General features: G+C 46.1%; 5 protein-coding genes and 1 long non-coding RNA gene across 11 annotated transcripts; 3 read left to right on the forward strand and 3 right to left on the reverse strand.

Moving 5' to 3' along the window:
- The first annotated feature begins 726 nt into the window (after positions 1–726).
- RRN3 (RRN3 homolog, RNA polymerase I transcription factor) lies at positions 727–46,473 on the forward strand. Its single transcript, XM_060260872.1, has 17 exons — positions 727–825; positions 1,436–1,492; positions 4,378–4,467; positions 4,564–4,693; positions 6,171–6,230; positions 7,322–7,385; positions 18,737–18,806; positions 21,434–21,532; positions 22,961–23,041; positions 23,595–23,712; positions 25,142–25,272; positions 28,327–28,457; positions 31,069–31,253; positions 33,974–34,082; positions 43,024–43,176; positions 44,741–44,828; positions 46,078–46,473. Exons 1-17 carry the CDS (start codon positions 733–735, stop codon positions 46,225–46,227), a joined length of 1,809 nt encoding a protein of 602 aa, XP_060116855.1. The 5' UTR covers positions 727–732; the 3' UTR covers positions 46,228–46,473.
- Positions 46,474–57,624: 11,151 nt separating this feature from the next.
- NTAN1 (N-terminal asparagine amidase) lies at positions 57,625–79,156 on the forward strand. Of its 2 annotated transcripts, none has more exons than XM_060260884.1 (10): positions 57,625–57,810; positions 64,459–64,561; positions 64,646–64,711; positions 66,675–66,783; positions 67,833–67,906; positions 68,937–68,990; positions 70,690–70,743; positions 73,921–74,018; positions 74,992–75,105; positions 77,370–79,156. In XM_060260884.1, exons 1-10 carry the CDS (start codon positions 57,730–57,732, stop codon positions 77,547–77,549), a joined length of 933 nt encoding a protein of 310 aa, XP_060116867.1. In that variant the 5' UTR covers positions 57,625–57,729; the 3' UTR covers positions 77,550–79,156. The 2 variants fall into 2 exon arrangements, with proteins under 2 accessions (XP_060116867.1, XP_060116868.1); XM_060260885.1 differs by having other exon boundaries at positions 73,924–74,018.
- An 8,666-nt stretch (positions 79,157–87,822) lies between these two features.
- Positions 87,823–120,120, reverse strand: CCP110 (centriolar coiled-coil protein 110). Of its 4 annotated transcripts, none has more exons than XM_060260547.1 (15): positions 119,937–120,120; positions 116,903–117,058; positions 115,835–115,963; positions 111,269–112,883; positions 108,157–108,284; positions 106,433–106,616; positions 106,011–106,135; positions 104,380–104,496; positions 98,431–98,532; positions 97,420–97,536; positions 95,777–95,871; positions 94,359–94,421; positions 94,185–94,244; positions 92,706–92,788; positions 87,823–90,210 (listed from the first exon to the last, which is right to left on the reverse strand). In XM_060260547.1, the coding sequence occupies exons 2-15, from the start codon at positions 117,041–117,043 to the stop codon at positions 90,158–90,160; spliced, it is 3,012 nt and encodes a 1,003-aa protein (XP_060116530.1). In that variant the 5' UTR covers positions 117,044–117,058; positions 119,937–120,120; the 3' UTR covers positions 87,823–90,157. The 4 variants fall into 4 exon arrangements, with proteins under 4 accessions (XP_060116530.1, XP_060116531.1, XP_060116533.1 ...); XM_060260548.1 differs by having other exon boundaries at positions 95,792–95,871; positions 119,937–120,097; XM_060260550.1 differs by lacking the exon at positions 92,706–92,788 and having other exon boundaries at positions 95,792–95,871; positions 119,937–120,097.
- A 17,132-nt stretch (positions 120,121–137,252) lies between these two features.
- On the forward strand, positions 137,253–160,906 carry GDE1 (glycerophosphodiester phosphodiesterase 1). 2 transcript variants are annotated; one of them, XM_060260882.1, is made up of 6 exons: positions 137,253–137,507; positions 151,324–151,499; positions 155,720–155,825; positions 156,792–156,884; positions 157,336–157,547; positions 158,475–160,906. In XM_060260882.1, the coding sequence occupies exons 1-6, from the start codon at positions 137,253–137,255 to the stop codon at positions 158,620–158,622; spliced, it is 990 nt and encodes a 329-aa protein (XP_060116865.1). In that variant the 3' UTR covers positions 158,623–160,906. The 2 variants fall into 2 exon arrangements, with proteins under 2 accessions (XP_060116865.1, XP_060116866.1); XM_060260883.1 differs by having other exon boundaries at positions 137,254–137,507; positions 151,328–151,499.
- LOC132588487 (uncharacterized) lies at positions 160,544–162,290 on the reverse strand. The gene is made up of 2 exons (XR_009556507.1): positions 162,189–162,290; positions 160,544–161,229 (listed from the first exon to the last, which is right to left on the reverse strand). It is a non-coding gene; the product is annotated as an uncharacterized LOC132588487 (long non-coding RNA).
- Positions 162,291–165,882: 3,592 nt separating this feature from the next.
- TMC5 (transmembrane channel like 5) lies at positions 165,883–223,064 on the reverse strand. Its single transcript, XM_060261030.1, has 21 exons — positions 223,025–223,064; positions 209,687–209,835; positions 207,864–208,066; positions 204,598–204,702; positions 203,596–203,703; positions 201,929–202,028; positions 201,115–201,202; positions 196,686–196,934; positions 194,463–194,614; positions 192,972–193,116; positions 192,168–192,323; positions 185,153–185,319; positions 183,883–183,961; positions 182,812–182,909; positions 181,538–181,633; positions 179,983–180,058; positions 178,208–178,341; positions 175,992–176,165; positions 172,665–172,743; positions 170,740–170,823; positions 165,883–166,029 (listed from the first exon to the last, which is right to left on the reverse strand). The coding sequence occupies exons 2-21, from the start codon at positions 209,758–209,760 to the stop codon at positions 165,883–165,885; spliced, it is 2,514 nt and encodes an 837-aa protein (XP_060117013.1). The 5' UTR covers positions 209,761–209,835; positions 223,025–223,064.
- Between the last annotated feature and the right edge of the window lie 12,294 nt (positions 223,065–235,358).

Raw genomic sequence — 235,358 nt, forward strand, 5'->3', positions numbered from 1 at the left:
TGTGAGCAGATGCTGGACTATATGGACCATTGGTCTCGTCATACATTCTTTTACCGTGTGTGGTTTTACTCATCATGGTCCTTCACTTCTTTTGCTAAATATGGAAAATTCTGTTCTTTAACTTTGTCAGCTGTGTGAAATTAAGTAGTAAAGGCAGTGAGAGCTGGTTTGGTGTAGTGGTTAAGTGCGCAGACTCTTATCTGGGAGAACCTGGTTTGATTCCCCACTCCTCCACTTGCACCTGCTGGAATGGCCTTGGGTCAGCCATCATTCTTGTAGGAGTTGTCCTTGAAAGGGCAGCTTCTGTGAGAGCTCTCTCAGCCCCACCCACCTCACAGGGTGTCTGTTGTGGGGGCAGGGGAAGGTAAAGGATATTGTAACTGCTCTGAGTGAGATTCAGAGTGTAGGGCGGGATATAAATCCAATACCTTCATCATCTTCATCATCATCATCTTCTTCTTCAGGTTTCTAGTCTTGAAACTAAACTGTGTTATGTTGATTTCTCTGAAATCATGTATGAAAAGCAGAAGCTGGTTGGATAGCCCAGTGTGTGCAGGTTTGGGGCACCAAGCATTATGTTTTTCACCTGTCCCACCTAACCACAATTCCATCATTTTTCTTATGACAAGGGTTTGGCAGGAGTGATTATGTAGGAGCCAGCAAAACAGGAAATGTTCTAAAAGATTGTTTTTATCGTGTCGTGTTTTGTTTCACCCATTTAGAATTTCTGACATGTTGGCTACAGGCGAACTTCTAAGGTCGCCCCCAAAGAAAACGGTTCGATTTGGCGGGACCTTGACAGATATTCTGCTAAAATACCAAAAGGTAATGTAACTATGTGTTGTTGCCTGTGTTGTGTACATCATGATTGCAAAGGGAGGCCATGGTAGTCCTTCATAGCAAAATAAAGCAGAAGTCTAGTGGCATCTTAAAAACTAACGTTTATTTCAGTATGAATGTTTATGAATCATAGTTCACTTCTTCACATGTGTGGAGATCTCCATTCTTGTATATCTGCCTAACATGACTTCAAGAAGGGATGAGGTATTGATTACTGTTAATTTAGAGACAAAAGTATAAAGATTTTAAATTCTGGAAGTTCATTCTCAAAAGATCAACTTCTGTGGTATTTTCCTTTCTCCTTAGTGTTTAGTAATGTGTCCTGCTTGAAGTGAAAAAATAATTGAGATCACTGAATCTTTTAAAAAAAGAGATGATTTTGCTGTGCCATATTGTCAGAGACTATGTATGTTGCAAGAGATTTTTATCTAGGATTTAGAGGAGTTTTCTAAAATCACTATCTGATTTCAAGAGTTGCCTTTTGACTGAGTTGTCTTTTTTAGGCCTGATCAGAGATGACAGTGTTGAAGTTCATTAACACAAGATTGCATGGATTACCAAATTGCATCTTAATGCTCTTATTTTTCTCTCTTAGGGAGAGAGAACTGATTTTGATTTGTTGAAGGATCAGCTGTTGGATCCAGACTTAAAAGTAAGATATTTACCCACCCAAGTATTTCAGTATGCTTGCTCCTTAAATCAAAAGAGAATAAAATTTTGGGGACATCCACCAGAAATTTTCTATACTAATATCCAGGGCTTTTTTTGTAGAAAAAGCCAGCAGGAACTCATTTGCATATTAGGCCACACTCCTGGCATCGCCATTGTTTCACACAGGGCTTTTCTATGGAAAAAGCCCAGCAGGAACGTATTTGCATATTAGGCCACACCCCCTGACACCAAGCCAGCCGGAACTGTGGGTTCCTGCTCAGAAAAGCCCTGCTTATATCCTTTTTCCCAAAATATGTTTCAACTGCATGCTTATGAATTGCATCTTTAGGAATGGCTTTCTTTCCTGGTAGAGGGAAATAGCTGTCTGAAGGAGAAATTGAACTTTTGGAGGTGTATCACGTTAACAGTTCAGCTTTTCTCTCCGCTGTCTGTTGTATTCAGTGTTTCTTACAGAGGTGTCATGGCTCTTACTGATACTTCTTTTAAGGAAATCCATTTCATCTTTTATTTGCATTTTGCATCCCCTGCCTTTTGGAAGGAAGATTCAGTAGCATCATAGAGTTGGAAGGGACCTCCAGGGTCATCTAGTCCAACCCTCTGCGCACCGCAGGAAACTCACAAATACCTTCCCCTAAATTCACAGGATCCTCATTGCTATAGAAACGCCACCTACTTTTATCAAAAGCCTAGTGGGTCTGAGGAGGTAGAGGGTGTTACTGGACATACATTAAGTTGCCTTTTATGAATAATTGACCTGGAGGGGTGTGGGGGGGTGGAATTCTTGATAGCATTCTGCAGTCCAGATCAGGGGTGGCCAAACTTGCTTAACATAAGACCCACCTAGAATAAATGTTAGATGTTTGAGAGCCACAAGACATGAGCGTCAGATGTTTGAGAGCCACAAGTAAGGAAGGCAAATAAGTTGGGAGGGGAGGGAGGAGGGAAAGGTGGAAAGAAAGCAACTTTTAAAATACATTCTCCAAGCTGCCAGCTGGCTTGGCTTGGAGAAGTGATTCAAAGAAACAAATGCCTTCTCCAAGCTGGCTGGCAGGGTGGTGGGGGCTTCGAGAACCACACAATATGTGTGAAAGAGCCACTTGCGGCTCCCAAGCCGCAGTTTGGCCACACCCGGTCTAGATGACCCAGGCAAGGCCAATCTCATCAGATCTCGGAAGTTAAGCAGAGCTGGCCCTGGCTTGTATTTGGGTGGTGACCTCCAAGGAATACCAGGGTCATAACGTGAAGCGGGCAATGGCAAGCCACCTCTGAACATCCCTTGCCTTCAAGACCCACTGGGGTGGCCAGAAGCCAACTTGACTGGATGGAGGGGGAAAAAATGAAGGACACTTTGTGGTAGATGACATTGTGTGTATGTGAGTGGTCACCTGGCAACCTTTCGTGGCAAAGTGGGGATTTGAACCTAGCTGTGCCAGATCGTAGTCCACAGCTCTAACCACTACACCTCACTGGCTCTCATAATAGACCAATCTTAGAGTAAAGGTGAACTCTGCATGGTTGCACTGAGAATTACAAATTTTGAGTGTGTATAACCAGGGCTTTTTCTTTCTTTTTTTTTTTAAAGCAGAATTCCTTTGCGTATTAGGCCACACACCCCAGATGTAGCCAATCCTCCCAGAGCTTACAGTAGGCCCTGTACGAAGACCCCTGTAAGCTCCAGGAAGATTGGCTACACCAGGGGTGTGTGGCCTAATACGCAAAGGAGTTCCTGCTGCAAACCACACACACACACACCATGTATAACGTCTTAAGGGATGTCTTGTATTATTGACTAGTGGTATTTTGTATAGGTTTAAAAACTTTTTAAAATTGATGTGCTTTACATGTGGACAGGTGCTTTAGCGAATGTTCTAAGCATAACTGCCTGCTCACATTTGGATGCAATTATTTATGTTATTGTATTTGGGCTGTGGTTGCAGTTAGGAATAATTGGTAAAGTTTGTCTTGTGAAGCTCTTTTCCTCACGCCTCCCCCCAGACAGACGATTTGTTTAAAAATGCATATAAGTTTGTTGGAAGACAATTGTACACATGGGGAGTCCCACAGAATGCCTGTTGCTTTTTTAAAAAAACAAACAAACAGGGTTGCCACTTTCTGGAAAGTCGGGGAAATTGGTCTGAGGTCAGGGAAAGTCAGGGAAATTGCTAAATCCAGCACAGAGTTGCAAATGAGTTTTGCCACTGTTGGATTTCACAGACAACTAGCACTTTCTACTCTGCACCATGCGAAGTAAATTTTGCAAATGTGATTGCCCGTGCTGGAGTTTACAGAGTATGAGCTTTCTCACCCCGTTTCGTGATTTCTCCCTTGCATAAAGGTTGGAAATGAGGGTTGTCTGCTTCTCTAGATTGCGGAAACTCCACCTCCTTTCTTGCTGCTGATCCGCTCATTACACATTCTAGAACCAGAAAGTGAAAGTGAAACATTTCCAGTTTTGGAAAGTTCCTACTTGTTAGCATTCAGAGTTTAGTTGAATTGAAGTTTGTATCTTGGTGTAATTTTGGGTGCAATTGCAAAACAGGTGTTGCTGTAGTTAATGTTGAAAGAAGCTGATATTACCTAAATCTCTTACTTTGACAAATATTTTTCAGCTGAGACTTATGTAGTTGTAGAGTGGAACATTTCATTAAGCCTTGCATTAATGCAACACGGCCTATTCATTTTTTAACTTGTTATATTTGAATGGTGGTCAGGAAAATTGTCAGATGTTGGTCAGTGAAAGTCACAGAAATGAAAAATAAAATGTTAGTGGCAACCCTGAAAAAAAAGGTGCTTTCAGTAATAATATTTTGGATTTTTAATAATGTTCTACTGTTAAAAGAAAAAAAATCTCTTTTTTATTTTAAGGATGAGCAGATTATTAGTTGGCTGCGTGAGTTCCGGTCGTCTGTTGCAACCCTGACAAAGGAGTTTGAACAGCTGGTCAGCATCTTATTGGTAAGAATGCGCCGAAGGTGAATAATACTCCAGCTGGTTCTTTTTATTTCATCTGCCCGGTGCGTGTTCTCATTGCTTGTCTGTACAACAATGCAGAAAGTCCCATGGCTCCGAAGAAGCAAAGCTGTGGAGGAAGAGTATTTGGCCTTCCTGAGCAACTTGGTGTCAGCGCAGACAATCTACCTTCGGCCGTGTCTCGCTATGATCGTCTCACACTTCATTCCCCGTGAGTTTCTCTCCCCCCCCCCCCATATGGTTACTCTAACTGGAGTACTTGGGCAGGCTACCTTTTTAATTTGGTGATCGCTTGGAGGGGGACTTAATGGGAGTTGCAGACTTTATTTCACATTGCATATCAACAGGGCTTTTTTTTGAGCAAGAACACACAGGAACGCAGTTCCAGCTGTCTTGGCATCAGGGGGTGTGGCCTAATATGCAAATAAGTTCCTGCTGGGCTTTTTGTACAGCTCCCCCCTGTGTGAAACAAGGGTGATGTCAGGGGTATGGCCTAATATGCAAATAAGTTCCTGCTGGGCTTTTTCTATTAAAAAAAAACCCAGTGTGAAACAATGGTGACATCGGGGGGTGTTGCTTAATATGCAAATAAGTTCCTGCTGGGCTTTTTCTATAGAAAAACACCCCCATCTGAAACAAGGCTGATGTCAGGGGTATGGCCTAATATGCAAATAAGTTCCTGCTGGGCTTTTTCTATTAAAGAAAAACCCTGTGTGAAACATCGGGGGGGGGGGGTTGGCTTAATATGCAAATGTGTTCCTGCTGGGATTTTTTTTCCCCTACACAAAAAAAGCCCTGCTTATTTAAACTATTACAAGCTGAAACCCACCAGGACTCACTGGGGAGAGAATAATTCGGAAATTCCATTCCATCCCACCCCCCCAAGATTTTATGAGCTCTTGGGGACTTGAGCAAGCTGATTCCACCCTCACCGCCCCTTCCCCTAATTAACACTCAGCTGATCTCATAATTCTCTGCCTCTTGGACATATTCAGTCCTCGTTCAACCATTCCTCCACCCAGGAGACTGGTTTACAAAGTCATATTTTTATGTGTTACTTGAGTAGTCCACCAAGTATGTAGAGACCCTTAACTTCTCTGTGAGGGGCTTGGTTTTACTGCTTGCATCCCAGGGATAGCCAATTTACCATTAGATATAATGATCTGAACCCAGTTGTTGACCTGGGGTGGCCAAACTATGACTCAGGAGCAACATGTGGCTCTTGCACACATATTGTGTAGCTCTCGAAGCCCCCACTGTGCTTTTGGCCAGCTTGGAGAAGGCATTTGTCTCTTTAAATCATTTCTCCAAGCCAGCTGCCAGCTTGGAGAATGCATGTAAAGTTAAAGTTGCTTTCTTTCCACCTCCTCCTCCCTCCCCTATATTTGCCTGCCTGTCTTCCGGCTCTCAAACATCTGATGTTCATGTCTTGTGGCTCTCAAACATCTGACAATTATTCTATGTGGTTCTTACATTAAGCAAATTTGACCACTACCACTATTATAGGCTGTTTTCTGTGTGGCACAACGTTGAAAATTTCATTTTTTGCAGTCTGGAGTGCAGCAAAATTGGTAATGAGGGTCTGGCAGATGAAATTTTTAGGTTGTGTTGTGCTCTTAAATCTCATTTGGCAGTATGACTGTCATTTCAAAGCGGTATATTTAAAAAAGGATCCTGTTTCCTGCTAGCTCGAATCACTGTACGGGAGGACGACGTGGACATCTCTGATTCAGACAACGACGATGAAAGTGAGTGGTAACGTTTTATTCGGTTCTGGTTTCCATTGCTAAATAGTTTTGCTTGCTAAGCATATTATTTCCTATTTAATACGTTGAAACTACTGTTGCTTAGCCTGTGACAAATGGCGCTTCAATGTATTCAGGACAGAGGCATAAGGGTGAATTGTGCTTCTCTTCAAAATCTGTGGAAGGTTTACTGTCAACTCAAGAACCATACATATGCCATTGGGAAAACCATGGGACGGCTTTGTGGGCAGAGGGCCCCAGGTTCGGTCCCCACAAGCTCCAGTTAAAGGTTCCCAGGTAGCAGGTGGTGGGAATTATCTTTCTCTTTTTAAGATGCCAGAGAGCCACTAAAAAGGTGAAAGGTAAAGGTAGTCCCCTGTGCAAGCACCAGTCGTTTTCAACTCTGGGGCGGCGTCGCATCACGATGTTTTCATGGCAGACTTTTTATGGGGTGGTTTGCCATTGCCTTCCCCAGTCCTCTACACTTCCCCCCCCCCCCCCAGCAAGCTGGGGACTCATTTGACCGACCTCAGAAGGATGGAAGGCTGAGTCAACCTGGAGCCGGCTACCTGAACCCAGCGTCTGCCAGGATTGAACTCAGATTGTGAGTAGAGAGCTCTGGCTGCAGTACTGCAGCTTTACCGCTCTGCGCCACGGAGCTCCTCAGAGAGCCACATAATAATAGATAATGTCCATGCTTTCTGAGGCTTCCAAAGGGCATCTTGTTAGTATAGATCTGTTCAGTAGCTGGGGAACCTTTCTTTTTTAAGTTTTCTGAGAAGAGACAGTCCTGTAGGTATGCTGGTCCCAGGCCAAAATAACATGCTCACTCCTGGGACCTCCTTGAACGCAGAGAAAACACTCTACCACTTAGCCGCAGCTCCTGCTATTGATAGTAGACTCTTATTTCAGTAATTCGAACCTTGTTTCTGTCTGACTGCAACCCAGGTACGTTAGATAAATATTGGGACTGGAATAGCGAGCTAAAAGCCATCTGTCTTGAGAAATGAAAGCTTTTGCCTGTGAAATCTGTCTGAATTGCTGCGCTCTGCTTGCTTGGGCAATTCTCAGTATTATTTTTCCAACTCTTGCAGATATTACCAGATCCTTTAACACATGTCACAGAGCGTTGGAAACAGTTGCCAGATACGTCCCTTTGTAAGTCCCTGCAATTTTATTTGACTTGTTTTCTAAGGTAATGTATGTCCCTTTTGCTTGCCCTTAAAGTGAAATGAATTGCACAGCATTTAGAGGAACAAGGCTTTTCACAAAGGGTTCAAGCAGCTGTGCTATTTAAAATGGTCGTACACAGGGCTTTTTTTGGAGCAGGAACTCCTTTGCATATCAGGCCACACACACCCTGATGTAGCCAATCCTCCTGAGCTCACAGCAGGCCCTGTACTAAGAGCTCTGTAAGCTCTTCGGGGATTGGCTACATTGAGGGGGTGTGGCCTAATATGCAAAGGAGTTCTCGCTACAAAAAAAGCCCTTGTCATACATTTTATTTCAAAAGATAATAAACTCAATAAGATATTCTTAAATGACCTTTCTGTAGGTTGCTCTGTTTGTATTGCTGTTGTAAAATACATTGTTTAGACCAGGGGTGTTGAACATGGTTTGGGGGCCAAATTAGGCCCCCGGAGGGCTCCTATCAAGCCCCTGAGCAACTGGCTGTCATCTGCTTCCTTCTCCCTATATCTTGCTTCCTTCTGCATAACAGCTTGCTTTGCAAAGCTTGCTCAGTTGCACAGGAACTACAGAGCAAGACCTTTGTTTTCTCCACTGGCTGAGGCTCCTCCCTTGGGGAGGAAGGGGGGGAGGAATAGCTTGCTTTGCCAGTCTCTCTCAATTGCACAACAGAGCTACTGAGCCGAGCCTCTCTTCCTTCTATTGGTTGAGGCTCCTCCCTCCCAGTCCCCTGGGGAAGGAAAGAAAGAGCCAGAGCTTCCTTTGCCCAGTTCCCTGAATCCCATGGGAGAAATACAAAAAATGCATCTTTAAGACCAATGAGTGCTAATGTTTTAAGCTTTTTAAAAGTTTTTTTAAAATATATTTGTGTTTGTCTGTTCTTTATAAAATTTATATCTCTGGTACCTAATCTTAAATAGGTACACACATGGCCTGGCCCGACATAGCTCAGCCCAACCTGACATGGCCCAGCCCAACAAGGTCTCATTTATGTCAGATCCGGCCCTCATAACAAATTAGTTCGACACCTCTGGTTTAGACAGCTGTTAAATACATAAGGATAAAGAGTCCTGGCTGTGTATTTAATGGTGTTAGGCGGCAGGATCGATTAACAGAGACCAGATGCCACAAGGCAGCCTGGCTCTCTAACCAGATAAGTTGGTTAATAACTAGGGTTTGTAGACTCTTTCGGGATCAAGTGCCGTGTTCTACTGGAGAAAGTTTTCCTTCCAGACATTTCGTTCTCAGCTGCGGAGAACATCCTCAGTGGCGTTGCAGCCGGAGCAAGCGCTCAGACCTTCTTGGCTGCTGTGCATTGAGTGGGGCCAGGGCTGCTGGAGAGCTGCTATTTGTAGGCTGGAGGGGGTGTGATGAAAGGGCAATAGGTTTGTGGGTGTGCCCATTGTTTGGGGGGCTTCCTGGAAGGGTAGTGATAAGGAAACTGGCTGTTGAATGTGACCATTGTTCTGTGTTAATTGCTGGGAAGGTTGGAAGGGGTTTGAAGATAAGGAAGATGGTTGTTGACTGTGCTGATTGTTCTGTGGAATTTGCTGGTTGTTCTGAGACTTTCTCCAATTTATAACACCCTACAGACTATAAATTGCAGGGTGTCTGTTGTAGGGAGAGGAAGGGAAGGGGATTGTAAGCCACTCTGAGATGCTGAGTGAAGGGTGGGGTATAAATCCCATCTTTTCTCCTCCTCCTCCACCACCACCAGGTTTTTCCTTCTTTTGCATGCTTTTCCTTCTCTCCTTGCAAAACCTCCTTCTCACCCTTGCATGGACAGCTCCTTTTCCCTGACCTTCAGGTCTTCCCGCCTTCTACTGCAGGGGTGTCAAACTGATTTGTTATGCGGGCCGGATCTGACATAAATGAGACCTTGTCGGGCCAAACTGTGTCAGGCTGGGCTGTGTGTGTACTTATTAAAGGTAAAGGTAGTCCCCTGTGCAAGCACCAGTCATTGTTGACTCTGGGGTGACATTGCTTTCACAACATTTTCACAGCAGACTTTTTACGGGGTGGTTTGCCATTGCCTTCCCCAGTCATCTATACTTCCCCCCCAGCAAGCTGGATACTCATTTTACTGACCTTGGAAGGATGGACGGCTGAGTCAACCTCGAGCCTGCTACCTGAAACCAGCTTCCGCTGGGATCGAACTCAGGTCGTGAGCAGAGGGTTCCGACTGCAGTGCTGCAGCTTTACCACTCTGCACTACGGGGCTCTCTGTGTACCTATTAGAGAGCAGATATATAAACTTTATAAAGGACACAGACAAACACAAAGATTTTGTTTAAAAACTTAAAATAAAACATGCTTAAAACATTAGCATGGTCTTAAAGGTGCTTTCTTTGTATCTCTTCCATGGGATCCAGGGAACTGGGCAAAGGAAGTTCTGGCTCCTTCCTTCTCCAGGGAACCAGGAGGGGAGGAGCCTCAGCCAATAGAAGGATGAGAGACTTGGCTTAGTAGCTCTGCTGTACAATTGAGGGAGCCTGGCAAAGCAAGCTCTCCCTCCCCCCCTTCCTCCTCAAGGGAGGAGCCTCAGCCAATTGAGAAAATAGAGACTTTGCGCTGTAGCTCCTGTGCAAGTGAGCAAGCCATGCAAAGCAAGCTGTTATGCAGAAGGAAGAAAGAGAAAGGGAGAAGGAAGTAGATGACAACCAGTTGCTCGGGGGCCTGATAGGAGCCCTCCGAGGGCCTGATTTGGGCCCTGGGCCACATGTTTGACACTCCTGTTCTACTGTCTTCCTCCCTGCACTCACTTAACGAGTTTGTTCTCCGTCCTTCCCATTCACCTTCCCAGTTCGGCCCAGAATTAGACTTGTGCAGGAGGCAAGACAGTAGTCTGCTCAAGCCTCCTCCGTCGTTCCCTTGAGACTGACAGTGCAACTGCGCCATAGTAACCTCCAATTCCCCCCACCCCCATTTTTTGTGGGGTCTGTGTATGCCAAGTACCAGGGTCTTGGCTAAACTACCTGAAATGATTTAGTTCCTTTTGGCAGTTGGCATCCCTCAAACCAACACCTCTTTTTCCTCTCAGATTGTTTTCTCTGTAGGAAGTGCTAATACCTGGGCAGGTTGAATTCCAAAAAGGTTTTCTTGGACTTTCTTTTTTTTTAAACTCAGGGGTGATCATACAGCTCAGCCACTGGGTAGCATTTTAATAGCACAGTGAAGGGAATATTTAAGTTAAGCCATTGGTATCAAAATGAAATACACAAAGCATTGTGACTTTTTTTGTATATGCACATATGAAGCTGCCTTCTACTGAATAAGACCCTCGGTCCATCCAAGTCAGTATTGTCTACTCAGACTGGCAGCAGCTCTCCAGGGTCTTGTACATGCACCGACGTGTGTGTGCACAAATATGATTTATTTACTTCCCTTATACCCCACTTCCTTTCCCCTCGGGGATCCAGAGTTGCTTATATTATTTCGCTCTTCCCCATTTTATCCTGACAAAAATCCTGCAAGGTAGGTTAGGGTAGCAGTCAATGACTGGTCCAAGGAGGCTTCCGTGGGCAGAGTGGGGATTTGCACCAGGGTCTTCTAGACCCTAGTCTGACACTCCTAACAGCTCCCCCTGTCAAGGTGCCTTGCCGGATATGCACTTGCTGTAACTGTATTGGGAATGTTGGGGGAGTTATGCTCTGCTCTGCTTTGCCTGGCTTGCTTTGCTTTTGTCTGTATTGTACAAAGTAATCATTCATAAGAACATAAGAGAAGCCATGTTGGATCAGGCCAATGGCCATCCAGTCCAACACTGTATCACACAGGGGCCAAAATTTTTGCGTGTATATATATATATATATATATATACACACACACACACACACACTGTGGCTAATAGCCACTGATGGACCTCTGCTCCATATTTTTATCTAACCCCCTCTTGAAGCTGGCTGTGCTTATAGCCGCAACCACCTCCTGTGGCAGTGAATTCCACATGTTAATCACCCTTTGGGTGAAGAAGTACCTCCTTTTATCCGTTCTAACCCGACTGCTCAGCAATTTCATTGAATGCTCACGAGTTCTTGTATTGTGAGAAAGGGAGAAAAGTACTTTTTTCTCTACCTTCTCCATCCCATGCATTATCTTGTAAACCTCTATCATGTCACCCCGCAGTGGACGTTTCTCCAAGCTAAAGAGCCCCAAGCGTTTTAACCTTTCTTCATAGGTCAAGTGTTCCAAACCTTTAATCATTCTAGTTGCCCTTTTCCGCACTTTTTCCAATGCTATAATACCCTTTTTGAGGTGCGGTGACTAGAATTGCACACAGTATTCCAAATGAGACCGCACCATGGATTTATACAGGGGCATTATGATACTGGCTGATTTGTTTTCAATTCCCTTCCTAATAATTTTCAGCATGGCGTTGGCCTTTTTTATTGCAATCGCACACTGTCTTGACATATTCAGTGAGTTATTTACCACGACCCCAAGATCTCTCTCTTGATCAGTCTCTGCCAGTTCACACCCCATCAACTTGTATTTGTAGCTGGGATTCTTGGCCCAAATGTGCATTACTTTGCACTTGGCCACACTGAACATCATCTGCCACGTTGACGCCCTTTCACCCAGCCTCAACAGATCCCTTTGATCTTCTTCGTGGTCTCTGTGCATTCACACATATGGGGTAATCCGCAGGATCGGCCCTGACCTCGGAGAATTAAAAGCAATCTTGAGCGTTAGGTCTGGTGCTCCTCCCACTCGTCCTGGGGAGGAGGCATCGTCTGCGCATGCCTGGGCGAGGGGGAGGAGCTAGCCACTCAGTTTCTTCTTTACCGCCGACCGGATCATACCTACCTCGCTGAGTCTCCCGTTTCTTCAACTGCAATCTATCTCCAGCGCTTCTTCTTCTTCACCTTCTCCTACGTCTTCTGGTATCGTATTAAAAAAAAGAGAGAGAGATTTTCTTACTACCTTTCGAGCCCCCCCCCCCCCCGGGCGGATGGAACGAAGAGAAAAAGTAACTTTCAAACGTTGCACTCGCTGCTCCGCAAAAATCCCTTCATCGGACGGGCATTCCCTGTGCCTTTTCTGCCTAGGAGAGGCACATCGCACGGATACCTGCGTGCATTGCAGCCAGTTTGGCAAACAAGCTCGCAAAAACCGCGCCACGAGGCTCAGAAGCCATCTCATGGAGTCTTCCCTTCGACCAGTGCCCCACGCGGCACAACAACCTCCGCCATCTTCCCCATCTGTCGTGGGAGTGGCGCAGCCGGCAGCTTCGGTGGCTCAGATTCCCGGCAAGCCTAAGCCCGGCAAGCACACCAAGAAGTCCGAAAATCCCAAAAAGCGCCACCAATCCGATTCCACCGGCGCCAAGACCCCGAAAAAGGCCAAAACCGGACACAAGTCGTCGGACCCGACAACAAATCTCGCGGCTTCGAACCCGACCACGGATTCCACGATCCCGAGGACGCCAGCTTCGAAGCCGACGTCGACGCCAGCCATCACACCACTAGAGATAGTGCGTATCTCCTCCAGGTCCCCCTCGGTACCCAACTCTCCACCCGAACAAATACTCGAGGCGGACTCACCTATATCCATCAGAAGCCAACACTCCAAGACTCTAGACGCTCGTGCCTTCCGAGAAGTTCCCCTTCAACCACTGGCAGCTCAGTCTCTAATCAGGGAACCCTCGACCCCGAGGGACATACTACCGCGCCAACGTACGCCCAGATCTCGTAGTCGACAACGATCCCGCAGCTATCGCAGAGAGAGATACCAATACTACTCCCCGTCGAGGTCCAGATCACCATCCCCGCGGGACCGACGGAGACGCCGGAGATCTCCCTCCTTCGACAATTACCGACATTCGGACCCGAGGAATCGCTCCTACCACGAGTCCCCCTACTATAGGGACCGCAGCTACAAAACCGACCGGACTCGATACCGTGATCCGTCTCCACATAGACGCCATTCCACCTATGAAGACCATCGGTACCGTGAAGAGCCTACTCGGTACCGTGAAGAGCCTGCTCGGTACCGTGAAGAGCCTGCTCGGTACCGTGAAGAGCCTACCCGGCACGAACCTGAACCGAAACCAACCTCGCCGGCCAAGTCTACACCTGCCACCAAACAACAGCCTACAGAACCTGCTGAACCCTCTCTAGAAACCGACGACGACTCCGAAGCGGAACACTCCGACTCCGCGCAATCCTCCGCATCAGGCTTACACTGTCCGGCGTCCGATATAGCCAAACCTGCCGAGCTATCACCCTCAGAAGGTCCTAAATCTTATCTCGACCTCCTTGCGAATATGGCTAACTCCCTGAACATCAAGCTAAATACCGACGCCCCCAGAGTCTCCGACGTGGTCTACGATTTAGTGAACGCAGACCTCCCCTCAAGCTCGTCTTTCCCCATGCTTCCCGTTCACCTCGAAACCCTCAAGGAAGCATGGGATAAGCCGGCCTTGGTACCACCAACATCCAAGAGGGTCGAAGCCCTCTACAAGATCCACGCACCCGATTCGAAGTTCCTGTTCAGCCACCCGGCGCCGAACTCGATGATCGTGCATTCTTCCTCAAAGTCGAAGCAGACCAGACACCCAGTGCCCCCGGAGAGGGAAGGTAAGAAACTCGATACCATCGGCAGGAAGATCTACTCCCTCACCACGGCAACGACCAAAATACACAATTATATGGCCTACTTCTCGGCCTATGCATACAACCTAACGAGCTACGTCAACTCACTGGTTCCTTCCCTACCGGAGTTGACACAGAAGTCAGCGGCCAATGCCCTACAAGAACTGGCTAGAGTCAGCAAGCAACAGATCAACACCGCACGTCACGCTGCTCAGTGCTCGTCCAGGACCCTCGCCTCGGCCATCGCCCTACGCAGACACGCATGGCTCAGATCCTCGTCTCTCCAGCCAGACATTAAATACAAAATTGAGGACCTACCTTTCGATGGTCTAGGCCTCTTCAACGCCACCACGGACGACATCCTTACATCTGTAGACGACAGCAGGAAGAGAGCAAAGAGATTAGGGGTCACTCAACACCAATCCCAACTCAACAAGCAAAGGAGCTGGAGACCTAGCTATTACAAGGCCTCCAGATCCCCAAGACTACAAGACGCATGGAGATGCAAACCGCCCCATGCTAAACAGCCCTTTCAGCAGAGGGCACGCCCTCAAACATCCAAGAAAACTAACCCCACCACCAAACCCTCCCTTTGACCACCCTGCCCCCGGACGTCCAGATACTTCCCATCAGCCAAACCTCCAATCACCAACCCGACTACAGCCGTTCTACCCCACCTGGGAGGCCATAACATCGGACTCATGGGTCCTGGCCATTATACAAAGGGGTAGAATTTATAGAATTCAAGTCCACCCCAAAACGTCACAGATTCCTCACTACACCGCCGTCCACACCTCTCCAATCAGAAATCACAACTTTACTGGACAAGGGTGCGATAGAACGGGTACCACCACAGTACCACCGTACCGGGTTCTACTCCTGCTACTTTCTGGTGCCAAAAAGAGATGGAGGACTCCGCCCCATCCTCGATCTCCGCAAGCTCAATCTCCATATCACCTACAAAAAATTCCACATGATTACCCTTCAGTCAATCCTGCCACTCATTCCAGAACAAGCCTGGATGGCATCCATAGATCTACAGGATGCCTACTTCCACATTACCATCAACCAACATCACAGAAGATTCCTCAGATTCGCCATCGGGGATCAACACTTCCAATTCCGTTCCCTCCCATTCGGTCTCTCAACGGCACCAAGAGTCTTCACCAAATGTATGGCAGTGGTGGCAGCAACACTGCGCCAACAAAAGATATCCATCTACCCGTACATAGACGACTGGCTGATCGTCGCTCACTCAAAAGAACAACTCCAACTGGACGTCTCCGCTACCCTTTCCCTCTTGGCCACACTCGGCCTTCAAGTCAACATGTCAAAGTCCAAACTAACGCCTACGCAAACAATCCAGTTCATAGGAGCAAACATCTCCACAACCTCTCAGACAGCTTCCCTACTACGGGACAGAGTTCTGGGCATCCAATCTCTAGCAAACACCATCATCGCTCACCGCTCCCAACCAGCACTAATTTACCAAAGAATGCTAGGTCTGATGGCAGCTACTACTGCGGTCCTATGCTTCGCAAAGCTCCACATGCGACCCCTTCAACTGTGGTTCACCAGGACCTTTCGCCCTCACAGGCAGCACCAGTCCACAATGCTGAACCTCCCGTCGCACATCATCCCATCCCTGAGATGGTGGACGATAGAGCGCCACCTCCGCACGGGAATGCCGTTCAAACAACCACCTCCCTCCATGATCGTCACCACAGACGCCTCCAAGTGGGGATGGGGAGCCCACTTGGGGACCCTCACAGTTCAGGGACAATGGTCGGACTACGAAAGCTCTCTCCACATCAACTGCCTGGAACTTCTTGCAGTCCACAAGGCTCTAAGATCCTTCCTACCATCCCTGCAAAACCACCATGTCCAGGTCACCTCAGACAACATCGCCACGGTCTTTTATATCAACAGGCAAGGGGGCACTGCTTCCACCAGACTATGCAAAAGAGCCCTAGCACTCTGGCACTGGAGCATCAGCCAGGGCATCTTTCTCACTGCTGTCCACCTACCAGGAAGCGAGAATGTCCAGGCAGATGCCCTAAGCCGCCACTCTACCAACGATCACGAGTGGGCCATCAACAGACAATACATACGACAAGTTTTCAAGGTTTTCGGTACCCCGAAAATAGATGTGTTTGCATCCCCATTGAATGCCCAGTGCACCCACTTCTACATGAGAGGACCCCCGTCTCAACTCTCCCGGGGAGATGCCTTCCTACAGTCCTGGAGGGGACCCCTCCACTATCTCTTCCCCCCAATTCCGCTCATCACCAGAGTCCTGCAGAAAATACAAGCAGACCGCACCAATTGCATCCTAATAACCCCATGGTGGCCACGTCAACCCTGGTTCACCACCCTCCTGCTGCTATCCGACAACACATTCATTCAACTCCCGCAGGTACAGGATCTCCTGTCCCAACAACAGGGCAGGGTCCTACATCACAACCCAGCGTCACTCAAACTGACGGCCTGGAAAATCAGTTTCTAGATTTCCCTCCCGAAGTCCGCCAGGTCCTAGTAAACTCCAGGAAGCCCTCCACCAGAAAATCCTACTCACTTAAGTGGAAGCGCTTCTCCCACTACGCCTCACAACAAAACTTTGACCCTAATCAAGCTACCATCTCCCAAATCTTGTCCTACACACTGGAACTCTCCAAGACCGGACTATGCTACTCATCCCTGAAGGTCCATCTGGCAGCCATCTCCGCCTTCCACCCTCGCTTGGATGGAACGACGGTTTTCTCTCACCATGCCACCAAGGCCTTCCTCAAGGGTTTCATCCGCCTACACCCCCCAGTCCGACAACTCTTGCCGACCTGGAGTCTCTCTCTCGTCCTAAGTCAACTCATGAAGCCACCCTTTGAACCTATGGCCTCCATTCCCCTCCAGCTTCTATCCTGGAAGACGGCACTACTCACAGCACTCACCACAGGCAAAAGGGCCAGTGATATCTGTGCATTCAGGTTAGACCCACCGTACACTATCTTTCATAGTGACAGAGTGGTCCTCCGCCCCGACCCCACCTTCCTACCGAAAGTCGTTTCACCATTCCACTTAGGAAAACCTTCAACTATACCGGCCTTCTTCCAGCACCCTGCTGACGCAGGGCAGCGGGCTCTACACAACTTAGATGCCCGTAGAGCCCTTGCATTCTACATAGACAGAACGCGACCATTCCGTAAGGACTCCAGACTCTTTGTCACGTACGCAACTCATAATATGGGCAATAAAATATCGACCCAAAGACTCTCAAAATGGCTTGTTGCCGCCATTGAGTTGTGTTACCAACTAGCAAAACAGCCTATCCCGGAGCACATATGAGCTCACTCCACCAGAGCCGTTGCTACCTCATCAGCCTTCCTGAAAGGCATTCCACTGGAGGACATCTGCGCTGCTGCGGTGTGGTCCTCCTCGTCTACATTCGCCTCGCACTACGCCCTTGACGTTCGTGCTCGGCGTGACTCGTCCTTCGGACAAGCTGTGCTCCGCTCCATCTTCGACTGACTGATCGTGAGTACCACTCTCTTATTCTCCCTTCTTACTACTAATGTGTTGGTAGATCCAGCCCCCTCCTCCTGAGGGAATAGCTCGCTAATCACCCATATGTGTGAATGCACAGAGACCACGAAGAAGATGGACAGGTTTCTTACCTGTAACTGGTGATCTTCGAGTGGTCATCTGTGCAATCACACAAACCCACCCAGCCTTCCCCGCTGCTGGATACTCATCCTTAACTTCCACCTTCTCGGCGGCGGGAAGAAACTGAGTGGCTAGCTCCTCCCCCTCGCCCAGGCATGCGCAGACGATGCCTCCTCCCCAGGACGAGTGGGAGGAGCACCAGACCTAACGCTCAAGATTGCTTTTAATTCTCCGAGGTCAGGGCCGATCCTGCGGATTACCCCATATGTGTGATTGCACAGATGACCACTCGAAGATCACCAGTTACAGGTAAGAAACCTGTCCTAGTTCCTCACAATCCTCTCTGGTTCTTACCACCCTGAACAATTTAGTGTCATCTGCAAACTTGGCCACTTCACTGCCTACTCTCAACTCCAAATCATTTATGAACAAGTTAAAGAACATGGGACCCAGTACTGAGCCCTGCAGCACCCCACTGCTTATTGTCCTCCACTGCGAAGACTGCCCATTTATACTCACTCCTGCTTCCTATTAATTAGCCAGTTTTTGATCCACAAGAGGACCTGTCCTTTTACTCCATGACTCTCGAGCTTACTAAGGAGCCTTTGATGAGAAACTTTATCAAAAGCTTTCTGGAAGTCAAGGTAAACAACATCTATCGGGTCTCCTTTCTACCCTGGCGGAGATGCTTCCGTCTGGAATTCAAGGACATGCTTCTCTTCTCCTCCTGCCTTGGCACCTGTTAGCATGCAAGGGGTAGAGGCTGGGTGAGAAACTGTTACCTTTGCTTTGCGCTGGCTTTTTGCTCTGAATTCTGGAGGGCTTTTAACAGCCCAGGAGAGGGTATATAGATCTGGCCTCAAGGGTCAAAAGCCAGATCTGACACAGAGAGTCATACTGCTGTGGTGTGTCTATTAAAGTAAACCTTTCCTGAACACCAGAAAAAGGCCCGCTTATTGAGGTCTGCCCAGGAGTTGATACCACCATGCTGGCTCTTTCTTTATTTATAATATCCACAGGCTCTCCGTTTCCATGCATTATTATCATTATCATTATTATTTTGTATTGCAGGACGCCACAGTTTCTTATGCCGGTGCTAACTGAAAAATTCCCCTTTGTTAATAAATCAGAAAGAACTCTGGTAAGGGAGTTATGTCTCTTGTTTGTTTTGTTTTTTTATTAACAAAGTTGTATCCCTCCTTTCTTTGTAGACCAGGTGGTTGCAAATCACAATCTTAAACATACAGAATAAAATAAAACTCCAAATAACCGTTCTCCTCCATTTATAAATGCCTGTACCCAGGGCTTTTTTTGTAGCAGGAACTCCTTTGCATATTAGGCTACACCCCCCTGATGAAGCCATTCCTTCAGGAGCTTATAGTAGGCCCATATTGGGCTGCATCCCCCTGATGTAACCAATCCTCCAAGAGCCCTGTAAGCTCTTAGAGGATTGGCTGCATCAGAGGGGGTGTGGCCTAACATGCAAAGGAGTTTCTGCTACAAAAAAAGCCCTGCCTGTACTACAGTCAGCTCCAATGATATTTGAGTCTGCTTTGTTTCCTCTGCATTCCAGTCACTTGCGATTATCAGCACATCTTGCTCAGGTGTGTGGTCAGTTACTTCCTGGATAATCACACGAAAGCTTTCACTTTCGTCCCCATCGGCATCTGTCATTGTGGCATAAACTTGGTTATGTCGGCAGGCTTTCCGTGAAGTCCGGTTGACATTGCTCAGTGAGACTTTGCATTATAGTCCCTGACTGCTTGTTCTCCATCTCATCTGACTATTGGAGAAACTGTTTTTCTTCTGTGTTTATCATTTCCTGAGTAAAACACTTTGTAATTTTCCACTGTAGCTCATTCATAATCAGGATTGCAGTTTCTTGTTTTATGGTTTCAAGCTGACCTTGACTCAGACTTCTCAGGTTCCACGTTTCTGTGATAGTAAAAGGTGAAAGATTTATGCGATCTGAAGAGAAACCAGAGTATGCTGACAGATCGTGCTCTTGTGCATGTCCAGAGATAGAAACTTTAGAACATGTGTTTCTAAACTGTGCTTTTTACTCTGACCTGCACTCCATACTCATTGACCCCTGTCTGAGTGAGCAAACAGCGAAGCCCAATAAATACAAAATTGTCTTCCTGTTGTCAATTCGGAACCAATTGTCAATTGAAACTGTTGCAGAATTTTTATATTTAGCATCTAGAAGGCACAATGTATTTACAAATTGCCATTTGATGGAAGGATTGATTCCTTGTTACGTTCAATATCGTGCCAATAAAGGTTATTGTATATGTTCCTATGGTACATGTCAAACAGCTTTCAGCTTTCCTTTAGTTCACTCACATCCAAGATTGCAATTTCTTGTTTTATGATTTCAAGCTGACCTTGACTTATACTTCTCATGTTCTATGTTCCTATGATACGTGTCAAACAGCGTTCAGCTTTTTCATATCGTGCCCTGACCTGGATAGCCCAGGCAAGCCCAATCTCGTCACATCTCGAAAGCTAAGCAGGGTCAACTCTGGCAAGTACTTGGATGGGAGACCTCCAAGGAATACCAGGACCAGGAGGCAGAGGCAGGCTGTATCAAGCCACTTCTCTAAAAGTCCTCCATGCCCCAGTAGAGGTTGCCAGAAGTCTGACTTCCAGGCCTATGCGCGCACTCAAATACAAAAAAAAAAGCCTTGAATATTGCCACCACCAGCACATCTGGCTCATAGCTCTAGTTGTGCATGGTGGAAGGTTGGAGGAACGCTGGAAGCCTGTCCCAGTTGGCCCTTGCCGTTCCAATGTCATGGGAGATGTTAACAAAGAAGTTGCCACCAGTGTTCCCTCTAAGCTTGCGGGGAGGGCGGGGAGAGCCTGCTTGCGGGGAGGGCAGGATACAAATAAAAAGTTATTATTATTATTATTATTATAAGCTGAGTTAGCATGAGCTAGCTCACACATTTTTGTCTTAGCTCAGGAAGGATGACCCCAGAGCACAATAATTTATGCAGGAGCTCACAACTTTAATGCCAGTAGCTCACAAAGTAGAATTTTTGCTTACAAGATTCTGCAGCTTAGAGGAAATATTGGTTGCCACCTCCTCTAATGTCAGGAGGCATTTCTACAGATATACAGGCCACCTCTTGAATCAAAATTAAAGAACAAGGAAAAACACTTAACTCTTTATTTTACGGTTTGTTTTTAATGTTTGGCTCTGACCTTACACCTACCTTGATCAATTCTGGATCTTGCAGCATACAATAAGACACTGGATGCAATGTGTATGCTCTTGATTAAGACATAAGGCTGTAGAATAAGAGGCTTCAAGAATATCTTTAAGCCCTTTGTCACTTCATTAAATTTCCTCGTGCTCCAGCATGGTTCTATGGTTTTATTCTATTCTGTAGTATGAGCCAATGTGTGTACTTACCTTTCTGACCTCTGAAGAAGGCCAGTCTAGGTCGAAACGTGTCAGGTCAAGTTGAGTGGGTTCCCATTGTGGTTTTATGATTCTACATAGGATAGAGGCTTATGATGGGCCCTTAAATGGTTTTAGCTTTCTACAATAAATACATTTATGTTGGTTTATGATTTATTTTACAGTTTGTTTTTAATGTTTGGCCCTTTAATTGCATATTAACCTTTCAGGTTTCTTACTCAAAATTAAAGAAACCACCAACATTGGTGCTTAGGTCTTTGTTGGTTTTCAGTGCCTCAGAGGGTCCCCTGCCCGTTGCAAGAAAGTCACCCTGCCTTAAAATAATGTTTCTATTACAGCAGTGCTATGTACACAATGTGATTCGGATCAGTGGCTACATCCCAGTGCTGAGGCATGACATTTTGGAGCTGGTGATTGAAAGATTGTTAAAGATTGATGTAAGTATAGTACCTGGTAGGGTGTTGCTTCAGAAACTACTATATTGTTACGAGGGGGTGTGTAGAATCACAGAATCATGGAGTTGGATGGGGCCATAGAGCCATCTAGCCCAACCCCTGTTCAGTGCAGGATCAGCCTAGAGCAGAGGTGGCCAAAGTGTGGCTCTTTCACACATATAGTGTGTCCCTCGAAGCCCCCACCACACCAAAAGCCAGTTTGGAGAAGGCATTTGTCTCATGATGTTGTACGGTTGTCACTTCATAAAGACAAACTAGAAAGCCCATTCCCAGGCCCAGCACAATCCAACAGAACAAAGTTTGAGTCCAGTGGCACTTTTAAGACCAACAAAGTTTTATTCGCAGTATAAGCTTTTGTGTGGAAGCACACTTCAGCAGGTACAGTGGAGCTGAAGAAGTGTGCTTGCACATTAATAAAAGTTGTTGATCTTAAAGGTGCCACTAGACTCAAACTTTGTTCTGCCTCTTCAGACCAACACAGCTACCCTATGGTTATCCCATATCAGTGTTTCCTGTTGTGAGGCAATTGTCTTCTTTGAGCACGCAGCGTGAACATTGTAAGCAGCAGAGCTGATCAAGGGCAAAAGAGGGTGCAAAGGCAGACCTCCAGTTTCTCACCAGATAGTAGATATCAATGTAAAATTTTTTACTACGGGCATGGCTCAGATTCAGCAGGAACTCACAGGAGCACAGCTCCTGAAACTTGTCCATTGAATAGTAGGTGCAGCTGCATATGATAATCCCTGGATTAGGAGAGAGGGCAGCCAGCCAGCCACCATGGGCTTTGCGTACCCCCAGCAGTCCTCATTAACCCCTGGAGAAGCCTGCACCACCCTTTCTCCGCTTCTTATGTGATTTTGGGCAGCGGGTTGCTTGCTGGTGTTTTGACTGGAGGGGGGGCAGCCAAGGAGAGCCCCAGGTGAGTGAGGCCTGGCTGGATCTCTAGCCAGCCCAAGCAGGCCTCACTCACCTGGGGCTCTCCTTTCTTGCACCTGGTTGCTTTTGGTTGGGGGGGTGGCATATGCTAATGAGCTCCGCCACCTATTTTTCTACAAAACAACTCCCACCATGGGTAATTGTAGTGTAATCCGAAATATCCTCTAATCCCTTAATCTGTGTATGGCATAAAGTGATGTGAACAGCCCTAATCTAGTCTGGAAAAGAGCATGATTTGAATACAGGAACTGTTTCAGCTCATCACTGCTGGATCTGGGTGGGGGACAACCCTGCCTTTGAGAAAAGGGTAACATACGAATTGAAATACATGAACGAAAAAAGGTGGACAGTGTTTTGCAGTATCCCTGCTTGACAGTTCCCCTTGTGTGATATGTTTAATGCAAATGAGAATGAGGTTTGTACTGGTGTTCACCTGATACATCTTTAGAAATATTCCCTACTTTTTTGCAACAGGTGAGTGCCCCTAGGAAAGACATCGAAGCTGCTGAAGATGCCGAAAGCGAGCAAGCCTGTGAAGGAGGACTCTTTGACATGGTAAATTTGCTGTGCAAAATCAGAAGGAAGTGAAGTGTGTTTGGCCGTGGCTGGGTTGAGCCAAAATGATGTGGTTTTATGTCACATGAATGAGACTTGGGTTCATTGGGTTGGAGGAAGGGTGTGATTAAAAAACTGGACTAGGTACTACATTTAAGCATATGCAGTGCTGACCATCATCCCCCTGAGTACAGTACAGTAAAAATTGCTTTTTATTAAGCTGAGAAATAATTGGTTCATTGGCGACCGTCAGGGCTTCTTTTGTAGCAGGAACTCCTTTGCGTATCAGGCCACATACCCCTGAAGCAGCCAGTCCTCCAAGATCTTACAGGGCTCTTAGTACAGGGCTTGCTGTAAGCTCTTGGAGGATTGGCTACATCAGGGGGTGTGTGGCCTAATATGTAAAGGAATTCCTGTTAGAAAAAGCCCTGACAACTGACTTTCAGCTTTATGTAGGACCAAGGCTGCAACTTGGACCATAGACACAGGCTTTCTTAACACCTCTTTAAATCATCATATTAGAATTTGTTTCCCCAATATTGTATTTTAACAGGACGTTGATGAGGAAAACGGAGAGGAGAATGACGTGATGGCGCATCCCCTCGCAGAGCGGCTGGACATCCTGATGACCATCTTGTTTTCCTATATCAAAGACGTCTGCCATGTCAATGGTAACACGTTTTTTCATGTTGTGCTTAAATTTTCCATCTCTGCCGCCATACTGGCTCCTCACTGTCAATCTGAAAGTCATTCTAATTCTGAAGTCTGTATGCCAGATTTTTTGTTCTTTAAAAGATTAATCCAAGTGGTTTATGAACGCTTTAGAATCATGATGTATTGGTAAAACACATCTCTAAAATAACAAGGCACATAAAATGTAATAGTTAGAATTCCAGTCCCATCTGCAAGTTCTAAAAACAGTCATTAAAAACTCAGGAAAAAATGGACTAGCCTGCTGCCTAAAACACAGTAAATGAGATATTTATACAGTTCTCCTGGGGGGGGGCTTCCACAGATGGGGAGCCACTGCAGAGAAAGCCATGCCAGCCATAGCTGCTCTCCTAAACTTCAGATACAAAAGAAAAACCTCTGAAGTGGATCTTGCAACCAGTGTTCCCTCTAAGCTGAGTTAGTGTGAGCTAGCTCACAGTTTTTTAGCCTCCAGCTCACACATTTTTGTCTTAGCTCAGGAAAAATGGCTCCAGAGCAAGCTAATTTCTGCAGTAGCCCACAACTAATGCTAGTAGCTCCCAAAAGTAGAATTTTTGCTCACAAGATTCCACAGCTTAGAGGGAACATTGCTTGTAACCCATGGACTTTTTTCCTACCCAGAGGTCTCTGAGGGTTATGGGTTCAGCTTATAGGAATTACTAAACCAAGATGGGGAGGAGCAATGGTCAGGCTATGTAAAGATGTTAGTGCAGAAAGCAGTAGAAAACACCCCTGCAGAATACTGGCATGTTTTTCAGCTGTTGCCTAAATTCTGCCTGGATCAGGGAAAACAAGAGCCAAACTAGGATTTGGGAGACCTGGGCTCAGGTCTTTTACCCATGGGAGCTTAGCAGGTGACCTGCTTCCCTTCACACACTCTCAAACTAACCTACCTAGCAGGGTTGTTGCAAAGGTAAAATGGAAATGAATGAGGTTGTGAGCAACTTGGGTCCCATAGAGAAGAAAGGCAGGATATAAAAGGAAACAAATGGGTATTCTTGAGGGCAGCGAAATTTAAGACCCCCAAGAGCACACTGATGCATGTCCTGCCATTGGTTGTTTGATGGTGAAGATGATTTGTTTGTTTGTTTTGATTTTTTTAGCTCACCATTCCCGTAGGAGGCTCAGGGCGGGTTACATCATAAAAAGACAATCAACAATTAAACCCAATTAAAATGTATAAGATCTAAAATTACAGAGTAAACAGTGGAGACTAATATGACAAATTCTGCCTCACGGACATGGTCCTGCAGCACTGGAATGGAATGAAAGATGCATTTTTCATTTGTTACGTATCTGTTCTTGCACTTGAAGGGCAAAACCAATTAGGAAAACAATCAGTTTCTTTTGGAGGCAGCTTGGTAACAAGTTTTTTCCTGTCATTCATAGGCAAACTTGATATTGGGAGAACAAAGGACTTGTATCGGGACCTCATACTGATCTTCGATAAACTCATCTTGCCTACGCATGGCTCATGTCACGTCCAGTACATAATGTTCTACCTCTCCAGCTTCAAACTGGTGGGTATAGGTAGAGCGTGTGGTTCTTTCTATTTGTTACCTGGACCTTTTAGAAGGTGGCCATGAAGACACATATACAGTCTCCCTCTCCTTTCCCTGCCTTTTCAAACACAGCTTTGAATAAAGACGGGCATCGTGCCAGTCAGCAGTTAATGGAGTTTGGAGAGAGATCTCAGTTGACAAACTGTGAATTATTATCGACTGGTAAACTAGAATCAGAAACCCTGGTTTGGAGTGTGTTGCAAATCTTGGATTTGTGCAAGGTGCAGTCTGAAGGGTGATGCATCTTTCTCGGGAAGATTCTGCATCGAGGGAGTGCTGCATAATTGTATTGTGTTCAGTTTTGGGTACCACATTTTAAGAAGGATCTGGATACACTGGAACAGGTCCAGAGGAGGTCAACAAAAGTAGTGAGGAGTCTGGAGGCCAAGTCCTATGAAGAAAGGTTGAAGGAGCTGGGCATGTTTAGCCTGGAGAGGAGGTGGCTGAGAGGTGATATAATCACCATCTTGAAGTACTTGAAGGGCTGTCATATAGAGCAGGAGTGGCCAAACTTGCTTTTACAATAAATGTCAGATGTTTGAGAGCCACAATACATGAACATCAGATGTTTGAGAGGAGGAAGGAAGGAAGGAAAATAGATGGGAAGAGGTGGAAAGAAAGCAACGTTAAATTCATTCTCCAAGGCACAGTATGGCCACCCCTGATATAGAGGATAGTATTTTCTGTGGCCCCAGAAGGTAGGACCAGAACCAGTGGGTTGAAATTAAATCAGAAGAGTTTCTGGTTCAACATTAGGAAGAACTTCCTGACTGTTAGAGTGATTCCTCAGTGGAACAGGCTTCCTCAGGAGGTGGTGGGCTCTCCTTCCTTGGAGGTTTTTAAACAGAGGCTAGATGGCCATCTGACAGCAGTGCTGATCCTGTGAACTTAGGGGGAGGTATTTGTGAAGTTCCTGCATTGTGCAGGAACTAGATGACCTTCCAACTCTGTGATTCTGTGATAAAAGGAAAGGAGGAGCAGACAAGCGGTTCTAAATCGTGGCTTGCCAGATAGAAGCTCAAACAGTGCTTTGGATTCTCACCTGTAGCTAGCACAAACATGGTTTAGCTTGCTGTGTAAACTGAGCCATTGAATGAAACCACTCTCTGCCTGCAAGTGACATGGGAAATGTTGATACGAGATACAGTGCGGCAAATAGTTTTATTTTTATGTATTTATTTACACAACGCACAAGGCAACTCTCAAGGGACCTTCTCAAAACAGCATGCAAAGTGCAACCAATATAATGAAATTGTAAAAACAACAGCGTGAAAATTATCAATAATAAGCATTCAGCAGCCTAAAAACAATATTAATAAAACAGTCTTCAGCAATGTTCCCTCTAAGCTGCAGAGTCTTATGAGCAAAAATTCTACTTTGTGAGCTACCGGCATTAAAGTTGTAAGCTACTGGCATTAAAGCTGTGAGCTGCTGCATAAATTAGTGTGCTCTGGGGCCATTTTTCCTGAGCTAAGACAAAAACGTGTGAGATGGAGGCTAAAAATCTGTGAGCTAGCTCACGGTAACTCAGCTTAGAGGGAACACCGGTCTTCAGGCTAGGCACAGCCCAAGAGAACATCTAAGAATGAGTAGCCAGTGAATTCAGTGAAAAGTCTGTATCAAAATATTTTTTTTGGCCTGGCACAGTAAGACAGGCACCAGTCTCCAAGAGGGGAGGGCATTCCAAATAGGAGTCACTATTACAGGGAAAGCCCCATCTCTGGCTGTTACCTGCCTTGCCTCTGCAGGCCTGAGCCCAGAGAGCAGGGCTTGAAAAAGTGACCTGGACAGGGGTGGCCAAACTGCGGCTCAGGAGCCACATGTGGCTCTTTCACACATACTGTGTGGCTCTTGAAGCCCCCGTCAGCCAGCTTGAAGAAGGCTTTTGTCTCTTTAAATCACTTCTCCAAGCCAGAAGCTTGGAGAATGCATTTAAAGTTGCCTTTTTCCCCCATCCATCCTCTCTATCTATCTATCTATCTATCTATCTATCTATCTATCTATCTATCTATCTATCTATCTATCTATCTATCTATCTATCTATCTATCTATCTATCTATCTATCTATCTATCTATCATCTCTCTCTCTCTCTCTCTCTCTCTCTCTCTCTCTCTATCCATCCATCCATCCATCCATCCATCTATCCCTCCCCCTCCCTCCCTCCCTCCCCCCATCTCTCTCAATCCCTCCCTCCCCCCATCTCTCTCCTATCTAATCTATCATCCATCTATCTATCCAGTTTCGTGTAGTGGTTAAGTGTGCGGACTCTTATCTGGGAGAACCGGATTTGATTCCCCATTCCCCCACTTGCAGCTGCTGGAATGGCCTTGGGTCAGCCATAGCTCTTGTAGGAGTTGTCCTTGAAAGGGCAGCTGCTGTGAGAGCCCTCTCAACCCTACCCACCTCACAGAGTGTCTGTTGTGGGGGAGAAGGTAAAGAAGATTGTGAGCCTCTCTGAGTGGAGGGCGGAATATAAATCCAATGCCATCTCCCTCTCCCCCTCTCCCTCCCTGTCCCTCCCTCCCCTCCTGTCTTGCAGCTCTCAAACATCTGAAATTTGTTCTATGTGGCTCTTATATTAAGCAAGTTTGGCCACTCCTGGATCTGAACTTGCCAGCCTCTGCTAAGTGCAAAAATAAGTGAAGTTTTTTAACATATCGCTCTGACTCGCTAAAGAAATAAGAAAGAAAGGGCCCCTGTGCTCTGCCTCAACAGTTACGCTCATCTGAGCAGGGCCTTCCACAAGCGCAAACCTGTAAATGGAAAAATTCAACAACTACCTGCACAGGTGAATTCTCCTTTGTGGCCCACACATTGTGGTGAGGCCGATCTGATGTGGTCAGGAAGTCTCCCCCTCTCTTGGCTTTCTGCAGACTACGTACAAGTAGGGTTTTATTGTGTAGGGGTAACTGCAATGAAAACTTGAGTATCTTTAATAAGTATTTGGTGCCAGAAATGAACTGTGTGTTCATTTAGTTGCAAAAGTATTAATGTGTTCCATCTCTTCTTAGGGAATTGCAGAAGCTTTTGTGGAACACCTTTGGAAGAAGCTGCAGAACCCCAACGGTCCGGCAGTGATCCGGCAGGCTGCCGGCAGCTACATAGGGAGCTTTTTGGCACGAGCGAAATTCATCCCTGTCATGTAAGTCACCTGCCAGAGTGCTTGATCCAGTGCTTATTGGGTTCTCAGGGTTATGCTGTAAAAAGCACGGAGGTTTAAACACAAAAGCAACCAGGCTCAGCCTTGACTGCTGAAGAGCTCTTCTCCATAGAAGTGTCACAGTGAGTTTCTTTAAGGCATCCAAGCCTCTCTCTTTGGGCGAGAGCTGGAAGCCAACTCATCTGTCTAGGAACCAGAGGCAGTCAGACTTACTTTGAAAGGAAAGATCCCCTGTGCAAGCACCAGTCGTTTCCGACTCTGGGGTGACGTTGCTTTCACAACATTTTTACGGCAGACTTTTTTACGGGATGGTTTGCCATTGCCTTCCCCTGTCATCTACACTTTCCCCCCATCAAGCTGGGTCCTCATTTTACCTCGGAAGGATGGAAGGCTGAGTCAACCTCAAGCCGGTTACCTGAAAACCCAGCTTCTGCCGGGGATCAAACTCAAGTCGTGAGCAGAGCTTAGGACTGCAGTGCTGTAGCTTTAACACTCTGTGCCACTCTGGGGCTCTGACAGACTTACTTTACTTTATTTGATTTATAGCCCACCCTCCCTGCTGAAGCAGGCTCAGGGCGGCTCACCACGATGAAATCACCACAAACAATTAAAATTTCACAGCATTAATACATCAAAATTTAAAATGTAACAGTTAAAAACCAAACTGGCGCTAATATCATTTGGTGTTGTTTCATTTCCGATGGCTTCAGCAATTTCTTAAAATTTTCTCCCACAATAACGGTGACTTAGAATCAGTTAAAGGCTGACTAGAAGAGTGTGGTCTGACAGGCCTTGCGGAACTTGGCGAGATCCCGCAAAGCCCTCACTTCCTCTGGCAGTTGGTTCCTCTTAAAGAACTTGAAGGGATCCCCCCACCCCCGCTGTAATGTGATGACGGAATAAGAGCACTTTAAAGATACCGTCAGGGTCTGTAATCTTTTGAATGTGATTGATTGATTGATTGATTTACGGGGTGGTTTGCCATTGCCTTCCCCAGTCATCTACACTTTCCCCCCAGCAAGCTGGGTACTCATTTTACTGACCTCGGAAGGATGGAAGCCTGAGTCAACCTTGGACCGGCTACCTGAATCCAGGTTCCGCTATATATATATTAATGTACCTCATTATCTGAGGGAGTTCCACTAGCAGCCACCCAAGTTGTGGCCAGGTGTCCACTCACCACTGCGTTGTGCCGCATAGAGGTTATTCTCAGCCGATCGTGTAGATGGCTTCAGAGCAGAGTCTGGGAAGCAGTTTCTAGGATAAGCAGAACTCAAACCACAAATGGCACAGCAGACGTAAACAGACTGTTACTGGCTCTTCTCTGTTAGTTCTCAGTGGCGGCCTTTCCCACAGGAGAGTCCTCAGAGCCCAGACAAGTTTTGTTCCCTTGGAGCAGCAAAGCCTCAGTGTCAAGTCAGCTGATTCAATAACGAGACCTTGTTGATACAAAGTAGCTAGTTTATTGATATCATTGTTCTCGACTACAAGGAGATTGAAAGACTGAGGATCATACAGTAGAATGTAATCATATAAGGTACACTTCAAAGGGATTCTTGAGGGAGGGGGGTACTATGCAGGGCACATTCACACATTGATGTTACAACTTCGTTCTCAGGCCTGTTCTGGCCTTGAGCGTCTCCTCCCCCAGCGCTCGGCCTGAGAAGGCACCACAATCTCTTTCACATATTCCCATTTCAAAGCAAACTACATAACAAAGGGAAGGAGGGGGGGAAAGGAGAGTTCAAGCTAGCAGCATTGGCTTTTACCGAGGATGCTTTCCTCCTGAACCAAAGATGGCATACAGACTTGACCAGAATTAAAGCAGACTTGACACTCAGTGTAGGTTGTGTAGTCTTCAGGCAGCACCTGGTCTCCTGCAGCTGTTCTTGGCCTCCCTACCTGTAACTAGTAGCTGCAGTTCTACCCTCACACTTTCAGAGTCTAGGTGGGAGCCAGCCAAAGTTTAAAAACCTTTTACTTACGTACGTACATACATACATACAACAGACACTCTGTGAGGTAGGTGGGGCTGAGAGAGTTCTGAGAGAACGCTTGAGAGAACAGCTCTGAGAGAGTTATGACTGACCCAGGGTCACGCAGCTGGCTGCATGTAGAGGAGGAGTAAGGAATCAAACCTGATTCTCCCAGATAAGAGTCTGTGCACATACCCACTAATCCAAACTGGCTGTATTTATATATCTCTTAAGAAGAAGAAGATATTGGATTTATATCCCATCCTATACTCTGAATCTCAGTGTCTCAGAGCAGTCACAATCTCTTTACCTTCCGCACCCCCCCCCCACACACACACACAACATACAGCCTATAAGATGGGTGGGACTGAGAGAACTCCTGCAGCAGCTGCCCTTTCAAGGACAACTCCTACGAGAGCTGTGACTGACCCAAGGACATTCCAGCAGCTGCAAGTGGAGGCGTGGGGAATCGAACCCAGTTCTCTCAGATAAGAGTCCACACACTTAACCACCGCACCAAACTGACTCCAAACGCAAACACCAAACACAAACTAATATATTATTAGTTTAGAAATCTATCCTTATGAACAGTGATTCTTTTTTCAACCCCATTACAGTACAGTGAAAGCTTGCCTGGAGCTGCTGGTCAGCTGGCTTCACAAGTACATCGACCACCAGGGCACTGGCTCCAAAGCGTTCTGTGACGTCGCTCTGCACGGTCCCTTCTACGCTGCCTGCCAGGCTGTGTTCTACGTGGTCATCTTTCAACATAAGCAGATTTTGGATGGAAACTTGAAGAAAGGTAAGCATGATACAATACTGAGGCAGCTTCCAGTGGGGTAGCCATGTTGGCACACTGCAGCGAAAACAATACCAGTGTCTAGTGGCAATTTAAAAGCAGATCATATCAGTCGTGGCATAGGTTTCCATGTCATGCATCTCTTTATTCGTTCCTTTGATTGTGTGTCCTGTTGTACACCACGGGCTTGCAGCACTTCTTCCAAATGAGTTTTGTTCCCAAAAGTGTAATGATGTAATATATGATGCAAGTTTGGGGGTGAGAGCCCAATTCCGGTGTGTGTGCGGGGGGGTGTACATGCGTGGAAGAAAATGATGATAGTGGATTTATATTCTACCCTACACTCTGAAAAGAGCCCCGTGGTGCAGAGTGTTTAAGCTGCAGTACTGCAGTCCTAAACTCTACTTACGACCTGAGTTCGATCCCAAGCAGAAGCTGGGTTTTCAGGTAACTGGCTCCAGGTTGACTCAGCCTTTCATCCTTCCGAGGTCGGTAAAATGAGTACCCAGCTTCCTGGGGGGAAAGTGTAGATGACCAGGGAAGGCAATGGCAAACCACCCCGTAAAAAGTCTGCCGTGAAAACGTTGTGAAAGCAACGTCACCCCAGAGTCAGAAACGACTGGTGCTTGCACAGGGGACCTTTCCTTTCCTACACTCTGAATCTCAGAGTGGCTTACAATATCCTTTCCCTTCCCCTCCCCACAACAGACAACCTGTGGGGTGGATGAGGCTGAGAGAGCTCTCGCAGAAGCTGCTCTTGAGCAGAACAGCCCTGAGAGAACTTGTGACTGACCCACAGTCACATCAGCAGCTGCAAGTGGAGGAGTGGTGAATCAAATCCAGTTCTCCCAGATAAGAGTCCGCGCACTTAACCACTACACCAAATTGGAAGGAGTAGCATCTCTTATTGTTGTTGTTGTTGGTTGTTTAAGTATTTGTGTGTGTGTGTGTGTGTGTGTTTGCAGGCCTGGCAGTCATAGTGGCTTCTGGTGACCCCTAGTGGGGTAGAACAGGGGTGGCCAGACTTGCTTAACATAAGAACCACACAGAATAAACATTAGATGTTTGAGAGCCGCAAGACATGAATGTCAAATGTTTGAGGCCCGCAAGAAAGGAAGGAAAGGTGGAAAGAAAGCAATTAGATGGGGGGAAGAGGTAGAGGTCAAAAGAAAGCAATTTTAATGTTAAATGCATTCTCCAAGCCACCAGCTGACCTGGCTTGGAGAAGTGATTTAAAGAGATCGATGCCTTCTCCAAGCTGGCTGATGGAGCAGTGTGGGCTTCAAGAGCAACATAATATGTATGAAAGAGCCACATGTGGCTCCCAAGCCACAGTTTGGCCACCCGTGGGCTAGGATGTTTTTCAAATGTTTTCTACTCAGTGCTTCTATTTCCTTCCTCTGCGTCCTGGCCCTGGTATTCTTTGGAGGTCTCCCAACCAAGTGCTTGCCAGGGTCGGCCATGCTTCGCTTCCGAGATCTGACAAGACCGGGCTTGCCTGGGCTAGCCAGCTGCACGCTGCTGATCAATCTTGCCAGGCTGGCATCAGCTTATTGGCCAGGATTTATGTCACAGACAGAAATTCTGCTTTGCAGGTGCCTTGACCAGATAAATCCAGTTGGGGCTCTAAGAATCCCTCTACTTCTGTTGTTGTTTAGAAACACAGTAAGGCATAGTGCAACTTACGTTTCTGTTATAGAGAAGGCTGGAATGCTGGTAACTCCTCTGTCTTGTCTTCTCAGTCAGGCCTAAGCTATTTGTTAACCCTTAAGGATGCTCAGGGCGTTTTTTTGTAGCAGGAGCTCCTTTGCATATTAGGCCACACCTTCCTGATGTTAGCCAATCCTCCTGGAGCTTACAGTAGGCCTTGTAAGAAGAGCCCTGTAAGCTCTTGGAGGATTGGCTACATCAGGGGTGTGTGGCCTAATGCACAAAGGAGCTCCTGCTATAAAAAAAAAACTTACTGAGAATGTTACTTAAATATGCTTGTTGCCTTCCCAGCTAGAGCTGTGTCCCACCATCTTCAGCCATAACAAATCATTCACCTGTATTGTTTCAAAGGCTCAGCAGTGGGCAGCTGCCTGTGTGTGTGTCAGTAGAAGAAGAGCACTGCAGATTTATGCCCCCGCCCTTCTCTCTGATTCGGAGACTCAGAGCAGCTTACAATCTCCTATATCTTCTCCCCCACAACAGACACCCTGTGAGGTGGGTGGGGGAGGGGAATCAGAGACTCAGAGTGGCTTACAATCTCCTATATCTTCTCCCCCCACAACAGACACCCTGTGAGGTGGGTGTGGCTGAGAGGGCTCTGGCAGAAGCTGCCCTTTCAAGGACAACTCCTGCGTGAGCAATGGCTGACCCAAGGCCATTCCAGCAGGAGCAAGTGGAGGAGTGGGGGATCAAGCCCGGTTATCCCAGATAAGAGTCCGCACACTTAATCAATACGCCAAACTGGCTCTTAGATAGAACGCATTGCATGGAGAAGATTTTTAACCCACCCAGTTAAGGTAGACTGCTGTAAGACACTGCAGTTTTAGCACATGCCAGCGTTCAGATAAAAGAAGCAGATGCTTTTAGAGTCGCACACGCTGTGTGTTCGCAGACCAAAGATCTGCTTCGGTCGTCTCCTGCAACATACTGAACAGCCCTAACTCCCAGTGGTGCTGTACAGGAGGTTCACCCTTCAGAAAGGAAAACTCTTTTCTATTGTTTTTGTTTTGTAGGTTTGGCATTCCTGCAGAGCCTAAATTTTGAGCGCATTGTCATGTGCCATTTAAACCCCCTGAAGGTCTGCCTGCCCTCCATCGTGAGCCTCTTCGCTGCTGTTAACAGGTCAGTGTCTGTTCAATGCGCCGTAGCTTTCTGCATTTGCCTTGTTACAAAAAAACTGCTTGTGACGGAGGGGTCCTTTGAATAGAGGAAAGCCTTTGAGAAAGAAAGGCAGGTTCAAGCTAATGGCTCAGAGTTGCACAATATGTGTTCACGCTTTTGTAAATGATAAATTTAAACAGGCCTGTCTTGGACCCACGGTACTTTATATTGCAACAAGTGATCCTTGTGGAACAGTTCTGCTTCTGAATAAGGATTCTTAACAGTGCACTGGGAAAGGTCAGGAGACAGAGGGGCAGTGCTTAGGGTGGGTGGAATTCGGGGATGATGTGATGTCACAAGAACCTCAGAAGAGCCCTGCTGGGTCAGACCAGTATACCGGATTCGCTGCAAGGTGCTGCTCATTACCTTTAAAGCCCTATTGGGCCAAGGACCTGTCTACCTTAGGGACTGTCTCTCTCCACATGTTCCCCAGAGAGTACTCAGATCTGGAACACAAAGCCTACTATCGATCCCCAGGCCGAGGGAGGGGAGATTGAAAACCACCAAGCAAAGAGCCTTTTCAGTCACCACCCCTCATTGGTGGAACCAACTGCCGGAGGGCAGAGCCTTGCGGGACCTCACCCAGTTTCACAAGGCCTGCAAGACAAAATTATTTCGGTTTGCTTTTAACTGAATTGCCGATATAGTAGCATAAAAGGATGCCTAAGAGCACCGAACGCCATTGGAAATGAAATGACATCAGCACCAAAATGTTTTAATTGTATAAATTGTTTTTAATTGTTTCATCGTTGAATTGATGAATTGTTTTATATGTTTCATTCATGCTTGAGGGAATGGAATTGTTTTACCATGATTACTTTTTGGTGTGGTGGTTAAGTGCGTGGACTCTTATCTGGGAGAACCGGGTTTGATTCCCCACTCCTCCAGTTGCAGCTGCTGGAAGGTCCTTGGGTCAGCCATAGCTCTGTCCTTGAAAGGGCAGCTGCTGTGAAAGCCCTCTCAGCCCCACCCACCTCACAGGGCGTCTATTGTGGGGGGAGAAGATATAGGAAATTGTAAGCCGCTCTGAGTCTCTGATTCCCCTCCCAAACCCACTTCACAGGGTGTCTATTGTGAGGAGAGAAGATATAGGAGATTGTAAGCCGCTCTGAGTCTCTGATTCCCCTCCCCCACCCACCTCACAGGGTGTCTGTTGTGAGGGGAGAAGATATAGGAGATTGTAAGCTGCTTTGAGTCTCTGATTCCCCTCCCCCACCCACCTCACAGGGTATCTGTTGTGAGGGGAGAAGATATAGGAGATTGTAAGCCTCTCTGATTCCCCTCCCCCACCCACCTCACAGGGTGTCTGTTGTGGGGGAAGAAGATATAGGAGATTGTAAGCCTCTCTGATTCCCCTCCCCCACCCACCTCACAGGGTGTCTGTTGTGGGGGAAGAAGATATAGGAGATTGTAAGCCTCTCTGATTCCCCTCCCCCACCCACCTCACAGGGTGTCTATTGTGAGGGGAGAAGATATAGGAGATTGTAAGCCGCTCTGAGTCTCTGATTCCCCTCCCCCACCCACCTCACAGGGTGTCTGTTGTGAGGGGAGAAGATATAGGAGATTGTAAGCTGCTTTGAGTCTCTGATTCCCCTCCCCCACCCACCTCACAGGGTATCTGTTGTGAGGGGAGAAGATATAGGAGATTGTAAGCCTCTCTGATTCCCCTCCCCCACCCACCTCACAGGGTGTCTGTTGTGGGGGAAGAAGATATAGGAGATTGTAAGCCTCTCTGATTCCCCTCCCCCACCCACCTCACAGGGTGTCTGTTGTGAGGAGAGAAGATATAGGAGATTGTAAGCCGCTCTGAGTCTCTGATTCCCCTCCCCCACCCACCTCACAGGGTGTCTGTTGTGGGGGGAGAAGATATAGGAGATTGTAAGCCGCTCTGAGTCTCTGATTCCCCTCCCCCACCCACCTCACAGGGTGTCTGTTGTGAGGAGAGAAGATATAGGAGATTGTAAGCCGCTCTGAGTCTCTGATTCCCCTCCCCCACCCACCTCACAGGGTGTCTGTTGTGGGGGGAGAAGATATAGGAGATTGTAAGCCGCTCTGAGTCTCTGATTCCCCTCCCCCACCTGTCACGGCTGGGGCCGGGTCAGGCAAAGTCCAGAGGCAGTCCGTGGTCTGTAGCCAGTAAGCAGGAGGGTCCGAGGCGCCAAATCCGAATCACTGTAGAAGTATCGCAGGTCTGAGGTCCAGAAGCCGAGGTCAGGGAGTCCAGAAGTCCAAAGCCAAAGTCAGGGAGTCAGGAACCAAAGTCAAGCCGGAGTGGATGCTAGAATGTCAGGGAGATGACTAGTTGCTTCCACAAAGCTTCCTCCCAAAGCCCACAGCTATATAGCCCTCTGCTGGCTGTTGCCCGTTTGGGCTAATTGCTGGCTCAGGGAGGCAGCCAGGATCCTGTTACCACTCAAGCATCCTTGCTCTTAGAAGGGCCAGAATCCTCTCAGAACTCAGGGCTCAGGGAGCGTCTTGCTTGTGAGCGTGCCGCCCTCCTCCGATCCCTGAGGTCCTGCCGGAAGCGGTCACGCACACGAGCCACCCGAGAGGGCGAGGCAGGGGGGCTGGGATCTTCTCCAGCAGGAGGCAGGGGCACTGGTGCAGGTGGCAGGGGCACAGTTTCCTCATCAGACTCAACTTCCTCTGAAGGGTCCCCAGCACCCATGACACTATCCCCCCCCCAGGGCCCCCCTCCGTCGAGGGACCTGGAAGGTCGGGGTGGTCGTTGTGGAACTGGTGCACCAAGTCCGGGGCATGAAGATTGTCCTCGGGCTCCCAAGACCGGTCTTCTGGGCCGTATCCCTCCCAGTCCACCAGGTACTGGAGGCCTCCACGATGGTACCGGGAGTCCAGGATCTGGCGCACCTCATATTCTTCCTCGTCATCCACCAACACTGGTGGTGGCGGCGGTGGGGAAGGAGTCCGAGCTGGGTCAGGGGGTGCAGCCGGAACAAGGAGGGAGCGATGAAACACGGGGTGAATGCGGAGGTGGGGTGGCAACTGGAGCCTGAAGGCGACGGGGTTTATTTGTTCAACGACGGGGTAGGGTCCAATGAACCGTGCATCCAGCTTGTGAGACCGACCAGGCCGGCGCAGGTAGCGAGTTGAGAGCCACACCTGATCCCCCGGCTGCACTGGAGGGCCTTCTTGCCTCTTTCGGTCCGCAGCCCGTTTATATGCCTCCTTGGCTTGCTGTAGCTGCTCTCGGAGCAAGTCTTGGCTGGCACGGAGTTCTTGCAGGTAGGCATCGACGGCGGGGACATTCGTGGGTGGTAGGATCGCTGGGAAGAACCGAGGGTGGTACCCGTAGGTTGCAGCAAACGGGGTCATTTGGGTGGATGAATGGACCGCGTTGTTGTATGCAAACTCCGCTAGGGGCAATAGAGTGGTCCAGTCATCCTGCTGGTAACAGGTGTAACAGCGGAGATATTGCTCTAGCGTGGCATTGGTGCGCTCTGTCTGGCCATCTGTCTGTGGGTGGTAGGCCGAGGACAGGTGCACTCGAGTACCCAGGCTGGAATGGAGGGCTTGCCAGAACCGAGAGGAGAACTGAGGGCCCCGATCGGAGATCAGATGGGCTGGGAGTCCATGCAGACGAAAGATGTGTTGTAGGTAAAGCTGGGCCGTCTCCTGAGCTGTGGGGAGTTTCGGGCACGGAACAAAGTGGGCCATCTTGGTAAATAGGTCGACGACCACCCAGATACAAGTCTGACCCTTGGAGCGTGGAAGTTCCGTGATGAAGTCCATCGAGATGGTATCCCAGGGTCCTGAAGATGTGGGCAAGGGCTGCAGCAACCCTGAGGGTTTGGCTGGGATGTCTTTGGCCCGTCGGCAGACGTCACAGGAGCTGACATAGCGGGCAACATCAGCGCGAACTCGTGGCCACCAGAATTCCCTTGTCAGCAAGTGGGTGGTCTTATGCTGTCCAAAGTGCCCGGCGGGTAACGAGTCGTGGGTCAGGCGTAGCACTTCTGCCCGCAAGGGCCCGGGCGGCACATAGAGGCGTTCGCGGTGTAGCAAGAGGCCGCCTCGAGTCGTGAACTCCCCTGTTGGGTCATCTTGGAGAGCCTGGAGGTGTTGCTGGACCCAGGGATCATTGGCCTGGCTAGCCCGAATGTCCTCCACGAGTGCTGGTGAAGTGGAGGTGGCTGCAAATACTGAGGGCGGCAGGATTGGAGCAGCGGGCGCGGTCTCAGTTGAGGCAGGGGCGTATTCCGGTTTCCGGGAGAGCGCGTCTGCTTTCCGGTTCTGGGTATGGGGGATGTAGGAGATCCGGAAGTCGAAGCGAGAGAAGAATAGGGACCACCGGATCTGGCGCTGGTTGAGACGGCGGGTGGTCTGGAGGTGTTCCAAGTTCCGGTGATCGGTGAGCACTTGAACAGGGTGGCGAGCCCCTTCGAGGTAATGTCGCCAAACCTCAAACGCCGCCTTGATCGCGAGCAACTCCCTCTCCCAGATGGTATAGTTCCTCTCTGCAGCAGTGAGCTGCCGCGAGTAATAGGCGCAGGGCTGTAGTGGCTGGGACGGCTCCTCGCGCTGGGACAGCACTGCTCCCAGGGCCACGTTGGAGGCATCAGCTTCCACCGTAAAGGGAAGCTGGGGGTCGGGGTATCTCAGGAGTGGCCCGGTGGCAAAGCGAGTCTTCAGGGTGGAGAAGGCGTTATCGGCCTCTGGGGACCAGTGGAAGGGTTCTTTGGGGCGGAGTAGTTGAGTCAGGGGTGTGGTCAGGGATGCGTAGGCCGGGATGAATTGCCGATAGTAGTTGGCAAAACCGAGGAACCGCTGCAGGTCTTTGCGATTCTGAGGAGCCTGCCAGGTCAGGACCGCTTCTACTTTTTTCGGGTCCATGAGGATCCCCTGCGGTGACACGATGTGCCCAAGGAACTCGACGGAGCGCAGGTCGAAGTCGCACTTCTCCAGCTTGGCGTAGAGACCATGGGCTCGTAGGCGCTGCAGGACCTGGCGGACGTGCTCGGCGTGCTGGGCAGGATTGCGGGAGTAAATTAGGATGTCATCCAGGTATATGATCGCGAAGCGGTCGAGCAGGTCCCGGAATATGTCATTCATGAACCTCTGGAAGACAGCGGGGGCATTGGTCAGTCCGAAGGGCATTACCAGGTGCTCGTACTGCCCGTATCGGGTCCCAAACGCGGTCTTCCATTCGTCTCCGGGCCGTATGCGCACCAAATTGTACGCTCCACGGAGGTCCAGCTTGGTGTAGATTTGGGCCCCCTTTAGGCGATCCAAGAGTTCAGGGATCAGTGGTAGAGGGTACCGGTCGCGGATGGTGATCTTGTTCAGGGCCCGGTAGTCATTGCACAGCCGGAGCTCCCCACTTTTCTTCTTCACGAAGAGCACTGGAGCAGATAGGGGAGAGGTTGAGGGTCGGATGAATCCGCGTTTCAGGTTCTTGTCCAGGAAGTCTCGCAGAGCTGCCAACTCCGGCTCCGACATTGGGTACAGACGCCCCACCGGGAGTGGTGCCCCAGGTACCAAATCAATGGCACAGTCGTAGGGCCGGTGAGGGGGAAGCTGATCAGCTCCTGTCTCTTCGAAGACATCAGCAAAGTCCACATACTTCTGAGGGAGCTGAGGACCACCACTCGGGATGCCAGCTGCTAGAGTGGTGGGAGGAGTCAGATGGGGGCATGGGTCTCGGAAGCGTAGTTCCTGCTGGGCCCAGTCCACGATGGGGTTGTGCAGCTTCAGCCAGGAAAGGCCTAGAATCAGCGGGAAGCGAGGCATGCGGGCGACATCAAACCGCAGCTGTTCTTGGTGCTGCTGGACGTGGAAGGTGATGGGACAGGTCTCCTGGGTGACGGGGCCAGAACGGAGGAGGCGCCCGTCAATAGCCTCCACCAGCGACGGAATCCCTTTTGTCTGCACAGGGATCTGGTGCTGCTTCACAAAGGCGGCATCTATAAAACAGTGGGCCGCTCCCGAGTCCAGCATGGCATACACGAACAGCCAGCGTTCGTCAGGCAGACGGAGTTTGACTGGTAGCAGGAATGGCCCTGGGGTATCAGCCCGCTGTTCGGAGGACCCAGCTAGTCGCCCCAGGCTGGGGGGTCCACTTACGCCTGGGGCTGCCCTTTTGGCGGTGGTGGCAGCGAAGGTCCAGGTATCCGATGCTTAGCAGGGCAGCCAGAGGCATAGTGGCCTGCCGTGCCGCAGTAGAGGCACAGATTCTGCGTGCGGCGTCTGGTCTTTTCCTCTGGGGTCAGGCGGGGTCGAGCAGCTCCAAGCTGCATAGGCTCATCCTTGGTGCTGGTACTAGCTGGGGACAGGCGAGGAGCCAGGTAGCACGGCGCAGGGAGCTGGCGCCCTCTGGTCTTGGCTTGGCGGCGACTTTCCAGGCGGCCATCGATGCGGAGGCAGAGGGTGATAAGTTCTTGGAGCGTGGGTGGCTGCTCCACCTTGGCCAGTTCATCCAGGACCTCCTCTGCCAACCCCTCAGTAAACTGGTCCATCTGGGCAGCCTCATTCCACGCCAAGTCCTGGGTCAGGAGCTTGAATTCAGTAGCATATTGAGCCACCGAGGAGTTGCCTTGTTTCAGTGCCCTGATCTTCCGGTTGGCTGTGGCTGCTTGGACTGGGTTTGAGAAAGCAGCAGACAGGTGGGCCTCAAACCCCTGGTAATCAGTCAGTAGGGGAGAGGACGCGGCCAGTAAGGGTGTGGCCCATTTGGCCGCCTGCCCCTTTAACAGACTGATGACGAAACACACCTTGGTTTTGTCATTGAGGAAGTCCCGTGCTCTCAGTTCAAAGTACAGCCGACACTGTGCTAGGAAGGCAGGAAATTCTTCCACGGCACCCCCAAATCTGTCAGGTGGGGGAACTGGGCACTTGGCTGGAGCACTGGCCGCAGGTTGTTGCTGCAAGTGCACTACTGCCTGTGTTAGCTGCTGTACCTGGGCTTGGAGCGCAGCCAGTAGTTCTGTGGTTTCACTTGCTTCAGCATCCATCCTGTGGAGTGGGTGTTTGTCGGTGGAAGCAATCTGTCACGGCTGGGGCCGGGTCAGGCAAAGTCCAGAGGCAGTCCGTGGTCTGTAGCCAGTAAGCAGGAGGGTCCGAGGCGCCAAATCCGAATCACTGTAGAAGTATCGCAGGTCTGAGGTCCAGAAGCCGAGGTCAGGGAGTCCAGAAGTCCAAAGCCAAAGTCAGGGAGTCAGGAACCAAAGTCAAGCCGGAGTGGATGCTAGAATGTCAGGGAGATGACTAGTTGCTTCCACAAAGCTTCCTCCCAAAGCCCACAGCTATATAGCCCTCTGCTGGCTGTTGCCCGTTTGGGCTAATTGCTGGCTCAGGGAGGCAGCCAGGATCCTGTTACCACTCAAGCATCCTTGCTCTTAGAAGGGCCAGAATCCTCTCAGAACTCAGGGCTCAGGGAGCGTCTTGCTTGTGAGCGTGCCGCCCTCCTCCGATCCCTGAGGTCCTGCCGGAGGCGGTCACGCACACGAGCCACCCGAGAGGGCGAGGCAGGGGGGCTGGGATCTTCTCCAGCAGGAGGCAGGGGCACTGGTGCAGGTGGCAGGGGCACAGTTTCCTCATCAGACTCAACTTCCTCTGAAGGGTCCCCAGCACCCATGACACCACCCACCTCACAGGGTGTCTGTTGTGAGGGGAGAAGATATAGGAGATTGTAAGCCGCTCTGAGTCTCTGATTCCCCTCCCCCACCCACCTCACAGGGTGTCTGTTGTGAGGGGAGAAGATATAGGAGATTGTGAGCCGCTCTGAGTCTCTGATTCCCCTCCCCCACCCACCTCACAGGGTGTCTGTTGTGAGGGGAGAAGATATAGGAGATTGTGAGCCGCTCTGAGACTCTGATTCAGAGAGAAGGGTGGGCTATAAATCTGCAATTCTTCTTCTTCTTGACTGTTGTGAGCTGCTCTGAGCCTGCAATTGGGAGAGAGTGGGATATAAATCAAATCAAATCTAGTCCAGCATCCCATCTCACACAGTGGCCAGCCAGTTCATCTGGAGGTCCAACAACAGGGCACAGAGGCCCAGGCCTTTCCCGGATGTTGCCTCCTGGCTCTGGGATTCAGAGCAATAGTGGCCCTGACTGTGGAGGTTCCCCTCAGTCACCATGGCTAGTAGCCATGGATAGATTTATCCTCCATGACTCTATCTAATCCCATTTGAAAGCTGTTTATTCCTGTGGTCATCATTACATCTTCTGGCAGTGAATTCCACATTTTAATCACTCTCTGCATAAAGAAGTATTTCCTTTTGTGCGTCCTGAGCCTACTGCCCATCAGCTTCATTGGATGCCCTGGAGTTCAAGTATTTTGGGAGAAGGAGAAAAAAAATCCCTTTGTTTGATTCTCTCCACACCATGCAGAATTTTATAAACTTTATTTGCAAGGGATGTGTGTTTTAACAGGGGATAGCATTAAAAAAATGGCTCTCCTCCCCCCCCAAATTGCAGACTGAAATCTAGAGCCCTGGTTTGTACTCCAAACTTAGACCAGACCAGGCGTGGCCAAACTATGGCTCTTTTACACATATTGTGTGGCTCTTGAAGCCCCCACCACCCTATAGGCCTTCTCTCTTTAAACTGCTTCTCCAAGCCAAGTCACCTGGCAGTTTGGAGAATGCATTTAAAGTTAACTTTAAGGTTTCTTTCCACCTCTCCCTCCCTCCCTTCTTCCCTTCCTTATTCCCTCCCTTCCTCCCTCGGATGTTCATGTCTCATGGCTCTCAAAAATCTGACATTTATTCTATGTGGCTCTTATGTTAAGCAAGTTTGGCCAACCCTGGACCAGACCTTTGAACAAGAGCCAAAAGCTGCCAACTTGAACGAGGGCTTGATGTCTTTTTCAATCCCATGCTTCTCCTGTCTGTTTTATCTTTTTTGAAAAGAAAGTGAAGCTGGCCTTTCTTGCTTTCTTCTAGGAAGTACCAGATTGCCTTCTGTGACACAATCATCGAGAGGAACCGGAGACAGGTCTTGCCAGTTGTAAGGAGCAGCAATGGGGGCGACTCTGTAGAGACCTGCACCAATCCCCTGGACAGCTTTTTCCCTTTCGACCCTTATATTCTCAAAAGGTATCTCTTTCCAGGAAGCAGCTGGCTCTGTCTTTCCAAAAGTGTGCCAGGCTAAGTTTCAGCAGGGGTGCCAAAATGTTATTGCTCTGAAGAAGAAGATATTAGATTTATCTCCCGCCCTCCACTTTTAATCTCAAAGCGGCTCACAATCTCCTTTACCTTCCTCCCCGACAACAGACACCCTGTGACCTGGGTAAGGCTGAGAGAGCTCTCCCAGAAGCTACCCTTTCAAGGACAGCTCTGCAAGAGCTATGATTGACCCAAGGCCATTCCAGCAGCTGCAAGTGGAGAAGTGGGGAATCAAACCCAGTTCTCCAAGATTAAGAGTCTATGGACTTAACCACTAAACCAAACTGGCCCTTTCCATTTAAATCATTAAGGCAGTTAAGAAAGCCAATCCAAAACCAAAAACCAAGCAAAAATCACTCTGTGAAAGAAAGATGCCAGTTATAGCAGACCAGCCACTAAAATCATAAAACTGAGCAGACACACTAGTCATTAATAATCATTTATTATCTTTGTTTGCAGCCCAACTTTTTTTATTTACAAAATATGAATAACAGGCAGGAAAAATTTTTAATAAATAAAACACTGCTGTGGGGCTAGGATTGAAGACCTGGAAATAATGCAAGCAAAAAAGACCACAAAATAGTGCATGGCAAAAAACAGTCTAAGGCTTGACGTGTGGTTAGTACAAGAAGGATTACAAAGACAGAAGACATTGTCTTGCAGCAAAAGGGTGGGCGGGTCATTGCCTATCACAGGGGCGGCCAATGGTAGCTCTCCAGATGTTTTTTTGCCTACAACTCCCATCAGCCCCAACCAGCATGGTCAGTGGCTGGGGCTGATGGGAGCTGTAGGCAAAAAAACATCTGGAGAGCTACCATTGGCCACTCCTGGCCTATCAGGTCAATCAAGGCATCTCAGAAATTCTTTGTAAAAGAGCCTACCTTGGCTTGGTGCCTCAGCACTGGTATGGAAAAGAGCTAGGTGGCTCTCCTGTGGGGCAGAGTTCTGCAGTTTTGGGGCCAGTGCAGAAATGGCCCTGCCCATCTTTCAGATTGCAGGCTGCGTGTTGCAGGTCCTCTGAAAAAAATCTCAGTGTATATTAAAAATGTTTCTTGTTTACCTTTTTGTTAGAGTATTGTATCCTGCATCTGGTGAACTTCCATAGATAGCAGTAAAGGAAATGGTTTGTGTTACATTGATAGTGTTCTGTGGTTAGGCAAAGATAGATAGAACAACAAGTGAATCCAGGAACGTAAGAAGTAGAGGGACACCCATGATTCATGTGTCTTCCGTCTGGCCTTGGAGTGGGGGGAGGGGTTGCATAAGGCTCCATTAACAGTTCAGAATGTCCTCATTGTTTTGGGCAATGGCTTTAAAATGCATCTGGCCTGAACACTTATTTATTTATACATGCGTTGTATAGATTTTTAAAAATTGTTGCCTCAGCACCTGGATATATCATTTTTTCTTGAAACTAGTGATTGCAATTCAAGGAAACAGATGCATTTATTTCCATTTTGTTCTCTCTCCTACCATATTGCTGTGTGCTTTGCAGATCAAAGAATGTCATTAATCCTTTGTATCAGTTTTGGGATGAGCAGAATACTGAGGATCTCACAGAGGTTGCCGTCTCCATTGATGAGGTAGGAAGTCCAATCCGGATCCAGCTGGTTCCTAAAGCAGAGACCCCCTTCGTTCCTCTCTGTGCAGTCTCGAAGCATGTCTGTGTTTTGGGTTTTCCTCCCCAGTGGACAGTCTTTTAGGTAGCTGACTCAAAAAAGCACTTAATTGGAAAGCAGCTTCCGATGTTTCCTAGTAAAAAAAAGTGTGTGGGATTCAATGCAAAGACCCTAAGCAAAAGAATACTAATTTTGCTTCACAAAATCCTTGTGCAAGAGTTTGCCCAGTGCTGATTTAACACTACAAACTTCCCTAGCCTCAGAATTCTACGTTCACTTTTAATTTGACAGATCTTCCCCTGACTGCTTATCCTAAAGTCAGAACCTTAGGAACCACACTTCCTTTGGTCATCAGTATCGTAGTCAGAGTGTTTTTCGTAGCAGGAGCTCCTTTGCATATTAGGCCACACACCCCTGATGTAGCCAATCCTCCAAGAGCTTACAGGGCTCTTAGTGCAGGGCTTACTGTAAGCTCTTGAAGGACTGGCTACATCAGTGGGTGTGGCCTAATAGGCAAAGGAGTTCCTGCTACCAAAAAAGCCCTGATCGCAATGCTGCTGCAACACCATTCAAAGTGCCTCAGAGAAGGGAGTTGGCAGGTGGAGAGGGACAGAGGGACTGGTCATTCATCCTGCTTACCTGTAGCTAAGTAGGGTTCCATTTCAGAGGACAGGTCAAAGTGTGGAGAAGAATTCTCCATAGTAATAATAATATATTGGATTTATAATCTGCCCATCTCTTGGAGTCTCAGAGTGGCTTAGTCTCCTTTCCCTCTCCCTCTCCACAACAGACGCCCTATTGAGGTAGGAGGGGCTGAGAGAGCTCTGACAGAAACTGCCAATGAGAGAACAGCTCTGACAGAGTTATGACTGACCCAAGGTCACTCCAGCAGTTGCATGTGGAGGAGTGGGAAATCAAACATGGTTCTCCCAGATAAGAATCCGCGCACTTAACCACTACGCCACACTGGCTCTTTATGAAGGTTGGCACTTATAAGCGGCCAGCCTTCATATATAAACTCTAGAGAATATGAACTGTGGTGGCATCATTAGTATAGGTTCTTCATCACAACATGAGGTTTAAGGCCATAATTCCGCAAGGCACCTTTCAGATACAACCTAACATTTACATTTCCCTTTTTAAAAAAAGTTACGGACATTTTGTGTTCTTCAGGTGTCATTTTTATTAAAATATTTTTGCATTTCTTTTGCAGTGCAAAGGGGAAGAAGAAGATGACTTCTTGAAAGGTGAAACTCCTCAGAGCGACAGTTTGATTGGCATGACTCCCGGCTTCTTTGATTCAGCTCTTCGGAGTCCAGACAGCTCAGTGGGTTCACCACCATTAGCATCTCTGCAGAGGTAGCTCTGACCTCCAGCTTCAAGAGACAGAAGTGCTTTCAAGGATGAGAAGGCGTCTTATGGAGATCTTCTGGTCCATATCTTGAACTGCTGATTTCTTCAATGCCTTTTGATAGCAAAGTATTAAATAGGTGCATAGTTATTATCCTAAGAGGCATGAGTGCATTTTACTGAACTCAAGCTGGGCTTGTATGTCACATTGAAGAGTCTGTAAGGAGAAGCACCTTAATAAAGTTTTCTGTTTTTTCATCCTGTGTTTTGGAATGGCTATGCTGATACATTAATAGATCCCCAACTGTGATCAGACTTGTTCTGACTGTCTCGGTGGGCCATCGGGTGCCTCCTCACCTGCAGAGTTTTTTCAACGATGGCATTGATTAATTTCTGCTTTGAATAATAGTTGGCCACATTCAACCTCTTGTGCATATCTCAAAAAGTTTTTGAATAGTTGTTCCTAAGGCTTTTTTTTGTAGCAGGAATGCCTTTGCCTATTAGGCCAAACACCCCTGATGTAGCCAATCCTTCAAGAACTTACAGTAGGCCCTGTACAAAGAGCCCTGGAAGCCCTTGGAGGATTGGCTACATCAGGAGTGTGTGGCCTAATAGGCAAAGGAGTTCCTGCTATAAAAATAAGCCCTGATTGAGAGAGAATTGGATCCAAATACTTGGAGGAAACATCAGGGAGAGAAATGCTAAACTATGAATTTGAGTAAAGCAGCAGCGAAACTTCATTCTGTTCATAAGCATTCAGTATGTGAAAAGTTAACGCTTCCCACTTCTTTCTGGGCTGGAGATGTTCAACCTTCGGAAAAGCACAGTTCAGCTAATGGCCTGAAATTGATTTTGTTAATCTCTTCATTGAACAAAGTTGTATTGATACATGTTATAGTTTACAAATGGCAGCAAAAATATACTTTATAATGTAGTTTTGAGCAGAGTTCACCTTTCCAAACCCGTTGTAATCATTGGTCTTCAAGGGTGTAACTTTTGTTAGGATTGCAGTTAGTGTGCTTTGGGAAAGTTGCTAGACAGTTGCCAAAGAAGCATCCAGTAATTAAAGCATGGGGAATCAGATCTGATAGTACAAGGTCCCATCAGAGTCCCAATACGAAAGGCAAAGGCTGGCCACATTTCTCACTACTTTGTACCTATTTGTTCCAAGACGTTAACTGAGTTTAAAAGGACATTATTAAAAGTAGCTCTTCAGAAAATATAAATGTAAGCTCATTTTGAATATTATATTCTTTGTAACTGCTGTGTTTGGTTCCTTGTACAATTATATTTGTTAGGGTTGTTTGGGGGGTTTTTTGTAAATTTTGGGTTGAATTTTTTTTCTCCAGTATGATATCTGTAAAAAAAAGATAAAATGGAGTAAAAACTGGAAAACCCTGATGGCTGCCCCCATCTCTGCTGTGGGAGGGAGACCATGACTGAGTGGGAGAGCCTCTGCTTTGTATACAGAAGGTCCCAGGTTCAGTCCCTGGCATCTCCAGATAGAAAAATCACAGGTTGTGGGTCCCAGGAAAGACTGGAACAGCAATAGCATGGAGAGTAGATTGCCTGAGTCAGCATCAGGTGTGGAATTCTAGCAGGAGCTCCTTTGCATATTAGGCCACACACCCCTAATGTAGTCAATCCTCCAAGAGCTTACAAGGCTCTTTTTTGTAAGCTCTTAGAGGATTGGCTACATCAGGGGTGTGTGGCCTAATATGCAAAGGAGCTCCTGCCAGAATTCCACCCCTGGTCAGCATAAGGTAGCTTCCTGGATTGACCTGATAGTTTTACACAGATATAGGTGTCATTTTGTGTGGTTTCCAAAAGGTGGGGGTTTTATTGGGGGGGAGGCAATTATAGATGAGCAAACTGTTGCTGATATAGAGCATCCAAAGGGCTGAGAGGTAGCTTAGTGCCACCTAGAAAAAGCCCGTATTTAATTCTAACAGTGAGCAACAAGAATATGAGACGACTGTACAGGATTCTGTATATACATGAAAACCACTGTGAAAATGACACAGTTGAACTTGTGAATGAATGAGGAACAATTTTTGAATAAATTATTTTCAGACTTGTTACAGACTATTCAGATGTTGTGTTTGCATTATTTTAATGTAGAATGTGAATTAGGTATCCAGATTATATAATATGTAAGACAATAAACCATACCAACGGAGAAAGTCAGTCGATATTCACACTAAAAGAAGTTCGTAGAATCACAGAGCTGGAAGAGGCCACAGAGGCCATGTCGTCCAACCCCATGCTCAACGCAGGATCAGCCTAGAGCCAGTTTGGTGTAGTGGTTAAGTGCATGGACTCTTATCTGGGAGAACCAGGCTTGATTCCCCACTCCTCCACTTGCACCTGCTGGAATGGCCTTGGGTCAGCCATAGCTCTGGCAGGAGTATACCTTGAAAGGGCAGCTTTCTGTGAGAGCTCTCTCAGCCTCTCTTCTACTTTTGCCTTCTGTCAGCGAAGGTTCATTGAAGTTCCCAAAATGAGCAGACTTAGTTATTTGAAACAAAGTTGCATTTATTGTATTCTCCAAAGTTACTTCAGCATGAAAGACATTGGAACTGATGGCTAGCAGTTCGAGTCATTGGTATTTAACATTATACATCAAAGCGTTCACATCTACCCCTAATTTCCAAAACAAAGGCTGTCTTTGCATGTGATACATTTCACTCGGCTCCCCCTTATCTCCTACAGTTGGTGGTTACATTTCCTGGCGGCAATGTCCTTGCCGCCTCTAGGGGGGAGGTGAGAATTGGCCCAGGCACTTTCTACTTCAAAGACTAGTTAACAACCTTTGATATTCCTGGGAATATTCTTGGGCTATCCTCTACTTGGCCCCCCTTCTACTACTATACTAATGCGAGTTAGTAAGCATATATCTTTTATTAATCAGTATGGTTAGTAGTCAGCATTCAAAATGAGTATCAATGAACAGAGTCTGACATACTGCCCCCCCTAAGGTCTTGCTCGGGGTTTGTCTGGGTGCAGTAGGTAAAATTGCTTGAGTAATTGTGGAGCGTTTAGATCAGAGGCTTTAACCCATTCGTCGCAGCTAGGTGGGAAGTAGCGCCAGCGTACCAAATAGTACAGGACCCCCCTTTGGATTTTAGAATCAAGGATTTCCTTCACTTTGTGGTGGTTCTGGACCTTCACTAAAATGGGTTTGGGTTCCGGACCTCGAGGATGCCACCTCGAACCACCCGGATCTCGACGAAGAAGGCTGCAATGGAAAACAGGGTGCACTTTACTAAACAGTTTAGGCAATTCCAGCTCTACAGTCACTTTGTTGATCACTCTTTTTATTTTAAAAGGCCCCAGGAACTTATAGGACAGTTTCCGGGAGGTTTGTGGCAACAGCAAGTTCTTGGTAAATAGGAATACAGTCTCCCCTACTTTGAAATCCCAACTTGGTCCATGTTTTTTTATCAAATTGAGCTTTGTAATCCCTCTTTGCCACTTCCAGGTTTTCTCCAGCCTTCCCCACCATTGTTGACAATCTGTTGGCTGGGAGCTGCCCTCCCCCCCTGGTAAGGAAGGGAACGGCTTTCCCTCGTAGCCGTTTACCACTCGGAATGGAGTCATCTTAGTGGAGCTGTGGAGGCTGTTATTGTATCTGTACTCAGCAAACGGTAATAGCTCCATCCAGTTGGATTGTTGGAAATTGATATAGCCCCTTAAATATTGCTCTAGAAGCCTGTTCACATGTTCTGTCTGTCCATCCGTCTGTGGGTGGTAGGCAGAACTCAGTCCCTGCTCCATCCCAGTCAGTTTACAAAACTCCCGCCAGAAGTTGGCAACGAACTGCGGCCCACGGTCGCTAATGACCTTGTCGGGGAACGAGTGGACCCGGACCACGTGCAGGAAAAATAAATACGCTAGTTCGTTAGCCGTGGGTAGCTTTTTGCAAGGGATGAAGTGGGCTTGTTTGGAAAAGGTGTCCACCATTACCAATATCACCGTCCGCCCCTGAGAGGGCAGTAGTTCCACAATAAACTCCATCGATACTATGGACCACGGCCATTCAGCTGTAGGAAGAGGTTGTAAGTGTCCCGGCACTTTGCCCCCCCTTCTTTTAGCCATGAGGCAGGTAGGGCACGACTGTACATAATCGGAAATGTTTTTTTTCATTTGGGGCCACCAAAATTGTTCACCAAGTGGAGAGTTTTGACATAACCAAAGTGTCCCGATAATTTGTTGGTGTGGCAGTGCTGCAGAATTTCCAGCCACAGAGTTTTTGGGACATACAATTTCTCTTCATGGTACCAGAAACCCCCCTCTCCTTTCACCAGTCCATCCGGCCACTCCTCCCCCTCCTTTTCACCCTCAGTTATCAGTCTATTCCCTCCCCAGGGGTCAAGTCGCTTGGGGTTCGCCCTTGACCAGGTTTGCATTGCCCCGGCTACTGTTCCGGGGGTATCAGAGAGTCTATTATTTCCTCTTGTTGGCTCTTGTGCTGAGGGAGCCTCGAGAGGGCGTCCGCCAGAAAATTCTTGGAGCCGGGGATGTGCCGCAGCGTGAAGTCAAATGTGGCGAAGAAGCCCGCCTCCGGATCTGCTTCCCCATAAATTTGCGGCGCCCTGTGAGTGCCTCTAAGTTTTTATGGTCTGTCCAGATTTCGAACGGCACTCGTGCCCCTTCCAACCAAGATCGCTAGGTTCTTAAGGCAAAAGTGACAGCGTACACCTCCTTGTCCCACACTGACCAGTTATGTTGTTCATGGGAGAACTTTTGGGAGATGTATGCACACGGGCATAGCTGGCCCGTGTCGTCTTTCTGCAATAATATTGCTTCGACAGCCACATCGGAGGCGTCGCATTGAACCATGAAAGGCTTAAGTTCATTTGGGTGCGCTAACACCAGCTCGCTTGTGAACAACCGTTTGAGAGTATCAAAACACCGTTTGACACTCTCGGGTCCATTTTAGTTTGGCGCCCGGTTTTTTGGCTTCCGGCCCCATTCCCTTCGTCTTTAAGAGGTCCGTGAGGGGCAAGGCCACCTTGGCGAACCCCCGTATGAATGACCTGTAGAAATTTGCGAACCCGAGGAAGGATTGTAGCTGTCTACGTGTCCTCGGGTTCCCAGTCCAGCACCGCCTGGATTTTCGCGGGGTCCATGGCTAGTCCTTTCCCCAACACTCTAAACCCCAGATAGTCCAGTTCCTCTTTGTGGAACTCGCATTTGGATAATTTGGCATACAATTTATTCTGATATAGGGTGGTTAGGACTTCTCGCACTAGTTTCACGTGTGAGGGGCGGTCCTTAGAATAAATAATGATGTCATCCAGGTACACCACCACCCCCTTGTACAGGTACTCACTCAGCACCTCGTTGATAAAGTTCATGAACACCCCTGGGGCTCCCTATAGTCCGAAGGGCATTACTAGGTACTCAAATTGACCCATTGGGGTATTGAAGGCCGTTTTCCACTCATCCCCCTCTTTGATTCTTACTCGGAAGTAAGCATCTCGCAGGTCCAATTTGGTGAAGATGGACCCTTCCAATACCATGCTTAGTAGGTCTTTGATCAGGGGGATCAGGTAGGCGTTGGACATGGAAATCCCGTTTATCCCACAAAAGTCTGTGCAAAGCCTAAGACTCCCATCCTTCTTCTTCTGGAAAAGTACCGGGGCGGCGTGCGGTGCCGTGGCGGGGCGGATGAACCCTCGGCTGAGGTTTTTGTCTATGAACTTCCTCAGCTCGGCTTTTTCCGCCCACCCCATGGAATAGAGCTTTGCTTTGGGGAGAGATTGCCCGGGGATTAATTTGATGGCGCAGTCAGTGTCCCTGTGAGGGGGTAACTCATCGGCCTCAGTCTCACTGAACGCCCCCCGTAGGTCTCAGTACTCGCGGGGGATGGTTTGGATCTCCTCGACTGATACACATAGTCTCTCATTCTTTGGTGGGGGTTTGGGGCCCCACTGCTCTCGCCAGAAGTGGGAGGTGCATCGGCCATCGGTGAAGTCTATGGTTTGGTCCCCCCACTGAATGTCCGGCTGGTGTTTGGCCAGCCACCCCACCCCTAGTACTAGGTCGAAAGAAGAGGATGGGGTGATCACAAAAATCTCCAGGTCTCCAGATCGTCTATCCCCACGGGGATCGCTTGAGTCTCCTCTACACAGGGCTCGCCCTTCATCACTGTCCCGTCCATTTGCTCAAATTGAATCGAACGTGGGAGGGGCTCCCGGGCCAGCTCTAACATGTCCACTAACCTAGGAGTGATAATCTCTCTAGTGCACCCCGAGTCTATGAGTGCTCTGGCGTGTACGAATCTTTTTAGTCTTACATTTAACAGAGTCAATGGAACAAACAAAAGCGATCCAGATATCCTCACCCACAGTGGTGCTGATACATCCACGACCTGCCGCCCGGCACCCATCAGTGCAGGTTGCTCCCGTTTCCCGCCAGCTCAGTCTCCCAGGGGTCCTCACCCAGATCTTCCAGCATTATAGAATCCTCGTCAAGCACCATCGATAGGGCGGTGCTGACATGGCTCGACTCCTTCGGTTTGACAAGTTTCTTGGCCCCCACCGGTCCTGATTTGGGGGTCGAAGGGGGGGCCCGGGGATGCTCTGGGCAGTTGGCAGCCAGGTGATTTGGATCTCCGCATCGATAGCACTTGCGGGTCGGGGGAAGAAGTTTTACTGCCCCCCCTCCTGATGGTGTCTTCTTCGCCTCAGGTTTCAGGCTCGGCTTGGTTTCTTGGCCGGCCCTACCACCCTGCTGCTGCTGGCGTTGGACGGCAACCATTTTCATGTTGGTCTCGACTTCCCCTGCTAGTTGTATCCACCCGACCAGGATGGTGGGTCTCGCCTGCCCCAGGGCCCGATCCAGTAGGCTGGCGTTCAGCCCCCTTCGGTACGCTGTTATTTTTGTCATTTCACTCCATCCGCGAATCTTGGCACAGTGGGTCCGGAACTCTGCAGTGTACTCCCGTATCGACATTGTCCCTTGCTGCAGGTTCTGGAGGGTGGTGATGGCCCTCGTTTCTTGCAGTGGATCTTCGTACTGGGAGAGCAGGGCTTTGAGGAAGCCCCCCACTGTATCCAGCTCGGGGGCCCTGGTTTCGTACAGGCTTACGTACCATCTTTGGGTGGCCCCCTTCATTTTCGACCCCAAGTAGTCAACGCGGCTGAACTCATCCGGGAAGGTGTCCCCCCAGTAGTGCATATAGCTGTTCGCCTGGATTATGAAGTACTCCACTCCCTCGGGATCCCCGTCGAATGTGGCGTCCAGTTCCTGGGCTTTCCCCCATCTTCCCGGCCCTGCTGGGACCGCTGAGCCTGCCGGTGCGGCCGAGGCAGCTGGTGCTGCTGGAGCGCGGGTGGGGCCTGTCAAGTCTGTCTGTAACTCTGGCTCAGTCAAAGAGCACTCTGGGTAGAACCAAAGTATATTCAAATGCTGCTGGCTCATACCTTTCCTACCCCTCCCTTCCTGTAGTGAGTGGCCTTGCTTTGAAATGGAAAGATGTGAAAGTCTTTATCTGTGCCTTCTCAGGCCTGGCTCTCAGAAGGGAGTCAGGAGCCCACTACGATCAAGGCCATGCAAGCCTGAGAACAAATTGGTAACATCAATGTGTGAATGTTCCCTGCATAATCCTCCCCCCTTAGGAATCCCTTTGAAGTGTCCCTTATATGCAATGTATCTACAGTTTATTCTTTAGTCTTTTCAATGCTGGCCTAGCCTCAAGTATCAGTATCAATAAAGTAGCTTCTTTGTATCAACAACGACTCATTATTGAATCTGCCGACTTGACAGGGCCGGGGTGGCAGTTGTGGCAGGGGCAACCTCCCGGTCCCCCCTCGTTAGCGCGCGGTCGATCTGCTTTTGGACCTCTCGCACCATCAGCATCATGTTCACTTTCATTTCGCTTCTCAGGTCTTGGGCTAGGGTAGATACCTTGTCCCGCAGTGCTTCTACGAGATCAAGGTCTTTTGGGGAGGGTCCTTCCTCCTCGTCCTCGTCCTCCGACTCCAACCCCTGCCGCTTGTCATCGGGTTTGGGGGACCCCTTCTCCTCGCCTTCGCTCGGTGGCGATTCGTTTTCGCTCCCCGGGTTCCCCTTCTTCCCCGGCCTGTTGAGGATGGCTTCGTGGCGGAGTGCAGCCTCGTCCATTAGGGTGGTCGAGGTGCGGGGGTACCACACTCTCGGGGTGATGAACAGCTCCTGTATGTCCGTCGTTCCCCCTAGCCTGGCCAGTCTCCGCTGCTCAGTAACGTGCCACGCTGGGGACACCGGGACGTTGATTGGGTCTGAAGGCTCTCGGTCGCTGGGTGCCTTTTCAGCCATCCACTACAAAGTTACTAGCGCTGATAAACCTTCATAAAGGATCAGTTCCAAATTGTCAGCGAAGGTTCATTGAAGTTCCCAAAATGAGCAGACTTAGTTATTTGAAACAATGTTGCATTTATTGTATTCTCCAAAGTTACTTCAGCATGAAAGACATTGGAACTGATGGCTAGCAGTTCGAGTCATTGGTATTTAACATTATACATCAAAGCATTCACATCTACCCCTAATTCCCAAAACAAAGGCTGTCTTTGCATGTGATACATTTCACACGGCTCCCCCTTATCTCCTACAGTTGGTGGTTACATTTCCTGGCGGCAATGTCCTTGCTGCCTCTAGGGGGGAGGTGAGAATCGGCCCAGGCACTTTCTACTTCAAAGACCAGTTAACAACCTTTGATATTCCTGGGAAGCTACTCTTGGGCTATCCTCTACTTGGCCCCCCTTCTACTACTATACTAATGCGAGTTAGTAAGCATATATCTTTTATTAATCAGTATGGTTAGTAGTCAGCATTCAAAATGAGTATCAATGAACAGAGTCTGACACCTTCTGTCTTTCCCAGCATCAGGATCTTCTCCAGTGAGTGCTCCCTTCTCATTTGGTGGCCAAAGGATTTGAGCTTCAGCTTCAGCATTTGACCTTTCAGGGAACAGTCAGGATTGATTTCCCTTAGGACTGACTGATTTGATCTTCTTGCAGTCCAAGGGACTCTCAAGATTCTTCTCCAGCACCACAGCTCAAAAGCATCTATTCTTCTACGCTCAGCCTTCCTTATGGCCCAGCTCTCACAGCCATACATTACTACTGGGAATACCATTGATTTGACTATATGGACTTCTGTTGGCAGGGTGATGTCTCTACTTTTTGTTATACTGCCCAGGTTTGCCATAGTTGTCCTCCCAAGGAGCAAACGTCTTTTAATTTCATGGCTACAGTCGCCATCTGCAGTGATCTTGGATCCCAGAAATGAGAAGTCTGTCACAACTTCCACGTCTTCCCCTTCTATTTGCCATGGTGTGATGGGACCAGATGCCATGATCTTAGTTTTTTTGATGTTGAGTTTTAAGCCTACTTTTGTGCTTTCCTCTTTCACCCTCAACAAGAGGTTCTTTAGGTCCTCCTCACTTTCTGCCACAAGCAAAGCAAACATCATTCCTACTGCATAATCCCACAATTAGAGTGGTATCATCTGCATATCTGAGGTTGTTGATGTTTTTCCCGGCAATCTTAATTCCAGCTTCTGCTTCATCCAGGCTAGCTTTCCGCATGATGTACTCTGCATATAAATTAAATAAGCAGGGTGACAATATACATCCTTGTCGAACTCCTTTTCCTATTCTAAACCAACCAGTTGTTCCATATCCCGTTTTGACCGTTGCTTCTTGACCCTTATACAGGTTTCTCAGGAGACATGTGAGGTGGTCTGGTACTCCCATCTCTTTAAGGACTTGCCACAGTTTGTTGTGATCCACACAATCAAAGGCTTTAGCTTATTTAATAGAAATAGACGTTTTTCTGATACTCCCGTGCTTTCTCCATAAACCAGCAAATGTTGGCAATTTGATCCCTAGTTCCTCTACCTTTCCAAAACCCAGCTTGAACTTCTGGTAGTTCCCAATCTACATACTGCTGAAGCCTAGCTTGTAGGATCTTTAACCTGACTTTGCTGGCATGTGAAATGAGTGCAATGGTGTGATAGTTTGAACATTCAAACAATGAACTGAACAGAGAACAAAGAAGCTTGTTTTCAGTTCATGCAAACCTTCCCTTTGCTCAATTTCATCCAAAAGTGCTGGATCCCAGACCATGAGACTTTTGGACACTGCATAGGGAAATCACCTCAGCACTAATATTTTCAAGGATCTACCGACATGGAGTCGAATGTAAATAAAAGGATCTTCTAATATGGAGTGGAATGTACGGTAAATAGAATGGAATACTTTCAGGATCGCAAATTTTCTCTCCAGTTACTATGTGATTTGCAAACTGTTGCCGCACATCCTTTCTCAAAAGCAAATGCCATTGAATTAAATGGGGCCCATGTAGGACTGAAGCTTTTCCATGTACAATAGTAATATGTGGCTCCCCAAATGCATAGCTACTCCTTAATGACTTCGTAGGAATGCATGATCCCAGTCTAGCAGCAACCAGCAAGATTTCCAAGAGCTAACCTTTTGAGAGCTCTGTACAAATAAGCTTTGTAAGAATGTTCATTTTCTGAGCTTTTTCTCCCAGCGTTTCTTCTGTGAGCTCCTGCTGCGCTTTTCTACAAAAAGCCCTGATGATAATAATAATAATAATTATTATTATTAATGTCCAAATTTGCATTTGTGTACACCTATGCAAATATGCCTTTAAAAATGGGGTTTTAATCTCTCTCTATCATCTATCTATTGCTTCTGGACTCTAACTTTATTCTCCAACACGGCTACCCATCTGGATCTATCTGTCTACCTATCATCTAAGGGGTGGCTCTTTCACACTTATTGTGAAGTTATTGAACCCCACCTCCACCCCGTTGGCCAGCTTGGAGAAGGCATTTCTCTCTTTAGATCACTTCTTCCAGCAAAGCCAGCTGGTGGCTTGGATAATGCATTAAAAGTTGCTTTCTTTCGGCCTCTCCATCCCTCCTCTCCCCCCCATCTATTTGCCTCCCTCCCTCCCTTCCTGTTTTGTGGCGCTCAAACATCTGACCTTTATTGGCTCTTATGTTAAGCAACGTTGGGTAGAATTCTAGCAGGAACTCCTTTGCATATTAGGCCACACACCCCTGATGTAGCCAATCCTCCAAGAGTTTACAAGGCCCTTTTTTGTAAGCTCTTTGAGGATTGGCTACAGCAGGGGTGTGTGGCCTAATATGCAAAGGAGCTCCTGCTAGAATTCCACCCCTATAAGAATCTATTTAATCATCTATCTATCTCACTCTGCTTGGATGTAAGCCCCGCAGAACCAGGGCTAACTCACGTCTGGGGTTAATTTGCAAACGCAAACCGTGCATGAATCCCCCCCCCCCCTTTGCCCCTTGGAAGTCACTTTTGGGAACCCGCCGTCTCCTGCTGGGCTGACCCATGGCTGGACCCATTGCAAATCGGGACTACATTGACCAGGGCTCTTTGCGGCATTGCTCGCGTGGGCGTCTTCCCTCCCCCGGGGAGCTCGCGGGAGGAAGTAAGGGGCACCTCGCCGCCCTCCGGTGTGACTTCCCGAAGATGCCTTTGCTGGTCAATGGGAAGCGGGTCGAGGTCGCCCTGCTCGCCCGAGAGCCGCTTTATTCCTACCCGGAGCTGGAGGTGAGCTTGCATTTGCTGCTAAGGTGGAGCATTCGGGAGATCCCGGTCGGACTCGCATGCAGAATATTCAACACAAAGCAAAGCAGCGACTCTCTAGCCCTGTATAAGAGCCACGTATAATAGACGTCAGATGTTTGAGAGCCACAAAATAGGGAGAGAGGGAGGGAGGGAGGCAAAGCAAGCTTTAGTGCCTGATTTGCACCCTGGGATTTTATTTTTTGGCGAATCCAATGAAGAAACTGCATGCTGAAATTAGGGTTGCCAAGTCCAATTCAAGAAAGAGCTGGGGACTTTGGGGGTGGTGGAGCCAGGAGCAAGGTTGCAACAAGCATAATTGAACTCCAAAGGGAGTGCTGGTCATCACATTGAAAGGGACCACACACCTTTTAAATGCCTTCACTCCATTGGAAATAATGAAGGATAGGGGCACCTTCTTTTGGGGCTCATAAAATTGGACCCCCGTCCAGTCTTTTTGAAAGACTTTTTGAGGAGAGGCATCGGATGCTAAACTGCAAATTTGGTGCATCTACCTCAAAAAATAGCCCCCCTCCCAAGCCCCAGATACCCACAGATCAATTCTCCATTATAACCTATGGGAATCGGTCTCCATGGGGAATAATGGAGTGCCCAGCAGACATTCCCCTCCCCCCCTTCTGATGACCCTGAAGTGGGGGAGGACCTCCAACCTGGGAGATCCCCTGCCCCCACCTGGGAACTGGCAACCCTAGCTGAAATCAAACGTTAGTCTTTAAGGCCCTGCCACTGCTCCCATGTCAGAGAGGTTAGTCCATGAGGTGCCCTTAGAGTACGCTACATCTGAAGAAGTGTTCTAGTCCCAGGAGAGTATCCTGGAATAACATTTAATTTGTCTATAATGTTTTACAAGAGTGTGGTGTGGTGGTTAGCAGACTAGGATCACCCAGGTTCAAATGTTATTTAGTTAATTAGGATTACCAGATGTCCTATTTTTTGTGCCTTCTTTTGGGCTTTTTAAAAAAGAAATACTGATAAAAATGCCCTCTTTTTGGTTAGGTTAGGAATCTTCCTGGCTAGTAGCAATTATCACAGCTTAAATAGTAGAGGTCTTTAAAATGAGATTTGTCATAATGATCACTCGTTTGAAGCAGTCAGGAAATATGTTCTTTTATTTTCCTTTTCAAAATATGGCAACCCTACATTAATTCATTTGTACCCCATCTCTTTCTCCCCTGGGGACCCAAAGTGGCTGACATCATTCTCCACGCATCTGTTTTATATGTGCAACAACCCTGTGAGGTAGGTTAGGTCAAGAGAGACCAATTTCCCACTAGCCTTATGCCACTATCACGTTCCTCTCATCGGCGGGGCTTCCGTTGGATTTCACACATCTGCCCTGGGGCTGCAACTCGCTTTGCCTTTTTCACAGGGCAAACAGAAACTTTTTTAGAAGATCTTGTTTGCTGCGCGGAAGAGGCAGAACGAGTTGCAGCTCCAGGGCAGACAGTATGAAATCCAACGGAAGCCACACAGAGAAGAGGAGAGTGAGAGCAGCATAAGGCTAGTGGGAAATCGGTAAGAGTGTGATTGGCCCAAGGTCACCCAGCAAACTGCGATAGTACAAAGGGAATTTGAAGCTGGGTCTCCCAGATACTAGCCTGACACTCTTTAACCACTACACCACACTCTTTTCTCTGCCATACACTCATTGGGTCAGTCACACACCTGACCTACCTCACAGGGTTGTTGTGAGGACAAAATGGAGAGGAAGCGAACAACACAAGCTGTGTTGGGTTCCCTTTGGGAAGAAAGGTGGGACATTAATGAAGCAAATGAATATGATTCCTGGTTTGGTTAGGCCTTAATGTGCCACACACCTCTGTGGTCTCTGAAGAACCAAGTTCTGCTGCACAAAAATTTCTACTGGGTAGCACCTTGTTAGGAGACATAGTCCATTTGCATTAACACAGGTTCACCACTTGGTGGAATGGCCTTTTTGAGAATGTCCCAAAAGGCCCCTCAGTGCTGTGTTTGCTTTCCAGAAGCTCTGTGCTATTTAGACAGACATTTTGTGAAGTGGAGACTGTTGGCGGTTTCTCTTAAGAGCATGGTAGAGAATTGATCTGTGTTCCTTTGTGGTTGAAATTATGCATGTGATTTGCTTATATTTTAACTAGTGGTGTAACCTGCTTTGAGTGCCTTTTGGAGCTTGGAAGATCTTCTTGTCCTCCGTCACGCTTGGCAACCCAGGTGTCCACTGGTCTCAGAAATGAGGAACTTGAATGCTAGGCTATCAGCTTCTTCGATCTTTCTTTCCCTCTTTATAAGCATATAATCCTTCCCCAACCAGGCTACAGAGTTCCTCTGTGTGTGAGTGTGTGTGTGTGCACGCCCATGCCTAGAATTCATGCTGACCTCTGGTGACTCCTACTGAGGTATAGAGACGTTCTGAGAACAGGCTTGATAAAAGCCTGTCTCTGCCTCCTGGTCCTGGTGTTCCTTTGGAGGTCTCCCATCCAGGTACTTGCCAGGGTCGGCCCTGCTTAGCTTCTGAGATCTGATGAGATCAGGTTTGCTTGAGCTATCCAGGTCATGGCTCAGTTCTCTTTTTATACCTCCTTCCCTGCCTCAGCCCCTCCCTCTCCAGGATCTGCCTCAGCAAATCCCAAAGGAAGTGACTTTACTTCCTTCCTGGCCTCCTCTATCCCTTCCTTCTTTCTTCAATTCTTTTCCCCCCTGGGTTGTGGTCCAGCAATGGTGCCTGTGGGCCTCTCTTTATCCCTCCTGCTCCCTAACCCCTAAGAACATAAGAGAAGCCATGTTGGATCAGACCAATGGCCCATCCAGTCCAACACTCTGTGTCACACAGTGGCCAATATATGTGTGCACATGTGTATACACACCCACACATACACACACACACACACACACATACTGTGGCCAATAGCCACTGATGGACCTCTGCTCCATATTTTTATCCAATCCCCTCTTAAAGCTGGCTATGCTTGTAGCCGCCGCCACCTCCTGTGACAGTGAATTCCACATGTTAATCACCCTTTGGGTGAAGAAGGACTTCCTTTTATCTGTTTTAACCTGACTGCTCAGCAATTTCATCGAATGCCCACGAGTTCTTGTATTGTGAGAAAGGGAGAAAAGTACTTCTTCCTCTACTTTCTCCATCCCATGCATTATCTTGTAAACCTCTATCATGTCACCCCGCAGTCGACGTTTCTCCAAGCTAAAGAGCCCTCCTGCCTGCAGCAGCCTGTCATGCACTGCACAATCTTAATTCGTGATGACCTCTATGTTTGTGAAATCATAGAGTTTAGTTTATTACAGTCTCAAGACCAGAATACAGTGTAAACAATTTAGAAAAGTAAAAGCAAACATAGTATACAGAACTAGCGATCTAAATTTAAGAACTTTTAAAATGCAAATCCCACTGTCTAAGAATCAGTGCACAAAACTCAGCAACTAAATGTGTAATCTCTGAATTTTTATCTGTTAAGAGCCAATGAAGTCTTGCTTTGTTTGTATTAATACAACCAGGTGTCCTTTCAATTAATGGAGTAATAATTCTAAAACGAGCCTCCTTATAATATGGGCAACTGAAAAACATATGTTCTACAGATTCGACCTCGTTTAAAGTGCATGAGCATAACCTTTCAGAGTAGATAATTTTATTATACCTGCCTTACATAACTGCAGATGGAAGGGCAGAACATCTAGCTAAAGCAAATGCCCTTCTAAGATTTCTTCTTTCCATTGAAGGCAGATATGATGCCGGCTCAGTAGTGCTTGTGATATTTAACAACACCCCCAGTTTTGATGCTCTAGAGTTATCAGACTGTCTCTCTGTCCTCCATTCTAAGTTTAATGAGCCCTTTAGCTTGCTCAAGTCCGTAAGATAAAAGTAGCTGAGGTGAAAAGCCAATTCTGTGAATATGGCTCTACACTGCCTTGAGCCAACTAGATTGGAAATCATCCTGGAAAATCAGAGGAAACAGGATTTGTGAGTTAGAATGACCTTTCAGCCACATATAGATGGATAAAATACAGACCCTAGCTTCAAACCTGAGATTACGCTAAATCATAGATAGTTTATTCACTGAATGAAGAAGTTACAGAGCAAGACCCCATCTTGATAGAACTGGGGTTACAGGTCCAGACTGTTACTCATTTGAGTAAAAAGTGCCTTTTTTTTCTACCAATGAAACATCCTCCCCACCTTTAGCTCAAATTCCAGCCCAAGCCGGTTGCAACCAAAAGTGATGGTCTCTGAGAGCAGCTGACCTTGATACCCAAGCTCACCACATACCTCGGGGACTTGTAAGTTTCACAGACACAACATATGTGTCTAGCTTGTGAGCTATTCTAGCAGTTTAGCCAAAGTGTTACAATAGTCTGGACCAAGATGGCAGTGCTCAGGCCTCAGATTCAGCAGCAGCTCACAGGAGCACAGCTCCTGAACCTTTCTGACAGCCCCCCTCCCCACCCCCACCTTCCTACCTTGTCCACTGAATTGTAGGTGCAGCTGCATACAATCCCTGGATTAGGACAGCAGGCCAGCCAGCCACCAGGGGTTTTGCCACATCCCCAGCAGCCCTTATTAACTCCAGGAGAAGCCCGCACCACCCCTTCTACAAAACGACCCCTGGAAGTGCTCATGGCAAGGAAACTCCTTGACACAACCTACTCCAATCTGGGGAGACACTCTGTTTTGTTCTCAAGATGGAGGCTGCCAGTCACTAGCAGATGACATCATCAACCAGTGACTCCCTGTTGCTGTGGGTGTTGGCGGCCTCTGCAGGCAGCTCCTGTCAGGACCCATCATCATGGCACCTGAGGTCTTCCTCTCCCCTTGCCCTTTCTTGGTGCTCTTCCTCTCCCCTTGCCTTCGCTTCATCTCCCAGGACAAGGGTGGAGGCAGTACGGGATGCCATGCTGCTAGCCGGTTCCCCTAGACTTGTGGTGCTGGCATCAGGTCTGGGGTGGCCTGCTCTTCGAACAGTGGCAGAGATTAGGCTGGCAGCCGCCCCACAAGAGACTCCTCCTCCACCAGTGGTGGTTCTCCTGGCGGCAGTTCTAGCCAAGGAGTCTCATGGGATCCAGATCATTGTTGCTGGGCACCCACCTTGAAGCCTCCAGGAACAAAGGAGAGCCAGTTTAGTGTAGTGGTTAAGAGCGACAGACTCTTATCTGGAAAACTGGGTTTGATTCCCCACTCCTCCGCATGCAGCCGGCTGGGTGATCTTGGGTCAGTCTCAGTTCGCTCAGAAATCCCTTAGTCCCGCCTGCCTCACAGAGTGTCTGGTGTGGGGAGAGGGAGGGAAGGAAATTGTAAACTGCTCTGAGACTCTGAGTGAAGGGCAGGGTATAAATCCAATCTTGTTTTCTCAAGAAGAGCAGTTCTTGAAAGAGCTCTCACAGCCCTGCTTACCTCACAGGGCGTCTGTTGTGGGGAGAGGGAGGGAAGAAGATTGTAAGCCGCTCTGAGACTCTGAGTGAAGGGCGGGGTATAACTCCAGCTCTTCTCCTAAAAGTGTCTTAAATAAACCAACAGGGTACTGCATAAATTTAAGCCCATAGGTGACTTCCCACAATCACCTTGGCCTACATATTTTGTATGGGGAAAATGTCCAGTCAGTTCCAAGTTGTCCCCATATCAACCTGTAGGGCAAGGTGGTTGTTGACTTCCCACCCTCCCCCACAGACATCCCAGTGTGTTTTGTTGGCCTCTTGCTGCAGGGCTGAAGTTTCTTCTGTGGCGATGGCATGGCGGTATGTTTTGGGAGCGCATCTTACGAATACTAGGCAAAGGATACATTCATAAAACACTGGTCCAATATCTATCAAGTCTTTTTTAGAACCTCAAATAATATCCTTGCATCATTATCAAGTTTGACTATTTTCACTAGTTCCAAAAACAAATTGGTTCTTTGCTGTGTGAATCAAAGAAATATTAACCTTAGATGGGCTCTAGAGGAGCCAGCCATATTGTTGTCGCCAAAATTAATCAGGAGTCTTCTGGTACCTTAAGGACTTTTAATTCAAACATTCTGGGGACTTCTGGGGTTGCCCAAAAGGTGGGGGGCAGGGGTTCCCCCGGTTTGGAGGCCATCCTCCCGCTTCAGGGTCATCAGAAAGCGGAGGGGGGGGGGAATGTCTGCTGGGCACTCCATTATTCCCTATGGAGACCGATTCCCATAGGGTATAATGGAGAACTGATCCACGGGTATCTGGGGCTCTGAGGGGGAGCTGGTTTTTTTAGTTAGAGGCACCACATTTGTAGCATAGCATCCGATGCCACTCCTCAAAACACCCTCCAAGTTTCAAAAGGATTGTCCAGGGGTTCCAATTCTATGAGCCCCAGAAGAAGGTGCTCCTATCCTTCATTATTTCCAATGGAGTGAAGGCATTTAAAAGGTGTAGGGTCCCTTTCAATGTGATGGCCAGAACTCCCTTTGGAGTTCAATTATGCTTGTCACAACCTTGCTCCTGGCTCCACCCCCAAAGTGTCCTTGCTCCACCCCCAAAGTCCTCAGATATTTCTTGAGTTGGACGTGGCAACCCTATGGGGACTGGAGCCCCCTTCATCAGATGCTTGCAGTGGATGTCCTTACTTGGCAAGTCCAAATGCCAACCATATTGTGTTTATTGCATTTTTGCCAGGAGAGAGCCACATTCCTCCGAAGCCAGCCGGCTCAAACAGTGGGACCCCGTGGCCTTTTGTACGTTCAGCAGAGAGAGTTTGCAGCAACCACTCCTAAAGACGGTATGTGGGCGTCCAACGGGGCCTGATGCGGAAGTCCAGATTGAACAGCCGAGATCTTAACGTTGCTCCTCTGCTTTTCTCCAGGGTCTGTTTCCGTTCTAGGTTCTGACGACGCAACTACCTGCCACTTGGTAGTACTCAGACACACAGGTACGGCAACTGGAGGAAGAGTGAGAAGAGACCCTTGAGTAGTAACTGAGGTTGTCATCTGACTTGCAGAAACCTTGGGATGAATCTGTCTGTGATGTTGGGAGATCGCCTGCATCTCTTCATGCTTGATAAGCCGCATGGGGGGAAGGAACCAAAAGAGGGTCTTTGCAGATGCAACCTTTTCTGACCTTAATTGGTCTCCCTCCAATGTCTGTTTTCTCCACAGGGAGAAACAGACAAGTGAGTGGATGGTTTCCCCTTGGGGTAAAGAACACCTCTGGGGAGGGAGCCAGTGTGCTGTGGTGACTATAGGGGCAGACAAGAGTCTGGGACTCTGCCGTGGAAACTCACTGGATGACCTTGAGCTGCTCATGTCCTCTCAGGCTAACCTACCTCACAGGGTTGTTGTGAGGGTAAAATAGAGGAGGGGAGAATGTTGTAAGTCACTTTGGGTTTCCATTGAGGAGAAAAGGCATAAAATAAATTTAAAAATAAAAAGTGAGTCACGAGAATGCCATCGATCAGAAAGGAAAGGTCCCCTGTGCAAGCACCAGTCATTTCTGACTCTGGGGTGACGCTGCTTTCACAATGTTTTCACGGCAGACCTTTTTATGTGGTGGCTTGCCATTGCCTTCCCCAGTCTTTTACACTTTCCCGCCAGCAAGCTGGCGACTCATTTTACCGACCTCGGAAGGATGGAAGGCTGAGACAACCTCGAGCTGGCTACCTGAAACCCAGCTTCCGCTAAGATCAAACTCAGGTCGTGAGCAGAGTTTAGGACTGCAGTACTGCAGCTTTACCACTCTGCGCCACAGGGCCATAGATCAGGGCAGTTGTGAGCCGCCCTGAGCCCGCCTCGGTGGGGAGGGCGGGATATAAATTGAAGAAATAAATAATAAAGAGTGGCCAAACTGCAGCTAGGGAGCCGCATGTGGCCCTTTTGCACATATTGTGTGTCTCTCAAAGCCCCCACTGCCTCATCAGCCAGCTTAATTTAATTTAATTTCAATTTATACCCCGCCAGCAGAAATGCAAAAGTTGAAGTTGCTTTCTTTCTACTTCTGTTTGCTTTGCTTCCTTGGGGCTCTCAAACATCTGACATTCATGTCTAGCCGCTCTCAAACGTCTGATGTTTATTCTATGTGGCTCTTACATTAAGCAAGTTTGGCCATCCTTGCCCTAGATCCAGGTGGGCAGCCATGTTGGTCTGGGAGACCTCCACAGAATACCAGGAATAGGAGGCAGAGGCCGGCTGCATCAAGCCACTTCTCTCAACGTCCTCCAAGCCTCAGTAGGAATCACCAGAGGTCACCATGACTTCTCACACACCCACAAATGCAAATAATAACAAATAAAGGGATAGTTAAATAATGAAGTAGGAAGTTATTGAAATAACTTGCAAGAATGCTTCTGTTACTAAAAAAAAGGGAGAAATTCCAATATCCATGGCATGCGTTGTGAGAGAAGGGTCATGCTTTGGAAAAGTAGTGGGAAGGAATTCTGGCTGAAGCAGAGGTTGCTACAGATCACATAGCCTCACTGTTATTCTAAACAGTCCCACCTTTCTAAGCTCATTGGGGTGTGCTGTGAATTTTTGGTCTCGGGAATGTTACTTGAGTGTGATGATCAATGTTCCCTCTAAGCTGCAGAGTCTTGTGAGCAAAAATTCTACTCTGTGAGCGACTGGCATTCAAGTTGTGAGCAGCTGCATAAATTAGTTTGCTCTGGGGCCAGCCTTCCTGATCTAAGACAAAAATGTGTGAGCTGGAGGCTAAATATCTGTGAGCTAGCTCACGCTAACTCAGCTTAGAGGGAACACTGGTGATGATTCTGATCTGTTTAGGTGATGACCTGCACAGAATGCTCTCACAATAGCTTGGCCAAAGTCAGAGAATATGGTCAAATTGAAGTCTGCCATGTTCATAAAAGTCTGGAGTTGCGAACTGTTTTCTTGTTTTTTCAGGCAGCGGGGCCACATGTCTGACGCACTGTGATGGGTCAGATACAGACAAGGAAGTCTTATTGATTGCCAACGCAGTCAGAGTGCTCTCTCCTAACACACAATATGGAAGGTCAGCTTTTTTTTTTAAATTAAGCATGTGTTTTTATTCAGAGCTATGAAGTGATGATCTGTGACAAAGCTAATGAATTTGTTCTTTCTTGTAGTGAAGGGAAATTAATTTGTGTATTTCCAAAATGTTAAGCTTGAGTGGTCCTGCAATTTAATAAACACTAGTGCATTTTTGGAAAGACAGCCGTTGCAGTAAGGCGTTGGAATCAAGTTGGCCTCAAGGAATAACTTGAGTGTGCCTGCTGCTTATAATTGAACCCCATGGGTTGGATCCCATAAACCAGGGGTGTCAATCATGCAGCCCGGGGGCCAAATCAGGCACCCAGAGGGCTCCTATCAGGCACCCAAGCAACTGGCTGTTCTCTGCTTCCTTCTCCCTCTCTCTTGCTTCCTTCTGCATTTCAGCTTGATTTGCAAGGCTTGCTCAATTGCACAGGAGCTACAGAGCAAAACTTCAATTTTCTCCATTGGTGGAGGCTCCTCCCCCTCCTGGTCCCCTGGGGAGGGAGGGAAAGAGCCAGAGCTTCCTTTACCCAGTTCCCTGGATCCCACGGGAGAAATACAAAGCAAGCACCTTTAAGACCAAGAAGTGCTAATGTTTTAAGCATGATTTTTTTTAAGTTTTAAAAATATTTAGTTGTGTTTGTCTGTGTCCTTTATAAAGTTTATATCTTTGTTACCTAATATTAAATAGGTACACACATGGCCCGGCCCAGCCCAGCCCAACAAGGTCTAATTTATGTCAGATCCAGCCGTCACAACAAATGAGTTCGACACCCCTGCCATAAACCATTTGACAAACAGTGACACCTTTCTCTGATGCAAGAGGCTATTCCCTTAGGGGAGAGGACCACTGTTAGCAAAATGAGTACGCAGGAATTGAAGCCCATCGATTGAACTGACAAATCCTTTAATTCGCTGATGTGTGTTAGACGCAAGGATACAGAAAGGATGGGCTGGACCTTATGAATGCAAATAGGCTCTGCTAAAGAGCTGTTGTCCCCTTGTTTAAGACGGAAGTGTTCATAATTTCTTTCTTTTGCTGGTTAGGTTGGAATTGCATCTGGTCGGAGGCTTCAGTGATGATCGACACTTGTCCCAAAAACTAACCAATCAGCTTCTTCGTAAGTCTGTGCATTCCCTCCTGCTCCCTTGGTTAAGTTTTGGGGCTCTTGTTTGGCATCTTGAGTGTAGAACTTGCGGAATCTGGGGACAGTGGAAGTTAGAAATAAGATGCCAAAATGTTTCACACCGAGAAAAGGGGAGTTCTGTGTTAGCTTTCCCAATAATTTCTGCCTGGCATCCGGTCAGTTAGCGATGCCAGGAATTGACCTGGGGGACTGAGGGCATAAAAATTTTGTACTTGGCCATTTAATGCAGCCTCTTCTCTTACCCCACAACACAAGATAATAGCAGAAGGTTAACTGAGCAGGCAAGCAACTCCGTGGCACAGAGTGGTAAAGCTGCAGTACTGCAGTCCTAAACTCTGCTCACGACCTAAGTTCAATCCTGGTGGAAGCTGGGTTCAGGTAGCTGGCTCAAGGTTGACTTCCATCCTTCCAAGGTTGGTAAAATGAAAACCCAGCTTGCTGGGGGGAAAGTGTAGATGACTGGGGAAGGCAATGGCAAACCACTATGTAAAAAGTCTGCTGTGAAAATGTCGTGATGTGACGTCACCCCAGAGTCAGAAACGACTGGTGCTTGCACAAGGGGACTATCTTTTACTGAGCAGGGGACTTTTACAAAGAACAAGACTAGCTTCCACCTTGAGAAGTTTTCAGTCTAAAAATTTGATGTGAGAGATGAAAGGAAGGTGGAAATAAGAATCAACAGGGAAGGGGATGTGTTCATTCCTGTCGCACATTCTTAGAGGAGGTTTCAGTAGCAGAGCAGGTGCTAGGGGGTTATACTCAACTTTTGTGGGAAAGATTGTGGCATGAGGAGAAATGTAGCATTCCGCCAGTATTTTGGGACAATTGTAGGCCTGCAGCATTGCTCACAGGCCATGCCTGGAAGATCTAAATTTCCTCTGCAGTAGCTGTAACCTTTACATTTAACCAGGAGCATGTGAAGAATTCCACCCCACTTTGTCTTTTGTATTAATCATGTCGAAGTCTGTGTAAGTTTCACATTTGTTCCTGCGCTTATTTCTAGGAGCGTTTGATCGCTTGCAGGACAACATCCATTTAGTGACATTCTGTGTGACAGGTAAGGGGTTCAGAGCCGTGTTCTGTCCCTTTCTCTAATTGTCATTCAATTTTCCCCTGTGGCCTTTGCTGTCTCTGTTTCTCTCCCCACTTCCAGTCACTTTCAAACAAAGAGCCCTCCCACTTTGCTGTTTGCAGTTGCCCTGACATTTTTCCAACTTTTTATTTTGAAAAATCAATGACAGGTTCTGTTAGCTCTTAGCAACGCAATGTAAATGAAGTAAATACCGTGAACAAACAGATTTCATAGACAATAATGCTAAGCAGTGTTCCCTCTGTGTGAGCTAGCTCACAGTTTTTTAGCATCTTGCTCACACATTTTTGTCTTAGCTCGGGAAAAATGGCCCAGAGCAAAGTCATTTATGCAGCAGCTCACAACTTTAATGCCAGTAGCTCACAAAGTAGAATTTTTGCTCACAAGACTCTGCAACTTAGAGGGAGCAATGCTGCTAAGCATTGTTTTGACACAATGGTTCAGAATAGCTCTAATCACCAGCCAGACTACAAATCTGGTCCTTCAGAGGTGGGTATGCTCTAAGTTCTGGTCTGACTTGTTTCTGCTTAAGGGGCTACCCATTTAGTAGTTGAGCTTTCAGGCTCTGTAGGACAGTGCAAGTGGACTTTCACAACTGACACAGCAAAAGTTGACTGGATCAGTTTTTGTAACTGCATGGATTATTTTTTCATCTAGGAGAACATCTACATGCTTCTTGAGGGTTGGTTTTGATTACCCAAATTGTAGTCTCCTATTTAATTGAGGGCAATTAGCTTAATTGAAGACACAGTGGGAGGGGGTAACTGGGAATCTCCACCTATATATGCGAGGATCTTTCCCTTAGAGAACTCTTAGAATAAACCAGTCGGGTGTTCAACTGGAGATTATTTTATTGAAAAATTATAAAGGAGCAGAACACCCACAAAACTCGCTTAAAACTCACAAACTAGCTAAGAGAAAAATCAGGGAGGAGTGGGGAAAACGAGGGAGGCTCAAGGAGGTAATATTTACCAGTCTAGGGGATCAAGGTCCATGGCGAAGGCTGTGAAATGGCCAGTGTTTCACAAAGGGAAGATAGGAGTGGGCCCGCATGTAACTAGGAGTGTGAGGTAGGCACCAAGAACACAAACCCCTATGAAGCAGCATACTATATTTATAGGGAAATAAATTCCTTATAAATTTATAGGGGAAATTTATAGAGAAATAAATTCCTGGAGCTATTCTGACATGATTGCTACAAATCAATGGCTTGATGGCTTTCTCAGGGATGAATTAAGATCAAGATGGGAGACCTTGCTGGCATGACCTCTAGGCATGACTAGTCCTTGATTACCTTTTGCATACCTGTTGGTAGAATTAGCTTCTTACCATGGAATTTTGCCAAAAGACTAGAGTGACCCCCTCAACATCATTGATGTGCCTACATCACTTCCTGAGGCCTCTGGAGAATCACAGCCATTTGGAGCCCCAGAAGAAAAGCCTTTCAATCCATTTGTATGTTTGTTCATGGTTTAAATTTGTACCTGAGGCTATGATCCTTGTTTTTAGTAGTTTTTATGCCCTTTGGCAGAGTCCATGCTTTACATTTACTGGGTGACAAACCAGCACCCCAGTTCCACTAATCTTTAATGTTTTGCGACTAGTTGTTTTGCTTGAGGAGCTATATAACCTTTGCATGTTCTGTCTCTCTTTTTCTTAATAACAGAGCTGAACGACCGGCAGGAAAAGGGCAATCACTATCCACACATTTATGGAATGGGTGAGTAAAATTTGAATTTGGCAACCATTGGTCTTCGTGGGTGTTCAGACAAAGGCAGAAAATATTTGAGCTGGCTGATATTTTATTAAGAACATAAGAGAAGCCATGATGGATCAGGCCAATGGCCCATCCAGTCCAACACTCTGTGTCACACAGTGGCCATAAAAACCAAGTGCCATCTGGAGGTCCACCAGTGGGGCTAGAAGCCCTTCCACTGTGCCCCCCCACCCAGAGCAACAAGAATAGAGAGCATCATTGCCCCAGACAGAGAGTTCAACAATACACTGTGGCTAATAGCCACCGACGGACCTCTGCTCCATATGTTTATCCAATGCCCTCTTGAAGATGACTATGCTTGTAGCCACTGCCACCTCCTGTGGCAGTGAATTCCATGTGTTAATCACCCTTTGGGTGAAGAAGGACTTCCTTTTATCCATTCTAACCTGACTGCTCAGCAATTTCATTGAATGTCCACGAGTTTTCGTATAGTGAGAAAGGGAGAAAAGTACTTCTTTCTCTGCCTTCTCTATCCCATGCATAATCCTGTAAACCTCTATCATGTCACCCTGCAGTTGACATTTCTCCAAGCTAAAGAGCCCCAAGCATTTTAACCTTTCTTCATAGGGAAAATGTTCCAACCTTTTATTTTATTGATCTATTCAAGATGTACACCCTCAGCAGATTCTAGTTTTCAAAGTGGCTTAGTTTTATTTTTGTGCCCCCTTTCTTCTAGTGCTCTGAGCAGCATACTTGCTGAGCAACTGTAAGGAGAATTTTCTCTTTCTAAATCCATAGATTTAGAAGGGTGTAATGCCCCCCATGAGGTAGAAGAAGAAGGAGCGATTGGTTTTATACCCCAGCCTTCACTCAGAGTCTCAGAGTGGCTTGCAATCTCCTTTCCCTTCCCCTCCCCTCAACAGACACTTTGTGAGGTAGATGGGGCTGAGAGATCTCTGAGAGAAATGTTCTTAAAGGAACAGCTCTGAAAGAACTGTGACTGACCCAAGGTCACTCAGCAGGTGAATAAGGAAGAGGAGTGGGGAATCAAACCAGTTCTCCCAGATTAGAGTCTGCCTCTCTTAACCACCACACTAAACTGGTTCTCAAACTGGTAGTTTAGGATAACAGAGAATAGCTGACCCAAAGTCATCCTTGGGTCGTCATGGCTTACCATAAAATTAAAGAGGTAAATAACCCAAGAAGCCAGTAAAATTAGTGCAAAACTTAGCAATCAGATGAACCTGGAATAAAATCTAAATAAAATCTTCAACCTTTCCTAAAACCAAAAGTATGTTTTAAAAGGCAAAGCTTTAAGGCCACCAGTTCTAATGCAATCCAAGCAATACTTCTAAAAGAACAGCAGTTAAGAAAGAAGCAGATAATACAGAGAAAAAGAAAAAGAAGCATCCGGAATACAACATATACTTTTTTGTTTCCTTTTAATCAAAATTGTTTATCAGTATTTTTTTTTCCTGTTCAAGGGCAAACTCCTGGTTTTGTGGCTATTAATGCTCAGTTGGTTTGCCTGATTTCACTAACAGTAGTACAAATTCAAAGTCTTTCCTGGCTTCCCCTTTAATGGTTATTTTTTGTAAACTGAAGATGCACAAGCCTCTCTTGTTTTGACACATTCTGTCCAGCAGAAGATGCATTTAAAACTGAGCTCCCAGTTGTTGGCAGAGGGCCAACATGGAGGAGTGGCATTTTTACACCAACCACTCCCAGTGCCCACTGCAGCCTTCTTAACGTGAACTTACAGACTCGTCCTTTGGGACCTTTAAGTGCTGCTGCAGATGGAAGGACAAAGATTCCTCTTCCTGGGTTGTGTGCGATAGACATTGAAACCATAGACTTTTATTTGGAACAAAATAGGCAACGTGAAAGGAAAGCAGATTCAAATTTAAGCAGTTGATCCAGCAGTTGTGTAAACCAATGCTCCCTCTAAGCTGTGGAGTCTTGTGAGCAAAACTTCTACTTTGTGAGCTGCTGGCATTAAAGTGGTGAGCTGCTGCATACATTAGTTTGCTCTGAAGCCATTTTTCCTGAGCTAAGACAAAAATACGTGAGCCAGAGGTTAAAAAACTGTGAGCTAGCTCACACTAACTCAACTTAGAGGGAACACTGGTGTAAACCCAGAGGAGCGTATGCTTCCCTCTATAGGTGAGGGGAGTGTCTTCTATAGCAAGACAGATCCTTGGGCTAATGTTCCCTCTAAGCTGCAGAGTCTTGTGAGCAAAAATTCCACTTTGTGAGCTACTGGCATTAAAGTTGTGAGCTGCTGCATAAATTTGTGTGCTCTGGGGCCATTTTTCGTGAGCTAAGACAAAAATGTGTGAGCTGGAGGCTAAAAATCTGTGAGCTAGTTCACCCTAACTCAGCTTAGAGAGAACACTGGCTAAGACTAGAGAGACTCAGGTTCAAACCCCCTTGGCCACAAATTTCAGTAGGTGACATTGGGCCAGTTATACACTCTGCCCAAACTACTTGGGAGGGGCTGTGAGAATAAAATGGAGGCAAAGAGGAAGTGTAAAAGATAAATAATACATTAAAAAGGTAAAGGTAGTCCCCTGTGCAAGCACCTGTCGTTTCCGACTCTGGGGTGACGTTGCTTTCACAATGTTTTCACAGCAGACTTTTTATGGGGTGGTTTGCCTTTGCCTTCTCCAGTCATCTATGCTTCCCCCTCAGCAAGCTGGGTCCTCATTTTACCGACCTCGGAAGGATAGAAGGCTGAGTCAACCTGGAGCCGGCTACCTGAACCAGCTTCTGCTGGGATCAAACTCCGGTCATGAGCAGAGGGCTCCGACTGCAGTGCTGCAGCTTTACCACCCTGCGCCACGAAGCTCTTCAATAATACATAGATATGACCAAACAGGAAGAGAACCAGATCAGAATAAAATGCTGCAACCGCATTTGCTGTTTAAAATCAGGGTGATGAGTTAGAGTAGGGAGGGACTTGTGCTGAAGACCGTGTTCAGTTTCTGATAAGCGCAGATGCCTCTCTTTGGATCCAGAAAAGAGCATCTTTGTGACTGGCACCTTCAGAGAACAGAGGGCACACCAGACAGTAGTAGGAAAGATATTTTCTCCCATATGGGTTTGTTATTGTCCCTGGACCCAAGGGTTATGGGCCCTTTTCGGGTTTGGGTTTACTCGTGTCCCAACCTTGTTTTCCAGCAGCAAATGTTAAGACTGGAGAAATTTTCCATGCAACATTTCCAGACAAAGGACCAGAGGAGGATTTACGGTCAGCCAGTATCTTAACAGGAGCTCAGGTAAGATCAGAAATGAGATTTTTCAGGGGACAGCAACCGTGCCTATAAGAACTAACTTTGTAGTGAGGAAGAGAGAGAACTTGCTGATACCGGTGTCTGTCTGGACTTCCAATTTTCAGACTCTTCTCACGCCCCAAGGGAAGTGTTCCCTCTCAGCTGAGTTGGTGTGAGCTCAAACCAAAACAGCCAAGCAACTGTGTGGCCAAACAAATCACTTAATATCTTGAACAAATTTACTTCAATAACCTTCTCGACAAAAGTATCTTCTGCAATACAAAGTGCCGCAAGGCAACACGTAAATCTCAAAGTCCAAAGAGTCTTGTAAAAAACCACTAAGGTATGGTCAAACCATGATAGTTCCAAACATGAACAGAGCGGTGAAAATATGTTCAGAGGATTCTGTAGCACATCTGTAGTCAGTGGGGTTTTTTGTTTGGGTGGGGTTAAGCATGCAAAATAATACAAAGTTAGAATCCAATGGCAAAATAGCGAAATGAACAAATTGAAAGAATAACAGTTTGATCTGGATAGGATAAGTTGTGTGGGAAAGCAGCAAAAGGCAATAAGCATGTCAGAATTGGAGAATGATGGTGGGGACGGCAATAAATGTGGAGTCTATGAATTGCTCTATCTCTCCTCAAGCACGGGTTAAATTGAGAACCTCTTTTTTCTCAGAGGCAGGTTAGGCTAAGAGTGTGTAACTGGCCCAAGGTCACCCGGCTAACTTCCATGACACAGTGGGGATGTGAAACCTAGGTCTCTCCGATCATACCCCACACTCTCTCACCAGGACACCACTCTGCCTTTAATGAGTACACTGACTTATTTGTATATTTTTCAAATAATATTTTTCAAGCGGTGCACACCTCCTAGCAGCAAGGCAAAGGTGAGGGATTCTGCCTCTGCTTGCGATGAATGCATGCCTTGCTTGTGGCAGCACTTTCAAAGTGTGCGCGTTTCCCCTTTGTTGCAGATGGTTAACATTTACGACTCCAGAAAGGAGCAACTTTGCATTGGGCCTTACTTCTGGATGCCTTTCCCGCATGCGGATTTCTGGTTAGAACAGGATGACCAGTACATCTTGCAGGTAATGGGTGAGACGCCCATAGAGCAGGGTGGCCTTCAGCGGTTGTCTTCTGATGACCTGCCCACCTTCCCTTCAACAGATGCCTTTTAATTTGCTTGCCACATTGTACTACAGGGGTGGCCAAACTACAGCTCAGGAGCCACATGTGGCTCTTTCACACTTATTGTGTGGCTCTCAAAGCCTTCCCAACCCTGGCTTGGAGAAGAGATTTCTCTCTTTAAGTCACTTCTCTCAGTCAAGCCAGCCAAAAGCTTGGAGAATGCATTTTAAATTAAAGTTGCTTTATTTCCACCTCTCTCCTCCCCCTTCTGTTTACCATCCATCCATCCTGCCTGTGTTCCTGTCTTGTGGGCTCTCAAACATCTGATGTTTATTCTGTATGGTGTCAATGAAAGGAGGAGATAGAGACCTCTCGTTGCTGCTACACCATTTATTTTTCTTCTCTTCCACACAACCAACTTCCCATGACCACCACCCCATTTTTTTTATCCCCTTCTTCCCTGCACCTGGCCACTCACATAGCTGTCCTCCTTAACCCGGCAGCTCCTGGCCTCTTAAAGGGGCCGCTGCTCTTCCATCCCCATCACATGTGGCTCTTGCTTAGTTTGGCCACCCGTTTCTGAATCGTGGCTCTACTGTCTTTTAAGGTGAGTCTTGTTGTTTTGATTGGCAGTTGGCTTTCCAGGTCTTTCCCCATCACCTGATCCTCTTAACAGGAAATAAATCTGGAGGTGAACCCCAGCTTCTCCTGAAGGAGACAGGTGGACCACGTTTTCCCTGTTCTTTCCTGGAGATCAGCTGTCCATCAGTCAATACTAAGCTGTGTAGACACACTCTACACAGCTTACCTTCTCAAGGCCAGCTTGGTGTCGTGGCCAGCTTGGTGTCGTGGGAGAACTGGATTTGATTCCCCGCTCCTCCACTGGCAGCTGCTGGAATGGCCTTGGGTCAGCTATAGCTCTGGCAGAGGTTGTCCTTGAAAGGGCAGCTGCTGTGAGAGCCCTGTCAGTCCCACCCTTTCAGCTCTACCCACCCACCTCACAGGGTGTCTGTTGTGGGGGAGGAAGATAAAGGAGATTGTGAGCTGCTCTGAGACTCTGAAATTCAGAGTGGAGGGTGGGATATAAATCCAATATCTTCTTCTATGCCAGGGGTGTCAAACATGTAGCCTGGAGGCCAAATTAGGCCCCTAGAGGGCTCCTATCAGGCTCCTGAGCAACTGGCCCTTGTCTGTTTCCTTCTCCCTCTCTCTTGCTTCCTTCTGCATCTCAGCTTGCTTTGAAAATCTTGCTCAATCACACAGGAGCCGCAGAGCAAAAGCTCAGTTTCCTCCATTGGTTGAGGCTCCTCCCCCTCCTGGTCCCCTGGGGAGGGAGGGAAAGAACCAGAGCTTCCTTTGCCCAGTTCCCTGGATCCCATGGGAGAAATACAAAGAAAACATCTTTAAGACCAATGAGTGCTAATGTTTTAAGCATGTTTTATTTTAAGTTTTTTTTTTTAAGTAGTTGTTTTATGTCTGTGCCCTCTAGAAAGTTTATATCTCTGCTATCTAATCTTAAATAGATCCACACACAGCCTGGCCCGACAAGGTCTCATTTAGGTCAAATCTGGCACTCACAACAAATGAGCTCGACACCTTTGAGGGGCCATTTCAGTCAGCCTTCCTGCTTTCATTCCCAACCTATTAAAGAAAGCACTTTTTGATTCCATCTCTGTGACCCTCTGTGGTCATCCTGTTGTTTCTGCCTTGTGATTTTTTTGTTTGTTTGTTTGTTTTAACGGTTTTAAACTGATGTAATTTTAAACAGATGTCATTTATTGTAATGAATTTTTTGTTTTTGTTGATGTGACCCACCCTGCGCCTGCTTTGGGGAGGACGGAATAAAAATCTGAAGAATGAATCTTTTAAAAAATAGTTCACACTCAAGAAAAGGCCTTAGTTTTAAATAATGGAGCCAGTTTGGTGTAGTGGTGAAGCGTGCAGACTCTTACTGGGAGAACAGGGTTTGGTTCCCCCACTCCTCCACTTGCACCTGCTGTAATGGTCTTGGGTCAGCCATAGCTCTTGTAGGAGTTGTCCTTGAAAGGGCAGCTGCTGGGAGAGCCCTCTCAGCCCCTCCCACTTCACAGGGTGTCTGTTGTGAGGGAGGAAGGTAAAGGAGATTGTGAGCCTCTCTGAGACTCTGAAATTCGGAGGGGAGGGCGAAATATAAATCCAATATCTTCTTCTTCATCATCTAATTGCCCCCCTCCCTTTTTTGCAGAATCTTTCTACATCACCTCAAGCGGAACCGCCTCATTTCATTTCCCACATCCGAGCAACGCTGTTGTGTTTGAAGGAGCACCCTTTTCCTGACAAGACCCTGTTCCCCAGTAGGAAGCCTTGGATCTATATCAAGAATGGAGACGGCCTCTGGGAAAGGCTTTCTCCCGAGCAAATCTAACCTGCAGAGGAGAAACTGAGAAAGCGGGGCTTACTAAATAAGGAGCCCGCAGTCAGAGACTCAGTTGGACTGCAGAAATGCATTGTAATAGACACATGTGTCAAAAGAGGCATAATATGGAAAAAAAAGTATTAAGGCCTCATTTTCTACTGCAATGTGCAATGCCTAATTATGCCTAATTTTCTACTGCACAACTTAAGTGTTTTAATACTCGTTTGCACAATAGGCTGCCTAAGGGCAGGCGTCACAATCTTGTAATACCTTGGTGGATGCAACAACGTTCTTGCAGCAACATTGGAGTGACAGGATTCAGCTTGTCTTATAATAATGCAACAGTGGATATACTTAGCATAAAAATAGTCTATGCATTGTTCTGTAAGACAGCAGGAAGAAAAAAGGCCACGCCTACAAAGCCAAGGAATTAAACAAAATGAAACATTGGTGCCATGGGGGAAAATTTTATTCACTCTTATGTGCCTCAGTACATTTTGCTCAAAGCTTTCTCAGGAGAGGGATGGAATATAAATATATTTTTAAAATATTTATGTCCCAGTACTCAAAGACATGTTAAAAGATTATACACTTACAGGAAAAATGTTTTCTATAAATGTATTTATGAAAAATATGTACAAAGTTGCATTGTGACGTCTTAAAAATATAGTACATTTAGCAAAATAATGCAATCATATTGGAGGATGGAAAAATATAGGAGTACTAATATATCATCATGCAAATTACATTAAATTTACAGTAATACATTGCAAACAGAAGAGATATCAAAACTAACCTGCACCACTTAAAACACTTTTTCTTTACACATGTAACCTTTTGAACGTGTATTTTAGTACTGGGAAATAAATCTCAATGCTCAATAGAGTGGAAAGCAATCAGGGAACTACTCCTGACTGGAAACCAGAAGCCCCTGAAAATAAATCTTTTTTTTGTGTGTGTGAAAAAACGTTAAGGCACATCAATTGAATAAAAATTGTTCCCACGGTGCCCCTGTTTGTTTCAAAAGTGAATGAAATTTATTTCCCCAGCATCCTTGTTTTCTTTCTTCATTCCTTTCTGTCATTCTATAAGAGCATTATATATGTGTTTAGGATTGTGTATATTGCATTCCACGCTGCCCGGGCTTTTGCCATTTCCTGTGTCACCAAAGTGTCTGACCTAAGTGCAAGCAGGATGAAATTAAACTGCGCACTAGTAATGTCATTAACCAATATTCGGAAACGTGCTTAGAGAAGTGAAATAAAAATGTTGAAGTGGGGGGGATAGCCTGTTTCCAAAATATCTGCTCTTCATAGTCCTTAAATGTTTCAGTGTCTCCCCTGTGTATACAAGCAGCTCTCCACAGCTTTGGTTGGACTGTGGTTCAGTGCTAGAGCTTTGCTTGCTGAATGGCCTCTGAAAGCCAGGGTGGTGTAGTGGTTACGAGCAGTGGTCTCTAATCTGGAGAACAGGGTTTGATTTCCCCCCCCACGTGAAGCTAGCTGGGTGACCTTGGGTCAGTCACATTTCTGTCAGAGCTTTCTCAGCCCCACCTACCTTTTTAAACTCCAAATGTTTATTGCTAAAAAATAAAAGACTTATCTGTATACTAAAAACTTATCGTTGTCCAAAGATATAAAACATTTTGCATACAGAGGTTCGTTACAGATAACACATTTTATGCAAATGAGGTTTAGAGGGGAAATTTTTTGCAGCAGACAAATATTCAACAATAGGAGACCTCAATAGGAGACCTTGGGTGGTTAGGCAACCTTCCATAAGAACATAAGAGAAGCCATGTTGGATCAGGCCAATGGCCCATCCAGTCCAACACTCTGTGTCACACAGAGGCCAAAAAAAACCCCCAAGTGACACCAGTGGGGCTAGAAGCCCTCCCACCATGCCCCCCCCCCCCCAAGCACCAAGAATACAGAGCATCACTGCCCCAGACAGAGTTCCAACAATAAGCTGTGGCTAATAGCCACTTATAGATCTCTGCTCCCCTCTTGAAGCTGTCTATGCTTGTAGCCGCCGCCACCTCCTGTAGCAGTGAATTCCGCATGTTAATCACCCTTTGGGTGAAGTACTTCCTTTTATCAGTTCTAACTCGATTGCTCAGCAATTTCATTGAATGCCCACGAGTTCTTGTATTGTGAGAAAAGTACTTTCTCTCCCTTCTCTGTCCCATGCATTCCAAGGGTCTGTCATCTGCTAGGCAAGACTTACTTGGCTATTTGTTTCTTAAAAAGGAATCTGCTGTATCCTACTTGCGCAAGCAAGCTGGGTGGTTAGTGTGGGAAGGATTTGCGTTGCTTTCCTCCAGACATACATCCCACATTTTGTATTTGTATATTATTTGGCAGTAACCTACATGTGTGTGACTGAAGCGGGGGGGGGAGGGAGAAAGTAGATCAGGCACCCAGGGCTACCAAAAGATCCTCAATCCCCTTCCTCAATAGATAGAGCCCACCCATTCCTGAAAGGAATATCAGGTGTGTTGTTGCTCACCCTTTTGATTTAGGCCGAATGCGGTTCAAAAGGGTTTTTTTTTTTTAATTGCTTTGATCCATTCAACAAAGCTAGTTCCAGAAGACACAGCTGTAACGTGCTTCTGCCTCTGACAGACAAGAGAATGAAGGAGAATGTTATAATTTATACAAATTATTATAGATGTGAAATTTCAAGCAAGCAGAAATATGTCAGAGCTCTCTCAGACCCACCTGCCTCACAGGGTGTCTGTTGTGAGGAGAGAAAGGGAAGGAGATTAAGCCATTCTGAGACTCCAAGTGAAGGGCAGGGTATAATTCCAATTCTCCTCCTCTTCCTCCTCGTGGGAGCAGTGTCAATTGTTCTGAATTTGTGAATGAACTCGAAATCTCAAATTGTAATCTCCCCTTTTGTAGATTTCCCTGTTAGAGGACTGCCACTCCTAGGTCAGCAATGGAATGCTCTAGAAGACTGCCAGCTGATTTTCCCTGCTCCCACTCCTGTTGTGGTTTTTAAGGTCAGATTTACAGCCATTTATTCTTTTGTGTAGGGATAGACCTGTTGTCCGATTCAGGAAGAGGACCGTTGACCTTTAATGACCTAGGTAACTTTGTAAGAAGAACAAGTTAATCTGACATCATGATGCAGCTGTTAGTGAAGAGTGGATCATAGAATCGTAGAGTTGGAAGGGACCTCCAAGGTCATCTAGTCCAGCCTCCTGCACAATCCAGGAAACTCACAAATATCTCCCCATAAATTCACAGGAACCTCATTGGTGTCAGATGGCCATCTAGCCTCTGTTTAAAAACCTCCAAGGAAGGAGAGCCTACCACCTCCTGAGGAAGCCTGTTCCACTGAGGAACCGCTCTGTCAGGAAGTTCTCCCAGATGTTGAGCTGGAAACTCTTCTGATTCAATTTCAATCTGTTGGTTCTGGTCCGACCTTCTGGGGCCACAGAAAACAATTCCACACCATCCTCTAGATGACAACCCAATATATGACAGGATATGGGGAAAGAGTTGGCATCATGCAGGCCTTAGTCCCAAAGTCCTTGTTAGGAAGTGCATTCTTCATTATTGTGAGAGAAACGGGGGGGGGGGGGGGCTGTCTGTAAGAAAAGCTGAGCTCCCAGTGCCTGTGAGAGAAGGGTGCTACTGGACTCCAATTTTGCTCTCTTCATAGAGAGTGAGCTTACCTACTATCATTGTTAATTCTCTACCTGAGGCATAGACAATATTGGCCTTCTGAATGAAAGAGTGAGAGAGAGAATGACACTCTCTCTTTGTGTGTGTGGGGGGGTCATAAATATTTTGAACATGATATAGCACAGGGATGGCCAATGGCTGGGGCTGATGGGAGTTGTAGGCAAAAAAAATCTGGAGAGCTACCGTTGGCCACCCCTGATATAGTAGATCATCTCTGATTTTTTGGCATAGATATTTTGTTGCAGTTTGTCTGGCTTCACCAATGTGATTTTTAAGACTTTTTTTTTCTTCTGCCACCAGTAAGCGACCCCTAAAAAGTTCAAGGATCATTTCAAAGAGGTGCTGGAGCTCATTAGCACAACTCATTTGCATATGCCACACACCCCTGATATCATGGGTAGGTGTACTAAATTATACCTGCTCAGCGTCTACCTTAAAATGCTTCTTGAATTACGGTATAACTGTCATAATAAAACTTGACTCCCGTCATACTTTTAAAATTACTTTCTCCTCTGTGGCCATAGTGGCATGATGAAGATTTGCTTATATGTTTTGGTTCTTTTCCCATTTTTGTGGAGCGAAATATTAGAAAGTTTGTCAGATCTTTTCAGCAAAATTCTCATAGGAAGTTTGAACAATGGAGTCCAGAAGCAAGTATTTGGGGTGGGGAGAGAAAGAAAGCACAATAAAATGTAAAGGCTCTGGAGCTCTGTTCCTGTGAGCTCCTGCCCAAAATGAGGCCAGCTAATAAGCCATTTCCTCCCTTCTGCTTGTATCTCATGGCCTTGAAAAGCCATAGGTTCATGAGGCTTTCCAACCTGACACCGCAGTTTAGTATTATTGCATCCAGTTGAACAAAATTGTGGGATGCTGGGCAGAATCAAACAGTGGAGGCAGAAAAACACCAACCTCTGCCATCCCCCTGGCAAATTAACAGCCATTTCAAAGTACATTTGAAGGAACACCAGCTCAAATGTGAAGTTTCAGAGTTCTGGGGCAAGATTTACCACCCCAACGCCTAGCTGCACTGGGGGAATCATAACCTCCTTAGCCAAAAGATGCAATTTGGATTTGAGTTGAAAGGCAGTTTCTCTCGCAGCCCCTTTTCACACCCTCTCACGCTCTCTCACCCTTTTCAAACTCAACTTCTTAAACATATGGAGTCATTTGCATAGTCCTGCTCAATGTGGAGGTGCTTAGGGGGCAAAAAGTCTCCCCCCCCAACTTTCATCCTTTGCTTTACTTCAAGCACAAAATTATAATGAGAATTGTGTTTGCAAACTGGAGTCATTTCTCTTACAAATTCCAGTTTTGTCCGTGGGTGGGGTGTTCCATGGGAGTTTTTCTCCTTGTGGTGGTTGATTTGATATTACACTGACACTAATGATTTTGAATTTATATATGCATGTCCTTTTCATTATTGGTAAGTTGCAGTACAGAAAGTGTCAACCGTTTTTGAGGGCCAAGGGGGGCCCTTGACCCCTTAACAATCACCAGGCAGAGACATTTGCTCAGAAGTCCAAAGATTTATTTGTAAGAAAGAAAAGAAAATATCATTTGCAAATGGGAGAGAGATCTTAGACTAGGCTGTCCTTTTCTCTCTCTCAGTCTTGTTAGCACAAGCTGCTAGTTTTAAAAGCATTTCCCCCCTCCCCTCCTTCTCTCTGCCCCCGTGACTAATCAAGCCAGAGGATTCACAATCTAAGACTTCTCCTGAGCGCAAAGCAGCAGCCCCCTCCTCCCTTCCTTACATGAAAGCACAGACAGGTACTGAGCACATTACCTCATTTTGCTTAATTGGCTAGGGCCTCTTCTGCCCAGCTAGATAGATAACACTTCCCACCCTAGCAAACTCTCCGTTGCATAAACTTTTCACCTTTGCAGTTGTCCAGGCAACTACACTTTTTCCCAGATCAGAGCCAAACTCCCTATGTGCACAGATATAACAGGCCGTCAAAAGTTCCAATATATATATATATAAATATTTACATTTGGGGCTTTTCTGAATGAGCCAGACCTTTGGCCTTAATTATTCCAACAATTGGAGGGGGTGAAAGAGGGGGATGAATGAGTAAGGTGTGTGGGGGAGAGAAGTCTGTCAGCAGTTAACTGTCAGCAGAATGACAGCAGTTAACTGTCAGTTGTGCTCAGTCAGTGGTCAGCAGGGTCAGAAAAGCCGTCTTCTGAGTAGAATCCCATATAATGGTGTGGAAAGCATTACGAGACTACAGAAGAAAACTAGAAATACTTAGATGGCAAATTAGGAGCTAGAGAGAAAGCCAAAACTTAATATTGTCAGAGTATTTTTGAAAAAATGAGGAGAGTTAAGGAAGCTGGCTGCATGGTAGTGAATTTATGTGCCTTCCGCACTGAAATGTAAACACAAAGACTTTTGTGTTTTCTCGGGGAGTGCATGCATTTTGTTTGATATCTCAATGTACACCACATACCAAAGCTTGAAAGAAAAGTCAGAAAACCCTGCAAATATTTCATTACCCAAAGAATTACAAAGTGCTTGGACCCTTGAGAAAGGACGTTGCTTTGAAACACACTTAGCAATTGTATCTGTAGGGTCGGGCTGAGTGTTGAGTGTAGGTATATTTTGAGTTTTTGACTGCTACAGGCTGTGACTTAATGTACATGATATTTTAAAGTACCAACAGTGTCTCTTCTATGTGGTGGATTTTTTAAAATAACAACATTCATATGCACATGACTGGTTTGTCATATATCTTTATTAAATTTATATTTATATTCATATACTGTACATTTAATACTATGTATTTGATTATTATATTGTATGTTCACAGTGTGATTAGAGTTTCTGTTCTTCACAGGAGGTGTCATTGAAATGTCCACCTTAGGATGAAGGGCGTGCAACCGAGGAACCAGTGCTTCCAAATGTGTGATCCACCTGAAAAATAATAGCTGTGACATGTGAGGGATACACCTGAGCATCAAAGAAAACACAGAAGGTTTCTTTTGCAGGAAAAGCCCAGAAGGGACTCATTTGCATATTAAGCTACACCCCCTGACACCAAGCCAGATGGAACTGCATTTCTGCTCAAAAAAAGCTCCACCTATATCTGAGATGACCATGAGCAGATCCTTCTAAGGGTTCCATATTTTTTCAGTTCTTCTTCAAGGAGATTTCTCTGCATTGTGCATTGTTCGAATAGGCTTGGAAAGTAGCCATGGGGTTTATGCACTACACCAGAGTGCTCACCCCAGCACTGCCATGATGCCACAGGTCCTGCCCATGCCCCTAGAGTACTCAAGCAATTAAGAATTCACATCACCCAATGGATGCTCCACCTGCCTGCCAGCACCCTGCAGTTTCCCCAGGAGATCCCCAGGCCTCACCTGGAGGCTGAGCAAAATGTGAAGAGGCTGTGAGACAATATACTTAGTGCATTGATTGCAACCAGTAAATGACAGCTGGAAGTGTATTGAGGATTTATGTTTACGACATTTAAAGGGAAAGCACCACAAACAGCTTTTTAACAACAATTACTTCTAAGGGCTCTTTTTTGTAAAAAAGCCCAGCAGTTTTTTTGTAGAAAAGCAGCAGCAGGAACTCATCAGCTAATATTAGGCCATGACCACTGACACCACCATTGTTTCACAAAGGGCTTTTTGAAAATATTTATTGTATTTAGGATACCAGGAGAAAAGGCCCAGCAGGAACTAATTTGCATATTAGGCCACACCCCCTGACACCAAGCCAGCTGGAACTGCGTTCCTGTGTGTTCCTGCTAAAAAAAGAGCCCTGATTCTAAGTCCAACATGCAAAGTTTGCCAGGTTTTAAACAGCAATTACTTCTGTCTTCAGCATGCAGAGTTTGCAGTATGCGACAACAGTTCCTATGCTTAGAAGGATATGTTTTTCTGTTGATTATCCATGTGTGTACATTCAACAGGTTATGTCTTGTTCTCCCCTCCCCATTTAATCCTCACAACTGACCTTCAAACTACAGAGGTTGGTTTCTCCGGAGAAAATGGCTGCTTTGGAAGGTGGACTGTATGGCCTCTGAAGTCCCTCCCCTTCACAAACTCCCCCCCCCCCAATTCTCTGTGTGGCAGAAGAAAAGACGGTCAGTTTTTGCCTGAGGTGGAGACCCTGCTATATTCTCTTCGCTTTGTTTTTCCTGTGGATTTTATTGACTCCACTTCTACACATGTCTCTGAATTTGTAGTCACTGGCAAACTTAACCATGTCCCCATGGTGGTGGTGTATCTGATTAAATGAAAAATTCAACCATCGGAAACCCGCCTCTGACCCTCAAACAGACAACGCTTTTTACCTCTTATGGACTTGCCAGAGGAGGAGGAGTTTCCTCTCTCAGTTAGGGAGTGACCCTGCAGCAGACTCTGGGGCTTGGTGGGCAGTGAGGCAGCAGCCAAGGCCAGAACCAAACTGAAAGGAATGGCTCATTACTTCCGACTTGCAGTATGTTGGACTTAATTGTAAGGACTGTTGACTGTATTTTTTAAAGTACATCTCATGTAGCACCACTCCCAGGGCTCCAAGGGGGCCCCCCCCAGGGCCGCAAGAGGTTCATGAGTACCATCGCAGAAAGACAGATGGCACCACCCACCTCTGCTGTTCTGCCTCCTGCTGGATCCCCTGGATGACCCTCTCCGTATCTTCCTGAAAGCAACAAGTAAGACCAGAAGCTGAGCCGACTACAATGGGCACTTGTCTTCTCAATATCACCTCCTGGCAAGAAGACCATATGGTCCTCATCACTGTCACTGATCCATGGCTGATGATAAAGGAGGTTGTTGTTCTCTTTGGTGTCCGGCCTCCAGCAAAAGGGGCGGCATCAGTGTCATCATCTTGGTCACTTATCCATTGTCGGCAATAAAAGATGCTATCATTGTTGTCGTCATCTGCCCATGACCGGCAATAAGGGACTTGTTGTAATCATTGGCTTCCACTCTCTGCCGGTGATAAAGGATGGCTGGTAATCCAGGACCATTCTCGTCTGAGGAGTTTGAGATTATAACCGGGTCCGCGTCTTTATGGTTTATCTTATCTGGAGATAGGCAGGCAAGCTTATCTACCGGCTGAGGCTTTCCAGAGGGTCATATCTATGTATCCTTTAAAGTTCTGGTAGCTTCAGACTGACAAGGCATTTCTTGGGACTGTGTTGTAATAAGGGCAGGACAGAAGAGAAACTCAAGGGCACTGACTGCTATGAGCACACTCACCAGGCCAATGTCTGCCAGCCGCCTCAGATCTTTAGCTCTGGGATGGCTCAGTACCCTGGACGCTAAGAGGGCAGCGGAAGGCTGCTGTTGATGGGAGGTGGTGCTGTAGAGGAGCTCTCTAAACAGCTGTCTCCTCACAAAGAGCTCTCTAAACAGCTGTCTCCTCACAAAGAGACCCGGTGCAGAGGAACATTCTAAACAGCCTTACAGCCATCTCCTCAGAGACTCGGTGCAGAGGAACACTCTGAACAGCCTTACAGCCGTCTCCTCACAAAGAGACCCAGTGCAGAGGAACACTCTTAACGGTCGCTGGCAAGTGTCAGTTTAGAACTCTCTCTCCCGATGCTTGAATCATTCAAGGACTTTCTGCACATAGAAACAACTGTGCTGGAATGACATGGTCAGAAAGCTGAATTGGTAAAAGGACAGAGACATTGCTCTACCTTGAGGGATCACTAACAATGCAATAAATGCCTCTCGGCATTGCTCTACCTTGAGGGATCACTAACAAAGCAATGCAATAAATTGGGATGTATTCCTTGACCCCTAAGAAAAGGATGCTGTTAATTAACCCATTTGAGGGGAGACAAATGGAGCCTAACAACTAAGGAGGCCACTTTCACACATCCGTCTCCTATTTTGACATGCTATTGCTTTGCTGTCCCCCTGCCCCCTAAAATAAATCCAAACATATGGTGACCCTATTAACTTAGCTTGCTGTTGGGCTTTGCATATGTCAAAATATTTTCATGTTGTAGAAGCAAGACAGAACTGAAGGGCATATGTAATGTAGGAGGTAGCTTTGGAATGTGCACAATAGGCTATAATGGAGAATCAATCTGGGGTGGGGGATGTTTTTTGAGGTAAAGGCACCAAACCTGCAGCATAGCTGCTGGTGCCTCTCCTCAAAAATGTCCCCAAGTTTCTAAACGATTGGACCAGGGGGTCCAATTCTATTGGCCCCAGGAGGTGCCCCCATCCTCCATTGTTTCAAATGTTTCTTTGTGGGCAGAAGCAGATATCCGAGTTGCTTGTTGAAAGTTTGTGTGCCAGCCCCCTAGTGGAGCTTAGAGGGAACTATGCCATCTACATTCAGAATTACGGAATAAAACAACCTCTCCCCCCACCACCCACCTATTAGCATTAAAACCAACAATTTGAATCCATACAGAAAGGGTGATGTTTTATTCTTGGCTTTATATTTGGTGTTTGAGATAGTGTGCAGAGTTGCCTAGGACAATCCCAACAAAGTCCCATGCCTCTTGTTGACATCAGGTTCTTAAAGCCCTGCGTATTACTTGCAATGGGTAGACTTGGATGGTATTAAATGAGGCAAGCCAGAGAACACTCAAAGGGAAAAACCACAAACACAGTTGTAAAGATAAAAAAGTTTATTGCACAATGTGCTTTAAAAAAAACACACACAAGCAAGAAAGATAACAAACAAAAGGTACAAAAATACCACTTTAATAACATTCCACTCAAAATTAATAAAACTGAACTGAAAATTACAATAAATAAATACAAAACATTAAATTACTTATTCCTGGCACTTGTAAATAGAAGGCCTTATTATAGAGGTTTTTTTAAAAAATGTGACATTTTAGTACAGACTTTTACATTCAAAAGGAAAATAGTGTATTTAGGATACCAGGAGAAAAGTAACTGGTCCGTGTAGTTTCACGTCAGGTTGAAACTTGCTCCTGCTTACAGTCTACACTAAATTATCACAACAAATACAAACAGATTTACAAACAAGGTTTATCAGTTTTTTAAAGCATTGGCTCCTCAAGTAAGCTGTAGGTTAACTTGCAAGGCCATTCCTTGCACTTACTTAGCTTGCCAATCTTTTGTTAAGGGTCCCCATTCCCACCCCTGTCCTTGCACATCTCTAAAGAAAATATTCAAGTCATGCAAAAGGCAATCTAAGACCTATTTGGGAATCCAAAAAGTTAGCAATGCTTGCATTGTTCTGCATCAGCTAAGCCAATCCTGAGCCCCTGAAAGGAGGCCTTACATTGTGCTGTAAGAACCTGCTGAGTGGTTTGCAGAAGCCCACTATGTTCTTTGCTCTAGTGTTGCTGCTCCCACTGCACACAGAGAGTCTAAAATACTGCACGATATGTACGGAAAGGACATCAGAAGATTCCCATAGTAAGTTCACAGCCACCCCTCCATAGCCATTCATTAAACTGGAGGATGGCATTTTCACCATTTTAATTTACAATAGTATGTTGTATAATATCTTGTTTGACCGTTAATGTTGCCGGATGTGAAGTTTCCAACAGAAGCATAACATTGATACCGATTTAACCCACCTCTACGCATTTCATACGTGAGAAAACTTCATGGCACAATTACCAGCTGGACTGATTAGGTATATACACTTTCCGCACATGGCCCATGTTTGGTTCAGTATCTCTGAGCGACGCTGATATCCAAGTAGCTCATTACCAAGGAGGTAGTTTCTGATAACCAAGTCCCTTTTTCTAACATGGGTTTGGTGGTTTAAGAGTTTACACTTCTGTGAAAACAAGCTGTATAGGAAGGGCCTATCTGAGAAAGGCATTGTGTAGACTTTTATCCAGTTCTCCAATAACTATTGCAAGTCACTCTAAATAAAGACAAGCCAGAATGCTTTATGGCTGTTAGCAAAAAGGTTTTCGTCACAACACTGCCAAAGGTGGCAGAACAGCAGTTTTATATCTTCTCTTCCATTAACCAGGCAAAATTCATTTCTGAAAAAAACTTATCAAAGTCTTATCAAAAAGAAATATAAAGTAAGACACTCGGGGAAAGAAAGAAAGAAAGAAAGAAAGAAAGAAAGAAAAAAAGAAAGAAAGAAAGAAAGAAAGAAAGAAAGAAAGAAAGAAAGAAAGAAAGAAAGAAGAAAGAGAAATTTAAGTGACTGAATATTTAGTATAAACTGTAAACATTTATTTACATTTTGCCCTTTTCAGATTTGTTGGGGGAGCAGCACAGCACTGACTTGCTGATTCCACAGCAAACAAAATAAGTCCCTAAGGATCAACAGCTGAGAACAGCACGCTAAAATGTATATGCAGATTTTGAAAGAGAATAGGTTTAAAGAGATTTACACAGCACACTGGAAGTACGGCCATGTCAGGAAGAAAGTAAAAGCCAGCACGTCGCAACATACACCAGGACAGCAGCGGCGTCCACAAATGCTTAAACCAACATATTGGCAACTAAAGGAACATAAGCCCCATGGGATTTTTAGTGGGGTTGAAGCAGGGGAAAAAAAGCAAGGCCTTATGTGGTTAAAACAACGTCTTGATGGCTGCCAATCCCACACAGCTCTTCTCTTTGGAAGTGCCCAAACAGAAATGTATAAAGGCCGCTACTGTGTCTATAAATAATTTTAAAATAACATAATTAAAAAGTGCTAAGACGCAAAAAAAAAAAAAACCCTGCAAAATTATAGTTTAATATTCTTCCTGAGGCTGTGCAATGTATACATACACAAGTGCAGATACAGGACACTTAAAACATGCAGAATAAATGCTTAAGTCTGTCGTTCCATTCATTTTCCCCCTCCATCGAACACCTTCTCGAAATCTTTGCAGTTTATCAAAAAGTATATGCTTGCTCGTTTAAGCTTATCCACATGTGCAGCAGCTGGAAGATTTCAACCAACACATAACATGATCAATCTAAGCTGCTTCCTTTAACCCAGGGAATGTTGCCGCCTTAAGTTGTCACAACATTTGGCTTCTTTCTTTGGATTTTTCCTGCATATACTCCTGTAAAGCAAAGCAAGAAATGTTAAAATACAAACCAAAACACTGCTGGCATTCTGTTCCTTAACAGGCTGCATTTAAATAAAGATAACTAAAAAACCGCTTCCTATATTTACTGAGCGGAAAGAAACTGGGACTGTGAGTCAGCAAATGCACTGTATTAAAAGAAAAACAACGCCGGAGACTGGCTTTCAAGGGTTCCTCTGCCAAGCAGAAGCGGCAGCCAAAACTCCAAGGAAAAGGAGCAGGTCGATGGCAAGAATGTGCAACAAGTCAGTTTGGAACGAGGGTCTTACTACATTCATAGTATCAGTAATCCAAACCTCCACACTAAGTGCAGAACACACAGTGTACAAAGGAGAGCTGTAGTTAGTTTACAAGAGAGCTTCCAAACCCAGGAATAGTTTTAGAGGAATTCTATCTAGCCACACAGTGATAATACCTGTAAGCAGTGTTCCCTCTAAGCTGAGTTAGTGTGAGCTAGCTCACAGGTTTTTAGCCTTTGGCTCACACATTTTTGTCATAGCTCAAGAAATATGACCCGAGAACAAACTAATTTATGCAGTAGCTCACACCTTTAATGCCAGTAGCTCAGAAAGTTGAATTTTTGCTCACAAGACTGCACAGCTTAAAAGGAATATTGCCTGTAAGTTGTACAAAGAGGGGAGAGGAAAAGCCAAACACAGCAAAAATACCACCCCCAGGTCAAAAGTGAATCTGAGAGACTGCCATGTTGAGACCTTCTAAACAACTCCTGAATTAGCCACTTGAGGGAGGGCACCTAAAGGGAGGGAACACCTGAAACTCTGTAAATTCCACGGTTTAGAAGGAAAGTTCACCACGTGTGGTAACTTGCTCCTCTCAAACACAATAGAGAATGGTTGTTTACACATACAGGAAGACTATGAACATCACTCACTACCATTTTTGTTAACCCTTTGGCCTAAATTCCTCTAAGAATGTGCTGGGAATTTCAGTAACCTCTGGATGCTATACCGATGGGTCTAATTCTGAGTGGCAGTGCTTCAAAATAATAATAGAAAGTGTAACTGAGGATTAGAATTACACATATACATGGAGCACAATTTAAAAATTCAAACAACAAAAAAAGGTGAACAATTGTGATGTTCAAACTAGATGAAAAAGGAAAACAGGTATAGTGTAATTCTGCGTTTTACAATCCATTTATATTCAGAGAATTCTTTCCACATAGAACTCCAATACACTGCAGAGGATTTTTGGGAGTTTTCTAAGATACCCCCCACATAGTTCCCAGAAGGCACAGGGCAAGCTCAGGCTTCCCATCCCTCAGTTTGAACTGACAAGCATGCCCTGCAACTTCCACAGATCTCCAGAATGCAGCCTGCAAGCGACTGGTGTAACAAAATAATGCTCCTGGTTTTAAAGGTTGTAAAGGTTTTAAAAGTCAAAATACAATAAAGGTCCTGAGTCAAAATTCTCCTGCTGCTTATGAAATTCCCTCTAAGCCAAGGAAGATCCCCAACTAGAATGCCATTTAAATACACTTCTGCCTTCCAAGTAATGCCAGCTGGAATGTGTCCAGAGGAGAGCAATGAAGATGGTGAGAGGTCTGGAGACCATGTCCTATGAGGAAAGGTTGCTGGGTATGTTTAGCCTGGAGAGGTGATATGATCACCATCTTCAAGAACTTGAAGGACTGTAATGTAGAGAATGGTGTGGAATTGCTTTCTGTTGCCCGAGAAGACTGGACCAGAACCAATGGGGTGAAATTAAATCAAGAGTTTCCGGCTAAACATTAGGAAGAACTTCCTGACAGAGCAGTTCCCTCAGTGGAATGGGCTTCCTTGGGAGCTGGTAGGCTCTCCTTTGGAGGTTTTGAAACAGAGGGTAGATGGCCATCTGACACAAGTGCTGATTCTGTGACCATGAGAGGGAGGGCAGGGGAGATACTTGTGATTTTCCTGCATTGTGCAGGGGACTGGACTAGATGACCCTGGAGGTCCCTTCCAACTCTGTGATTTTATGAATAACAAGCAAACCATGCTACATTTTTGGGGGGGAAAGGGCATCCTTTCTCAAGTAATAAAAAGTGTGCACAAGGTTAGTAGCCCAAGAGACACAAAGATTGTACAACTTTGCCTTTGCTAGTTTGTATGGAGAAACCATGCACCGTGGTTTAGAAGTTGTCCTACAAGGATATTTGATTAGAAAACCTGTTAAGAAATTAAAACTATTTTTATACAAAATTGGGATTCATGCATCTTTAAAAATGTGTGATTTGCTCCACTTCTAAGTGTGACCATAATGGTATGTGCAAGCTGATTACCTATTCATGCAGTTGGTAAACTCTTTTTTTGCTTGAATTCCCAATCATAGTTAGTATAACAAAGCCAGTGCATAGCCAGGGATGCAAGGAGGGAAAGCATACGCATCTTAAGGCTTTTTCTTTAAATTTTGATACAAGCAACTTACTCTTTTCCTTGTTAAATGAGATCCAAGCACCCACTTTTACACACCTGAACGGGCCTTGTTAGACACTCTGCTCTCTGAGGGCTTCTTTCTATTTTGCTCAGCCCCCTTCCCTGAGGCCTTGGGGGTTCTGAGTGAATATAAGAGGAGTTAATAAGTCACTTGCATCAAATCTGAAATGCTACATCCATTCCTCTAAATGGTCCCAACTGCCAAAGATTCAACAGCATACAATAAAGTCCTCTTCAAACATGCTAATGCAAAATTTCTATTAATTAGTCCAGTAGCACCTTAAGAGACCAACAAGACTCCCAGGATAGGAGCTTTCGAGAAACTCCATCAGATAGGAACAGAGATCCCTGAGTCCTTATATCTCTGCCAGAAGGTGGGGAGGTCTTGCAAAGGAAGGAGTCGGGATGCAAATTTACAATGCAAAAAGAATCACTTTGATTAGAGAAGTGGGGTGGAATGATTAGGAATAGAATAAATCAGCATTTGTAGTGAGATAAAAATCCTATCTCCCTATTCAGCCCGAGGGAGGGTCCATTGTTCTGAATACATGAATTAAAATTCAGAACAGTGCTCTCCCTCCCACCCGCCAGAACAGAAGCACAGGATTCAAGTACCTCCATTCCTACTTGCATCTGCTTTGACTCTCAAACACTTATACCCTCCTTTGACTCTCACTTATACCCTGCTTTGACTCTCAAACACTTATACCCTGAAAATCCTGTTAGACCCTGAGATGATACTGTACTGGAATCTAGCTCTTCTACTGAAGGTAACACAGCTGTCTTCCTGAAACCATTAATTAGTCATTTCATAAGATCTTTCACATTAAAAACCACCTCTTAACTACAATCTTTTAGAAATGCCATACTAAGCTCTCCTCAGGCTCTTTCCCAATAGATTCTACTTGAATTAATGGAAGAAAAAGGGTTACATATGTATAAGCACAAATGGAAGACAATACAAAAAACCTACATGGCTACTAAGACTGAGTGGCGTGCTAGATGTCGCCTCAAGCATGGAAAATACCAATGGCTGCATTATTTAAGAAATGTTTGCACAGGTTGCTTTGAGCGTTATACACTTCAGATGGAACCAGATTGAAGCTTATATTTCCCCCCAAAATAATCCAAATAATCCATGCCAGCTGGAGAGGCAGGCATAGGAAACTGATAATAGAGGCCATTCCTCCAGTCAGCAACTTAGTCCAGTGAAAGAATTTTAAAAGATCAGTTTTGAAATCAAGGACAAGCCTGATGGCCAGCATTGGCTGGAATCCAGAAAGCTACTTCAGATACATTCAGCATGTTAAGCACAGCCTGATCTGATGTTTCCTTGTCTATCTGAATGACATGCACAACACATCTCACGTTCATTTTGAACCTTTTCCCCATGCAGCTGGTTCAAGAACCAAGTCCACAGCCCCCTGGAGAACACAAAACTAGTGGTGCAAGTCTGGCCACCGTTTTTAACACTGAACACCACTGAAAATACTTCATCTCAAAACGCAGCCTTACCCTTGTCTGGAAAGGAGTCTCTGAATGGGAGCATTTTGTCCCTGATTTGGCTGAAGGACTCTGCAAAAAAGAAGAAACTATGTGTACTATATGGATTTTACAATCATGCTTGCATTATTTTGACATTTCAAGTGGAAAAGACATAACGATCACGGAAGAATTCTTTACACAAACCTGTTTTCTGGAGTCTTTTGTTTCACTATTGCTTTTTTGTTTGGCATGCCCATTTCTGTAGCCCTAGAGATGAAAAAAAAAAAAAACTATATGCAAACACACATTTCAACAAAAGAACGATTTTCTCATATTAACAAGCTATTTAAAACAGATATGGGCAGAACAATGAACAGCAGTACGCTACACCTTCTCCTTTTCTCTGTAAACCTTGGAAGAATCCCAAACGTTCAGGTTGTGCTACAATAGTAGTTTGCATAGGTAAATATCGATTTTTACATGATGGAGCTTCTTGAAGGTAGCCAAGGCTGCATTAGAACATCACGACAAACCATGCTTTGTGCAACAAGGTCAGGTTAACAACAGTAACAAGCTTTGGTCTCTCCATAAACACTGGTTTAGCTGTTTATGTGTCACCCTTCCCACTGTCAAGAATGTCTCTGTATCCCTCTTGCCATGGTTTTGCTGTAACAGTATCATTTGGCTTGAATGCATTCCTGCTTAGCTCATCTCGCTTCTGCAGTCTTATCTGACGAACTTATTATTGAAGCAGTTTTTACTGACCTGGACTCCAAGACTTGGGGGGATTGGATACCGCCAAAAGCTGTTTTTGCTTTGCCGCCCTTGCACTTGAATTATAACGGCTGGGGCAAAGGGTTAAATAGAGAGGCACTGGGCTAAGAAGTCAGTCTTAGCAAGGATTTGGTGTACTGTCTTTGATACCTGGAATAAACTGATGAACGGTTAACCTAAGTTGTTCCTTGAGTCAGGTCCTGACACACACCCCTAGGAAGTCACCCTCCTCCCTATATGGCTGTCAAGTTCCTTGTTTGTTGCAGGCCTGGTAAAAAGTAGTAATTCTGGATTTATGGTTTAGCTCTGTGTTGTGTCTTCTGAAGAATGTGAGATAATTGCAGAGGCCAGAAAGCTAGGGCCTCCAAGGTCATACACTTATCCTCCCTCCTTTTCCCACAGCTATCTATCACCACATAGTTGCTATTGTAACCTGTAACCTTTGATAGTTTGAAATGCCTGCCCGGGGTATTAAATGTCAATAACCGTCTATATATTCTTTCCATGATTTGCCCGGTCAGATTTCACACTGAGAGTACCACGCTTCTTTCCATTAAAGTACTTATTTGATTTCAACAAAGAGTCTCTTTATTGAAAGACCTGGAACTTGACAATGGCCATCTATGAAGCCAAATGGCTGCCCAAGGCAACATGACTCCACCAACTCTGGTTGTGAATTCAGAGGGCACCAAAGACACAATTAGTGACAATTATGATAAACAGACCCAAGTTAGGGTTTGTTAGGAGAGAAAGCTTACCTTCTTTCAAAATAACAGCAAACTTAAAAAAACAGAACAGACTATCTGGGCAACACACTTAGTCATGTCATACATTAGGACTTCCTTTACCATTTCTCCACGTACTTCATATATTTCTTCCTATCCAAAGACTTCTGTGTGGCTGTGGAAAGTGCCACTCTGTCTCGAGGGGTTTTTGCTTTATCCTAAAAAAAAAACAAAAAACCCCCAGATAAAACCAGATATCAGTCTTACTTAATAATAATAATAAGCTTTTATTTATATCCCGCCCTCCCCACCGAGGCAGGCTCAGGGCGGCTTATTGCACTCAGAAGCAAAAATCAGCCTCAGCAAAATCGAGGCAATAATAACTTTTCAAGTCAAATACTTTATCCATTCATCCTGAAACTGCAGTCGAAGGAAATAAGCAATTTTTTAAAAGTTAGATACTACCACAAAAAGCCACTCCAAGCTCCCTAAAGTAACAGTATAATTTAAAAATTAATGTTTAAAGAAGTGCCTTTGAGCCTTGACCTGGTAGCCCAGGCAAGCCCAATCTTGTCAGATCCTGGAAGCTAAGCAGGGCCAACCCTGCCAAGTACTTGGATGGGAGACCTCCAAGGAATACCAAAGCTGGGACACAGAAGCAGGCAAGCAAGCTACCTCTCTGAAATGTCCAAGCCCCACTAGGCGTCACCAGAAGCCAACTATGGCTTCCTGGCATGCATCTGCTTGCACACCTACACACACCAAAAATCAAAAGTTTCTTTGAGCAACACCTGGAGATTATTACGGAAAAAGGTTTGAACACAGGAAGCTGCCTTATACAAAGTCAGACCACTGGCCTAGCACGGTCAGACTTGTCTATTGTGACTGGCAGCGATAATCCAAGGCAGAGGTGGCCAAACTGTGGCTCAAGAGCCACATGTGGCTCTTTTACAGATATTGTGTGGCTCTTGAAGCCCCCACCGCCCCGTTGGCTGGCTTGGAGAAGGGATTTCTCTCTTTAAATCACTTCTCCAAGCCAAACCAGCTGGAAGCTTGAAGAATGCATTTAAAGTTAAAGTTGCTTTCTTTCCACCTCCCTCCCACATTTATTTGCTTTCCTCCCTTCCTTCCTGTCTTGCGGCTCTCATCTAATGTTCACATCTTGTGGCTCTCAGACATCTGAACTTCATGTCTTGTGGCTCTCAGACATCTGAGAACCAGTTTGGTGTAGTGGTTAAGTGTGCGGACTTTTATCTGGGAGAACCGGGTTTGATTCCCCACTCCTCCACTTGCAGCTGCTGGAATGGCCTTGGGTCAGCCATAGCTGTGGCAGAGGTTGTCCTTGAAAGGGCAGCTGCTGTGAGAGTCCTCTCAGCCCCACCCACCTCACAGGGTGTCTGTTTTGGGGGAGGAAGGTAAAGGAGATTGTGAGCCACTCTAAGACTCTTCAGAGTGGAGGGCGGGATATAAATCCAACATCATCTTCTTCTTCTATGTGGCTCCTATGTTAAGCAAGTTTGGCCACCCGTGATCCAGAGTCTCAAGCCAAGGTCTTTCACATCACCTCCCACCTGATCCTTTCAATCAGAGATGCTGGGGACTGAGCCCCAGACTTCCTGCATGCAACACAAATGCTCAACCACTAAGCCAGGGCTCTTCCCCTAGTTCTGCCTACAAGCTGCTAGCTAGGACTGCAACCATCCCACCCTTCCCGCTATTCAAATGTGAAGAGCCAATGACAGAATGAGCCAACGTCAACAACGTACCAGCTGCCGCAGCATTTTCTCTTTGCGAACTTCCCGATCGTGATGCAGGATATTCATCCTCTCAGACACCTCCATTTTGAAGAAGATATCATGGATATCATACAAGGCTGCTCTCAGCTGGAGGGAAACAGCAACCTCTGAGACATGCAGCAGCGTTTCAGGTTGCACACCTTTAATACTTCAGAGACACAGAATATAACCCCTCCTACCCTGAGCAAACTTCAAAAGGGTCCATCCCACAACAACTGAAGCAGGGCTGATGGGAATCCAAAAAGAAGCCTGCTTGCTCTTTGAAGTGTCTGTGGGTCAGGGGAATCAGCCAAGCACAAAACCCCACAAGTTCCACTGTGGCTTTTTTCGGAAGACCATTTAAGGCAGGGGTGTTGAACTCATTTGTTATGGATCTGACATAAATGAGACCTTGTCGGGCCAAGCCATGTGAGCCCGGGCCATGTGTGCACCTATTTAAGATTAGGTAGCAGAGATATAAACTTTATAAAGGACAGACAAACACAATAACATTTTTTTTTAAACTTAAAATACAACATGCTTAAAACATTAGCATTCATTGGGAGTTAAAGGTGCTTTCTTTGTATCTCTCCCATGGGATCCAGGGAACTGGGCAAAGGAAGCTTTGCCTCTTTCCTTCCTTCCCCAGGGGACCAGGAGGGGGAGGAGCCTCAGCCAATAGAAGGAAGAGAGGCTTGGCTCAGTAGCTCTGCTGTGCGATTGAGAGATCCTGGCAAAGCAAGCTCCCCCCCCCAAGAGAGGAGTCTCAGCCAATAGAGAAAATAGAGGTTTTGCTCTGTATCTCTTTTGTGATTGAGCAAGCCTAGCCAAGCAAGCTGTTATGCAGAAGGAAGCATGAAGTCCACACCATTGTTTGAATTCCAACCTGTTTTACAGAGATCTTGAATGCAGCAAGCTTTGGGGCCAGCTTTTAAAAACCAACCTTTAAATATTTTGAATTCTGACACCAGGCAACTGCAGGCAAATCATATTATACCTCACCTGAGCTACCACTCGCTCTTGCAAGGAAGCATCTTGAGCGGAAACGGCTCCTCTCTTTAACGGCGCTTCTGATTGAAAGTTTCTAATGAACTCCCTTGTGTCCTAAAATAAATAAGAACTGCATGCAGGCTTGAGCAAGTGACGGGAAAATGGTCTTCCCCCACCCATATAACCACCCAATACCCCCTCCCTCCACAATCCGCCCCATCAGCCAGACAGCCAGGTCAGTTCACCCTCCTTCCCAGGCAAACCTTTTCACCCCTCTTCAACACTTTTTGTCTGGCATCCTTGTTCGATGGACAACTCAAGGTACTGGCCAAGCTTTACTTCCTCCCTACCACAAATGTCTGTGAAAGACATCACTTGTCACTTTTTTCTTGTTTCAAACAATTTTATTAGTAACATATGGTAGTATATTCAAATTCTTACATCATTAATAACTACTTTTTCCTCTAGTTAGAATGGTTTTAAAATTGATATAAGTAAATTATGGTTTTATATGTTTTATTGAATTGATTGTTTTTATGATGTTGTAAGCCGCCCTGAGTCCGCTTGTGCAGAGGGCGGGATATAAAGGAAAGTAATAAATAAATAATAAATAAAATAAATATCCCATATATTACTTTCTACCCACCCCTCCCCCTGTTACTTGACCCCTGCCGGTGTACTAAACTTAAAATATTAGTATTAAATTAATAATAATTAATTAATAAGAACCAAAATTAATATCCTCCTCCCTCTTATTAATAATTAATTAATAAGAACCAAATTAATAGCCTCCTCCCTCTTATACTTAGTCATTATCAAAAATTGTCCAATGTCCTTTTATTTTCCACTCTTTTTCTACGTATCTTCTGAACTTTTCCCACTCCATCTGAAATACTTCTAAATCATAGTATCTTAATGTTCTTGTTAACTTGTCCATTTCACTCCATGTCATAACTTTTACAATCCAATCCCATTTCTCTGGTATTTTTTCTTGCTTCCACAACTGTGCATACAGTGTCCTAGCAGGTGAGAGCAAGCACCAGATTAAAGTCCTATCTTCTTTTGGAAATTTTTCCATTTGTAATCCCAACAGAAAAGTCTCTGCAACTTTGTTAAATTCGTATCCCAAGATCTTAGAAATCTCTTGTTGAATCATCTGCCAATACATTTTGGCTCTTTCACAAGTCCACCACATATGGTAGAAAGAACTTACATGTTTTTTACATTTCCAACATCTGTCTGGCATCTTATTGTTCATCTTTGCCAACTTTTTAGGAGTCATATACCATCTATACATCATCTTAAAACAGTTTTCTTTAATACTCTGACATGCTGAGAGTTTCATAGAGTTCTTCCACAAATATTCCCATGTATCTATCTGTATTTCTTTATTTACATTAATTGCCCACTTAATCATTTGAGATGTTACTACTTCATCTTCTGTAGACCATTTTAAAAGTAACTTATAAATTTTTGAAATTAATTTTTCATTATCTCCAAGCAGAACTTTTTTCATTTCCGTTTGTTCTCCTCTTATTCCTTCCATTTTAAGATCACTTTCCACCAAACTCTTTATTTATTGTATTTGAAACCAATCATACTTATAATTCAGCTCCTCAGCAGTTTTCAACTCTATTTTACTGCTTTGTATTTTTAATAATTGATTGTATGACATCCATTTTCCTTCTCCTAACTCAGCTGTTATTTTTATGACTTCTGCAGGCACTATCCATAGTGGTTTTCTCTCGTCACCATATTTCTTATACTTCATCCAGATATTTAGCGTTATTTCTTATGTAATGGTGAGAGAAAAAACCATCTTTTTCTTCCCATAATACATATAAGCATGCCAGCTGAATTTATTTCCATGACCTTCCAACGTTAAAAGTTTTTTATTCAATAACATCACCCAATCTTTTATCCACACCAAACAAACTGCTTCATGATATAGTCTTAAATCTGGTAATTGGAATCCTCCTCTTTCTTTAGCATCTGTTAAAACTTTCCTTTTAATCCTTGGTTTCTTTCCAGCCCATATAAATTCTGAAATCTTTCTTTGCCATTTATTAAATTGTTTGCTGTTTTTCACAATCAGGATAGTTTGAAATAAATACATTATTCTCAGCAGAATGTTCATCTTAATTGCAGCTATTCTCCCAAGCAATGACAAATTAAGCTTGTTCCACTTTATCATATCTTCATCCATTTTACGCCACAACTTTTCATAATTATTTTTAAACAAATCAATATTCTTCATTGTTATTTCCACACCCAAATATTTTACTTTAGAGGTGACCTCACATTCCGTTAATCTCTGCAGTTCCTTTTGTTTACTTGCATATTTTTACATAAAAGTTTTAATTTTTCTTTATTAACATAAAGTCCCGCCAATTCTCCAAAATTTTGTATTTTAGCTAACAACAAAGGTGTTACTTGTATAGGATTTTCGTTTATAAACATTATATCATCTGCAAATGATCTATATTTATAGGTAAAACCTTTAATTCTCATTCCTTCTATTTCTTCATCTTGTATTTGCATCAATAAGATTTCAAGAGTCATTATAAACAACAATGGCGAAAGCAGACAACCTTGTCTTGTACCTTTGCTAATTTTCATTTCATCTGTGAGATCTGCATTTATACATAACCTTGCACGTTGTTCAGTATATATTGCCTTTATAATTCTTATAAAGTTTTCCCCCAACTTTATATTTTCCATTACTGCAAACAAAGTCCCAGTTCAGATTATCAAAAGCTTTCTCTGCATCCACAAAAAATAATGCAACTTCCTTCTCTGGATGTCTTTCATAATATACTACAATATTTACAACAGTTTTAATATTGTCTCTTATTTGCCTTTTGGGAAGAAAACCCGCTCTATCTTCCTTTATAAAATTTATTAAATATTGTTGAAGCCGTTCTGCCAGGATTCTTGTGTATATCTTATAATCATTATTTAATAATGAAATTGGTCTATAATTCTTTACATTTGTGACATCTCTATCTTCCTTTGGAATCAACGAAATTACAGCTTCTTTCCATGTACTGGGTATTTTCCCATTTAATCTTATCACATTCATCATTTTTTGACGTTTCGGTACTAATTCTTCTTTAAGCATTTTAAAAATTTTTGCCGTATATCCATCTGGTCCAGGTGCCTTTCCACATTTCATTACATTAATCGCTGCTTCAATTTCTATTTTTCAATTGGATCATTCAAAATTTTTTCCATATATTCAGTTAAGGGTGGTATTTTGATCTTTTGCAAATACGTTTCGATCCTTTCTTTACTTTAACAACCTTAAATAAATTAGCATAATACTTTAAAAAATTCTCTCTTTATTCCTTTTTGGTCCACCATCTCTTTTCCATCAACCACAGTTTTGTTAATAATTTTACTTTCTCTCTTTTTCTTCAGTTGCCAAGTACTTTCCAGGTTTGTTTGCTCCCTCAAAAGATTTCTGTTGTAATTTTTTCAAATTCCATTCCACTTCCTTATTTAACAAATGTCTTATTTGTGTTTGCAATATTATAATCTCCCTTATAATTTTCTTTTTCCCTGGCCTTTTTCTTAATTCACCTTCTTTTTTCTTAATTTCATTTTGAATGTCCAAGATCTGTTCATCTTTTGCTCTTATCTTTATTATTCAGTGTTATTAATATTCCTCTCATTACTGCCTTATAGGCATCCCATACCATCTGAAATTCTATAACTTCTCTATCATTAACTTGGAAATAAGCTTTAGTTTCATTTTCTAAAGATGTCACTATTTCTTTATTTTGTAGTAAATCTTCATTATTCTCCATCTTCTCGACTTTTTAGACAATTTTGTAATCCACATTATTGGGTTATGATCAGCTCCTATTTTGGGTAAAATCTCTGTCTTCTTTGTTATAAGTCCCAAATCTTTGGTACCCCACAACACGTCAATTCTAGAAAAAGAATTATGTCTGGCTGAAAAAAAGGTATAGCCCCGTACTTCAGGATTGAACTTCCTCCATATATCCTCCAAATTCTCTTGTTTAACCAGCTCAAAAAAAGATTTTAGCAATTTCCCTTCTTTATCAATTTTTTTCTTCCCAGATCTATCTATTGTGTTCTGAATTGTTCCATTAAAATCCCCCATAAACAAAATTTGCTCATAAGTCACTTCATCAAGATGTTGCGTAATATTTTTTAAGAAAATGTCCTTTGCACCATTTGGAGCATAAAGTCCCAACAATAAAGTTTTTTTAGCATTCAATAAAATTTCCACTGCTATGTATCTTCCATCTTTATCTTTAAAAACCAATTTTGGGTCTAATTCTTTTTTAATATAAAAAATTACTCCTCTCTTCTTCTGTTCAGCCAATGTATAGAATTCTAGTCCCAATTGCTTGTTCCATAAAAATTTATAATCCTTTTGTCTAATATGCACTTACTGTAAACAAACTATATTACAATTTTGTTTTTTTATCCAATGAAATGTTGCCCTTCTTTTTTGTGGTGAGTTTAGTCCATTTACATTCCAAGATATCAATTTGTAATCCATCATGGTGCAAATTCTTTATTTTCTCCATAAAATCTACACAGTTCCTGTGTGTTTATAATTGTAATCCTTTTCCCTTGAAGTTCAAAGCTCAAACCTTCAGGTATCATCCATCTGTATCCCATTCCATTGTCACGTAATTTTTCTGTCAGTTTTTTATATGCATTCCTGTCAGTTAACAGTTGTCTTGGCAACTTTTTCATAATTCTTATTCTACTACCTCCAACTATCAATGTCTTTTCAAAAATTTTGTTCATGATTTTTCCCGCCATTTCATTTGTCATAAATCTTATGCCCACATCTCTTGGCAGATTGTTCTTTTTTGCATAAAGTGAATTCACTCTATACATATACCGTATTTTTTGGACCATTCGACGCACCGGACCATAAGACGCACCTTCGTCTACTTGCGAAAACAGAGGTATCAGCCATCTTCCACTGCCCGCGCCTCCCAGCACAGCCATCGGGGATGCGAGCGCCATTGCAGCCTTTGGGCTACCTCAGCTGGGAGCCGCACAGCTGGAGCCAGGCATGCAGGCGCAGGGGAAGCGCGCCACCCCCTCCGCTGCTCAAGGGCCACGTGTCCCGCTGGCGCCTGCGAAGTGCTGGGTTTGCGGTGGGGGTGGAGGGAGTGATCCCGGCGTTTGTCTCCCGGGGGCGTCAGAGCCACACAGCCGGAGCCAGGCACGCAGGTGCGGGGGAAGCATGCTGGCGCCTGCGAAGCGCTGGATTTGCGGTGGGGGCAGAGGGAGCAATCCCAGCGCTTGTCTCCCAGGGGCTGCAGGCCCCCTCCCCCCCGCCTCTCCTTTTTTTCAGTATTCACTCCATAAGACACACACACTTCTTCCCACTTTTTTTGGGGGGGGGTGCGTCTTATGGTCCGAAAAATACGGTAATCATACATATTTCTATTCCCTTCAGGATCTTCCTCCAAAAATTCTGCAATTATTTTTATTATGTATTCTTTCAAATCTGATTCTTCATTTTCTGGTACACCTCTCAGACGAATCTGTGTCTCCATCAACTTGCAGTCAAGTATTATCACCTTTTCTTGTAGTTTTAACAAGGTGGAATCATGTGTTTTCACTCCCTCTTCCACCTCTTGTACTTTTTTTGTTATTACTTCTGTCTCATTTCTGAGATGCTCTATCTCTTTTTTTAATTCTGTTGTTATGCCAATAAAGGTTCTCAGATGAATTAGATATATGTCACCAGTGGGTGGAACACCTGAACCAAGGGAGAGGAATGACAAACTACAGAGAAAGAGTAAGACAGGGCAGAGAATAACATCTGGGCAGAGAGACAACAACGGGAGAAAGGAATCCCTGCTCTGGACAGGCAGCAGCTGTTAGAGGCAGAACACAAAGACACTCATGCCTGCAAGCAGGGGCCTACACTGACACCCACCCCATCTGCAGAGGAATACTTACTTTGACAGTTTGCCGGAGGTGCTTCAGTTTCTCTGTCTCTAACAGTCTACGTGTCAGGAATCCCTTAGCCATAGCAGAGATCTTGTTTAGCTTCCTCTTCATCTCAGGACTGTACACCTTCAGGACAGACCATGCAGCCCAGATTGTATCATGTTGCTAAAAAGTCTCTTACGCATAAACAACAGTTACAGTGTGGACATGACCTTCAAGGGATTTAATAATACTATTATCCATGAGGACCTTGATGGCAGGCTTCATAGTGTTTTCGGTGATCACCAGAGCTTCGAAACAGGCTACTGGCAGAGTTCCGGGCGGCACTCTCTCTTCTCTCAATTCTCCAGCTACAACTCACTGGCAGCGTTCCGGGCTGCACTCTCTCTTCTCTCTACAACCCCCCCCCCCCTCCACAGTTTTCTTCAAGAGGGTAGTAAACCTAAATTAATCAGTTTGGTAGGGTGCAGGATCTCTAGTTTTCAAATGTCGGCTTCAATACTCATTGGATTTTCAAGAATAGGAGGACTGAAATTTGGAGGCCTTTTTTTTACTGGCTGGCTTAAGGGATTTCTATGCAAACTGCCATGAGTTTGCCACAAGGTGACAGATGGTAGCAGAGAAGCATTTTAACAGATAAAACCCCCGTTTGCTTGCCCAAATCATGCGCAACGGAGGTCCATATTTACATTTTGCAGAAAAGCACAAAACGTGCCAAACCTTTGCATATTGGGCCACACACCCCTGATGTGGCCAATCCTCCAAGAGCTTGCAAGACTCTTTTTTGTAAGCTCTCGGAGGATTGGCTACATCAGGGGGGGTGGCCTGATGTGCAGAGGAGCTCCCGCTAGAATTCCACCCCTGACATTCCTTATAACAGATAAGGGCTATACTCGGCGGCTAGACTGTTATTGGGGCTCCCAAAATGGGAGCACATACAGCCAGGGCTGCGCGGACTGCACTGGTTGCCAGTTACATACCGGATTCGTTACAAAGTGCTGGTTATTACCTTTAAAGCCCTATATGGCCGAGGACCTGCCTACCTGAGGGACCGTCTTTCCCCATATGAACCCAAAAGAGCACTGGGGTCAGCAGGGAAGAACCAACTGACTATCCCCAGGCCGAAGGAGGCAAAACTACAGAGCACTCGCATGCAGGCCTTCTCTATTGTAGCTCCACACCTATGGAACCAGCTCCTGGAAGAAGTGCGGGCCCTGCGGGACTTTGAACAGTTTCGCAGGGCCTGCAAGGCCATCCTCTTTGGGATGGCCTTCACCGATTAAAAAGATAGAGGGACTTGCCTAAGTGACTTTCACCATCTGCTGAAATAGCATCAGAATGTTAATTTTAGTAATTTTAGAATCTTAATTAAACTGTTAAACTAGCTATTGCTTTTAAATATTTATTGTATAATTTACTGTATTTGATTTGATGTTGTTAGCTGCCCTGAGCCTGCTTTGGCAGGATATAAATAAAATGATTGATTGATTGATCACGTTTATCACGCTACAGTGAAAAGAAAACCTGAACAGCTTACAGGTACAGCTCTAACTAAAAAAAAAATTTGCCCTAAAAGCTTGAAATATTTATTGTCCTAGCACAGCCTTGCAAACAACCTCCCATAAAACTCAATTGCTCACCTGAGACCACCTCATTTTGCTCCTGCTAATTGACCTGGACGCTGAAACCGACTTTGTATTTGCTGGCGGTTCCCAGAGGTAGAATGGAGCGTCAGCTGTTGAGCCAAGCTTGGCACTGACAAAGCCTGCCCAAACACAGAACAAATTGTGATTAAGCAAAATAGCTATTCAGAGGGGGAACCTACATTCATTATGCTCCTAGTAAGCACAACTAGCGCCACACAGCTTTGCCTTCACCACTTGATCCTTCACACCTGAGCATAATTTCAAATTTCAAGTTGGAGCCTGTTAGGGAAGGGCGGGATATAAATTTGATAAAATTTAAAAAATAAATTAAAAAAAAATTCGATAAACAAAGCAGCAACCCAATGCTGCCATTTGTGGATTATTGGAATAGACAAGCACTCCCTTCCCATTTTTACCCATGCTTTCGGAGCTGGCATTATGGAGAGTTTCCACTTGAGTCAGCACAGATTCCAGCAAGTGGGTGTCACTGATCTTCCTCCACTGCAAATCCACCCCACTGCTGACAGCGATCTGAGGGATCTCTGTTCCGGCTAAGGCAGTTTTCTCTCCTTTTAGCCGCCTCTCCTGCTCTTCGATCTCCTGCGGATGGAAGGAAACCAGAGAACTGGCTGTCAAAAAGAATCCTCAACATGTGGGGAAATGCTTTTTTGGCAAATCCTCACTAATAATGTTGCTTTCTTGGTGAATCCTCACTAATAATGTTGCTTTTTTGGCAAATCTTCACTAATAATGTTGCTTTTTTGGCAAATCCTCACTAATAATGTTCATCAGCTGGCCTGCACACTGCCGTTGTGGGAAAGCTGAACCAAAAGAAAAAAGGTTAACAAAAACTGCACCCCTTTTCTACCTAGAAGCCACCCCTCTCCCAAACCACTGGCAGACGCTGCAGTGCAGAACAGCATGGCTCTGTCCGGATTTCAAGAGGCTTCGATGCTTTTTTGTGAAAGTGGGAGCAGTTGTTAACACCCACTCAGAGTGATTTGCTGGGTTTACCCACCAACACACCTGGCGTTATGGAAGAGCAAAGACCACCAATGCTGAAGAGGCTAGGAGGCCAAGGAGAACACAAAAGAACCACCATCTGGAAACACGCAGGGGGAGGAGGCACAGCTCACTGGTAAAACACAAGACTTCCTCCACAGGAACCCCCCGACTTAATTGCTGGTATCTCTAGTTAAAGAAATCTCATTTTGCTGTGCTTGTGACTCTGGAGAACCACTGTCAGTTAAAGACTGAAATGGGCTGATGTGGCCTAAGGCACCAGCTCCGCAGGTAATGTTTATCTTAACCAAGTAAAACTTTGCTTTTTGTCCAAGGAGCGATACAGCCCCTCCAGGAACCTTCTGGATTGCACCCATTTTTTTTCATGGGTGCAACCTGACTGGTGGGGCTGCAGACCAGTCTCATGGCTGCAATCTCCTTCCCATGCATGCTGACCCCCCCCCAACCCCCCCTACCACCCTTGGCTCCTCTCCGCCTGTTTGCTACTGCACTGACATCAGGCCAGCCACAGGATGACTGCAAAACCTGTCTGCCTCACCCAGGCAAAAGAATTCCCAACAGCTCTTTGTGCCTTTTACAGAACACTGAGAGTGTGCATTAATTATGCCTCCTTCCCCCAGGGAACATCTTTCACTGCAAGACTAAAATAGTCAGCAGACTCAGCCCATTGTTGATTTGGCCGTGTTTCCTTAGAGGTGGGGGCCACTGTACCTGCAGACTTTAGCCACCTTATGTATAATTGAAACTGATGTATGATAATGTGGAATATGTGACTGATAGAAGTATAGCACCTATTTCTATCTATTTTTCTATTTTTATGTTTGTAAACTTTAATTAATCTATGTAATTGAACCATATTTAAATTATTGTTACCTGTTTTAACCGAATCATGGCTTGCCATGTCTGTGAGCCGCCCTGAGCCCGCCTTTTGGCGGGGGAGGGCGGGATATAAGAATAAAATTTACTTTACTTTACTAAAACGCAGGCTTTGCAGCTACATCTTTCCCAGACTTGCTCTGCCTTCCTTGTGATTTGTTGCACAATTTGGAAAGACAGCTGGCTTTGCACTAAGCAGGTTCCAAGGTCTTGACTTTGACCTTGCAGCTTTGCCCCTCACCTTTTGCAGCCTTTCCTGTTCTCGCTCTTGCTCTGCAATCAGCAACGAGAGCTGTTGCGCATGCTGTTCCTCTAGTCTTTTCCTCATTTCTTCCAAAGCCAGCATTTTTATTTTCAGAGCCTCCTCTTCTAAAGAAAACAAACACATATGTACATTAAGATGGGCTGCTGTGGAATTCTTTTTTGTATATGACAAAACTTCTAAAAGATCTCAACATCCCAACCATCCTTTTACTAGCAACCGAGCGTTCATCTGAGAGACATTCTGCTGGTGCTCCTGAAACTGCATTTCTGGCTTTTGTGTTTTAGCTGCTGGGTAGGGGCCATGATCTGAAATTCAGCAGTCTGGGTCAAAAACCCGCTTCCATATGGGGGTGGGCTTATCAACACAGCCTAAAGTGAGAATGTGGAAGCACACTTTTAAGGTTGTTGGTAGTTGTATTTTTGTTGCAGTCCATCATGCTATGAGAGTGATTCAGTGGTCACTCTTCTAAAGTTTGAGTCACAAATGTCAGCCACCAGGGCAGATGCTTAGGATTCATGAGCAGTGAAAAGAGTAAGTATCCAGGAGCACCTTAAAGAATAACAAAATTTGTGACAGGATATTAGTGTTTGTGAGTCACTGCTCTCTTCTTCAGATACAGCCAGAATGTGAGTCTATCCGTCTCCAAGATACAAGGACAGATGGACTCATATTCTAGCTGTATTTGAGGAAGTGAGCAGTGACTCACAAAAGCTCATTCCCTGCCATAAGGTGCTGTCAAGATCCCTTGCCATTATTACTGTTTTACCATCTTGCTATTTTGTTCCAGAGCACCTGCTACGCTTGCTGGGAAAACGAAAGTATTTAAGCCCTTTAACACTATCTGACAGTCAAGGTCATCACTATCTCTTAGAGTGTTTTGCTAGTGACTATTGTAGTGGGAGCACGTCTGCCTTGTAGCAATTTAATGTTTTGAACTTATCTCGCACCAGAGAGTTAGGTGCGCATGTAACAGCTAACTGCTTCTATATATGTTCACCAACCTGCAAACAGCCTTAATTTCGCCACTGGCCTTGCCAGTGGTACCATCCTGTCTTCCAATAAACACTCATCGTGCTGAAATAGAGAGTTGTTATTGGGGACAATCACAGGCCTGACAGGTGCTACTGGACTCTCGCTCTTTCCTACAAACCGCCTAACATGGCTTGATCCACGTGCAGTGAAAAAGTCTGTTTTTAGCAGGTTGCAGTAGTTACAAAAGCAACATTTTTGTAGCCATAATTTCTGCAGCTGCAGAACTAAGTAACGGAGTAAACTTTTCTTCCAACCCAATATCAATAATATGCAGAAATGGATATATTTAAATAAATATCGCTAAGCAGGTAGTGCATGGCAATACACCTTCAGGAAATTTTACTGTAAAATAGAGGTTCTAATTGCAGCATACAACTGCTCAGAATAATTTAGGGCACTGGTAACAAACAGTGCAGTATGAAGGGCTCTGAATTCAGGCAAAGAGGGGTCTTGTGGCACCTGGAACACTCACACATTTATTGTTCAGAAACCTTTCATGAGCCAGGGCCCACTACATCAGATGCAGGAAATGGGCAGTGGCTCACAGAACCTTATGCCGCAATAAGCCGGCTCGTTTGTTTCAAAATGAAGGTCCTTCAAGTGCCTCCTAGGATTCCATGGGGTCAGCTAAGCAAGCCTGTGCTCTAGAGACCTCCTGGATACTCCCCATGTGAAGGAGGAGGAGATTGGATTTATACCCCACCCAAAGGAGTCTCAGAGCAGCTCACAATATCCTTTATCTTCCTCCCCCACAACAAACACCCTGTGAAGTCGGTGAGGCTGAGAGAGCTCTCTCAGAAGCTGTCCTTTCAAGGACAAGCTCTGTGACAGCTATGGCTGACCCAAGGCCATTCCAGCAAGTGTAGCTAGTGGCTCAGTCCCACCTAGAAGTTCTACACGCAGATGTGGAGGGTGATTTTTGCTAGGTCCCCCATCCTGTAGCAAACCTCCAATTCCTCAGTAGTTGTACTGGGGGGGGGGGGAGGTATTGTGGGCTGCAATGGAGGAGGAAGGCAGGGAAATCAAGCTGCACTGACAGAAACTCTTCCATCTGCGGAAACTGTTGGCAGAATCCTAACCATGTGTACCTTAGCTACAGTACACAACCTAGTAATTGTCAAAGTGAAATTCTGAACTTATTTCCAACTGAAAGCTCTTGAAAAGGAAGAAGGAGAAGATATTGGTTTTATATCCCGCCCTCCACTCCGAAGAGTCTCAGAGAGGCTCACAATCTCCTTTATCTTCCTCCCCCACAACAGACACCCTGTGAGGTGGGTGGGGATGGAGAGGGCTCTCACAGCAGCTGCCATTTCAAGGACAGAATCTCAGAGTGCCTCACAATCTCCTTTACCTTCCACCCCCACAATAGGCACCCTGTGAGGTGGGTGGGGCTGGAGAGGGCTCTTACAGCAGCTGCCCTTTCAAGGACAGAGTCTCAGAACGGCTCACAATCTCCTTTACCTTCCTCCCCCACAACAGACACCCTGTGAGGTGGGTGGGGCTGGAGAGGGCTCTCACCAGCAGCTGCCCTTTCAAGGAAAGAGTCTCAGAATGCCTACAATCTCCTTTACCTTCCTCCCCCACAAGAGACACCCTGTGAGGTGGGTGGAGCTGAAGAGGGCTCTCACAGCAGCTGCCCTTTCAAGGACAACCTCTGCCAGAGCTATGGCTCACCCAAGGCCATTCCAGCAGCTGCATGTAGAGGAGATGTGGGGAATCAAACCCGGTTCTCCCAGATAAGAGTCCGCACACTTAACCACTACACCAAACTGGCTCGCCAGTGGGAAGAAAGAACTGCTGCTCCACAGGAATCAAAAGACGGTCAAATGCAAATCATTTTAGCTTCCATGGTGGACCAGCAAGTCTTCAGTCCAATCTCATCTGAAGATTCTGGTGTCACTCTAAGGTTGCAACCCTGAATGCGTTTACTTCGAAGGAAGCCCTATGGAAGCCAGGAGGGCTTTCCCCTGCCAAATGTGAACCCGGCGGGGCCATTTTACTTTCTGAACATTTCAGACCTGCTTCAACCCAGGCTTGCTACAAAGTGTATCCTCACCTCTGGAACCTCTGCCATGTGCCTCATTCTTGGCAGCAAGAGCAGCTCCTACAGGGCCCCTCTGGTCATGCAGCCACAGTTTCTCCGGCTCGGTGGCACCTCCCCTCACAACACAAGGTACATTTTCCTTCTGCACATGGTCGGCGTCCAGCTCAAGCCTTCGCTTCACCTTTTCCAAGCTGTTTTCCAAAGCATGCTCACTTCCTGCATTCGGGGTGTCGATTGGCAGGGGGTGCTGGGTTTGCATCAGCAAAGGAGAGGGGCTTTCCACATCATAAGATTTATTAAGCTCCGTGGCGTTGCATTTGGCTTTGTCTGGCAAACCAGCCTGCTTGGCTCCACCGCTTGCTGCATTCTGCATGGCAATGGCAACAGGGCCAGTAGCTGCAACGGGCTCTTGCAGGCTTGGGGCCAAAATGCAAGTTGTTGATTCTCTTCTGCTATCTGACGCCATCGGTTCCGCTCCTTCGCTGGTGGAAAGCCCTCTGCTTTCTTGCTCGCTAGCAGGAAGGTGACAGACTTGATTCTGTTTGACAACTGCGGATTCATCAGAGATGTCTGAAGCACTCTTGTTGAAAGCGCGAGTTTTCCCGAAGGAAACTGGAGCAAAGCTTGGTGTGAGTTTTGGCACAGGGTCCGAGGCAAAAGCTTTGTCGCCGGCAATGGGGCCAATCAAACCCGCAGCTCTTCCCTTCTCGTTGGGGCTTAATTCATAGGCATTTATAGGGTTGTTAATGACAATGTGCCCCATTGAAGAAGGCCTTGGGCGCCTTCGGTGCATTTTCGGGCTCATGCTTGGCTCAGGGCTGGGTAATTTCGAGTAAGAACCCGTAAGGCTTCGGAGGATGCTGTTCTCGTGATCAAACAGAGAGGTATTTTTAAAGTCTTCATCCGAATCAGAATCTAGCAAAGGTGGTGTTCCAGATCTCATGGGTATATCCACTTTAGAGAAACTGGATGATGCTACTACCCTTGTGCTATTTTTGGGGACAGAAGAACCTTGCGGAGAAGTAAGATTTGGCTTATCAAGCATCACTGCCGTATAACTCCTGCCCATCAGTTTTCCTCTCTCTTTCATGGAGTCGCTTATTTTAACTGCGTCGTTTTCTTTATCCGAAAGGCTCTCGCTGACGCTTCTCTTTGAACTGCTTCTCATGCTACGTCTGTTTTGTTCTCGCTGTATGTACTCCCTGGATTTTTTCAAGAGGTTCTGAAGGCTCATGACATAAGGATCCGGGGCTTCCTCAGCAGCCAGCCCCATCTCAACATCCTGTTGCTTTGCAGGCTCCTTGGAAGGAACTATGCTGCTTGGAATGGCCAACGAACCTTCTGGGCAACCTCTCTTCTCGGACGGGCCAAGGCAAATGTCCTCTTGTTTATCAAGGACAAGCTGTTTGGTTTCTCTTACTATGTTTCTACCAGATTCAACTGGGGCATCTGCCGGCTTAGCTTCCAGTGTCTTTTGGGGTTCTGTAGAACAACTAAGAGCAACAGAACTTGCCAAAACACCATTCGATTCACTGACGAACCCATTTATCACTTGAGGTTCTACAGCAGAACAAGTTTTCTCCATCTCTAAAGGATCTAAGTCATTCCGACCGGACGATTTCTTCATCTGCAAAAAGAAAAGGAAGTCACTGACAAGCACTTTTTAAAAGGCTACTTCTTGGTATAAACCAGATCTGATCATACGCTTTTAAAGTAATGTTTGTTTATTTATTTATTCGATTTATATCCCACCCTCCCCACCGAGGGGGGCTCAGGGCAGCTTACAACATAAAATCCAGAACAATTAAGATTAATAAATATTAAAATACATATTCAATAATTTACAATAGTTAAAACAGTAAAACAAGAAACAGTCTAACAGTTTGGTGCTATTCTCACAGCCTTCCTCCACAGTTTTTAAATACCAGTCAATTATATGCTAACCGGAAGACCGTCTTACAGGCCTTGCGGAACTGCCCAAGGTTCCGCAAGGCCCTCACCTCCTCCGGTAGCTGGTTCCACCAGCAGGGGGCTGTGATTGAAAAGGCCCTATCCCTAGTTGAATTCAGACGGGCCTCCTTCGGCCCAGGGATTACTAGCAGATTTTGGGAACCAGATCTGAGTACTCTCTGGGAAACATGTGGGGAGAGACGGTCCCTAAGGTAGGCAGGTCCTCGGCCATATAGGGCTTTAAAGGTAATAACCAGCACCTTGTAACGAACCCGGTATATTACTGGCAGCCAGTGCAGTCCCTGGAGCCCCGGCTGAATGTGCTCCCACCTAGGAAGCCGGGCATCGGCATTCTGCACTAGCTGCACCATGTAGAGGGCATTACAGTAGTCCAACCTCGAGGTGACCGTTGCATGGATCACTGTTGCCAGGTCGAATAAATAAATAAATAAAAATCATGAGCCATCATGTGTTTCTCTCTGAATTCCAGCCACAATTTGCATCAATGGACCTGTTCAGTCACAGTGTCAAGTTCCAGGTCTTTCAATAAAGACTCTTCTTGAAAGCCAATAAGTTGTTTATTAAAACTACGGTACTCCAGAGAGTTCAGTGTGAAACTGAACAGGCAAAGCATGTCACAGAATATATAGATGGTTACCGGGAGCTTCTACTGCATGGGGGAATTTAAAGTAGCAAAGGTTACAGGTTACAATATAGCTAAGAACTACTACATGGTGATGAATGGCTGTCGGGAAAAAGGGGAGCGAAAGAGGGAAGGATAAGAGAATGACCTTGAAGACTTCAGCTGTCTCCTTATTGCAATCACCTTACGTTCTCTCTTCAAGAGACATTACACAGGCCTAAGCCATAAAGCAAAAAGCTTACTATAAACAAGGAACCTGCCACACAGGCATTAAGACCACTTGGTCAAAAAGGGACTGGGGTCAGAGGGGCCCACCCTTCAAGTCACAGTCACTCCAACAACTGTGGCAGAACAGTAACTCGTTGCTTCTAGGGATACTGAAAAAATTCTCATCTAGGGAGGGACTCCAGTACTCACTCAGCAACAGGGTTAACACAGTGAGAGTAAGAAGAAATAGCTAAGCCACTTTGAGGACTTTGGAGTCATAAATAAATAAATAAATTGGTTTGATACTAACAAGAATCATTGGTGTGGCAGACAAACCAATGGGCACCTTTCGCATGTAAAATTCAAAATCCTTTTTGTGATCATACATTTCCAGGTATGTACGGCCCTGCAGTAGTGCTTTCCGTCTTTGCATAAGCATTTAGCTCTTATCGGCCAAAAGTGTGGACGTTTAGAATAAAGTGCTGTAAAATTCAGCCTTTCTACAATGCTTTCAACTGTTAAAAGGACTTAAAATGATCAAAAAATCACCTGCAACAAACCTGTACTGTAGACTTGTGTTGAAAGACTGAGGATGAGCAAATCAGGCTTATATAAAGCCACCCAGAGAGCTCGTGGCAGAGCAGATTTTTACCAGCAACCTCCAAGCACAGCACTTTCGGCATTGTTTACACTACATGAGTTCGCCAAAGGCCTTAAATTAACATCTTTAATATTGTGTGTTATTAAATTTGGCTGGGATGTGAGGGATTGTCAAAGACAAAAGCTTTGTTAGCTACAAAACAGGCAAAAGTTAAGCTGAGCTGTTTGTGTTTTACCGCCCCCCCCCCCCCAAGATACTCCTGCCATGACTTTCAAATCCCAAGCCAAGAGATGGTTACTAGGCACACACTAACACAGCAAGGAATTCAACACCTTGTGTTTGGTCCTTAGTATTATTCTAATTCATCTACCTGAACACGGTGTTCATTCTGCAAAGCAAGACTGTTCAAGCACTACAGAGTTTGTTACAAACCAAAACGCTCTTTTATTTCACCTGTCAAGGACTCTGAAGATCTCATTCAGAGAGTTCTGCTACCACAAATCCCTCTATGGCTACAGAGCTTGTACCGGCAGCTTTATATTCCCAGTACAGAAGAAACATGTATACAATTATGACTCACATGTAAAAGCAATTGCAATGTAGTAAACAACTTGCTTTCCTTGTAACCAAATCAGTACCTGTGTTTCTAAGATACTATTTTTGCTTCTGTTCCCCTGCTGCATAAATTTACTTCAGCGGCTCTTTTGGTCTGATGTTTGCTTGTTACAGCTGAGACAAAACCTAACTCAGGGGATATTCGCACACAAATCCTTGAATTTCATTTGCCTCCTTACTTGCAGCTGTCAGAAACAGGAGTGGCCCTGTATTCCCTCTTGTTTATGAGTCACAGTTCTCAACACTTAGCATTCGTGCAGCCTGGCTAAACACAGTGACTTGGAAGCCCAGTAAATCTCAGTGGGTGTCCCTTCCAAGCCAACTGACTCAAACAGGACACTGACAATCCACATTATTTAAAATCACAAGGATGGATACGTGTAAAAAAACAAGCGGCTGCAAAATGCTACGCAGCATCCAGTTCAAGGCAGAAGCTTATGCACTTCCAAAGAATCAGACCTCTGCTGTTATTTCTGTCTCCTTTTTTAGAGTAGTGGGGATTGAAAGAAAATATTTATGGAATAGTTTCCAGTCACAATTTATATCCTATTTTATATTTTACCTGCACATTTTCCAAAATCTCCTGAACACGGTTCAACAAAATTCTTTTCCTGGAATTTTGCCTCCAGAGTTCAAAGTCCAGGGCTTTTTGTCTGTCTTGCTGAATTTCTTTTTTTCTCTGAAGACTAAGCTATAAAACGGGAGGGGGGGGGGAGGAAGAAAATAATGTTTACAGAGTAAGTTTCCAGTTATAATCACCTGTAACAAACTGTGAACCACCACCGTTAGAAACACATTTCACTTGTTTTTTTTCTATTAATCCTCTTGTTTTGCATTAAAAGACAGCCAGCAAATCAGATTTAAGTACACAGAAAAAAAATCCTAGTTACTGGTTTTGTATTTATAAATACGAATTTTTATTTATACAAACAAATTTATAAATATACACATTTATAAATTATAAATATACAAAATTGCCCTGTGGCACAGAGTGGTAAAGCTGCAGTACTGCAGTCCAAGCTCTTTGCTCATAACTTGAGTTCAATCCCGGCGGAAGCTGGGTTCAGGTAGCCGACTCAAGGTTGACTCAGCCTTCCAACCTTCTGAGGTCAGTCAAATAAGTCCCCAGCTTGCTGGGAGGGAAAGTGTAGATGGCTGGGGAAGGCAATGACAAACCACCCCATAAAAAAGTCTGCTGTGAAAATGTTGTGATGCAACATCACCCCAGAGTCAGAAACGCCTGTTGCTTGCACCTTTACCTTTTTATCTGGAAGAGACAGGCTAAGTACAGTTGAAAATTTAGTTTGCCATAAGGCACAATCCTGATCTGGACAGCCCCGGCTAGCTCGATCTCCTCGATCTCAGAAGCTAAGCAGGGTCAGCCCTGGCTAGTACCTGGATGGGAGACCTCCGAGGAATACCAAGGTTGTGATGGAGAGGCAGGCAATGGCCAACCACCTCTGAATGTCTCTTGCCTTGAAAACCCCTCTGGGGTCGCCATAAATCAGCTGTGACTTGGCAGCACTTTCCACCCCCATTAAAGCATACAAAAACATTTGGCTTTGGAGCAAGCAGCATATCCATCATTTCCCTGTTAAAGGCATAAAATTCTGAAACAAAGCCTTCTTACCAGTGGAGGAAGCACAGGAACACCATGGAACTGGATCAGGGAAACAGGGCTGTGCTGAGCAACCGGAGGCATCTCTCCGTGCAGCGGCTCTCCTTGGAGCCTCGCCAGGTGTTTTGCGCAGAACTTCTCGTAGTCCTCCATCTTCCTTCAGTAAGGCTGGGTGTAGATGAAACAATGCTGTTTAGAACAGCAAGGCAACAAGCGTAAGGCCAGTGGGGCTCTTCTGCACAGTTGGCCAGTATGTATGAGAAACATCCAACAATGTGGACTCATTCTTAGGAGGGAAAAAAGAACAGGGTTTGATTCCCCACTCCTCCACTTGCAGTTGCTGGAATGGCCTTGGGTCAGCCATAGCCTTGTAACAGTTGTCCTTGAAAGGGCAGCTTCTGTGAGAGTGCCACCTCACAGGGTGTCTGTTGTGGGGGGGGGGAAGGTAGAGGAGGTTGTGACTGCTCTGAGATTCAGAGTACAGGGCAGGATATAAATCCAACATCATCATCTCCTCCTCCTCCACTGTTTCCTCCTTGCCCTTCCTAGCCAACATATAGGCCATTCAGCCCAACCCCTGTTCTCAATACAGAAACTCCAAAACCAGCTCAACCCCAGACGGACAGCTGGCCAGCCGTTTGGGGAGCCTGGGCAAAGAGAGGACACGGCAGCAGCCGGGTGCTCGCCCTCACCGCCCCCCCACTTCGCCCAGGCTTCTTGAGGCTCAGGGAGCCTGGACGAAGATAGGACATGGCGGTAGCCGCCGGGCACTCAGAGCCCCACCCCTCCACTTCCCCCAGGTTTCCTGAGCCTCGGGAAGCCTGGGTGAAGCAGGACCAGCGTGGTGGTGTGGAGAGGGGGTGCCTTGTGGCGCCCGAGGCCACCACCTAGTCAGCCTATTCCTACACGCCGGCCCTGTGTGTGGGGTTCCAAGGCAGCTGGCAACCCTAGGGCTCCCTTTAGGGCAAACATGAAATCTGATCACAAAAGACCATGGGCATGGATGAGAAAAACGGAAGCCCATGGTTCATAAACCATGAACTTCCATGGACTCTTGCAGTTTATGAACCAGTCTGTAAGACCTTTGATGCAGCGCAACCCAAAAGTGGATCAGGCCACCATTACAACACAACATCAGTGAGCTAGGGAGACATTTAAATGCCTCCTGAGCTCACTCCCAGTGCTTCAAAGGCACATCTGGCCCATGGACAGCTTTTGTTGTCGTTCAGTCGCAGTTGATTCTGACTTTTTGTGACCCCACGAGCCAAGTCACGCCAGGCCTTCCACCATCCTCCAAAGTCTGCTCAAATTTGTGTTAGTTACATCAGTAATGCTACCCAGCCATCTCATCTTTTGCCATCCCCTTCTTCTTTTGCCTTCTGTCTTTCCCAGCATCAGGATCTTCTCCAGGGAGTGCTCCCTTCTTATTTGGCGGCCAAAGTATTTGAGTTTCAGCTTCAGCATCTGACCTTCCAGGGAGCAGTCAGGGTTGATTTCCCTTAGGACTGACAGATCAAATGAACCAACTCCAAAAAACTGTGGACCACGGGTGGTCCATCAAAATCGCGAATGCACAAACCAGGCAAATAGACCAGAACCAGCTAATGACAAAATTAGGTCCATGCCCATCCCTAACCAGGAAGCTACAATCCACCACCCACCGAGGGGAAAGGAGGATTTGTATTACATTCTAATGCAAAGCAGGAGTGAGGAGCAAAATAACATGAGAATGACAGAGGTCTACCGAGGAGAAGGAGTTAAGAGGGTGGGATTAGGATCTGAGAGACCCAGTTTCAAATTCCCAGTCTGCCATGGAATCTCAGTCACTTCACAGGATTGTTGTGAGGATAAAATGAAGGAAAGGAAAACAACCTAAGATCCGATTGGGGAGAAAGGCATGTTATAAAAGGAAGCAAATAAACAGAACAGCCCTAACAATGCACAGAGTACATAAGCACTGTTTGTCAGGGTACCTTAAATTCAAGGGTACCTTTAAAGACCGTCAAAGTTTTAATTTGGGCACAAGCTTTTGTGTGCCTGCATGTTTTTTTCTGTGCAGGAACATGAAAGCTTATGCCCAGAGTTAAACTTTGTTAGTCTTAAAGGTGCTCTTGGACTCAAATTTTGTTCTGCTGCTTCAGACCAACACAGCTACCTGCCTGAATTGTATGCCCCCTTAACATTTTAAAAGTAACATTAAAATAATAACGCACAGCATACTGACAATATTGCAAATCATTGTTTTAAACACAAAGATTACTGCAGATAGTATATTATTTAGAAAAGCATACTAATCCAATACAGTGTTTCAGAAAATAAACCAAAGTAAAATGAGAATGGATAGAACGGGTAACAGTTGTAATGATGAATATTGCCTGCCACACCGCTATCTGAAAACTCCTAATAATACAAAGTAATCCATACATTGATCATTTAAAAAAAAACAAAACACTAAAATAATAACAGTATGCAGTATATTAAATAACATACACTGCATATCACTATTTTGATGTGGGTTTTTAAAAAACAAAGACAATGAAGCACACAATATTATTACATATTATTTCGATTACTGAATGTACCGTAATTATTTCATCTCACCTTGTTTAACAAAATACTATGTATTATCATGTTAAACACAATGCAGCACTGTCGTCCGTGGTTGCAAGAGGATGCAACCACTGCACGCAGCACAAAATTTAAAACCACTAAAAGGTTCAGGTGCAATACATTATTAAACACACCGCTATTGCACATCATCTTTGGTAAAACGCACACCCGTTGCAACAGGAGGTACAATGCAACCACTCAAAAATTCATGCCCATTTAACCTTGCTGTTTTATTATGCCATAATGCATTTCCATTTTTTTTTACCAGGGCAATTTAACCATGCCAAGCGCCTCCATCATTTGAGAAGGGAGGAGGGGCCTTTTGCACTGTCACGCCCCCTCCCCGCTTGCTTTCTTTCAGCTGGAAGCTTGGAGGAGAAAGAGCCCCACGCAAGCCTGGCAGGGCCTTTCCGTCGTTCTCCCCCCACCCGCATACCTCCACAGAAAGAGCAGCCGCTGGGCGTTCGCGTTCCCGGAGAACGAGCTCCACAAGCCGGGCAGAGCGCGCTCCCCGCCCGCCCAAGCGCACCGCAACGCGCCTCCGACGCCTGGCAACGCCGGCCCAGCCCTCCTCCCCGAGACAAAAGCCCGCCTTCCGCCTTCCCCACGGCACTTCCGGTTTCGAGTTAGATGCGGCGGGAGAAACTCGTTACAAACTGACACCGTTTCTAAGATACGAAGCAAAACTACAAATCCCAATAAGAAAAGGGCTCCCTCCGGCTTAGGAAAACGGTGCTTTGCATGCCGGGAATTGTAGTTGGCTGCTCCTGTGGCGGGCTTTTTAAAAATAAAACTATATTAATTTTTTTTCGTATATGTAAAAATAGGGGAAAGGAAAATAAAGTTTTTTTAAATGGAAAGGAAAAGAAAAGAACCGAAGGAACGTGTCTCCAAAATAGATCCAGATGGGCAGCCATGCTGGTCTGAAGCAGTAGAACAAAGCAGGAGTCAAGCATCACCTTTAAGACTGACAAAGTTTTATTCAGAATGTAAGCTTTGGTGTGCTAGAAGCACACCTCATCAGACAATAGGATGGAATGGCAAGCGGTCCTTAATACAGAGAAAGTGGGTAGTGAATTAGTATGCAAAATCACGGATTTGGTGATTGCTAGTTTGGGGTTGTTAACCGGTTTTGGGGCTGGGAGCCCTTGACCCTCAACAATTACCAGGTTTAAGACTTCTTTGCTCATAATCCAAAGGTCTATTTGTAAGAAAGAAAGAAAAAAAGAAGAGCATTTGCAAATGGGAGAGAAAAAGATTTCAGGCTGAACTCTCTCTCAGTCTTGTTAGCATAAGCTGCTGGTTTTAAAGGCATTTCCCCCCTCCCCTTTTCCTTCTCTGCTCCTGCGACCAAACTGGCGTACGACGCAAGATTCACAATCTAGAGCAGGGGTCCTCAAACTTTTTAAATAGGGGGCCAGTTCACTGTCCCTCAGACTGTTGGAGGGCCGGACTGCCATTACTGTACAAGGCCGCGGGCCGTCAGTTCTCCGTCTTCTGCATCTCTCTCCCTTCCCCACACCACACACCCTGGCCTGGGAACTCACCTCACCTCGGTATCACCTCACACTCTGTCTCCGCTGCCTCAGCCCAGTGCCGGAAGTGTGCGTTGCTAACGCGAGTTTAGGTCAAACATCACTTCTGGTCTGATTTTGCCATAACCCGGCGGGCCGCATAAACGTCCTCAGAGGGCCGCATCTGGCCCACGGGCCGTAGTTTGAGGACCCCTGATCTAGAGCAAAGCAACAGCTCCCTCCTCCCCTCACATTCTGCATTCTTTTCCCACAAAGCAGTAGCTTTTTGTTATCTGTCTAACCAGATACACATGCTCATAGCACAAAACCTCCCGTTCTGAACTTTTCAAGGCAACGGTTTTAAGAAGAAGCACATCTCCTCCAATGACTCATCCCCAGACCAGAGCCAAACTCCCTATGTGCACAGATAAGCAATATACAAGCAATTCCAATACATCAATAATTATGAATGAGCCAGACTTGGGAATTATTTTTCAACAGGGTGACAGGGTTAAAACAACAAAAACAAGGCAATATACCTCAGAACAGCAGATTGATGTCTATGTCATTAGGTAAACTGTGACCTGCAATAAAGAAGAGTCTGTTGTAATGTTAGCTCTCCATATCTCCAAAATGTCTAAGATCCTAAGATCGCAAATACTTCTCAACGACAAGGGCTTATTATGGTTGCCAGCTCCAGGTTGGAAAATACCTGGAGATTTGGGGGGCAGAGTTTGAAGAGGGGAGGGTTTGGTATAATCCCATAGACTCCACCTTTTAAAGTAGCAATTTTTTCCAGGCAAACTGATGTTGGAGATCAATTATAAAAGCAGATCTCCAGCCTCCACATGAAGGCTGGCAGCTCTAAACCTTACGCTGGGGGTGGCCAAACTGTGGATCAGGAGCCACATGTAGCTCTTTCACACACATTGTGTGGCTCTTGAAGCCCGTAGTGCTCCATCAGCTGGCTTGGAGAAGGCATTTGTCTCTTTAAATCATTTCTCCAAGGCAAACCTGCTAGCAGCTTGGAGAATGAATGTATTTAATGTTAAAGTTGTTTTCTTTCCACTCCTCCCTTCCCCCATCTATTTGCCTTCCTTGCAGCTCTCTAACATCTGACATTTATTCTATGTGATGTGGCTCTTATGTTAAGCAAGTTTGGCCATCCCTGCCTTATACAAATTAGAACATAAACAGTTGTTTATAACAACTCACCAACCAATCCTCTATTTTCTATTAACATTCTCCTCATTCATCAAATCCACAAATCATATGTTCACTTCCCCCCCCCCCCCCCTTTTGCATGCAGAAATCCAATAAAGGGTTTCCAATGAGTCATAAAGGTAGTCAACACCTTTTCTCTAATGATAGAGAGCTTTTTTAAAAAAGTGAGGAGTTACACCCTTGTGTGCTGGTAGTCCGTTAGTGGTGGTTACTGAGGGAAAGATTTGCACTTTTTGCAGGTAGAAAATGACCATTCTATAGCAAACAGGGCGGCTGCCCCACTCCCTTGTAATCAAGAAATGAGACCTTCCCCCCAAAGAAGGTTCCATTGATTGGGTACTCTGAAAAAGCCATCATTAATAAGGTGAAATGCTTCAACAGCTGTAAGGTGTGCTGGAAGTGAAAGTCAATGCAGTAATTTCCCATCCACTATTTGCACACAAAATTTATATTCAGGTGAGTGGCCATGTTGGGCTGAAGAAATAGAACAAAGTTAGAGTCCAACATTCCCTTGAAGATCAATAAAGTTTTATTCGAGGTATCAGGCCTGAAGCCATGGGGGAGGGGGGGCTGTGGGGGCATATGACCCTCCAGGGTGCAGCCATTTTTTCTTTTTTCATGAGTGGCAGCTGGAACTGGGAGAGCTGAGCAGGGCACAGTGCAATGAAGCTAGGCTTCCCAATGCTCCCACCCTGGCGGGGGACCCCAGAATTTGCAGCCTCTTCCCCCGCTCTCCAAAAAAACAGAAGTGGGAGGAGGGGGGGAAACGGCGCCAAGGAGCGTGGCGAGCCGCCCCATCTCGGAGGAGCAGCTAAGGTGAACCGGAGAAGAGGCGGCGGCAGCGCAGCGGCCTTCTAGGACCCGGACTCACGGCTTGCCACGCTCCTGGCCTGCCTCCACCCTCCCCTTCTCTGATTTCACCTCAGAGGCGGAGTGGAGCAGGCGACGCCGCTGCGCTGCCGCCTCTTCTCCACTTCAACATAGCTGCTCCTCTGAGGTGGGCTCAGCCTGAGCCCATCTCAAAGGAGCAGTTACGGTGAAGCGGAGAAGAGGCGGCAGCAGCGCAGCGGCATCACCCACTCCACTCCGCCTCTGAGGTGAAATCAGAGAAGGGGAGGGTGGAGGGAAGGAAGACATTTAAAAAGGTGTGCCGTCCCTTGAAATGCGATGGCCAAAACTCCCGTTGGGGTTCAGTGATGCTTGTCACACCCTTGCCCCTAGCTCCACCCCAGTGTCTCCTGGCTCCACCCCCAAAGTCCCCAGAGATTTCTTGAATTGGACTTGGCAACCCTAACTGAAGCAGCAAAAGCATCAGGCAGAAAGGAGAGAGGTGGAGGAGCAGGAGGCAGAGGAAGCCGTGTGGAATGAACTGAAGGAGAGGGAGATGGAAGGGCCCCTCCTGCTTGCATGCAAGGTGCAGTCCCTTCTTTACTCCAATGTTTTAGGGTCGGCTGCCTCAACTTGGCCACTTTCAGAGCCTCCAGCTTTTGCCCCTACCCCAGAAAGCTTCTGAGAAGCGGCAAACCTGCAGTGGACGAGAAAGGGTGCCCCCTGACTTTTTAAAAAGTTCCCCAACTTTTAAAATCCTGGCTGCGGCCCCGCGAGGTATAAGCTTTTGCGCACACGCACGCTTCTTCAGAGGTAATGAAATGGAAGAAAACCATTCAAACTTATAGGCAGGAGCTGAACGGCAAATTAGCATATAACATGATGAAGGTATTTTAAGATATGCAGAGACAAAACAGGAATGCTTCACTGTTTTCCCCTTAATTAAATCCATACAACTGTTGACCCTGTACACTGCTTTGTCTCTGCATATCTTAAAATATCTTCAGCATGTTATGTGCTAATTTGCTGTTCTTTCTTTATAAGTTTGAACGGTCTTCTTCCATTTCAGTTTATCTGAGGAAGCCTTTACATATGCTCATACCCTGAATAAAACTTTGTTGGTCTTAAAGGTGCAACTGGACTCTGACTTTATACTATTTATATTCAGTAGTGATCCCCCACACACTGTGTGTGTATGTGTTGAAAGTGTTGCGGGGAATCAGATCTTCATCACACCGTACTGATTATATTAATGTATTGATAATAAATTTTGTAGGAATCATGCCCTGAGAAACTGCTTGGTTCTCAGGTCTCACAAAGACCACAAACAGGAATGTGGGTGAGACCATGTGTCAGGCTCTGTTCATCTATGATATTAATGCTGCTACTAATCATGCTTAGAAAATGCCTACTAACATAGAAGCCGGGGTAATAAGGAGGGAGGGAGGAAGAGCAGAAAACAGCTTCCCAAGAATATCAGAGGTTGCTGAGGTCCCTTTGAAGTAGACAGTGTGTGCCAGATTCTCACCTCCTCTCCTTAGGCCCCAAGGACATTGCCGCTGGGAATTGTAACCACCAACGGAAGAGATAAGGGGGGGAAGCGTTGGGAAAAGTCTCACATGCAAAGTAGCCATTTGTTTTGGGAATTAGGGGGTAGAAACCTTTGCTTTGATGTAGAAGAATAAATGCCAATAGTTCGAGCTGATCTCCATCAGTTCCAATGTCTATCATGCTGAGGTAACTCTGAAGTATCCAATAAATGCAACTTTGTTTCAAAGTACTAAGTCTGCTTACTTGTGAGCTTCAATGAACCTACGCCTGACATTTTGGAACTGATCCTGCAGAAGATTTATCAGCATGGGTAACCTTGTAGCGGATGGCTGAAAAAGCACCCGGCGACCGAGAACCTTCAGAACCTATCGACATATCGGGGTCTCTGGTGCGGCACGTCACCGAGAGGAGGGCGGTCAAACTCGGGGGAACATGGCACGTACAAGAACTCTTTATCACTCCGAGGGCGTGGCACCCCTGCACCTCAACCACCCTGATGGACGAGGCCGTGGTCTGGCACGAGGCCATCCTAAACTGACCCATACCGAGGGGGAACCCGGGGAGTGGCAGCGGCTCGCCGACCGGCACGTACCTGGGGGAGCGATCCCCCACTCCAGAGGACCGACAGCAGGGCTCAAAATCAGAGGAGGAGGATGAGGGACCCTCCAGGGGCCTGGAGCCGGTGGAGACATTGAGAAGAGAGATGTCCACCCTAGCCCGGGACCTGAGACGGGAAATGAAGGAGAATATGGCCCTGATGCTACAGGATGTCCAGAAGCAAATCGATCGACGCCTGGTCGAGGGCATCGGGAGGCTGACCAGACCACTACCGGCAGCCCCTTCGGCCGCCCCAGCAGCACCGACCACCCCAGCAGCACCAGCGGCCCCAGCCGTGCCGGCCGCCCCGGTCGGGGGAGGGAGGCGAGCAAAATCCCGTGAGCTGGACGCCACGTTCGATGGGAACCCTGAGGGAGTGGAGTATTTTATAATCCAGGCGACCAGCTATATGCACTATTGGGGGGGACACCTTCCCCGACGAATTCAGCCGAGTGGACTACTTAGGGTTGAAGATGAAAGGGGCCGCCCAGAGATGGTACGTGAGCCTGTACAAGACCAGGGCCCCCGAACTAGACACCGTAGGGGGTTTCCTCCAAGCACTGCTGTCGCAGTACGAAGACCCCCTGCAAGAGACGAGGGCCATCGCTGCGATCCAGAACTTGCAGCAGGGGACGATGTCCATCCGGGACTACACGGCCGAGTTCCGGACCCACTGCGCGAAGATTCTTTGATGGAGCGAGATGATGAAGATAATAGCATATCGAAAAAGCCTGAATGCCAACCTGCTAGACCAGGCTCTGGGGCAAGCGAGACCTACCACACTGATCGGGTGGATACAACTAGCGAGCGAGGTCGAGACCAATATGAAGATGGTGGCCCTCCAGCGCCAGCAGCAACAGGGGGGCAAAACCACACGAGAGTCCAGGCGCAAAGCCCGAGCCCAAGAAAGCCCCAGGTGGTGGGGGGCCGGCGAACCCCCCCCTCAACCCGCAAGTGTTACCGGTGTGGAGACCCGGGCCACCTGGCGGCTAAATGCCCGGAGCCCCCTCTCCCGGGGCCAGTGGGAGCCAAGAAGCCGACCAGGCCTAAAGAGCAGAGTCGAAGCAGCACCACCCTATCGATGGTGCTAGACGAGGATTCTATAATAATGGAAGACCTGGGGGAAGATGCCTGGGAGGCTGAGCCGGTGGAAAACGGGAGCGACCTGCAACTGATGGGTGCCGGACGGCAGGTCGTTGAAGTCACGGCACCACTGAGGGTGAGCATATCGGGCTCCCTTTTGTTTGTCCCATTGACTTTGTTGAATGTGAAGTTGAAGAGGTTCATACATTCCAGAGCCCTTATAGATTCAGGGTGTACGAGGGAAATCATCACGCCCCCGACTGGTAGAGATGCTAGAGCTGCCCCGAGAACCCCTCCCCCGCCCGATCCAATTCGAGCAAATGGATGGGACAGTGATGAAGGGCGAGCCCTGTGTGGAGGAGACCCAGAGGATTCCGGTGGGGATTGACGATCACTGGGACTTGGAGATTTTCGTGATCGCCCCCTCCTCATCCTTCAACCTAGTACTTGGAGTGGGGTGGCTAGCACGGCACCAAGCAGACATCCAGTGGGGGGAGCAGACTATAGACTTCACCGACAGGCGCTGCAAGTCTCACCTCTGGCGGGAGCAATGGGGCCCCAAAGCCCCGCCGAAGAACGAGAGGCTGTGCGTGTCGGTCGAGGAAGTGCAAAGCATCCCTCATGAGTACCGGGGGGCATTTAGCGAGGTTGAGGCCGATGAACTAACCCCCACCGAGACACGGATTGCGCCATCGAACTAATCCTGGGCCAATCCTTCCCTAAAGCGAAACTATACTCCATGGGGTGGGCGGAGAAAGCAGAGTTAAGGAAGTTCTTGGAGGAAAACCTCAAGCGAGGCTTCATCCGCCCTGCCACAGCGCCTCACGCTGCCCCGGTCCTTTTCAGGAAGAAGAAGGACGGGAGCCTTAGGCTTTGTACTGACTTTCGAGGGATAAACGGGATTTCCATGTCCAACGCCTACCCAATCCCCCTAATCAAAGGCTTATTAAGCACTGTCTCGGAAGGGTCCATCTTTACGAAGCTGGACTTATGAGACGCCTACTTCCGAGTAAGGATCAAGGAGGGGGACGAGTGGAAGACGGCTTTCAATACCCCGATGGGCCAGTTCGAGTACTTAGTGATGCCATTCGGACTGCAGGGGGCCCCGGGGGTGTTCATGAACTTTATCAATGACCTGCTGAGGGAATACCTGTACAAGGGCGTAGTGGTGTACCTGGATGACACCATTATTTATTCTAAGGACCTCCCCTCCCATGTAAAGCTAGTGAGGAAGGTCCTGACCACCCTGTATCAGAATAAACTGTACGCTAAGCTGTCCAAGTGCAAGTTTCAGAAAGAGGAGCTGGACTACCTGGGGTTCAGGGTGTTCGGGAAAGGCTTGGCCTTAGACCCGGCTAAAATACAAGCCGTGCTAGACTGGGAACCCCCGAGGACACCTAGACAGCTACAATCATTTCTCGGGTTCGCAAATTTCTATAGGTCATTCATTCAGGGGTTCACCAAGGTGGCCCTGCCCCTCACCGACCTCCTAAAGACGAAGAGGAAGGGGTTGGATGCTAAGAAACCAGGCGCCAAACTAACTTGGACCCGGGAATGCCAGAGGGCGTTCGACACCCTTAAGAGACTGTTCACGAGTGAACCGGTGCTAGTGCATCCCGACAAACTTAAGCCCTTTGTGGTTCAATGTGACGCTTCTGACGTGGCCGTAGGAGCCATACTAATGCAGAAAGACGAGGAGGGTCAACTACGGCCATACGCCTACATCTCTAAAAAATTCTCGCAAGAGCAGCGCAATTGGTCGGTGTGGGACAAAGAAGCGTTCGCAGTGACTTTTGCGCTAAAGACTTGGAGGTCTTGGTTGGAGGGGGCATGAGTGCCTTTTGAAATTTGGACAGACCACACAAATTTGGAAGCGCTCACGAGGCGCCGTAAGGTAACGGGGAAGCAAATCCGGTGGGCGGGATTTTTCGCCAAATTCAATTTCACCTTACGGCACATCCCCGGAGCAAAAAATTTTCTAGTGGACGCCCTCTCGAGGCTTCCACAGCACGAAAGCCAGCGAGAAGAAGTGATAGACTCTGATGCCCCCGGAAGCGGTGGCTGGGGTGGTGCAAACCTGGTCGAAAGCAAAGCTCAAGGGATCGGACCTTTGGGGGGGAAATAGACTGATAGTGGAAAATGAAAAGGAGGGAGAGGGGCACCCAGACGGACTGCTGAAAGGCGAGGAAGGGGGGTTGGTACTACGAAGGGAAATTGTACGTCCCAAAAAGTTTGCGGCTGGAGGTCTTACAGCACTGCCACACCAATAAGCTCTCCGGCCACTTTGGCTACATAAAAACCCTCCACCTGGTGAACCGGCAATTTTGGTGGCCCCAAATGAAAAAGGACATTTCTGATTTTGTGCAAACTTGCCCAACCTGCATCATTGCCAAAAGAAGGGGAGGGAAGGTGCCGGGGCAGCTACAACCCCTCCCCATGGCGGAAAGGCCTTGGTCAGTGGTGTCAATGGACTTTATTGTAGAACTGCCCCTTTCCCAAGGGCGGACGGTGATCCTGGTCCTAGTGGACACCTTCTCTAAGCAGGCTCACTTCGTCCCATGCCACAAACTGCCCACGGCTAAGGAATTAGCGTACTTATTCTTCCTGCACGTGGTCCGGGTCCACTCATTTCCCGATAAGGTCATTAGCGACCGCGGGCCGCAGTTCGTTGCCAACTTCTGGCGGGAGTTTTGCAAACTGGCGGGAATGGAGCAAGGATTAATCTTGGCTTACCACCCGCAGACTGACGGGCAAAGTGAGCGGGTGAATGGGCTTCTAGAACAGTACTTAAGGTGCTACATAAACTTCCAACAGTCCAACTGGGTGGAGCTGCTGCCATTTGCCGAGTATGGATATAACAATAGCCTTCACAGCTCCACCAAAATGACTCCATTCCAAGCGGTGAATGGTTCTGAGGGGAAGCCGTTCCCTTCGCTGCCGGTAGGGGCGGGCGACTCCAAGCCCACAGACTGTCAGCAGTGGTGGGGCCGTCTGGAGAAAACCTGGAAGGTGATCCAGGAAAACCTGGAACTAGCCAAAAAGGATTACAAAGCCCAATTTGACAAAAAGCACAGCCCAAATCGAGACTTTAAGGTGGGGGAGACTGTGTTCCTGTCAACTAAGAACTTGCCTTTACCACAAGCGTCCAGGAAACTGGCTTACAAGTTCCTGGGGCCATTCAAAATAAAGAGAGTGATCAACCAAGTGACTGTAGAACTGGACTTGCCCAAGCTGCTTAGTAAAGTGCACCCTGTTTTCCATTGCAGCCTTTTGCATTGAGATCCGGGTGGGTCGAGGTGGCACCCTCGTGGGCCGGAGCCCAAGCCCATCTTGGTGAAGGGGCAGAAGCACCACGAAGTCAAAGAGATCCTGGACTCTAAAATCCAGAGCGGGGTGCTCTACTATTTGGTGCGTTGGCGCTACTTTCCGCCCAGCTGCGATGACTGGGTCAAAGCCTCCAATCTAAACGCTCCGCAACTACTTAAGCAATTTTCCTATGCGTTCCTATGTGTTCCTGCTCAAAAAAAAAAAGCCCTGGATATAGTGATATCCCCATGGGTGATATACATTACATAACTGATACAGGGGAAGGAAGGACAACCAAGACAGTGAAAGCCCATTGGAGAGGCAGAGGTACAGCATTCCCATAGTTGCTGCCTCAAGTTCCTCACAGTGCCAGGAAGGAGTTTCAGGCACAGATGGGATTTTGCCTTATCAAACATAATCACTGGGGATAGGCCTCTCATTAGGGTTGCCAAGTCCAATTCAAGAAATATCTTGGGGGTGGAGCCAGGAGCAAGGTTGTGATAAACACAATTGAACTCCAAAGGGAGTTCTGACATTTAATGGGACTGCACACCTTTTAAATGCCTTCTCTCCATTGGAAATAATGAAGGATAGGGGCACCTTCTTTTTGGGCTCATAGAATTAGATCCCCTTGCTCCAATCTTTTTGAAACTTGAAGGGTATTTTCAGGTGAGGCACTGGATGCGATGCTGAAAATTTGGTACCTCTATCTCAAAAAACAGCTCCCCCCCAGAGCCCCAGATACCCACAGCATAAATGTTTGAATTTGGGGAGGGACAGTGGCTCAGTGGTAGAACATCAACTTGGTAAGCAGAAGGTCCCAGGTTCAATCCCTGGCATCTCCAACTAAAAAGGGTCCAGGCAAGTAGGTGTGAAGAACCTCGGCTTCAGACCCTGGAGAGCCACTGCCAGTCTGAGTAGACAATACTGACTTTGATGGACCGAGGGTCTGATTCAGTATAAGGCAGCTTCACATGTTCCTCCTGCAGGGTTGGTGCTACACAACTCCCATCAAGACCCAAGGAAACATAATCACCTATCCCCAGTGATTATGTTTGACAAGACACCAGGGTTGAACATGTACACCATCCTTGGCCAATGGCAACAATTACTTCACCTGGCTGGAAATTCAGTGCACAAATGGAGTGGGAAACAATCGAATGCTTTAGGCGTCCTAACCGCACAGTTGCATAGGTACAAATTTTACTTCTAAATTTCTGTTTGTATTCCCCACATCATACATCTCCACCTGATTTCACAAAATGAGACATGGGGAGGAAAGCAGCGTAATGTATGACGTGGTTTCTGCCTCTGGGAAACCACAAGGTGGGGTAAACCACAAGGGAAGAACACGGGAAGTTGCAAACCAAGAAAAATGTGTTCTTTGAAAATTAATCACAACACTTAAAGAAGACTTTCAAATTCACTAATCTTATTTATAATATGAAAATTACTTAGAGAACTAAACCACTCTTTCAATAGAGCACTTAGAGTCATTCACAAAACAAATATATTTATATAAACAAAACAACAATAAAGAATTCAGTATAAGGTAGAAAAGTCCATCACATAAGAGTCCACAAGCACGCACTACTCAAAAGTAGTTTTTTGTTGACACGCATACTTCTCCTTGCAAAAATAGATAGGATATTCAATGATGCTATGAATGTTCTGTAGAATGGATTCATATATTGAAGAGAAGTACTATTGATAACACGATTCCCAAGTAAAATTTTGTGTTTCGACATCCTTTTTTAGAAAGAGGTGCAAAGAAACGTCCTATGAATGCAGGCAACTAACAAGGCAGCAAAAAGAGCAGAGGAAAAATATAGTGGTGAATCTATCTAGTAAGGAGTTAACACCAAGTGAAATGGAAGTTCTCAATCTTGGCTTAGGTTTTGTCCCAGTAAACCAATATAACTCTTTTGACACCAGGGTTGATTTGTTTCAATCTTTTAGAAACATAAAATTGAGATTTATGTTTGGTTTAGTTCTCTAAGTGTCTGACTTGGCCTCGCTGGTCTTCGTGTAGCTGGATGATCATGCTGAGGAACCTTGGGGGACATCCTAAACGTTCCAAGATTTGCCACAGGCCTTTCCTGCTAACGGTATCGAAAGCTGGACAAAAGGAGATTTAGGAAGAATCGCACTGCTACAGGACCAACCCTAAATCAGACTTTTCCCTGCAGCCGCTGTGACCGGACCTGCCTGTCCCACATTGGTCTTGTCAGCCACCAGCGAGCCTGCAGCAAACGTGGACTATTGCACCCTTCTTAAATCTTCGTTCGCGAAGCCAAGCCGAGAGAGAGAGAAAGTTCTCTAAGTAATTTTCATTTTATAAATAAGATTAGTGAATTTGAAAGTCTTAAAGAAGAAGTGTTGTGATTAATTGTCAAGGAACACATTTTTCTTGGTTTGCAGTCTCCAGGTGGGGGCAGGGGATCGCCGGTTTGGAAGCCCTCTCCCCTACTTCAGGGTCATCAGGAAATGTGTGTGTGTGGTGTCTGCTGGGTACTTCATTATAGCCTGCGGAGATCGATTCCCATAGAGTGAGATAGGAAATTGATTCGTGGGTATCTGGGGCTGGGGGGGAGTTGTTGTTTGATGTAGAGGTATCAAATTTTCATTGGAAAAACTTATCCGAGAGCTACTGTTTGCTGATGATGCTACACTTGTCTCCCACTCGGTATCAGCTCTGCAGCATATGATGTCCTGCTTTGCAGAGGCTGCCAAGCTATTTGGCCTAGAAGTTAGTCTGAAAAAGACAGAAGTTCTTCACCAGCCTGCACTCCAGGAAGATTATCACCCTCCTTGCATCACTGTGGGTGAATCAGTTTTGAAGACAGTCCAGCAGTTCAGCTACCTGGGGTGCATCATCTCCTCAGATGCCAAGATCAACAAGGAGATTGACAATAGGCTGGCAAAGGCAAACCGTGCATTTGGCCGACTGCATAAAAGAGTGTGGAGCAACAAGCATCTGAAAAAAAGGCACAAAGATCAATGTTTACAAAGCGGTTGTGATGACAACCCTCATCTACGGCTCCGAATCGTGGGTTTTATACTGTCATCACCTGCGACTCCTTGAGCGCTTTCATCAGCGCTGCCTTCGCACCATCCTCAACATCCACTGGAGTGACTTTGTGACCAACACTGAAGTCCTCAAGCGGGCGGAGGTTACAAGCATCGAGGCATTGTTGTTGAAGACGCAGCTACGCTGGGCAGGGAATATCTCCAGGATGGAAAACCACCGCCTTCCCAAGATTGCTCTGTATGGCAAACTTTCCACCGGCCATCGAAATAGAGGGGCACCAAAGAAGAGGTACAAGGACTCCTTGAAGAAATCCCTTGGTACCTGTTGCATTAACCATAACCAGTGGTCTGTCCTAGCCTCAGATCGCAAAGCATGGAGGCACACCATCCACCAGGCTCTCTTCCTTTGAGAACGCACGCATCTCACCTAGACAGCGCGCATAGCTGGTCTTGAGGACAAAAGGAGATCGAGGAAGAATCGTACTGCTACAGCACCAATCCCAAATCAGACTTTTCCCTGCAGCCACTGTGGCCGGACCTGCCTGTCCCGCATTGGTCTTGTCAGCCACCAGCGAGCCTGCAGCAGACGTTGGCTACTGCACCTTTCTTAAATCTTCGTTCGCGAAGTCAAGCCGAGAGAGAGAGAGACCAAATTTTCAGCATAGCATCTGATGCCTCTCCTCAAAACACCCCCCAATTTTCAAAAAGATTGGACCAGGGGATCCAATTATATGAGTCCCAAAAGAAGGTGCCCCTGTCCTTCATTATTTCCAAATAGAGGGAAAGCATTTAAAAGGCATGCCATGCGGTGCCTTAACGTTTAATGTGATGGCCAGAACTTCCTTCAGAGTTCAATTGTGCTTGTCACATGCTTGCTCCTGGTTCCACCCCCGAAGTCCCCAGATATTTCTTGAGTCAGACATGGCAACCCTAGACAGAGGCTGAGATTTTCTGCTGGATTCTAATAGTGAGGATCTTTCTCCTGGAATGCCCATCAGATGCAGTCCCCCACTCCTCTTTCAACACGGGTTGCATTTTCTGATTAACATTTTTGTTGCCCTGTCCATGAGTCCAGTGGAACCTTTACAGATTCCTGCTGACTCTCAACCCTAGTTGCAGTCGCAGAGGTTCTTGGGTCTCTGATGGCAGTGCCTTTGCCTGGGTGGATATTAACTAAAAACAGGGGCTGGGGGAGAACTTCCAGGGCAGAGGGAGTCTTAGCTCACAGGGCCAGGTATTCCATAACTGCCACACTAGGAAAGAATGCCCTCCCCCCCCCCCCGACCACCACAGAGTGTTCTTGAGCTGTGATAGCAATCGACTAATAAGACATATGCTTCAGGGCATTTAATGAAGGGAGCTGTTTCATTAATAGGGTTGCCAGATCCAATTCAAGAAATAGCTGTGTACTTTGGGGGTGGAGCATAGGAAAGGAAAGGAAAGGTCCCCGGTGCAAGCACCAGTTGTTTCCGACACTGGGGTGACTTTGTTCTCACAGCAGACTTTTTATGGGGTGGTTTGCCATTGCCTTCCCCAGTCATCTATGACAAGATTGTGACAAGCATAATTGAACTCCAAATGGAGTGCTGGCCATCACATTTAAAGGGACCACAAACCTTTTAAATGCCTTCCCTCCATTTGGAATAATGGACAGGGGCACCTTCTTTTGGGGCTCATAGAATGAGCCCCCCCCCGTCCAATCTTTTTTAAACATGAAGGGTGTTTTCACATGAGGCACTGGAAGCTATGCTGAAAATTTGGTGCCTCTCTACCTCAAAAAACACCCCCCCCCCGAGACCCAGACACCCATAGATTAATTTTCCATTATACCCTATGGGAATCAGTCTCCATAGAGAATAATAGAGTGCCCAGTAATTCCATCCCCCACCCCTGCTGCTTTCTGATGACCCTGAAGCAGGGAGAGGACCTCCAAACTGCAGGATCCCCTGCCCGCACCTGGGGATTGGCAACCTTAGCTGTAAATACTGGAACAAGTTTTGGTAGATGCTACTGGGTTCCTGTTTTATTTGTTGTTACAGGCTATATTAGAATAAATCATGTTATTTCTCTTTTTAAAACTGTAATATCCAATCTAATTAAAAATTAAAGTGAACTCCAAAGCTTGTACTGTGTGCTGTCATTTGGCTGATCCCAATAAATGGCATCTTGTTCTGGTTGTATATATAGGGTAGCCATGTGGGTCTGCAGTTAGACTGAAGGTGCTATCAGACTGGAATTTAATTGTATACATTATAACATTTGAGTCCAGTGGAACCTTTACGCCCAGCAAAGTTTTATTCAAGGTACGCACAAACACACTTCTTCAGATCCATTGAGATGGGAGTTACCAGTTCATATACATAGGTAGAGAATGCGCAGCAGATTCATATATACATAATAAAGGTTGCTCAACAGATGCAATGGCCAAACTGGAACAACAAGCTTTGCTTGTATGGTAACCATTAGTTTCAGCTTATTTCCAAGGCAAGACATAGTGAAGGAAATAAATACATAAAAATTGGTGATTGATGTGCAAATGTATCCTTAACTGTGGAATGCTATCACTTCCAATCATCTCCTCTAAAGCATGGACGTAACTAACAGCATCCTTTTCTTTAAGGTGGCATGATTGGTTGTGCAGTGTTATGTCCTCAGTCCCCAGACCAAAGAAATACAGTCCAATCTACCATTCCAAATTCCATTCCCATCACTATTCCAATCTACTATTCAAATAAAAAATAAAGTAAAATAAAGAGGATTGATAGCCATTCTTGATAGTTTAGTTTTTTTTATTTATATCCCACCCTCCCCGCTGAAGCAGACTCAGGGTGGCTCATAATACATAACAGAATAACAATAAAGGTTTTAAAAAGGTAAAGGTAGTCCCTGTGCAAGCACCAGTCATTTCCGACTCTGGGGTGACGTCTCATCATGATGTTTTCACGGGAGACTTCTTTTACGGGGTGGTTTGCCATTGCCTTCCCCAGTCATCTACACTTTCTCCCCAGCAAGCTGGGTACTAATTTTACCGGCCTCGGAATGATGGAAGGCTGAGTCAACCTTGAGCCCGCTACCTGAACTCAGCTTCCGCTGGGATTGAACTCAGGTTGTGAGCAGAGAGCTTGGACTGCAGTACTACAGCTTTACCACTCAAGGCAGCTCACAGGGCATAATAGAATAACAACAAAAACAGTTACATTAAACATTAGATTAAAACAATTTAAAACAATTTGGTGCTATTTCCATACAGTTTACATCCATTTGGATCTAGTATCTCTGTGGCGATCATCATTCAGTTAAAAGCTAACTGAAATAATATTGTTTTGATGAGAATACAGATGCAAGGACTGAATGAGATTAGCACATATAGTTAAGTCCTGGTCTTATTGTTCTGAGTGTAACTCAGCAATCTCTTGTTCTAGTCTGCAATAAAGAGGTCACCCACTGAATGTCCTGGAAAGTTGAAGTGTTCTCTTACAGCTCTCTCAGTCTTGTGATTCTTGATGTCAGAGTTGTGTCCATTTGTCCTTTGGCATAAGAGAAATGCAACGGACAGTAGAACCCAAACTGCTACTTCAGACTAACATGTCTGTCCACATGAATCTGTACGGTTGTCTTCTAGGTGCCACTAGACCAGGGGTGGCCAAACTGTGGCTCAGGAGCACCATGTGGCTCTTTCACACATACTGTATGGCGGAGCCCCTACCACCCTGTCGGCCAGCTTGGAGAAGACATTTCTCTCTTGAAATCACTTCTCCAAACCAAGCCAGCCAACAGCTTGGGGAATTTATTTAATGTTGCTTTTTTCTATCTCTCCCCCAATCTATTTGACTTCTTTCTTTCCTTCCTTCCTGTCCTGTGGCTCTCAAACATCTGATGCTCATGTCTCCCCGCTCTCAGACATCTGCCATTTATTCTATGTGGCTCATGGTTCTTATGTTAAGGAAGTTTGGCCTCCCCTGCACTAGGAAAAAGGAAAGGTCCCCTGTGCAAGCACCAGTCGTTTCCAACTCTGGGGTAACGTTGCTTTCACAAAGTTTTCACAGCAGACTTTTTTACGGAGTGGTTTGCTGTTGCCTTCCCCAGTCTTTTTACACTTTTCCCCCAGCAAGCTGGGCCCTCATTTTACCGACCTCAGAAGGATGGAAGGCTGAGTCAACCTTGGGCCGGCTACCTGATTCCAGTTTCCGCCGGAATCGAACTCAGGTCGTGAGTAGAGAGTTCAGACCACAGTCCTTTACCACCCTGTGCCACCGGCTGCTCTCCTCTTGCTTAATTCTTTTGTCCAGGGCACGTGACTTTGGCTTCCCCGACAGAAAAAAGGGGGGGTGCGTCAGAATTGTGCGGTTGGGCTTCTGATTGGCTGGCGGGCCAATCCCAGCGGGAGGTGGCCAAGGAAGGAGGGAGGGAGGCGGGGGGCTTGGCCCCTTTCTCCTCCTCCTCCCCCCGTTCGGCTCCTTCTCATTGGCTGAGGGCGCAGGGGCGCCGGGCTGCGATTGGCCGGCGGCGGCGTTGGGGCGAGGCAATAAAACTGTCAAAGGCCGGCCGGCCGCCTGGCCTGCGCTGAGGCTCAGCCTGAGGCGGCGGCGGGCTGGGCTCCCTTCTGCGGCCTCGGGGCCATGTTCTGCTACTCGGAGGGGCTGGTGGCCGCCTTCTCGGCCGTGCTGGTGGCGACGCTGGCGCTGAGCCGGAGCGCGGCGCTCTCGTCCCTGCTGACGGGCGGCCTCTACCTGGCGCTGCGCCTCCTCAGCCTCGAGCCCGCCGCCCCGCAGCGCGCCCACCTCATCCTCCAGCCCCGCCAGAGCCCCGCCCGCATCGCCCACCGCGGCGGCAGCCACGACGCCCCCGAGAACACCCTCGCCGCCATCAGGCAGGTGGGTCCCTCCCCAGAGCCATCAGATGGGATGGGCCAGGCGTGTATGAACAGATGAAGCTGCCTTCTACTGCATCAGACCCTGGGTCCATCAAAGTCAGTATTGGCCACTCAGACTGGCAGCGGCTCTCCAGGGTCTCAAGCTGAGGTTTTTCACGCCTATTTGCCTGAACCCTTTTTTGGAGGTGTTGGGGATTGAACCTGGGACCTTCTGCTTCCCAAGCAGATGCTCTACCTCTGAGCCACCGTCCCTCGCCTGACTGGCAGCAGCTCAAGCTGAGGTTTTTCATGCCTACTTGTCTGGACCCTTTTTTAGTTGGAGATGCCGGGGATTGAACCTGGGACCTCCTGCTTACCAAGCAGATGCTCTACCACTGAGCCACCATCCCTCCCCTTAACTGTGGCCCAACTGTGGCTCTTTCACACCTATTGTGTGTTTCTCGGAGCTCCCCCATTGCCCCGTCAACTGGCTTGGGGAAGGCAAGTTTGGTGTAGTGGTTAAGCCTGTGGGCTCTTATCTGGTAGAATCAGGTTGGAATCCCCACTGACAGGGCCGACTCTGCCACTAGGTAAACTAGACGATTGCCTAGGACATTGGCCTTCTGGGGGTGCCAACTTGGGTGCTCCCCATGGGACTTGGTGACGCTATCAGTGCAGGTGGAGGAGGTGCCAGAAGTTAGGGTGCCAGCCAGTTTGGTGTAATGGTAAAGTGTGTGGACTCTTATCTGGGAGAACCAGGTTTGATTCCCCACTCCTCCACTTGCAGCTGCTGGAATGACCTTGGGTCAGCCATAGCTCTTGCAGAGTTGTCCTTGAAAAGGCAGCTTTTGGGAGAGCTCTCTCAGCCCCACCTTTCTCACAGGGTGTCTGTTGTGGGAGAAGAAGATAAAAGTGATTGTAAGTGGCTCTGAGACTCTGATTCAGAGAGAAGGGCAGGGTATAAATCTGCGGTCTTCTTCTTAAAACACTCCGCCAAGCCAGCCAGCAGCTTGGAGAATGCATTTAAAGTTCTTTCTACCTCTCACTCCCCCAACCTACCCTCCTTCCTTCCTTCTCTCAAACATCTGGCATTAATTGTAGCTCTCAAACGTCTGAAGTTTATTCTGTGTGGCTGTTCCATTAAGTAGGTTTGGCCACCTCTGGGATATGTTGCTGAAAATGTGTATCGGATCACACAGCACCAGAGTGGAAAATATGCACCCTAGAGCAGGGGTGGGAAAACTTGCTAAGCATAAGAGCCACAGCGAATAAACATCAGATGTTTGAGAGCCACAGTACATGAGGGAGGGATGGAGGAAAATAGATGGGAGGGAGAGGTGGAAAGAAAGCAACTTTAAATGCATTCTCCAAGCTGCTGGCTGGCATGGCTTGGAGAAGTGATTTAAAGAGAGAAATGCCTTTTCCAAGCCAGCTGGGGGGGGGGGGTGAGGGCTCCAAGAGCCATGTGGTGTGTGGGAAAGATTAAAATGTGGCTTCCGAGTCACAGTATGGCCATCCCTGGTCTAGAAATCACATAACTCTGCAGATATAATAAACAGCAAATAAAATAGCCATGTGAAGCAATAAAGGGGAATGTGAACTCATAAAGGGGAATATGCATTTCTGTTTTTGAGTCTAGTGGCATCTTTAAGACCAGGGGTGGCCAAACTTGCTTAATGTAAGAGCCACATAGAATAAGTGTTGGATGTTTGAGAACCACAAGACAAAAACATCAGATGTTTGACAGCTTCATGACTGGCAGGGAAATAGATGGGGGAGGTGGAGGTGGAAGGAAAGCAACTTTAACTGCACTTATTTAAGGAGAGAAATGCCATTTCCACACCGGCTGACAGGGTGGTGGGGACTTTGAGAGCCATACAACACCCCTGTTTAAGACCAATAAAGGTTCATTCAAGGTATGAGCTTTTGTGTGTAAGCACATTTCATATACATATAGACAGCAGATGCCTCAACATAGGTGAACAGCAAATTAGCATACAACATTGAAGATGTTTTGACATATGCAAACACTATTGGTTGTATGTCGAAACATTTTCACTAAGTTGTACTCTGACTTGCTGTTCACCTATGTAGAGGCATCTACCTTTTCTGTTTCTATGTATCTGAGGAAATGTGCATGTACATGAAAGCTCACACCCACAATTCAACTTTGTTGGTCTTAAAGGTGCTACTGGACTAAAAATCTGCTCTACTGCTTCAGATCAACACGGCTATTCATCTGGATCTATGCATTTCTCTGTTATTGGACTATATATTTGAATAACGTATGATAGATATTCAATGAAAATGTGTAATAGGAAAATGTATATCCTGCTTTATGGTTCTTCAAAAGTATTTCATCTAATTTTACCTACAAATGTATATCTAGCTTTATAACTCATCACATCTGATTTAATAATATATAAAGCACTTTATAGTTTCCTGAGACTACATATTTTTCTAGCTATCCTGTCATTTGTCTAGAGGTAGGAGATGACTGTAAACGATAATGAATATACAGTCTGCTGTTGGGGCTTCATAGCAAAAGTGAGAGTCATTTTAGTCATGGAGAAAAAAATGGATATCTCATTTTATAGCCACTACAGCTATAATTGTATAATGCTAAAATTTATATCTTGCTTTAAAGTTCCTCAGGGCTATGTATCCTGTTCACTACTTCAGTTTGTCATTTGCACATTGTAATTTATTAAAATATTTTCTGCTGTAGGGCTCCATAACTTTTTATAATAGAAAAAAAATTATAATAGAAAAAATGTGCATCACACTTTGTGGCCGCTTGATGCTAATTGTGTGAAAATGTACATACTGCTTTATAGCCACACAAATCACACTCATTCTCTCTGCGTGGGGCGGGGGGAGAGAAATAGTCTCTTGAGGCTAGTGGAATATACTTCTCATAATCTATAATAGATGATCTGTAGAAAAATGTCTATTCTGCTTCATAAGGTCATGAAGCTCTTTATTTACCAGTATATTGCATGTGCAAGACTGCAACCAGAGTTTGGCAGGAAACCATTAACCTCTGGAATCTGACAAGAGTCCATACTCCAGAGACAGAACTTGGTAGTTGCCTGTTTTATAGTATCACAATTATCAATAAATATTGGGATGTATTTCTCTAATCTGACGACAGAGGAGACATACACACCCCACCTTAAAAAAATGCTGTTAACTACCTTCATGGGAGGAGCAGAGCGCGGGGGCATGGTCCTGATTGATTGTTCTTAGCATTCCACAGTTAAGAAGGATATTTTTACTGCTTGCACAATCAGTCTCCTGTTTTGACACATTTACTGCGTTGACCTTGTAAACTTAACTTGTTATTCTTGTTTTAACAGATGCAAAAAAACCTAAATATCATCATTGTGTACTGATTTGCTGCTCACTCTCAATGAACTGTTACTTTTCATTTCAATGTATCTGAGGAAGTGTGCCTGCATACCAAAGCTCAAATACAACTTTGTTGGCCTTAAAGCTGCCACTGGACTCAAACTTTGTTCTTCTTCTCCAGACCAACACAGCTGCCCACCTGGATCTATGTAAAACAAAGTTTCAATTGAGTGGCACCCTTAAGACCAACAAAGTTTAATTAAGGACATAAGAGAAGCCATGTTGGATCAGGCTAACGGCCCATCCAGTCCAACATTCCGTGTCACACAGTGGCCAAAAAAATCAGGTGCCATCAGGAGGTCCACCTGTGGGGCCAGGACACTAAAGCCCTCCCCCCCAAGCACCAAGAATACAGAACATCACTGATCCAGACAGAGAGTTCCACCTATACCCTGTGGCTAATAGCCACTGATGGACCTCTGCTCCCTATGTTGATCCAGTCCTCTCTTGAAGCTAATTCTGGGTATAAGCTTTTGTGTGCAGACACATTTCATCAGCTACCTGATGAAGCGTGCAGGCACACGGGAGCCTATACCCAGAATTAAACTTCAAATAAAACTTTGTTGGCCTTAAAGGCGCCGCTGGACTCAAACTTTGTTCTATTGCTTCAGACCAACACAGCTGCCCACCTGGATCTTTGCAAAGCACACATCCTTGTTTACTGGGATCATTTAATAGAAAAAGAGGTGCTGGAGCTCATTAGTACAACTCATTTGAATATGCCACACACCCCTGACATCACCCGAAGGTGTACTAAATTATATCAGCTCAGCATCTACCTTTAAATGCTTCTTGAATTATAATAGTCATAATAAAATATTACTCCCGTCCAGTGTTCCCTCTTAAACCACAGAGTTCTGTGAGCAAAAATTCTACTTTGTGAGCTACTGGCATTAGTGAGCTACTGCATAAATTATTGTGCTCTGGGGTCATCTTTCCTGAACTAAGTCAGAAATGTGTGATCTGGTGGCTAAAAGTCTGTGAACTCGCTCGTATTAACTCAGCTTAGAGAACACTGCTCCTATCATACTTTTCAAATTACTTTCTCACAGTGGCATGATGAAGATTTCCATCTGTCTGCTTTATATGTTTTGGCTATTTTCCTATTTTTTATGGGGGAAAATATTAGTTTGTCAAATTTTAGAGTTCAGCAAAATTCTCACAGGAGGTTTGAACAATGAAGCCCAGATGCAGGCATTTGTGTGTGTGGGGGGGTGTTTAAGAAAGAATGAACACAATAAAATTTAGAGGTTCTGGAGCTCCGTTCCCGTGAGCTCCGGCCCAAAATACTTTATTTAAAATTGTATTTGTAAACTTTGCTTCATGAGGAGTCTTGTGATGTGAATGGAATCTGCACCAGGAATAACCTTCACAGGGCCAGAATCAGAACCCCCTTCCTTCACGTTGAAATGTCGCACTGGTAAACAAACCGAAGCTAGCAATTGCAATTAAATGTGTGGCAAACACAGGAAGGATTACACTCACTTGTTTTGATTACACTCCCTTTTAGTAGGAGTGATTAACGCATCAGTGAACCACAGGGGTGGCAAAAGGAGATTGAGGAAGAATCGCACTGCTACAGCACCAACCTCAAATCAGACTTTTCCCTGCAGCCACTGTGGCCGGATCTGCCTGTCCCGCATTGGTCTTGTCAGCCACCAGCGAGCCTGCAGCAGACGTGGACTACTGCACCCTTCTTAAATCTTCGTTCGCGAAGTCAAGCCGAGAGAGAGAGAGAGAGAGAGAGAGAGAGAGAGAGAGAACCACAGGGACTGCCCTTAGAACAATTAGCCTTAAACAGTGGCTACAAACTAACAGGGGAGATGACGTGCAAATATTTGTGAATCATTGACAGTAAATATCGTAATCTTCCATTGTTCGAGATATGATCCATGGCAAACTTGATGAACAGGGAAAGGAGAACTGTTTACTCCTGTGTCTACTTCCGATTTATTTTGCACCCCAAATATCAGATCACAAACTATTCCACAGTTTCGTTTCCTTGTTTCTGAGTGGGACGTGGATAGTATCTCTCCTGATCTTCCAAGTTACTTTGCTCCCGTCACCTTACCAAGGAAGGGGAGGGGAGTGCAAAGATCAGGCTTCAGGCAAGTGTAAGAAAGGGGTGAAAGCAGGGGAACAAAAAAAGAAACAAGACAGAGATGAAAGTACGGAGATTACCTGCCAACCGCCCCAACTTCAGACAGTGGAAACTCCCCTGTTCCCAAATTTTCTGCATTCCTTTCCATGAAAAGGACAAAAAAGAAAAGTAAATAGATAGACTTGAATAGGATATAGCCTAACTAGAAGGCTAATTAAATAGCAGTCCGGGTTCGCCAAACCTCAGATAATTCATATGTTTACAGATAGCATCGGTATCGGGGTGGCCAAACTTGCTTTAACGTAAGAGGAACACAGAATAAACATCAGATGTTTTGAGAGCCGCAAGACAGATGTTGGAAGGAAAGGCAGGCAGGCAACTAGATGGGAAAGGAAGAGGTAGAAAGAAAGCAACTTTAATTTTAAACGCCTTCTCCAAGCTGATGGGGCGGTGGAGGCCTTATGTTTTAACCAATTTATTGATAGCATATGGTTACAGAACTTAATTTCCCTTCGTTGCTTCAATACTAACCCATATGACTTTTCAATCCCCCCTCCCTCCAATATAGACTTCCCCGAGGTTATAGATTCTAATTCAATACTAAAGATACATCTGACTAATCAAAATTCGTTATATAAATATTTTCCCCCCCTTCTTGCTTCTTCGTTTCCCCCCCCCCCCATTATTACTAAAAAATTGTCCAATGTCTTCTTACATTCGACTCTTTCTCTATGTATTCTTTAAACTTCCTCCACTCTTTTTTAAATATCTCCAAATCATAGTCTCTTAATGTTCTAGTTAATTTATCCATTTCACTCTACGATAGAACTTTCATAGTCCAATCCCATTTATCCGGTATTTTTTCTTGCTTCCAAAGCTGCGCATACAATGTCCTAGCAGCTGATAGCAGGTACCAAATTAGAGTCCTATCTTCCTTTGGATATTTTTCTAATTGTAATCCGAGCAAAAATGTCTCTGCAATTTTCTTAAAGTCGTAACCCAATATTTTGGAGATTTCTTGTTGTATCATCTTCCAATACTCTTTCGCTTTTTCACATGTCCACCACATATGGAAGAAAGAACCTTCATGTTTTTTACACTTCCAACATCTATCCGACATTTTCTTGCTCATCTTAGCCAATTTTTTCGGGGTCATATACCACCTGTACATCATCTTAAAACAATTTTCTTTTATGCTCTGACAAGTTGATATCTTCATTGAGTTCTTCCAAAGGTATTCCCATGCATCCATTTGTATTTCTCTATTCACATTGATTGCCCATTTGACCATTTGAGATTTTACTACTTCTTCTTCTGTAGACCATTTCAATAATAACTTATATACTTTTGATATCAATTTTTCATTATCACCAAGCAGGACCCTTTCCAATTCTGTTTGTTCTCGTCTAATTCCTTCCAATTTTATATCATTTTCCAACAGGCTTTTAATTTGTTGCATTTGAAACAAATCATATTTATTGTCTAGCTCTTCCGAAGATTTTAATTCAATTTTATCTCCTCGAATATTGAGCAGTTGGTTATATGACATTTCTCTTTTATTGTCGGATTCAGCTGTTATTTTTATTACTTCTGCTGGCACTATCCACAGCGGTTTTCTCTCGTCCCCATATTTCTTATATTTTATCCAAGTACTTAGTAAAGTGTTTCTAACATAGTGGTGAGAGAAAAGACCATCCATTTTATTCTTCCCATAATACATATACGCGTGCCAGCCGAATTTATTTCTGTGAGCTTCTAACCATAAAGGTTTTTTATCTAACAGCATTATCCAATCTTTAATCCATGTCAAACAAACTGCATCATGATACAATCTTAGATCAGGAAGTTGAAAACCTCCTCTCTCTTTAGCATCTGTTAAAATCTTCATCTTTATTCTTGGTTTCTTTCCGGCCCATATAAAGTCAGAGATTTTCCTTTGCCATTTGTTAAATTGTTTTGCATCTTTTACAATCGGGATGGTTTGAAATAAATAATAATAATAATAATAATAATAATAATAATATTTTATTTTTATATCCCGCCCTCCCCGCCAGGCGGGCTCAGGGCGGCTAACAGACATGGGGATCCCATGATTCACATAAAACAACATAAACAGTTTTAAATATATCAGTCACAAATAAATTATTTAAAATAGTTAAAATATATAAAATGGTGCTAAAATACTGTATCATAATGTACGCAAGATGGCTAGATGTCCATTCGTTGGATTAATCAAGTTCTATCTCAAAAGCCAGCTGGAAAAGAAATGTTTTGCAAGCCCTGCGGAACTGGTTCAGGTCCCGCAGGGCTCGCACCATCTCAGGAAGGTCGTTCCACCAACGAGGGGCTATCACCGAGAAGGCCTGCTCCCTGGTAGCCTTCAACCTAGCTTCTCTTGGCCCAGGGATTGTTAGTAAGTTCTGAGAACCGGATCTCAGCGCTCTCTGGGGCACATATGGGGAGAGGCGGTCCTTTAGGTAGGCAGGTCCTCGGCCATATAGGGCTTTAAAGGTAATGACCAGCACCTTATAGCGAACACGGTAGACAACCGGCAGCCAATGCAGATCCCGCAGCCCAGGCCGCGCAGGTTCCCACCGTGGTAGTCCCTCCAGTAGCCTGGATTAATAAATAAATTACATTATTACAATATTATTACATTACATTATTACATTACAATAAATAAATACATTATTCTTGGCAAAATATTCATTTTGATTGCAGCTATCCTACCCAATAAGGACAAATTAAGCCTATTCCATTTCATCAAATCTTTGTCCATTTTGTACCACAGTTTTTCATAATTATTTTTGAATAAATCAATATTCTTCATTGTTATCTCTATTCCAAGGTATTTAACTTTGGTTGTGACTTCACAACCCGTCACCTCTTGTAGTTCTTTTATTTTATTTGCTTGCATATTTTTACATAAGAATTTTGATTTCTCTTTGTTTATATACAATCCTGCTAGTTCTCCATACTCTTTTATCTTGGCTAACAACAATGGTGACACTTGAATCGGATTCTCCAGTATAAACACTATATCGTCTGCAAAAGCTTTGTATTTATAAGAGAATCTTCTAATTTTTAAACCTTCTATTTCTTCATCTTTTTGAATTTGTTGTAACAATATTTCCAGGGTCATTATAAACAACAGTGGTGATAACGGACATCCTTGCCTTGTTCCTTTACTCACTTTCAGTTCTTTAGTAAGATCTGCATTTATACACAATTTTGCATATTGATCTGTATATATTGCTCTTGTCATTTTTATAAATTGTTCCCCTAAATTAATTTTTTCCATTACCGCAAACATAAAGTCCCAGTTCAAGTTGTCAAAGGCTTTCTCTGCGTCAACAAAAAATAAGGCCGCTTCCTTTTCTGGGTGCTTCTCATAGTATTCCACAACATTAATGACAGCTCTCACATTGTCTTTTATTTGTCTTTTAGGAAGAAATCCGGCTTGGTCTTTATTTACAAAATTGATCAAATATTGTTTCAATCGCTCTGCTAAGATTCTTGAGTAAATCTTATAGTCGTTGTTCAACAATGAAATGAAACAATGAAATTGGTCTATAATTCTTTACATTTGTGATGTCTTTATCTTCCTTAGGAATCAAAGAAATTGCAGCTTCCCTCCATGTCTTTGGGATCTTCCCTTCTTCTCTTATTGTATTTAACAGTTTCAACAGTTTGGGTGTTATTTCATCCTTAAGAGTTTTATAAAATTTTGATGTGAATCCATCTGGCCCAGGGGCTTTACCCTCTTTCATTGCTTTTATTGCTGCTTCTACTTCAATTTTCTCTATTGGGTCATTTAATATCTTTTTCATATATTCCGTCAAAGGTGCCACCTGGATATTCCGTAGATACTCTTCCATTTTTTCTTTGCTTATATTTACACCTTTAAATAAATTTGCATAGTATTTAAAAAATTCTCTTTTAATTCCTTCTTGATCCACTATTTCTTTCCCATTTGCCGTAATTTTATTTATAGTCTTATTTTCTTTCTTTTTTTTCAATTGCCAGGCTAAATATTTACCAGGTTTATTCGCACTTTCAAACGATTTCTGTTTCAAATTTTTTAAATTCCATTCTAACTCTTTGTTCAGCAAATGCTTAACTTGGGATTGTAATATCGTAATTTCTTTTATTAATTTCTTTTTCCCTGGTCTTTTTTTCAAATCCTTTTCTTTATTATTTATTTCCTTTTGCAATGTTGCCAACTTTTCTTCCTTTGCTCTTTTATCTTTATTGTTCAATGTAATTAATAGTCCCCTCATTACTGCTTTATAAGTGTCCCATACTGTTTGAAATTCGATGTCATCCGTTTCATTTATTTGGAAGAATGCTGCAGTCTCCTTTCCTAAAAATGATACAATGTCTTTATCTTGTAGTAAATCCTCATTAATTCTCCATCTTCTTGTTTTCTTTCGCAGTTTTGTAGACCAACATATTGGGTTGTGATCCGCCCAAACCTTTGGTAGAATCTCAATTTTTTTTGTTATGAGGCCCAAATTTTGGGAACCCCATATCAAGATGTCCTTGAGCATCCCCTGGCATTCCTGAAAGCAGGAACCTGGCTGTGATCTTGCACAATTTTTTGGCGAGATGGAGTTTGAGCAGGAGGAGGTTCAGGCAGAGTCGGTTTAATTGGAGGGTGATGGAATTAGCACAGATCACAGAAGTGGCGGAACTGAAAAGGATTGTTTTGGAATCAGAGTTTCAAACCCCGACTCTTCTTTCTGGAGTTACAGAATCACTGCAGTGTTCTTGGCTTCACTGAGATCTTGCCGCTGTGAGTTTAGGGTTGAGAATTAAGAGGTGTTGTTATGCAGTTTACGTCCATCAGGTTGCAATGGGCAGCTGCAGTTTCACAGGATGCGAGCCCCTGGACATTTCCCTTGTTAAACTGGCTCATTGCGATGAGTTTACTTTTCACAGAGCAATCTACTTGCTGTTTGCTTTGCAATATCTTGGGTTGGGCTCAGCGTCAACATTTGGGCTTGCGCTAGATTGTCTGTGCAAACACAAACACAAGAAAAAGACCACGATAGCTGTTTGCGCTAACATTTTGTATGCTCACTTGCATTGCTGCTGGCACAAGACCTTGTGAAACCAGTTTCTGGGCACTATAATATATAGGGAGGACACAGGACAGAAGTAGAATTATGCAAGATCTTGTAGAAGCAGGAATGCACTACATACATTCAAGTTTCTGGTTGCACAGTGTTGGCTCCAGCAATGATTAGTCCTCCTAAAAAAGTTATTACAGACCTTTTTAAAAATCCTAGTAAATTAAGTTCATTTTGATACCAAATGCAAGAGAAATCAAGCAGAGATCTTGCAGGTGTGAACAAGTTTGTTCAAAATCCTGCCGAAGAGAACTTTGTTTAAATGAGCATGTGTCTTTCTCCCTCCACCCCCAAGACAGTTAAATAAAAGTGTACCTGTTTGTTAATGCTTTGTCCATTCAGCTTTCTTAAACTAGAGCAGGTGTGGTCAAACTTGCTTAATGTAAGAGCCACATGGAATAAACATCAGATGTTTTGAGAGCTGCAGGACATAAACAAATATTACACACACGTCTTTATTAAAACTCTTCATAGTTTCTTTACACTGAAAGATAAAATACATATGTATGCACTTTACAACACAACCATGCTTGAAGGAGACTTTTTAAAAAACAAAAGCCGGGAATAACAGTCCCCATAAAACCAGCATAGGGAAAGGGTAGGGAATTATTTTTTGGCACCGGTGGGAGAAGGAAACACACATGTACCACATAAATCACTGACTACCATTTGCGTTATTATGCATTTCTTTTTGTCTTGTCACCAAGCTTAGTAAATACAGCTCCTACAAGAGCTATGAAGCTAAGGGGCAACCCTGCACCATCCCCTTTACTTCTGTTCCTCCTTTCAGTGGCTCCCTCGACTCTTGCACTCTCTTTTCCTGCTCTAGGTCTCCAGGCGACTTCTGTGGTGGAGGAAGAGAGCCTGCAAGCCTGCCTATTTCCCCCTCCTTCCCCCCTTCACACACAGCAGAAATAGTTACCTACCCGTGGGTCAGCTCTCAGAGGTTGACTGAGGTCCTGATGCTAAGCATGCTTACTTGAGGGTAAGCCTGCATTAAGTTCCTCCTTGATCTTTGGGAGCCACAAAATATATGTGAAAGAACTGCATGTGGCTCCCGAACCACGGTTTGGCCACCCTTGATCTAGAGCCTGCTTTAAGAACATAAGAGAAGCCATGTTGAATCAGGCCAATGGCCCATCCAGTCCAACACTCTGTGTCACACAGTGGCCAAAAAAACCCAAGTGCCACCATCAGGAGGTCCACCAGTGGGGCTAGAAGCCCTCCCACTGTGCCCCCCCCAAGCATCAAGAATACAGAGCATCACTGCCCCAGACAGAGAATTCCAACAATACGCTGTGGCTAATAGCCACTGAAAGACCTCTGTTCCGTATGCTTATCCATATCCAGTCCCCTCTTGAAATTGGCAATGCTTGTAGCTGCCCACCTCCTTTGGCAATGAATTCCAAGTGTTAATCACCCTTTGGGTGAAGAAAGACTTCCTTTTATCAATTCTAACCCGACTGCTCAGAAATTTAATTTAATGCCCATGAGTTCTCGTATTGTGAGAAAGGGAGAAAAGTACTTTTTTCTCTACCTTCTCTATCTCATGCATAATCTTCTAAACCTCTATCATGTTACCCCTCAGTCAACGTTTCTCCAAGCTAAAGAGCCCCAAGCGTTTTTACCTTTCTTCATAGAGAAAGTGTTCCAACCCCTTAAATCATTCTAGTTGCCCTTTTCTGCACTTTTTCCAATGCTATATCTTTTTTGAGGTGCAGTGACCAGAATCGTACACAGTACTCCAAATGAGGAAACACCATCAATTTATACAGGGGCATTATGATACTGGCTGATTAGTTTTCAGTTCTCTTCCTAATAATTCCCAGCATGCCATTGGCCTTTTTTATGGCAATCACACACTGTCGACATTTTCAGTGAGTTCTATAAACTTTTCTATAAACTTTGTTATCGGAGGATTTTCTATCGCCAGGGCCTGTTTCATAGGTGTTTATCGATGCTCACATCGTTTGATCACACAGAAGAAACATTAAGCTGCAGTTGAATGCTAATGTAACCTTAGTTACTCTGCACCGAGTTTGCACCACAGCTAAAATAGGCTCCCACATGCCTGGCTGACTTCTCCATTGAGATTGGTTGCTATAACCAACAGAGCAGCACTCACAAATGGTCAGATTCTAAAAGGCTTTCACCAAAGCTGTTAGAGTTTTGTGTACTCAATGAAGCAAAGTTCTTTACCAAGCAGAACCAGACACATTGTTCAGACATTTGTGCAAATCTAGGACATTTGCTCATGCATGCAGATTACCCATATGCTTCCTCTCCTTTGCATGATTCAGCAGGGAAAGGGTTTGACGTATTTTAGAAAACGACAGAATGGCAAAGAGAAAGGGAAGCCTGTTGAAGTTTCCCAGTCTGGTTCTTTACTGTATATTGCCAGTTACTCCATCAGATATATCACTGTGAACGTGAAAGCTACAAATGTGCTTTGTTTAAAAAAGGTGGGGGCAGGGAACTAAGATAATTAGGATAACTAGTTCTCTGTGGTTGCATGGTACATTTGCAGATTTAATGGGTTTGGCAGCCTAGCTGTTCTTGTAATTATGTTAGGCAAGCCAGTATGGTTGTGTTTTTAGGGATCTATCCAGAAAGATGTCACTAGAAATGACTTATTTCCTGTGTTATACGTGTAGGTTGGGTTTCTGAAGGGCATGTAAATAAATGGATCGAGCATAGTGTGGAGCCGTACAGCATTCAGATTAGCAGGGGCCAAAATTCAAGTCAGAGTATAGTACAACAGTGGCCAAACTGTGGTTTGGGAGCCACATGTGGCTCTTGAAGCCCCCACTGTCCCATTGGCCAACTTGGAGAAGGCATTTCTCTCATTAAATCACTTCTCCAAGCCAGCCAGCAGCTTGGAGAATGCATTTGAAGTTAAAGTTGCTTTCTTTCCACCTCTCCCTCCTCCAATCTATTTCCCTCCCTCCTTCCCTTCAATATTCATGTCTTGCAGCTCTCAAACATCTGACATTCATGTCTTGAGGCTCTCAAACATCTGATATTTATTCTGTGTGGCTCTTACATTAAGCAAGTTTGGCCACCCTGGTATAGTTGGTGGATCAGTTATAGTCTTCTGGTTTCCAGTGTGATATGTTAGCAAAACATGTGCCAAAAGGCCAAGTCTGCGGTGGTCCACACTCCTTTTTAAGGTGGTTTGTCTTTGTTTGTTTAAGGCAGCCGAGAATGGAGCAACAGGTGTGGAACTGGACCTCGAATTCACTGCCGATGGTGTTCCTATCCTGATGCATGATGAAACAGTTGACAGGACCACTGATGGGTCTGGCAGCTTACGTGACTTGACCTTTGCTGAGGTCAGAAAATTTAATCCAGCTGCTAAACACAGATTGTGGTAAGTGAGCCATTTGTATGACACTCATTTCTGGAAATGTGATACATAAGAACATAAAAGATGCCATGTTGGATCAGGCCAATGGCCCATCCAGTCCAACACTCTATGTCACACAATGGCCAAAAAACGCAAGTGCCATCAAGAGGTCCACCAGTGGGGCTAGAAGCCCTTCCACTGTGCCCCCCCCCCAAACAGAAGAATACAGAGCATCACTGCCCCAGACAGAGAGTTCCAACAATAAGCTGTGTTTCCAGTCAGTATTTCAATAGTATTTCCAGTCATTAACTATGTCTTTTCTCTTGGCTTCTTTACAACTCTGTGTGGTTGTTTACGTGAATGCAAGTTCCACAGAAGCCAGGAACATCTACTCACACAAATTTGCATGGAAGGATTGGAGCCCTAATTTGTTTCTTCCAGTCACATCCTATCTCAGTGGGGTAATTCCAGAATAAGCAGTTGTGAAAGTGCAGCATAGGTCCAGAGCAAAACAATAATCTATATTAGTTTAAGTATTTGCTTTCTTTTAGAAGTTAAGGATCAATGATCTCCCAAAAATTTTTTTTTGGGGGGAGGAATATTTTTTAACATGCATGTGTGTGTGTGTGCACATGTATGTGCACCTGGATGTCATGATGATAACCTCTGGTGACTGGGGGCCTCGAGGATATTCAGAGAGGTGGCTGAATAAAGCCTGTCCCTGCCCTCCTGACTGCTGGTATTCCAAGGAGGTCTTCCATCCAAGTACTTGCCAGAGAAGAACCTGGAAGTCCTGGTGACCTCTGGTGACTGACCCCTACTGGGGGCCTGGAGGATATTCAGGGAGGTGGCTGAACAGAGCCTGCCTCTGCCCTCCTGACTGCTGGTATTCCAAGGAGGTCTCCCATCCAAGTACTTGACAGAGAAGAACCTGGAAGTCCTGGAGACCTCTAGTGACTGACCCCTACTGGGTGTCAAGCATGGTAGAACTCCACTGGTAATTAATTGTTTTAGGGTCCTCCATAAAACTAGTCTGTGAAATATCATGGAGAACCCAGGTATGTTGACTCTGTTATTCTTTCCCCCTCCGCCTTCTTGCTTTATTGCTTGTGAAGCAGAGTAGTGAGAAACAAAACTAACTTGAGAAAGAGTAATCAGCACCTTCCCATACATTCCTGTCTGGGAGTTTGAAACATCTGGGGGAAAGCAAGGACGAGATACTGATAACATTGTGAGAATGTAGACATTTATGATAGTTTATATGTTAGAGCGCATCCCTCGCCCGCACCTTTGGGAATCCTTTGACGTATGTCTTAAAAGTATTGTATCAATGTATCTTTAGCATCACTCTCAAAAACCTGTACTAGGAGAAAGTATCAGTCTATCAATAAATGTAGTTTTGTATCAAACTTGACTCGTCATGTCACTGGGGGCCTGGAGGATATTCAGAGAGGTGGCTGAATAGAGCCTGCCCCTGCCCTCCTGACTGCTGGTATTCCAAGGAGGTCTCCCATCCAAGTACTCACCAGAGCCAGCCCTGCTCAGCTTCCGAGATCTGACGAGATCAGGCTTGCCTGGGCTCTCCAGGTCAGGCATCCCCAACATTTTTTAAATGGTCAACAACAATGGCATGGGGGAGGGAGTTAGATTTGGATTAGTCCAAGACAGCAAACTAGAGCATTTAACCTTTTCTACCTTGCAGTTTCCCTGATAAAAATCTCCCTCCTACTATGAGCTCCAGCAAGAAAAAAAGTGGCATTCACCTTCTTGAACCTGTCTTTTCTTTATTGAGGATCACTGAATCTAGTGTGGCCGGGAGGAAATTTTCATTGGGGACGTTTATTTATTTAATTTATATTCCGCCCTCCTCGCCAAAGGCAGGCTCAGGGCGGCTCACAGATTAAGGGTCATGCAATCGGATTAGCATGACCAAACAAGATAAAACAATAAAAACATAAAAAACATATGAACAATTATTAAAACATCCACAGGTGCTAGTACAGTCGTTTCAGACAACACTTAGAATTCTAATGGTGGTACATAGCTAAATGGTCAATATTAGATGTTCTAAATGATCCCTGGATCACCATAGCATAATGAGATAGAACCATTGGTAGTATTTTTGGGGCCTGTCCCGTTGCTGCAGGTGTTGCCATTGTTAAAATGCATGGTGGAAGAGTGCCATTTTGCGGGCCCTGCGGAACTGTGAGAGCTCTCGCAGGGCCCTGACCTCCTCCGGCAGCTCATTCCACCAGCTAGAGTCAGCAGTGGAAAAGGCCCTGGCTCTAGTTGATTTAAGCCTAACTTCTCTGATGCTGGGAACTGTCAACAGGTTTTGAGACCCAGACCGAAGTGCTCACTGAGGCATGTGCAGGGAAAGGCGGTCCCTAAGGTATGCAGGACCCTGGCCATATAGGGCTTTAAAGATAATAACCAGCACCTTGAAGTGAATCTGGTACACTGTTGGTAGCCAGTGCAGCGCTTTCAGCACAGGCTGAATGTGTTCCCGTAAAGCAGGGTTCCCCCCCCCCCCGGTGGCCCGGATATTTTACACTTCTCCTTCGTGGCCCATTAAAATTCGGGGGTGGAGCCAGGAGACTTTGGGAGTGGAGCCAGGAGACAGGAAATGATGTACAAACAAGCCTAAAACTCTTGCAATATATTTTTTAGGAAAAGTAGGAGATGGTGGAATTTTGCAATGCAATTTTAAAAATAAAAAATCAAGAAGAAGCACAAGGATCACACAGCAGAAAACTAAAAATATAAAATGCTCTCATCCTGGGAAAACATGAAATGGCAGGGCATTTCAAGCTTCTCCCCTGCCCAGGTCTACTCAGATTAGCAATGGCAAGGAAGGAGAGTCAAGGGGAAAGTATGACAGAAAGAGAGACAGAGAAAAGGTAGGAAGGAAGGAACCGACCTGAAATGGCAGTGCTGGGAAAACATGAAATGGCAGGGCATCTCCCCCCCCCCCCCCAGGTCTACTCAGATTAGCAATGGGAAGGAAGGAAGGAGAGAAGACTGACAGAAAGAGAAAGAGGATGGGAAAAGACTGACTGACAGAAAGAAAGAAAGAAAGAAAGAAAGAAAGAAAGAAAGAAAGAAAGAAAGAAAGAAAGAAAGAAAGAAAGAAAGAAAGAAAGAAAGAAAGGGAGGGAGGGTGAAAGAAAAAGGAAATATGAAGGAAGGAAAGGGGAAGGAAGGAGTGAAAGAAAGGAGGGCCAAAAGGAAGAAAGAGAAAAGAAAAATGAAAAAAAACAGGATAGGAGCAACTCACTTTTAGAAATGCTGACTCTCACTGCAAGCGCCTCCTTATCCCTCCCTTCCCCACCACTGGTATATTTCCGGCTTTGTGAAGCTCCCCCTCCTCACCTCCTCAGTGAGGAAAACAGAGCTAAGATAATTCAGCGCTGAGGCATGCCGCCGGCATTTCGAAGGCACCGCGCCTGGAAAGGGCGCATGGCTGATCCCTTCTCCACTGAAGTGCCAAGGAGGGAGGAGCCATGTGCCCTTTTTGACTGCGGTCTGTTTGACCTGCGGCCGGCTTGGCCCAGCGCAGAATGAGCTCAGTGTTGATTTCCCACCGATCGCGAGGGAGGGCTTTGTACAGGATGAAACTGACCTGCCTGCGGTGGGGAAGGGTGAGAGAAGGAGGTGCGGAGGCACACAACCCGGAGGAGGGAGGCACGATATGGGGGAAGGAGGGGCCGCCAGGGGACTGGAGGCCCCGTAGCCCAACGTTGAGGGCTCCGTGGCCCGGTACTGGGTTACAACCATGCCTTTGAGAAACGCTGCCATAAAGGAACTCCCATTAAAAGCCTGGCTGCAGCTAACTGGAGTCACCGGATTTGGGACAAGGGCAGCCCCATGTAGAGGGCATTACAGTAAACCAGAATTGAACCAGAGAACAGAATTAATTCTAGTCCTCTCTCCCCAGCATCACAGCCTAAATCCTAAGCAGGTCTACTCTAAATTCTGCTTAAGTCTATTCAATGGGGCTTACTCCCAGGAAAGTATTTTTAGGATTGCACTGTGAATAAGGCCTGTCCTGGGCTGGGTTTTAATCTTTAAGGGATGGGGGAACTTCCCCCCAAAACTGAACTGTGTGCTTGTCCTGTTCTTTAATGGGATTGAAGTGTGTGCAGTTATTTCTGGATCATACCCTTAGATGCTTCATGGTGAGATAATCTGGATAGCCTTGTGTTTTCTTGCTCGAATTACACCATGACACCCTTTCCTTATAGGAGAGATTACCGTGGTGAAAAAATACCCACACTGAAAGAAGCCGTTTTGGAAAGCATGCATTATGACCTCATCATTTACTTTGATGTCAAGGGCCACGCAGACCAGGTACTGTTTGCTTTACAAGATGCTAAATTCTAATCTCCTGGTGAGAAAACACACGCTGGAGTTCTGTCACTCAGCCAGCTCTGAGAGGGATCTCTCTCTTGACATATTAATGTTTACCCCCCCCCCCAAAAAGATAATTTTGTTTGTTTTCCAGTGCCAGTCACAGCTGGTATGTCCACATTGGCCATTATGCCTGGCTGGCATCTCAAACATCAATGATTTAAGCTCTCCTTTTTCTCTTTGAAAGACTAGTAATAAAGTAAAATGGGGGTGGGGAGCATGTTTTCTCTAAGTGGTGAGGGTGGAGTAGGGTAGTGACCAGTCCTCATTTTGGGGAGGAGCTCACAGGAGTGGAGCTCCAGAACCTCTATATTTTATTGTGCTCTTTCTTTTTTACACCCCTCCCCCCCCCAAAAAAAACACTTGCTTTTGGGCTCCTTTGTTCAAACCCCGTGAGAATTTTGCTGAACTCTTAAGAATTGAGAAACTTTCTAATATTTTTCCCCTTTGCCCCTGAGCTCCCTCAGAGGTTCCTCCTCCAAACTGTAGTAGTCGCATGCGAAAGGCAGGACTGGAACCAGTGGGTTGAAATTAAATCAAAAGAGTTTCCAGCTCAACATTGGGAAGAACTTCTTGACAGAGCGATTCCTCAGTGGAACAGGCTTCCTCAGGAGGTGGTGGGCTCTCCTTCCTTGGAGGGTTTTAAACAGAAGCTAGATGGCCATCTGACAGCAATGAGGATACTGTGAATTTAGGGGGAGGTATTTGTGAATTTCCTGCATTGTGCAGGGGGTTGGACTAGATGACCCTGGAGGTCCCATCCAGCTCTTTGATTCTATGAAACGGTGTGCATTCTTGCATACTCATTAGCCCTTGCCCAGCATTTCTTAAGATGCCAACCTTATTTTAGGCTAATTCTGTCACATGTGCCTGTACAGAACTTTCACGTAATCTATTCTCCGGCAGGCAGTTGCAGCCCTAAAACACCTTTACCAGGAATATCCTCGGCTGTACAACACTAGCATTGTTTGTTCTTTTATGCCAGATGTCGTCTACAAGGTAAAGTTCCATTTGATAGTGTTATGGCAACACTTATCGTTCTTTATGTTACAAGAATACAAGGAAGGCTTAGCACAGGGGTGGTCAAACTGAGGCTCTTTAAGCCCCCACTGCCCCATTGGTCAGCAGCCTGGAGAATGAATTTAAAGTTATAGTTCCTTTCCTTTCCCTTCCCTTCCCTTCCCTTCCCTCCTAGGTTAAGCAGGTTTGGTCACCCCTGGCCTTAACAGAGCTCATGTATTAAGGGTCATGTTCTAGCAAACATAGTGTATGCCTTGAGGCTAAACCTTGCTTCCTTTATAAATTACAAATACCCACATGAAGATAATGAAACACAAAGGGGAGGGGGGCCAGACATTGAGGACACATTTGCAGTTCTCCCCAGAAGTCACCAGCTCTTTTGGTACCCAAGACGCACCTGGTGTTGCCTTTTGTCGGCTTGGTCTTCCAGATGAGGCAAGCAGATCGGAACGTTGTGACAGCGCTCACTCACAGACCGTGGAGCTTCAGTCACTGGGGAGACGGGAGGCCTCGCTTCAACTCCTTCTGGAAACACTACTTGTCTCTCGCTCTGGATGTCGTCATGGACTGGAGCATGCACAATTTCCTGTGGCACTTCTGTGGGGTTTCCGCTTTTCTGGTGCAGAAAAACTTCGTTTCGCAGTAAGTGTTTGGTGACACAAGGTACTCTGAAGCCCAGCCCCACTTTATTGCCCTCCGCAGAGGTTTGGAAGTGGGGAAAAGAGGACAAGCAGATCCCAAACCGGGAAAAATCAGTACAGAAATGTAGTGGAATGGATATGGAGTCCTACTTTGTTTAAGTAAAGGATGCTCCCCAAATTCTGCTCTTCCCAGAATCCATATTTTGGACTTGAATTAACCTGGCCTTGGATTGTGAAAAACACTACAAATTGTACAGTGATGTGTTTTGATCAGACTGTCTGCCTCCCCCCACACCATATTTGATAATGATGCCCCTTACAATGACATCAGAGATATGTGGTATTTTGCTATATGTGTAGTCATGATCCTCCATGACTGAATGAATTGGTTCCTATGTTGAACACATTGCTGAAATCAGGTCCCATCAGCAGCTTATTGGATTTGAAAGAGAGTCACTCAAAATGCAACATTTCTTATCCGGAGAACATGTCATTTTCAAGATTCCACATAGTCCACTCTTGTTCAGAACTGCATGTCTAGTTGGACATTTTTGGACAACAGGAATTATTGGAGTGAGACTATTGAAAGTTAAACTGTATCTTATTGTGCTGTTATACTATTTTGGTTCTGACCACAAGCCAAACAAGAGAGATTGGATTTTTGTACCGAATAAATTGTTATCTAATGTTTTTAAGAAACATGAGTGACATCTAGGGGTCATAGTCAGTGGTCCTTTTGACTTTTCATTCTGGTACTTTGCCAGCAAGCAGAAATGTACCCATAAGATTGCCTGAGGACTGAAAAGCTGGCATGCCATTTGCATTGAGAATATTCAAAAATACAGTTCTTCTTTCAAATTCTAACCTCACCACAGCCACTCATCCTCCATTTATTTACACCATTTTTCATCCTCTCCCCCCGCTTCAGGGAGTACGTGAGACAGTGGTCTGCCAAAGGGATCCAGGTGGTCGGTTGGACAGTCAACACCATTGCTGAAAAAATGTACTACGAAAATGTTCTCCAGGCCAGCTACATCACCGACAGCTTAATTGAGGATTGTGACCCCCACTACTAGCTCCCAGCCTTCACTGGACTCTTCCGGGTTTGACTTATTAGGCAGACTGATGTCAATCAGCATCGGTGCTTCAAGGGATTCAGATGATCATGGGTGCGCTTGTTTTCTTGGACTGGGCTACCCCAATCCAAAACCGCCTCCAGATTTTCTCCTTTTGCCACCCTGAATAAGAGACCTCAAAGTACAATTGTTTTTGATCTTGAGAAGATCTGAGATTTTCAATGGTGAGAAGAAAGGGCCCATGCAGCTCTCCCTCCAAGAATCAGACTGGCATTACTGACTTTGCAACAATATATGTGTAGGATTTGCAGATTTACTAAGTTGAGCTGCTTATTGGGACTAAGCTCTGATATTAGATCTCTCTAAATCATCCTTGTTACTTGAATCATATTTATCAGCCCAACTTAAGACGGGAATCTGGAGAGGAGGCCTGTCGCTCGGACCCAAGAGCTTGCCCTTCCTCCTCCCCTTCTCTCTGAAATCTAGGGGCTGTGCTGGAAAATAATATAGTGTATCTGATCACTTTAGCGTCCACCGGCAAGGGTGCGTCTACTGAGGGGCATGCCATTAAAGGCCATTAGTGGAGAATCAGGACCAGGAAACCGTCTATACAACAAATAGGACTAGGCATGCTGGGTCTTTACTGGCATATGCTGCTCCGGATGGGCGGGCAACGTAACTTAGTGGCCTGTACATATCAGCTTCCAAAGTCACATCTGATCCTAAAGACACAGCTTTTTTATTTGGATCCCTGGGGTCCATACCCAAGACAAGATCCAATATCTTAGGTGAAAATTATTTTTCTTGTAAATCTTTCTAAGGATGGTCCTTTGAACAAGATTCTAGATTCTGTGGCGGCGGAGGTGGGTTAAAAATCAGGGCCTTCTTGCAGATTTATTCCCAGAACATTTTAGGCTAATTGATTTTCAGAATTATTCTGCCATCTGTATTCCAGAGATCAATCCCAAATGCAGTCCTGTAAGTATTAAGTATTACTTTACTGCATTGGAATTTTCTGAAAATTTCATCCTTTTTTGCATAGCTGGTATGGGAAATGGGGAAGCAAGCAGAAACATTAACCCGCTTTGAAGAACGAGACCGCAATTTAGACTGTACGTGGGGAAGGTTTAAATAAGATCGACGATCAGCTTCCCAGGTAGCCACCAGCCTATTCAGAATCTGGGTACAAGCATATTTAAAACTCCCAATTTTCCCCTGTGTATTCCAGCAGAGGGAAAGAAACTGAAAGACATTTTTAGGCGACGCCTATGAATTTGGTGTTAGAAACTAGCTTTTACATGAAGATAGCCATGCAGCAATTGCACAATTGAGATGAAAAGGGGAAAAAGCCCCAATTTAGATAGCAGATGCAATTACAGTTCCAGCAAATAGGCACTTCTCAGCCTCCTCTTGTTGGCAGTTGACCCGGTAACCTGTCTGGGAGGAGTGGCTGGGTCAGCTGGCAGTCGAACTGCCCCTGGTGTACAGGGCCATGGGCACGTGTCAGCCAAGCCTCGTAGCTAGGTGCCACAGGCAGAGGGGGCCACTGGGGAGGGGACCATGGGGGTGAGTGCAGAAACTGCAGAGGCTGGGGGGCCATCTCTCTCTCTCCTGCCTGATTTAAAGAGTCTGCCAATCAGCTGATTGGTGGGCACTTTGAATGGCATGGGAGGGGCAGTGGCATAATTTAAATTACACAGGAGGGAGGGTGGCCGTGGGATAGGGGTGAGGGCCCCCAAAAACCTGTCAGGGGGCCAGGCCCCACGGGCCCCTGGTTGGCTGCGTGCCTGATTTAATTGCACCTGCCAAGTCAAAACTGACAAAACAGCTCTGTTCTGCAAAGGAAATGAGCTCCGCAATGATTTACCAAAAAATATATAAGCTAAAGGAGATTGAAAAAAAGAGATGAAAAAAGAAACATGAAATGAGATTTCTATTTCCAAATTGCAGCATAAATTGCACCAGAAGACAAGGGTTATTTTTAATTCTTATATAATTTCCGTTAAAAATACTGCGATTAGAACAGCAATAATTCAGTTCAGAGAGAAGGATACCACAGATGTCCACAAAACTGTGCCTGGCAATTCTCACCAGGGACACTGATCCAGTGCTCCATTTTTTAAAAAATGGTCCATTTCCATGTTCCTTCAAGCATGTGAGTGATCCTGGACTTAGAAAAGGGTGGGGGGGGGGGGGGTTAGAAATCAGCAAACTATTTCAGTCTCTCGATATATTTCACTGCACTGTGTTCTCAAAAATCATAATAAATTAAACCGCAACCAGTGGGGAAGGTTTGATTTCTGAAGCAAAATCCTTGCTTTTTAATCCTGTCTTCATCAGCCCACATTCAGAGTTATGTCACTTCTTACACAGACTTAACAGCAGATGCAATTGCAATTCCAGCAGCCAGGCCCTTTGGTTGTGCAAACTGCCGAGTCCTGTCCCCAAAGTGCTTCTTGGTGCTTCTTGCACCTCCATGTCTGTGCTTTCATGGTCTAAAGTCTTCTTCATCCATTTCCCATTCGGCCTGCTGCCTGGCTCTCAGAGCAAGAGCCAGGGCCTCAGAAACCCCTGCAGTCTCGCCTGGCTGCTGGTTCCCTTGAACAGCTGTAAGCAAAAGACAGACATTGAGTTGCATCCTGCCAGCTTTTCTGCTCCAATCTTGTCTGATTGCTCTCCTCTCAGAGCGGCTTACAATCTCCTTTCCTTCCCCTCCGCACATCAGACACCCTGTTGAGGTAGGTGGGGCTGAGAGAGCTCTGACAGAAACTGCTCTTGAGAGGAACAGCCCTGAGAGAACTTGTGGCTGACCCAAGGTCACAGCAGCAGGCGCATGTGGAGGAGTGAGAATCAAACCCGGTTCTCCCAGATAAGAGCCCATGCACTTAACCACTACACCAAACTGGTGTAGGATGATGAAATTTTAAACATAGCTGGGTAAGGGAAGAGGTGTCATCGGGAGGTGTTTTGCAATCATGATTTCCATCAGCACCTCCAAGAAAATCTAAGACTTAACTGCAAAGTGCTAACCAATGCCAGATAAACCAAAGGGTTACTGTAACTCTGTCCACCTGTGCCAGCATACTACTGATCAGACAATAAAAACCAACTCCGTTCCTGTCCTCCAGATACCAGTCTTTGACTCTACCGAAGTAAGCAGTGCTGGATTAAACCCTGCGGAGGCCCCCAGGCAGTCGAAATCTTGGGGGACCCCTCCCAAATTATCTCATGGCCTCCGCTGCAGCCTGCAGGCACCTTCTCAAAATCCCCTTTTACTAAGCTGCGGGAGAGAGGCAAACTTGGTGACAACGGCGGCAGCAGCCGCACCAGGCAAGTCGAGCAAACAGTGGCTCAGTTGCTGGCTGCGTGTGCAGGCTGGGAGGGCTGCAAGCAGGGGGGAAATGGGTAGAGAAAAAGCCACCCTGAGGACCCTAAAGGCATGGGGGCCCATAGGCAGTGCCTACTTGGCTTCATTGTTAATCTGGCCCTGAAAGTAAGTAAACTTGGAAGTGCAAGTGTTGCCTTTGCTACCAGGTTGTCCTTCCTGTGTTGGGGTCATGACTTACCTTGAGAAAAGGTGGTCATTTCAGACTGAGGGGAGAAGCTGGTCCTTCGAGGGACTGCAGCAGAATGTGGGAAGAAGCTGTTCATTTCGGGCATTCCTGAAGGCTGAGGGGAAAACAAGAATAACAACCATGTGATAGGCAGAGATTGGTTGTGTCCAGGGCTCTTTTTGTAGCAGGAACTCCTTTGCATATTAGGCCACACGCCTCCTGATGTAGCCAATCCTCCTGGAGCTTCCAGTAGGCCCTATAAGAAGAGCTCTGTAAGATCTTGGAGGATTGGCTACATAAGAGAGGGGTGGCCTAATATGCAAAGGAGTTCCTCCTACAAAAAAAGCCCTGGTTGTGTCTCATATCTAGTACCACACAAAGCAGAGTTTCTTTTGGGGCAGGTTTTCTTCAAACATGTTGTGACAGTAAGGTATGGGTTAAACAGAAAACTGAAGATGCACAGAGCCTGCGTCAGGTGACCTGAGGGTGGGGGCCAGAGTGCTCGGAACTCTCAGTGGGAGATTGATAGCTAACGGCTGAGGCGGTCAGTTAGTGCCTGTCAGAGTCTGAGGGAGTTTGTGCCTGACAGAGCCGGAGAGAGTTAGTGTCTGTCAGAGTCTGAGAGAGTTGGTCTTTGAGAAGGAGCTGGGGCAGTAGCTAAGGAGAGTCTTCATGAGAAGCAAAGCTGACTGCTAGCTTTATAAAAACAGCAAGGGGCTGTGAGTGACCAAAAGGAAGAGTCACCGTGAAGACCTGAACGGTCACAGACACATACATATCTCTTAAAAGCTAGAGAGATGGTTGAGGGAATATATGTGGGTCTAAGAGTCTGAAGGGCTGGGAGTAGAGGCTCCAGTCAACTTGAGAGACTTGGCACAGAATACCCAAGAGGCCAGCCTTTGCTAGTGTTGGAGAGTGTATTATATGTGAACTGAAAACCTGAGAGACCTAAGAGAAAGAAAAAGATATTTTAAAGCCTGAAACTACTGAGCAACTTGTTAACAGCTTGAGACATAATATAGCCTGTGTATATATCACCCATATCCCCAGTTAAGACTTTGTGTTAAAAATAAATATCTGTGGTTTACGTTAAAGTTCTCTGGTGCCTATAATTTGGGAAAACTGACAAAGCTGCTGTGGTCCCCTATGAATTGAACCATACATCCATCTGAAAGCAAAAACCCCCGAAGAGACTAAGATAGAGAAATCCATATCATACCCACCCCTTGAGTTTCATATAGTCCTCAGGAAAAAGTTTTAAAGGAGTGACTGAGGAGAAAGAGGGGCTGGGGTAGCCATAAACAGCACATAGAAGCGACCCAGTGTGACCCTGAGGCGGGTGCTGTTATACGTGTTTATGCTTGTCTCAGCTAAACGATGTCTTGTTAGTGCCAAACTAACTACATAGTCCGTCGTTGAGGGCACCTGCCTTTCCACTCAACTGTAATCAAAAGTGTGGTCATGGGGGCCTCAGCCTGCATGTTTATTGAAGCAAGAGTCAAACAAAGCAGAGGACATGCCAGCGAATTGGAGTGCTGTTCAGATAGCTGAAATTCCCACAATTGAACATACGAACCTATGAAGCTGCCTTATACTGAATCAGACCCTGGGTCCATCAAAGTCAGTATTGCCTACTCAGACTGGCAGCGGCTCTCCAGGGTCTCAAGCTGAGGTTTTTCATGCCTACTTGCCCAGACCCTTTTTAGTTGCAGATGCCAGGGATTGAACCTGGGACCTTCGGCTTACCAAGCAGATGCTCTACCACTGAGCCACCCTCCCTCTCCTTGTTTTTAATAAGACGTAGACAGTTTTGGAGGAGGTATAAACAGGGCCAGCAAATCCACTAGGCAACTTTAGGCTGTTGTCTAGGGCGGCGGCCATTAGGGGCACTAAACGGCCATCCCCAACATGACTTGCAGGGGTGGGGCCAGCACTGCCTCCCCAGCCCTGCTGGAGTGTGTCAAGCACATGGCCGGCCACTCTGCCCACCCAGCCCCGTTTGGCTCCCTTGCCAGTGTGACAGCAGCAGCCAGGGGAGGAGGTGCCAGGAGTCACCATGTGGGAGACGGAGTGGTGACGACAGGGCCCGACCTGGCTTTGCCTGCATGTGGGGTGAGGGGGGGGGGGGAGAAGAAGATGATATTGGATTTATATCCTGCCCTCCACTCAGAGTGGCTCACAATCTCCTTTTTCTTTCTCTCCCACAACAGATACCCAGTGGGATGGGTGGGGCTGAGAGAGCTCTGACAGAAGCTGCCCTTTCAAGGACAACTCCTGTGAGAGCTATGGCTGACCCAAGGCCATTCTAGCAGCTGCAAGCAGAGGAGTGGGGAATCAAACCTGGTTCTCCCAGATATGAGTCTGCACACTTAACCACTGCACCAAACTGGCTCCCAAGGAAGGGTGCAGGGCAGCAGAGCCGGAAGTTGGGGGTGAGGATGCTGTTAGCAGAGGGGGAGGTCAGTGGGGTGGAGTGGGGCCTTGCTTAGGGTGCCAAAAATCCTTGCGCCAGCCCTGGTATGAATAGCTGCCAACCAGTTGCTGCACAGATACTACAATACTGAAGGGAAGCCCAAAGGACTGGGGTGAAGCTCCCTTGATGGGTGGTAACATTTCACTGTCAACTGCTTCAGTATTTATTATGGTCAAAGACCAGAACAGCAATAAAGGAAGACAAGAAGACAACTCATAAATGTCGATGAAATCAAGGCTCTTACAAATTACAATGGAACAAAATTTTGCTACTGCCTGAGTGATTGAGCTCTGTGCATCTTTCAATAGAAATTTCTGAAGTACCTCAGTTCTAAAATTTATATAAAACTCAAAAGGTTTGAAATTAGATAAAAATGGGGTAATTAGTCACAATCTTTCCTCTTGATAAAGTTCGCAGTGCAGGAAGATACGCAAGACGGTGTCAACTACTTTTTCTGAGTAAAGACAGCACCATTTCTGAAGTGGTAGATGGGAGAACCTACCAGCTAACACTGCAGACGGAAAAATGTCAATCAAAAATTGAAATTGAAAATGATCGACTGCTGTTCTGCAAAGTGAAGATGTTATGAGTCTCTCCCTTTTTTGCCCTGTCTCTTCCTCCCCAAAGAAGAAGAATAATAATTGCAGATTCATACCCTGCGATTCTCTCTGAATCAGAGACTCAGAGCAGCTTACAATCTCCTATATCTTCTCCCCTCACAACAGACAACCTCTGAGGTGGGTGGGGCTGAGAGGGCTCTCACAGCAGCTGCCCTTTCAAGGACCACCTCTGCCATAGCTCTGGCTGACCCAAGGCCATTCCATCAGCTGCAAGTGGAGGAGTAGAGAATCAAACCCAGTTCCCTCAGATAAGAAGAATTGAATTGTAGATTTATACCCCGGCCTTCTCTCTGAATCAGAGACTCAGAGCAGCTTACAATCTCCTATAATATCTTCTCCCCCCACAACAGATACTCTGTGAGGTGGGTGGGGCTGAGAGAGCTCTCCCAGCAACTGCCCTTTCAAGGACAACCTCTGCCAGAGCTATGGCTGACCCAAGGCCATTCCAGCAGCTGCAAGTGGAGGAGTAGGGAATCAAACCTGGTTCTCCCAGATAAGAGTCCGCACTTTACCGTTACACCAAACTGGGTCTTAGCACCGATGCAGGAGGACCAAGAAGTGACCACTTCCGTCTGTTTCATGCTATCTGCCTAAGTGGAAAAGAGTTCATTATTTACGACACCACAAAATAAATGTGCATTTGCTCTCGCTGTACCTCCGCATAGGACCGTCTTTCCATCACTCTTGGGGATCCTTCGACGTAGTTGGGGAGCGATGAATGCGTTTGCTGCCTAGACAGCTGGCGTATGGATGAGTGCCTCTGCGGAGGGCAAAAGACAAAGAATGGCTGGGATTTCTCAGCTCCGATTCACTGGCTACAACATCTCTGAAGCCCAAGGACATGCCACCTCCTTGTGTATCCCCCCGCAAATGCATGGTTTTGTTTAGATGCTCAAAAGGTAAAATCCTAAGCTTGTGATTCCAACATGCAGGGGTGGGATTCTAGCAGGAGCTCCTTTGCATATTAGGCCACGCATCCCTGATGTAGCCAATCCTCCTGGAGCTTACAAGGCTCTTTTTTGTAAGCTCTTGGAGGAGTGGCTACCTCAGGGGTGTGTGGCCTAATATGCAAAGGAGCTCCTGCTAGAAGTCCACCCCTACCAACAGGAGAGGCAAAGTGGAAGCAGCACAGAACAATTTGGGAAGTTTGCGGGCTCCAAACGTCAGTCCCTGTTGCATCCCCTCTAGCTGGTTTTGGGGGGTTGATGGCCAAAGGGGAAGCAGAGTGGGGAAGAAGTCAACTTGGAGCTGCTACGCCTCTCTTGCGGCTTAGTCAGGGGGGTTTCAATATGCTGGACATAAGGAGAGCCTAGCGGGGAAGGGGGGGGGCTGAAAGAGGAGAGACAGTACAGGTAAGGGCTGCACAATAGATTCCAAGCAAAACTGAATGTCTCTAAAGAATCATTCATAAACTTGGAGGACCATGCTCCAGGAGTGGCAAGAATGAACATCTGCCTCGGTGCAAGCATCAATATTCATAAATCAAACCCTCTAAGACAGGGGTGGCCAAACTTGCTTAATGTAACAGCTGCATAGAATACATGTCAAATGTTTGAGAGCTGCAAGACATGAACACCAAATGTTTGTGGGCAGCAGGAAAACAGATGGGGGAGAGAGAGGTGGAAAGAATGCAACTTTAACTTTAAATGCATTCTCCAAGCTTCTGGCTGGCTTGGCTTCGAGCAGTGATTTAAAGAGACAAAAGCCTTCTCCAAGCTGGCCGACAGGGCAGTGGGGGCTTCGTGAGCCACACAATCTGTGTGAAAGAGCCACATGCAGCTCTTGAGCCGCAGTTTGGCCACCCCTGCTCTAAGAGATAATATGTCAAGAATGGAACTAAGATCAAATGCATCGTAGCCACTGTCCAGGCAAGCACGGCTAGCTGTCTATTAATGAACAGTAATTTGAAAATGACTTCCTCGGGTGCTGTCTGGCATTTAGTATATCGGTGCGGCTGCTCTCTCTGCCTGCTGGAAACAGCCAGGAAAACACAGAATTCTCTGCCCTACACATGGTGATTTCTCACAAGCTCAGAATTGGTTGACTGCATGAGGGTGAAGTTCCCTGTTTCAGGTTGCTACCAGCAGGATCCTATTGACGGGCAGGGTGAAGTACAAGGTGGGGGGGCAGAGGAGGTAGCAGCAATCAGGACCACGGCCAGCTCACTGTGGAGGACTAGACAGCAGCACATCAGCCAGCAGAATGATGCTCCAGCACAGGGGTGGCCAAATTGTAGTTGCGTTTAAAGTTAAAGTTGCTTTATTCCACCCCTCCTTCCCTTCTGTCAAACGTCTGACATTCATGTCTTGCAGGTCTCAGACATCTCATGCTTATTCTACGTGACTCTTATTGTCAAGCAAGTTTGGCCACTCCTGCTCTAGCAGCACATCTGACCATGAATGCTGGGAAGGGTGGGTGTGTGTCAAGTCCCACCCTCCCTAGAGACCACAGCTCAGGCCTTAAAGAGGGCATAACTCATCTCCAGGGTTGGGGGATGCTCCCTCTTGTCTCAGCGCTTGTCTCTGGATGGTTCTGTCTCCAAGTTAGAATCCAATCGGGGGGAGGGGGGGCGCAAGGCTACCTTCCTCAGGGGAAAAGATGGTCCTGTCTCTTGATACTCTTTCTGATTACTTGTGGGTAGGTGGGGGTGGGCAGTACCAGCCCAATGCCGCATGATGCCCTAGGCAGACTTGCTGCCTGGTGCCCCCCCACAGCTGCCCCCCCTGCCACGCCTCCTCCTCCCCTCACTCTTCCCCACCCCATGTCTATTTCAATGCCGGAACGGGGCTCTAGCGCCGCGTTCCCAGCTATCTAAAGGCGTGCCCCCCCTGCCGATCAGCTGACCAGCAGGTCAAACCGTGCCGCGTGGCTGCACTGCCTGTCAGGACCAGCGCCCTGAAAGGGTAGCCCTGCTGCCGCTGACTCCTCTCTACTTCCAGGATGGGAAGGAAGTAGAGAGGAGTCAGCGGCAGTGGGGCTGCCCTTTCAGGATGCTGGTCCTGACAGCGAGCGCGGCCACACGGCATGGTTTTACCCACCCATCAGCTGATCGGCAGGGGGGCACGCCTTTAGATAGCTGGAAATGCAGCTCTAGAGCCCCATTCCAGCATTGAAACAAACATGGGGTGGGGAAGGGAGGGAGGAGGAGGCTGGGGAGTGGGAAAACTTGAGGTTTGCCTAGGGGAGAGGGGGAGAAGGCCAAATTTGGTGCCCCCGCACTGCCAGCGCCCTAGGCAACTGCCTAGTTTGCCTAGTGGGCGAGCTGTCCCTGGGGATGGGGGTTCTTGTGGGGGGAGGGCTGTCTCCTGGGCTCCTTCACCCTCGTCTTCAGGTCTTCTCTGTAACAAGGAGAGGCCAGAGTTCCAAGTATGAACTTATGCTGATCTCTGTACATCAACACAACTTAAACATAAATGATTTATACCACATAAGAAAACAAAGTCTTTGGCAGCCATGCTTGTACTGCATTTCCTGGTTGCTGTTAGACGAACGCTGACTCAGAAGTAGACACAATTCAGACACGGCTTGAATGATGGAAGTGGCAGTTCCCGAAGCCAAAATTCTTTTACCACCAGTAGATAAACAGGACAATGCTCATAGCCTTGCAAGCTTCATCGCTGAACAAAGAGGTTAGGTGACATGATTTCTTGGATACAATCATGATTTGATGAATAAATAATTCTTCTTCTGGCCACCCAACTCAACACGGAACCTGGGCTCACCATTATTCTCTACAGAAATCACTCTAGATACTTTCCAAGGCATCAGTTCTCGCTGTGACAGCTGGGTGGCCGTCTGCTTCTGAGCAGTGTTCCCTCTAAGCTGAGTCAGTGTGAGCTAGTGCACAGAATCCCTTGGACTGCAAGATCAAATCAGTCAGTCCTAAGGGAAATCAACCCTGACTGTTTCCTGGAAGGTCACATGCTGAAGCTGAAGCTCAGATACTTTGGCCACCAAATGAGAAGGGAGCACTCCCTGGAGAAGATCCTGATGCTGCGAAAGACAGAAGGCAAAAGAAGAAGGGGATGGCAAAAGATGAGATGGCTGGACAGCATTACTGATGTAACAAACACAAATTTGAGCAGACTTTGGAGGATGGTGGAAGACAGGAGGGCCTGGTGTGACTTGGTCCACGGGGTTGCAAAGAGTCGGACTCAACTGTGCAAGTGAACAACAACAACAGCTCACAGATTTTTAGCCTCCAGCTCACACATTTTAGCCTTAGATCAGGAAAGATGACCCCAGAGCACAATAATGTATGCAGTAGCTCACAACTTTAATACCAGTAGCTCACATAGCAGAATTTTCTGCTCACAAGACTCTGCAGCTTAGAGGGAACATTGCTTCTGAGTCAGCGTTCCTCTAACAGCAACCAGGAAGTGCAGTATAAGCGTGGATGCCAAAGACTTTGTTTCCTTATGTGGTATAAATCATTTATGTTTATGTTGTGTTGAATAGAGTTGTGGAACATAAATAACATGAATGATAAATAAATGGAATTCAACTGAGTGTATAATTAGAGTATACGGTTTTTGTAATAGTGTTTTTCTCAGTCTAGACCGTAGTTCCGTTGTTTGTTTGGATCTCTGTTCACCAGTTATTTGTTTTGCTTTTTCAAAAATCCTTGAAGAATTCCATGCAGTGCAAAAAGTTCCTGACAGAACCCCAATCAGTAAGGCCAACGTGTTTAGAACTGCTGTCCAAGTACCAAGAGCAAACTAAGTTTTCCTGGGCATCTTCTTTTGGCTTTTGGGTTCGCCCAATTTCCTGAAAGCAATATGAGCAACACTCAGCCAGAGAGTAAGCAAGCCAAATTTCGTTACCTGAACAGCTTTCTTTCTGTTTGCAAGGAGGGCAATTGGCCCAAATTGCACAAGAAAGAGCATAGACTCCACCTGCACAGGACAGTCTGAGAGCTTTTTTTCCCTCCCCTCCTGCCCACATTCATAGAGAGCAAAGCACACTTCAGAAGTCAGCATTCTGAAAACCAGGCCTCAGATTCAACAGGAGCTCACAGGAGCACAGCTCCTGAACCTTTCTGAGGGTTCCCCCTCTTCCTCCCCATCTACCTCGTCCATTGAATAGCAGGTGCAGCTGCATAACAATTCCTGGATTAGGAGAGCGGGCAGCCAGCCAGCCACCAGGGGCTTTGCCACGCCCCCAGCAGCCCTCATTAACCCCTGGAGAAGCCCATACCACCCTTCTCCACTTCTGATGTGATTTTGGACGGCGGGTGGCTTGCTGGCCTTTTGAACTGGCAGGGGTGTGGCCCAGGAGAGCCCCAGGTGAGCAAAGCCTGCTTGGGCTGGTTGGATGTCTAGCCAGCCCAAGCAGGCCTTGCTCACCCAGGGCTCACCTTCCTTGCATCAGGTTGCTTTTGGCTGGGGGGGGGGGCGGCATATGCTAATGAGTTATGCTAATCAAATCCACCACCTATTTTTCTACAAAACAACCCCTGCTGAAAACTGACCTCCTGCTGCCCTCCAGAATTTGGGAGTCTCGATGCCTGAAGCGCATGTAATTTTTCCAGCAAAAACATCTTATCTTTGCCTTCCTACAAAACAAGAAGCATCTTGGTATGAGTGAGTTTCTAATTCTAGTCAAGGCAGGATTTGACACTCTCCAATGAATCCCATTAATCCTTCCCCCAACAGTAGAAAGTTGACATTCAGGGCCTTTAGCTGGGCTGTTCCCACGTGGGGGCGATTCCCCGTTTTGTTCTCGCTGCTGCTGTAAATGCAGGTTTGGGGAAACCTGCAGCAGAGCCAGGGAAAACCCAGAAGGGTGACAGTGATGGAGAAGTTTTCCCCTCCCAAAAAAACCCGCTGCAGTTTGGGAGGCAGGGCAGGGCAAAAGCTCTGGGTGGGAGCGCCCTCTGTTCCCTTCCCTTGCAATGAGGCAGACCGACCAAACTGGAACTCTCAGCAATAGATAGCAGGGCAGAACCCTCTTAGAACAGGACTGACCACAACAGGCAGGCTGGACAGCCTGTCTTTCCACCCAGAAGATGCCCAGAGGCTAAAGAACACATGGAGCAGAAAAGTTATATCCCCTGCCTGCCTCTTCCAACATACAGAGCAGGAAGAGGTTCTGCAGCCACTCCAGATTCTCATTGGTCTGCCTCATCCAATGAAGAACAATTCACAGGAGTGCCAGGGGGAAGTTTCAGTTTGCTTGAAGATCTAGTTATCAATCACCTAGACAGGCCCCCGGTCAGCAACTAGACTTTCAATTTCCTAGAGGGCCGCTGTGGAGGACCAAAGTCAAGTGCCAAAGACTGACATTCAGCTCCCCCAAATAGCTTGACTCTTGGGTTGGCAGTGAAAGGGCTAAGCAGCACCCTTCAGAGGGCCCATTTTCAACCCAGTCAGTCAGTCTGGCTGCCGAATCCTACATTTGGTGAAATAAACATCACCATTGGTAGTGTTATGTTCCACTTTTGCGTTCTTAAATGGAGAAAAAGTCAACTCTCTGACTGGCTCTAAGCTGCAGCGAGAGAGTCAAATGGAGCACCCAGATAGCCAATCACACAGACAGCTAGTGAGGTGTAGTGGTTAAGAATGGCAGATTTTAATGTGGAGAACCGGGTTTGATTCCCAACTCCTCCTCTGCCTCCTGGATGACCTTGGGTCGATCAAAGTTTTGTCAGAGCTCTCTCAGCCCCACCTGCCTCACAGGCTGTATGTTGTGAGGAGAGGAAGGGAAAAGAGATTGTAAGCCTCTCTGAGACACTTTAGAGTAGAGAAAATGAAGCATAAAACCAGGACCGATTCCCCACGCGCCTTGTTCCAGTGTTGGAGTTCTTTCCCCCCCAACACTTCTATCTGATCTTGCACAAGCTGCAGTGGGGCAGCAACTCACCCCGCCTCTTTCCCATGGCAAGCAGAAACTGGTTTTCAGAGGATCTTGCTTGCTGTGGGAAAGAGGTGGAGTGAGTTGCAGCCCCGCCTCAGCGTGTACAAAATAGGACAGAAGCATGGGGGAGGGGGGGAGAGCTCTGACACTGGAAGAAGGCTAGGGGGGATTGGGAATTGGTCCAACTCTTCTTCCAGTCAGAAATCACAATTCCCAATGCCTCCGTGCCTTTTGAAAATGGCAAGCAGCCATTAGCACTTTAAAGACTAACCACATTTGCGGCAGGAGATGAACTTTCATGAGTCCCTGCTCTCTTCTTCAATTTCTATCCATTTTGAATCAGGGCTAGAGAGGAGGGGTTCCAGCTATGGCACATCTGCTACTGGGATCCTCCCCCTCTTTGTACAGAGGAGGGGAGAACGGAACAAACAGCACAACATCCTTTCACTGGGAGGTGCTCATTCTCCTCGCTCTGTACAGAAACAAAACCATACCGTTCTCTAGCACAAATGATCTACAACAACACAACAACACACTTACATTAACTATTTGCTCCTGTAGCAGCTTGATCATTATTTTCCGTCCATCTATTATATGCCAGTAAAGGTATGTGATGATGCTGGAACAGGACAAAGACATCCCAGTCAGTTCATTATTTACAAGGAACGTGTCTCTTTCTCCTTTCCGAACTAGTCATGTACAGCAGGGGTCCCCAACCCATGGGCCGTGGACCGGTATCAGTCCATGGCTTGTTAGCATTTGGGCCGTGAGTTGTGTAATTTTTTCACTATATATTACAATGTAATAATAATAAGACATTGGATTTATATCCTGCCCTCCACTTTGAATTTCAGTCTCAGAGCAGCTCACAATCTCCTTTACCTTCATCTCCCACAACAGATACCCTGTGAAGTAGGTGGGGCTGAGAGAGCTCTGACAGAAGCTGCCCTTTCAAGGACAGCTCTGCAAGAGCTATGGCTGACCCAAGGCCATTCCAGCAGGTGCAAGTGGAGGAGTGGGGAATCAAACTTGGTTCTCCTAGGTAAGAGTCCGCACACTTAACCACTATACCAAGCTAATAGAAATAGTGCACAATTGTATCATCCTGAAACCATCACCCCACCAGGTCGTGGAAAAACTGTCTTCCACAAAACCAGTCCCTGGTGCCAAAAAGGTTGGGGACCACTGATGTACAGGTTCTGGAAGAGGAATGCTGCTTCCCCACATGTGTAGGTGTCCATTTCAACAGGCAATCTTTCTCTGAATATTTAACAGGCCTTCACATCATTCAGATATTAGGTGATCATTCTCTTGTTAAACAGGAGGAGGAAGAGGAGGAGGGGATTGAAATTATACCCTGCCCTTCACTCGGAGTCTCAGAGTGGCTTAAAATCTCCTTTTCCTTTCCCCTCCCCACAACAGACACTCTGTGAAGTAAGTGGGGCTGAGAGAGCTCTGCGAGAATTGCTCTTGAGATAACAGCCCTAACAGAATGTGACTGACTCAAGGTCACACCTGCAGCTGCACGTAGAGGAGCGGGGAATCAAACCTTGGTCTCCCAGATTAGAGTCCGCACTCTTAATCACTACACAAAATTGGCTCTCAAGAGTACAAGATGATCACTAGTGTTCCATCAGTGGGAGCTAATGGTTAGAAGATTGTCTCTTGATAGCTGGATTCCTATGTTTTTGAAAAGAATACCATGAAGAGTCCTACAATCCCCTGTCCAAAAGCCGCCCTGAGCCTGCTTTGGCGGGGAGGGCGGGATATAAATAAAAATTATTATTATTATTATTATTATTATTATTATTATTATTATTATTATTATTATTATTATTATTATTATTATTATTTAGTTTCAACTGGGGGCCAGGTAGTTTTTGACCCTGGCCCCAACCTGGTGGAATGAGTTCCCAGTAGAGATCATAGAATCATAGAGTTGGAAGGGACCTCCAGGGTCATCTAGTCCACCCCCCTGCACAATGCAGGAAACTCACAAATACCTCCCCCTAAATTCACAAGATCCTCATTGCTGTCAGATGGCCATCTAGCCTCTGTTTAAAAACCTCCAAGGAAGGAGAGCCCACCACCTCCTGAGAAAGACTGTTCCACCGAGGAACCGCTCTGTCGGGAAGTTCTTTCTAATGTTGAGCCGGAAACTCTTTTGATTTAAGGGCTCTGCAGGTTCTTCTACAATTCTGCAGGGCCTGCAAAATGGAACTATTCCATCAGGATTTTAGTTAAGGCAGTGGTTGTCCAATATTATTGGCCCCTCCTGCTCAAACTGCCTGCCAAACAGCTTTTCCAACTGTTGTTTGCAGGGTCCCCTGTAATTTGGGAACTCACGGATCCAGCCTCAGCCAGTAGAATCTGAAACAGAACTGCGATAGTATGATTCTTCAGAATGCCATCTTTATTATTGGTTGTTATGGTTTTAATTGATGCTTTAAAATCTCAAATGTGGTTATTGTTATAATTTCTTACGTGGTGACCTTCCCTGGACCTGATTTGCAGGGAGGGCAGGATAGAAATCAAATTAATAAAAATTAAAATTAAAAAATAGTTATGAGAGCTATTAAAAATAGCATTCAATGAAATTGCTGAGCAGTCAGGTTAAAATGGATAAAAGGAAGTCCTTCTTCACCTAAAGGGTGATTAACATGTGGAATACACTGCCACAGGAGGTGGTGGCGGCTACAAGCATAGCCAGCTTTAAGAGGGGATTGGATAAAAATATGGAGCAGAGATCCATCAGTGGGTATTAGCCACAGTATATATATGTGAGTGTGTGTGTATATACACACACATATATTGACCACTGTGTGACACAGAGTGTTGAACTGGATGGGCTATTGGCCTGATCCAACATGGCTTCTTTTATGTTCTTATGAGAGCTCAGAGAAGGAGTCACACCCTCTACCGTGTGGGGGCCAAAGAGAGACAGTAGAAATAGACATTTAAAAATCACAATGGCCAGAGAAGAAGATATTCTTATTACATCATTCTAGCACCTACCTTAATATATCTTATTATATTTTATTTGTTTTTATGTATTTTAAATAACTATTTGTAATTAATGTCAAATTATTATGTTTTATGAATCATGGGACTCCCATGTCTGTTATACTGTCCAATAAGAATCATGGGACTCCCGTGCCTGTTAGCCGCCCTGAGCCCGCCTGGCGGGGAGGGCGGGATATAAAAATAAAATATTATTATTATTATTATTATTATTATATTGGATTTATATTCCGCCCTATACTCTGAATCTCAGAGTCTCAGAGCAGTCACAGTCTCCTTGACCTTCCCCTCCCCACAACAAACACCCTGTGAGGTGGGTGGGGCTGAGAGAGCAACACTGGAGGTCCCTTCCAACTCTATGATTCTATGACAACTTCTGCAAAAGCTATGGCTGACCCAAGGCCATTCCAGCAGCTGCGAGGGGAGGAGTGGGGAATCAAACCCAGTTCTCCCAGATAAGAGTCCACACACTTAACCACTACACCAAACTGGATCTCAAAGAGAGAAAAAAAGTGTTAGCTGAAATTGGGGGGGGGGGGGGGGCTGCAAACTTGGCAAAGGTTCCAAGTTGCTTTCTGGGGTATCTGCTATCTTGTCCTGTTTGGCAGCAGCTACATCTACGTGGGTCATTTGCTTTATTTACCACCATACAATAGTACATTAGGTCTCCTATCAAGGAAAATAAAATCCAGCAGTGCTTGCTCCTAGTTCTTGGGAGTGGGGATTATGTAAAGAGATCCATATCACAGAAATTTTGCTCGCTTTCTTTTCTTCTTTCATCCATAAAACTTGGGTCAGCTTTCGAGCACCATTGGCAAAAGGAACAACAATACGACGGACACTCACAACACAACGACTGAAAGGATGAAGAAGAAATGCACACTTTCAAGCAGATTGCGATAAATCCACACGATCCACAGTGAGTTGGGGTAAGTGGCCAGGATGGCTATCCAGCCAGAAATCGACCCAAAGATAGTCTCCAGGCCTCGGAACGGACCACACGTTTCGGAAGGCTTAATTCTGGGGAAATAAGCAAAAAAGAGGCATCAGAAAGACATATAGGGCTCTTAGTGCAGGGCCTACTGTAAGCTCCAGGAAGATTGGCTACATCAGGGGTGTGTGGCCTAATATGCAAAGGAGCGCCTGCTACAAAAGAAGTCTTGATAAATAAGTAACTGCTTTCAGCAAGGCAGATAAATGGCCAAGGATGTTATTGGTAGTGGAAAGTGTTGTGAACTTGCATCCAGCTGATGGGTTTTCAAGGCATTCATAGGGCCCTTGCCTTCCTCTGCCTCTGACCCTGAACTTTCTGGGTTGTCTCCTGTCCAAATGCCAACCAGGGCCAGGGCTGACCCTGCTTAGCTTCTTAGCGTCTGTCTAACCTGGGTCACGCAGGCTGGAGAGCCAGTTTGGTGTAGTGGTTAAGTGTGGGGACTCTCATCTGGGAGAACCGGGTTTGATTCCCCACTCCTCCACTTGCACCTGCTAGCATGGCCTTGGGTCAGCCATAGCTCTGGCAGAGGTTGTCCTTGAAAGGGCAGCTGCTGTGAGATCCCTCTCCAGCCCCACCCACCTCACAGGGTGTCTGTTGTGGGGGAGGAAGGTAAAGGAGATTGTGAGCCGCTCTGAGACTCTTCGGAGTGGAGGGCAGGATAGAAATCCAATATCTTCTTCTTCTTGGAGTAAGGATGCATTCTTGCCTGGTAATGCCTCTTCAAGCCTGAACAGGTGTGTGGGAGTAGGCAGGATAGGCAGCTGCCTAGGGCGCTACCCCGCCTGGGGGCACCATCAGGTGCCCCCTTATTCCCACTGCTTGGCTGCCGTGCTCTTTGGTGGCTTCCTTGGAAGCGCAGTGTTTTACAATATTGCAAGGTTACAAGAAAGGTCAAGTCTCAATGAGTCCCCGGATGTAGGCATTAAAAAAACTTCCCCAGGAGTATTCCTTCCTATTTCCTCCAGGGTTATCAGCCTCTTGTACAATTCAATGTTAACGCTCTCTGCAACATCTTTAAGTGAAGTGAGGGCCTTGCGGAACCTTGTGAAGTTCCGCAGGGCCTGCAAGACTGTCCTCTTCCGGCTGGCATTCAATGACTCGGCATCGGTATTTAAGAGAAGTGGAAGAAGGCCGTCGCCACCAGAATAGCACCAACTCAATATTCTGTTTTAACTGTTTTAATTATTACATATCTGTTTTATTACTGAATGTGTAATTTTAATACTCATTGATTAAATTGTTTGTGGGATTTTATGTTGTGAGGCGCCCTGAGCCTGCTTCAGTGGGGAGGGCGGGATATAAATCAAATCAAATAAATAACTAAATAAGTTTCTTCAAGATCTCTCATCCTGGAATAAACCATGGTAATTATAATGAAATACAACACAAAGCTGAACAGAAGTGGACAATTCTTAATTTTAAAAAAACTCTCTAATTTTTAAGATATTGTTAATTGTTGTTAAGATCTTACCTCTCAGTACTACTTAAGTGTATATATTGATAACAGCAGCTTAAGCCAGTCCTGAACTTCTTCTTTAGCCTTCTGGATTCTGCTGCCAAAATGCTCTCTGCAATGTTTATATAGGAGCAAGCTGTTTCTTTTTGATGGCAATAATGCTCTCAATTCATATATGAACGTTGGAGCAAACCAGTCCTGAACCTCTTCTCTTACAAGCCTTCTGGATTCTGCTGGCAAAACGCTCTTTGCAATATTTATATAGGAGCAAGCTGTTCCTTTTTGATGGCAACAATGCTCTCAATTCATATATGAATGCTGGAGCAAGCCAGTCCTGAACCTCTTCTCTTACAAGCCTTCTGGATTTTGCTGGCAAAACGCTCTCTGCAATTTTTATTTGTACATTTAACTATTAGCAAAAAGCACTTTTGTTAGCGGAAAGGACCTCCCCCTTCCCTCCCCACACCACAGGTCGCTCTCACTGCTCTTTCCAAAATGTTGGTTCTGTGGGACAGGAGATTATTTTGAGAAATACAGTGGGAGGTGGTTTTGCTGACAGGTGTGCCTCTGGTTCCCACAGCCAGAAGCTGAAAGGGGAGGGAAGGAACCTACCTCCAGACGATGACTGCGATGACAGAAAGGACGCCAGTGAAGGAAGGGAAAAACAGCAGGAAAATGAAGAGGGTGTTCATCTGAGCAGCTCTCCAGGCTTTGCGAGGCGGCTGGCAGTTCATCATCAGACTAACCTGCAGGGAGAAGGGATGGAGAAGAGTACAATTGCCATGCAGGCCTTGCAGGCATTAAATAATGGGTTCGATGCATGAGGAGACGTAGTTGCGGTGAATCAAAGCTCTTACAGCATGGCAACGGTTAAACTAAGACTGGCAAACTGGGCCAACAGGGCCAACTATATACACTCCCAAGTTCCTGCCCTAGAACGCCATTGTGTCGTTTGAATCGGCAGGGGGCTGGTGATTGGATCGGGGAAGCAGAGTTTTGGATCCTGCGTCCCATTGTTCCCAAGTCCCCAAGCTCAATCCTGATTTTCAGAAAGTTTTATTAGTTTCAAAAGAAGACAGGGATGGGGAATAGGAAAAAAACAAACAAACAATACATTCCGGTATTATTTTGCATAGGAATACTTTCAAAAAGCTTAATTCTACAATAATTTATTTACATAAATTGTCCCCTATTTTTTGTCTCAACTGCACAGAATCCATTTTCAAATTTTATAGCATACACCTTTTGTTAAAATTGTCTAGTAATTTTGACAATTCCAGTAAAGATAAATTTTATAATATAAAATACAGGAAAAAAAGAAGAAAAAATAAGTTCATTAGGGTTTGTAGAATCTTTCGGGCTCAAGTGCCGTGTTCTACTGGAGAAAGTTCTCCTTCCAGACGTTTCGTTCTCAGCTGCGGAGAACATCCTCAGTGGCGTTGCAGCCGGAGCAGGCGCTCTGACCTTCTTGGCTGCTGTGCATTGACTGTGCTCACTCAGTGCACAGCAGCCAAGAAGGTCAGAGCACCTGCTCCGGCTGCAACACCACTGAGGATGTTCTCCGCAGCTGAGAACGAAACATCTGGAAGGAAAACTTTCTCCAGTAGAACACGGCACTTGAGCCCAAAAGATTCTACAAACCCTAATGATGTTACCAGCTATGAAAACCTGAAATCTTTGATAAAATAAGTTCACATCAGAGAATCTTAAGAGTCTTAATTATCTAGCCAAGTATAGAATTTCATCCAATATTTTCTTGCTTCTTCTTTAGATAAGAAGTCAAGCTCAGTCCTAAAGGCCCCAATAAGCCAGGCAGGAACTAACTATCTACATGAAACATAAAGTCCACATATACAACAGTAGGTTAAGAATGTCCCATTCAATTTACCTGAGGAGGTGAGGAGCAGTTAACTTTAGCCTACAAGCTCATCTTGGCACTGCAGTGAAAGGGAACCCATTCTTGTTCCCTTTGTTTCATCTTCATTTACCCCACAAACAGCAAAATAGCTGCAGACTACCTTGAAAGGCTATTCCTGCTACTGCAGACTAAAGAGTCTCAGAGTCCATCAAAGTTCTGTCTAGTTGCCTTTTGCAAACCAGACATCCTACTCAGCTAGTTTCCCTTAAAACAAAGTAGGAGCCCAGTAGCACCTTTAAGACTTAACAAAGTTTTATTCAGAATGTCTGATGAAGTATGTAAAAGCTTACATTCTGAATAAAATTTTGTTGGTCTTAAAGGTGCTACTGGACTCCTACTTTGTTCTACTGCTTCAGACCAACATGGCTGCCTGTCTGGATCTATTCCCTTAAAACAAATAGGCATGATGTATTCTAACCAACAGAAAAAAGCTGCTGGGGTCTTAGAGGTTACATGAAAAGCAGGGTACCTTTTTCACATAAAATATGATGAAAAATGATATTATCTGAATGGCTGGAATCAGAGGTGAGAAGAAGATGCCAATCCTGCAGAGAAGAAAACCAGGAGTAAATCAAGTTGTTGGGTTTTTTTGGCACAATGTAGCAACATCAGCAGAAGACTTCCAACTTCGCTTGTTGGTGATCAATCCACTTCATACGTTTTTATGGTAATGCCATTTTGTCAGAGCAAACTATCCTTTAAGCTTCTGGAACAAGTCTCTCTCTGCCTCTGGTTCCTTGTTGCTATTGTCTGATTTAAGGGCTGATTGAAGCAAAAGCAAAGCCGAACTAAATCTTATATATACAATTGAACAGGAGGGGAAGCCAATATGGTAGAAGGCAGGATACAGGATGATCTTAACATGTTGGAAAACTGGGCTAAGACAAATACAATGAACTTCAACAGGAATAAACGTAAAGTTCTGCATTTAGGTAGGAAAAATTCAATGCATAATTATAGAATGGGGGAGACATGTCCTGGCAGTACTATGTGTGAAAAAGATCTAGGGGTCTTAGTGTGAACAAGAACAGTGTGATGTGGTGGCTAAAAAGGCAAATGTGATTTTGGGCTGCGTCCACAGAAGAATAGTGCCCAGATCATATCACTTTGCTCTGCTCTGGTAAGACTTCATCTAGAGTACTGTGTTCAGCTTTGGGCCTCAACTAGAGTATTGTGTTCAGTTTGGGGCACCACCATTTAAGAAGGATATAGACAAGCTGGACCGTGTCCAGAAGAGGGCAATGAAGATGGTCTGGAAATTAAGTCCTATGAGGAAAAGTTGAAGGAGCTAGGGATGTTTAGTCCGGAGAGAGACAACTGAGAGGTAATATGATCACCATCTTCAAGTACTTGAAGGGCAGAATTGTTTTCTGTTTCAGCTCAGGAAAACACCATGAAAGGAAAGGCAGGAATCTCTCTTCCCACCACAAGTCAGTAGAAACAGGATAACCAGTCTGGATGCCACATATTATGAAATCTTCCTCGATTTCCCTTGAACTGTGTGTCTTAATGAAGTGAGAAATGGCTACAAATCAAACACTAAAAGAGCAACTCTAAACAGTTTTACACAGAATCCTACCCAAGTCTGTTCAATGGAGATTACTCCCAAGAATGTATTGTTAGGATGCACTGTAAATGTGGAAGCTGCTCAGGATTTGGCTGGTTTATTCTTTTGTGGGTTTTTTGCAGTGGTTTTGGTGGCCCTGGTTTTTGTCTTCAGTCAGGGACACGGATCTGGCTGTTTCTCTCATTAAGTTGCCTGAGAGGGGAATGCTACAGAAATCTTTGTTTCCTCTGTTTCTATCCCATCTCCTACTGATAAATCATCACAACCTAGCAGTCAATTCCAGGTTAGTCTTATCACTAAATGTCAAAAGAACAGGAACTAATTAGATAGGCATGGTTTGCATTTGGCTAACCTGTTTAAGGACAGCTATACCCAACATCTCATAAGTAGCGCATTTCAGAACATTTCTCAAGCAGTTATTAGTAAAATCTTCAGAATGTCATGATCTATTACTTACCATGTCAATGTCTGAGCATAGATCAAATCCAAAACGTTCCGAGCAATGTCAAATTCGGGCACACCGAGTTGTTTGCAGCATTTTGTGCCAATGATTCTGGAAAGATACCACAAAATCATTTTAGTCGCAAACATTTTGATATGCCAGCACACTTCATCCATATGTTTCATATGTTTTACTTATACGGTGGGTTAAAAGAATCATCACCTCCATTTTGTCCAGTGGCTCACCCTGATCAAACGCTCCAGACTCCTCCATACCTCTGCCTTTAAATGGAGGGGAGGGACATCAGAAACACAATAACAGACCTCCAAAATATAACTTTGTTGTGTATGCGGACTCAAGCGAAGACTGAATAGGGTGTTCCTGCCGGGCTCATTGGAGCCATAAGGACTGAGCTTGGGGACTTGGGAACAATGGGCAGTAGGATCCAAATCCCTGCTGCCCTGCACCAATCACAAGCCCCCTGCTGGTTTGAATGATCCAATAGTATGCTTGCGTGGGAACCCCGAGTTGTATATAGTTGGCCCCATTGGCCCAGTTCCCCAGTCTTGAAGTGCAGCCTATACTATGCTGTACTTAATAAAGAGCTGATGTTCTCTACTACTTCGCCTCTTCCATGCATCGAACCCACTATATTATAAACTTACAAGAGTAAACACACACAGGGAGCCAGGAGATTAAGAACTCCCACTGCAATACCATAAATGAATGCACCCAAAGTAGGGTTGCCAAATCCAGCTCAAGAAATATCTGGGGATTTTGGGGGTGGAGCCAGGAGACTTTGGGGGTGGAACCGGGAGCATGGGTGTGACAAGCACAACTGAACTCCAAAGGGAGTTCTGGCCATCACATTTAGAGGGACCGCACGCCTTTTAAATGCCTTCCCTCCTTTGGAAATCACAAAGGATAGGGGCACCTTCTTTGGGGGCTCATAACATTGGACCCCCTGGTCCAATCTTTTTGAAACGTGGAGGATTTTTTGAGGAGAGGCACCAGATGCTATCCTGCAAATCTGGTGCCTCTGCCTCAAAAAACAGCACCCCCCCCAGCCCCAGATACCCGTGGATCAATTCACCATTATACCCCTATGGGAATCAGTCTCCATAGGAAATAATGGAGTGCCCAGCAGACATTCCCCTTCCTCCTCGCTTTCTGATGACCCTAAAGCAGGGGGGAGGGTCTCCAAACTGGGGGATCCCCTGCCCCCACCTGGGAATTGGCAACCTTAACCCAAAGGGTCATTTGAATCACATTGAGACTCATTCATTTACCTTCGCGCAAATTCGCCAAAGAAAGATCCCAGTAAGCAACAGATGAATTCAGCCACGAGGAGCTTGTATATGTCTTGGCCCACCAGGGTTTCCCAGCACTAGTTTTTTTAAAAAAATAGCAGGGATAGGAAAAGTCAGAAAAGACACAGCCAGCTGCTCTCTTCCTATGGATTAATACAAAAGCTGGTGATAAGTAGAGGCCCCTGTTGTAACTGAGGGGTTTGATTCGACACAGGTTATGTGGCACGTGCCTAAGCCATATGCTGGGCTTTTTTGGGGGTAGCAGGAACTCCTTTGCATATTAGGCCACACAACCCTGTTGTAGCCAATCCTCCAAGAGTTTACAGGGCTCTTCATACAGGGCCTGCTGTAAGCTCCAAGAGGATTGGCTACATCGGGGTGTGTGTGTAGCCTAATATGCAAAGGAGTTCCTGCTCCAAAAAAAAGCTGTGGCCATATTACTCCTTCAATGGACCATACGGAAACAGGAGGATTCCTGGAGAAACTGATTTTTGCTTCAATGATAGAAGGGTCACCAAAACCTGGAATGGTGACTCTGTGAAATTCATTAGTACCTCTGATTAAGAGTCACAGCAATGTTCCCTCTAAGTTGCAGAAGTCTTGTGAGCAAAAATTCTACTGTGTGAGCTACTGGTATTAAAGTTGGAGGTCCTGCATAAATTATTGTGCTCTGGGGCCATTTTTCCTGAGCTAAGAAAAAAATGTGTGAGCTGGAGGCTAAAAATCTGTGAGCTAGCTCACGCTAACTCTGCTTAGAGGGAACACGGAGTCACAGCAGTAGAAGAAGAAGACGACTGCAGATTTATACCCCGCCCTTCTCTCAGAACGGCTTACAATCTCCTATATCTTCTCCCCCCACAACAGACACCCTGAGAGGTGGGTGGGGCTGAGAGGGCTCTCCCAGAAGCTGCCCTTTTAAGGACAACCTCTGCAAGAGCTATGGCTGACCCAAGGCCATTTCAGCAGGTGCATGTGGAGGAGTGGGGAATCAAACCCGGTTCTCCCGGATAAGAGTCCGCACACAGTACAGAAATGAGATCCAAACCATACCCGTGCTTCTGACGCAGCCACAATGTTAAGCCAGTAGTAGCAAAGGATCCCAATTATGGATATCTTCAGGATAATATGCCTACAAAGCAAAACAGCTGTCAGGATGAAGTAAAGGAAAAATCCAAACACTGATTACCCTCTGCTCTAAACTTGTAAAACGGCCTGCCAAAGAACACAGGCAACAATAGACCCAGTAATGCTCTGAGCTACGCATGACCCATCTTGCTTAGTCAATAGATTACACGGATGCCGTAGTCTTCCTTTTCAGTGCTGGGGATGAGGGAAATCATTTGTCTTTACTGCAAGAACCCTTTACACTCAATGAAATTGCTGAGCAGTCAGGTTAGAATGGATAAAGGAAAGTCCTTCTTCACCCAAAAAGTGATTAAGACATGGAATTCATTGCCAAAGGAGGTGGTGGCAGCTAGAAGCATAGACGGCTTCAAGAGAGGATTGGATAAACATATGGAGCAGAGGTCCATCAATGGCTATTAGCCTATTATAGATGGAACTCTCTGTCTGGGGCAACTGATGCTCTGTATTCTTGGCACCTGGGGAGAGCAGCAGAGGGAGGGATTCTAGTGTCCTGGCCCTACTAGTGGACCTCCTGATGGCACCTAGGTTTTTTTTTGCCACTGTGTAACACAGAGTGTTGGACTAGATGGGCCATTGGCCTGATCCAACATGGCTTCTCTTATGCCTGGGGCATTGATGTTCTATATTCTTGGTGCTTGAGGTGGGGGGGTGCTATAGTAGGAGGGCTTCTAGTGTCCTGGCCCCACTAGTGGACCTCTTGATGGCACTTGGGGTTTTTTGGCCACTGTGTGACACAGAGTGTTGGACTGGATGAGCCATTGGCCTGATCCAACATGGCTTCTCTTATGCCTGGGACACTGATGTTCTATATTCTTGGTGCTTGAGGTGTGTGTGGGGGTGCTATAGTAGGAGGGCTTCTAGTGTCCTGGCTCCACTAGTGGACCTCTTGATGGCACTTGGGGGTTTTGGCCACTGTGTGACACAGAATGTTGGACTGGATGGGCCACTGGCCTGATCCAACATGGCTTCTCTTATGCTCTTAAGAAGGATCAGAGATTGCTATAAATTTCTCCATAATGGTTTAAAACAGTTCAGGAATGGATCTAACATTGGGTCTATCCAAAACCAAACAGGACAGAGGAAGTCCCTGTGTCAGACCTTTCTCCCAAACCTATTTATGAGGCTTCCACTTGCTACCTTCTATCAAAAACAGGGTGGGAAAGGTGGTCCATACCTGCCAATAGAGGTGTAGATTTGGTGCTTAGGGTATGTGAATTTTTCAACAAAGCCAAACAAAGAATAGAAGAAAGGCACCATGTGATTGAGGAGGCCGACAACCACTGGCAAGACCAGTGTGACAGCTTCACTTTCCAGCTCTGTTTTATCGTCTTTCAGAAACAGCTACAAAGAGAGGAGGGAGAGTGTCAGAACTTGTAACTTTCTCTGCCTATTGTTAGCCAAACTGACTCCATATTGTAACCTAACTCTAACCCAGAATATATAGTCTAAGCAATTAACCCAAGTGCCTTGCAAATATTCTAAATACTCTGTGCTCACTGAAGGGTGACAGATAGGCTCTGGTCAACATCCACAGGTGCCCTTTGAAGCCGGGCCGTTTGGCCTTCGAGATGTGAGAGCATCCTCCCTCCTGATAACAGAGCTTGGGAAAGGAGACGCTTGTCTGTAACCCGTGTGAATGTTCGTTTTATTGTACTTTTGCTGAAGGCATAAAATGTAACCAAATGCCGGACTCAGCATTACTGTTATCTCGTAGCTCCAGCACTGTAGTTCTCTAATAAAGATTCTATACTTTGCAACAAGTCTTGGAATCGTCTGAAGTTCGTTCCAGTTCTGACATTATAACAGTACCGTTAGACCCGAAAGTGACGGGGGTGAGACGCAAGCTCAAGGTCCCAGCACCATTCTCTACCGACGCCTTCCCCTTGCGGAGTTGGAGCCCTCAAAAGTCCACGGCAGCAATGGAGGCCGCAGAACAACGGTACCGGGCTCTCGCCACCGGCACAGGGGGGGACGAGAAGGACGAAGACAGAGAAGAAGGGACCGGCACCAGCTCCTCCACCTACGGCGGTGGGGACCCGATCCGAGCACTACGCAACGAGCTGTTCGATTGGGTGAGGGACATCCACGACCAGGTCCACATGTCCCGGGTGCAAATGGCGGAAAAAATGCAGCAGAACCTAAGCGCGATCCGTGACCAGATACGCGCCCTGCAGGGAGGCGTGCCCGCGGCCCCGCCGCTGCCGGCCCCGGTGCCTGCTGGCCTGGGTGACGGTGGAGGAGGGGGCCCGGCCAGACAACCACCCGCAGCCCCGCCGGCCCTACCACCCACGGGGCCGGCACCCCCCGCGCCGCCACCAGCGGCCCCGGCACCTCCGGCTCCCGCAGCTCCGAGAGCACCAGTACCGGCGGCGCCCGGGGGACAAGGCAGAGCCGACGAGGGGGGGACCCGAGAACTGAAAATCACGTTCGACGGGGATGGAGACGAGGTGGAATATTTCACCATCCAGTGCAACAATTTTTTCACACACTGGGGAGCGAGTTACCCCACGGAAGCGAGCCGAGTTGACCACATCGCATCCAGGCTGAAGGGAGCGGCGCGAAAGTGGTATGTGGGGCTGTACACCGGGCGCAAGCCCGAGCTAGCCACAGTGGCCGACTTCCTCCAGGCGATACTACGGCAGTACGGGGATCCCCTGCGGGAAGAGAAAGCCATCGAGGCCCTTCAAAGGATCGAGCAAGGGAACTGCACGACCCGCGAATACGCCACCGAATTCATGGGGCACTGCGCGGCCGCGAGGGGTTGGAACGAGGTGATGAAGTACACCGCATTCAAGAACAAGCTGAAGGCGAACATCCTCGACCGGTGCTACCACCAGGGACAACCCGACACCCTGGTGGGATGGATCCAGCTGGCGGGAGAGGTAGAAACCGACCTACAACATGTCGGGATGCGCCGCCAGCAGCAAGGCAAGAAAGGGGGGAAGCCGAGCCCAGCACCCAGTAAGACCGACGGGAGGAGGCCCCCCACAACATCTACCCCCGTGGCTACTGCCCAGAAATGTTTCAGATGCGGAGACCTGGGTCACCTGGCCGCCAACTGTCCCGTGAAGCAGACGCCGACCCCCACCCCGCCCAAGGGCCCTGCGACCGCGCAGAAGAAAGGAGGGGGCCGCTCCAAAGAGCCCAGTCGGGGCACCGTCGCCGCTTCCATGGCGATTGACGAGGAAGTTACCACCATTGGAGAATCGAGCGAGGAGTCGTGGGATCAAGAGTCGGTGGAAAACGACAACGACCTGCTTTAATTGGTGCCGCAAAGCAGGTCCGAGAGACGCCGGCACCAGTAGCGGTGAGAACTACCGGGGGACTCTTGTTTATGGCAGTGACCCTACTGAACCCTAACCTCAAACGCTTCATGCACACCCGAGCCCTAATAGACTCCGGGTGCACTCGAGACATTATCACCCCACATTTGGTAGAGGCGCTAGGCCTAGCCACGTCCCCCCTGCCCCACCCGATCCAATTCGAACAAATGGACGGGTCCGTCATGAGCGGGGAACCCTGTACCCAGGAAACCCAAGCAACCCCTATGGGGACAGAAGATCACTGGGGAATAGAGACTTTTGTAATAACCCCCTCCTCCTCGTTCGATGTGGTGGTGGGAGCAGGGTGGCTCGCGAGGCATCAACCAGACATATGTTGGGCAGAGCAGATCGTGCGCTTCCCCGACTGGCGATGCGAGCACCACCACTGGAGAACCGAGTGGGGCCCCAAAGCACCTCCCCAAAACGAAAGGATTTGCCTCACACTTGAGGAAGTAGAGACAATCCCAAAAGAGTACCGGGACTTGAAAAAGGCTTTTAGCGAGCGGGAGGCGGACGAACTGCCCCCCCACCGCCCCACCGACTGCGCTATCGAATTAATACCAGGGCAAGAACTACCCAAAGCCAAACTCTATTCGATGGGTTGGGCGGAGAAGGAGGAACTGAGAAAATTCATTGACAAGAACTTGAAACGGGGGTTCATCCGGCCCGCCACGGTCCCCCACGCTGCCCCCGTCCTATTCCGCAAGAAGAAGGACGGGAATTTGAGACTTTGCACAGATTTTCGCGGGATAAACGGGATCTCTATGTCCAACGCTTACCCGATCCCGCTGATAAAGGACCTCCTAAGCACAGTAGCCGAAGGCAAAGTCTTCACCAAACTCGACCTCCGCGACGCGTACTTCCGCGTGCGGATCAAGGAGGGGGATGAATGGAAAACGGCGTTCAACACGCCAATGGGGCAGTTCGAATACCTAGTTATGCCCTTCGGACTACAAGGGGCACCAGGGGTGTTCATGAATTTTATAAATGAAGTACTGCGGGAATATTTGTATAAGGGGGTGGTGGTGTACCTTGATGACATCATTATTTATTCGAAAGATCTCGAATCGCATGTTCCATTAGTACGAAAAGTGTTAACCACCCTGTATCAGAACAAATTGTATGCCAAACTGTCCAAATGTGAATTCAACAAAACGGAACTAGACTACCTAGGGTTCCGGGTGTCGGGGGAGGGACTAGCTATGGACCCTGCGAAAATCCAAGCCGTATTAGATTGGGAACCACCCCGAACCCGACGGCAGCTCCAATCTTTCATCGGGTTCGCAAATTTTTACTGCGGGTTCATACAGGGGTTCGCCCAGGTCATGCTCCCACTCACCGAGCTCCTAAAAACCAAAGGGAAAGGGGAGGAGGCAAAAAAGCCCGGGGCGCACCTAATTTGGTCGCCCGAGTGCCACCAAGCTTTCAATGAGCTCAAACAGCTATTCACCTCTGAACCGGTACTAGCCCACCCAAACGAACTGAAACCCTTCGTGGTGCAATGCGACGCCTCCGACGTCGCCGTAGGAGCCATATTAATGCAGAAAAATGAGGAGGAGGAGCTCCGTCCCTGCGCCTACATTTCCCACAAATTTTCCAATGAACATAGAAATTGGTCAGTGTGGGACAAGGAAGCATTTGCGGTCACGTTCGCCCTAAAAACCTGGCGATCCTGGCTAGAGGGGGCCCGGGTCCCCTTCGAAATTTGGACTGATCACAAAAACCTCGAAGCCCTCACCGGCCGCCGCAAACTGACCGCTAAGCAAATCCGCTGGGCGGGGTTCTTTGCCAAATTTGACTTCGTGCTGAAACACATCCCCGGCACAAAAAACTTTTTGGCTGACGCGCTATCGTGCATGCCACAGCACGAAAGCCAAACAGAGGAGATAATTGACTCCCTCATTCCCCCCTCAGACGTCGCCGGCGGAGTGACCACCCGGTCGGGGAAACAAACCGGGACCCCCAACCCTCAGCAAAAGGAGCGCTTCGCCATCGAGGCTGAATTAGAAGGAAACAACCGCCCCGAGGGCCTTGAAAAGGGAGAGGGAGGGCTTTGGTTCCACAAGGGGAAAATTTACGTGCCCAAAAGCCTGAGAAAAACCGTTTTAGAGCAATGCCATTCCAGCCGCATAGCAGGGCACTTCGGGTACGTGAAAACGCTCAATTTACTTAACAGACAGTTCTGGTGGCCCAAACTGAAAAGGGACGTGTCAGAATTTGTGGTCGCCTGCCCCACCTGCATCATGTCAAAACGAAGGGGGGGGGAAACCGCCAGGGCACTTGGTCCCCCTCCCTACGGCGAGCCGCCCCTGGGCCGTCGTCTCCATGGATTTCATAGTCGAACTTCCACCTTCCCAAGGGAAGACAGTAATTCTTGTGGTGGTAGATACATTTTCAAAACAAGCCCATTTCATCCCCTGTAAAAAACTCCCCACTGCAAAGAAATTGGCACAGCTATTCTTTAACCACGTGGTCCGCCTCCACTCGTTCCCGGACAAGGTCATTAGCGACCGCGGGCCGCAGTTCGTTGCCAACTTCTGGCGGGAGTTCTGTAAAATCACCGGCATTGAACGAGGGCTTAGCTCCGCCTACCACCCCAGACCGACGGACAGACTGAGAGGGTTAACGGGCTTCTGGAGCAGTACCTCAGGTGCTATATAAATTACCAATAAACGAATTGGATTGAATTGCTTCCCTTTGCGGAGTACGGCTACAACAACAGCCTCCACAGCTCCACGAAGACCTCCCCTTTCCAAATTGTCAATGGTTACGAGGGGAAACCCTTCCCAACTCTCCCTCTACCATCTGGAGCCCCAGAGCCCACTTCATGCGAACAGTGGTGGGAGGGAATGCGTAAGGGGTGGAAGGTAATTCAAGAAAACCTGGAGGAGGCAAAGGAAGAGTACAAACGGCACTTTGACAAAAAGCATGCCCCCCAATGGGAGCTGAAGGAGGGGGAGACAGTATTCCTGTCAACCAAGAATCTCCCTCTCCCTCAAGGATGCCGCAAACTGGCCTCTAAATATCTAGGGCCCTTCAAGATTAAAAAGGTTATCAATAAGGTGACCGTAGAACTGGAACTGCCCAAATTACTGAGTAAGATCCACCCTGTGTTTCATTGCAGCCTGCTTCGCAAAGATCCTGGAGCCACATCCTATCACCCTCGCCCTCCAGAACCGCCTCCTACTCGAGTGAGGGGCCAGAGCCACCATGAAGTACAGGAAATCCTAGATTCCAAGATCCAGCGGGGGGTTCTGTACTATCTTATCAGGTGGAAGTACTTTCCCCCAAGCTGTGATGAATGGGTGAAAGCATGTGATGTATCCGCTCCGCAATTGCTCAAAAAATTCCACCTACTGTACCCACACAAGCCCAAGGCGAAGAGCTTAGGGGGAGCAGTATGTCAGAACTTGTAACTTTCTCTGCCTATTGTTAGCCAAACGGACTCCATATTGTAACCTAACTCTAACCCAGAATATATAGTCTAAGCAATTAACCCAAGTGCCTTGCAAATATTCTAAATACTCTGTGCTCACTGAAGGGTGACAGATAGGCTCTGGTCAACATCCACAGGTGCCCTTTGAAGCCGGGCCGTTTGGCCTTCGAGATGTGAGAGCATCCTCCCTCCTGATAACAGAGCTTGGGAAAGGAGACGCTTGTCTGTAACCCGTGTGAATGATCGTTTTATTGTACTTTTTGCTGAAGGCATAAAATGTAACCAAATGCTGGACTCGGCATTACTGTTATCTCGTAGCTCCAGCACTGTAGTTCTCTAATAAAGATTCTATACTTTGCAACGTCTTGGAATCGTCTGAAGTTCGTTCCAGTTCTGACAGAGAGGGGGAGAGTGAAATCAACCTGCAGTCATTTTTCTTCTGTTTCTTTGCAGTAACTTAAGTTATTGACATATTGATTATAAAAAGAAAACTTGTGCTGCCAGGCTGCTGAATTTAATAGAATCCACTCTGCTTATAAGATCAAAGCCACTGGGTAACAGTAAGTACACCAAATGATGACGCAAAACCAGGGGTGGCCACATGTGGATCTTCACATGTATTGTGTGGCTCTCAAAGCTCCCACCACTCCATCACCCAGATTGGAGAAGGCATTTCTCTCTTTAAATGAGTTCTCCAAGCCAGCTGGCAGTTGCTTTCTTTCCACTTCCTTCCTTCCTTCCTTCCTTCCTTCCTTCCTTCCTTCCTTCCTTCCTTCCTTCCTTCCTTCCTTCCTTCCTTTCTCAGACTTTCCCCCTTGCTAATCTGAGTAGACCTGGGGGGGGGGGGAGAAGCTTGAAATGCCCTGCCATCCATCCATCTGTCTATCCGTCCATCCATCTTCCTTCCTTCCTTTCCTTCCAACATCTGATGTTCCTGTCTTGCAGCACTCAAACATCTGACATTTATTCTATGTGGCTCTTACGTTAAGCAAATGTGGCCACCCTTGCACAAAACCATGCCTTTAAATACCAGCCTGCTTCAACCACAGGTAAGTGGCAGCCGGGGGCGGGGGGGGGGGTTCAGTTTAAAGCAGGGGTCCCCAACCTTTCTGAGCCTGAACTTTTGGAATTTTGACACGGCGTGGTGGGCGCAGAAACAAAACAGCTGCCAATACACAAACAGTACATGCTGTGGGCTGGACAGCCCAGGCAAGCCAGATCTTGTTGGTTCTTAGAAGCTAAGCAAGCTCTATCCTGGTTACTACTTGGATGGGAGACCAGCAAGGAAGCCCAGGAGACAGGCAATGGCGAACCATCTTTGTTCAGCTCTTGTCTTGAAAACCGCACCTGTGACTCGACAGCACTTTACAACACACATAAACATGAAAAAGGGGGAAATATGAACACAGAACAGCATCCCCGGCCCTTACTTTTAAGTTAGCTGTGGAGAAGTAGTAGATGCCAGCACAGGAACCCACTGCGACCCCCAGGGAGACGAGCCAAGCAGCCAAATGGATAGAGAGCCGAGCGATCCTCTGACTCACAGAAAGCTTCAGAACTTCAGTGGTCACTTCAGAAAGTGTTTCCTGGAATCAAACAATGGCTTCTTAATTCCTCAAGCAGGGGTGGCCAGACTGCAGCTCAGGAGCCACTTGTGGTTCTTTCAAACATATTGTGTGGCTCTCAAAACCCTCACTGCCTGGTTGGTCGGCTTGGAGAAAGCAATTGTTTCTTTAAATCTCTTCTCCAAGCCAAGACAGCCGGCAGCTTGGAGAATGCATCTGCTTTCTTTCCAGCTCCTTCTCTCCTCCCATCTATTTGCCTCCCTTCCAGGTTCTCAAACATCTGACATTTATTCTACATGGCTCTTACGTTAAGCAAGATTGACCACCCCTGCCCTACAGGTTGTCACAAATCAATTGTAGCCTGGTGGTACTTTCCACCACCAATCATCAGGAAAAGTAGCTGCATCATTGTCAGCTCTGCTTGGCATACAGCTTACAAGAAAAGAAAAGAAAAATACAGTAAGTACATTATCTTTGCTCGGGGAGGGGGTGTTTCCATGATAAACCCTTTAGAAAGGTTTTTTCCCACCTCAAAAAAATTCAATTAAAAAATCCCAGGGAGATCTGCTGTGTTGTGTGCAGTGTCTCTGTCATACAAACTGTCATTCAAGAGAACAGTGATTATTCTAAGAAGCTGTTTTTTTTTTTAAACAAACTTTTATTCCATACCTTTATCTGAGTACTGAGGTTTCTCTGTTTCAGCTTCACAGCTTTCTCATTGGTAATGCTGAAGTCCCAGATGCAGAGAAGTTTGGCAGCGTTCCCAGAGTACGTTGAAGGATTAACGAAGTTGCTGCGGAAGGACTTTGCCATGCTGTTGTAAGAACAGAACACGTTAAGGGAAATGCTACTGAAAACTCAAAACGCTATGAAGGGAGAAGTTAAAATTACAAGGAAGATGGAGGCAACTCTTTTTTGACAAATAACGGAGGACTTCCTAAGATGCAGGGGAAGTGTGAACAGAAATTCCAACCCATTTCTGAAAGTTCTTCTGAGTGCAGAAGCAGTACACAGACATGTGTAGCTGAAGTGTTCCCCCCAGGTGTTTTTCCAGATGTGTTTCTTCACTTGCAGGTGTCTATATAGAATCTTGCATGAGAAAAACAGTTGGGAGAATATTTAGAACCGGAAATGGGTTGTGAGGGAAGGGTTAAGCACATACACTCTGCTGCTTTGCAGTTCAGAATGCAGCGAAACCTACTCCCCCGCCCCCCGCATTCTCATTTTCCATTTCTTCAGGAAGGGGGTGTTTCTGTTGCACATGTGGTATGCTCTCTCTAGTGGTCAATTCGATATTACACTGGTTTGTTTCCAGCAAATCTCCATGCAGACTTACTTGAAGGTTTTAATGCTGGAAATAAAGCACTGTGATATCAAATCGTCCATGAGAGGGAACAAAAATGCATGTGGAACAGAAAAAAAAACCTGGAAGAAAGAGCAACTTGGAAGCCAGGATGATGAGAAGGCGGAAAAGCCCCTACTATCCTTTACTACGGGGGTGGCCAACGGTAGCTCTTCAGATGTTTTTGGCCTACAACTCCCATCAGCCCCAGCCATTGGCCATGCTGACTGGGGCTGATGGGAGTTGTAGGCAAAAAACATCTGGAGAGCTACCGTTGGCCACCCCTGCTTTACTACATGCCCTAGGCAAGGGGTGGCTAAACTTTCTTAATGTAAGAGCCACACAAAATCAACGTCAGATGTTTGAGAGCTGCAAGATGAGGGAGGGAGGGAGATGGAGGGAGAGGTGGAAAGAAAGCAACTTTGATGCATTTTCCAATCCTCTAGTTGCCTTGGCTTGGAGAAGTGATTTAAAGAGACAAATGCCTTCTCCAAGCTGGCCGATTGGGTGGTGGGGGCTTCAGGAGTCATACAATATGTGTGAAAGGGCCAAATGGTTGGCTCCTGAGCCACAGTTTGGCCACCCCCTGCCCTAGGCTTTGTTGCATGCATTTCTGTGGAATGTTCGCCTGAGAGTCCGGCAGGAAACATTTCGTTTTTGACCTTAGCAGCAAATGAAGCACATCCTACCTAAACAAGCAATTTAGAATTGTTTTACAAGGTAAAAAAAAATACCTTGAAAATTAGCTGTTCCCCCCCCCCCCAATGATTAAAAGACATTTCACTTTTCAACCAAAGAGGCACATAAAGCAAACTTACCTGTATAGCAAGCTCAAGAAACAGAGGACAAAATAAACCCCTATTGTGAAAATATAAGTCAGCTGCATGTTATATGGAGCACTGCTCTTATTTCCTGAGATGGTATCGTTGGTATAAAACCCATAGTAGAGCACCGTTTCTGTAAAATAGCCCTGAAATAATAGATGAGATATAGACGTTAGAGAACGCCTTGGGGATCATGAGCTTCATGTGGTTAGCCATGCTGGTCTGCAGAGAAAGAGCAAGATTCTTGTTCAAGTATCTGACACATGGAACTTTGAAATGTATATCCAGGAAATATCCTGAAAATGTATCTCCTGGAAATGCTGCTGGTCTTTAAGATGCTCCTGGACAGGAACCCCGAAGACCCTCCTACTGCCAAAGGACTTCCTGTTTTGTTCTATGACAAAAGCTATGCAGGGGTGTCAAACTCATGTGGGTTGGATCTGACATAAATGTGACCAGAGAAAAACAAAGAACGGAAGGAAACTTAACCCAAAAACTGGAGTAAGCAACAGAAAAGGTTAATATGCAATTAAAGGGCCGAACATTAAAAACAAAGTATAAAAAAATATCATAAACCAACATACATGTATTTATTGTCGAAAGCTAGAACCATTTAAGGGCTCATCATAAGCCTCTATCCTATGTAAAATCATAAAACCTCAACTTGACCTGACACGTTTCGACCTAGCTTGGTCTTCTTCAGAGGTCAGAAAGGTAAGTACACATTGGGTCATAATACAGAACAGAATAAAACAATAGAACCATGCTGGACCACAAGGAAATTTAGTGAAGTGACAAAGGCTGCCAGTCTGAGTAGGCAATAATGACTTTGATGGACCAAGGGTCTGATTCAGTATAAGGCAGCTTCATATGTTCATCTTCTTGAGGCCTCTTGTTCTATAGCCTAATGTTTTAATCAACAGCATACCTATAGCAATCAGTGTTTTTCTGTATGCCACGTGGTCTGGAATTGATCAAGTAAAGTCAGAGCCTATGTGCCAAGAGTTGTGTGTTTGAGGTTTTATGATTGTACATAGGATAGAGGCTTATGACGGGCCCTTAAATGGTTTTAGCTTTCAACAATAAATACATGTATGTTGATTTATGATTTTTTTTACACTTTTTTAATGTTTGGCCCTTTAGTTGCATATAAATGAGACCAGGCCAGGCCATGTGTGCCATAAAATGTAACACCATGTAGTAGAGATATAAACTCTATAAAAGACACAGACAAACGCAATTAAAGATTTTTAAAAGCCTTAAAAGATGCTTAAAAGATTAGCACTCTTGTGATATTTTGTTTACTTAGCAGTTTCTGATAACTGACGTCCCTTGCATCAAAATCTGGAGACAATGTCTGTGTTTTAGCAATGCATACAGAAGCTCACAGGAGTGGAGGTTTGGAACCTCTAAATTTTTTTGTGCTCTTTCTTTCTTTCTTAACACCGCCCCCCCCCCCCGCTGACTGACTTGCTTCTGGGCTCCATTGTTCAAACCTCCTGCAAGGATTTTGCTGAAATCTAAGATTTGACAAACTTTCTAATACTTCCCCCCCCCCCCACACACACACAAAGGGAAAATAACAAATATATATAACGCAGATAGATGGAAATCTTCCTCATGCCACTGTGGCCACATAAGAGAAAGGAATTTTAAAAGTATGATGGGAGTCAGGTTTTATTATGACAATTCTAATTCAAGAAGCATTTTAAGGTAAATGCTGAACTGATATAATTCAGTTTGATGTAGTGGTTAAGTGTGCGGACTCTTATCTGGGAGAATCGGGTTTGATTCCCCACTCCTCCACTTGCAGCTGCTGGAATGGCCTTGGGTCAGCCATAGCTCTCGTAGGAATTGTCCTTGAAAGGACAGCTTCTGAGAGAGCTCTCTCAGCCCCACCCACCTCACAGGGTGTCTGTTGTGGGGGAGGAAGGTAAAGGAGATTGTGAGCCGCTCTGAGACTCTTCGGAGTGGAGGGCGGGATATAAATCCAATATCATCATCATCATCATCTTCATCATCATCATCTTCATCATCATCATCTTCTTCTTCTTCTTCTTCTGGTGATGTCAGGGGTGTGTGGCATATGCAAATTAGTTATGCAAATAAGCTGTGCTAATGAGCTCTGGCACCTCTTTTTCTATGAAATGACCTCTGGGTGGGAGAGGAAACCCCCATCAGATGCTCTTAAAAAAAGAAAGAAAAGCAGACGCTTACGGCTCCTGTGAAAAACTCCAGCCCTGTGAATGAAAGGTTGTTTGCTTTGGCTGCCAGGAGCTGGGGGATCGTGATAAAGCTGAAGTTCACGAGGAACGAGAAAATGTTGAACATCAGCAGCCAGGTGAGGAAAATGAAGTAAGAGCAGACGCTGGTCCCAAATTGGCTGCCAATGACTTTGAGAGTCCTTTGCCACAGCTGGAAGAACTGGAAGAATTCGGACAAGTCATTTTTAAACTGCCGAAAGGACTAGAAGGGGAGAGAAGAAAAAAGACAAAACTGTGAACTTCCTTCAGTTAGCATAGCTGATTATGCTTTCATCATAGAATCATAGAGTTGGAAGGGGCCTCCAGGGCCATCTAGTCCAACCCTCTGCACAATACAGGAAATTCACAAATACCTCCCCCTAAATTCACCAGATCCTCATTGCTGTCAGATGGCCATCTGGCCTCTGTTTAAAAACCTTCAAGGAAGGAGAGCCCACCACCTCCAGAGGAAGCCTGTTCTACTGAGGAACTGCTCTAATAGTCAGGAAGTTCTTCCTAACATTGAGCCGGAAATTCTTCTGATTTAATTTCAACCAACTTTACTTAGCAGTAAAGCTAAGCAAAGCTCCTTCAATCTTTCTTCATAGGACTTGTTTCGTCTGAAGCTAGCTGGTATTATTGGTGGCTGCATTATGTGGATTTATTTACCCTTTTGGCTTCATTTCTGGTTTATATTGCTTTACGGGTTTTTTATTTAATCTTTTAACTGCTGGCCACTTTAACTTGCGGTTGGATTATGATTTTATATGTTATACGCCACTGTTATAAAGTAGGATTTCATTTTAAGCTGTTTCAGAGGTCTTTTATTGAAAACTGGCATGAAAATGCTTTGACAAGCAAAACAGTATTGGGATTTGGGCTTACTTTGTTACCCTGCTGTGTTTTCGGAAAGTAGCCCATGTATATAAATGGATTACTTATCTTTCCTATTAGACTGCTGATCTTACAGTGTTCAAAAAAAGCTTTTACTAGAATTACATCTGCCTTTTCCAGCTAGGTTTCCTTTAGGTTTAAAACTAGCCCTTTGCTGCTGAGAAGCATTTATTTATTTATTCCTCGCATTTCTATCCCGCCCTCCCTGCCAAAGCAGGCTCAGCCCACGGAGCCTTTAGCACTGGTCAGAAGCACAATTCGTAACAAGATTTTGTTGAATTCTCAAGGACACCAAGAGCCACGTTTCCTCCCACCCAAATAAACTGAGAGGTCGTTTTCTGACATATTTTTGACTAGACTCATAGGAAAAAAATAGACTTTCGATAAAAATACTATGGGTTGAATCCAACAACCAGCTTTTTTACTGGTAAAAATTCCCGTCATCCAATCTTATCATCATCCAAAAAGGTTATGCTGAAGATCATGGGACCTGAATTTGCAAAAGTCACATGGGACAGGGGCCGTAGTAAAGAAAAGAATTCAGTGAAACTGAGTGAAGAAAAGCTGGCTAGATAGATCCAACCTTGTTTTTTGCAACAGATCTCTTTTCTCTGATCTAACAATACAGACACATGCAAAACCTGCCTGCCAGGACTCAAAGTTGGATAAGAATGTAAGCAGTCAACTCTTTTTCAAACCACCTTCAGTTTGGTGGAAAAGCTATCCTCTCTCTCTGGCCCATGCTTTCAAACTGGATTCTGCCATTTTTCATTGTTTTTCCAAATGACATACTTGTTTGACACATCTACCTAAGTATTTAATGTACAGATCTTTCCAGAGAGCATTGAGTTAAAAGATCTGCCTCATAATGAACAAAACTAATCCTTGAATTTTTAGATTGATTCAATAACCAGAGACAGCACAAACTCCTTGACTATCTCAGAAAGCTCTTGAGCTAAAGAGGCCCCTGCAGTTGTCGCAATGTTGCCCTCATGATGTACAACTTTATAAGAATATTATTTCTATCTCATACAATATCTTTAAAAAGGTAAAGGTAGTCCCCTGTGCAAGCACCAGTCGTTTCCGACTCTGGGGTGACTTCGCATCACAACGTTTTCATGGCAGACTTTTTATGCGGTCATTTGCCATTGCCTTCCCCAGTCATCTGCACTTTCCCCCCAGCCAAGGGTGGAATTCAAGTAGGAGCTCATTTGCATATTAGGCCACACACTTCTGATGTTGCCAATCCTCCAAGAGCATACAAAAAAGCCAGTTTGGTGTAGTGGTTAATTGTGCTGACTCTTATCAGGGAGAACCGGGTTTGATTCCTCACTCCTCCACTTGCACCTGCTGGAATGGCCTTGGGTCAGCCATAGCTCTCGCAGAGGTTGTCCTTGAAAGGGCAGCTGCTGTGAGAGCCCTCTTCAGCCCCACCCACCTCACAGGGTGTCTGTTGTGGGGGAGGAAGGTAAAGGAGATTGTAGGCTGCTCTGAGACTCTGTCCTTGAAAGGGCAACTGCTGTGAAAGCCCTCTCCAGCCCCACCCACCTCACAGGGTGTCAGTTGTGGGGGAGGAAAGTAAAGGAGATTGTAGGCTGCTCTGAGACTCTGTCCTTGAAAGGGCAGCTGCTGTGAGAGTCCTCTCAGCCCCACCCACCTCACAGGGTGTCTGTTGTGGGGGAAGAAAGGTAAAGGAGATTGTGAGCCGCTCTGAGACTCTGTCCTTGAAAGGACAACTGCTGTGAGAGTCCTCTCCAGCCCCACCCACCTCACAGGGTGTCTGTTGTGGGGGAGGAAGGTAAAGGAGATTGTAGGCTGCTCTGAGGCTCTGTCCTTTAAAGGGCAGCTGCTGTGAGAGTCCTCTCAGCCCCATCCACCTCACAGGGTGTCTGTTGTGGGTGAGGAAGGTAAAGGAGATTGTAGGCCGTTCTGAGATTCTGTCCTTGAAAGGGCAGCTACTGTGAGAGCCCTCTCCAGTCCCACCCACCTCACAGAGTGTCTGTTGTAGGGGAGGAAGATAAAGGAGATTGTGAGCCACTCTGAGACTCTTCCGAGTGGAAGGCGGGATATACATCCAATATCGTCTATCTTCTTCATCTTCTTTGGAGGATTGGCTACATCAGGGGTGTGGTCTAACATGCAAGTGAGCTCCTGCTAGAATGCCACCCCTGCCTCCAGAAAGCTGGGGACTCATTTTACCGACCTTGAAAGGATGGAAGGCTGAGTCAACCTGCAGCCGGCTACCTGAACCCAGTTTCCGATGGGATCGAACTGAGGTTGTAAGCGGAGAGCTCGAACTGCAGTACTGCAGCTTGACAACTCTGCGCCATGGGGCTGCTATCTTAATATTACCTTTTATTGCTATTGATCCATAAAGCGAAGACAAAATGCTTCTTCGCTCATAGAGTCCTAAAGAACAATTCAAAGCAGTCTTACATCTTCTGCAGCCCACAACTCTGCTTTGGATTGCACTGGGCTTCATGAGCCATACACCCAGTGCAGGAAACCCAAAGCCAGAGTATGCCTGCCAAACAGCCATCCCTCCTTTGCTTTGCTTACAGGAAATGGTAGAATAACAAGCCAGCATAACCACAGGTAACCGACATGTTACACTCCTCCCTGCACCACAAAACCTGTTCTCCCAGGGCTAGAAAAAGTAAGCACAGGTACTTAAGGGAAATGAGAGCCAGTTTGCTGCAGCGGTTAAGTGTGCAGACTCTAATCTGGGAGAACCGGGTTTGATTCCCCACTCCTCCACTTGCACCTGCTGGAATGGCCTTGGGTCAGCCATAGCTATCACTGGAGTTGTCCCTGAAAGGGAAGCTTCCATGAGAGCCCTCTCAGCCCCACCCACCTCACAAGGTGTCTGTTGTTGGGGGAGAATATATAGGAGACTGTAAGCCACTCTGAGTCTCTGATTCAGAGAGGAGGGCAGCGTATAAATCTGCAGCCTTCTTCTAAATATGATAATGGTGGTGCTTAGGACTGGACTTCTACCTAGCCATTCTTGGGGGTCAGTTTGGTGTAGTAGTTATGTGCGTGGACTCTTATCTGGGAGAACTGGGTTTGATTTCCCACTCCTCCACTTGCAGCTGCTGGAATGGCCTTGGGTCAGTCATAGCTCTCACAAGAGTTGTCCTTGAAAGGGCTGCTGCTGTGAGAGCCCTCTCAGCCCCACCCACCTCACAGGGTGTCTGTTTTGGGGGGAGAAGATACAGGAGATTGTAAGCTGCTCTGAGTCTCTGATTCAGATAGAAGGGGGTGGTATAAATCTGCATTCTTCTTCTTCTACTCCTACATGGCCTATATGCAGCTTTATTTTAACTAACGGAATGCTTACTTCTAACCCTGCCAACTTCATAGACTTTTCAATGCCCCGTAAAGAAGAAGATTCCTTTACTTGGAATGAGACAACACAGTGGCAATGATGTTGCATCACAGTCTGTTAGTTAGAAAATCCTTACTTACTGCTTCTTCTTTGATGACTGCAATGTGTCTGCTACACTTACCAACGCTGTGTTGTAGAAGCACTGGGCACAACAGTTAATTTGAGCATTCCGGTTGCGAGTCTTTGTTTTCTCCGTAAGAACGTGATTCCTGTCAAGCGGTCAAAAGCAATGTATGGTATACATTAGAATTAACTGGAAGTTTCCAGGCTCTGTTGTTTGCATCTGATGACATTCTCCGTTTATATAATGCCCAACAGTACCTTCACGGCAAACATGTGCTTCCCAAATAAGTCTCTGTTGGGTAATGCTGTTGCAAGGATGAATAAAATCAGCATTGGGGTTAACTGGAATTTATTTATTTATTTATTACTTTCAATTTATATCCCGCCCTCTCCGCAAGCGGACTCAGGGCGGCTCACAACATCATAAAATACAATCAGTCCAATAAAACATATAAAACCATAATTTACTTATTTCCGTTTTAAAACCATTCTATGGCGCTGTTTCAGTACAATATAGGCAGTATTGAATTCTCGACTGTGATCACCAGCATTCTATAAGATGTCCAGTGGCAGCCCTTTTTCAATCTACAGCAAAAGCCTGTTTAAACAATTCGGTCTTACAGGCCCTGCGGAACACAGACAAATCCCGCAGGGCCCTTATGGCTTTTGGAAGGGTGTTCCAAAGTTCTGGCGCTGCCACCGAAAAAGCCCTAGATCTCGTTACACACAACCTGGCTTCTTTGGGGCCAGGGGCGGACAACAGATTTTTTGTCCCTGATCGCAGTGCTACTTTCCAATGTTCCAAAAATGTTACTTTCCAACCTAGGCATGCCCAAAGCACTTACAACCACCAAAACGCAACACACTTTTACCTGAGTTCTCTCTTTTCTTTCATAGTTTTTGGAATCTTCTGGATTGCCTTGACTCTTTCCCAGGCAGACAAGCTTGCAAGACTATGGATTAGCTTTTCTTCTGCATAAAAAAAACCCCCAAAAGCAACTGTATGACGTAGTTTAATGAAACAGTACAAGTGGTTGTATGAAATACTATTGCTATAATCTAACATCTCCAGAATGTAACTGTGAAAGCTAAAACCAGGGTGGAAAGTTAAAAGATGTGGTAACAACAAGAAGTTGTCCTGGAGGGTGGGGTGGGAGAGTAGCAGGCGTACTGCCCTGAGCTCCTTAAAGAAAAGGTGGGATAAAGATGCAACGCCCCGTGGCGCAGAGTGTTAAAGCTGCAATATTGCAGTCCTAAGCTCTGCTCATGATCTCAGTTCGATTCCCGGTGGAAGCTGAGTTTTCAGGTAGCTGGCTTGAGGTTGACTCAGCCTTCCATCCTTCTGAGGTCAGTAAAATGAGTCCCCAGCTTGCTGGGGGGAAAGTGTAGATGACTGGGGAAGGCAATGGCAAACCACCCCGTAAAAAGTCTGCCGTGAAAACATTGTGAAAGCAACGTCACCCCAGAGTCGGAAATGACTGGTGCTTGCACAGGGGACCTTTCCTCCTCCTTAAACTACAACAAACAGCAACACCGAGGGGTGAAATGTGACAAAGAAGAAGATATTAGATTTATATCCTGACCTATACTCTGAATCTCAGAGAGTCAGAGTGCTCACAATCTCCATTACCTCCCCCACCCTCACAACAGACACCCTGTGAGATGGGTGGGGCTGAGAGAGCTCTCCCAGAAGCTGCTCTTTCAAGGACAACTCTTATGAGAGCTATGTAGGAGTGGGGAATCAAACCCAGTTCTCCCAGATAAGAGTCTACGCACTTAACCACTACACCAAACTGGCTCTCAAAAGGACATGAGTACCATAACTTGCTATTAGGTGACACAGAATTATTGGGTAGAAATAATGGGGAAATGGGAATTTCAGCGCTGGCTTTTTTCAAAGATTTCAGAAGCACATCCAAAGTTAAATTCTACAGTTCTACCAGTATCTATCAGACATTCCTCCCAGGTGACTTTCCCTGAAGGACATGCCACAACATTTGATTCAGATCTAGCAGCCAGCTCCAAGTTTTGGCAGAGAACCCTGGACTGAGCATCACCTAGTGGCCACAAGAACTACCTTGCCTTCCTCTGCTTCTCCAACAAATATTCTAGCTCAAATATCCTAGGTCAGGATATACCAGGGGTGGCCAACAGTAACTCGCCAGATGTTTTTTGCCTACAACTCCCATCAGCCCCAGCCATTGGCCATGCTGGCTGGGGCTGATGGAAGTTGTAGGCAAAAAACATCTGGAGAGCTACCATTGGCCACCCCTGGGATATACTGTTGAACAAGTCTGAGTAGATAACACTGAGCGCATAATGATCTGATTCAGCATCTGGCAACTTCATGCATTCATGGCAAAATGTGGATTTGAACCCTGCGTTTCTTAGATCCCAGCCCACTACTACACCATGCCGAGGCTGAGAGATGTCTGCCCATGATTCCCTTGTCAAAGGATAGAGTGGGGGGGGGAGGGGAGGGAGCAACATTTCTTCAATAGATCAAGTGAAATGGGAAGGTGAGAAAACACTTGTTCACCTTGCTTCTGCTTCTCTTCATTATATCCTGGGTCCAACTGGCGGAGACTAGAAGGCGCCAGGAAGGCCAAATCCACTTCTTGCCTGCTATGTTGCAAATGGACGCTAGCTGAGGAATTAAACAGAGCATCTTGTTAGGAGTCTAAAAGCTTCATAAGTGTTTTGTTGGAGAGAGAGGATCCTTATGGAGCAGACAGTGTTTTATTGAAGCAAAAACATTCACGTCTGCTTCCTCGGGGTGGGGTGGGGAGAACATTTCTTTGAATATATATTATTCATGAAAAGATTTCTAATCAGGTACATAATGTTTTTAATGTTATTCTTCCCTGATATTTGTGTAATTGAAAACTTAACATTCAATAATGCTGCGCAGGACTTCTTTTGTAGAAAAAGCCCAGTAGGAACCTATTTGCATATTAGGCCACACCTCCTGATGTCACCACTGTTTTACACGGGGCTTGTTTTGTAGAAAAAGCCCAGCAAGAACTCGTTTGCATACTAGGCCACACCTCCTGATGTCACCACTGTTTTACACGGGGCTTGTTTTGTAGAAAAAGCCCAGCAGGAACTCATTTGCATATTAGGCCACATCTCCTGATGTCATCACTGTTTTACACAGGGCTTGTTTTGTAGAAAAAGCCAAGCAGGAACTCGTTTGCATACTAGGCCACACCTCCTGATGCCACCACTGCTTTACACAGAGCTTGTTTTGTAGAAAAAGCCCAGCAGGAACTCGTTTGCATATTAGGCCGCACCTCCTGATGTCACCACTGTTTTACACAGTGCTTCTTTTGTAGAAAAAGCCCACCAGGAACTCGTTTGCATATTAGGCCACACCTCCTGATGTCACCACTGTTTTACACAGTGCTTGCTTTGTAGAAAAAGCCCACCAGGAACTCGTTTGCATATTAGGCCACACACCCCCTGATGCCAAGCCAGTCGGAACAGCATTCCTGCTTAAAAAAAAAAAAGCCCTGTGTAAAGTATTTATTTATAATCTTACCTCCATCTGATGTATCAGATCCATGTGTGTAATGATCGTTAAAGGTATCACTGGAAGTAGGTAACATGTATGGAAATTCTGATTCATAGTCAAATGAAGGATTAACTGTAAGGGGGGGGGGGTGGAAACAGAACATACGGCACTACTTGTAGTCAATATGATGCAGGTTTATTGACAGAATAATAAGGCTGAAAAGGTAGATGGCATGGGTTATATTCTACAATAAATGTAGTCTTGAGAGCCAGCCTGATCCGCTAGACAGGACAGTGCCTTTAAGCTCTACCCCTCATAAAATCCTTTTTTAAAATAGCTGATTGCCCCTCCCCCCCCCTCCACCAATGCAAAGTCACTCACACCTAAGAGCAATACCAAACAGGAGTCTGGAAGTTAGGAAGTCTCAAAGGTACACTTTGGAGTTGTGAAAAATGTGGGTTCAGTTCAGATAGTATTTACAACCCGGTTCTAAGCTGGCTGTGGGCCTAATGCGCAAGCCCAGTTTGATACAACACGCTGGTGTAATAGGCCTGAGGGCAGCACCTTAGGCCAAATCAGCCCAACATCAAAGGTATGACCTGTATCATTTCAGTTCCTCTTTCTCCTTTGCTATCAACAGGAGAAGCACTTTCGATAGAAGTGCTTCAATCCACAAGGGGCTTCGTTCTCACTTAAACACTCTGAGGTTGCAAGTTGGTGGGTGGGTGGGTGGGTGGGTGGGAGGATTCAGAAAACCAAATGCTTCTGCCATAAAAAGGTAAAGGTAGTCCCTTGTGCAAGCACCAGTCGTTTTCAACTTTGGGGTGACGTTGCTTTCACAATGTTTTCATGGCAGACTTTTTAAATGGGGTGCTTTGCCATTGCCTTCTCCAGTCATCCACACTTTCCCCCCAGCAAGCTGGGGACTCATTTTACCAATCTCGGAAGGATGGAAGGCTGAATCAACCTAGAGCTGGCTACCTGAACCAGCTTCTGCTGGGATCGAACTCAGGTCATGAGCAGAGGGCTCCAACTGCAGTACTGCAGCTTTACCACTCTGCTCTTTTGCCATACCTCCCCACAAAAACCCCCTTCCACACAGAAAACTAGCACATCAGGGAGACGCTGGGTTAGCTTTCTGTAGGCAAGGAAGGCTGTGTGTGTGTGGAAGATCATTTAGGTTGCCATCAAGGCATTTTTGAAGAAAAAGCACAGCAGGAACTCATTTGCATATTAGGCCACACCCCCATGGCATCATCATTGTTTCACATAGGGCTTTTTGGTAGAAAAAGCCCAGCCAGAGTTCATTTGCATATTGGGCCACACCCCCTGAAACCAAGCCAGCTGGAACTGCATTCCTGTTTTTTAAAAGCCCTGGTTGTCATCTAAGAATGCTTTCCTGGGAACAAGCCCCATAAAGGGACCTGAAGTTCCCTTTCAACTCTATGGTTCTATTCTAGGATTCTTTGCAGGGCCGGATTAACAACTGGCCAACTAGACACTGGCCTATGGGCCCCCAGACCTTTAGGGGCCCCGGGCTAGCTACCCCCTCCCCTTTTTCCCCCTGCTTGCAGCCCTCCCAGCCTACAAGCACAGCCAGCAACTGAGCCGCTCTTTGCTGAACTTCCTGGTGTGGCTTCTGCTGGCGCCGTTGCCAAGTTTGCCTCTCTCTGCCTCTCCCCTGCAGCTTTGTTGTTATGTATGTGCCTTAAAATATGTACTTCCTGCCGGCTCATTGGAGCCAGGAAAGCAGAGCTTGGGGACTGTATAACAATGGATCCAAATACCTGCCGCCCTGCGCCAATCACAGACCCCCGCCTGTTTGAATGAACCAATGGCAGGCTAGCGCGGGAGATTAGAGTTGTATATAGGTTTGGCCCACAGGCCCTTAGTCAGTCTTTGTTGGGAGTAGCCTTCACCATGCTTTCCGTAATAAAGAGCTGTCCTCACTATGATCTCGTCTCTGCAATGCTTTAAACCCACTATACTATATTTGTCAAAGGGGCTTTTGAGAAGGTGCCTGTAGGCTGCATCAGGGCTCCGATTCTGAGATGATTTGCAACACCCCCCCCCCCCCCGAGATTTTGACTGTCTAGGGGCCTCCATAGGCACTGATTCTATGAAGAAACAGACCAGAGCAGGATTTGGAGGAGAACTGGTCTCTTAGTTATGCAAGCAGGGCTGATCCTGCCACTAGGCAAACTAGGCAACTGTCTAGGGCGCTGGCCTTCTGGGGGCATCAAATTGGGTGCCCCCCCATGTGACTCAGTGACATTATCAGTGCAGGGAATGGGGGTGCCAGAAGTTCGCCTTGTCTAGGGTTGCCAGGTCCAACTCAAGAAATATCTGGGGACTTTGGGGGTGGAGTCAGGAGCAAGGGTGTGACAAGCGCAATTGAACTCCAAAAGGAGTTCTGGCCATCACATTTAAAAGGACCACGCTAAATTATTTAATTTAGTTTATGAATCTGTAATTTAATTGTATTTTAACTATTTTATTGTAATCTTGGTATGTACCATGTCCTGTGAGCCGCCCTGAGCCTGCCTCGGCGGGGAGGGCGAGATATAAATAAAAATTTATTATTATTATTATTATTATTTTTAAATGCCTTCCCTCCCTTTAGAATAATGAAGGATAGGGGCACCTTCTTTTTGGGGCTCATAGAATTGGACCCCCCAGTCCAATCTTTTTGAAACTTTGGAGGTATTTTGAGGAGTGTCACCAGATGCTATGCTGCTAATTTTGTGCCTCTACCTCAAAAAACAGCCAACAGATACCCATGGATCAGTTTTCCTTTATACCCTATGGGAATCAGTCTCCATAAGGAATAATGGAGGGCCCAGCAGACATTTCCCTTCTCCCCAGTTTCTGATGACCCTGAAGCGGGGGGAGGGCCTCCAAACTGGGGGATCCCCCTCCCCCACCTGGGGACTGGCAGCCCTAGCCTTGCTTAATGTGCCACACAGTCTAGTGCCGGTCCGTATGCAGGCTCTCACCTGCAAACTGAAAAAAGTGCAGTCCAAACACAGGTTAACCGCGTCACAAGAACTAGTTTGGAGCTGAGTTCAGGTGACTTATGCACACAGCCCAGCAGCAAAAGCTCTCTCTTGCTGCCCATGGCTTCCAAGCGTTTAACTAAGAAAAAAACATGCTTGCATGTAGAGACATAAACACACACACAGAGAGGATTTTTTAAAACAAGTCCTGAAGCAGGAGAACTAGGAATTCTGCAACAGAAACCTCCAAGCAATCTGAAATGTTATAATTTAGACAGATGGGATTCAGTAACATACTGTGTGACTCTTCGTATGGATTTGAATTGGGAGTCTCAAATGGAAAAACCCTTGGACTGTATTCTGCAGGAGCCTGAATCCGCATAGAGTCCATAGGGATATCCGCTGGTGAATTCCGCTCTTGTCCATGGTAATCATCATAGAGATTGTAAGGAGAGGAATCATAAGGATTGCGATGAACAGAAGCGCTCCAGCGAGGTCGTCTAAAGGAAATGTAAGGAAAGGGGCACAGTTATTGCAAAGAGTAACTAATGTAACAGTTGCTTTAAACTGCACATGCTGAAAATAACTGGACATTGAAATATGATAAAAGTACACAATGCAGCAACATGAAGGTAGCACATCAACACTTACGGCTGACTTTTTGTTATTAGAGTGAAGATAAGCACATGTAGAAAATCAAAAAATGAAACTGCTGTCTCACTTATTCTAATAGCATCTTCTGCATCATTTCTATTCCCTTGATTTTAGGCATTGTGCCATAAAAACCTAACTATATTTCCAACAGCAGATTGATTTAAACAAACAAACAAAACCCCACAATTGCTCGCCTGCACTAAAAACACTGAGCACCACCTTAATTCAAGGCAGCAGCCCCTTCCATTTGCATTCTTAATCTGAAATCTGTGAATTAACATGGTATTCCATGTAACACTTAAAGCACTACATTTTCCCCATAGGAATTTATCCATCTTAATGCAGAGCTGTTTATTTAAGAAGAAGATATTGGATTTATATCCCACCCTCGACTCCGAATCTCAGAGTCTCAGAACGGCTCACAATCTCCTTTACCTTCCTCCCCCACAACAGACACCCTGTGAGGTGGGTGGGGCTGGAGAGGGCTCTCACAGCAGCTGCCCTTTCAAGGACAAGCTCTGCCAGAGCTATGGCTGACCCAAGGCCATTCCAGCAGATGCAAGTGGAGGAGTGGGGAATCAAACTTGGTTCTCCCAGATAAGAGTCCGCACACTTAACCACTACACCAAACTGGCTCTCTAACACAGTTTATATTCACCCTTCTGCCCTTGCAAGGACCACTAAGCAGCTAACATATTAAAACACACATAATAAAACCACATTTTAAAAACCATCAATCTCCCCCACCCCAAACCCATATACATCCATCTCATCAGATGAAATCTCATCCAACAATAATTCTGCTTTTTAATAACAAGGTTTCTTTTGCACATGCACATAGCCCAGCAGTATGCACTCTTGGTACATACTGATTAACAGAGGATCAAACCTAGAATGATTCTATGGACACAGTTACTCTCCCAGAACAAAGTTTGATTCCAGTGACACCTTTAAGACAAAGTTTGCCCTGACCTGGATAGCCCAGGCAAGCCCGATCTCATCCGATCTCGGAAGCTAAGCAGGGTCGACTCTGGCAAGTACTTGGACAGGGGAGTCTTTCTTGAAATACCCAGTCGAAAGGACAGGGGCAGGCTCTATTCAATCACCTCTCTGAATATCCTCCAGGCCCCCAGTAGGGGTCAGACACCAGTGGTCAACATGACTTCTAGGTGCAGACACGCACACACATGCAAATACACACACACACACACTAAAAGACAAAGAGTGATTCAAGGTACAAGCTTTTATGTGCATGCACGCTTTTTAAGATATCAGTGCCAGAAAAAATCATGCACAGAAAAGTTTATACCTTGAACCAAACTTCGTTGTCTTAAAGGTGCCACTGGATTCCGACTTTGTTCTGCTGCTTCAAACCAACATAGACCAACATAACCCACCTGAACGTATCCTCCCAGTCAGTCAACATTAGCACTGTCTGTAGTCTTATAAACTGCATTTCAACTTACACTCTGTCAAGTTCCAGTGTTTCAGAGTCATGGTAGTCTGGGTTTTCAAAGGCATCGTTATAGTGAAAGGCCATTTTGCAAGGCAACTACTTGGAAATTCATTCAGCAGAGAATATCAGTCCTTCATTAGCGATTTCTTCATTTTAAATCTACTTCAAAGGAAATTACATTCAATATAATGTTTGGGCTGAATTATTTCTAGAATATATCTACTATGGATTCACACACTTTCATTTAGGATTAGAATTCACTGGGCCCAGCCGGAGTTAGTCCCAAACAAAGTTTAACCCTAACACGGCTTTTTTGGTATAAAAAGCCAGCAGGAACTCATTTGCATATTAGGCCACACCCCTGACTTTACCATAGTTTCACACAGGGCTTTTTTGTAGAACAAGCCCAGCAGGAACTCGTTTGCATATTAGGCTCCACCCCTGGTTCCAAGCCAGAACAGCGTTCCTGTGTGTTCCTGCTAAAAAAACCCAAACCTGACCCTCAACTTAATCATATGCTGCATTCCTATGACTACAGAAAAAGACCTGCCTAGGACTACTGGCTGATCAAATGTATAAATGAGCCCAGGCACCTGTACTGAACAATAAAAGCAAATTTAAGACACAGGATCCTCAAAATTGCTCAGTTACATCAGATCTAATAGGGACACGTCAACGAATTAGACTTTAAAAAGTTAGCACGATGCTTCTTCTGTACAAGCGCCTCTTAATGAATATCAGGGCGTTTTCGCACAGGGCTTACCCCGGAGCGACGTCCCTCTTCACCGCGCAGCGTCTGCGTGGATTTTGCACCAACTGCTCCGCAGAACCCGGAAGAGCCGCAAAGTCCCGTGGCTTTTGCATCGCAAATGTAAACCGCCAAAAACCAGTTTACATTTGCGACGCAAAAGCCGCGGGACTTTGCGGCTCTTCAGGGTTCTGCGGAGCAGTTGGTGCGAAATCCGCACAGACGCTGCGCGGTGAAGAGGGACGTCGCTCCGGGGTAAGCCCTGTGGGAAAATTCTCTCTCAGAATCACTTCTCCAAGGCAAGTCAGCTTGTAGCTTGTAGGATGCATCTTAAATTAAAGTTGGTTTCTTTCCACTTCTCTCGCCTCCATCTATTTATTTTCCTTCCTTCTGGCTCTCAAACATCTGACATTTATTCTATGTGGCTCTTACATTAAGCAGGTTTGTCCACCCCTGTTCTAGAGGCTAGTGCAGGGGTGTCAAACTCATTGTTATGAGGGCCGGATCTGAGATAAATGAGACCTTACTGGGCTGAGCCATGCGTGTCATAAAATGTAATGCCAGGTAGCAGAGAGATAAACTTTATAAAGAACACAGACAAACACAAAGATTTTTTAAAAACTTAAAACATTAGCACTTGTTGGCCTTAAAGGTGCTTTCTTTGTATCTCTCCCTTGCAATCTAGGCTCTCTCAGTTGCACAGCAGAGCTACTGAGTCAAGCCTCTCTTCCTTCTATTGGCTGTGGCTCCTCTCCCTCCTGGTCTCCTGGGGAAGGAAGGAAAGCGCCAGAGCTTCCTTTGAAGCAAGCTATCCCTACCCCCCTTCCTCCCCAAGGGAGGAGCCTCAGCCAATGGAGAAAATAGAGGCTTTGCTCTGTAGCTCCTGTGCGATTGAGCAAGCCTGGCAAAGCAAGCTGTGATGCAGAAGGAAGCAAAAGAGAGGGAGAAGGAAACAGGTGACAGCCAGTTGCTCAGAGGCCTGATAATAGCTTTCCAGGGACCTGATTTGGCCCCCGAGCCACATGTTTGACACCCCTGGGCTAGTGCTTATCTGGATCAATTCCCTCCACATGAAGTTTATGGCATGATTGCAGTATTTGCTTTTACAGCTGATCTGCAGCTGGCAGAGATCAGCTCCCCTGGAGAAAATGGCTGCTTCAGCCTCTCCCAGCTCCACCCCCAAGTCTCCAGGTATCTTCCAACCCAGACCTGGCAACCTTAGTTATTCTTATGGAGTGACATGTGATACCTTGCAAAGTAAACCTTCCAAAATCATCTTTGTCCTTGGAAAACACAAGGAAGTCCACAGTGTTTGCAGGATTCCTGAACATTTGTTCAGTGAGCAGTGCAAACAAAGTCTATTAATGTCTATAGATATTTCACCTAACTAACACCTAGGCACAAAGGTCAAGTTACTGTTGATCTGAAATGTCTTTTATGATTAAAAACCCACACTGCTTATCTGTAATCTTTGTCATCAAGGAAATAGTTGCCAGCAAAAGCCCCAGTAAGCAATTTAATACTGTTTTGCTGACAAGTCAACAAAAGCGAATCGGACTCCCGATACCAAGAGGATCAGGAGGGAAAGGTGTGTTGTGGGCACCTAGGCTCTGCCTCAGCCAACTCGCTCTTCCCTCATTCACCATCTCCCCCTCCCACTGCAGCTAAACGGAAAGCCAACATAAGAACATAAGAAGCCATGTTGGATCAGGCCAATGGCCCATCCAGTCCAACACTCTGTACATAAGAACATAAGAGAAGCCATGTTGGATCAGGTCAGTGGCCCATCCAGTCCAAAACTCTGTACATAAGAACATTAGAGAAGCCATGTTGGATCAGGCCAATGGCCCATCCAGTCCAACACTCTGTACATAAGAACATAAAAGAAGCCATGCAGGATCAGGCCAATGGCCCATCCAGTCCAAAACTCTGTACATAAGAACATAAGAGAAGCCATGTTGGATCAGGCCAGTGGCCCATCCAGTCCAACACTCTGTATATAAGAACATAAAAGAAGCCATGCAGGATCAGGCCAATGGCCCATCCAGTCCAACACTCTGTACATAAGAACATAAGAAGCCATGTTGGATCAGGCCAATGGCCCATCCAGTCCAACACTCTGTACATAAGAACATAAGAGAAGCCATGTTGGATCAGGTCAGTGGCCCATCCAGTCCAAAACTCTGTACATAAGAACATAAGAGAAGCCATGTTGGATCAGGCCAATGGCCCATCCAGTCCAAAACTCTGTACATAAGAACAGAAGAGAAGCCATGTTGGATCAGGTCAGTGGCCCATCCAGTCCAACACTCTGTACATAAGAACAGAAGAGAAGCCATGTTGGATCAGGCCAATGGCCCATCCAGTCCAACACACTGTGTCACACAGTGGCCAATATATGTGTGGCACTGCTGTTGAAGACGCAGCTGCGCTGGGCAGGGCATATTTCTAGGATGGAAAACCACCGCCTTCCCAAGATTGCCCTGTATGGCGAACTCTCCACCGGCCATCGAAATAGAGGGGCACCAAAGAAGAGGTACAAGGACTCCTTGAAGAAATCCCTTAGCACCTGTCACATCAACCATCACCAGTGGTCTGACCTAGCCTCAGATCGCAAAGCATGGAGGCACACCATCCACCAGGCTGTCTCTTCCTTTGAGAACACACGCATAGCTGGTCTTGAGGACAAAAGGAGATTGAGGAAGAATCGCACTGCTACAGGACCAACCCTAAATCAGACTTTTCCCTGCAGCCGCTGTGGCCGGACCTGCCTGTCCCACATTGGTCTTGTCAGCCACCAGCGAGCCTGCAGCAAACGTGGACTATTGCACCCTTCTTAAATCTTCGTTCGCGAAGCCAAGCCGAGAGAGAGAATGTATGTATATATACACACACACATATATAATAGCCACTGATGGACCTCTGCTCCATATTTTTATCCAATCCCCTCTTAAAGCTGGCTATGCATGTAGCTGCCACCACCTCCTGTGGCAGTGAATTCCACATGTTCATCACCCTTTGGGTGAAGGACTTCCTTTTATCCGTTTTAACCTGACTGCTCAGCAATTTAATTGAATGCCCACGAGTTCTTGTATTGTGAAAAAAGGGAGAAAAGTACTTCTTTCTCTACCTTCTCCATCCCATGCATAATCTTGTAAACCTCTATCATGTCACCCCGCAGTCGACGTTTCTGCAAGCCAAAGAGCCCCAAGAATTTTAACCTTTATTCATAGGAAAAGTGTTCCAACCCTTTAATCATTCTAGTTGCCCTTTTCTGCATCATCAATAGATGCTTTTCCTTCTACAAATCCTTCACATTTACCCTCCACAGAACACATTTCATATCATTCTCAGTATGGTGGTTGGACACAAAACCACCATACTGAGAATCAGGGCTTTTTTTTTTTTAGCAGGAACACACAGGAATGCTGTTCTGGCTGGCTTGGTGTTAGGGGGTGTGGCCTAATATGCAAATGAATTCCTGCTGGGCTTTTTCTACAAAGAACCCTGTGCAAAACAATGGTGACATCCAGGGGTGCGACCTAATATGCAAATGAGTTCTGGCTGGACTTTTTCTACCCCAAAAGCCCTGCTGAGAATGATATGAAATGTTGTGTTCTTTACAAATATCAAGGGACAAATATGGCACAGGAAGAAATTCAGAGGGTTCTTCCTAGAGAAGAGGCATTTGGGATTTTAGCATGAATTCTCTGGAGCCCACAGGACTGAATTCAGTTACGGATTTGACCTGTTATTTATAGCTCATGTAAATGCACTTATTTGTAATTCTATGTATTTTTGTAAATGCCTTTGTCTACTACCTCCTTTTTCGGTTGGAACCACTTTAAGAATTGGAACAGCTGTTCTGGGTTAGTATTATTTAGAGGAGAGTGTGCGTGGGAACAACTGAGGATTTTTCTCCATGCACAGTGCTGTGTGAGTGATCCGTGGGTAAGCTGGCAAGCGGTCTTTGAATAGATTAATTAAATCTAATGTTTTAAAGGTGATTTTGTATAGTTTATTGAATGTTTGTATGGATTATATGACCTGGTGTTTTATATGATTCTGTGCTTTTAGATAAGTGGGAAATGCTTCTTCGATAAAGGGTCTGTCAGAAACGGTGATACGTGCGCATTCCTGTCAGAGGCTTTTTCTACACCCACTTATGATTTAAACCAGGGGTGTCAAACTCATTTGTTATGAGGGCCGGATCCAACATAAATGAGACCTTGGCAGGCCGGTCCTTGTGTATACCTATTTAAGATTAGCTAGCAGAGATACAAACTTTTTAAAGGACACAGACAAACACAAGTATATATATATATTTTAAAAACCCTTAAAATAAAACATGCTTAAAACATTAGCACTTGTTGGTCTTAAAGGTGCTTTCTTTATATTTCTCCCTTGGGATTCAGGGAACTGGGAAAAAGAAGCTCCAGCTCTTTCCCTCCCCCCCCCCCCCGGGGACAAGGAGGGGGAGGAGCCTCAGCCAATAGAAGGAAGAGAGGCTTGGCTCAGTAGCTCTGTTGTGTGATTGAAATAGAGTCTAGCAAAGCAAGCTCTGCCTCCCCCCCTTCCTCCCCAAGGGAGGAGCCTCAGCCAATAGAAAAAATAGAGGCTTTGTTCTGTAGCTCCTGTGCAGTTGAGCAAGCCTTGCAAAGCAAGCTGTTATGCAGAAGAAAGCAAGAGAGAGGGAGAAGGAAGCAGACAAGAGCCAGTTGCTTGGGGGGCTGATAGGAGCCTTCTGGGGGACCTGATTCGGCCCCCAGGCTGCCTGTTTGACACCCCTGGTTTAAACTTTCATTGAGAGGAGAAGCCCTTATTTTGGCTTATTTGAAAAATTAAAAGGAACTCCTCAAAAAACGTATGGATAATGATGCTAAGGAATCGTTGTGAGAACTAGAACTTTAATTCATCGGAGCGGCAGGATCGTCTTGGAAGCTTCAGGAGCTGGAAACTGACATGCACACAGATATGGACTATTAATGCCGTATGAACTGAAAGCTGTGATTTATGATATTGATTAATTGTATGATGTATTGTAAAGATGGCTTTTGTAATTAGTTTGAATACCAATATATAGAATTTGTCTAGAACTTTGTTTAAAGGTTGCTGTTCTAAGTTTCTGCATTGCAATTGGGTTCTTTCAATATTATTAATACTTTGTTATTTTCCACAGTTTAGTGTTTGCTTACTACTCTTTACTGTGGTGCTCTAGGTTGCTCATCCCATAAATGAGACTTTGTCAGGCCCGGCCATGTGTTATAAAATGTAATGCCAGGTAGTAGAGATATAAACTTTATAAAGGATGCAGACAAACACAATTAAAGATTCTTTTTTTAAAAATAAGACACGCTTAAAGTATTAGCACTCTTGCAATATTGTGGTCAGTATCAAAAGAAGCTCTCCCTCCCCCTCCATTTCATCTCCAAGAGAGGAGCCTCAGCCAATGGGGGAAATAGAGGCTTTGCTCTGTAGCTTCTGTGCAATTGAGAAATCCTGGCAAAGCAAACTGTGACACAGAAAAAAGCAAGAGAGAAGGAGAAGGAAGCAGACTTGCTCACAGGCATGATAGGAGCCTTATCCGGCCCGTGGGCCACATGCTTGACACCCCTGGTTTAGGGCTTTAACGGTCAACACCAAAACCTTGAATTGTCTGGAGCCTCAAAGTGGCTTCGATCTCCCTTCTGACCAAGCAGTGTGATGCTGCTTAGACAGAGACTGGCTGGCCACAAACCACCCAGTGAGTGAGCGTCTATGGTTGAAAAGGAATTTGAACCCAAGTCACCCAGATGATAGCTGACACTCTAACCACGCCATGTGGGCATTATTAAATAGTTCATTAAATGACCGTCCAATCTTGAATTGTTACATTTTTATCCTGAGCTCAAAGAAAATTAAAATGGAACACAAAAATATGGCAAAATGGGATCATAAACAGGCTTCATAAACATAAATGGGATCATAAACAGGCTTCATAAACAGGCTTCAATCAAATTGCTCGAGCAATATATATTTTTTTGAGACTGTATTGCTGGGCAACTGCTTCTTAATTCATCCTGAACTGGAAAGGGGAAATGGAGACTGAGGCTTGCTGCTGGTGCAGGATGATAACTTAATTAGCTGTATCAGTTAACAAGCATTTCCTTGACGCATTTATTGGAATGGAGAAGGGAAATGCCCAAACAAACTATATTTTTACTTCAAGACCAACAGGAGGCTGGAATCTGTTATTGCAGCATGAACAATAAAGGAAAAGAAAAGGTCCCCTGTGAAAGCACCAGTCGTTTCCGACTCTGGGGTGACGTCGCTTTCACAACGTTTTCACGGCACGCTTTTTACAGGGTGGCTTGCCATTGCCTTCCCCTGTCCTCTACGCTTTCCCCTCAGCAAGCTGGGCACTCATTTTATCAACCTCGGAAGGATGGAAGGTTGAGTCAACCTCAAGCCAGCTACCTTAAAACCCAGATTCCGCCAGGGATCGAATTCAGGTCGTGAGCAGAGTTTAGGACTGCAGTACTGCAGCTTTACCACTCTGTGCCACAATTAGTTGGGGTGGGAGGTCTCTTCCCACTCACCCCCCACCTGCTGTCTTGTTTTAGGGTTGAGAGAAGCGAGCCACTGCAGATGAGGAGAAATCCAAAATTACACCAAAGTGAAGCAGATCTAACTGGTGCTGTAATTTCCATTGCTTTGCTTAATTAAAGGTGCAGAAATAAATGGCAAAGTGTTTTATAGTCTATTGTGTTCGTCCTCAAAACAAACATTAGACTGCATTACAGCACAGTTCTCATTCAGGTGGTAAATCTATATTTCAGGCTCTACCGCATCGGAGCACAGCTGGAATGACCCTGGTACATTGGGACAGATGGAAAGTTTATATCAGGCCAAATCATTTGCATGCACACCCAAACCACAACTTCTGTCCTAGGGTTGCCAATCCCCAGGTTAGGGCAGGGGATCCCCCAGTCTGCTGGGCACTCAATCATTCCCTTTGGAGACCGATTACCATAGAGCACTCCATCATTCCCTTTGGAGACTGATTCCCATAGGGCACTCCATCATTCCCTTTGGAGACCAATCCCCATAGGGTATAATGGAGAATTGATCCGGGGGTATCTGGGGCTGGAGGGGCCTGTTTTTTGACATAAAGGCACCAAATCTGGTGTCTCTCCTCAAAACATCCCCCCCTCCGAGTTTCAAAAATATTGGACCACGGGGTCCAATTCTATGAGCTCCAAAAGAAGATGCCCCTATTGTTCATTACTTCCAATGAAGAGAAGGCACTGAAAAGGTGTGGGGTCCCTTTCAATGTGATGGCCACAATTCCCTTTGGAGTTCAATTATGCTTGTCACAACCTTGCTCCTGACTTCGCTCCCAATGTCTCCTGGCTCCACCCCCGTCCTCAGATATTTCTTGAACTGGACCCGGCAACCCAGCTGAAGCGTTTTTTCATGTCCAAGATCAGGAGTATGAAGTCAAAATCCCCATTTGAATGGGAGAACTGGATCATCCTGCTCAGCATACATATAGGGCTGTTGGGAGAAGCATCCCATGCATGTTCTAGCACTACATGTGTGCTGCAGGGTAATCAGCATGTATATGTTGTATACCAGGGGTGGCCAATGGTAGCTCTCCAGATGTTTTTTGCCTACAATTCCCATCAGCCCCAGCCATTGGCCATGCTGGATGGGGCTGATGGGAGTTGTAGGCAAAAAAAATATCTGGAGAGCTACTGTTGGCCACCCGTTGTATACATATCATGAAGCAACACTGGCTCCAGATTTTTGCAAGCTCAGACAAGAGACCGCCACCAGCAACCCCCATCACATACTAGGAAACATGCATATGTTGGGTTGCCAAGACCAATTCAAGAAATATCTGGGGACTTTGAGGGTGGAGCCAGGAGACATTGGGGGTGGAGCCAAAAGCAAGGTTGTGACAAGCATAATTGAACTCCAAAGGGAGTTCTGGCCATCACATTTAAAGGGATTGTACACCTTTTAGATGCCCTTCCCTCCATTGGAAATAATGGATAGGGGCACCTTCTTTGGGAGGGCTCATAGAATTAGACCCCCTGGTCCAATCTTTTTGAAACATGGAAGGTATTTTGGGGAGAGGCACTGGATGCTATGCTGAAAATCTGGAGCCTCTATCTCAAAAACAAATACCAAAAAACAGCCCTCCCAGAGCCCCAGATACCCACAGATCAATTCTCCATTACAGCCTATTGGAATTGGTCTTCATAGGGAATAATGGAGTGCCCAGCAGTTATTTCCCTCTCCCCCGCTTTCTAATGACCCTGAAGTGGGGGGGAGGGCCTCCAAACCGGGGAATCCCCTTCCCCTACCTGGGGAGTGACAACCCTATATAAGCACACACAGCTCAAAAGACCAGGCTTCTGCCCAGCCACCATGGGAGTTTCTGTACCCAACCAAGCCAGCTATTGTGAACATAGAGTGAAGCTGGAAAGAGAGGTGGCCATTTGGGGTTTTTTATACCCCGGCTTAACTACCTGAAGGAGTCTCGGAGCAGCTTACAATCGCTTTCCCTTCTTCTCCTCACAACAGACACCCTTGTGAGGTAGGTGGGGACTAAGAGAGCTCTGAGAGAACTGGGACTGACTCAAGGTCACCCAGCTGGCTGCATGGGGGGGAGGAGGAGGGGGGAATCAAACCCAGTTCTCCAGATTAGAGTCTGCTGCTCTTAACCACTACACCAAACTGGGTCTCTTAAATCACCAAGCCAAAAAATTACAAGTATAATCACAGATATATAAAGTTATATAAACCAATATCACTGAAAACAAGACTGCGATTAAAGGCACTACTACACAGTTAGAATGTTTCCTAAAATCAACAAATCTTTATGTAAATGCTCATAATTTTTTACAATATGCGATAAAGATTAAACCCTTGTATTATACAATTTATCTCCCTATATTGTTTTCCTTCAGAAAAGTTCTCACAATTCATAATGTCACAATGGGGTACATTCAATGTTCTTTTGTTGCAGAACTCCAAATATTAATGTCATAAAAGCAGCCCATAATTCCAACAAGACAATCTCTTCTAGAAGAGTTGTTTATGTGGTTCCCAGGTAGACTCCATGTTTCAAAATCAAATATTCCTCAGAGAATCTTCCACAATACCGAAGACTGCCAAATTTCATTTGCAGTCAAATGCAAGTATTACTGAAGCTCCTATCTTATTCTCTAAACAGGTCTCAGCTCAAACGACATACTGTTGGAATAGCCTTTAATCTCCATCTCTCAGATCTCCTTCATTTTACAGAGGATTTAGCAACTTTCCTCTGTGAGTCCACCAGATATGTAAACATTGTGATCAAACAACTCCACAAAATATATTTATGTATGCTGTGTTTTCAAGCAACCAAGTTCAAAAACAATTTTAAAAGCTGATGGAATACACATCAGTCTCTAGCCTGTTATAAGGAAAAAAATGGTTTCCCCCATTATGATCAAATTAAAATATGCTATGGGTTCCTTTCCCAAAGTCTGGCTTTCAGGAATTTCTGTTGGAAAGCACAAGTTCTTACCAGCAGCCATGCTAAAGGCGAAAAAAGTATGGAATGGAAGTCACGGATCTTTGTTAGTCTGTATGAAAAAAATTGCGCATGCAAACGAGGATGCCACCTATAATCTAGTGGGTTCAATGCAATGAAGAGGCGAAGTAGTAGTGATCATAGCTCTTTATTACGTAGAGCATAGTATAGGGCTGCACTCTAAGACTGAGGAACTGGGCCAACGGGGCCAACTATATACACCTTAAGGTTCCTGCACTAGCACGCCACTGGGCCGTTCAAACTGGCCAGGGGCTCGTGATTGAAGCAGGACAACAGGGTTTTGGATCCTGCTGTCCATCGTTCCTGGGTCCCCAAGCTCAGCCCTTACGGCTCCAATGAGCCAGGCAGGAATGCACACAATAGTCTTCATTCAGGTCCACATACACAACACCACCCAAACCCCTAAGCCTTGCTCATTTTCACTGATCAAAGTCTCCAGGGCTGTTATCAACAGTTTTAAAGAAAAAGAGACATAGCTTTCATTATCCTGATTATTTTTTTCCTTTTCAATAATGGCAACATGCCAATGGAAGTCTAGTTTCTATCAGCAAACCCAAGCAGGGTTTTCCCCTCTTCCTTTCCTGCATGGCCCAGAGTCAAATACTGGCTGTATGTGTGTGCAATTTACCTATAGACTACTGGAGCTTAGGGGGTTTCCAGCATGCCGTTTTGTCCCTTGGATTCTACCTTGCCCCTTTCTGGAACCTTGACAAAGTCACAGCTGTTGACGTTAGCAATTATTAATCAACCTTCTTCAGATCTTTCCCCCCCTTGTCAGTCCAATATGTGGCTTTTATTTCCTTATTGGCAAAATGTCCAGGATGGCTTGTGCAATTAGCACGCATTTAAAATACAAGTGAACAAAAGTAACTTCAAGAACAGAAGGGTGTCTGGTCACAAACATTATGAAGCTTCCTTTTCCCAAACCGGGGTATACAAAACCACTCGGTCTTCTGAAGGAATTCCACCCAGTTTTTCCTCGTTTTCAAAATTTTAGCACAGATGGTTTAGTGTAGCACTGAGCTACCCAGTGAAAAGCAATTTTAACTTATTTACCATTTTCAATTTACACCCCACTCTTCCCACAAGTGGGCTCAGTTTCAAAGGCTACTTTTGCAGCAAACACGGAGACGGTAACACATTACAAGCTCAAAGTAAGACTAGTCAATGCTAAGCGACATGCATTTGCAAGAACAGTCAGTGACACCTAAGTATTCATCTACTACCACCCATTATTCAACATTATAATCAGGGCTTTTTTTGTATCAGGAATTCCTTTTAATATTAGGCCACACACCCCTGATGTAGCCAATCCTCCTGGGGCTTACAGTAGGCCCTGTAAGGAGAGCCCTGTGAGCTCTTGGAGGATTGGCTACATCGGGGGTGTGTGTGTGTGTGTGTGTGTGTGTAGCCTAATATGCAAAGGAGTTCCTGCTACAAAAAAGCCCTAATTATAATCAACTAGCATTTTGGACAAAGCAATATAGGTGTATTTATCATAAATACACCTATATAAATAGGATAGGATACACAGACCTCAGGCACACCTCTGATGAGCCCATTGTCCCCAGTGGAAATCAGCTCCATCACTTTCATTTCTATTTGCTGTGTGCTGCTTCAGAGGCCTAGGGGAGAAATCTAAACTTTAAACTTTCATTCTGGGAGTGGAGGACTGTGTAAAACAACTCTTCCCCACTGGCTGTCAGAAACTCTTGAAAGTGGGAAGAAGGAATTTAATGGGTTGAAATTAAAACAGAAGAGTTTCCAGCTCAGCATTGGGAAGAACTTCCTGACAGAGCAGTTCCTCAGTGGAACAGGCTTCCTTGGAAGGTGGTGGGCTCTCCTTCCTTGGAGGTTTTTAAACAAAGGCTTAGATGGCCATCTGATAGCAACTCCCCTGTGAACTTAGGGGGAGGTATTTGTGAATTTCCTAAATGACTCTGAAGGTTCCTTCTAACTCTATGATTCTATGATTCTGACTAAAACCCTGACTAAAGGGTTTCTGACTAAATGATTCTGACTAAAGCCCCCAAGATTTGTAAATTATCCCATTAATAATCACTGTTCTAATCCCGCCCCCACTGAACGTCAATATAGTCTACCACCCCTCTAACACTTAGGAGACCCCGTTTTAAACACCAACTCTAGGTGATCTTGTGCCCCACTGATACCTATCTTATAGGCCAGCTGTTGTCAGGATAAAATGGGAGAGGCAATGGGGGCGTTCACACACACTAAATAACCCACATTGCAACTGCATCTTTACTGTGTAAGAATAGCAAAATCCACTTGCAAACAGTTGCCCTGTGAGAGCATCCAGTGTTGTAAGCCACTCCAGATCCTCATGGGAGAGAACGACAGTATCAACATTTAAATGAATAAATGGCAGTAACTAAATATACTGGATTTTCACCCCCCCCCCCAAAAAAAAACTAGTAATCAATAAGTAAGGAAGAATGATAGAGACCAGGAAAGAAAAAAAGGGAAGAAAGTTAAAATGGAAGGGGAAAAAGTCATCTTTATTTTCCTCACCTATCTATTCTTAATCCAACTTCTTGAGGAAGCCCTATATGTACCATTTGAAATGAGTTCTAGCCCACAAGTCCTTTAAATACAAGTCTGCTAGTCTTTAAGGCACCACATGATTCTATTTGTTTCTGTGGTAACCAAAGACTAACGTACCCCACCCTGTCTGGACCCACATTATAAAACGTGCACTTTTCCTGGCCGGAATAAGGAACAGATTCAGATAAAGGAACTATTTTTTCCAAGGCAAGCTCAACACGGGATGGTTTTAATTCCAGAACATAAGCACTTGACACACAGGTCTTGGATGAGAAGGTGGGGGGGGGGGGGGGGCTGAAACCAGGCAAGTAGGTGGGGGAAACAGGCAGCCACTACTACAATAAGACAACAGACACCCCCACACAATAAAACAAGAGCTAATGGAAGGGGAGAGATTAGAAAGATCCCTTTTCAGGCACCAGACAGGCAGAAAGAATCCTAGTGCTTACCACAACCATCTAATTCAGAACTGAGCCAGTTCAAATACTCTTCCAAGGGCTGAAAACTGGTGGACGCTGTACTGCCTGGGACATTTCTCCGAATGTAAAACCATCCTTAGCCCTCCGACTGCCGTTTCTTTCTCAGGAAGGTGCTGGCACAGGATCCCAGGGGGGAAGGGGAGGAGGCAGCCTCCTGTTGCTAATAGAACAGCAGGTGCTGACACTGAAGACGGTCGAACTCCCGGAAATCCATTCAGCATTCGTGTCCCACAGAGGCAACACAATACGGGGACGAAATCTTGGGAGCTCTCCTGATCCTGAAAGAAAGCCAGAGTGCACTGATGGAAAGTTGACTGGAGTTCTGCTAAACCTGCATCCCAGGTTCTCCCTCCCCCCGCATACTTCTTTCTCTCTCTCTCTCTCTCTCTCTCCTGACTGGGGCATTTTATGGTGTTTGTTCAAGCGTAATTCAGCGGCCCGTGGCGCAGTGTGGTAAAGCAGCAGTACTGCAATACTGTGGTCTGAACTCTCTGCTCAGGACCCGAGTTCAATTCTAGCGGAACCTGGATTCAGGTAGCCGGTCCAAGGTAGACTCAGGCTTCCATCCTTCCGAGGTCGGTAAAATGAGGACCCAGCTTGCTGGGGGGAAAGGGTAGATGACTGGGGATGGCAATGGCAAACCACCCCATAAAAAGTCTGCGGTGAAAATGTTGTGAAAGCAACGTCACCCCAGAGCCGGAAAGGACTGGTGCTCGCACAGGGGACCTTTCCTTTTCCTCAAGCATAATTGCTTCTTCATTGGTGACTAATCACAAACCCTAAGCACACCCACAAACACACACAAAATTTATCACTGAATTCACAGAAGACAGGCGCGCTCTGTTATTTTCACAGGCTCGTTACATCCTTGTTCACAGTCAGTGGTCGGAAGGATGCTAACCAAAATGCCCCCAAAGGCACTGAAGCATTTAGCCCATTTGCTATTCAAATTCCTCTGGGTCGAGCAATTCCAAGGCTGTACCTGCGGTTTAATGCAAACCACCACGAATATAATCTAGGAACGTACTCCGATGAAAAAGGTTTTCAGAAAAATAATTACCAATACTTCTATGTTTTATGAGGAAAAATCCACTGGAGGCAAGGTCACACTACATGCTGCTGTATATGGTTAACCACTGTGCAGTATTATTTTGTAGATCAGTTATCCACCTGGCACCAGGTGTTTTTTAGAAAGTGTGTGGGCCTGTGAGAGACTCGTTACCTAGCAGGGCTTCCAGTTGGCCACTGGAGATCTAATTGGATGTGCATGTTAAAATAATGCTGTTTCAGTGGCAGCTGCTGCCACAGCCATGTTGGTTTTATTCTCTCTCCGTCCCCTTTCCCACTGAAATTGCTTCGCTTCTTCCCCTGCACTTGAGCTTTCTCTGTGTATGGCTCCACCTCCTGCGGCAGACATTTTTGTGAATGAAGAAGAAGAAGATATTGGATTTTTATCCCACCCTCCACTCCGAAGAGTCTCAGAGCGGCTTACAATCTCCTTTCCCTTCCTCCCCCACAACCGACATCCTGTGAGGTGGCTGGGGCTGGAGAGGGCTCCCACAGCACCTGCCCTTTCAAGGACAGTCTCAGAGTGGCTCAGAATCTCCTTTCCCTTCCTCCCTCACAACAGTCACCCTGTGAGGTGGGTGGGGCTGAGAGGGCTCTCACAGCAGCTGCCCTTTCAAGGACAGAGTCTCAGAGCGGCTTAAAATCTCATGTATCTTCTCACCCCACAACAGACACCCTGTGAGGTGGGTGGAGCTGAGAGGGCTCTCACAGCAGCTGCCCTTTCAAGTACAGAGTCTCATAGCGCCTTACAATCTCCTGTATCTTCTCACCCCACAACAGACACCCTGTGAGGTGGGTGGGGCTGAGAGGGCTCTCACAGCAGCTGCCCTTTCAAGGAAAGTCTCAGAACGGCCTACAATCTCTTTTACCTTCCTCCCCCACAACAGACACCCTGTGAGGTGGGTGGGGCTGAGAGGGCTCTCACAGCAGCTGCTCTTTCAAGGACAGAGTCTCGAAACGGCCTGCAATCTACTTTACCTTCCTCCCCCACAACAGACACCCTGTAAGGTGGGTGGAGCTGAGAGGGCTCTCACAGCAGCTGCCCTTTCAAGGACAACCTCAGAGTGGCTCACAATCTCCTTTACCTTCCTCCCTCACAACAGACACCCTGTGAGGTGGGTGGGGCTGAGAGGGCTCTCACAGCAGCTGCCCTTTCAAGGACAGAGTCTCAGAGCGGCTTAAAATCTCATTATCTTCTCCCCCCACAACAGACACCCTGTGAGGTGGGTGGGGTGAGAGGGCTCTCACAGCAGCTGCCCTTTCAAGGAAAGTTTCAGAACGGCCTACAATCTCTTTTACCTTCCTTCCCCACAACAGACACCCTGTGAGGTGGGCGGGGCTGAGAGGGCTCTCACAGCAGCTGCCCTTTCAAGGACAACCTCAGAGTGGCTCACAATCTCCTTTACCTTCCTCCCTCACAACAGACACCCTATGAGGTGGGTGGGGCTGAGAGGGCTCTCACAGCAGCTGCCCATTCAAGGACAGTCTCAGAGTTGCTCAAAATCTCCTTTACCTTTATCCCTCACAACAGGCACCCTGTGAGATGGGTGGGGCTGAGAGGGCTCTAACAGCAGCTGCCCTTTCAAGGACAACCTCAGAGTGGCTCACAATCTCCTTTACCTTCCTCCCTCACAACAGACACCCTATGAGGTGGGTGGGGCTGAGAGGGCTCTCACAGAAGCTGCCCTTTCAAGGACAGTCTCAGAGTGGCTCAGAATCTCCTTTACATTCCTCCCTCACAACAGACACCCTGTGAGGTGGGTGGGGCTGAGAGGGCTCTAACAGCAGCTGCCCTTTCAAGGACAGTCTCAGAGTGGCTCAGAATCTCCTTTACCTTCCTCCCTCACAACAGACACCCTATGAGGTGGGTGGGGCTGAGAGGGCTCTAACAGCAGCTGCCCTTTCAAGGACAACCTCAGAGTGGCTCACAATCTCCTTTACCTTCCTCCCTCACAACAGACACCCTATGAGGTGGGTGGGGCTGAGAGGGCTCTCACAGAAGCTGCCCTTTCAAGGACAGTCTCAGAGTGGCTCAGAATCTCCTTTACATTCCTCCCTCACAACAGACACCCTGTGAGGTGGGTGGGGCTGAGAGGGCTCTCACAGCAGCTGCCCTTTCAAGGACAGAGTCTCAGTGTGGCTCACAATCTCCTTTACCTTCCTCCCCCACAACAAACACCCTGTGAGGTGGGTGGGGCTGAGAGGGCTCTCACAGCAGCTGCCCTTTCAAGGACAGAGTCTCAGAGTGGCTTACAATCTCCTGTATCTTCTCCCCCCAGAACAGACACCCTATGAGGTGGGTAGGGCTGAGAGGGCTCTCACAGCAGCTGCCCTTTCAAGGACAGTCTCAGAGTGGCTCAAAATCTCCTTTACCTTTATCCCTCACAACAGGCACCCTGTGAGATGCGTGGGGCTGAGAGGGCTCTAACAGCAGCTGCCCTTTCAAGGACAGAGTCTCAGAGCGGCTCACAATCTCCTTTACCTTCCTCCCCCATAACAGGCACCCTGTGAGGTGGGTGGGGCTGAGAGGGCTCTCACAGCAGCTGCCCTTTCAAGGACAACCTCAGAGTGGCTCAAAATCTCCTTTACTTTCCTCCCTCACAACAGACACCCTTTGAGGTGGGTGGGGCTGAGAGGGCTCTCAGCAGCTGCTCTTTCAAGGACAACCTCTGCCAGAGCTATGGGTGACCCAAGGCCATTCCAGCAGGTGCAAGTGGAGGAGTGGGGAATCAAACCCGGTTCTCCCAGATAAGAGTCCGCACACTTAACTACTACACCAAACTGGCTCACCACCCTGTGCCAGAGTCCTCAAAGGCACCCACAGGTACCAAAAGGGTGAGGACTGGGCATGGTGTAGTGCAGGGGTGGCCAAACGTTCTTAATATAAGAGCCACATAGAATAAATGTCAAATGTTTGAGAGCCACAAGACATGAATGTCAGGTGTTTGAGAGCCGCAAAACAAGGAAGGAAGGAAGGAAGGAAGGAAGGAAGGAAGGAAGGAAGGAAGGAAGGAAGGAAGGAAGGAAGGAAGGAAGGAAGGAAGGAAGGAAGGAAGGAAGATAGATAGATAGATGGGGGAGGGAGGGGGAGGGATTGGTGGAAAGAAAGCAACTCTAAATGTCTTCTCCAAGTCAACCATCAAGGGGTGGCAGGGGCTTCAAGAGCCACACAATATGCGTGAGATAGCCCCATGTGGCTCCCAAGCCACAGTTTGGCCACTGCTGGTGTAGTGGTTATTGTGCCGGATTACAACTGAGAGGACTTGGGTTGCCAGGTTTGCGTTGAGAAATACCTGGAGATTTGGGGGTGGAGCCTGAGGAGGGACTTCAATGCCATAGAGTCCGCCTTCCAAAGCAGCCATTTTCTCCAAGGGAATTGATCTCTGTCACCTGGAAATCAATTGTAATAGCAGGAGATCTCCAGCCACCACCTGAAGGTTAATTACTAATAAATCCTATGGAATATATTTTCAATAAAATGAATTTTAACAGGGATAAATGCAAAGTTCTGCATTTAGGTAGGAAAAATCCAATGCATGGTTATAGGGTGGGGGAGACTTGTCTTAGTAGTATGTGCAAAAAGGATCTCGGGGTCTTAGTGGATCATACGCTGAACATGAGCCAACAGTGTGGCTAAAAAGGCAAATGCAATTTTGGACTGTATCAACAGAAGTATAGCGTCCAGATCACGTGATGTAATGGTATCGCTTTACTCTGCTCTGGTAAGACCTCACCTGGAGTATTGTGTTCAGTTTTGGGCACCACATTTTAAGAAGGATATAGACAAGCTGGAATGGGTCAATAGGAGGGCAACGAAGATGGTGAGGGGTCTGGAGACCAAGTCCTATTAGGAAACATTGAAGGAGATGGGCATGTTTAGCTTGGAGAGGAGGCAGCTGAGAGGTGATATGATCACCATCTTCAAGTACCTGAAGGGCTGTCATATAGAGGATGGTGTGGAATTGTTTTCTGTGGCCCCGGAAGGTAGGACCAGAACCAGTGGGTTGAAATTAAATCAAAAGAGTTTCCGGCTCAACATTAGGAAAAACTTCCTGACAGTTACAGGAATTCCTCAGTGGAACAGGCTTCCTCGGGAGGTGGTGGGTGGGTTCTCCTTCCTTGGAGGTTTTTAAACAGAGGCTAGATGGCCATCTGACAGCAATGAAGATCCTGTGAATTTAGGGGGAAGTGTTTGTGAGTTTCCTGCATTGTGCAGGGGGTTGTGCACAGCAGCCAAGAAGGTCAGAGCGCCTGCTCCGGCTGCAACGCCACTGAGAACGAAACGTCTGGAAGAAAAACTTTCTCCAGTAGAACACGGCACTTGAGCCTGAAAGATTCTACAAACCCTAATTATCACTTGGCTCAGGTTTCTTTTCTCCCAGCTGATCTTGGGGGCAAAAGAACAGCTTGTAGTTTGGGGCACTGAGTATGGAACACTTGGATCTTTGATCCAGCGTCACTTTGTAAGTTTCTCAAAGAGCCATATTCTAGTCGGAGGTTTACTTGGGCAGATCGCCACTTTTCTGATATAAATGGAAGCGTGGGAAGCATTTTCTTATGGAATCCAGTACTGAAATTATGTTAGTTATCCTTTGAGAGAACTAGCATGAAGGTGTCAGACACTGCAGAATCTTAATGTGATATTATGCTGAATATGATTAAACTGTAACATGCATCTTGACATGACTAACCCCATTTTGAGCATTTGCTACTAACCATGAGACAGAGACCTTGCATATCAAACAGCTCTAGAGATGTTACTAATTCCTGCTGTGAATTCCTCTGCAGAGTACTAACAAAAGCAACAGCCCTTTGAAGATAGCAGGCCTCAAGGAGAGCCAGCAGGGCTCCTCCGTGAGAAGAGGAACCACAGGAGATAAGGGGAAGGGAAGGTGTTACTTGTAGTTCAGGAGTGTGAGAATGTAGTAATCGTTTTTAAAACTCTCTTTCCCGCTAAACGATATCAGTCCCAATGCTTGCCTGTGCAGAACCTTGAGATATCAAATAAACGTCTTAACGTTTGCAACAAATGGAAGTCCGTTTACTTTGAACCTCCATCGTCTGACAGAAGGATTTTAGAAACACGGGGGCAGAGGGACCTTGTCCACACAGATCCTTCACTGCTTCTGCTGCAGCAAATTCAGCAGCTAAAAAGAAAACATGTCTCCTCACAAGCAACCCAAAGTACAGACTGATTTCTAGACCGGCCACAACTGGAAATAAAAGGAACCCCAAACGAAATGAACAAAAGCGGTCTGCAGAACAGCAGTTGTGTGTGAAATGCTCACGCAAAGCCAGGCTTATAAAATCTGTACATAACACGTGTACCCCAAGTGGGTGGCCATGTTGGTCTGAAGCAGCAGAACAAAGTTTGAGTCCGGGAACACTGGACTAGGAGACTGTAATGGAATTAATAGCAGAATGCAAAGTAATTTGGAATCAGGGCCAGCAGTAGACTGGCTCCCCCAACCACTTAAAGCCAAGGGAAATCACTTGCTAGTTTCCCTCTGCATTGTGGCCAGAGTTCAGCAGGCGCTGGACATTGGAATCGCCGTTGTGAGTTGAATAACATGATGCATTTCAGAGCTCACAGCAGAAGGAAGGACAAAATGCACGTCACCTAGGAGCTGACCAATGATGATTGCTGCAGGAAGCACCACCTGCTGGTGGTAATGAAGAAAAGCAACAAAAAGAAGTAACTCCGCTGGATTTGTGGGCTAACTTCTGGCACTCCACCCCCTCCCCCCGCACTGATAGCATCACTGAGTTGCATGGTGAGGCACCCAGTTTGGCACCCCCAGAAGGCTAGTTTGCCTAGCAGCAGGGCCAGCCCTGTTTGGAATGGTAGACTGGAATGTATTTTTCTGGCCTGGGGACATGGGAGATATACTTCACAGCCAGTCGCACCACCTCAGAGAAGAGGATGCTGCACTGTTGCCTCCACACTTGAGAGGAGACGGATGGAGCATGATAGCAGGGTCTCAGTTAATTACTCTCAACATCCCACAGTTAAGAAGGGAACATCTACCTATCAATCTCCGATTCTAATATATTTATTTCCTCTATATTTTATTTCCTCTATGTTCCCCCCCCCTCCAATTAGAATAACAGAATCATAGAGTTGGAAGGGTCATGTAATGTACTGAGTGACGAGACGTGTTGAAGGCAACATGCTTTATTAGCGAGAACATCACAAAGAAAGGCAGCGCGGGCTGAGTCCTGATTATATACATACCCCAGAACAACCCTCAGTCTGGCCAGGTCCAATCCTAGCCAGTTAAACTTCCCGCCACAGATCTTGATTGACGGAGCGTATTTGCGAAGCTTCCACTGGTCACCTCTGTAGCGTCCGCTGTGTTGTAATTTCGGGATGGAAATGCAAGACACAACACTCCTCCCCCCTAGTTCAAGACACGAAATCTTTCAAGTAGGCTGGTGCCCTACGTTCCCGGGTCGACCTCCTTGGGGTTATTTGGGGAATTGGAGCAGCCGCCATGGCTGGCGGGGCGGCTGGTTCCTCATGGTGGGGTGACGCTGGAAAAGGGCTGTCTGTCGCCTGTTGCTGTTCCGGAATCTTCTCTTTGGGGGGTGCTCCCTCCGCTGTAGTGCTCTTCCCCCTGCATAGTCAGTGCGGCCGGCATAGGCTGGGCAGCTTCCGGGGGTGTTGCTGTTAGTACTCCCCCGCTCCCCTGATTGCTGTCGGTTCTTCTGGCAATGTGCGATGGCACAGCTGGTCAATATGCCTCCTTAGGATCTGGCCCCCCTCCGACGAGACCTTGTAGGAGCAGGACCTGGTGACCCGCAGCACCCAGGCGGCTAACCACTCCGGCCCGCTTGCAAAGTTCTTTGCGTATACTGGATCCCCTGGAAAGAATCCCCTAGTGGCTTCCCTGGTTTTGGGGGAACTGCGGAGGTCCATAGCCCAGTCAGGATGCAACCTGTCTAGCCTCGTGATCAACTTCCTCCCCATTAGTAACTCGGCAGGGCTTAACCAGTGACGGGGTTGGGGGTGATTCTGTTATCAAATAGGAAGGCTGCCAGGCGGTGATCCCAATCTCCCTGTACAATGCGACCCAGGGCCTCTTTAGTGGTGCGCACCATGCGCTCTGCTTGGCCGTTGGTGGCTGGATGGAAAGGGGCGGACCGAATGTGCTGGATGAGGTACCGATTCAAGAACTCCTGGAATTCCTGGGAGGTGAAAGCGGTCCCATTGTTCGTGACGAGGGTCTCGGGAATCCCATGAGTGCAAAAGACCCTTCGCAAGGCTCTGACCGCCGCCGCGGTGGAGGTTGAAGCTACGAGAATCACTTCCAACCACTTGGTGTATGCATCGACTAAGATAAAGAATATTTGGCCCTGGTATGGCCCCACAAAGTCTAGGTGTAACCGGAACCATGGCCTCCTGTTGGACTCCCAGCGGTGGACAGGTGCACTTGGCGGATCAGATCAGGACTCTTGGCGGGGTTGACACCTTCAAACCCACCCTTCTATCTCCTTATCCATCCCCGGCCACCATACACAGCTACGTGCCAGGGCCTTCATTTTTTATTTATTTATTTAAGATTTATATCCCGCCCTTCCCACGAGTGGCTCAGGGCGGCTTCCAGTAGTAGATCCAGCAAAATTACAATATTTAAACATATAAAGGGATCAGCATAAAACAGATAAAACAGATTCATGTGCACTATACCTGTGTGTTTCGTGTAGGGCTTCCAGCACTTGCATCCGCAGTGGTGGGGGGAACCACCCTGCTACCCCAGAGAAGGCACCCCTGAGCCGTGAGGTGGTCCAGCTCCGCTTCTATTTTTGGTTTAAGAGCGAACGGAACTCGCCTGGCCTTCAGCCTTATCGGTCTTACGTGGGGAATGAGGGGTAAGGTAGCACCACAGGGACCCATCAAACACTTCCGGGAATTCCCAGCACACGTGTTCAAAATTTTGCGTTCGCATCTGCTGCACCCCCATTATTTGAATACCCAGTGGTCGAAACCAAGCCAGCCCGAGTAATGTGGTGAGCTGGCGTTTGACCACGAGAATGTCCAGCTTGCCCTTAAAGTTGTTAAACTCTACCCTTACAGTGGCCCAACCCAAAATCTGTACAGGGTTTTTTGGAAGTCCCGCAGCATGAAGCCCGCCGGTCGCAGCCAGGGCCGGCCACGGGCACAAAGTTTTCTTAGAGACTCCTCCGAAATTATGGAGATGGAGGAGCCCAAGTCCAGATCCATTAGGCATGGAGCGCCCTCGATTAGGACCGACACGCTGACCTTATCTAGGGTGGTGAGGGGCAAGTTCATTACCTGTAGGCTAGTCAATGCAGTCGAATAGGCATCGGTCAAGTCATGGTTGGTGGACTGGCGTCTGCAGGTGGACTTGGCCCGGCAAGCCCGCGCTATGTGGCCCACTCTTCTGCAGTTCCTGCAGTCCACGTTGTGATAGGGGCAATCCCGGCGCTCGTGTGGATCCCCACAGCTGGCGCACTTGGTGTTGGCTGGTCTCTCTGTCGCTCGTGGTCGAGTGGGTGCTCTCGGCCCTATTTCTGGTTGGCGACGTAGCTAGTTTGCCTCCTCCTCCTCTGGGTTGCCCGGTGCCATCTCCTCCTAGTGGACGGTTTCTGCTCGCGGGTTGTTGTAAGCTTTGGTTGCTCTCTCGAACGCGGTGGCTTCGTTGAAAGCGAATTGGAGAGTGAGCTCTTCACAAAGGAGGCCCCAGACAAAATTGCTGCAGCCTTTCGTCTCGGAGACCCCAGATGAAGCGATCCCTCAGGGCTTCATCCAGCTTGTCGAAGCTGCAGTTCCCTGCGATTTGGCGGAGGGTAGCCAGGTAGACGGCGGCTGTCTCTCCCACCCCTTGATCCCTCTTGTGGAAGAGGAATTGGCGGGTGATGATGAAAAGCTGGGGCAAGAAGTGCCCGGTCAGGAGTCTGACTATCTCCTCGTATGTTTTCTCTGTGATCTTTGCAGGGACCGAGAGACCCTTTGCGATCTCAAATGTGGCCTCCCCACAGACACTCAGGAACACGTCTCTCTTACGGCTTTCGTCTGTAATCATGTTCGCTCGTAGGTAGCAGATGACCTGCTCCGTGTAGGTCTCCCACCTATCGGGGTTGGCGGGGTCAAACTTTGCAAGGTGGCCTGTCATCCCACTTGGGTTAGCCATGGCGGCGGCGGGCGCTTCCGTCTCCCTCGAATGCGTGCCTTCCTTGTCTCCGGCCAGGTCACTGAAGTCCCCCTTGGGGAGTTACCTGGCTAGAATCCCACCTTCATAGCCACTATAATGTACTGAGCGACGAGACGTGTTGAAGGCAACATGCTTTATTAGCGAGTACATCACAAAACAAGGCAACGCAGGCTGAGTCCCGATTATATACATACCCTGGAACAACCCTCAGTCTGGCCAGATCCAATCCGGGCCAGTTAAACTTCCCGCCACAGATCTTGATTGGCGGAGCGTATTTGCGGAGCTACATCCGGGGACCAGTGGACTTCCACTGGCCACCTCCGTAGTGTCCGCTGTGTTGTAATTTCGGGACTGAAATGCAAGACACAACAGGTCATCTAGTCCAACTCCCTGCACAATACAGGAAATTCACAAATACCTCCCCAACCCCAGTTACCCCTGCTCCATGCCCAGAAGATGAGAGTGAGAACCCTCCAGGATCCCTCAGAATTAAACACAGATTAATCCCTTGGAATTAAACATAAAAAAATTGCGACTATATAAACTAAACTTGTTATTCCAATTTGGTCACTGCATCTGTTAAACAACCTTTATTATGCTATTTGCTAATTTGCTGCTCACCCTCTACCTATATGTATGGACTAGTAACTTCCGTTTCAATGTATCTGAAGAAGTGTGTGTGCATACAAAAACTTATACCTTAAATTTATTTATATATGTAATGTATAGCTGTGAGAGTTGGACCATAAGGAAAGTCGAGCACAGAAGAATAGATGCTTTTGAGCTGTGGTGCTGGAGAAGACTCTTGAGAGTCCCTTGGACTGCAAGAAGATCCAATCAGTCAATCCTAAGGGAAATCAACCTAGACTGTTCCCGGGAAGGTCAGATGCTGAAGCTGAAGTTCCAATACTTTGGCCACCCAATGAGAAGGGATCACTCACTGGAGAAGATCCTGATGCTGGGAAAGACAGAAGGCAAAAGAAGGAGGGGACGGCAAAAGATGAGATGGCTGGACAGCGTTACTGATTATTTGAGCAGACTTCAGAGGATGGTGGAAGACAGGAGGGCCTGGCGTGACTTTGTCCACGGGGTCACAAGGAATTGGACTTGACTGTGACTGAACAACATATATATATATGTGCATGTGCTTGCACCTGGAAGTCAGGTTGACCTCTGGTGACTGATCCCCTGGGAGGATATTCAGACAGGTGGCAATGCAAAGCCTGCCTCTTCCTTGCCAACTTGGTATTCGTTGGAGGTTTTCCATGCAAGTACTAACCAGAGTCGACCCTGCTTAAGCTTCCGAGATCTAATGAGATTGGGTGGGCTCCTTGGGTCAGGGCTCCTTGAATAAAATTTTGTTGCTTTTAAGTTGGACTTTAACTTTGTTCTACTATCAGGGTTTTGGTTTTTTTTAGCAGTTCTGGCTGGCTTGGTGTCAGGGGGTGTGGCCAAATATGCAAATGAGTTCTAAAAAAAAAAGCCCTGTCTACTATATACATAACAGAGTCTCAGCTCTCTCTCTCTCTCTCGGCTTGACTTTGCGAATGAAGATTTAAGAAGGGTGCAGTAGTCCACGTCTGCTGCAGGCTCGCTGGTGGCTGACAAGACCAATGCGGGACAGGCAGATCCGGCCACAGTGGCTGCAGGGAAAAGTCTGATTTGGGGTTGGTGCTGTAGCCGAATAGCTTGGCGACCTCTGCAAAGCAGGACGTCATATGCTGCAGAGCTGATACCGAGTGGGAGACGAGTGCAGCATCATCAGCAAACAGTAGCTCTCGGATAAGTTTTTCCATTGTCTTGGAGTGAGCCTTTAGTCGCCTCAGGTTGAACAGGCTGCCATCAGTGTGATAGCGGATGTAGACACCATCGTCATCATCTAGATCTACTCTGAAGCATCATGCTAAAGAGTCTCAGCACAACAGCACTAATAAACCCTGCTGGAGGAACTGCAATGAAGGCAGCTCATTCTCTGAAGCTAGGAAGAGAAGAACAAGTATGGTGGCCTTTTCATTGTTCATGCGCACAGTTGCACACAATGAGTTCATAAATTCCAAAGA

Source organism: Heteronotia binoei, chromosome 20 (genome assembly GCF_032191835.1).
Source record: "Heteronotia binoei isolate CCM8104 ecotype False Entrance Well chromosome 20, APGP_CSIRO_Hbin_v1, whole genome shotgun sequence".
Classification (NCBI taxonomy): domain Eukaryota; kingdom Metazoa; phylum Chordata; class Lepidosauria; order Squamata; family Gekkonidae; genus Heteronotia; species Heteronotia binoei.

What these genes read in the sequence shown, in the direction of transcription:
- GDE1 (XM_060260882.1), top strand. Translation starts at nt 137,253, where the DNA reads ATGTTCTGCTACTCGGAGGGGCTGGTGGCCGCCTTCTCGGCCGTGCTG. An exon ending in TCAAGGGCCACGCAGACCAG is followed by an intron (nt 155,826 to 156,791) that starts GTACTGTTTGCT and finishes ATTCTCCGGCAG; the next exon opens with GCAGTTGCAGCCCTAAAACA. An exon ending in TGCCAGATGTCGTCTACAAG is followed by an intron (nt 156,885 to 157,335) that starts GTAAAGTTCCAT and finishes TTGGTCTTCCAG; the next exon opens with ATGAGGCAAGCAGATCGGAA.
- CCP110 (XM_060260547.1), bottom strand. Translation starts at nt 117,043, where the DNA reads ATGGAGGACTACGAGAAGTTCTGCGCAAAACACCTGGCGAGGCTCCAA. An exon ending in AACAGGAAAGGCTGCAAAAG is followed by an intron (nt 106,617 to 108,156) that starts GTGAGGGGCAAA and finishes TTCCATCCGCAG; the next exon opens with GAGATCGAAGAGCAGGAGAG. An exon ending in ACCTCCGGCAAACTGTCAAA is followed by an intron (nt 98,533 to 104,379) that starts GTAAGTATTCCT and finishes TATTTATTTTAG; the next exon opens with GACACAAGGGAGTTCATTAG.
- NTAN1 (XM_060260884.1), top strand. Translation starts at nt 57,730, where the DNA reads ATGCCTTTGCTGGTCAATGGGAAGCGGGTCGAGGTCGCCCTGCTCGCC. An exon ending in TCCACACATTTATGGAATGG is followed by an intron (nt 70,744 to 73,920) that starts GTGAGTAAAATT and finishes CTTGTTTTCCAG; the next exon opens with CAGCAAATGTTAAGACTGGA. An exon ending in GTATCTTAACAGGAGCTCAG is followed by an intron (nt 74,019 to 74,991) that starts GTAAGATCAGAA and finishes CCTTTGTTGCAG; the next exon opens with ATGGTTAACATTTACGACTC.
- RRN3 (XM_060260872.1), top strand. Translation starts at nt 733, where the DNA reads ATGTTGGCTACAGGCGAACTTCTAAGGTCGCCCCCAAAGAAAACGGTT. An exon ending in GTTGCCAGATACGTCCCTTT is followed by an intron (nt 7,386 to 18,736) that starts GTAAGTCCCTGC and finishes TTTGTATTGCAG; the next exon opens with GACGCCACAGTTTCTTATGC. An exon ending in ACCTCTCCAGCTTCAAACTG is followed by an intron (nt 25,273 to 28,326) that starts GTGGGTATAGGT and finishes ATCTCTTCTTAG; the next exon opens with GGAATTGCAGAAGCTTTTGT.
- TMC5 (XM_060261030.1), bottom strand. Translation starts at nt 209,760, where the DNA reads ATGGCCTTTCACTATAACGATGCCTTTGAAAACCCAGACTACCATGAC. An exon ending in TTTGGCGAATTTGCGCGAAG is followed by an intron (nt 181,634 to 182,811) that starts GTAAATGAATGA and finishes GTATCTTTCCAG; the next exon opens with AATCATTGGCACAAAATGCT. An exon ending in ATCGCAGTCATCGTCTGGAG is followed by an intron (nt 176,166 to 178,207) that starts GTAGGTTCCTTC and finishes TTATTTCCCCAG; the next exon opens with AATTAAGCCTTCCGAAACGT.